This window comes from Erpetoichthys calabaricus, chromosome 11 (assembly GCF_900747795.2).
Source record: "Erpetoichthys calabaricus chromosome 11, fErpCal1.3, whole genome shotgun sequence".
Classification (NCBI taxonomy): domain Eukaryota; kingdom Metazoa; phylum Chordata; class Cladistia; order Polypteriformes; family Polypteridae; genus Erpetoichthys; species Erpetoichthys calabaricus.
Genome location: NC_041404.2, coordinates 154178881 through 154467238, shown reverse-complemented (window position 1 = coordinate 154467238; position 288358 = coordinate 154178881). Strand labels below are relative to the sequence as shown.

The following is a 288358-nucleotide window of genomic DNA, read 5'->3' as shown; positions in this document are numbered from 1 at the left end:
GAGTGCCAATCCTGCCACCAACCCCCATGGTTTCCCTGCAAGTTGGAGGACCGCTTGCAGGGCCGGATGCAGTTTAACATCATCCCCAATACAAGTTAATCAAAACCCCGTGGGAGGTGTCCAAAAGTCGCTCATAGACACCATGACACACACACACAAGTCAACTATGTGCAAATGAATGGAAGAGGAATGACATTCTGTCACCATTCAACAAGCATAAACTGAACTAACAGTGCTTACACTGCAGTATCAACTACCTCATGGCTGCATTATCTATGATGTACAGTATATAGTGTATATATCCATCCATCCATTATCCAACCCCCTTTATCCTAACTACAGGGTCATAGGGGTCTGCTGGAGCCAATCCCAGCCAACACAGGGCGCAAGGCAGGAAACAAACCCCGGGCAGGGCACCAGCCCACCACAGGGTGCACACACACATACACACACACACCAAGAACACACTAGGGACAATTTAGGATGGCCAATGCACCTAACCTGCATGTCTTTGGACTGTGGGAGGAAACCCACACAGACACGGGGAGAACATGCAAACTCCACTCAAGGAGGACCCAGGAAGCGAACCCGGGTCTCCTAACTGCGAGGCAGCAGCACTACCCACTGCGCCACCTGTATATATATATATATATATATATATATATACTAGTGTATATATTATTTTCATTCAGGTGGCGAACTTTGTTGTTTGGTTCAAAGAGAATTTTCTGCAACTTAACATCAGCAAAACCAAGGAACTGGTTAGTGACTTTGCTGCATCAAACAGCCTTTACACTGGGTTACAATTTAGAAAATGGATGTGGAGGTGGTGCACTACTACAAGAATATGGGGGTCCACATCAATGATAGGCTGGGCTCGTCTCATAACATAGAGAAACTTTATAAGAAAGGGCAGAGCAGAGTTTTTTTTCTTAGGTCACTGCACTCCTTAAATAAGTGACATCTATTACATTTTCTACAACTTTGTGATGGGCAGTGTGATTTTCTGTGCTATGGTCTGCTGGACTGGTAGAATCACCTCAAGGGAGCTACAAAGCAGTGTTACAATTTGGAACTTTAGTGACAGACTGAACAGGTAACAGAGGACACCTCAAAGTTGGTCAGAACTCAGCATAAGTCTTTCATACTGGAAGAGTAACTCCATCTAGTTTCCTGGGTGTTGCCTCCTAGGTTGTCTGATCAATTGGTCATCAGTTATGAACAATGGTCTGAGGTGTACTCATCACTGGCCATACCAGCTAAAGTGAAAGACTTAAAATACAGGTAGGCTTAGCTATGGTCTACTACAGAGACCACTAATTGCTTTACAGAAAGCTCAGATCCATATTAGGTGGTCTGCCTTGGACTGATGGTCCTATTTTACTTTGCTGTCTTTTTGTTTTGGATTGAATGACCCCAACCCTTATTTACATGTACCCTTCTCGTTTCCACAATATGTATGAAGTAAGTACATTTTTCAAAAACTGGTACTTTTACTTTTTATACATAGTTCACAAAGCTAATATTTTTCTTTAATGAGCAATCCAAAAAAAAACTTTGAACTTTTACATTTTTACCATCTGACAATTTACTACTCGTTAAAGTTTTCACAGTTTGCCGGGGGGACGGACACATTTAAAGAAAAACAGACGTTGTTATGACAGAACCTTTTAAGGATTTCATTCTTTGAATATAAGCAATGGTGACTGTCACCAGCAAAGCACAAAACCAGAATTATCGACAGGCATGCATTATTTTGTCAGTCAGACCTAAAAGTTCAAGGGTATCTTTTCTGCTCGGATAGACCAGCATGGTTAGGATGAGATACAGGATAAAAGTGAAAGTGTAAGAGCCCGCGACCCCCTGTGATGAGTCCAATGTTGTGAGTGCTGTAGGCAAATGGCAAAAGCTGAGGCTAATGAAACTATTGGGGACAGTGACTTGTCAACCACCTGTAGCTGAGAACATGGAAAGGAGCTCAACGCAGACTTGAGGTTAGCTCATAATGTGGGAAAGTCACAGACACTTTAAAATGAAGTGAGGGTGCAAAGCGGACATAATGACGATGGAAGAAATCACTATTCAAAGAGAAATTTTACAAGCATGAGTGAAAAGATTTTGTGACATTCAAAAATTAAGTAGCATAAGAATCAACAGTTTATAGGGTCATCATTGTCACGTGAGTAGAGTGAAATTCTAATTTGCATCAGCTGATAAATAGTGATAAACAAACCCCATGGAGTTCACTTCACTCGTTAGAAATTGTTGGGGAACTTCAATGAAGTCGCAGAAATGCATTGGAATCGATGGGGAAGGAGGATCTGAATACATTCTTGAGTGGATTCTAATGTTGCAATTGTCTTCTAAGTGTTGCCGAAGGGAAATGTCTGCAAACTATGCTGGGCTGGTTATTGTGGCCACAAATGTGACGTGAGCTGTGAGGGAGTAGTGAGAACAACTGTGCCACCTCACCATGCCTCCAGCAACAAACAACAACAACAACATTTATTTCTATAGCACATTTTCATACAAAAAGTAGCTCAAAGTGCTTTACATAATGAAGAAAAATAAAAGACAAAATAAGAAATTAAAATAAGGCAAGATTAGTTAAAATAGAAAAGGAGTAAGGTCCGATGGCCAGGGTGGACAGAAAAAAACAAAAAAAAACTCCAGTAAGCTGGAGAAAAAAATGAAAATCTGTAGGGGTTTACAGGCCACGAGACCACCCAGTCCCCTCTGGGTATTCTACCTAACATAAATGAAATAGTCCTCTTTGTAGTTAGGGTTCTCATGGAGTCACTTGATGCCTTTTGGTCATACAAACTTCTGGCTTTTAATCCATCCATCATTTTTGGAACATCACGGTACTTAGAGTAGATGGTGGTGGCGCAAGCCACTACCAAAAGGACACCGGAAAAGGAAACAGAAGAGAGAGTAGGGGTTAGTACAGATTTTAGAGCCACCAGGAATAGTTATTATAATGAATTGGAAACACAGAGTATCAGGATTAAATTACAGTGAAGTTATGAGAAGGCCATGTTAAAATAATGTGTTTTCAGCAGATTTTTGAAGTGCTCCACTGTATTAGCCTGGCGAATTCCTAATGGCAGGCTATTCCAGATTTTAGGTGCATAACAGCAGAAGGCCGCCTCACCACTTCTTTTAAGTTTTGCTCTTGGAATTCTAAGGAGACACTCAGTTGAGGATCTGAGGTTGCGATTTGGAATATAAGATGTCAGACATTCCGATATATAAGATGGAGCGAGATTATTTAAGGCTTTATAAACCATAAGCAAAATTTTAAAGTCAATCCTGAATGACACAGGTAACCAGTGTAGTGACATCAAAACTGGAGAGATGTGCTCGGATTTTCTTTTCCTGGTAAGGATTCTAGCAGCAGCATTCTGCACTCGTTGCAAACGATTTATGTCTTTTTTGGGTAGTCCTGAGAGGAGTGCGTTACAGTAATCTAGTCGACTGAAAAGAAACGCATGAACTAATTTCTCTGCATCTTTCAGTGATATAAGAGGTCTAACTTTTGCTATGTTTCTTAAGTGAAAAAATGCTGTCCTAGTGATCTGATTAATATGCGATTTAAAATTTAGATTACAGTCAATAGTTACCCCTAAGCTTTTTACCTCCGTTGACAACAAAAGATGCAGATAGAATGATAGCCACAAGCAACAGCAACAACAATATTTATTTCTATAGCACATTTTCATACAAATGATGTAGCTCAAAGTGCTTTACATGATGAAGAAAGAGAAAAAAGACAAAATAAATAAGAAAATAGAATTAGGGAACACTAATTAACATAGAATAAAAGTAAAAAAAACTCCAGACAGTTGGAGAAAAAAAAAATCTGCAGGGGTCCCAAGGACACAAGACCACCCAACCCCCTCTAGGCATTCTACCTAACATACAGTAAATGACCTCAATCAGTCCTCATGGTATTCAGGGTTCAACTTGATGATGACGGTCATGTGGACTTCTGGCCTTTAATCCATCGATGTAGGGACATCACGGTACTTTGATCAGGTGGTGGTGGTGCAGATTGCCATCACAGAAAACCGGAAAAAGAACAGAAGAGAAAGTAGTGGTTAGTACGGATTACAGAGCCACCAGGATTGATAATGATAATTAAATGCATATAAAGAGTATCAGGATTAAACTAAAATGAAGCTATGAGAAAGTCATGTTAAAATAATGAGTTTAACAAACAAAATACAATAAAAGGCTACAAACTAGCAGAAAGTAAAAAATGCATCATTGCGCTCATACAATTACAATCTTCCAGCAGTGATTGGTTGAGCCACACAACGTTTTCTGAAGCTGCGCTTAGGCCGGCATGCAAAGGTACATGGCGTGGCCGCATCCTTGTAGCTGGAGAGTCTATTTTATTTTCAGATGATTCGTACTTTTTTATTCCATCAAGAAGATAGAAAATACTTACAAATAGTACTAAATTTTTCATTATTATTATTATTTCGAAGGGGTTTCATGTGTTTTCTGACTTGGGGAGTGGGAAGAGGAGTGCATATTTAAAGTCTGTTTTGACTCATTGCTGGCTATGTGGCTAATTGTGCATGCATTCAGCCGGCACATGAAATGAGCCACGTGATATGACGGGATCAGTGTTATATATCATAATATTCTCTTTGTGGTCAGCTAATAAACCCCTCAAATGAAAATATTGTGAGTTTTTTGGTTTCCGTTTTTTTAATTTCAGTGGGGTTAAAATCCAGCTAGAGCAGCGATTGGGTAGTTACATGTTGCATGTGTGAAACATATCAGGTAGAGACGTAAAATGTGAGGTGGAGTACAGCACTCAAGCATGAAAATTCTGTGCATGGCTGCTACAGCTCTGTGATGGACACTGGCCTCTCAAAGCATCATGGGGTGCTGGAAAAAAGTCTTAATCTAAGCTGGCTGCCTAGTGAATTTCCAGGAAAATGTTTGGCGAACAAGGTCACGGGTGAACACAGCATATTCGCTGCAAAAAACACTCTGGTGAATTTGGCTACTAGTCAACATACAACACAGCACCATGATTAGCGAGTAGAAGTACTTTACAAGATGGACAGCCGTAATTAAGATGTAAAATACAGTGAACCCAGTATTCAAAGAGTGTTTGCCCTGAATAGGGATTCATGATGCAATAGAGGTTCCTGTAAGACATCATTTTCATGGAACAAACAGAAATCAAGTTTGGAACGTCTTTGAAATCAACCATGGTGGGTGTCCCTCTTTATGCATCTTTAGCCAATTGAACAATTTCTAAGGTGAACAATTTAAACAGAACTGAAAAACAGAGAAAAAAATTACAACACTACTGATTTCTGGGAACTATAACTCATAAAAGTTAAATTAGCCATCACAAAATTACAGAACCTAGAGGGTCACTGAATAGTGAAACTTAGATCTGTGTTATCTGATAAAAAATAATTTACCATATTACATCCAAAATCATAAAACTTTCACTTCGGTACTTACACTTAATCTTCGTTTAGGTATTCCGACTTAAGTGAGCGCAAAGGACTTCAGTGAGCATGAGGTGAAAAAAGCTGTTAGGGATATTGTTAAAAAGCTGATTCATTAATATGAGACAGATGGCTGAAGGACATAGAGATATGGCAGACGAGCGAAATGACAGAACACCAGTCAGGTAAAAACAGAGCCAAGGAAATGGACAAGGCCGTCATCAGATACAGACAAGAGGGGCTAAAGTACAGTTCAAGGCAAAAAAAATCTTTTCAAAGGTATATGAAACGGTGCGGAAAAACACAAGATAACTCTGAAAGTAATCAATAAACAAGAGGAATGACTCAATGGGCAAGTGTTTACTGAGCGCCAGCAGCTTGAAGTGAAGACCCTAATGAAGCTCAGGCAACTGCAGAGTGAGACAGAAAGGTGAGAATGAAGACGGGTTTAGTGTGGAATTGAAAGGTAAGCAGGTGGACGAGTGAACCCATCTGGTATACAGGAATCGAGTATGTACTGCATGTAAGGGCTCACTGATGCAGAGGATTTCTCTACATTTCTCCTTTGTTTTTATTATTTAAAAATAATTAACACCAATTTGACATATACAATGTCCATATGGGCCTAACAAGGGCACCCTCTGTCTTACATCTGGTCCTTCCGGGCATCCCGGCTGGGTGCCACCCCCAGCCGCTTGCCACAATAGATAGATAGATAGATAGATAGATAGATAGATAGATAGATAGATAGATAGATAGATAGATAGATAGATAGATAGATAGATAGATAGATAGATAGATAGATAGATAGATAGAGTGCATCCAGAAAGTATTCACAGCGCATCACTTTTTCCACATTTTGTTATGTTACAGCCTTATTCCAAAATGGATTAAATTCATTTTTTCCTCAGAATTCTGCACACAACACCCCATAACGACAACATGAAAAAAGTTTACTTGAGGTTTTTGCAAATTTATTAAAAATAAAAAAACTGAGAAATCCCATGTACATAAGTATTCACAGCCTTTGCTCAATACTTTGTCGATGCACCTTTGGCAGCAATTACAGCCTCAAGTCTTGTTGAATATGATGCCACAAGCTTGGCACACCTATCCTTGGCCAGTTTTGCCCATTCATCTTTGCAGCACCTCTTAAGCTCCATCAGGTTGGATGGGAAGCGTCGGTGCTCAGCCATTTTAAGATCTCTCCAGAGATGTTCAATCGGATTCAAGTCTGGGCTCTGGCTGGGCCACTCAAGAACATTCACAGAGTTGTCCTGAAGCCACTCCTTTGATATCTTGGCTGTGTGCTTAGGGTCGTTGTCCTGCTGAAAGATGAACTGTCGCCTCAGTCTGAGGTCAAGAGTGCTCTGGAGCAGGTTTTCATCCAGGATGTCTCTGTACATTGCTGCAGTCATCTTTCCCTTTATCCTGACTAGTCTCCCAGTTCCTGTCGCTGAGAAACATCTCCACAGCATGATACTGCCACCACCATGCTTCACTGTAGGGATGGTGCCAGGTTTCCTCCAAATGTGACACCTGGCATTCACACCAAAGAGTTCAATCTTTGTCTCATCAGACCAGAGAATTTTCTTTCTCATGGTCTGAGAGTCCTTCAGGTGCCTTTTGGCAAACTCCAGGTGGGCTGCCATGTGCCTTTTACTAAGGAGTGGCTTCCGTCTGGCCACTCTACCATACAGGCCTGATTGGTGGATTGCTGCAGAGATGGTTGTCTTTCTGGAAGGTTCTCCTCTCTCCACAGAGGACCTCTGGAGCTCTGACAGAGTGACCATCGGGTTCTTGGTCACCTCCCTGACTAAGGCCCTTCTCCCCCGATCGCTCAGTTTAGATGGCCGGCCAGCTCTAGGAAGAGTCCTGGAGGTTTCGAACTTCTTCCACTTATGGATGATGGAGGCCACTGTGCTCATTGGGACCTTCAAAGCAGCAGAAATTTTTCTGTAACCTTCCCCAGATCTGTGCCTCGAGACAATCCTGTCTCGGAGGTCTACAGACAATTCCTTTGACTTCATGCTTGGTTTTTGCTCTGACATGAACTGTCAACTGTGGGACCTTATATAGACAGGTGTGTGCCTTTCCAAATCATGTCCAGTCAACTGAATTTACCACAGTTGGACTCCAATGAAGCTGCAGAAACATCTCAAGGATGATCAGGGGAAACAGGCTGCACCTGAGCTCAATTTCGAGCTTCACGGCAAAGGCTGTGAATACTTATGTACATGTGCTTTCTCATTTTTTTTATTTTTAATAAATTTGCAAAAATCTCAAGTAAACTTTTTTCACGTTGTCATTATGGGGTGTTGTGTGTAGAATTCTGAGGAAAAAAATGAAGGTAATCCATTTTGGAATAAGGCTGTAACATAACAAAATGTGGAAAAAATGATGCGCTGTGAATACTTTCCGGATGCACTGTAGATAGATAGATAGCCTTGAGAAAGTATTCACACCTCTTCACTCTTAATTTTATTATGTTGTTGCCTTATGCACAATCATTTAAATTCATGTTTTTCCACATCAAACAACACTCAATACTCCATTTGGTGTTTGTCTACCATTCTAGTCTAAACTTCTGTTAGTGTGGATGGAGACCATTAGTGGACAGTTATTTTCAGGTCTCTCTAGAGATGGTCTGTTGGGTTCAAGTTTGGGCTCTGTTTGGGCCACTGAAGAACATTCTCAGAGTTGACCCTAAGCCACTGCTATGTTGTCTTTGCTTTGTGCTTAAGATCATTGTCCTGTTGGAAGGTGAATGTTTAGCCCCGTCTGAGGTCTTGAGCACTTTGGAGAAGGTTTTCAATAAGGATATCGTTGTACTTTTGCTCTGTTCAGCTTTCCGTTGGCCCTCTCTATTCTCCCAGTCTGCATTTTTTTGCCACCACTATGCTTCACGGTTTGAATGGTATTACGCAGGTGATGAGTGGTGCCAAGTTTCCTCCAGACATCCATCCATCCATCCATTTTCCAACCCGCTGAATCCGAACACAGGGTCACGGGGGTCTGCTGGAGCCAATCCCAGCCAACACAGGGCACAAGGCAGGAAACAATCCTGGGCAGGGTGCCAACCCACCGCAGGACACACACAAACACACCCCAGGTCCCCAGGTCTCCCAACTGCGAGGCAGCAGTGCTACCCACTGCGCCACCGTGCCGCCCATTCCTCCAGACATGATCCTTATAAATGAGGCCAAACTGTTCAGTTTTGTTTTACATTTACATGTAATTATTTGTCTGAAACCTTTATCTAAGGTGACTTACATTATCATACAATTGGTTACATTTCTTTTTAGTTTTCCAATTGGAGCACAGGCAGGTCAAGTGACTTGCTCATGATCACACACCAAACTTCAAGAGAGCTTTTATGTGTTGTCTGGCCACTGTGCTATAAAATGAGTATCCATCTAGTATGGGGACATTACACCCCGACTCTGGGATTTTGCTTTAGGACTTAAGGTACGTGCACGTTGCCTCATTTGAGATTTTAAGCATGGAGAATTTATTTGTACTTTTGTAATTCATGTGTTTGTATAGTCTCACATTGGTGGTTACAATTGATTTGTAATATTATTAATTAATTAGTAAAAGTTATTTTTGAGCTGTGTCCACATACTGGGAAAAACATCCATACCATTTCCAGTGGGTGGGGGGCTATGTCAGGGCTGTGCTTTGTCTCCTTTCCTGTTTCTGAGTTTCATGGACAGGATTTCAAGACGCAGCCATGGAGAGGATAGGGTCCAGTTCGGTGGCCTTAGAATTGCATCACTGCTTTTTGCAGATGACATGGTCCTGTTGTCCTCATTGGGCTGTGAACTCCATCACGTATTGGGATGGTTTGCGACCAAATGTGAAGCAACAGGGATGAGGATCAGCACCTCCAAATCTGAGGCCATAGTCCACAGTAGTAAAAAGCTGGACTGTCCTGTCTGAGTGGGAGGTGAGTTACAACCTCAAGTGGAGGAGTTTAAATACCTCAGGGGTCTTGTTCACAAGTGCTGGGAAAAGTGATAGTGAGATCAAGAGATGGATAGGGGTGGCGGGCGTAGTTATATGGTCGCTATGCCGATCTGTAGTGATGAAGAAGGAGCCGAGTCAGAAGGTGAAGCTCCCGATTTACCATTTATGTCCGTAACCTCACCTGTGGTCATGAGCTTTGGATAATGACAAAAAGAATGAGATCGCGGGTACAAGCGGCGAAAATAAGGTTTCTCAGCAGGGTGTCTGAGCTCTCCCTTACAGACATCCAGAAGAGGCTCGGAATAGACCCGCTGACTCTTCGAATTGAGAGGAGCCAACTGAGGTGGTTCAGGCATCTGATGTGAATGCCTCCTGGGCTTCCTCCCTGTGAAGGTTTTAGGGACATGCCCAGCTGGGAGGAGACCACTGGGAAGACCCAGGGTTAACTGGGAGGATAATATCTTTCAGGGTGCCTGGGAACACCTTGGGATCCCACAGTATGAGTTGGCATGTCTGGCTTTGGAAAAGGACTGTTGCCCCCGTGACCCGACTTCAGATAAAAATCAATGAATGAATAAATGTATTTATCACAACTTAGTAGAAAGTGATCACTGGTATTAAATAATAACCTGCTCCTAAAATAAGTTTCATTTGTCTTCTATAGTTTCTATGAAGGGAAGGCTGCAAACTGAAGACACAAACGTCTGCACTTGTTTGCCAGCCTGAAGCCTGTAATGCCAAGCTATCCTGAGGGCCTTTCGTTCAGGCTTTTGAACCGCACTGAAGTGTCAGTGGCTCACTGCATAGCAATGCGCTGACTCTTAGAACAGAACCATCTAAAGTTTTAAAATGATCACTGAGATTCTATTGTGTTACACTTCCTGAAATGTTTAGTAAAGGAACAGCAGCCGAAGGTGTTTTAAGTTTGTCAGTTAATGAAAAGGTGAGGTTAGCTTTAAAAAAAATGAATATGATTCCAGGTAACATTTTCTCTTCAATGACTTTGACGCAAGAGGGTAGCCAGACCAAACATAACAGCCGGCCACCGTGTCTCCATTTCTTCTTGTAATGAATTATTTCCGTGGAGATTTGACTCTGTTTGACCCGGAGAATGTCAGCAATTGGGTCTGGACCTCTGAGTACTGCGATCTGCTTGTAGTCTAACACCAATGTGTCACTGTGCGTCAGGGAACTGGCAAGTAACTGAAAGAGCTTGTATTATTCCATACTTAGCCGTCAGCTGAGGCCATGCACTAAAGTATTAAAACACGCCAGCTTATTTGTTCCTCCACATCATAAGCTTATAAGGCAAGAAGTGGATGTTTATGCCAGCTCTCAGCGGGATACTTGTTATTTTTCAAAAAATGACTTGGTAAATGCAATGCTTTGCTTGACAAAATGCAAACAGAATCTAACTGGCACAGGGTAAAAATAAACGGTATGAGCCAAGCGGTGAGATCTGTCTGACACCACGGCTTACGTTTACAAATATTTATAAAGTTGATGCTGCGATTCCAAAGTGGGTTGTAAATCATAAGTGTCTACATATTTCTGTAGTGTGAACACAGGTGGGTTGGGGGGTCCAACAACAGGACTAAACCAGAGATCAGTACCTAAGGGCAGAATGAAAAATAGCAAAAGAGGACTTGGGGCAGGGGCACAATTTCAAAAGTGCAAGAAATTGTCAGTACAGACTGCTGAAGGGAGTTTCCCGAGGCCAAAAGCGGCTATGCTTCCATTACTACTATTATAGTCATTATTATTTATGGACCTGATGACTTTATCAAAGGTAGCTTTCAAAATCTGGATATGTCGCAACTTTTCAACACAGCTCAGGGTCACGGACAGAATCAGAATCAGAAAATAGACTGGAAGGCTTGTGGTTTAAGGGTTTGTGATTCTGCCTATGTTACTGAGAGTCTTCTTCTTCTTCATCTTTCGGCTAGTCCCGTTAGGGGTTGTCACAGTAGATCATCTTGTTCCATATCTTCCTGCCCTCTACATCTTGCTCTGTCACACCCATCACCTGCATGTCCTCTCTCACCACATCCATAAATCTTTTCTTAGGCCTTCCTCTTTTCCTCTTGCCTGGCAGCTCTATCTTTAACATCCTTCTCCCAGTATACCCAGCATCTCTCCTCTGCACATGTCCAAACCAATGCAATCTCGCCTCTCTGACTTTGACTCCCAACCGTCCAACCTGAGCTAACCCTCTAATGTCCTCATTTCTAATCCTGTCCATCCTCGTCACACCCAATGAAAACCTTAACATCTTTAACTCTGCCACCTCCAGCTCTGTCTCCTGCTTTCTGGTCAGTGCCACCGTCTCCAGCTCATATAACATAGCTGGTCTCACTACTGTCCTGTAGACCTTCCCTTTCACTCTTGCTGATATCCGTCAGTCACAAATCACTCCCGACACTCTTCTCCACCCATTCCACCCTCTCTTTTTCACCTCTCTTCCACAATCCCCATTACTCTGTACTGTTGATCCCAAGTATTTAAACTCATCCACCTTCTCCAACTCTACTCTCTGCATCCTCACCATTCCACTGACCACCCTCTCATTTACACACATGTATCCTGTCTTGTTCCTACTGACCTTCATTCTTCTCCTCTCTAGAGCATATCTCCACCTCTCCAGGGTCTCTCCAACCTGCTCCCTACTATCACTACAGATCACAATGTCATCAGCAAACATCATAGTCCACGCTGACTCCTGTCTAATCTCATCTGTCCACCTGTCCGTCACCATTGCAAATAAGAAAGGGCTCTGAGCCCTTTCTACAATCCGTACTAATCTGTAATATTCTCTGCTGTCTTATCCGGTTCTTCTGGTATAGCGTTTCTGTGTTACCATGCTGCTCCCCACATTTACGGATTGAATGGCGGGTGTCTCAAATGACCACATGACCTTCATCATCAAATTCTTCCATGTGAGGCCTGTAAACGATGAGGACTGATTCAGACCACCTATGTTAGGTAGAATACCCTGTTGGGGCTGGGTGGTCTTTTGGCCTTTGATCCCCTGCAGATTTTGTATTTTATCTGCAACCTAACTGGTTTGTTTTGTTTTTTGTGTCCTCCTGGCCATCCGACCTTACCTTTTTCTTTGTTAAATGCTGTCTAATATACTGTTATCGTGTTTGTTTATGTATTATATTCTTTTTTTATTTCTTTTTATTTCTTGCAAAGCAATTTGAATTATATTGTTTGTATGAAAATGTGATATATAAATAAATGCTATGGTTGTTGTTATTGTTGCTGTATTTAAATTTTATGCACAGAGTTAAAAGCTTTTTTTTTCAGTTCAGTTTATTCACCCACAGTGCTTCAACTTGTGGATGAAAAATTACAAATTTGACTTTTTTATGTATAATGGGATATTACTTTTGTAGGGGGTGTGAACATAAATCAAACATTTTTAGTGCACGGCAAACATCATTCAGGGCATAGAAACTGTTGGGAACCAGTGGTCTAACTCATCAAGACTTGTAGTAGCCCTGAAAAGGTGGCGGGGGGGTGGTTGAGAGAGAGCAGAGAGGGGGCCGCATAAGGGCTCCAGTGATTGTAATTCCCCAGCACTCCAGGGGTTGGCGCTGTGTCCTAATGCCTTTTCCTCCCTCTGAGGACAGGAAGATTGACAGCTGTAACACCTCCGACGTCACTTCCAGTGTCCATTCTCCTGGACCCACTTCTTCTTACAGGAAGGACTTAAGACTGGGTGATCCGCCATTTTGAGACAGTTCGATTAGGAATTCACATCTGGAAAGACGTTTTTACAATTATTGCATGTTTCTTTTGTGTTTGCTGCACTTCAATTATCCAAGGTCACCAGGATGGTGCTCCAATTCTTTATCATTGTCTCTCTATTCTCTTGCAGGTGACATAATAAACACTGTAATACATGGAAGGCTGGGTTTCGATTATCATTCTGCTTTGCATATATTTGGATTTCCAGCATATCTAGTAGGATGAGGTATGAAGGGCTCTTTTTTATGGCCACACACCACTGTCGCTGGTGCACTAGTGGTCACATTAAAAGCGTTTAATGCAGCCGTCACGTTCTTCACTGCCTTAGCTTAGCTCCTCAATGGATGTTTGAACCCCTGCCATCTGCCTTTCCAGCAGCTTAATTTCCCCTGGCATCTTCTGCATGTCTTTAAAAAAGCGTCCCATCTTGAGGGCACTCATAGGGCACTCCTAGCTAATGTTACGTCTATGAACAGACAAGGTGTGAGAGTGAGCCTGGAGATGGACGAAAGCCACAGAATGTGTCAAAACTGCTAAGGATCTGTGCTGGTATCCTGAAGGTTGGCGGTTCGAATCCCCGTCACTGCCAAAATAGATGCAACTCTGCTGGGCCCTTGAGCAAGGCCCTTAACCTTCAATTGCTCCCGGGGTGCTGTACAATGGCTGACCCTGCGCTCTGACCCCAAGGGGTATGCGAAAAACCAAGTAATTTCCTTCGGGATTAATAAAGTATAATAAAATTTAAAAAAAAACAAACTGGAAGATCAAACATAATTATCGTGTAAGCCAAAGCGTGAGACAAAAATTCACAGAAATCAAAGAAGGCAAATTTAGCAAAAGCAATAAAAACCACCTACACCTGAACACCAGCAAAACCAAGGAGCTGGTGGTGGATTTTAGGAGGACCAGGCCCCTCATGGACCCCATGATCATCAGAGATGACTGTGTGCAGAGGGTGCAGACCTATAAATACCTGGGAGTGCAGCTGGATGATAAATTAGACTGGGCTGCCAATACTGATGCTCTGGGTAAGAAAGGACAGAGCTGACTATACTTCCTTAGAAAGCTGGTGTCCTTCAACATCTGCAATAAGATGCTGCAGATGTTCTATCAGACGGTTGTGGTGAGCACCTTCTTCTACGCGGTGGTGTGCTGGGGAGGCAGCATAAAGAAGAGGGACGCCTCACGCCTGGACAAACTGGTGAGGAAGGCAGACTCTATTGTAGGCATGGAGCTGGACAGTTTGACATCCGTGGCAGAGCGACGGGCGCTGAGCAGGCTCCTGTCAATCATGGAGAATCCACTGCATCCACTAAACAGTGTCATCTCCAGACAGAGGAGCAGCTTCAGCGACAGACTGCTGTCACCATCCTGCTCCACTGACAGACTGAGGAGATCGTTCCTCCCCTACACTATGTGACTCTTCAGTTCCACCCGGGGGGGGGTAAACGTTAACATTATTCAAAATTTGTCTGTCTGTATACCTGCATTGTTATCACTCTTTAATTTAATATTGTTCTTTATCAGTATGCTGCTGCTGGAGTATGTGAATTTCCCCTTGGGATTAATAAATTGTCTATCTATCTATCTATCTAAAGAGGTATGGATTTTGAATCCACAACTCGGATGAGGAACTGTTTTCATGGTTGACCCTTTTCCCTGTTGCGTCATAATCAAAGGTCATGACCTCCAAGGACACGCCCCCTAGCAACAGGAGCGTTAGCCCTAACAATGGAAAAACAAAAACAGTGGTGACGGTGACATTACAAAATGGCAGATGAAACAACCCAAGAAATACTTCATAGTTAAAATGAAAAAGAATTTAGAAATTTGGATGCTAGAATTGACTCAAAAAAAACAAAATGAGTGTAAAAACACCCACATTTATATAGGAACTACTGTAAAAATATGCAATAGGAACAAACTGCTAATATTCATTATTGAACGTTCACTTTCAGTGCCAAGCCCTCAAAGGTGTGTGTTAGGTTAACTGATGGCTGCATGTTTGCAAGAGTTGGACATTGCAGGTTTTCTGGCTAATTTACACTTAAAGTTTCCATGAGAGGCTCTGGGACTTCAAGACCTCATAAAGAAGGAAAACAGTTATAGAAAACAAATGGATGGATGAATAAATAGGGGAGTTGAAGTGGTCACCCAGCCCCCTGGACTTAATATCAATTTTTCCTGCCATATCAAAATGAAGCCCCACTGTTTGACCCCTATTTTTCATCTGATTGACATTTTCTACCTCTGTGCTCAAGCGTGTAAACGGTCATTTCATGTGCCATTCCAAGCATGGCAAAGGACAGTTTTCTGCTTGCCCCAGTATGGGGTGGACAGTTCGGCACAAACAACTGAATCCTTCTATTTCAAGGCAAAAGCAGAAGCCCTTGCCTGAGGGAACAGGATTATAAAAATATACATTTCTAAAGATATATTTTTGGCTAACCAATTCTTTAAAGTTCTCATTTTTTGCTTGAATGAATACCATAGTGCCTATGACTATGAAGTAACAAAAGTGACAATTTTTTTTCCTCCTGAATGGCTGATTTATACAGCAGTTAGGAGTTTTGAATGATGGTGAGATGAAAAAAAATGAATGCCGCTTAACAAAGCGAGTTTCCTGGCAGTGTGCAAAGCCAGGTGTGCACTTGTCTGCGCCCGATATGGAAATGATTAAAAGCCTGAAAAACAGGCATCTGTTGTAATTAGTTTTTGGGGCATTTACAGCCTGAACGGCAGTCCTGGTAATACTTTCTAAGAAAACAAAACAATAACAAGAAAAAGCAGTTATAGCAAAATGAACACCTGGTCTAAAGCATTCTGATAAGATGAAGTTAAATTGAGTGGAGTCCCCCAGGTAACGGAGCCAGCTTTTTAAGACATCCCATAAAACTGCTTTTTGGTTACTGTATTTGCAACTTTTTATTTCAATTATGGTGACACTTCATTCTTCAACTAAAGTGATAGTCTTTTGTTTGATAGTCAGGCCCCCAGTGCTCCTTAAATATAGGAACACATTTTGATTTTTTCTTCTACGCTTGATCCACCACACACACACACACACACACACACACACATACACACATCCACACAATGCGGTAAAATGTCATTGTCAGCTGGAGGCTATTTTAGGGGTACAGTGCTAGAATAAATTGGTCTGTCAGCCACTGGGAAAATGCCACCGAAGGAAGAGATAATTCATACTTTTCCTCACCCATGAAGGATATAATGGAAGAAAAGACTTGAATGTACTTATTCTTCTGCTTGGAGAAGAATACAAATGGTCCAATCAACAAAATAAAGCAAGACTTTGAAAATGAAGGAGAAGAGGGAAGAAAAAACATAATTATGTATAGTGCTAAGGAAAAAAAAATAGGAATGAAAACTAAATTATAGCCTTTCACTTAGTAAACCCACTTACCCCAACCCTCACCAGAAAAATCCAAGAGATATTCATTGTGATGGTTGGCCCACAGAACAGAGCTTCTTCATGTAGGGAAGAAACATTTCCGTGTTTCTTTTTGCAGTTTGTCTGAGGCTTGCTAAAAAAAGTATTTTAATTATTTCATTAAAATAACAAACATAGCTATCGTGTACAATATGTACTTATCTTTTATATACAAGCTGTGCTACTTGTGTAAGATGAGTTGAATAATCAACTCACGCCTCAGTTATTAATGTTGTACTTTGTAATGCATGTAGAAATAAAATGCATTGTATTTGTCATTCAAACAGATGGCACAACACAAACATTTGTAGTAATAAAATGCACTGCAAATATCTGTGATGTACCATTTGTTGGCAGCAACTGGACGAACACACAGACACACACACACTCACACAGACACTTATCATTTTATTAAGATGGATAATTCGGTTTCTTTCTGTCCAGATGTTATGTTGTGTTCACAGGTTTCCAAATTATAAATTCCACATGAACAACCTATGAATTTAAAGTTCCAAGTTAGATAATTTGAAAAATACAAAAATATTGGATGTTTCTCCATTGGTTGGTCATTCACCACCTCTAGGACTGACAGGATAGCAGTTTCAAGTTTCTGCTGTTGTTTGGATGTCAGACTTTCACCATAATTAAGGCTCAATTTATGTGCAAAGAAGAAACGAGGTTGACCGGAGTAGAGATCAGGACCCCGAGCCTTCCACAGTTTCATCAAGTTCAAATGATAAATTTGCTCAGCTGGACAATGATTGAGTTATTTTACCAATGTGCCAAGTAATTTAGAGTGTGAGGTGTGGATGAGAACTATGAGGCCATCACCAGGTTAGAATTCCGGCAGGATCATGCCACCGTTATAAAGTTGGGTTGTACTATTTATTTTTGTTCTAGATTTTCTTTTAGAATAGGCCTAATATTGCCAAATAAGTGGGACTATAGGAACTGTGGGTAGGTAGCACTCTATGCAGCAGACACTGGAAGGTAGCTGGAGCCCTATATAATCCAAATGGAAGGACCCTGTACTGCCAGTGACCACTATGGTTGCTAAAAGTGATATTTTCCTCTGCGGAGCCCATTAAAGGAATCTGCCAGTACCCTTTAATCACGTCAATTGTAGTTTAAAACTGAGCCTTCCTAAGTCACTCGAGGAGGATGTCCACTAGCAACATTGGATAGGCATCAAAAATGTGAGACCAGATTTATTCATTGCAAAAGTGCCAAATGCCATCTGGATTTGGGACCAGTACAATGAGGCTAGACCAGGAACAGATAGATAGATAGATAGATAGATAGATAGATAGATAGATAGATAGATAGATAGATAGATAGATAGATAGATAGATAGATAGATAGATAGATACTTTATTAATCCCAAGGGGAAATTCACATTTTTTTTTTTTAACTAAACTAAAAGCTGAACTAAACTGAACTTTAACTGAACTAAAGCTTTCCTCTATCACACCAAGATCTAGCATTCCTCTGAAGTTTCACTTCAGCACATTTTGCCTTCAGGGGTCAATATGGGCATTCCTTGACAATTACCAAGTCAATTGCATAAAATGAAAAGATGAAACCTGGTCAGTCAGAAATTGAATCTTCAACCTGTAATAAAAGCTACAGTAACAATTGACGTAGCAATCTTTTAAGAGCTTGTCATGCCCAACTGCATTTTTCTCAGTCTAATGGACACTCTTCTCTGTAGTTTTCAATTAGGAGTGCATCATTATTTTTAAGGTGGGTGCCATAAATTTTTATGTTCTTCCATTAGATCAGATCTGTTATTTTGAGTAATTATTTGTTATTGCTTTAAATTTGGCTTAGGAAGTCCACCTTTAAAAGTATTACAAATTATTTTCTATTTTCATCTCAAAATGATCTGAAATTCCATGCAATTAACAGCTTGACTCAAGCTGCACAGTCAGGTCAAATAATTTCCCCATCTCCCTGTTATGACTACAATTATTATTTTCAAAGGTGTGGATGGTGACTCCGCTCCAGGGTCTAGTGATTTGCAGTTATGCTGTCTACGTCCCAGAGTGACCTCGAGACATAGACTGCTTTGCTTTCAATCAGTGTAACACTTACAGTAATAAATAAAGTTCCGCGGCTGACAAGCAGGCCCAATTAGGGAGCCTATGATTGAAAGAGTTGGCCTATCTTTTAATAAAACATAGTCTGCTGTCTGATCTTTTGGTATTAGATGTTGCTTTCTCACAGAAAATGCTATAAGAAGAAAGCATAATACAGAAAAATTATGAGGTAATAAAGCAGGGTTTACTACAATAAATTAGGCCATTTGGGCAAAATAGCATCGGAACTGCTGTTAAGTCTTGTAATTTACTACATGCATGGCATTCTTTTATTATTGCTTTTATATTTTGGGGATTCTCTTCTCTTTTTCTCTTCTACCAGATGTATTTTGTTTAATTACATGCTATGTTTTAGAGCCTTTACAATTCAGTAGTAATGTTAGATCACATAGAGGGTACCCAGATTCTTCTGGAGTGTTATGATTATGAATTGTTGTGATTGCATTACTATTTAATTTTTTCTGTGCTTTCCTGCAGTGGGGAGGAGGCTGTTATAGCAGTATGTGCCGAAAGGCTGCAGTGGGGCAAGTAATGGCAAACGGTAAAAGAAAAAAATTAATAAAGTATTATCTGCCTTAAAGGTCGTGCTTTCAGTGTACTTTCAAGATGCTTCCTGGAATTCTCTCAGTTGAAGTATTCTGTACATTTTTCTTATTGTTTTATATAGCAAGGAATTCAAAGATAGCTATTTTCTTTATCAAGTCATTAGTGATCAGTCTTCATGTTTTTTCTCGTGACTTGTTTTTATGGATATATCCATTTTGAAGTTCCGTTGCTACAACGTGAATAAGTCATGTCAGATGATGTCGTTGGTAGATAAACTATCGATATTTGTGAATAGTGTGGTTACTCCATGCAAAAGCTCCATACTAGTTTTTTTTTTTCCGACAATTGATACAGAGGCAAGAAAAAGTATGTTGGAATGACCTGTTTTTTTGGCATTAATTGGTATTAGAATGTAATCTGATCTTTAAACACAATATGCCTACCCTAATAACATACAAATAATTACAATCTATAATGTTTTTATTTAACACGCTCATGAAACATTCACAGTGTGCTGTGGAAACAGTAAGCAAACCCTTGGCTTTAATAGCTGGTCAAACCTCCTTTGGCAGCAATGACTTCTAACAAGCTCTTCCGGTAGCTGCAGATCAGACCTGCACAACATTCTGGAGGAACATGGACCATTCTTCCTTACAGAACTGTTTCAGCTCAGCTGTGTTCTTAAGATGTCTGATGTGGACAGCTGTCTTCAGGTCATTCCACCGCGTTTCCGTTGGATTATGGTCTAGGCTTTAGCTGGCAGGCAGCCACCCTGCCATTATCCTATAATATACCTTCATAAACTTGGGTATTCATTTTCTGTTCAATGAAGACAGGCTATCAGCAAAGCAGCCCCAAATCATGATGCTCCCTCATCCCATACTTCACCACTGGGATGATGTTTTCAGTTTTGGTATGAAGTGCTCTTTTTACGTCATGCGTACTGCTGCATATTGTTTATGAACATTATTTTTTTTGGAAAACAGCAGCTTCCTCCTTGGTATTCTGCTCATGGACACCATGCCTGTTCAATGTGTTATGTATGGCAGGTTCATGAACAGAGATGTTAATCTGTTCTAATGTTCAACCATTTAGCTATTACTCATGGATTCTTTACTACTCATTAAGCATTCTGCTTTGAGTGTTTCAAATAATTTTGGCTGAGCATCCAATAGGAAAGAGCAGCTATGGTACTAAATTACCTCCAGTTATGCACAAATTGCCTAACTGTGGACTGACGAATGTCTAAACTCTTTGACATGACTCTTGGTAGGCCTTTCCAGCTATTTTCAAATCAACAATTCTTGCTTGTAGATCTTCTCAAATCTGTTTTTTGCAAGGCAAGCTTCACATCAGCAGATGTTTAATGTGAAAAGCAAATTCAAAAGGTGTGAGTCCTTCTTATTGGTCAGAGAAGCTCTAAACCACACCTCCATGCTCGTTTCATTGAATGGACTCCAGGGGGTATTTTTCGTACGTGGATTAGTCGTTTAGCTGGATGTAATTGTTGATGATTTGGCCTGATCCTGGATCTGTCGGTTTTTCGAAACTCTTGCTGGAAGTGTTGTCATAGCAACACATCCTAATCCTCAAACCTGCTCGGAGCAGGTTTGTTCTACGTAAACAAGGATTAGTTTACATACGTAATTGGTGACGGTGCATGGAAGTCATCCAGTCATGGCTTCGCCGTTCATGAATGAGCGACCAATTGATATTGGTGCGCAAATTATACGAAGAGAATTTCATATAGAGAGGGGTTTGCGCGATCGGCAAGATCCTTTATTGCTCCTGGAGGAAATTCTTTTCGAAAGATACCACTTTAGCCGAGGGGCAATATTGTATCTCAAAGATTTATTAGCACCTTATATTCGAAGTCAAACTAGGCGAAGTCGGGCTCTCACAACCACACAGACAGTATGCATTGCTTTCAGGTTTTTTACAAGCGGCACTTTTTTATATACTGTAGGCGATGCGGAAAATCTAACTAAAAGTGCAGTTTGCCAGGCAATTCGTAAAGTCTGTTTGGCTCTGAAAGATTTCCTTTGGGTTTTCATAGTGTTTCCTGGACACCTGTGTGTGCAGACAATAAAAGAGGCGTTTCATGCCATTGCAGGTAGGTAATACACAGGCAAAAACACCCACAGTTCCATAAAGAATCCCACAATCAGCCTAACATTCTCATTACCAGGATTTCCAAATGTGATTGGGGCACATGGGACTGATCAGAGTGGAGTTTGATCAAACATTACTTGGAAAATTTACCTCTCCTCCTGATGAATAATCAGACACAGTGTCTTCATCAAATATTTGACCTTCGTCAATATCTCGTTGGTCAGACACAGGTTCAAGGGATATGATATTCCCTGCAACTGACCCAACAAAAAAAAGAGGGCTATATGGAACATACCTATGGCACACATGGAGGACAAATATATGCAATGACCATCCTTTACCTGAAATGAAGTGACCACTGCATCCTGCCCCTGGTTCTGAGGAGGAGCTTCCCCCTGGAATGCCCTCAGAAACAGGGCGGTGGGCGTTTGCTGGAGAGCCAACTCTTCTACAGGGGTTAGGTCTGGATCGCGTGGACCTCCACCTGTTTTTTGTTTGTCTGCCTTCTTATTAGCTTTAAAATTAATGTTTTTTATATTATATATGATTATTTATGTCAACAATTCTTTAAATAGTTATATACCAATATTTACCAGTTTGAAGTATATTCTTGTACTTCACTTTAACCTGTTCCCATGTTCTCCTTGTGCTCACGTTTGATCTGGAATTATGACATATTAAATAATAATTAATCTGACACATAGGAAATGAAACGCTGCTTTCAGTAAGTAGAATGCACACTACTTAGCGTTTAATTTGTCGCCCACTTTTTGCCAGCCGTCTTTTCTGGTCTGGGCTGCTTTTGCAGTGTTACCCCTTGTGCATATTAAATCTTGAAATGCTTCATGTCCTTCGAATAAAAGGTCTTGCGCCGTGTGTGTGAAAAAAAAATGCGCCCATTCTTTTGTCATTTTGTTACAGCCTATCAAAGACTTGCTGATCATGTTTTCTAGACTCAATATATATGGGCTTTTCAGTCAGCGCAGGCGCGCGCATTCATCTCAGATGATTAGATCCAGCTCGACTAATCTACTACACAGCTGCGTTTGAAAAACCGACTTATCTGGATGAGTGTCACCGGCATTAACTTATCCAAAATGAGGCACCTGATCTCGAATAATTTAAGTGACGTACGAAAAATACCCCCCAGGTTTGCTAACTCCTGATTCCAGTTAGCTTTTGCTAAAGCCATTTGCCTAGGGTTTCCTTTTCCTACTTACAACTGTGAAGGTCTCGATGACGTATGCATTATTTACAAGAACAATACAATAATTTCTGTGTAATTATTTTAAAAAGATTTTGCTTGTTCACTGTTGTAATTCAGATGAAGTTCAGACCTCATTTTAAGACAAAGTTACACCTATTTTAAATTTCAAAGTGGTTTTAACAATGCTGAAATTGAATTGCGTTCTCCTACAGCAGCATATTATTTTCTTATGGGCACCACCATTTTTGCTGATGGATGCTATACACTAAACTGACATGATGATCGGAAGTGTGGCATCATCAATGAGATCAGCGTGTGGATTTCCTGATCATCTAAGATTTCAGATTCTTCTTAAGAAAAATGTTCATCGTTTATTCCTGTTACAAATTCTTCTGTTCCTTGACTTCATTTTCTGTCTGCTCAATATGGCTATGCTTATGTGTCCCCTTTTGGCTATCAAATCCCATGATAAATCCTTGATTTATGTCCGGAACTTCATGGTTTCAAACTTTGCCTGGTTATTGTGACTTTGCTCAGTTTTGTCTGCTTTAAATAGAACTGATGTGTTTCATTTTTAAATGTAGTGCATTAATGATGTAATAGTGATTAATATTTTGATAATGGTGTGATAGACGGCCGGTATTGGACATGTGCAAAGGAGAGATGCTGGGTATATTAGGAGAAGGGTGATAAGGATAGAGCTGGCAGACAAGAGGAAAAGAGGAAGGCCTAAGAGAAAGTTTATGGATGTGGCAAGAGAGGACATGTAGGTGATAAGTGTAACAGAGCAAGATGCAGAGGACAGAAAGAGATGGAAGAAGATGATCTGCTGTGTCGACCCCTAACAGGAGCAGCTGAACAAAGTAGAGGAGGAAAGCCACACTCGCCTCTCCTAATGGTGTTTTCATAAATTAGTATTAGCCATAGTGAAACAAAACCGTACAAAAAAACTTTACAACTTGCAACAATAAATATTAACAAAACTAGAATAATAATACATATACATTTTTTGTATATTGAAAAGTTAGGCCCCATTTTGGACCTGTGCAGGCCTTGAAAGCCAACCTGTGGAGTTTGGGGTCAGGTTGCCTGGGGTCAGGGATATCTTTAGCCAGGCCTAGGGATAGTCCTCGTCTGGACTGTGTGTCTTTTTAGAGGCCTTTCTCTCTTTTCAATATGTTTGTATCATCAATTCACAACCACCCTGGCCTCCCTGGCACATTCCCTACCCAGGAGAGCTGCACCAGCAACAGATGGGAAAAAATGAGAAGTATAAGATGAAGCTTTACAGCAGAACATGATGGAATGCTATTGCAGAGTATAGCCAAGGGTGATGGCAGTGAAGGTAATCAATCACATATTAAGAGAGATATTGAGGTAATAAAATATCCACCAAGAAACTTTTATTTTCTTTTGCCTCTTTATGCAGCAAACACCATCTCAAGGCATTTTTACAGTTGCAAACATTTTGACAGTTGGAGCACAGGCAGATTAAGTGACCTGCTAAAGGTCACCAAATTGGCTGGGGATGGGAAGTGAACCCTGAAACTTAAGGCTCACAGCTCAGTTTCTTACTTCTACTTCTATTTGTCAATACAGACCTGGCAGAAGAGGAGGATGTGCGACACTCCTGACTATCCCACAGCACTCACAGCACAGAATAAAACCCTCACTTCCACACACTAATAGAATTCCATCCCACAGTCACCCCAGTTGGAGAAGACACTTAGACAACATAGCCAGGTGCCTTTTTGTCTTCTGCAAAGAGGCATACCCGGCAGACTTAACTATAAGTCAACCCTGAGATGCTACTGCCACAGTCACACACACCCCAAGCCAGTTTGGAGTCACCAATCCACCAAACATGCAAGCTATTGAGATTTGGGAGGAAATTTACACCGTCATGAAAAGTTCACGCTAATTCCACACAGACAGTGTTCAGTCCGAGATTTGACCTTGTGAAGTGGCAACAGCATGATACGTTATGTGCCATCAAGTCTCCCGAACAGACTGTATAAAGCAGAGAATTTGTGTTGCTATGTGATTCCTAAATATTCGTAACAGGACTGTGGAAAAGACACCAATACCATTAAACACCTAGATGTATTTTCAGAAAGAAATCAATATACTCTACTGAACAGCATCAGTGTGATTACATTAGCCACAAAGTTCAGGACATTTCATAATACATTCGTCTCCAAGCTCCCAGCGCAGGGTCACTATCGATCTTCCGCACTGGCCCCTCACACAGGTACTCGGCTCTCTGTTATGGCACAATTAAACAGCAATTTAACGTATAATAAATGCGACACAGACTGCAGGGGCCTGTGCTTCCTCACGGTCATTGGTATCCAGCCTATGCAGGCTGAGGTGCTTTTCTGAACTAGATATGTCAAATATCTTCTATAAAATTAACAAATGTATTTGAAATGACGTAATGTCCTGTTAAGCATCAGAAATTAACTGATTTTTGAGGATGGTGCCACATTTTCACCAAACACTCTACATGTCTGAGGATCTGAGACAAGGTAAAGAAGCAGCTTATAATGCTGTGGCAATTGGTACCAACCACTTTTGGGACATCTAGTAGTCATGAACTGAGCTGGACTAGGGCAACAACAAGTTTTGGTGCAAAATATGCATGCATATTAAAACAAAAGTGTTCAAGTTAAGTTATAAAATCTTTGGTCGAAAAATAAATGCTTCCGTTAAAACAGTGCTCAACGTCAGGTTAGGTTGGGGAGTATGCACTGGGAGGGATGTGTGGTCAGGGGAGGCATCATCATGAAAAGTATAAAAACTAATAATGATAACATCAAATAAATTTGTGCACTGGTCTGTGCTATACATTTGTTTTCTGTATGATTTCAACAATTGTGATCATGTCTAGTCAAAATCACTGAATTGGCACATTTCCTGTTCAAATACAGGGGAGAAATGCAAGGTGTGGCAGCGACGAGACAAGCCTCACTTCGGACTGCGCTCTCCCTCACACACGGGGTAGATGCATGCAATTGGCGCGTGCCTGTAGCTGTTTCTCTGTATGTCGCCAATATAATGTTTGCAGACATGTTTATTATACACCCTGACTTTCCACAGTCTGGCAAACATCTTTAATGAATGTGTGTGGCATATTTAGTCTTGCTGATCAGACATAAAATTGCAGTGAAAAGGCACAAGGTGAGGCAGGCAGTACCGTGCCACCCTGAAGGGGGCGCATGTGAGCCCAAAAGGTGCTCATTGCTGCTGTTTCTCTATACAGAGGTGCCAATAAGTTAGCGATACCAAAAAGTCATGTGCACTGCAGCTGTCCGTTTATTTTTATTTTTTATTCCAACTGACTGCCAAAATGGAAGATTAAGATTTTTTTAAAACTAAAGGAAAATAAGGTGGACTTTTACAAGAAAGTGACGGAGATTTTCGTGGAGAAGGATAGGTGCGTGGACTTTATTTACAATTAAAGGTTAAGACCATAAACGGTTTTGAATTTTATAAAAAATGGGATCAGACTAAGAAAAAGACAATCCACTATTTAAAAACAAAATTTTGACCTTAAATAAAATATTCTTTTTTTTTCTTGTTTTTCTTTTGTTGTTTTAAAAACAACTAAATATTTCAATTAAGGTCAAAATTGAAATCTGTTTTTTTTTTTGTACACCACTCTATACTTTCATTTGTATTGAATGAGTTTGAATTGTGGAATTGCAACGGCAAATTTAGAACACATGGAGGGTGCAGCGCAAATGTGCTCTCTCCACTCTCTCTCGCCGCTACAAATGTAACATTCAATTTTAGCTAACTTGTACCTTACCTATGTGTGTGTAAAGAATGCTGATGAGATATGAAACATAACCAGTAGTCAATGTGCATGCTGACAATTGAATAGTGAATAAGCTACTCTTTGGGGTTCATATATTTGTAAATCTGACTGTGAAGGAGTCAGTGCCTCACCAGCCATGAACCTCACCGCACGTCACTGAGCACTAGTACAGCATGTTGTCACAGCCACTACATGATGAAAGACCTCGGAATCCCAGTTGGCAACCCCCTAGGCAGACACATGGTCCAGTCTCACCTTCAGAAATGACCATCTGTCTGCCGCAGCCAGATGTTACGTGGGCATCCCCTTGGTCTGGTCCAACCACTTGGGTCCCCAACAATGAGGATCCTTTGAACCGTGAATCGTGCCACATGGTCGTAGTGCAGTAACTGACACTTCCTCACAATGCAGGTAATGTGCCTCATTTGGGACTCCATGAGCAACTGCTCATTCTGCACAAAGTCAAACCAGTGGTACCCAAGAATTCTCTGAAGAGACACAGTAATGAAGGAGTCCAGTCTTCATCTCAGATCACTGGATAGCGTTCATGTCTTGTACAGCAAAACAGGGTGTGCTCAAGGGTGTTCAATAAATAACTAAAAGGCAGCATTAAAATCCCAATCCACCTTTAGTATGTTCCTCTCATCTGCCAACTCTCACTCACAGTTATTCAGTAGAAATGAGACGCCACTGAACTCGGTCTCCTCGGCTCTCCTCCTGCCACCTCAGTCAGTACCCGCTAAGAGTCCTCTACAGTTCTCTTTCCATTCCACCTCCATTGGTCACCACGGTGAGTCATTTCAAGCCCCCGACCTCCCCTGCTTCATACTGTTGCTCAGCAGGTTTCATTCATCTATGTGGTACGGCACCTCACATATCCCCCCTCAGAGACTTTCACCCAACTGGTCCCGACTTCTAAATTTGCTCTGTTTCTCTTTGTCTGGTTCTTTCTGTTTTCAGTTTCTTGCTTTTACTATTTTTCTTTTCCCCTCCACTTCTCCCGTGTGGTCAAATAAGATAATGCGAGTCCCACAGATAAATGTTGGGGCTCTAACCCAGTCGTCTTTGTTTAATTGGGTCATAGAAAATGAAACAAAAAAGGCCGCTGTGCATGCCGCTATAAACAACAAAAAAGAAAAAGACTACAATAGGAAAAGCCATCTGGCTAGGACAACAAGCCTCTTGGGGCTCCTTGCAGCATGTTTTACGTGATGTCAGCCCCACCACAAGATGAGCTCTCCTAGGCCCAAGTCTGAATGCTTACACCCAAGTTTACATCCTAAATCGAGCACCCTCCTTACCAAATGAATCCCTTAATATTTGTTAATGATCCCAGAAATGTGATGCTATGGCTTTTCCCCACAAGTTCTCCCCGAATTCCCTGCCTGAGTGACCCAACGGCTCTCTGTTATAAGGTGGGCTCCAAGCCTGCAGCACCCCAATCCCATTCCACATTCCTATTCTTAAAGGCACCGGGCCCCCAAAACATGAAACACATCACATCTCTCAGCAGCTTTAACCCCCACATAGGCTCTCCTTCTGGTAAAATGTTGTAATAAATACACTGAGTGATACTGAATAAAAGGTGACATGAAGAAGGATGCGGGTGTCTGACTCCATTAGTCAAGAGGTTATTGCTGTGGTAAAAGCAGATCCTGGTCACGCTGCGTTTGTCGCCTGCCACTAGTTTCAAATTAATGAATCTTACCTGATTAGCCTGTCCAGTGGTGCACTACATTGGCCTGTTGTTGCAGTATTGACCCTCTGGGCTTTACCAGCTACTGGGGAGGGGGGGGGGGCTAAAATATGATATTTGACTCTCATGCACCATTTTTTTTTTATTTACTTCATAGATGGAGAATTTGAAGTAACTGTTATATATTTCAGTGGCACAATGGCGCAGTGGGTAGCACTACTGCCTAGCAGTTAGGAGACCTGGGTTCGCTTCCTGGGTCCTCCCTGTGTGGAGTTTGCATGTTCTCCCTGTGTCTGCATGGGTTTCCTCCCACAGTCCAAAGACATGCAGGTTAGGTGTATTGGCAGTCCTAAATTGTCCATAGTATGTGCTTGGTGTGTGGGCTGGCGCCCTGCCTGGGGTTTGTTTCCTGCCTTGCGCCCTGTGTTAGCTGGGATTGGCTCCAGCAGACCCCCGTGACCCTGCAGTTAGGATACAGAGGGTTGGATAATGGATGGATGGATGGATGGTTGGTTATATATTTCTTCTATCCCACTTGTTTATGCATTTGAAAGAAATATCAAGAAACTGTACAAGACAGAACAGCACGAGACCTTCTGCAGTTTGCCCATTAAGACCACGTAGGGGAGAGCAATGAGACCATCTGTCTGATGAACAGAACCAACTCCCATCTGGAGAAACGGGGGAGCAGGGTGACAATCTTCTTTTTGACTTCTCTAGTGCATGTGATGATGCGGGTCCTGCTCCATGCTCCCATTTCCCTTTTGGGAGCCTCTTGAACCGTCGGTAATGTAACCAGATGAGCTGGACAATGAGGACACCAAACGTAGCAAGGAGAAAGGTGCAAAGTGCAGAAGTGCTTTTATTAAAAACCAACAAAACAAATCCAAAGTGTTCAAATAGCGCAGTGCAATCAAAAGTCAATAAATACTGTAAATGATCCATTAAAAACAAGTGGTCCAAAGCAGAGGTTAAAATAATTCCAATAAATAATTCCATTAAAGATGAGGGCAGGGCAGGAAGCAGTCCTTTAAAAACAAAATCAGATGCCTTCTTTAGCTGGCGGCTCTCCTGCTTCTCCCATCCGGGCCCTGTACCAGAGGAGTCACCCTACCTACTGCTGACCTTCTCCTGCTGCTGGTCTGGTAGCTTCCCAATCCCTGGCTCCGTTCAGCTCCTCCAGACCTAGACTTGGGTTCCCCAGCGACTAGGAAGCTCACACTGGAGCTTCAACCTCCCAAGCCTCTGACTCCCGCTGCCTTATGCAGTGAGCCAAACCACCTTCCAGTCACTCCTGCTTCTCTTAAGCGCTCAGCAGGAGCGACCACTTCTTACTGCCCCCGAGTGTCGGCCAACCACTCTCCCAAGGGGCTCTCATCCCAGCTGCCGGTCGTTAATACAGCGAGCATGCTCTCCTTCACTCACTGACTCACTCACTCACTCACTCACTCATGTACGGACAGAAGCTCTGGTCCATGCAGGCTCATGCTACAACAGTGTCCTGGATAATGGACTACCTAACTGGTTGACCACCATTTGTGCTGCTTAAGAACTGTGTATCGGACGTGGCCATGAATAGCACAGCGGTTCCACAGAGAGCTTGCCGTCTTTGCTGCTTACCCTATAGACACCTCCACAGACTTTACATACAATACTGAATTGTGTCATCTGTAGGAAGTTTCCGATGACACAGCCATTACTGGATGTATTTCATAAGGGTAGTTCCAAACTTTTGAACACTAGTGAACATTCCAGAGGCCAGTCAAGAGTTACATATGTTTTTAACTGCCAAAAGAACTGGACCCATTACCACTTGTATATCGCTCCAGTATCCCATTACTGTGATCCTTCATACGGTTCTGACCCACCTGGATAGGCTATAGTTTTGCATTTTACACAGTAATCCCCTCTAAACTCATCTCCAAACTTAGGGTCGTGCATCTGAGCACTTCACAGTGCCCGTGGGTTTAACTTCCTAAGGTGGTTCAAGTGGGTGGCCACACTCCATCGCCCCTCACCTTGAACACAGGGGTTCTACAGGGCTGTGTTCCGAGTCCTCTGCTGTACTCCCTCAACACATATGACTAGACAGCTGCACACTGCTCCAACATCATTGTCAAGTTTGCTGATGACACAGCGGTGGTGGGCCTGATCTCGAACTACAGTGAGCAGACTTACCTGGATGAAGTGCAGAGTATGTCACACCGATGTCACGACAACAGTCTTCTATGGAATGTCAGCAAGGCAAAGAAGCTGTTTGTGGACTTTGGGAGAAAACAGCAGAGGCCCCAGCACCCCCTTGAACAGCACTCAAGCAGAGAGGGTGGGCAGTTTCAGATACCTCAGTGTCACTATCACAGAGGACCTATCCTGGTCCAAACAGACACCTTGGGAAAGAAGGCACAGCAACATCTTTACCACCTCAGACACTGCAGGGATTTCAGGCTGCCCTCCCAGTTACTAAAAAATTATAATTCCACCATCGAAAGTGTCCTGACAGGAAGTATTACTGTCTGGTGTGAGTACAACATGCAGCAGGAACACAAAGCTCTGCAGAAAGTGAGGTGGCCAGCTAAGCTCTTTAGTGGATGTAACTTCAAGGACACCAAGCAATGACAGACCAGGGCAAAGAAAATCGTCAATGATGCCAGTCATCCCAACAATGGCCACTCTTCAGTACTGCGGTCAGGCTAACGATTTGACTGCCCACAGTCCAGTTCAGAGAGAATGAACAGGAGCTTCTGCCCACAGTCCATCTGCATCTTGAATAAGGAAAGTGTCTAGAAATACGTGATGCTCTATTGTTAACTCTCTTACATTAAGTTATTTATGTAGTTATTATTTCTTATTCTATTAATGATTTTTGATATTTATTAAGTCTTGTATTATTGCTATTGTCCTTTTATATTCTTCTTAAAGGTGCTAAACAACTGAGCATTTCACTACATATTGAACTGTTATGTGTAATTTGTATGTGACAAATACAATTTGATTTAATTTAGTGTACATGGTGGTGATAAATACAAAATAGTATCATGACACCCACCCATGCATCCTGTTATTTACAATTATAGTGTTGATAGTGAATAGATTCACAACATAAACAGCAACAGATGAGGCGATATTTTAATAATTCATAACCCACTATATAGATTATGGGACTGTATCATTTGTCACACATGTATTAGCTTTAACTACTTACTTGCACTTATTTAGCAGACACTCTTTACAATGTCACAGTGGAGTAGCTGGAGTTCGTGCCGCTCGGGGCGGGGAGGTGCTTTAATTTGTCGCACTCCAACATATCTGAATATGTTAACCTATTTAAATAGAAAATTAAAATAACGTATAGAGAAAAATTAAGATAGATTTTGCATAGATTTATTCATATATAGAGAAACAGCAATAATTTTCCACATACAAATTATTTATAAGCATCAAATAGACAAGAATATAGTATTGACGCACCGATAAAGCCGTGTTCTAATTATTTCCATCCATCCATCCATTTTCCAACCCGCAGAATCCGAACACAGGGTCACGGGGGTCTGCTGGAGCCAATCCCAGCCAACACAGGTAGCAAGGCAGGGAACCAATCCTGGGCAGGGCGCCACCCCACCGCAGGTTCTAATTATTTCCATCCATCCATTTTCCAACCCGCTGAATCCGAACACAGGGTCACGGGGGTCTGCTGGAGCCAATCCCAGCCAACACAGGGCACAAGGCAGGGAACCAATCCCGGGCAGGGTGCCAACCCACCGCAGGTCACACACAAACACACCCAGCACACACTAGGGCCAATTTAGAATCGCCAATCCACCTAACCTGCATGTCTTTGGACTGTGGGAGGAAACCGGAGCGCCCGGAGGAAACCCACGCAGACACGGGGAGAACATGCAAACTCCATGCAGGGAGGACCCGGGAATCGAACCCAGGTCCCCAGATGTCCCAACTGCAAGGCAGCAGCGCTACCCACTGCGCCACCGTGCCGCCCGGTTCTAATTATTTGTTTAATATAATTACGCTGTGAAAAACAGAACCAGTATAGTGCATAAGTGATACGTTGGGATGTTTTCTGCGCAGAGCAAGAACGTATTCGGATTGATAGTGAAACGAAATTATAAATTGTAAATTAGCTGTTTATCTTCCTAGAAATTATTATTGGCGTAATGTTTATGTTTATTTTTGTTATTGCCTCATAAATTTCAACTGCTGTGTCTGACGCTGCAACAGAAGGACAGTCTGAAAATTATTTTCGAAGCATTTGTGGATACAAATCAGAGAATTTGACTTTTTTTCATTCATGAATGATATTTTTCCGAACCCTGCTGCTCACACATGAATTGTACTGAGCCTTTTGGCCAATAAGACGCATCCAAAAATGCGCCGCCTAGCTATGCCACTGCAATGTCACATTCCTTTGTTTGATGAAGCGTCTTGCTCACGATCGCACAGCGGCAGAAGCTGGATTTCAATCACATCCTTAAAGTTAAAGGTCCAAGGTCTTAACCCCTACACCACACCGCCTGAATTTTAATGCGCAGATAAAAGCCGTCTCTGAAACTAGTGGTGCGGAAAGTGATGTGCAGAAACACATTAGTGCAAAACTATAAACAAGGGCAATAATACGTCCATCACTTTTACTTATAATATTACTAATAATACTGTATATTGATATCACGGCTTCTATAACATAATCGGAAACAATCTCGACTTGTTTTTTTTTTTTGTCTCCCAGTATGGAAAAAGTGTACTTATTCATGATCGAATATCAATTTTAAGGCCTCTCCTGCGGACATATCGGCGACTTCTACCAACCTTTCACATGAGCACTTGAAAGCCTACTTGGCTGCATTTACACCGCCTGTTTCAGACTTTTAAAAGCCGTTTCTGCTGTTGTTTTGTCTTGCGCTCTCTCGCCCTGTATGAGACGTTTATTCCTTGGAGAGATAAAGTGTTGCTATAGTGACGTGGTCTGGTGCCAAACACACTAACGGCTAGAGTTGATAGTCTTCTCTTAATAGATTCACTTATTCTTACTGTATAAGGCAGCCAGTGGAGGACTCTAAATCAAATTGTGGTCTACTGCAGCAGCTGGACGTGTGTCACTATAAGTGACATTCGCGGGGGGCTCGCAGCTAAAGTGTCTGGCGCATTGCATGCTGGGCGCAAACTGTTGCCCTGAGGGTTCACTAAAATGAGGATCTGAAGATAGGACGCCAGGGATGAAAGCTCTAATACGTATACTGCATTATCAGTTTTTCACCTAAACCTCACTTAAGATTGTTAAAGTATCGCCTGCTCACCCGAGGACAATATTCGGCTCTTACACGGCCTGATCAAACTTTGTGTCCTCCGATCGCCGTGTGCCGTTCTCTTTAACAACAAACCTGCAAATAAAGTATTAAAAAAAAACTCATATACTGTTAGTCGGCACAAAAGGAAATAAATGGAATAACGCCTTGTTTCTTTAGTTTTATTAGAAACAAATGCGAAACATTTTGTGCGTGCAGCCCCAGTGGCCTAATGGATAAGGCACTGGCCTCCTAAGCCAGGGATTGTGGGTTCGAGTCCCATCTGGGGTGACCGAAATTTTACAGCCTGACTTCTTAAAAAGGCGATCCCGTAACGCTTTCGTCCCAGTAATTTCGCGATCCTTACCCAGTCGCACCAGATGCTCCTCGTGACTTCACCTTGCAACGAGAACATAGGCTAAGGACTCGTACATCACAAGCCAGAAGCAGAGTTGTTCCTTCGCGATCAGCCAGCCACTCGATACGACCAATCGCTTATTATGGGTCGTCGGGAACGCCTCCTAAACAATAAATAGCACGTAAGCGGCTCACCTTCGCTTGTTCACCAGACGTGGACGATTATTGTCAATATTAGTGGTAATAGTAGTATTGTTATATCTGTAACAGTAATAACAGCCATGGTCATGATATTTCAATGGGCGAACCTCAGAAAGAGACACTACATGAAGTCAGTGCGATTACGTGCACATAACCAGATTAAGGTGTATCTCCCGGTTAAAACAGAAACTTAATTGGTTTCCTAAAAATCCGCAAGTAATCTTCTGGAGTTCTCCTTTGTCAAAACACTCCGACGTCATTAAACTGCGCAAAAAAAGTTAAACGTAATCATCAGCCAGCCTTCAATCTGAAAAATAAGCAAGACACCTGTAATCATTTACATGTGTTTTATAAATATGTTTAGTCAAATCGACGTCTTATTTATAGGTTTCTGTTACCGGATTGCACACAGCGCACACCCTTCTTGGCTGTGCGATTGAGCCCTACAAAGGCTCCGGTTCATGTGCTTCTTGCCTTACACCCAGGGCTCCTGGAATAATAATATCAACGCAGGTATTTTTATTTCAGTAAAATAAGAATTGCGTTCGGTTACTCGTTACTTAAAAAAATTAATCGTACTATGTAATGCGAATTACTTGTAATGTGTTACCCTACTATTCTCGAGATTGTGTTGCTGAGTTTAGCACGGTGCGAAAATATCGAGACAAATTATTTCAGTCAGGAAAAGAAATAAAACGATCGCCCGAACATTAGCTTCTGAAAAATTATTTTGCGAACGCTTTTACCCAGGGCTGCTGAAAAAGTGCGTCCGCGAAGCAAACACATTCGCAGTCTGACAGAGTGCAACCAGTGACTTGTGGTGAGGTTCATGGCCGGTGAGGCACTGACTCCTTCAGAGTCCGATTTACAAATATATGAACCCAAATGAGTAGCTTATTCACTATTCAATTGGTAGCACGCACAAAGACTATTGGTTATGTTTCACTTCTCATCAGCATTCTTTACACACACAATGGTGCATATTTGGCTAAGAAAGAACGTTACAGGGGGGCACGGTGGCGCAGTGGGTAGCGCTGCTGCCTCGCAGTTGGGAGACCTGGGGACCCGGGTTCGCTTCCCGGGTCCTCCCTGCGTGGAGTTTGCATGTTCTCCCCGTGTCTACGTGGGTTTCCTCCCAAAGACATGCAGGTTAGGTGGATTGGCGATTCTAAATTGGCCCGTGGGTGTGTTTGGATTGGTTCCTGCCCTGTGTTGGCTGGGATTGGCTCCAGCAGACCCCCGTGACCCTGTGTTCGGATTCAGTGGGTTGGAAAATGGACGGATGGAAGAACGTTACATTCAGGGCCGGATTTTCCTATAGGCTAACTAGGCTTCAAGAGGGGCCTACATTCAAATTGTTAGCAAAATTAAAATTACACTATTCTAAAAACAGTGAACATTAAAACAAAATAAGGATAAATTCTACGCATATGACTAATAAACAAACAAAAATGTATTGGTTAAGATCAACGCGTATTACGTATTTTATTATCTCTCATGTAATTTACAAACTTAAAAATGGAAGGTGAAAGGGCCTCATAAGTGGAATAGCGTAGGGCCTCTTTTCATATAAATCCGGCCCTGGTTACATTTATAGCAGTGAGAGAGAGCGGAGAGAGCGCATTTGCTCTGCACGCTCCCATGTGTTCTAAATTTGCCGTTGCAATTCCACAATTCATACTCATTCAAAACAAGTGAAAATATAGAGTGGTGTATAAAAAAACGTATTTCAATTTGACCTTAATTGAAATACTTAGGATTTTTTAAAGTTTTTTTATTCTGATGCTTTAAGCAAATTTAATAGAAACTGTTCAACAAAAGGATAACAAGAAACAAAAAGAATATATTATTTAAGGACAAAATTTAGTTTTTAAATATTGGATTGCTTGTTTTTTTTTTTTTTTTTTACTTAATCTGATCCCATTTGTTTATAAAATTGAAAACCGTTTATGGTCTTACCTTTGAAGTCCATGCACCTATCCTTCTCCAGGAAAATCTCCTTCACTTTCTTCTAAAAGTCCTCCTTATTGTCATTTTTTTAAAATCTTAATCTTCTATTTTGGCAGTCAGTCGGAACAAAACGTAAAAATAAACGCACCGCTGCAGTGCACTTGACTTTCTGATTTCGCTAAGTTATACAGCGTCTGCGTAGAACAGGGGTGGGCAATGTCGGTCCTGGAGAGCCGCAGTATGTGCAGTTTTTTGTTCCAACCCAGTTCCTTAACGAGAACTCAATTATTGCTGATGAAGCACATATTGCTTAAGTGACATTTTGATGCTTCATTTTAGTGGTCTCGCTTGTTAAGGTTTTCCAACCTTAATTGCTTATTTCAATCTTAAACTGCTGCATTCAGTGTTTTAATTGCTCATTAGCAATAAGATGTAAAAGACAAAGCAGCCAGCAGTTCTCCAGCTAGCTTTTTCCAATTACATCTGTGTGTGTTCATCATGCACTGTTTGATTTAATAAAACACTTAATAGAAAAATGTGACAGACTGAAAATTATTTGTTTTAGGCTTCAAATCATTTGGATGATATCCTTGGAAAGGAAAAAAATCTACGATATAAAAGCCTTACATTGCACAGACTAACAAGCCATAAAATTAAATAAGGTCTGAGATTGGCAATGATTGGTTTCTAATTAAGCAACTGGGTTGGACTGAAAACCTGTAGCCACTGCGACTCACCAGGACCGACATTGCCTACCCCTGGCGTAGAGGAACAGCAGCAATGAGCACCTGTTTGGCTCACAGGCGCCCCCTTCAGGGCAGCACAGTACTGTCTGCCTCACCTTGTGTCTTTTCAGTGCATTTTTATGTTGGATCAGCAAGACTAAATATGTCACACACATTCATTTAAGATATTTGCCAGACTGTGGAAGATGTAGGGTGTATAATAAACACGCGTGCAAACATTAAATTGGCGACATACAGAGAGACAGCAACAAGCATGCGCAAATTACATGCATCAGCCTAGTGTGTGAGGAAGAGAGTACTTCGAGATGAGGCTCAGCTCGTCGCTACTGCACCTCACGTTTCTCTCCTCTATTTGAACAGGAAATGCGCAAATTCAGCAATTTTGACTATATAAATGATCACAATTATTCGAATCATACAGAAAGCAAATTTATAGCACAGACCAGTGGACACATTTATTTTATGTTATCATTATTAGATTTTTTAATTTTCATGAGAGCCTCACCTGCCTCCCCTGACCGCACATCCCTGAGTGCAATGGACATGCGCACACACTACGAAATCCTTAGTAGTAACTAATTAAGGGTTTATACACTCTTACAAAACAAGGTGCCAGAACGGTTGTTCAGAGCGATGCCAAGAACCCCTCCACATGAAGGTTCCAGAAAGAACTTTTATTTTTTTAGATACATAACAGACAGGAAATAATCGTAAATAGATGGTGACAGATTTGTGAAACACTAATGGGTCACGGTCTTAAAAGGACTCTTGATGCACACTTATGTAACGCAGGTTACGTCCAGATTTTCTTAATCTGTTGGTGTCCTTCTGGGTAGCCTACCATACATTAAAGATTTTTTTTCCTTAAATATTAACAAGTTTTTCAAAGCAGAAAGAACCAACTTGATAATGCAAACAATTCTTCCCAGAATGAGATGGTGCTCTGTCAAGCAATGGCTGTACTAGGAACTGCACAACTCAGTAAAGAACCATTAAATGCCATTAAAGAACCAGGATTTTTAAGAGTGTATGGCCACACAATCGGATTTTTTTGCGGAGAAGTCTAACTCTGTTCATCAGGTTTCCCAGAGGACAATAACCCGATTTCTCTAAATGGAATAACGATTTACATGGCATTTTAGAAATCAGGTTTCTATGAATGACTGGGTTATTGAAGTGCATGTGAATGAGCTAATTATCAGCGGGCTGTCAGAAGTAGTGGTGAAGTCGGCACAGAGGAGTCCCTGCTCAGCAGCTGCTCAGCTGAAGATCACAAAGCCCTGCAGAGAGAGAGACTGGAGAACGTGGCACAGGGCATTACCGTCATCCATCTGCCTTCTGTTCAGGATGAGTACAACAGAAAGGCAAACAAGATCATCAAAAAAGACCTCAGTTGCTTTTCTCACGCCTTCTCACTTGGCACTTGCACCAGTAGATTCTGGTGCAGATTCTAACAAGAGGTTCTAACAACAAATACTGTAAGATAAACACTTCATACTGCATGCATGTACACCATATATACACTTCTCGAACAAGTGAAGGGAACACTTCATCATCTCAGGCTAACACCAAGTTAGTTAAGCTTCAGGGACATCAATGTGTCCAGTTAAGAAGCACAAGTGATTATCAATCAACTTTTCCTGCTTTGGTGAAAATGAAAAAGGCAGCAGCAAGACCACCCTAAAAAAGGGAATGGGCCTGCAGGTGGTGGCCTCAGACAATTCAGGTTCAGGTTGTGGGGCATGCACTGGTACAGCGTGTTCCCGCACCCACCACACAATGAAACAGCTTGGGATTCCGTTTGGCAACCCCCAGACAGACATGAGGTGCAGTCCCACCCTCTGGAAATGCCCACCTATCTACCGCAGCCAAATGTTACATAGGCGTCACCTTGGCCTGGTCCACCCATTCGGGTCCTCAACAATGAGGATCCAGCAAGCCGGATCATCCTCAGGGAATTGTGCCACAAGGCTCTAGTGCCGTAACTGACACTCCCTCACAATGCAGGTAATGTGCCTCATTTGGGACTCCATGATACAAAGTCAAACCAGTGGTACCCAAGGATCCTCTGAATAGACACAGTACAGAAGGGGTCCAGTCTTCATGTCAGGTCACTGGATGGTGTCCATGTCTCACAACCATATAGCAAGACAGGAAGCACCAGGACTCTAAAGACTTGAACTTTTGTCTTCTTGCAGAGAGATCAGGAGCGCCACACACCCCTTTCCAATGACCTCATGACCCTGTACTCTCCAAATCCATCTACTGACTTCAAAGGAGGAGTCAGCAGAGACATGAATGTCACTGCAGAGGTAAGTAAACCTCTCGACAAGGCCGACACTCTCTCCGCAGACAGACACACTGCTGACAGCTGTGCCTAAGAGGTCATTAAAGGCCTGGATCTTGGTTTTCATCAGGACACTCACAAGCCCAGACACTCAGACTCGTTGCTCTGTCTCTCAATACAGTTGCTTTCTCCTTATCCTTCCTGACTGATTCTCCTCTAGTTTTGCATTTTGCTACTGTCTTTGTCACTACTGGTAGCATGAAGGCGGTACCTGCTGTGTCTCCCAGCACAGACACAAGAACATTGAGGAGATACCAGGAGACAGCCCTGCCAGCAACTCCTTTTTGCCTAGTGTGCTGTATGGAGCATTTACAGAGCCTTTTGTAAAATAAGCCTTATTCTTTATACAATACAATACAATACAATTTATTTTGTATAGCCCAAAATCACACAAGAAGTGCCGCCATGGGCTTTAACAGGCCCTGCCTCTTGACAGCCCCCCAGCCTTGACTTTCTAAGAAGACAAGGAAAAACTCCCCAAAAAAAACCTTGTAGGGAAAAATGGAAGAAACCTTGGGAAAGGCAGTTCAAAGAGAGACCCCTTTCCAGGTAGGTTGGGCGTGCAGTGGGTGTCAAAAGAAGGGGGTCAATACAGTACAATACAATACAATACACAGAACAGAACAAATCCTCAAAACAGTATAAAAATACAAATTTTAGAAGTACAGAGCAGAATTTAACAGTAGATGATATCACATAAGAAGATTTGGATATATTTAGAGTCCTGGAGACCTCATCCATCAAGCTGCCTCCCCCATTTGGCCATTCCATGGCTGAAACAGCGCTGGGCCAGCCAATCCAATGAAAGGACCCCTCCTTCCCATGATTCCTGCAATTCTCCATCAGGGATGACTTTACCTTAGGCAGGCAAAACAACTTGACAGGTGGGCCGTGGTACCAAGTGCCACATTTGAGTAACGAAAAGAGAAACAGAATAGGTGAGGGTTAGTATCCAGTTATAATTATCATGTTACTTATGTTTTAGTGCTAATGACTAACAACAGAGATGCAGTCTGCACAGTTAATCAGCAGCTCTAGTCAGGGTATTCTAAACTGAAGTAGTGAGTCTTCAGCCAGGATTTAAAAGCTGAGACCGAAGGGGCATCTCTTATAGTAGCAGGCAGACCATTCCACAGTTTAGGGGCCCTGTAACTAAAAGCTCGCCCTCCCACTGTTATTTTATCAGTGCTTTATCAGTGTTTCGGACTACGTGTTGTAACAGACGGCCGGCAGCTCAACCCAGCCCAGAGACTTGAAGTTTGGGTGAAGGCAGCTACTTTAGAATCAGAATTTAATGGGTTTTCCAGGCAATTCACAACACAGCGAAGCTGAACCTGTTCTCACCATGGTAATATCTCGCACTGCCACCTGGTGGATTCTTCCAGATTTACGTAAAGTACGTGCACAAGTATAAACAGTAAAACACTTGCGTAGCAGGAGCGTCCGCTGGAACATGTGTTGCGTCGCGTGAAGTATAGACCAGGCTTTAGAGATGCCTCAATAGTAGAAGTGTTCAAATCAAAATTAAAAACATTTTTATTTTCCTGTGAATTTTATTATGTATGAGGTGAGACACAAAAATAACAGGATTGTTAAAAAATATATATTTACTGATGAATTACAGCATTCTAAACATTGTCTCCTTCTATATACTCCCCCTCCAGATCTCTACACCGCTCCATATGTATCTTCCATTGATTGAAACAGTGCTGGAAGTCTTCTTGCTTGAGGCTCTTCAACAGGCTTGCCGTTTCTGTCTTGACTTCATCCATTAAGGAAAAATGTGCTCCCTTCGGGTCACTTTTGATTTTCGCAAACAAGTAAAAATCACACGGAGCTAATTCGGGCGAAGAGGGAGGATGATTGACGACAGGAATGTTTTAGTCAGTCAAAAACTGCTTTACGGAAAATTTCGAACAATCTGATTCACCGTTTTGATGTTTTCATCCATCCGAGACGAGCGGGGGGACCTGGGCATTGAACGTCTTCCACATTTTCTTGTCCTTCCTTGAAACATTTGTGCCACTCAAAAACTTGCGTGCAAGACAAACTCTTATCACCGTACACTGCTTTTATCATTTCATAAGTTTCTGTGGCCGTTTTGTTCAATTCAAAATTTGATTTTGATTTGCTGTTTGATTTTTTTTTACCCTACATTATCGCGGCAACTTGTATAGCGATTGTTTTGCAGATACTGACTTGGCTATTCACAGGATATACCTAGCCGGTCGGTGGTTTGAGAGGAGCGTGTAGGAGGGGATATAGTTCTATGAGTCACGTTCGGCTGACCTCCAGACTGTTTTCCAGGAAAGCCCCAAGCCCAGTCCCATTATTTTTGTGTCTCACCTCGTATTGTGCATTTGATTGACTACGTTAATGAATTGTAACGCTGCTGTGTCATTTTTTAGTTTTCTTAATTTTATGCATTGTTTTAACTTTCTGTCATTTTACTGTCTTTCTAAATTATCATTTGTTTTTTTTTATTGTCTTTTAATTTCACTATGTAAAGCACTTTGAATTGCCTAATGGTACGAAATGTGCTGCATAAATAAACTTACTTTGCTTTGCTTTGTTTTCCTTCTTGTCTTTAATGTCCCCCTGGCTGATGTCCTTTAAGATGTGGTACTTTAATTTTGTCTTTTACCCCCTGCTTTCTGTGACTGTATGCTTTGTGCCATCTTGTACTTTAAAGTTAATTGCATTGTGACATGACTAAGAGAAGATGCCATAATATATACAGTAGAGGCTGCTCGACTCTCTCTTGCGGCTAACTGCCTTTATTTCCCATTTCCCTATTCTTCATGGAGACCAAATTCCGCTAGGATTTTTTTATTATTCCATTTTTTTCATATACTCTAATGTAATTTGTGAAAATGTTAAATCACACCCACACAGCACAACGCAATGCGGGTGATTTCTCACGAGTGGCCTTCACCTCAGATGCTCTCACTGGACTCGCCATGTGGAGCGACAGAAGCAGAATGAGCTTGGCACATGATGTGTGTTAACAGAAGAATTTCCTTCGCCCAGAGAGTGTGAAGTTAAGAGGCGTGCATCTGTTTGTCTCTTTCTCTGAGATCACATTTGGTCCATTTAAAGAACTTTGACTGCAAGCTGTGAAACAAGAAAGCAACACAAAGCCTTAATGCTTTTTTGTGAAAGGTGTTAATCATGATGATAGGCACCAGACTGGGAGGAATTCTTGTGTCGGCAGGATTGATTTTCTGTTCATGTCTGCTTAATACAGAGATTGGCTTCAGCTATATGGTGATCCTACTTGTATGCCTCGTGTGCAGGCTTCATATCCTGCAACTTTTCCATGTTGTTCCCGTATCTGCATGGATTTTGTTTTGCACATCCCAAAGACTTGCAGGCTGGCTTGATTGGTGAATATGAATTGTCTGTAGTGTATACTTGTGTGTGTGTGTGTGTGGGCTGTGTGAGGGACTAGCCCCCTACCCAGGGCCCTTTCCTGCCTTGTGACCAGCACTGCTAGGATTGGCTATGAATCACAACCCCCACAATCCTCGACTGGAGTAAGCAGGTTTACAACTGCTCAATGATGTTATCTGTAAATAAAAAATGGATTCGTATTATAATTATATGATGTCCCTGAAACACACAACTCTTTTAAATGGGTTTCATAAAAACTAATTACAAGAATTATCATCTGATGCACAACATATTATACCATACTATACAATACCATGCTATACTATACTGTACTGTACTGTGTTAGTTCTAGGTGGCCCATAAGTCTAAAACTCATTGGGGGAGGGGGGTGGAAAAAAATAAAAAATAGCAGCTCTGTGGTACTGGCTCATGATCTGAATGTAATCTATTAAACTCTGCCTCTGATTTCCCAGGAGAAGAATCATCTGGGCTTGTTCTCCTTAGTCAACAGAATCTTGGAGCTAATAATGTGGTACATATATATATATATATATATATATATATATATATATATATATATATATATATATATATATATATATATATATATATACATACACTGTATGTATTATACTATAATATTTGGTCTTCCAAAAATAAGAATTCTGTCTCTACTCTACTTATTATCTGTTATGTGCAATCTATCCTACAATATGGATCTATATTCTTTGCATATTTTATATAGTACACCATACTCTGCATTGCACAATACATTTCATGCATTCTAACGATACTATTGTATGCTATACTATACAAAACAGTCCATGCATACCATATGAACAATACTATGTGATCCAATGTTTATTCTGTATAACACTTGTTCTTTGCACACTTTGTACAGACACCTTGCAATATAGTGTGCTTTACAGTATATCTAATGCATTCTAACTATGCTTTACTAAATTATTCTCTACTCTATCTATCTATCTATCTATCTATCTATCTATCTATCTATCTATCTATCTATCTATCTATAACATATATATGATACTGCATAATCCAACATTTATTCTGTGTATGAAATATGTTCTTGGCATAATTTATATAGTGCACCACATAATGTAATGTGCTATATATTCCATGCATTCTAAATATCCATCCTATACTATACTATACTATACAAAACAGTCCATGCATACCATATGGACAATACTATGTGATCCAATGTTTATTCTGTATACCTTTTGTTCTTTGCACACTTTGTACAGACACCTTGCAATATAATGTGCTTTACAGTATATCTAATGCATTCTAACTATGCTTTACTAAATTATTCTCTACTCTATCTATCTATCTATCTATCTATCTATCTATCTATCTATCTATCTATCTATCTATCTATCTATCTATCTATGCATAATATATATATATATATATATATATATATATATATATATATATATATATATATATATATATATATATACGATACTGCATGATCCAACAATTATTCCATGTATGAAATATGATCTTGACATAATTTATATAGTACACCACACGATGTAATGTGCTGTATATTCCATGCATTCTAAATATCCATCCTATACTATACTCTGCTATACTCTGCTATACTATACTATACTATACTATACTATACTATACTATACTATACTATACTAAATTGTCTATGTATACCACATGTACAATACTGAGTGCACCAATATTTATTCTGTGTATACAGTATGCTATTTGCACATTCTATGTAGTACACCATACTATGCAATGCACCATACATCCCATGCATATAAACTATATAATTTAAGGGACGGCTGGCAGTTTATCCCGGCTGGGACGCCCCAGTACTGGAAGGATGGGGGAAGGCAGCTTATCAAAGACACTGCCTCCCGCAAGATGATAGTTGGCAGCTTCCCTGGACTGCAGTGGTGCCCCGGATGCCCGCAGGGCACTATGAAACTTGGAGTTCGGAAGCATAACCTTTCTGGATACCGTGGGTGCCACCAGGGGACGCTGTGGGAAGTTGGTGGGAGAACAAATTCTCACCTAGCCCGGAAGTACTAATGGACTATGACAACCGAAGCCCCAAAGTACTTTTGTGCTGTTTAAAACTTAAATTCTCCAGCTGACTCGGAAGTGCTGGAAAGTCATGTGGGAGGAAAAACAGAAGCACTTCCGGGTCAAGGACTATGTGAAGGACTGGTATGAACCCAGCAAGCGAGCCGGAGTTGGGAGGTAGTAGAACAGAGCTTGCTGGGAGGAGTGGAGGAGAGATTTGTGTTGTTTATTATAATTATTGTGACTATATTTGTTACTTGCCTATTTATGGTGACAGAGGTGCTTTTGGGCACTATAAAATTAGGAAGAATAATTAAAAATGTTGGGTTGAATGGCCTGTTTTTGTCTAGAGTGTTCTAATGTTCTAATAACTCTCTTGGTGATTTTACCCTGTGTTCAGTGTGTCTGTCTGTTGGGTTGAAAGAGGCAACAGCGACCTCTAGCATCTTACAATAACTATATAAACTGTATAAACTCTATGTGCATACTAGATGTACAATACTGTATAATCTAATATTTATTCTGTGTATATAGTATGCTTTTTGCACATTTTATATGGTACACGATACAATCTAATATGCTATACATTCCATGCATTCTAAATCTCCATCCTATACTCTACTACAGTAAACCATCTACGCACAGCATACGTTCAGTGTTGTGTGACCCAATATTTATTCTATGCATGCTGTTTGTTTTATGCACATTTTAAATAGTATACCATGCTATGTAATGCACCGTACATTCCATTAATACTATGTTTTACTAAATTATGATCTACTATAGGAAACTCTCTATGCATACCATATGTACACTACTATGTGATCCAATATTTACCCTATATATACAGTATGTTCTTTGCACATTGTATATAGTACTATGTTATCCGGTATTTATTCTGTGCTTGCCTTAATATTATGTAATCTAGAATATATATGTGCCATACTAGACATTATACATTATAGAGTAAGTACATAATATGTCGTGTCATTTGCTATGCCTCAGGTGTTTTGCCACAAAATGTGAACCGTAACTCATATGTGACATCATATGATTTGATGGATGGATGGATAATGTGATTTACTGGTTGTTAAAAAGCCTAAATATTCAGTACAAATAAGGAGTGTCACATCAGAATGGACTCCTAAGTTAGCAGCCAGCACTTTATTAGTAAACCCCACCTTGACATTAAAGGCATTAGAATTTAAGATAAGATACAATCACAGGAGATGAGAAAAAGCTTTTTGGGTTGAGAGTAGAGACACCTGCCAATGCCCTACAATACAATAAACTGCCAGCATTTGGATTGGCAGTCTAATGGAAACATTGATATCATTTACAACATGAAGGATGTACTGGTGTGTGATTAATACAAATATTTGGGGGGATCACATTTAACATTTCATAAATAGTTTTTTAAGTGATCGTTATTACAGGATGATGTTTTGTTCCCCCGTGTATTGCATACCTGCACTATGTAGTCACTATTTGTAATCTTGAACCTTCAGATCCATTACCAATAATTTAAATCACACAGCTGTTGTTCATCAGACCAGGCCACGTCTTTCTAGTCTTCTGTGGTCCAGTTTTGGCCAACCTCTGCCGACTGCAGCCACAGTGTTCTGTTTTTGAATGACAGGAGTGGAACCAGATGTGGAAGCTCACTCTCTTCAAAGTTTGACATGTTGTGCATTCAGAGAATGCAGTTCTACCCGCCACAGTTGTGCTGAGTGGCTATCTGAGTTACCGAAGTCTTTCTCTCAACTTGAACCAGTCTGGCCATTCTCCACTGAGCTCTCTCATCACCAAGGGGTGTCCATCTGCAGAACTGCCACTGACTTTACACCATTCTGAGCAAAAGCTAGAGGCTGTTTGTGTGTGAAAATCCCAGGAGATCAGCAGGTTCAGAAATACTCATCCAAGCCTGCCTGGCACTGACCATCATGCCACTGTCAAAATTCTCACTATTCTGGTGTTTGATGTGCACATTAACTGAAGCTCTTCACCTGTATCTGCGGGTTCTTATGCATTGCACTGCTGCCACATAATTGGCTAATTAGAAAATTGCATGGATAAGCAGGTGTACAGGTGGTCCTAATATTGTAATACAAGCGCATTGTTTCCGAAAGCATAATAAAAGAGAGAAGACTAGATAATTAAACAATAAGATGACAATTGAACAATGAGACGGACCCACTGAAGTTTGAGACTCCTTGGAATGAAAACCTTCACCCACAGGCAGAGGCGTAGCTAGGGTTTTCAGCGCCTGGGGACAACTGAAGATTTCGCGCCCCCTCCTGTTTGCCAAAATGCAATGAGGAACATCAATTTGGCACCCCTGGATGCTGCGTCCGGGGACAGATGTCCCCCCTTGCCCCCCCCCCTAGCTACACCACTACCCACAGGGGTACCCCAGGACTGAACTTGAGGACCCTCTGTCTAAAGCTTCCTGGGCATTAAAAACTGGTGTGGAAAATGGGACTACTGCCCTCTAGTGTTACAGCTTGTTCCCCTTTGATTCTTAGAAGGATCATTTTCTTTTAATCACCACCATCATCCTCATCCTCATCATTTGTGGACATTCTTCTTCTGTTGGGAAGAGGGTCCCAAAAAAATCAGACAAGGTTAAAGATGGATAAAGAAAATGGTTGGATGGATGAGACCTTTTTTTCAGCATGAGACCTTACAGGTGTATAAAACATATACAGGCATTTGATTCTTAAATCTATAGAACTATCAAGGACTCACATACGGCATAAATGGGGCTGCTGCCCCCTTGTGTTAGCTAGTTGTAAATACAGGCTCTTGGAAAGATTCCTTCCATGCAATATAATAACAGTAATAGCAGAATAAGCAATACTAACATTAATACTAATTATATATAATCATCATCTGTGGACTAACTCCCACTACTGCAAAGAGGGTCTCTGCCTGCCCTGACCCCCAAAGACTAAGGTAATAGTGGGAACAGCCAATGAATGGATGGCAGTACAGACAAAAGGGATTCGAGGATGGACGTGTTGATTCCACTGATGCCAATGGTGAGGTTTGTCCCTTTCCAATTCCACCCTGGCTCAGCGCACCTTCTACCAGCATTGATTCAGCTCCGAGTTAATGGGTGAAATGGGCATCTGGAGCGTATGGCGAATAATGGGCCATGCAGCACATCCATTTATTCAAGTTGCTTGACACCCTGGATACATGGGATTTTATTAAATATTAGTTAGACCTCTAGATGAGCATTGAGGATTTTATACCCACAGATTTTACGACTCATTGTGTCTAACCAATGCCCATTTTTCTTCATGAAGCAAATGCACTGCGGAGAGCACAAGGGACAATAAATCTTTACTAAAGCCTTTGAGGCAATCATGGTGGGACACATAAACAATTGCTGCAGGAGAGCTTCTGTTAAGGTGATCCCGGACGTAACAAGAGCTGGCAGGCTGTATTCATTACAATTTAGGTTAAACCCCACCGCATTCACATGCACACTCACAGGGGGCCAATTTAGTCTAAGCTGACCTGCATGTCTTTGGGACGTGGAAGGGAAGCCGGAGGTGTTGAAGGAAAAAAATAACAGGAAGCTGAGAGATACCAGGAAGAAGAGGCAGTGAAGGTGATGGGGGGTCCAGGAAACTGAGACATACCAGAAAGAAGGGGCAGAGAAGATGATGAGGTGGGGGGGGGGGGGGGGGTCCAGGAAATTGAGACATACCAGAAAGAAGGGGCAGAGAAGGTGATGGGGGGGTCCAGGAAACTGAGACATACCAGGAAGAAGGGGCAGAGAAGATGATGAGGTGGGGGGGGGTCCAGGAAATTGAGACATACCAGAAAGAAGGGGCAGAGAAGGTGATGGGGGGTCCAGAAACTGAGACATACCAGGAAGGGGGGCAGGGAAGGTGGTGGAGTTCTGGGGCTGCTTCTGGAATCTCACAAGAGTTGGTATAAAACTGGGAATGTCATACTGCACTAGTAATACAGCTTGGAACAATATGCCAGCTACTTTGAGTGACGTTAGGGTTTACAGTAATGGCATATGTGTCAGCCCTCCTTTTCTGGCCATTAAAAAATAAAAAAACACTGCTCTTTTAGCGTCCACAGAGAGGTGGTCTTTTAACATTCATTTTTGATGCAACAGTGCCATGAAAGTCAGTGACAGAAGAGCTTTGTCTAACAGGGCCCTCTCAACTCCAGATGGTGCCAACTTATAATGTCTGTCACTTGATAGGGATATACAAAGGGAACACAAGGTACTTGTTAGTTTAATGATCTAATATGAGGTTCAGAAGAAACTGGCAGGGTGCACAATCACCCCTCAGCGGCATTTGACGTGAGGGACCACAACTCATCAGGACGGCAGGCAGCAAAATGATGAAGACTGCAGACTGGCCAGCCTGTCCTACCAGTGTTAGCGAAAGCCTTTTAGGACGTGATGTCAGGACAAAATAATAACAAGTGCTAAGGAGAATTAGTGAGGGCATGAAGTGAATGAGGCAGGCCTGCTTGGCATTGGATATCAGGTCACCAGTAAGACACATCCAGCATGGTAAAGGCCACAAATGTCTCCTCTGCTTGCTTGTTCCTAACAATGTTCATTCATTCATTCATTCATCCATCCAATTTTACTTACTTGCATCCAACAATGTTCATTCATTCATTCGTTCGTTCGTTCGTTCGTTTATTCATTCCTCAGACTTCACTTACCTGTAGCCAACAATGTTTATTTATTATATTCAATTTAATTTGCTTGAACCCAAAATTGTTCATTCATTCATTCACCTTCACTCACTTGTACCAAAGAGTGATCATTCATTTATTTATTCATTCATTCTTCTGACTTCACTTACTTGCAGCCAACAATGCTCATTCATCATATTCAATTTAATTTACTTGCACCCAAAATTGTTCATTCATTCATTCAGCTTCACTCACTTGTACCAAAGAGTGTTCATTCATTCATTCATTCCCCTGACTTCAGTTACCCGCAAACAACATTGTTTATTTATTCATTCATTTGTGCATTCAATTTCACTTACCTGCACCCAAAGATGTTCATTCATTTATTCATTCAGGTTCATACAAAAATGTTAATTTATTCATTCCTCCAACTTTACTTACCTGCCAATGCTCATTCATTCAACTTTGCACACTTTTGCCCAACAAAGCTCATTCATTATTCATTCATTCTTTTCCATGACTTATTTGTTCATTGTCTTGTCTTTCCCTACAACTTCACTTAGCTGACAAAGTCTGTTCAATTCATTAAACTTCACTCAGCTGTGTCCGACAATGCCAATTTATTTATTCATTCAATCAGCTTCTCAACCTTTTGCCCAATGATGCTCATTCGTTCAGTTACTTCTCCGACTACCTGCAGCCAACAATGTTCATTTATTCATTTCTCTAACTTCACTCACTTGTACTCAGAGCTGGCGTGCACTAAGCTTGGCCTACACTGCAAAATCCGGTATCATCGGCACTGCTTTTACTCAACAACAGTTATCGATTGATTCATTTGTTAATTTGTTTATTCATCCAACTTTACTTGCCTGAACTGGCAATGTTCATTCATTCATTCATTCATTCATTCAATTTCCTCCACTTGTATCCAACAGCGTTCATTCATTCATTCATTCATTAATGTATTCATTCACTCAGCTTCTCTGTCTTCATTATTGCCAATTTATCCATCCTGCATGTATCTGATAAGATTTTGAAAGAGTCATTACAAGTACAAAGGAAAGAAAAATCTAATTAAGCTGAAACATGATCCTTTTATCTAAAACCGAAAGAACAGAGAAGAAAAACACCGCCGCTCTTTCTGTTTGCATTTTAGTGCAGCGAAGAATGTTTTCCCGGTCAGCCCGCAGGCTCCTGACGTTTAAGAGGAAAGCTTCTTTACTTGACCAAGTGCGCCCTCTGCTGTTCCAAATTGGGAACAACACTTTTTAAAGTTTATAACTGTAAGCCAGACAATAGGGTCATTCCAGGTTTATAGGGTCATTATTGTCAGGTTATTGTTGGGTAACTTCTATGGCACTCATCTAAGTGCTGTAATTTTTAAACCTTTTTAACCCTAAAGTTTCTTCAATGATTTAATTTACTATTTACTGTGAATTTCCCCTTGGGATTAATAAAGTATCTATCTATCTATCTATCTATCTATCTATCTATCTATCTATCTATCTATCTATCTATCTATCTATCTATCTATCTATCTATCTATCTATTTTATTAACATAACATAATCGACAGGTGGATCAGTGCAGCGTCCGCAGTGATGCGGGCTCTGCATCGGTCTGTCGTGGTGAAAGAGGAGCTGAGTCGAAAGGCAAAGCTCTCAATTTACCTCACCTATGGTCATGAGCTATGGGTAGTGACCGAAAGAACGAGATCGCGAATACAAGCGGCTGAAATGAGTTTCCTCCGTAGAGTGTCTGGGCTTTCACCTAAAGATAGGGTGAGAAGCTCAGTCATCCAGGAGGAGCTCAGAGTAGAGCCGCTGCTCCTCCGCATCGAGAGAAGTCAGATGAGGTGGCTCGGGCATCTGATCAGGATGCCTCCTGGACGCCTCCCTGGTGAGGTGTTCCCGGCACGTCTAACCAGGAGGAGGCCCCAGGGAAGACCCAGGACACGCTGGAGGGTCTATGTCTCTCGGCTGGCCTGGGAACACCTTGGGATTCCCCTGGAAGAGCTAGAAGAAGTGGCCAGGGAGATGGAAGTCTGGGTATCTCTGATCAAGCTACTGCCCCATGCGACCCGATCTCGGATAAGCGGAAGAGGATGGATGGATGGATGGAAGAAATTTGTCAGGCTAATACAGTGGAGCACTTTAAAAAACTGCTAAAACATTATTGTAACATGGCTTTTTTGTATCTACATGTTAGCGTAACCCTGATATTCTGCATGTGCATTGAATTATCATTCATGGTGGCTCCGCAATCCGTACTAACCTCTACTTTCTCTGCTGTACTTTTTCAGTATTTTCTGTGGTGGTGATCTGTGCCCCCACCACCCGATCAGGGCACCGTGCAGTACACGGTGCACTATATTGATGGATGGAAGGCCAGATGTCCACATGACCATCATCATCGTCATCATTATCAAATTCTTCCATGTGAAGCCAAAAAACCATGAGAACTGATTGAGATCATTGATGTTAGGTAGAATGCCTAGAGGGAGCTGGGTGGTCTCATGGGCTTGGAACCCCTGCAGATTTTGTTATTTTTTCTCCAGCCCACTGGAGTTTTTTTTTTTTGTTTTGTTTTTTCTGTCCTGCTGTCAGACTATCAGACCTTACTTAATTCTTTGTCATTTATTATTCCCTAATGTTATTTTTATATTTTTATTTTTTATAAACTTCTTTGTTCATCTTGTAAAGCACTTTGAGCAACACCATTTGTATGAAAATGTGCTATAGAAATAAATATTGTTGCTGTTGTTATCTATCTATCTATCTATCTATCTATCTATCTATCTATCTATCTATCTATCTATCTATCTATCTATCTATCTATCTATCTATCTTATAGTGCCTTTCATTTCTATCTATCTATCTATCTATCTATCTATCTATCTATCTATCTATCTATCTATCTATCTATCTATCTATCTATCTATCTATTATATACAGTAGTGCCTTTTTATCTATCTATCTATCTATCTATCTATCTATCTATCTATCTATCTATCTATCTATCTATCTATCTATCTATCTATATACAGTAGTGCCTTTTTATCTATCTATCTATCTATCTATCTATCTATCTATCTATCTATCTATCTATCTATCTATCTATCTATCTATCTATCTATCTATGTATCTATCTATCTATTATATACAGTAGTGCCTTTTTATCTATCTATCTATCTATCTATCTATCTATCTATCTATCTATCTATCTATCTATCTATCTATCTATCTATCTATCTATCTTATAGTGCCTTTCATTTCTATCTATCTATCTATCTATCTATCTATCTATCTATCTATCTATCTATCTATCTATCTATCTATCTATCTATCTATCATATAGTGCTTTAAAATGTATTATATAGTGTCTTTCAAATCTATCTATCTATCTATCTATCTATCTATCTATCTATCTATCTATCTATTTATTATTCTGTTTCTTTCCTATCTATCTATCTATCTATCTATTTATTATTTAGTTTATTTCCTATCTATCTATCTATCTATCTATTATATACAATAGTGCCTTTTTATCTATCTATCTATCTATCTATCTATCTATCTATCTATCTATCTATCTATCTATCTATCTATCTATCTATCTATCTATCTATCTATCTACTGTAAAGAAAGCACAACAAACAGGATAAAGATTTGAGGGGATTCGACTGTAAGGCAAATAAAAAAACAAGTAATCATTCAAAACGGAGTCCAAATAAAGATTAAACAAGAGGATTAACATGTCTGGTTATATACAGAGGAGACAGGAAGGGGTGGGATTATGGCCGTAAGTGAGGTCTTGTTAGGAGGCGCATTCCAAAAGGAAATAGGCGGAGTCTTAGGCAGGCTTTCCTTTGGCTGGTCTGTGGAGGAAGGAGAAAAGGTATTAGCACCATTCAATAATCCTAGCCTCTGTGTCTTACTCCCAATTAAGCCCTTAGATTCCCTCCTAAGTGCGTGTGTGTGACATTAGGTCAAATCTCATTATAGTGAATACTGAAGTAACAAAATTTTCAGAATCATAAATACTTTTTGTTGACCTGGTCATATAACATCATGTTCAACAGATTTCATTTTAACGAAAGGTAAATTTCATTGTAACGAATGTTTTATCAATCAAAAATGGGCACCAAAGATAATAATGCGATGCAAAAAATATTTAATGCCATGCCTACAGTTTCGCAGTGTCTCGGAAACCCTGCAACAGGCTGATTCTTTCTTGTTAGACCAAAAGTACTAGGGTGTTGTACCATGTTAGCCATTATGGATGTAGTGAGAAGTCAAGCAGAATGACACCTTTTATTGGCTAACCATAAAAGATTACAATATGCAGGCTTTCAAGGCAACTCAGGCCCCTTCTTCTGGCAAGATGATCAGACTGTCTACTGCAAAATTTCCGCTCTCAGGAAGACTCAGAGAGGCTTGGCATGAGTGTAGGCGAGACATCATACACATAGCTGAATTCTGAGTCAATGCGCCACTAAGCATCCGTGTGGGTAGCTGTGTCGTGTGCGGATACAGTACTGCTTGAGTTTCATAGCACTTTCTAAAGTACTCTTTGCGATGAACAAAAAAAGTGAGAAACGTCAAATGCAGGTACTTTATTACTGTATAGAGAAGGCAGGAACAGTCTCAAGACTTCATCCAAAATTGGAGCTGTTACTCAAGTACATGAGATAGGAGCCACAACATAAGCTCTCATCCTGCTTTAGCTCCCATCTTTAGATTAGAAGAACACCAGCGGCTTGGAATCACAGCTGTGGCAGACCAGGGGCCTCATGTATAACGCCGTGCGTAGAACTCACACTATAACATGGCGTAAGCACAAAAGCGGGATTGTCAGTACGCACAGAAAAATCCAGATGCAGGAATCTGTGCGCACGCAAACTTTCACGTTCTTCTACTACATAAATCCCGACTTGCGTGAAAAGTAACGCACGTGCACGCGCCTTCTGTCCCGCCCCAACTCCTCCCAGAATTACGCCTCTTTGAATATGCAAATCAATATAAATAGCCTTCTGTGAAAAGACAATGGGAAAAGCATGGGAGAAAATATAAGAATTTCAGCGAATACCAAGTGGAGGCAAAGGAAAAACGTACTATTTGTTGGTTTAAACAGTGGTATAATCAACAAAAGGAAGCTGATCGAGTGACAGAGTGTCGGAGAAACTCGAAGGCTCAACTTCACAAAGTCGCACAGTGCCCGAAATAAAAAAGAAATCACATATCAAAGTCGCCGTGAAAAAGCGAGTCGTAGCCCACCGTCTGAGTGTCATATGAAAGCTTATTAGGGTACAGTGAAAAAAAGGCACACAGTGGGGAAAAAAGCACGAAATGTCAACTTTAATCTCGAAATTTCCACTTTAATCACGTAGTTTATTTTGCCATTAAAGAAGAACATCATAAACTTCATCTTAAAATCGTTTAATTTACTAGTTTCTCAAATCCCATTGTAACTAAAGTGGTATGTTAAATGCTTTGTTCTGTATTTGATCTTCTATGTGCTCTGTGTGTATGAATCACTACCTGCTTTTTAAACGGGCTTTCTCTTTCTCCGACAGGACACATAATCCATTACATTCGTGATATTACAGCTCTCTGAATAATTAAAATACTGAGATGTATACGTGATATCTTTTTCATGATGATAGGAATGAAAGCATGTTATTAAACATGGGAACACGGTGGCGCAGTGCTTGTTCATGTCTCACGCAAGAGGCTTGCTGCGCCATGTGCGACCTTCAATGAAATAATTTATCACAGCAGTACTGTCTCTTTCAAACATACTAACCTCCAATTCCTGTCCTTACTTTTCTTTCTCCAAAAACCCAATCGCCACACAATAAGCTATGTAATAGACGTGAAGCCATCTGTAAGCTTAGAACTTCAATTCTTCAAAACTTTTAAGGAACATTGAAATATCTTAGTAGTACGTGTTTAATTATTATATCCGTCTATCTTTCCAGTGTCGCGTCAGCACCAGCAAGAATACAGCGCAAGGCAGGAACAATTACTGAACTAGCTAGCGCTGCGGCACCGTGTCCTCACATGTTTAATTATTAACAATACAGATTATTTAAATGAAGTTAAAGTTTTATCTGTATAATATAATCAACATGTTTTGCTGCATTTCGTCTTAGAAATGAATACCGTCATCACATGTAAATACGCGCTTTATAAAGTGGCGCAGGTTGTGCAATATTATAACTGTAGTGCAAGTTTACAGTGGGGTAATCTATAATAATAAAAGGCAAAGCCCTCACTGACTGATTCACTCACTGACTGACTGACTCACTCATCACTAATTGTCCAACTTCCCGTGTAGGTGGAAGGCTGAAATTTGGCAGGCTCATTCCTTACAGCTTACTTACAAAAGTTAGGCAGGTTTCATTTCGAAATTCAAAGCGTAACGGTCATAACTGGAACCTCTTTTTTGGCCATATACAGTAATGGACTGCAACTCACTGGCCGTGGGAGGTGGGGTTGCGGGGGTTGCGTATCGCGTCATCACGCCTCCCACGTAATCACGTGAACTGACTGTGAAAGAGAAAGGACGGCCTTATATGGCGTTCGTTTATAAAACAGCGGACAGGCGACGTCAGCGCAAGAGGCGAAGCCACCGTTTAAAAAGGTTTACTTTTCTTCTTAATAAAAATTTTAAAGCAGTACATCGTCACTGCGAAGCGCAGGTATTTTGATATATATCAAAATATATCGCGTCATCACGCCTCCCACGTAAGCACGTGAACTGACCCGCTGCCGTTTGCAATGCCATATTCGAGAGATACAAGTTTAATGAGAAGACAAGAGGTATAAACGACAGTTTGGATCACATTGTAACAGAGTTAATATTGCTGTAGCGAGAAACTTTTAACTGCCGGGTCTTAGCTAACATTAAATAAACCCGTGGACATCGCAACATCACACAAGAGACCGGCTCACGTGAAGTGACTGAACGCAGCAGGAGTGATCACTTCGATGAATCAAACCTGTTCAAAAAACACATTACACAATTGATAAGGTACGAAAACATAATGAAAAAAAGCATGGTATAAACCGTAACTTTAAATTAAGTTTATAGAAACGCTCCCGCTACCGTTTGCAATACCATATTAGCCCCTGCGAAGCGCGGGGATTTTGCTATATATATTAAACTATTTCAACCATTCTATGATCTGCTTCTCGCAACTGAAAGAGGGCACCGTGGCAGAAGTTAGCCAGCTTGCTGACCAACCACAAGCGTTACCTGGTAGGTAACCACCCATACAATCAGATTGTGAATCAGACTACGAATGCCTGCAATGTAATTACCCCGATCTACATGCTGTCAAATGAACGAACCACACGCCGTGGCACAACGTTAGAGGCTTTGCCTCTACGTCCGAGGTTCAATATCCGTAAGGAAGTGCAGTGAGTGTGTACGCCTGATGAGCCCACAATTACGGCGAAACACGTGTCGCGTACTATGCATCTTCAAAGCACGGTGTAAACCGTAAGTTTAAATTGAGTTTATAGAAACGCTCCAGCTGCCGTTTGCAATACCATATTCGCGACATACAAGTTTAATGAGAAGACACAAGGTATAAACGACACTTTGTAACAGAGTTCAAATTGCTGGAGCGAGAAACTTTTAACTGCTGGGTCATGTCGCGTGTTCTCGGGTAGGTACACCAAAAAATGTATACATTTATGCATGTAATGGGCAAACAAAAAATGTACTAAAAGCACTGCAGTAGTACTCAATGTATCTTTACTTCTTAAATGTTAATGTTTTACTGTTTAATAATTTATACGCTTCTTATATGTTGTTCAAATTCTTTTATCAAAATACCAGTAACAGCGCACTGCACGATAACATGGAGTGAATACACTTCACATGACCATTCATGTTATTTATCCTCTTTCTCTGTACGTTTACCATTTGTTTGCTCAGAGGTTGATGCGCTTGCTGCTTAATGAGCAGCTCTTCACCCTAGAGTCCCGCTGCTTCTCTTCTTTCGTCGGCATCTTTTCCCGTTAAAACTGATTAAGTTAGATTTTGTGTTGCGATAACTTAGTGTGGTGCGCACAGCTGTGAGTTGATTCTACAATAAAATAAAATAAAGATAAAAAGAGTAATAAAATCATCACCCTGAAAGTGAATAGTACACGTGACGTAGTATATGTGTACCAAATTTCAAGTCAATAGATGAAATGGTTTGTGAGCTACAGGTGATTTAAAATCCTGGACAGACAAACGAATATCCACGGTAGCGTATTATAGAAGAAAATTTTACTGTTTAATTTATATTTATATGCAATGTGCTTCTTATATATTACTTCATATTCTCATATGATAATGATGTTAATGTTGTTTATATTGACTTCTATGTTATTGTAAGTGCTCTTTATCTGTGGAAAAATAAATTTGGCAATTAACAAACTTATTTTATACATACATTTTATTTTTTTCTCTTGCACTCAGTGAGCGAAGCCACTGGGTAATCAGCTATATGTGTATATATATGTAGATATGTATATATATGTGTATATATATGTAGATATGTATATATATGTGTATATATATGTAGATATATATATATATATATATATATATATATATATGTAGATAGATAGATAGATAGATAGATAGATAGATAGATAGATAGATAGATAGATAGATAGATAGATAGATACTTTATTAATCCCAATGGGAAATTCACAAAGGTGAATCTTGGCGTATAAAACTCCATGCCCACGTTGTAAAAGTAAGTGTGTCCAGGGAACGAATCCACATAAAATAAATTAATGCGATAAAGTAATAAAGTAATAGGAGTGATCAATAAATAAAAGTAGAAATAGAAAAATAAAAGTAAAAAATAAAAGTAGAAAAGTACACATACAGTCATACACGGAGCTGCTGAAAAGGCTGCCACTCTCGGCGGCGCCGGATGTTAATTATGTAGATGTGTGTGTGTGTGTATATATATATATATATATATATATATATATATATATATATATATATATACACACACATACATATATATATATATATATATATATATATATATATATATATATATATATATATATATATATATATATATATATATATATATATACTGTATATATATATATGTATGTGTATATGTGTGTGTATATATATGTACATATGTAGATATGTGTCTGTGTATATATATGTGTGTGTGTATATATATATTTATATATATGTGGATGTCTATATGTATGTATATATGTAGATATGTATATATATGTATATATGTATATATATATATGTGTGTGTGTGTGTGTGTATATATATATATATATATATATATATATATATATATCAGCAACACTCATAACAATGACAACACAATTACATTGACAATCATGTTACGTTATTTTTAAAGTGTTTCCTTTTCTTTTTCATAACCTCTTTAACACACTACTTCTCCGCTGCAAAGCGCGGGTATTTTGCTAGTTGTACTTATAAGTCCAAACATTTCTACAAGGAGCACTTGATGGACTGATTTAGTGTGTTTAGAGTTCTTGGGATGAAACTGTTTCTAAACCGCGAAATCCGTACAGGGACTAAAGCGTTTGCTGTGGCTCAGGCAGCGTCTGCTTCATTCTGTATACTGATAATTCTCTTTCCAATCAGCTGCTGCTGTGATTTCCCACTCAGATACAGTGACATAAATACTCCGCGTGGTGCAATGAGAGTAATGTGGAAAAAGATGATCTGCTGTGGCAACCCTTAACGGGATCAGCTGAAAGAAGATGCAGTGAGAGTTACAACGCTAAAGCAGTTATGGTATTTGGAATACTATGGCTATTCCCTGGACCATTATATTGCTACAGGTTAATTACAATCAGATGCATTACACTAATAAACAATATGCAGTTAATTTCAGTGTATTTATAAAGCCGCACCAGGAATGTGGATTTAAGAAAGAAAGGGTGATCACACAGGAACAGTAGCACTGCTTTGACGCTGGGTGCCGCCAGTCTGCAAAACCGGGCGGATAAATTGCGTACGCCAAGGAATGAGTTACCGTGGAAATGTGCGTGGCTTTACGCCAAGTTTAGGTTTTATACATCGCGATTTGAACGTGGAAAGGTTCGTACGCAACATTTCTGTGCGTACGCACCGTTTATACATGAGGCCCCAGGAGAGTGTGAGTAAGAGCAGGTCAAAGCCCCGTGTTAAATGTTCTAAACATCATATATGACAAGCACGTTATGTGGTAAGCCCGATCCTGCAGAGGACTATCAATTACTTTTCCCTCGGTTTACTGTTTACCAGATGCAGCAGAGCAGCTACGGAGCTGACCTTGCGTCGCTGCTGTTAGAGATAGCGAATCGCTGGCGACCCTGATCACAATAGTATATGTATTTTCCCCAAATTCGTTATAATGAAATTTCTGTTATAACGAAATATTTTTATGGTCTCATGAATTTTGTTACAATGGGATTCCACCTGTATTTAACATGATAATTCATATGCCATTGTCTTTTTTCCACAGACAAAGCATGTTAACACATTTAAGATGTGTAATTAAAATAAGATGTTTTGTTACATAATCACAAATGAATTAGAACTGTGCCACTCGTAATGATCCGTTCCAGAATTAAATGAACAAGAATCATTAGATTGGTTTTGAGGTAGTGACAAATCAAATAAATGAGTATCGTCAGACTGATTCTCTGGCAGTGACACGTTTGGGAATCAGATGAGTCAAGACTCAAAATTCAGGAGGATCTTGCACATGTGCTTTAAATATCTACCATCGAAACAACAGGCACTAACCGCATCATGCAGGAAGGACACGCATGCGCTTTAGCACTCCCATTGAGCTCCACTGAGTTGATTTGTTCGTTCATATGAATCAGTGAAAAGAGTCTTATAAAAATAACAAATTGTTCTTAAATGAGTTATCACTAACACAATGCCCATTACAGAACTTCAAAAAGAAAACTTTTAAAACATTAAATAGAATGAGTACCTGTAATGCAAAACATGTACAGGATCTCATTATCTGCATGCTCCGTAATACAAAATATATTTACATTTAGCATTAAAATAAATATTATTAAATTAACAAATGAAGTGATATAGGAAACAAAAAGAAAAACCCACACCTCACAGCGGCCATTACAGAACTGGGAATGCGCCTAAACGAACACGTCGTTTTCCCTGAGGAAGGTTCCGTTTACATGCCAGGAGTGTCAAAGTTGACTTGCAATGAAATCATTTCATCCTTAAATGAGACTTGACAAAATATCCCTGTGCTTTTAATTAAAATGACCAAATATAATAATATTGGATGTCTGTAGATGAAAGGCTACTTAACCTCTATTACACCCACTCACACTGCAACTGTGAATCGAACAAACTTGTGGGACAATGCAGAAAATGGAAACTCCTTACGGACGACACCCAAGTGTGGGATTCAAACCCATGATGCCAATCCACAAAGCAGCGGCATTGCCACTGAAGTGCCATACCGCCCACGAGTAAGCCAGTCTGGTCATAATTCATTGTTTTATCATCTTGTCTGGATTGAATTCAACTGCCATCTCTCTTCACTCATCCAATGTGTGTTCTTGGCTCTAAGAATTAAATTAAGTAATTATTAAATTTTAAAATAAGACTATGACTGATATTGGAACTGAAATCAGTGGCTGCCACAGTAATAAATCAAGTTGCTTTATCCATCCATTATCCAACCTGCTATATCCTAACACAGAGGTCTGCTGGAGCCAATCCCAGCCAACACAGTGTGGTGGAGTGGTAGCTCTGAGGCTAGGGATCTGCACTGGCAATCGGATTGTTGCCTGTTCGAATCCCGTAAATGCCAATAGGGACTCTGCTCTGTTGAGCCCTTGAGCAAGGCCCTTAACCTGCAATCACTGAGCGCTTTGAGTAGTGAGAAAAGTGCTATCTAAATGCAAAGAATTATTATTATTAACACAGGGCACAAGGAAGGAAACAAACCCCAGGCAGGGTGCAACACCCCTCCCAAGCACACACCAGGGACAATTTAGAATCGCCAATGCTCCTAACCTGCATGTCTTTGGAATGTGGGAGGAAACCCACGCAGACACAGGGAGAACATGCAAACTCCACGCAGGGAGGACCCGGGAAGCAAACTCAGGTCTCCTTACTGCGAGGCAGCAGTGCTACCACTGCGCCACCGTGCCACCCTAAGTTGCTTTAATTTATATAAATTAAAGAAGTCTCATTCCATGTCTAAATGTACCCTACTCGTCGACATCATCTTTTTTGTCTGTTATGGACCCACCGTTGACCCCCAGAGGTTTGCTTTCTCTAGTCTAGTAGTATTGTTGACTGGTGTCAAATGACCATATCTCAGTTTTACTGGCCTTTTAAATGGCCATGATTTGTTAATGTTAATCAATGAAATTGTTCTGTTACCTGTTTGTTTAAAATAGTAGGAGCATTCATGTGTGTTAATGTTATAAGGTTTACTAATTTATTGTTACTGCATCATGTTTGTAAATTCGTGCAGTCATTCTGAGCCTGTATTCAATTGAGTTGAATTGATTAACCTTCTAAATGTAATCCATATTGTTTGTTTTGTATTAAATAATTATTACAAAAAATAAACAGACATAAATAAGGAAATAACATTCTCAAAACCTCTTAATCCAGTTCTGAGTGGCGATGACAGAGCTTATCCCAGGAGTCAGCTCTAGCTGGCCCCCTCACACACACACACATGCACACACACACACACAGGGCCATCAACAAAAGACTCTCATCTCTGAGAATTGAGAGAAAAAACATAGGACCAAATGTCACAGTAAAGTCGGTGACAGTCACACATGCATCCCACACTTGCTCACGTCCAAACACAATTAATATGCAGATGCCAAACTCCAATGGCAGTTCTACATCTGACTCTGCACACTCCCCAGAAAGAAAGAAAGAAAGAAAGAAAGAAAGAAAGAAAGAAAGAAAGAAAGAAAGAAAGAAAGAAAGAAAGAAAGAAAGAAAGAAAGAAAGAAAGAAAGAAAGAAAGAAAGAAAGAAAGAAAATCTTCAACAGGTTTGGGGCCAGGGTGACCAAAAGTTCTTCTCCCAGATACTTCTCTTTTTCTGGGTTAAAATATTGTCTGGGATTTTGTTTTGTTTGTTGTTCAGATTGTGTAAAGAAGCATCCAGTCGATTCAAAAAGCATTCTGACCCCTTCATGAGCACCTCCACCATCCTGCTGGTCTCCAGATTCTCAAGATCTCAGTCTAATCAAATATCTGAGGCAGAAGTTCCCAAACTCTGTCCTGGGGACCCCTTGTTGCTGCAGGTTTTTTATTTCCAACCAACTTCCATTTTTCATTAGACTCTTAGCCTAATTATGTAAGGCAGTAAGGCATCCTTTCCCAGTTTCTGTGTTTTGGAGTCAGTGTAGAAATTACAAACTAAGTTTTGTAGATTTTTATTAAAGTGTAATAATCAGTTATATGATTAATATATAGCTTTTTTAACAGTATTTTCATCCTAATTTTCATTCTGCTTTTCCAGGCATTCTGGTTATTTAATTGATTATTTACTAACCAATAACGGCGCACTGCAGTGAATCCACTTGACCTGAGCATTCCTAGTTCTCATCCTCTTTCTCTGTACGTTTAGCATTCGTTTGCTCAGAGGTTGATGCGCTTGCTGCTTCCTGAGCAGCTATTCTTTTCTCCACCCTAGCGCCCGCTTCTTTTCTTCTTTTGTTGGCATCTTTTCACGTTAAAACTGATTAAGTCAGTGTTTGTGTTACAATTACTTAGTACATTTTCTTTCATTTCTCACTGAAGCTGGCACTTAAGTCTTCAAGCTGCCTCAAGAATGATTTAAGATATGAAGAGATAGAGGAAGTGACAGTGAAGGTGGTAGGGATGAGAACGGTGCCGAGAGTTGATTCTACAATAAAATAAAATAAAAATAAAAGGAAGAATAACCTTGGAGGTCAATCATCACTTTGAAAGCGGATAGTAGACGTCATGTAGTACATGTGTACCAAATTTCAGGTCAATAAGTCAAACGGTTTGCGAGCTACAGGTGATTTAAAATCCTGGACAGAGAAATGGACAGCCACGGTAGCGTATTATACAGTATATAAGAAGATTAGCAGGTCTGACTCTGATGTAGTTGCAGTTTTTATCATCCTGGGTGTCTGCTGTGCTGGTTGTTAATTGTCACTATTAGGGTTAAATGAAGGGAGCAAACTACACAGGAAAAGAGGAAAATAATTGGAAAACAACAAAAGCGAGTTAAGCATTTATAGTGTTAGACAAAAATAGAAATATTTCTAAATGTCTTCATCCATCCATTCATTATCCAACCCGCTATATCCTAACTACAGGGTCACTGGGGTCTGCTGGAGCCAATCCCAGCCAACACAGGGTGCAAGGCAGGAAACAAACCCCAGGCAGGGTGCCAGCCCACCACATCTATTCATCCATCCATTTTCCAACCCACTGAACCCGAACACAGGGTCACGGGGGTCTGCTGGAGCCAATCCCTGCCAACACAGGGCACAAGGCAGGAACCAATCCCGGGTAGGGTGCCAATCCACCGCAGGATACACACAAACACACACCAAGCACACACTAGGGCCAATTTAGAATTATCAATCCACCTAACCTGCATGTCTTTGGACCGTGGGAGGAAACCGGAGCACCTGGAGGAAACCCACGCAGACACGGGTAGAACATGCAAAGTCCACGCAGGGAGGACCTGGGAAGCGAACCCAGGTCCTCAGGTCTCCCAACTGTGAGGCAGCAGCGCTACCCACTGCGCCACCGTGCCGCCCCACCACATCTAAATGTCTTATAAATGTAAAAACCATACTGTTGTGTTTTTCTGAACACAGAATAAGAGAAGAGTAAATAAAGACCAGCTAATTAAATGAGATCAGTTGTTCTCGATTATTATCACCAATTGTCAGGTTGGAAGAAACACCTGCAGCCACAGGGGGTCCCCAGGACCGAGTTTGGGAATCCACTGATCTAAGGGGTGTGTTTGATCAACAAGTCTGGCCTGTGGTGGCTCCACCTCACAACTTACAGGAGTTAAAGGATCTGCTGCTACAGCAACATCCTGTTGTCACATACCATATGGTGGTCTTGTAGAGTCCATGCCTCAGCATGCTGGTGTTGTTTTGGTCATCTTCAGCTGCACCTAGAGGACCAACAGCATATTAGACAAGGTGGTCATAATACTTTAGTTCAACAGTTTAATGGTAGTCTTGCTCAAGCCAGACGTGTAATAGATACAGTACATCTGGATCAACAAGGAGTGGATTTTGGTTAAAACTGGGTGGGAGCAATTAAACGACTCACTGAGGGTCGCATTTCTAAACCAATCCAACGCCTCATGAAGGCAGCCAGTGTTCAAAGTAGGGGAGTTGGTTTTAAACTACAAAGGTCAGAGGTGCTCTCGTTAATCTGGTCTGACAGACAGCAAGAGTCTGTTTTACGATGAACCATCTACATTCGAAAAGTCTCCTAAAAAATAAACCTGACGAGACATATAAATGTGTGCCACATGTGCAGAGAACACGTTGCACGTTTTAAAAATAAATATAACCTGCCGAAAGGGAAAAACATTTCTGTAACATCAGATTATACATTGGCGTTTGATGGCTTCAGTGGTAAACGTGAACGATACGTTGTCATCGGTGCTGTGTGTGCTCTCTGTTGCTCAGCATTACAATGATAGTGTAGGAGTCAATGTCGAAAGAAATGGCAGCGATAGTCTAGAAAATATGGACTGCAAAATATGTCTTTGAAGTAAACGGTGTGTCACACTCTGTCGAAAGAACTGCCGTCAAGAGAGTGGATAACGAAGAGCCTCAGGAGATGCAGAATTCAGTGCTATAAAAAACAACCGAATCAGCAAATCTGATTAACAACACCAGTGAATGCACAGATGAGGCTGCACAACATTGACCTTCTGACTGCACATCTAAACAGATGACTGAAGAAATTTCACATTGCTGTCTAATTGCAGAAATTTTCCGATGACACAGCCACTCTTGGATGTATGAGTGGTGGGCAGGAGAAGAAATACAGGACACTGGTGAAGGACTTTGCTGAATGGTGCAAACTGAACCACCTGCAGCTTACCATTGTTAAGACACAGGAGGTAATTGTAGACGTCAGGAGGGTTGGGCTCACTCTGACCCCTGGTTCTCATTGATGGTGAAGATGTGGAGGTGGTGAGGACATACAAATACCCCTTGGGGTGCATCTGAACAGCAGACATGAGTGGAGAAGCAACACAGAGACCATCCATATACAAGAAGGGTCAGAGTCTACTCTACTTCTTGTTTTCTATCAGTCTGTAGTGGTCCGTGTATTTACCTACAGTATGTGGTTGTGTGCTTGTGAAATGACATTAGTGTGGCTGGTGCCAACGGACTAAATAAGCTGATTAAAAAGAAGATTCAATTTTGGGAGTCAGGCTGGACTCACTGGAAAAAGTGGTGGAACAGATGGTCATTCAGGAATGTGCTTACTGTCCTGGACAATGACTCTCACCCCTGAAAACATAGAAGCACATTCAGTCTTGGACTGAGACAACTGCGATGATCCAAGGAGTGCCATGTAAAGACGTTTATACCCTCAGGCATCAGGCTCTATAATGAGTCACCCTTCGGTTGAGGAGGTCTTGTTCATTGTGTGCTGAATGATATTGAGCTGGTCTAGCAGACATCTGAACAGACAATAACGTTATCTGCATGATACTGTACCAATGACCGATGTCCAGAACTGTGAAATTATACTTTATAATTACGTCAAATTATAATCATTTCACACTTAGTAAATATTTAACAATTTGTTAAGACGTAATTCTTCTTATATGTGTATTTCTACCTTGTTAGCATAAGTATGTTTATTGTAATTGTTGTCAAATGTTATCAAAAGAGGACACAAGTTAAAAAAAACAACCCCATTTAATAATGCTGCAAATTAAACTTAAGAAAATAAACTGGCAGACAAGGGTACAATAAGTCAAAGCCAAGGCTGACGTTAAGTGAATGAAGAGACTACCTTGTGGCCAGGTCAGAGTCCTAATCGGGAATGAACGCCCACTTCCGCTTGTTGTGGTCCTTTTATCTGGCGGTTCCTGAAGAGGTGGACGTGACGAAGGACGCAGAGGAGACCACAGTGCTCATCAGGTCCGGAAACATGTGGACTGTAGGTAGAGAAGAACGATGCATTAGTGTTGGCGACCCCTCCTGGCTCGGAGAGGGATTGCTTAAAATTTCCTAAAACTCAAAGATGACTCAGAAGCATGCATGCCTGACAAAGTATATTTGTGCCTTTTATTTTAATGTTGGTGTAATCCTGCAGTTTCCCTTCGGATTAATAAAGTTTCTATCTATCTATCTATCTATCTATCTATCTATCTATCTATCTATCTATCTATCTATCTATCTATCTATCTATCTATCTATCTATTGTGGCAAGCAGCTGGGGGTGGCACACAGCCGGGATGCCCGGAAGGACCGGAGGAGGGATCACTCCTCCTTCAGACCACAAGGAGGCAACCGCCCTGGTGGCTTTGGGGACCATGGGAACAGAGCTTAGAAGCTCAACCCAATAGGGGCCCATGGTCACCGCCAGGGGGCGCCCCAATGCCTGAGGAGCCCTGGCCCTCAGCACTTCAGCCATACCTGGAAGTGCTGGGGGGAAGAAGACCAGGGACACCTGGAGTGCTTCTGGGTGCACAGCCAGTACTTCAGCCACACTTGGGAGTGCCAGTGGAAGATCATTGGGAGGCACCTGGAGCACATCTGGGTGGGTTTGAAAGGGGCTGCTTCCCTCTATTCGATGGCTTGAGTCGGGAGGAAGAGAGAGAGAGCTCAGGAGGAGAGGAGTGGAGGCGGCCTGAAGAGAGGAAAAGGCATTGTTGAGGCCTGGACAAGGTCAAATGAACACGGATGCTACGCAGTGGGATTGTTGAACAACGTGCCATAGTGAGATTTCATTGGGCAAAAGGGAGTGAATCCTGCTTAAATTCACCAAAGGATGGTCCTTCTCACATTATTATGACCGTCCCTGTGTGGGCGAGTTAAAATCCATCTTCCTTGAAACACCTCCCCTCTGGTTGTGTGGACAATCCAGTGGGCCCAATCCTGAAATATAGGAAGGTGTGGGTAATTTTGAGGCTTGCAGCCCTTTTTGTACCTTGTAGTGGAAGGATAATTATAACAATTTCAGGGTGAGTGAAGACCCCAGGAGGGCAGTGCTTGGTGCTGCCACCTCATCGGGGAACTGACTTAGTTATGTGGAAGCCCTAAGTTGGACTGTCAGACTCAGAGCCTGGAGGCTGGGCTGTGGAGTCAGATACTGGGGTCAGGTTAGGATTAGGGTTAGGATTAGGGTTACCCCAAACTCCAACCAAATGTTACTGGAAATAAATTGTGTTAAATCTTCCAATTTCACATATATAGATTCAGTTAGAGTATTTTTTCTTTTGTAAGTTATGTCTTGTGTTTAAGGTTTGTAACTACTTTAATAAATAATATAAAAAAGCCACAATGGCATCACCACAGCCTTTAAACCCAAACTTTAACAGGTGTGGCAAGCAGCTGGGGTGGTACCCAGCTGGGATGCCCAGAAGGACCGGAGAAGGGCTTATGCCTCCTCCAGACCACGAGGGGGCAACCGCCCTGGTGGCTTTGGGGACCACAGGAACAGAGCTTAGAAGCTCAACCCTATAGGGGCCCGTGGTCACCCCGATGCCTATGGAGCCCTGGCCCTCAGCACTTCCGCCGCACCCGGAAGTTCTGGGGGGAAGAAGACCAGGGGCACCCGGAGTGCTTCCGGGTGTGCAGTTGGTACTTCCGCTACACCAGGAAGGGCCGGCGGAAGCTTATCGGGAGGCACCTGGACCACATCCGGGTGAGCATAAAAGGGGCCGCCTCCCTCCATTCGATGGCTGGAGTCGGGTGGAAGAAGGACGGAGCTCGGAGGAGTGGAGGCAGTGAAAAAGGCATTGTGCTTGAAAGGCCTGGACTTTGGGGTGATTGGTGCTGCGGCACTGGGTTGTGTGCTTCACTTATTGTACATAGTTGTAAATAAACTTGTTGTGGTGCTTTAAACGATGTCTGCCTGTCTGTGTCCGGGCTGTTTCCCACACAAGTTAGGGGGCTACAAAGTAGTCAGATGATTGACATTGCTTGTATATTGTGTGCGTTCAATCAACACAATAAATATGGGGGTCTAATTACAAATAGAGACAGAGTTGGTGGCACCATTAATTGAGGAGTCGGAGTTGAAGGTTTACAGTAGGGGGAAATAATTATTTGATCCCCTGCTGAAATTGTAAGTTTGCTCACTTACAAAGAAATGTAGTCTCTAATTTGTATGGTAGTTTTCATGTTAATGGAGAGAGACAGAATATCAACCAAATATCCAGAAAAAACACATTACATAAAAGTTATAAATTGATTTGGATGGCATTAAGTAAGATAAGTATTTGATCCCCTACAACCCGGCCAGAATTCTGGCTCCCACAGATTGGTTGTATGCCTACGTGGCACACACATTACAATCAATCAATCAATCAATTATAGATACTCCTGATCTCAACTCATTATGTATATAAAGCACACCTGTCCACAGAATTATCCATCCATCCATTCTCCAACCCGCTATATCCTAACACAGGGTCACGGGGGTCTGCTGGAGCCAATCCCAGCCAGCACAGGGCGCAAGGCAGGAACAAATCCCAGGCAGGGCACACCCACTAGGGACAATTTAGGATCATCAATGCACCTAACCTGCATGTCTTTGGACTGTGGGAGGAAACCAGAGCACCCGGAGGAAACCCACGCAGACACAGGGAGAACATGCAAACTCCACCCGGGAACTGAACCCAGGTCTCCTTACTGTTGTGCAGCATCGCTACCACTGTGCCGCCCTCCACAGAATCAGTTTCTTCCATTCCAACCTCTCCACTACCTTGGGAAGCACCAAAGAGCTGTCAGAGCACATCAGGGACAAGACCTGCACAAGGCCAGAATGGGCTACAAGACCATCAGCAAGAAGCTTGGTGAGAAGATGGCAACTCTTGGTGCAATTATTCAAAATATAAAATGACCATCAATCACCTTCGGTCTGGAGCTCCATGCACGATCTTGCCTCATAGGGTGAGGATGATCATGAGAAAGGTGAAGGATCAGCCCAAAACTACACGGGAGGAGCTGGTTAATGATCTGAAGACAGTCACCAAGAACACCATTGGTATTAGACTACGCTATAACGGATTGAAATCGTGCAGCGCCCGCCAGGTCCCCCTGCTCAAGAAGGCACATGTACAGGCCTGTCTTAAACCCATTTATGCTGAAGGTTAAAATTTTTGAGTTTGTGCACGAAATTCACATATGTTGCGTAGAAAAATATAAGGAACAAGAATTTGAAGAGAAAAATTTTTTATTACATTCCATTGTTGAGTTATGTGGTGTTCCAAAATTGGAACACTAGGTAAATCCTCTTCTTACATTACACATGTTACTCCAACGTGACCGGCGTTCCAATAATGGAACACGGGACATAAATGGGTTAAGTTTGCCGGTGAACATCTAAATGATTCAGACAAGGCTTGGGAGAAAGTGCTGTGGTCAGATGAAACCAAAATCGAGATCTTTGGCTTCAACTTGAACAACCGTGTTTGGAGGAAGAGAAATGCCGAGCGTGACCCAAAGAACACCATCCCCACAGACAAGCATGCAGGTGGAAACGTTATGCTTTGGGGTTGTTTTTCTCGCTCACCCCATGAGGCAAGATCTTGCATGGAGCTCCAGACCAAGGGCGATTGATGGTCATTTTATATTTCTTCCATTTCCGAATAATCGCACCAAAGAGTTGTCACCTTCTCACCAAGCTTCTTGCTGATGGTCTTGTAGCCCATTCTGGCCTTGTCCCTGATGTCCTCTGACAGCTCTTTGGTGTTGCCCATGGTGGTGGAGATTTTGGAATGGAAGAAACTGATTCTGTGGACAGGTGTGCTTTATACACATAACGAGTTGAGATTAAGAGTATCCATGATTGATTGTAATCCACACAGCCAATCTTTGGGAGCCAGAATTCTGGCCGGGTTGTAGGGGATCAAATACTTATTTTACTTAATGCCATGCAAATCAATTTATACCTTTTATGTAATGTGTTTTTTTCTGGATATTTGGTTGATATTCAGTCCCTCTCCATTAAAATGAAAACTACCATAAAATTAGAGACTCATTTCTTTGTAAGTGAGCAAACTTACAAATTCAGAAGTGGATCAAATAATTTTTCCCCCCCGCTGTATGTGTACGAAATCCACAGCCCTGCCTGGAGGGCCGCAATGGCTGTATGTTTTTGTTCCAGACACTCTTATTAGTTAGTAAACACATTCATGGAATACACTTATTTCAGTTTGCCTTTTGCCTCCAGGATCCGAGTTTGACAGATGTACCTACTCTATGGAAAGCAGTGAGGCCTCCAGGTAGGCCATATTTGGCAAGTGTTAACTGAGAGTAAGGCGGTGGAGGTACTGACCTTGCCAGGAATGCTGCCAGGATGCAAAACAAACCTGAATAACTGAAGGCACAAAGTATTTGAAACATCTAACTGAGCAACCTTCTCCCCAATCAGAAGCTTACAAATATGCCTTTAATCACTGATGTCATTTACTTTATTTGGCTGACTAGTTTCCTTCAGTACAGGCTCATCTCATTTACGTTTACTTATGCGGCTGACACCTTTATATAATGTGACTTATGTTTACGATACAATTGGTTACATTTCTTTTAGTTTTCCAATTGGAGCACAGGAAGGTCATGTGACTTGACGCCCCCCCCCCCCCCCCCGGTGTCAGTAACAGTAGCCAAGACCAGATTAAGACCCCAATCTCCCCACCACAAGTGACTTAACAGAGAGTTGATCAAATAATGCAGCACATGGACACCCAATTGTTTCATCAAGTGGGGGATTAGGGGTCCCTTCTTGGATACTCTTAATTCATCAAGGGTTTATAGTCATTGATGGTAGTTAAAAGGAAACCCCTCTGGAGTAAAACCCACCTGACAGTGTAAAGGAGGATAAAGATACAGTGGTGTGAAAAACTATTTGCCCCTTCCTGATTTCTTATTCTTTTGCATGTTTGTCACACAAAATGTTTCTGATCATCAAACACATTTAACCATTAGTCAAATATAACACAAGTAAACACAAAATGCAGTTTGTAAATGGTGGTTTTTATTATTTAGGGAGAAAAAAAAATCCAAACCTACATGGCCCTGTGTGAAAAAGTAATTGCCCCCTGAACCTAATAACTGGTTGGGCCACCCTTAGCAGCAATAACTGCAATCAAGCGTTTGCGATAACTTGCAATGAGTCTTTTACAGCGCTCTGGAGGAATTTTGGCCCACTCATCTTTGCAAAATTGTTGTAATTCAGCTTTATTTGAGGGTTTTCTAGCATGAACCGCCTTTTTAAGGTCATGCCATAGCATCTCAATTGGATTCAGGTCAGGACTTTGACTAGGCCACTCCAAAGTCTTCATTTTGTTTTTCTTCAGCCATTCAGAGGTGGATTTGCTGCTGTGTTTTGGGTCATTGTCCTGTTGCAGCACCCAAGATCGCTTCAGCTTGAGTTGACGAACAGATGGCCGGACATTCTCCTTCAGGATTTTTTGGTAGACAGTAGAATTCGTGGTTCCATCTATCACAGCAAGCCTTCCAGGTCCTGAAGCAGCAAAACAACCCCAGACCATCACACTACCACCACCATATTTTACTGTTGGTATGATGTTCTTTTTCTGAAATGCTGTGTTCCTTTTACGCCAGATGTAACGGGACATTTGCCTTCCAAAAAGTTCAACTTTTGACTCATCAGTCCACAAGGTATTTTCCCAAAAGTCTTGGCAATCATCGAGATGTTTCTTAGCAAAATTGAGACGAGCCCTAATGTTCTTTTTGCTTAACAGTGGTTTGCGTCTTGGAAATCTGCCACGCAGGCCGTTTTTGCCCAGTCTCTTTCTTATGGTGGAGTCGTGAACACTGACCTTAATTGAGGCAAGTGAGGCCTGCAGTTCTTTAGACGTTGTCCTGGGGTCTTTTGTGACCTCTGGGAGGAGTCGTCTCTGCACTCTTGGGGTAATTTTGGTCGGCCGGCCACTCCTGGGAAGGTTCACCCCTGTTCCATGTTTTTGCCATTTGTGGATAATGGCTCTCACTGTGGTTCGCTGGAGTCCCAAAGCTTTAGAAATGGCTTTATAACCTTTACCAGACTGATAGATCTCAATTACTTCTGTTCTCATTTGTTCCTGAATTTCTTTGGATCTTGGCATGATGTCTAGCTTTTGAGGTGCTTTTGGTCTACTTCTCTGTGTCAGGCAGCTCCTATTTAAGTGATTTCTTGATTGAAACAGGTGTGGCAGTAATCAGGCCTGGGGGTGGCTACGGAAATTGAACTCAGGTGTGATACACCACAGTTAGGTTATTTTTTAACAAGGGGGCAATTACTTTTTCACACAGGGCCATGTAGATTTGGATTTTTTTTCTCCCTAAATAATAAACACCATCATTTACAAACTGCATTTTGTGTTTACTTGTGTTATATTTGACTAATGGTTAAATGTGTTTGATGATCAGAAACATTTTGTGTGACAAACATGCAAAAGAATAAGAAATCAGGAAGGGGGCAAATAGTTTTTCACACCACTGTAAGAGTCTCTGGTCTGAGGAGCCAAAAACAGAACTGCAGCTGCTACACTGGGGAAGACCAGGCACTGCTCATCACCAGGCGATGGTCAGGAAGTTGGGGGTGCTTCTCAGTGGCAGGAACAGGGAGACTGGTCAGACTTTAGGTAAGGACATATACAAATACAATTCCTGCTCAGACTTTAGGTACAGACACATACAAATACAAAGAGAAAACCTGCTCCAGTGGGCCTGCAACCTCACACTGTGGCTACGGTTCACCTTTTAGCGTAACAATGACCTGAAGTATTGAGTCACTCCTGTGTGTTGTCTTGGCTCTAAGTCAAATCTGAGAACCCTTGAGTGCCCCAGAATTCTGTTAATAAATAAAAGCAGAAAGTGATAGACCAGCCTGGTAGCCCATTTCCTTAAAATGGCTTCAGGACAAGTCTCTTGATTGTTCTTGAGTGATTATGCCAAAGCCCAGACCTAAACCCCATAGAAAATCTGTGGAAAGACCAGAATAATGGCAGGTTACAAACTCTTCCCATCCAATCGAGTGGAGTTCAGGATATCTGCCAGGAAGAATGGCACAAAACAGCCTCAATCCAGGTGTACAAAGATAGAGAGACTTACCCAAGAAGACCCAAAGCTACAATTGCTGCCCCAGAGGCTTCTACAAAGTACTCAGTTAAAAGGTTTCAGGGTTGAATTCTTAATTAGTAAAACATTCTGAAAACCAACATATCCATCCATTCCATGTCTTTTGGCACAGGATGACATGGTTGCAGCAAGAAATTGCACTAAACTCAAGTCACCAATGGTAGAAACAAAGACAAGCAAGCATGGAGGTGGCGTTAGAACCACTAGAGGTAAAACGGCTAGAGTAAACCATTCACGTTTTGCATTCACAAAGTATACAATTACTCAAGAATAAGCTTGCGTGTAACGCTCTGAAAACATAACTGTCCATTCTGTATATCGGTGCACACTTGAAAGGCAATGAGCAGTTTTCACTTACATTTTAACATTCACCCAGAGATCAACCTAACTGAAGCACTCACAGTGTACTAATCAAACATCAGGGATGACAGTTCCTTTTTTAAAGTCATAAATCCAACACCAACTTGCAGTGCCCATAGGCACACATTGGCACAGAAGCTTCCCCGAGTAAAACTCTTCCCTTCAAACTCCTACCATGTAATGTCAGGTTAGATTCTTAAAATCAAATTTGAACAACTAGGGCACAAAAGATGCATGAAGAGGATGGCTGGGCAAACAAGGTTTTCACACAGGCATCTGGAGCCGTCAGTTTTGATTTGCTTGCTGGATTCAGAACTGAAAGGGGAAGATGAGATTTAATGGAAATGGTCCATTTGGTCTTAAAAAGGGAGAAATGAATTAAAACCACCTAATCGGATTTACAAATTTGCTACATTGTGTGCAGCAGTTTAAGCCACAGTGGAAAAACTACATGTGCTGCCTCAGAGAACATACAGTAAAGTTTATGTTACACAGATCCTCATGCTTTAATAAAAAGTAGAAGTTCTGGGGAAAATAAACACACGATGTGGCATTGGGCGTCACCTGTACTCATAAACAGCAAAAACGTTTAGGCTATGGCAGTGTCTTGTAGAGCTGAGAGCCCCACAAGGGTTTCAAAAATAAAGTGTGGCAAACATCAAACCACAGAAGTGCCAACAAAGCACAGAATTGTGGTTTTCCTCCATTAAAATAATTCACCTCTTAAACTGCTATGGATCCACTTTATATAAAAAAAAATCAGCAATTTTAAAAATGACTGATCATAACTTAAAAATGGCAAAAATCCCACAATTTTGTAAGCAGAGAGTTTGGCTTTATCCCTATATAGGAATTTGTTTCACAAAATTTCTTTTCTCCTCGTAATAAACCAACCATTAAATAAGCTACAGTTGGCAATAAGCCTCTGTAAAATAACCATATAAAAAATTAACAGACTTTTTCCAAAACGACTTACCGTTCTCTTACATTCCCGTCAATTTAAGCGAAATAACAGTCATGAAGATGAACAATAAAGATGTATTGAACTGAAACAATGCTAATATTTTAGGGGGATCACCCAACCACTTAGATACAACAGTTCTGTACAGCGTAGACAACTGAACTTCACAGAGCCAAGACCTCCGCTATGCACAAATCTGGAGACTTCCTACAATAATCTGCCAATATTTGTTCAACCAATCAAAGACAGGGATGCAGTCTTTATTGCAGTTGCCTCCAATACACATTGGATTTAAAATTTCCTACTAGCAATTTCACATGGTTTGCAAACAGAAATCTGTGCAATTAATATTCGAGGCACAAGCAGACATATTCAACATCACCTTTTCTAAGCCCGATCCTAAACCAGGAGTTCACATTTCAAAAGTAAGCACATGCAGCCTCCATTTTTGTAATCCCCACTGGTTTCAAAAAAAAAAATAAATAAAAACTCCTCCTGTAAAACTCTCAGAACTAAACCACATCTTTCTTATGTAAGCAAAATATCACATTTAAAGAAAGGCAAGGTATTGCCTACTTCACAAAACAAATGGTCTTATCTGTGCTATTATTATACACTGGAACTTCCTTTATAAACTTTTAAATATAAGATGTTAATATCATGTGCCATACTATAAAAGCATTTGATTATAGCCCTGGATTGAATCAAACTTCATTTTAAAAAAAAAGCAAGTCCCATAATGAGCCAGTTTATGTCTGGTTCAAGTATCCGCAACAGACCAAGGTACTCTATAACCGGTTAGAAACCCATCTTTAGTGAGTGTTAAACTAAAAGCCTAATAGTGTTTTTCAAAAAACAAAGTCTCACATACATCAGAATCATAAACTACCATCGCATAATGAGATGAAAACATCAAGCAAACAAAAGTAGTAAACACGTAGTAAAGTCACTCACATTCGGACACTGTATTGCTAAACACTGAAGAGCTGAATTCAGCACTCAGCCACCAGTATCAAAACTTCTCACTTCCATTTATTTGAGCCTGGGCTTTTAAACTAAGGGTCTGTTCCAACCTGAATGCTTTAATTAGAAGCCAATCGTTGCCAGGAACACATCTTAACATTTTTAGGAGTTGTTAGTGTTTTCATTCTGGTATGTCAGGTCATTCTTTCTTATATTGTAGAGGTTTTCCTTTCCAACATGATTTTCAGTCTGAAGTGGACGAGAAATTCTCAGCCCTTCACATTTTTTGTCAAGTTTCCTTCCAAATATTTTATTAAGCCTGCTAGTTTATGATCAATGTGCACAGGTGTAAATTGAGAACTGCTGGTTCTTTTGTCATTTGCATTTCATTGCCAATAAAAGGAGCCACTAACAGTGCATACAGCTGTTTAAAGACTAAAAATAACCAAATTAAGGGTAGGGAACCATGACAAGACAGACCACTATAGAAAGAAGCAACAAAAAGTCTTTCCTTGTGTCATTAAGTGCTTCAACAGCAATACTCGACTTCTCAATAAAATTAAAAAATGGATCGAAACAAAAACCTGCAGCTACTTTGGCCCTCGTGACCCCACTACACAGAGCAATTAAAATAGAACCAAATAATAACGGTCAATATCTGTTAAGCAAAAAATTAAACTCCTTTTATGTGAGCTCATCTCAAGTTGCTATTCAGACTTGTCTCACTATATAAAAAAAAAAATGAAAATTTTTACATCCGTTATTCAAACAAAGACATGGGTAAGTTTTGCAACACACAGCTCCCCACCAAACAATAAATTCTCTCCTGCACACCTCCAGACCCGTTTGCAATTGCCACACTAATGTTTGGAAATACAGCGCCAGTGTGAATTTTCAAAATTTGGAAGTCAGTGTGTTGCTTCAAACCTGGGCGCTTTATCTACAGTATATAAAACACAGTCCTCTCTCTCTCACACCACAGGAGAATGAAAGTTTGCATTACCAACATTTGATATTCTGTTAATGGCAAACAGATTTGCTTTTCAGCGCATTTCTAATTACTTTCCTATTAAAATTCAAGACACTATTGATTGATATCAAACTCTGCTATCAATGTCCGACTTAAACATTTCTAACTATAATTTAACTCCATTTTTAGCTGGAATCAGGTTGGGGGTAGGGGAGACAAAAGCAACACACTTCATATCCCAAAATAAAAAGTTAAGGGCATAATAGTTTACTTTGCATATTGTAAAACAAACACAATGCTATTTTTTTTTTTTTAAATAAAAAAAGTTATCAAAACAAACCCATACAAGTTAAACGTTGAGAAACAGCAACAACATATTTACACTGATAAGTACGTAGCAACTCAATGTATTCATGGATATATAGTCTGTATTAATGAATTGTTTTCAAATTAATCTCACTGTAAACATTTGCTAGACATAAAAATTGCTACTTTCAGAAACTGACCTTGCTTCAATATTGGTCGCATTTACTTTTAACTCCTTTTACATGTTTCCTTAATATGCATCACTTTTCAGAGAAAATCTCTCAAGTCAACTCACTGCATAAAATTTACTGAATCATCAGAAATGTTAGGTTCCATTACTGTACAACAGTTAGTGCTCCTTTAATGTCTTTTAAAGTACAAATCTTAAAAAGAAAAAAAAAAAAAAGAAAGAAAAAAGCTTTGTATATATTATGGATTTATTACCAATTAAAATTACACAGCAAAAATTATAAGAAATGGCAAGGTGCTGCATATAAGCAAGAAATGCAAACCTTAAATGTATATGGACATGGGGGCAATGCTAATTTTTTTTTTTTTTTTGAAAATTTAATGAAGAAATCAAAGGTTAATTTTGTTCAATATGAGCAATTTAACATTTTTTATTTGCTTCTAAAAAAGTTAGATGGCTGACAAATCTACCACAGTGTGTTGCTTCAATACATGAACTGTCCATGTTGACAATTTGATGGTTTGCACTTTTGACAATATGCACCATATATATAAATATATAACTGGTAACAGCACCTAAAAATGTTACGTATGCACATTACATATTGTTAACCAACAACTGACAAAAATTAAGGATTCCAAGAGGCTATTCACGGAGGAATAATTTTGATACTGTTGCTTTGGAGCACTAAATACACAAGTGAATCCAATAACGATTCCTGCATTGATTCTTGGCCAAATATTGATTATTAACCATCATAGCACCACGCCACATTTCAAACAGATTTAGCAGCTTTATCAGACCAATTAAACCCAGATATTCCCACAAACCTCCAAACTGGGACCAAAACAGAAACCTCTACAAAAGCTGTGCAGCTGCAAGAAAAAACAAACCAACAAATCTCCCAAAGGCTTCGTACTGTACCTAACAAATCGCCATGTCGAATGTGACAGTTATTACCTTGTAATAATGCTGACACATTCTCAACACAGTCAAAACATTGAAGGGTAATATGTGTTTACATAAAAAACATATGATACCCTTTGTAATTACATGTAAGGTCACTTTAGCCTTATAACTTGTCAAACTATAATGATTGTTCTAGAGAAAAAGAAATGTCCTTTACTTCATAACTGGGAAAACAGCCATTATTAAACAGAACATAATGTGACAATTATTTTTTTTTATGGCAATCATTATTGAATTCACTCATTTTAACCAATGAGAAAAAAGGTTCTGATGGCCCTCTTTTTTTTTTTTCTTTTCAAGAAAGTGTTGAGGATTAAGTGGCATTTAAGCAGCACAGTGCACGTCAAAGATCAAGCTCAGATCATTCGATTGCGTTTATGAGTTGGTGAATCTATGATGACATCACACTGGGCTGAGGTCCGCTTCCTAGTGCCACCATTGTCCAAATGGAGTGCCATTTCCTCTGATATGAAAGTGTTTAAGTCCACATCGTGAAGTCCATTTCTTCTGCGGCTAGGATTAGAACCACTGCTTACATGTGTAGGAGATCCTGGTGTACTTGATCGCACACTTATACTTGCCATTGCACCACTAAGACCTGAAAAAACAAGAATGCCAATTAAATAAAATTAAAATCTTTTACATGACTTAAAGATGACTGGTGTTGAAATTCTTTAAAAGTGCATTATTTTTGCTGAATTGTACTGTTAAAGTCTAATCAATCTTATAATTCCATTTTAGGTAAGCCAAGCATCTGATACATGACAGTATTTACAGTGCCATCTTAAGGCAATTTTGTAAACATTTTTTCTCCAGAATCTGCATTCGAGCCAATTTCCAGAGTCCAATTATTATATTATATATACACGCACATATACATACACTACAGACATGTGCTCTTAAGAATAAAGAAGCATTTTACTAAATGCACTTTTGGCTCTCAGCTATGCTGGGCGACTACTGCTGAGTCATCATCTCACTCTCCAATTTATATCATATATACACACACACACACACACACATACTGTATATATAGAACATTTACCTGACCCATATTTTGCAAACATCTGTTTACTTTACAAGTACATTCACATTAGTAGTAGGGGCAATCTTCAGATATTCACCTAGTAATAATTTACTATAAAGCAGAAACACACAAATGGCTGGTGGTAAGATTATAACTAGAAACAACACATTTTTGCCAGAAAGGCCAAGACACACCATTTGGTAAAGAAGTCATCTCTCCCAAAAATTAGAACACTTGCATGCACTACTACCAAGCTGAAATAAATATTCTTTACGCCATTACAGACTTCACAGGGTTACTCAAACCAGAAAGCCTCCACAAAAGTGTTATATCCCATGTAACAAAACATTCAGAACATAAAATCCCTAATTCAACTATATTTAGCTTATGCAAAAATCATTACAGTTTCTACTTTTCCTAGTAAAATATCAGAACTTGATTATATTCACATTTTTCCAAACCCACTTGCTGAATGGTAAAACCTATTCTAATACCATCAGACACAAGTGGGAAAGACCAAAACGTCCCTTTCACTTGCACATACAGCCACGCCTGTCCAATTTACCATCACTGATGAAGATGCCCATTAAAAGCACATGCGTGTCTTTTTTAGAAGAGGGAATACAGACAGAGGGAAAACATGAGCCACACTAGCAGGAAGTGGAACAGAATCAGCAGTACTAATCTTGATACCACCTTCTCCCCATGCCAACAGCATTTCCTGTATCATCTCTGCTATGACAAATCAAGTTCTGATATTCATAAAGACTAACAAACTCCATTTCAGTCATACACTAAACATTAAAGTGGAGAAGGCATACTTCTTTCCAAACCTTCAACCAAGGCACTGTGTGTGAATTTAATGCACTGACCAGTATTTTAAAAAAAAATAATAAAAATGACCATAAGCATAAAAATGCAACAGACATTTGGATTCTGAAAAGTATATGTAGCCACATGTGGTAAGATATTAGCAGAGCAGCACTTTAATAGTTTTATGGTTTATCATCACTCTTTCTGGCAACAGAAGAGGAACACTTATTTCCTTTTACAGCTTAATTATTAACTATATTAAATGAATAAAGCATTTGACAAAAACAGGAAGTCAGGGATTTCTCCATGTAGTTTGCAAGTCATTAGTCAGCTTTTTTATTCTCAAGAAATAGTAGTTTAGCTATACCAAAACTAAATACATGACATTGTGAAACCCAAATCAACACACCAAAACATATTCAAGAGCCTTAAAAAGGGGGAAAAACAATTACCATGCAAGGCTATGGCTTCTCGAAAAGGCTGCAAATCAGTCTCTACAGATGAACTTGTTTCTGTTGAAGGTGCTCTATTTGGTGACACTACAGTTAGTCTTGGAGGAGCCCTAGTAGTCCTTGGAGGAGGAGCTTTCCCACACAGGAAGCTGATTAAGTCCTCTCTACGAATAGTTCTCCTACGCTTTTTCACCCATGCCAACACATCCTTGTTCCTTCGTTGATAACCAATTTGAATCCCTAAATCGTAACTCCTTTGATGAGCCTCCACGCTTTCTGCAAAAAAAACAAAACACATTTCATGTAAATGTACCATAAATGCATCAGGCATTACTTACCATAAAGTCTGTAACTGAAATATGTATCTATGTAACTATATGAAAGTCAGAGCGCTTGATTTAAAGTATTTTTATATGATTAATCAAATAAATACAACAACTTTGGTTTTATGCTTTTACGAATTCATGTGAAATTTTAAACAAAAACATTGAGCAACATGTTTCTGGAAATTCTTCGTCTGGTAGTACAGTCTTTTCTTATCCCAAAATAGGAATATTTTGTGGTTATAAAAGCATTATAAGCAACAAAAATGACCAAATGCTTGGAAAGGCCAACATCATAAACACAAAAGAATACCCACATTCCAGCACAACAAAATGTGTGCTCCTTGAATACATCTCTCAATGAAAAAGTACAACTGCAGAGCATGTTCTCCAACATTATATCAAAAGTTGGATCAAGCATCACAACGGCTACCAATTTTGCTTAGATCAGTTAAATAAAAAAAAAATAAGTAGGTGAAAAATTTAAACATTTTTTTTTTTTAACATATTTAAAAACATTTAGATCATGTTTACTTTAATAAGTTGTACTTTCAAAAATAAACATGGCACCAATTTAAAAATCTTCCCTTTTGCATGACTGAAACTACAATATTGAAATGAGGCATCCTGTTTCAAGACACCTAGTCATTTGCATTCATACTTGACCAAGAAATTGAGAACAGCTTACAGTGTAAAGACAATGCTTTGGACGGAAAATATTTTCATTTTATTGTTACCTAAAAATATACTTTCTTAAACTACAACAGACAAACTGTGCTTTAAATCAAGCTAATGCCTTGCTCAGACTCCCAGGAATAAATGCAGAAATTAGGCATTTAATTAAAATACATACATTATAAAAATAAACTGCCTCAAGTCAGTATGGCTTCTATTACAAACACCAATTGTAACAAGAACTGGACAAGCTCACAATTAGGCAAACACTTAAAAAATGCACTTTTCTATATTAAACTGCAAAGTGCTACATGCAGGCAAAATGGACATCAATTACAACATAGAAGATGGGAGAAAACTGTCATACTGGAAGCAACCACTAAAAAGGATTTAGGGGTTTACACTGACAACAATCATCTAATCAATGTGCAAAAGCAATTAAAATGGCAAATAAATTGATTTATATTCAACAGTTTTTAAGATATAACCTAAGGACAATATGCTTAGACTATATAACGTACTGGTGAGGCTGCACCTGAAGTATTGTGTACAGATTTAATCCCCACTCTACAAAAAAAAAAAAAAAAACACGATACCAGGACATGCAACTCTACAGAGGAAAGCAATCAGGTACATCTGAGACTTAAGGACATGTCGTACTCGGACAGACACATAATTAAACCAGTTTAGCCATTAGGAGCACAGACTGAACAAGGACCTAATCCAAGTCTTCAATTCTCTAAAGCATTGATAAAGTAGATCTAGCAGAATTCTTTCAACTTAAGGGTGAATTACGTACACAAAGCCACGTGTGAAATTAAGGGGAAGTGCATTTAAGACTGAAGCCAAGAAGCACTTCATTACATAAACAGATGTGGGAATCTGGAACAAATCAAGACCTGGGGCTAAAGCAGAAAGGTGAACAACCTTCAAGTATCTGGATGAGATACTGGGAGAGCTTAGCTATTAGCCAAATAAATGCACTTGGTCTCCTTTTGTATGTCAAATTTCTCAGGTACTACATGAACTAATCGCATATGACCATGTTATGTCCTTATGGAACCCTGAAAATGTTTCATCAAAGCTTAGGACTTGAGCAAACCAAAGACATGACAACATTAGTTACGTATGGTAGTGTGGCATAGTGGTTCAGGGCTTAAAACTTTTAAACTTTAGACATTAAAAACCTGAGGTTGTGAGTTCAAATCCCGCTAATGACACTGTGTCACCATGTGTAAGACACTTCACCTGCCTGTGTTCCAACTGAAAAAACTAAAGAAATGCAATCAATTCTCTCTTAAATACTACAAGTCACCTTGGATAAATGCAGTAGCCAATTAATAATAAAGATATGGTGGTTACCAGCTGTCACTTGACAAGACTGAATGAACATAGAGAAGCTATTTCGAGGCAAACATTGCACAAATGTCAAGTATTTAGCCACACAGGGAACTGCTGTTACATGATACAAATTCCCAAATAGAAATGATGGGAGCTGCACCTTAAAATCTTGCAACTCCATGATGTTTAAGAAATACAGTCCTAAATACAAAAAAAGTCCTGAATTACCTTTTTAAGTCACAAACTCTAAATGTTTACAAAATACCTGTTACACAAACTATAGCAGTAGCCATGAACCCTTCACAAGTTGGGAACAGTGATGATAAACAATGCCATCCAATACTGTTCCAAAGCTACTTGAACAGATGTTTTGAAGCTTAAGACTCAACCATTAGGGTGTTACTCTTTTTGCTGGGATTTTTTTTTTGTGCCCGTCATCCTAGAATTTTAGGGAAAATTCCACTGCCAGATAGAGAACATCACGGAACAAGTCTACAGCTGACAAGCAGGAAGAGAAATAATCCCAACAATTTGTAAACCTGACATTTTGATAGTATTGATTGGTACAGATGTTGTTCCTTGTTCTACCTACATTCCCTTTTGTAAAAATTACCTACTCCCTCTGTAATAACATTGTTATATTTATGATCTAAACATTGCCCGGGCAATACACAAGCCCACTTGACTTAAACATATACCCATTTCCTAAAGCCAACATCCTGCTGAAAATACAAGAATTACATAACAGAAAAACCCACCCCCAGTTGAACAACAATTACTTAGTTGACCCACACAGACATAAATAAATCCAACAATTACTTCACCTGATTTTTTAAAACGCAAATACCTCCTTCATGAACCCTTGAAATCTAAATCCTGTTGAGACAGCTCCCAATACACACAAAAACAAGTTGTTTGATAAGCAATCCGAACAGGCTTTCAGACATTACATTAAATCTCTTGGTATTATTTTACACCTAGAAACAGATAGATAGATACTTTATTAATCCCAATGGGAAATTCACAATACATCGCTTAAAACTGATTTCTAACAATATTTCTACAAACTACTTTAAGGAAACAAACAGCACGTCGAACTGTTATTCACCTAACAAAAAATTTTGATCTTTATGCTGTATTACAGATAAGGTGTGAGGAAAAAATCTGATGAGCATCAATGAGGATGACCTTCCAATAAACAATCGTGTTTTAAAAGACATCTCTGGTGCACCACTAAACTGACGGCTCTGAGCATCTGACGGAGCGCCACACCTTTTGTCCCAGCAAACTACCCGTAGGTGTCCTGTCTATTACAGGCTTTTCCTGGCAACAGCCGAGGCCGACCGTAACATTATCGTTGAGCGTATATCAGATAAAAAATTGGGGCACAGTCGAGGAATTATAACGAAACTACTAAAAATGCCATGGCTTGATACTGTCTGGTGCTGTTGTCTAAACCAGTACTAATGCAAAAGCCTCCAACAAACCACGTATTACAGACGTTTGGACAAAACTTGCTCTGTGACCTCTGGACAATTAAGTTCGAAAAATGGGAATGTAGAAGCGATCAGAGAAACAGTTACATTAAACAAAACGTTTACCTTTATAGAGATTGGTGACAGCCGTGGCAGCATTCTGAAAAGGCACCCAAAGGGAGAGTCCCTGCTGCTGACACACCCGATCTATTAGAGAAAACAGAATATTTCGAGTTAGTTGCTTATTTTAAAATGAAGTAGACACATGCAACACTATTAAAACGAACCCCCCACTTAACCTGCACCAGTTTGTCATCAATCTATTAGACGGAAGATTTCGCCATTTTGTTCCAACGAGTCTACGGACTCTACGGGGAGGGAGGGAGGGGGGCATTCAGTAGAGGGGCGCTATAAAAGAGATTAATTGCCTTGTCCATTTTCGTGAGCTAAAAGACAATCGAAAATACATCGCGGCACTACCTAACAGGGTGAGCTTAAGCGATCTATCAAAAACAAAAATCCCATTCGCAACGGAATAACCTTCGCCATTTTGTTTCTTTCTCATTTCCTAACAGTATTTTCCTTTGCGTTTAAGTGACAAAAAAAAACCCGAAGTCAAACGTAAATCAGACATTCCTGTAACAAAACACAAAAAACCCTTTCCTGTAACTCTGGGGTCAAAACCGGTTAAAAGCCCCCAGTCATGCGACTCCCCATCCACACCCATCCCGTCTCAAATGCGTCTACCAGCCATCGGATAGGGCCGTGCGGTGCCTTCGCCATTTTGTTTTACGTCGGTATTTGTTATTTTTATAAGTCACTTTTTAATAAAAACTGTATTTGATTATAGCAACTGTAACCGCAATTATTCGCTTCGCTGCTACAATCTGCGTTGGGTGGGTCGGCGTAATTTCCGTTTGACAAACGAGGAATGCGCATATCTCGATTACAGTTATTTCTGTCCGGAGACTCCTCCCAGGACATCGCCATTTTGTTCATTTCTTACTTTAATGTTTTCTAAATAAAAACATTGTTTTGATTATTTCAATAAAATCGAAGCTGTAGGAATCAAAATATGATGTATGCTGCGAACTGGACCAAACCAAATCTCACTCGGAAAACAAGTCCGGTGAAAATCCCTGTCGCCATTTTGCTGCGCTTCACCCGCAACATAATAAAAGAAATGTTTTTAAAGGATTCCTTTTAATAAAGCCGACTTTCGTTGTAGCTCCACTGAGCCGGATACGTGTTAAAGGACTGCAACTAATATGTTTAAGTAAGTTAAACTGGACTGTGGATACAAAGAGAGGTTAAAACATCGTCGACGTTAGTTCTCCCGGACCTTTATAGAGCTGTGCAACTGCTGTCGCCGAGTTCTGAAAAAGATGCCAGAGTTTCTGCGGACTCTGCTCGGCCTCCTCCTCGTTCGTCTCCTCTTGGTCGGCCTCGGCCAGGCACTGCCTCTCCCATTTCGAGAACCAATGCTCCGGGCCGTGCTCCTGGATCTCCGACTCCCCCTCCTCCTTTTTATCCTCCATTGCAGGGGTTTAATCGTTTATAAGGTTTCTTTTTTTCCTCCTCTCCTTTGTCTGATTTAGTTAAACTTTCAAAAACACACGTAAAAAAACGGGTTTTCTTAAGGACGTGGTGGGATCATAAAGGAAAAATTCTTCATCGATTCATTGACATCTATTGTTTGGCACAACTCGTACACAACCTAACTTTCGCCGCAGACTCAAACAAACTGAGCGATTTCAACATCAGCCCGACTCTATACACTTGGAACAATCTAGCCTGCTACGTCTTTTGCCCCCACCCATGCAACACAACGATTGACTGCGAGACAGATAACGCCCTCCCATCTTGGCGTGAGATTTGGTTTTGAACTGAAAAACGAGATCTAATTGGCCAAATGTAACGTCCTTAAAATACGTCACGAAGGAGACTACTGCGGCTTGCCTGCTGAAGAGGTGGAGAGGAAAGGGCGGAGCAGCCACTCCACGCAGAATCGTTGTCGCTGAGCCTTTTTTTTTTGTCTATTGCCACTGTGTCGTAGTTATGTCGTCAGGTGGCCGGTAGTGACGCTATCTGGACGCCGGTGAGAAACAACCGTACCACGTGCTTCTTTTCAGCTGTGTGGCGTTATCACAGGAATATCGCTGTGTGCTCATCTCTGTAGGGTTGCGCTGGAATCAGCTGAGTATTTAAAAAGAAACAAAACAACTAAAGGAATGTGTTTGTTGCTTTCTATTAAACAAGTTCAAAAAAAGATGATGAACGTGTAAAAAGGTTTAATAATAACAAAATTACAAATGCTGACGCAGCAGTTAGGAGCCCTTCCTTACCTCCCTTTAAATACTATAACAGAATCGCTTCCTGTGAGCTGGAGTTGTGATATTGCCTTGGAGAGAGCATAATCGCAGTCAGAACAGCGGTATCAAGAACTACCTCCTTATAATATTTCAAATATCAAAAGGGATTTTTGAGATGCAGACAATTACTATCAAATTTTCCACGTATTCAACGTAGACATCTCCACAGCAGAAGAACTTCTCAGTTCAGAACACAGAAACCGCTGTAAAATGCAGAAACAGACTTTGACATAGTCGAGTGAGTATTTCATATGTTGAGCAAGTTTTTGGACTCGATATATCTGTCTGGATTAAATTATTATATTCCATTTCCATTTTATATTCCATTCATACATGTTCTTTTCTTTTTTTGTCGAGTCAGTATTAAAATAAATTAGTAAAACAATTTGCCCATTAACATAGAATCCATCCATCCATCCACTATCCATTATCCAACCCGCTATACCCAAACTACAGGGTCACGGGGGTCTTGCTGGAGCCAATCCCAGCCAACACAGGGCGCAAGGCAGGAAACAAACCCCGGGCAGGGTGCCAGCCCACCGCAGTTAACGCAGTATAAAAACAAACAAAAAAATTATTTACATACAAGAGTCACAATAGCTGAACCGTTACGTGAAAAACGGATTCAGATCTTGCTCGATTGTATTGCCTTTGTGTTTTTACTAGTTTTTCTTAGTGCTATTTCTAACATTTTAACGCCCATAGAGAAAAATGTAATACAGGTGCCGGTCATAAAATTAGAATATCATGACAAAGTTGATTTATTTCAGTAATTCCATTCAAAAAGTAAAATTTGTATATTAGATTCATTCATTATACACAGACTGATGTATTTCATTTGTTTATTTCTTTTAATGTTGATGATTATAACTGACAACTAATGAAAGTCCCAAATTCAGTACTGTATCTCGGAAAATTAGAATATCAATTAAGACCAATGCAAAAAAAGGATTTTTAGAAATGTTGGCCAACTGAAAGGTATGAACATAAAAAGTTTGAGCATGTACAGCACTCAATATTTAGTTGGGGCTCCTTTGGCCTGGATTACTGCAGCAATGTGGCATGGCATGGAGTCGATCAGTCTGTGGCACTGCTCAGGTGTTATGAGAGCCCATGTTGCTCTGATAGTGGCCTTCAGCTCTTCTGAATTGTTGGGTCTGGCGTATTGCATCTTCCTCTTCACAATACCCCATAGATTTTCTATGGGGTTAAGGTCAGGCGAGTTTGCTGGCCAATCAAGAACAGGGATACCATGGTCCTTAAACCAGGTACTGCTAGCTTTGGCACTGTGTGCAGGTGCCAGGTCCTGTTGGAAAATGAAATCTGCATCTCCATAAAGTTCGTCAGCAGCAGGAAGCATGAAGTGCTCTAAAACTTCCTGGTAGACGGCTGCGTTGACCTTGGACCTCAGAAAACACAATGGACCAACACCAGCAGATGACATGGCACCCCAAACCATCACTGACTGTGGAAACTTTACACTGGACCTCACGCAACGTGGATTCTGTGCCTCTCCTCTCTTCCTCCAGACTCTGGGACCTTGATTTCCAAAGGAAATGCAGTACTAGGGTGCTGTACCGTGTTAGCCATTATGAATGTAGAGAAAAGCCAAGCAAAATGACACCTTTTATTGGCTAACTAGAAAGATTACAATATGCAAGCTTTCGAGGCAACTCAGGCCCCTTCTTCAGGCAAGATGTAATCAACTGCAAAATTTACTTTCATCAGGGAACATAACTTTGGACCACTCAGCAGCAGTCCAGTCCTTTTTGTCTTTAGCCCAGGCGAGACGCTTCTGACGCTGTCACTTGTTCAAGAGTGGCTTGACACAAGGAATGTGACAGCTGAAACCCATGTCTTGCATACGTCTGTGTGTGGTGGTTCTTGAAGCACTGACTCCAGCTGCAGTCCACTCTTTGTGAATCTCCCCCACATTTTTGAATGGGTTTTGTTTCACAATCCTCTCCAGGGTGCGTTTATCCCTGTTGCTTGTCCACTTTTTTCTACCACATCTTGTCCTTCCCTTTGCCTCTCTATTAATGTGCTTGGACACAGAGCTCTGTGAACAGCCAGCCTCTTTAACAATGACCTTTTGTGTCTTGCCCTCCTTGTGCAAGGTGTCAATGGTTGTCTTTTGGACAACTGTCAAGTCAGCAGTCTTCCCCATGATTGTGTAGCCTACAGAACTCGACTGAGAGACCATTTAAAGGCTTTTGCAGGTGTTTGGAGTTAATTAGCTGATTAGAGTGTGGCACCAGGTGTCTTCAATATTGAACCTTTTCACAATATTCTAATTTTCCAAGATACTGAATTTGGGACTTTCATTAGTTGTCAGTTATAGTCATCAACATTAAAAGAAATAAACATTTGAAATACATCAGTCTGTGTGTAATGAATGAATCTAATATACAAGTTTCACTTTTTGAATGGAATTACTGAAATAAATCAACTTTGTCATGATATTCTAATTTTATGACCAGCACCTGTAGAAGCTCTAACATTCTGAAATTTAGACTTATGTACTGTATGTGATGTTTACTTGGTGAGGAAAGCCCATTTCCTATATTTTCTATCACTTTAACTTCAAATTTATAAACAGAAAAAATAACTGAATTTAAACAGAATAGGGTAGATTTCTTTAGTCGCTCGAGAAAGTAATATAAATATATCCGAAATATTTAACAATAGGTGCAGCAGTAAAAAAAGTTGTGAGAGATATTAATCTTACCTTTTATAAAATCTACTCTTTAGAGATGTATTAATATTATAATTCTGAATTTATTGTTTATTTAGGTAAGATTGGTTTATAAATTTGAAGTGGACGTATTTGACGTTATTTGTTAGAAAACATTTATATGGCACACACCAGGCTATTTTCCGATTTATGCTCCCAAATGGAACCCCATTTAGTGACAGAATTGGATCATTTTTCTCAGTCTGTTAATCTGCATCCAGCCCTGCAAGAAGGTCCTCCAACTTTCAAGGAAAACCTGGGGGCTGATGGCAAGATTGGCAGTCCAACAACTGTAAAAAAAAAAAAACTCACACTATTAAGTGTGGTGCTGAGGTGTCACCCGTTACATGGCTGCAGTCGGATCTTAATCCGGGTGGTTCGTCGTGTAGTGGGTGCGGCAACGCGTTGTAATAGATAGATAGATAGATACTTTATTAATCCCAAAGGGAAATTCACAATCATAATCAGCGCATGCTCCCAACCTCTCATGAGAATATAGGTAGTGCGATTTTGTAAGTCATTACATCCATCCATCCATTTTCCAACCCGCTGAATCCGAACACAGGGTCACGGGGGTCTGCTGGAGCCAATCCCAGCCAACACAGGGTGCAAGGCAGGGAACCAATCCCGGGCAGGGCGCCAACCCACCGCAGTAAGTCATTACAAAATAGTGGTAATTGTGTAAAAAATCTTAAAGATTAGCTCTAATATTATGCTGGTTTCTAAATTCTTGGTAAGAGTATAAAATACTGTCTTTATTAAAAAAAGTCAGACAGAACGTGGATTCAGACAGTGATCTAATCACTCACGATCATTTTGCATTTGCTAACTAACCTTAACAGTAGAGGTTCAAGTGTTTGTAAGCGAAGAACATGAAACAAAAAAGTCTGTCATTATGCAGATGGAATTGTGCTTTACATTACTCATCCATATTTTTAACTTCCACATTGACTTCTGTAAAAATATTGGAGAATTTCTACATAAGATCAGCGTTCAGCATTAATATGATTAAGATGATATTTCCCTCGAATAGAATTACAGGTGAATTAAAATTTGATCAAATTAATTTTCTTTACCTGTTTTGAGAAAGTCATATGACTAGAAATCATAATTACAAAAGGGGAATGTTCCAAGGGGAAAATTTGGATTTTTACAGAAGCTCTTTAGATAGATAGATATTGTACAGTGTGAACACACAACAGAATGACTAAAAAGAAAGAAAAATTTCTGACTTGGTAGTCACAGTCACAGTGAGGCATTATACAGGCGTATTGTTTTTAAATGGCTTGTTGATTCAGTGGGCCCTTCTTGAAGCGATGTTGCCAGCCCAGCACACCACAGTGTAGAAAATCATACAGTGCATTACAGAGTTGGAGAAGGTGTGAAGTATGTCACTACCCACATTAAACGTAGCCTTCTAAGAAAACAGAGCCTGCTATGCCCATTCTTTTATAGTTCCTCTGTGTTACAAGACCAGTCCAACCTGTCATTGATGTGGACTGCCAAGTACAGTATACTTGTAGGAATGGACCACCCCTATTTCTGCTTCCTGAATAGTGACTGAACATGACTGGAACCCAGTAAACAGAACCATTTCAATTGTAAATATTGTAATTTTACATTAGTTAAGATAATATTAATAATAACAATTAATTGGAACAATAAACAATGAACTCTTAATAATTCATTAGTAATTTTAATAATTTAAATGATTTTTTCATAATAAATACCCTCACAAACTATGTCTTTTTCATTACATTCCAATGTATGTCTACATATCCTGCAATTGCAATTAACCTTTCTTAAAACATTTCCATTATTACATACCTTGCATACAATTATGTATTCTAGCTTTGATAAAGATATGAGTATCACCACATTTTAAAAGTGCTTTCAAAAGAGGGCAACCATAGATAATCTGGGATAACATTGGGCCAAGATAGTACCATTAGATTTTGTGATTAATGAATGAAATTCACTCCTGGATAAAAATTAATTCATCATCAAGTTGAGCAAATCGATCTAAAATTGCATATATCTGTCTAGGTTCAGACTATCCAAAAATGTACCCAAGTCAAGACCCTAATTGTGAACAATGCTTTCATTTATCTACTTCAATGAGTGTGTGTGCATGCTTTTTAATAACCTGGTTATTCAAAGAAACTAAGTTTCCAAAATGCCATTAATGGCATACCCTTATTACATTTAGAGAAACCAGATTATCATATGTGGGTTTCTCCACAAGGAAATGTGTTAAATCTTAATTGTGTTACACTTATGGATTTTATGGTCTGTGCAAGTCTGTTGCACTCTGTTAGCCTGCACATGTCTTAGCTTTGCATACACATAAAGTGCTAAGCTCAGCAGCACAATCTCGGGAGCAGTGTTGGGAGTAACGAGTTAAAACTAACGTGCATTATGTAGTCCAATTACGTTTTAAAGTAATGAGTAAACTAATGCAGTACTTATTATATTGAAGTAGATATATCAGCATTATTTTCCAAATATTGTTTAAAATTATAGACCATTTTGCTATTTGATTTCAAAGTTAGAGATAAAATTGTAACCATACAATCAGAGCTTTTAGTCTCACTTTTACCATGGTCACAGCATACAAACTGGTTTAACTCTTGTTAAGGATACTCTGATCTCCTCTGATGCCACATATGCCACCATTACTGTTTCAACACTTAGTGGTGCTTTTGGCTTTGAAGATCATAGCATTCTACTATGCAGCCTTGAGTATTTAGTTGGCCCATCAAACACTGTTTTTAGTTGGAATTCTTTGTTTACTTACGAAATCATTTTCAACATGTGTAGAACTCTGAAGATAATACTCCTCCATTCCAGTTAGACATGGTGTCCCTCGTGGTTCAGAGCTGGGACCAATTTTCTTTTCTCTATATATGTTGCCTTTAGAAAGTTTAATTCAGAAATAGAGTATTATCTGTCATTTGTAAGCTAATGACACTTAGCTAAATTTACTAATTGAAAGCAAATAAAACTTCTTCAATTCCATCCTTGACTAACTGCTTTACTCATGTAAGCTGTGTATGAATTATAATCATTTTTATTGTTATGCATGCACGTTTGTGGATCACCCCCCAGGCTCATCTGAAACAGGTACTACCACTGTGGGCCAAGACGGGGTGCTTGTGCTAACCTTTTCCTCTGTTCTTCCCTCCACAGTACTAAGAAGACACCCAGTAAGGGCAACTGACTCTGCCCCTTCTGGTTTCCCGCCTCTAAAGCCTGCAGCTGCCAGAAGGAGGTGGTTAGTTGTGAACAGACTGCACTGAAGGATGGAGCTCCATACAACCTGAGAAACAGAAAGGTATCCCATTATTCTAGACTGGTGGCTTTTCTATTTTGGCTTTTTTTGTTGTTATTTTCACTGGCATGCATAGCAGCCCTTTTCGTTATATTTCCTTGGACTGAATTAAACAGGGACAACTGGGTTGGCACTCCAACATTTATTTGTGGGACTTGCATTACTTTACTTGACCACAGTATTTAAATTCTGAAAAAACTGAAGCTCTTTCAGGGGTAGTAACTTGCTAAACAGGAAGGCAATACTAAATAATGTTTGTCTTTTAGTTTATCTTAATAAATCCAAAGTTTAGATGTTAGCCTAGACACTATTTTAAAATTCAGTTGCCATATTTTTACACTTTCTAACCTTATTAATATTCCAAATTCAAGGTATAATCCACTCAAAAACAATATTTTATATATTAATTGCCCTATGTAGTTTGTAGTGATGGCAAGAAAAAGTTTTTAATCTCGTGTTCATGGAGAATGGATATAAAAAGTTTATAATAGACTGAGTGTCTATGGCGACCAATTCTGAACCTTAACAAACTGTATAAAAACATCTGTGGAAAAATCGTATTACTTGTGTTTTATAATTCAGATGTGAAATGATCACATTTCTTCTGCGTGCATTGCTCTGATTTTCCGGAAGTATTTAACAATATATTGGCAATAATGCTTGCGTTTTACATGTTGTGAGCATATGACTGGGACTGAATTTAAACCCCACAATATCTGAAAATGGCATGGCAGTATTCATGACAGTTAAATCAATACGCTTTAACAATTATGCAGGTTTGATGGTGATTTAAACTTTAGTCATTACTCTTACACATCATCTTTGAATTGCTAAGGACAATTGCACTATTAAGATGAATTCTTAATATGATGACTAAAAAGTTAGTTTGTTCCCTTCTTATGAGCAAAATTTACTATCTTAATGTGTTATTAGCAGGATGTTCAGACAGTTCATTTACTAATCTACAGTTAATTAAAAACAGGCCAGTAAAACTAGAACTAAGAAGTATAATCATATAGTGTAACTCCAGTTGTTAAATCACTTTTTGGCTTCCAGTTAAGTTTAACGATGATTTAAAGTCCTTCTTCTTTATGAAGTCATGATGATTTAGCCACCTCCAAGATAGATATCCTTTTTAAAATTCCAAGAATAAATAAAAATACTGCAGGTGGCAGAGACTTTATGTTTAAGACAATACAATCTGGATTGATTTTGCTTGAAGAAATTAATTTGCATTAAGTCATCTTGGCTGCTGCCTCATTACAGTCAGTCAGTAGTTAGTAGTAATCACAACATAATAGTAAATACTGAAAGAATTGATAGTTTATCCAAAAAAACACCTCCTCTAGTTTGGATTCACATCCACTTCACAGGGTAATTCTTTGGATTAGCTGACACCTCTGAAATGTATTCTATAACTCTGGAATTAGCACATTTTATTAGTGCTGGATGCTTGACTAGTAAATACAAAATTAGCATATATTAAAAGGTTAAAACACAAACACAATTTGTAAAATGATAAAAGACAATAAAAGATTAAATGAAAAGAAAAGACACTTGAGCCAGGGATGAAACCTTCACTATAGCATAAGAGAACATTACTAAAATGCAAATGTCAGCTACAACCAAAATGGTAAGTTCATATTATACATTTAGTTTTAATTTAAGATTACAGTATATGTTTTCAATTGAAATATTGAAAATTTCAGTTTAAAATATAATAGAGACCACCATACTTTCACATATGACCTTTCTAAAGAAGCTTATGCTTCACTCGTGAGGGCTGAGTTTCTGCAGCTTCTTCATCTTACATTATGCAAATGAAAGTGGAACTTGGGCATAATAAAGCATCTTTTACAGTAAGCACTACAGCATTGGCACTTCACAAATCAAGTGAGAAGATTTCAACACAAGAAAAATTAAACTAATGGCACTTAGCTTGACCCTTTATTTTATCTTTTATTTTTCTTTGCCGTCCTTTTTAACGTCAGTGATTCTTCTTCATTCTTTAAATTTCTGTCTACATCTTTAGATGATTGACATATTTGCTTTAACATGAATGTTTGAAGAGCTGCATAAATCACAACTATGGTTTCAAGTGTATAATTTATGCTGGCAGACTAAAAGAATAAGCCATGCAACCTTCATGTGGAGGTTGTAATAATATTAAATTGAGAGAGAGAGAGAGAGAGAGAGGGAGATGGAAACTTTTACATATTTAACTAAATGTATGAAGTACAGCAGTAGATTTAAAATTAGTCATCTATACTAATTAATAAAAGGCAAAGTCCTCACTGACTGACTGACTGACTGACTGACTGACTGACTGACTGACTCACTCACTCACTCAGTCACTCACTCACTCACTCACTCATCACTAATTCTCCAACTTCCCGTGTAGGTGGAAGGCTGAAATTTGGCAGGCTCATTCCTTACAGCTTACTTACAAAAGTTAGGCAGGTTTCATATCGAAATTCTACGCGTAATGGTCATAACTGGAACCTGTTTTTTGTCCATATACTCTAATGGAGGAGGCGGAGTCACGTATCGCGTCATCACGCCTCCTACGTAATCACGAGAACTAAAAACAAGGGAGAGATTTACAGCACGAGTCAAACGCGGGAACAAAGGTAAATGACGTTAATTTTTGAGTGTCTTTTAATACTGTGTAAGCATATATATTAACACATGTGCAATTAAACGTGTGCATTTACGGGGTGATTTCTCAGGCTTAAAAGCTCGCCTTTTATCAAACGCGGGAACAAAGGTAAATGACGTTGTTGAGTGTCTTTTAATACTGTGTAAGCATACATATTAACACATGTGCAATTAAACATGTGCATTTACGGGGTGATTTCTCAGGCTTAAAAGCTTGCCTTTTATTAAAAAGGTAAATGCTAACTGTTTTCATTCTGAAGGGCACAAACCACGTTAGATTTCAGCCGTTAAACGCGCAAAAATGTCGGTACACCAGAGAAATAAGCGCAACATATTATCAGTTGTATTGTATGCTTACAATACATATAGAAATGTGTTATTCGTTAACTAATATTATGGGATGGTGTTTTTCGACTCGATCCTTGATTTAAACGCTTGCATGTCTTGGTGCGTTTGCGTAGCTTATTGTCAATATCTTTACAGCTCTTTTTAAGACTTAATTTAAAAAGGTTTTCTTTTCTTCTTAATAAAAATTTAAAAGCAGTACTTCGCCGGTGCGAAGCACTCACTTCACTCCCTTACGGGAATCGAACCTCAGACGTCAGCGCTAGAGGCGAAGCCCCTAAAATTGCGCCACAGCGTGTGGTTCGTTTATTTGACAGCATGTAGATCGGGGTAATTACATTCACGGCATTCGTAGTCTGATTCACAATGTGATTGTATGGGTGGTTACCTACCAGGTAACGCTTATGGTTAGCCAGCAAGTCAGCTCGAAGTGATCACTCGAGTAAAGGCAGCTTCACAAAAAAACAGATCCTTAAGAAATTGTTATTGGTATATTTTCTCTCAATTTAAAAAGGTTTTCTTTTCTTCTTAATAAAAATTTAAAAGCAGTACTTCGCCAGTGCGAAGCGCGGGGATTTGAGCGACTGACGCATACACACATATTCATGAGTGCAGGTACTTCAGAAAGAAAGCACCGTGGTAACCTAAAGTTTAAATTAAGTTCATAGACCTACAAAAGGTTGCCATTGATTTCAGGCAAGATTGCTTTTATCCTGTACAACTGTACGTTGCATTCTCAAGAGTGTGCTTGCACAGCTTGGTCATATTACAACCGGAGTGCTGAACTGACAACATGGTATACAAACAGAACTATAACAATCGTAAAAAAAAAAAAAAAAAAAAAAGCGAAGAACCCTTGCATTTAATAAAAAGGCTCCTTCCTTGGCGTTCGTTTATAAAACAGTGGAAAAGCTGTGTTAAGGCTGCTTCACAAAAAAACTGATCCTTAATATATATATATATATATATATATATATATATATATATATATATATACAGTGGTGTGAAAAACTATTTGCCCCCTTCCTGATTTCTTATTCTTTTGCATGTTTGTCACACAAAATGTTTCTGATCATCAAACACATTTAACCATTAGTCAAATATAACACAAGTAAACACAAAATGCAGTTTTTAAATGATGGTTTTTATTATTTAGGGAGAAAAAAAATCCAAACCTGCATGGCCCTGTGTGAAAAAGTAATTGCCCCCTTGTTAAAAAATAACCTAACTGTGGTGTATCACACCTGAGTTCAATTTCCGTAGCCACCCCCAGGCCTGATTACTGCCACACCTGTTTCAATCAAGAAATCACTTAAATAGGAGCTGCCTGACACAGAGAAGTAGACCAAAAGCACCTCAAAAGCTAGACATCATGCCAAGATCCAAAGAAATTCAGGAACAAATGAGAACAGAAGTAATTGAGATCTATCAGTCTGGTAAAGGTTATAAAGCCATTTCTAAAGCTTTGGGACTCCAGCGAACCACAGTGAGAGCCATTATCCACAAATGGCAAAAACATGGAACAGTGGTGAACCTTCCCAGGAGTGGCCGGCCGACCAAAATTACCCCAAGAGCGCAGAGACGACTCATCCGAGAAGTCACAAAAGACCTCAGGACAACGTCTAAAGAACTGCAGGCCTCACTTGCCTCAATTAAGGTCAGTGTTCACGACTCCACCATAAGAAAGAGACTGGGCAAAAACGGCCTGCATGGCAGATTTCCAAGACGCAAACCACTGTTAAGCAAAAAGAACATTAGGGCTCGTCTCAATTTTGCTAAGAAACATCTCAATGATTGCCAAGACTTTTGGGAAAATACCTTGTGGACTGATGAGTCAAAAGTTGAACTTTTTGGAAGGCAAATGTCCCGTTACATCTGGCGTAAAAGGAACACAGCATTTCAGAAAAAGAACATCATACCAACAGTAAAATATGGTGGTGGTAGTGTGATGGTCTGGGGTTGTTTTTCTGCTTCAGGACCTGGAAGGCTTGCTGTGATAGATGGAACCATGAATTCTACTGTCTACCAAAAAATCCTGAAGGAGAATGTCCGGCCATCTGTTCGTCAACTCAAGCTGAAGCGATCTTGGGTGCTGCAACAGGACAATGACCCAAAACACAGCAGCAAATCCACCTCTGAATGGCTGAAGAAAAACAAAATGAAGACTTTGGAGTGGCCTAGTCAAAGTCCTGACCTGAATCCAATTGAGATGCTATGGCATGACCTTAAAAAGGCGGTTCATGCTAGAAAACCCTCAAATAAAGCTGAATTACAACAATTTTGCAAAGATGAGTGGGCCAAAATTCCTCCAGAGCGCTGTAAAAGACTCATTGCAAGTTATCGCAAACGCTTGATTGCAGTTATTGCTGCTAAGAGTGGCCCAACCAGTTATTAGGTTCAGGGGGCAATTACTTTTTCACACAGGGCCATGTAGGTTTGGATTTTTTTTTCTCCCTAAATAATAAAAACCACCATTTACAAACTGCATTTTGTGTTTACTTGTGTTATATTTGACTAATGGTTAAATGTGTTTGATGATCAGAAACATTTTGTGTGACAAACATGCAAAAGAATAAGAAATCAGGAAGGGGGCAAATAGTTTTTCACACCACTGTATATATATATTTGCAGTTGGAGATCCACAAAGGGAGAAAAAACGAATCACGTATCATAAAATAGTTTTATTCCTGAGCTTTCAACCCCTATCAGGGGTCTTCATCAGAGGATAATGCTTAGACTTACAAGAATCAAAGGCAATATATAGTAACACATTCAGTATGGGGGGGGTGGGTGGAGGTGACTAAGTCAGTATGATCAAGGGGGGGGGGGGGGGGGGGGGTTGTATAGTTTAATTAATGTGTATATGTCCTTCTTAAGTTGGCATATGCTGGGTTTATGTCCAAGTGTCTGTTGATGGCGTTTTCATCTGATAGCCAAGACTCGGGCAACTCTCTGGCGCTTTTTGTACTGGCCTTAAATTTTACTTTTACGTTGTCCCAGTTGAATGTGTGTCCTGTCGATTTGGTATGTGCATGTATCAAAGTGCGTCCTTTCTTCTGACGGCGTTGCGATGTTTCTGTACACGTGTTGAGATATTTTTTGACGTTTGTCCTATGTATACAGCTGAGCAAGAATTGCATGGAATACTATAAACTGCGTTTCGTGTTTCGGCTGTCGATTTCTTGTTTTATATATATATATATGTATGTACTGTATATATATATATATGTAAGCTTATAAGTACTGCCTTACTTCTCTTTAAGAAAGGAAGATGTAATGATACTTGATTTAAATGATTCCATGTCTTGGTGGGTTTGCGTAGCTTATTGTCAATATCTTTACACCTGTTTTTAAGACTTATTGACTGAAACGGGCTTTCACGAAAAAAGTTAGGGCTTTGCTACAGGATACACCCTCCACAAGTTAAGGAAGTAAAAATAAAAGTATGTATTTCTGTTTTATTTAAACCTTTTAAGTTCGTATGCATAGCCCCATTTGGATGTTTTAGTTTTTTTTTTTCTTTCTTCAGTAATATTTAATCTCCTTAAAGAAAAAGAACATCTGCATTTTACTTTTTTTGTATTTCTTTAGTAATATTTTAGTGTAAAAGGATAACCAGTATTTAAACCTTTTATGTTACTTTATAAAGTTATTTTACACAATGTTGAAAAATTAATAAGAAAGCTACATATTTTGGCAGCTGCTGCTTTAATTTTCAATGAAATGGAAAAAGCTCTCCAAGAGAAAACGTCAATGAAGAAGAAACAGTTTGCACTATCTAAAAAGGAGAAACCCTCATTTATAAAGGTTTGCTGCAGATGACTTAACTGAAAATAAATGAATAGTTCCTATGTGTATAATACATATTTATCTATTTTACTTATGCCTTTATTCCAGCAACTTGCAACATCTGAAGTACAATTTGTTACATTACTTTTGTTTTTTGCAGCACAGGCAGGTGAAGTGACTTCCTCAGGGTCACACAATGGTGTCAGTACCAGGATTTGAACTGACAAGCTCCGGGTTTGCTGAAATATTACTGAAGAAAGAAAAAAAACGAAAACGGGCAAATAGGGCTATGCATACAAATGTCCATCCATCCATTATCCAACCTGCTATATCTTAAATACAGGAGCCAATCCCTGCCAACACAGGGCACAAGGCAGGAAACAAACCCCAGGCAAGATGCCAGCCCACCGCAGGGCGCACACACCCACACACACCCACACACCACGGACAATTTAGAATCGCCAATGCACCTAACCTGCATGTCTTTAGACTATGGGAGGAAACCGGAGTACCCGGAGGAAACCCAGACAGACATGGGGAGAACATTCAAACTCCACGCAGGGAAGCGAACCCGGGTCTCCTAACTGGCACTTTCACTGCGCCACCATGCCGCCCGCATACAAACTTAAAAGGTTTAAATAAAATAGAAATATATACCTTTATTTTTACTTCCTTAACTTGTGGACGGTGTATCCTGTAGCAAAGCCCTAAGTTTTTTCATGAAAGCCCCTTTCAGTCAATAAGCCTTAAAAACAGGTGTAAAGCTAAACTTGCAGCACCGCTATTCAATTACACTTGCCTAACGCCTCTCCTAAGGGGACATACTGTGGGATCTGGGCATCAGTCAAAGCACCAATCACAGGCCCGATTAGAAAGCGGGAAGCTGTGATTTGTCGTCTCCCTCCCATGTAACAATCACAGCCCGTGTTACAACGCACTATGTATGTATGTATATATGTATATATGAAGAGGATGGATGGATGGATGGATGTATATGTGTGTGTTTATGTATGTGTGTATATGTATGTGTATATGTGTATATATATGTTGATATGTATATATATATATATATATATATATATATATATATATATATATATATATATATATATATATATATATATATAAAATGTGTGTATATATATATATATATATGTATATATATGTGGATGTGTATATGTATATACTGTATATATATATATATGAATATATATATATATATGTATATATGTATATGTATATATATGTTTACATAACCTCTTTAACACACTACTTCTCCGCTGCGAAGCGCGGGTATTTTGCTATATATATATATATATATATATATATATATATATATATATGTCAATGTATGTATGTATATATGTATGTCTATATATATATATATATATATATATATATATATATATATATATATACTGTATATGTGCATATGTATATATATATATGTGCATATGTATACATATATATATGTAGATGTGTAAATTTGTATATGTATATATATGTATATGTGGATGTGTATATGTATGTATATATATGTATATGTAGATATGTGTATATGTAGATATGTACTGTATATATATGTATATGTATATATATGTTTACATAACCTCTTTAATACACTACTTCTCCGCTGCAAAGCGCGGGTATTTTGCTAGTTGTTAATAGAAGGGAAAACTTTGAGATGACAGATCCCAGGAATCTGGGTGGTAACAATGCTGCAAAATACTATTCGAAATAATTATTTTTCATGATCATTTTTTTTGTAATACACAAAAAACATTTTTTCTTTCTTTGAAAGATAGTGTTTATCGGGAAGCAGGCTGCTGACATCAGACAAATGAACAAATTCACTTTGTCAGCAGAAGGAAGTGAAGCAGGTCATTCTAGTAGTGCTGAATAAATGCTTGATAAGGGAAAATTATGTCTTTGTAGTTTAAAAAGTTTCTCTTTGTGCAACCTTTTTACTTAATGACCAATTTTTACTGGATATCATATGTCAGACAATAAGCCATTTAGAGTTCATCAGGGTGTCCAAAGGATTTTTAGGCAGCAGGACAAAGCTACTCCGCCCTTTCAGTTGTGTTTCAATAAAAGGGGTTGCTTCCTGTTGTAGATGCTGCCCCATTTACTTCATGTTCAGAAGTGTGAAGATATGGATGGAATCCTGCGGGTGGAGAGGAACAGCCTCTAAGTATTTAGATAAGATGGTGAGAATGAGTGTAGTGAAATGAGGAGATAACCAAGTCTGCCTCTGCATAGTAATGGAAACAAGTCATTTTGAAGATTGTTTAACCAAATCCTGCTTCTGAGACAAGCTACAATAAAAATTAAGACTGATCAGCTAGCATGGAGCTTCACAAACAAGCCATAGATACTGTAAATGCTCAAGCAAACTACAATTTTAGTTTTTGACATCTTTAATTGACACTTTACATCTTTTTATCTGATAATAGTGCAGACTGCTAGGTATTGATTAAAGCCTTGTCCACACAACTACGTTTTTATTGAAAAACGGAAACTTTAGTCTCCATTTTTGTCTTTTGTCCACACTACCCAGGCGTTTTCAACCCATGAAAGTGGATAATTTTCAAAACGTTCTTCAGAGCAGAAACTCAGTTTTTAGAAAATACAGACTCTGTTCACAGTCTAATTGGTTTGTGCGTATTATGTTGCCTTTGCTGAATGGATCCTGCTCATTACAATGTCTCATTACCTGATTGATCACCCATCACGGAAGGAAAAACATATTCCAACAGAAGAGTTGCTTTCCATGGTGCTAGTTGTGTTGCTTACCTGTATGCATCTAAAGTATGTTTTGCAATAAATGCCATGGCTGACAGTGTTACCATCCTTTCAAGAATTTTTTTCACCAATGAACGCCTGCCTTCTGTAGGTGGATGTCTACGTCATATACATTTTCAGGCATTTTAGTATGGACAGAGATACTTTCGTAAATGACATGAAAATGCTAGTGTGCACAGAGATTGTTTTTGTTTAAAAAAAACGGAATTTTGTAAAGGAAAGGATAGTAGTGTGGATACAGCCTTAAACTCTGTATCTTTGTTGTATCTTTTAATTTGTTATTTTAGTATTCCAGACTGTTAGGCATATCAATTATAATTTCTTTGAAATATTCAAAACCAGTCTTATTTATTATCCTGCAGTAAATAAGATTAGCATGGGCATCCGCCTGCAAAAATAACTCAATTTTGTTATGTAAACATGAGACTGGTTTTAAGATTATTGATCAAATACGTTGTCATTGTTAACTGCACATGGAGCGAGGCCTTTAAGTTTGGGATGTATGCTGCACAGAGAGAGAAAGAGAGATAATTGTCACCATCACCCAGAGAAGTCGTCTGCATTCCTACTGACACTGTCAATTTGAAAGGCCTCTGGGGACTGAAGAAGCATTTTAAGTGCTATGCATCAAGGCCAAAAGGGACACATCATCATCTGTATCCTTACAGAACTTATTTACTTTCTTACTTTATCTTATCCCATTATACCTTACGATGTTTGGGGACTTGAGCCACTGGTTCTATTTTTTTCTATCTTTTGCCAGTATCTTTTCTTGTTCCATGGTCATCCCTCTCTTTCTGGTTATTTCTTTGATATTTTTTTCCCATATTCTTCTTGGTCTTCCTCTCTGTCTTTTTCCTTCACCCTTCATTCCAAAGAACTTTTTAGGATACCTTGCTTCTCTCATCCTTTTTATACAGTATGTCCATACCACTGTAGCTGTTTTATTTCAAAGGTTCCCATGAGTATTGCATTACTAATTTTTCATGGGTTCCTTTATTTCTTATCCTGTCTCTTTTTGTTTTACCTACCATTTGTCCTAAATACTTAATTTCAACTGCTTTTATTTTAGATCTTTGTTTATACAGTATTACCCAAGATTCTGCAGTGTATATTATTGCTGGTACATACTATATATAGATGCATATTCACCTTTATACTTAATTGTTTTTTTCTTAGTAAAGTGTAATTACAGTAATTTGATAGTATACTTTATTTGCCTTATTTATTCTGTTTCTGATTTCTTCATCTGTCTTTCATCTTCACTTATGATTGTCCCAAATGCTCATAACACTGACATATTTTGCAGTTGTTTTTCATCTATCTGTATCCACATTTGCCATTTATTTTCTTGTTCTTTCCTTGTTATTTTCATTACTTTTTGTCTGTATTTATTTTCATACCTTTCGTTTATAGCTTGCTTTTCCATGTTATTAATTTGCTTTGTAACTGTTGCTCACTTAATGCAATTAACATTATATTGTCTGCAGATCCTGGGTCAATACCTTACAGTATGTTTCCTTAAAATACTCTTTTTAAATACATTTTCTACTTTTTCCTATATGGTTTTACTGTGTTTTATTAATTTTGCTTTATTGCAATAATGAGTTTGTATTGTTTGGTTGGGCCAAGGTATAGTTTTAATAGCACCTACTGTGGGTGATTGCCATATTCCCATGGGGTTAACAGATGAGAAGGGACTCCCTCATTAGGTAGCAGTGTGGTGAGTTTTCACTTTGTCATAATGGGTTATTGAGTGTAAACTAAGTGGGAAATGTATCCTTTTAAAATTAAAATTAAAACACAGTGAAGTGTGCAGAAACTGAAGGAGTCTGAATACTTTCTGAATCTATTGTATTTCACTGTTAAAAGGTTTAGAAATATCAAGATAAGAAAACTGAACTTTAAAAATTCTTTGCTAAAATCTTATATTTTTTCCTTTCTTTATGAATATCAGGGAATAGAGGTAAATAATATTCTCAATTTAAGGTAGAATGACAAACAGGTGCAGCTGCAGCTGGTCATTTAGCCGGGCTAAGCAATCCACCAATCTACCAAGCTGTTACTCATAGATTTTTTTTGGGTGTTTATCACACCACACCCCATCCCCAGCATTTCAGATGCCCCCCCTTACCATTTTAGGCTGAAGCCAGGGCTGCTAATAAATCATGAGGCACAACCAAATCTTAACTTTGACACCCAGTGCTCACAAATCAGCTCACTGTTAATAGAATAGAGATTCTCCCTATAGAACCTTCATACCCAAGTCGTCAGCAACAAATGCCTGTGTGAAGCTGTATATATCAATGCTGATAACGACAATGCTGTTAATTGAATTTGATCCTATTTTTACAGGTAACATGGTTTTACTACTACCTATAGCAGTTGAAAAGCCTTTGTAAAACATTTTCCTATCCTGCAGACTTTTTCTCATAGTAAGAACATTATGAAAATGAGAAATTTTAATGAATGTTTGACACCATTGAGCATTTTAAATTTTTTTAGTTACTTCATCAAAGGGTCCATTAACCACATTTTAATTTATTAAATATTTTTGTAACAATGAGTTATATTTAAAAATAACTGTGATAACAGAATGCAATTACATTCCTTAAATACATACCTTTAAACAGCACTTGACAATGTTGTATACTTTAAAATGTAGCCTAAATAGGCATGTGGTGGCTCAGTAGCTTTCATACATAGCAGGGTCCACTTCAAGCGATATGCAAATGGCATTGATTGACGTGCTGTTATGATTGTTGTTGATCATGGAGGGTCTGTGATTAATTGTAGTTCAAATGCATTAAACATCTTCTTCTTCTTTCGGCTGCTCCTGTTAGGGGATGCCACAGCGGATCATCTTTTTCCGTATCTTCCTATCCTCTACATCTTGCTCTGTGACACCCAGCGCCTGCATGTCCTCTCTCACCACATCCATAAACCTTCGCTTAGGCCTTCCTCTTTTCCTTTTTCCTGGTAGCTCTATCCTTAACATCCTTCTCCCAATATACCCAGCATCACTCCAAACCAATGCAATCTCACCTTTCTGATTTTGTCTCCCAACCGTCCAACTTGAGCTGACTCTCTAATGTACTCATTCCTAATCCTATCCATCCTCGTCACACCCAATGAAAATCTTAGCATCTTTAACTCTATCACCTCCAGCTCTGTCTCCTGCTTTCTGGTTAGTGCCACCGTCTCCAACCCACATAACATCGTTGGTCTCACTACCGTCCTGTAGACCTTCCCTTTCACTCTTGCTGATACCCGTCTTACACAGATTACTCCTGACACTCTTCTCCACCCATTCCACCCTGCCTGCACTCTCTTTTTCACCATTCTTCCACAATCCCCATTACTCTGTACTGTTGATCCCAAGTATTTAAACTCATCCACCTTCGCCAACTCTACTCCTTGAATCCTCAGCATTTCACTAACCTCCCTCTCATTTGCACACATGTACTTTGTCTTGTTCCTACTGACCTTCATTTATTAACCCAGCCACAGGGGATGCACAAACCAGTGTGTTTCTTCATGCCGGTCCCAAGCCCGGATAAATGGGGAGGGTTACGTCAGGGAGGGCATCCGGTGTAAAATTTTGCCAAATCAATGTGTGGACAACAATGTAAATGTATTAAACATAACAATCTTTAAAGAAGTAACAGACAGATAGATTCATAGGTCTAAATCGCAATCAGATTATTTGGATTGTTACCTACCAGGTAACGCTTGTGGTTGGTCAACCAGTCGGCAAACATCTGCCACGTCTTCTTATCTGTGAAAAGCAGATCATAGATATGTATTACAGTACCTGCCAAATAATACAAAATGTACACGACACGTGTTTTGCCCTAACTGGTGCTCATCAGGTGTATACACCTTTGCTTCCTTTTACGGGAATCGAACCTTGGATGTCAGCACCTGTGGTAAAGCCTCTGAAGTTGCACCATGTTTGCTTACTTAACCGATAGATAGATAGATAGATAGATAGATAGATAGATAGATAGATAGATAGATAGATAGATAGATAGATAGATAGATAGATAGATAGATAGATAGATAGATAGATAGATAGATAGATAGATAGATAGATAGATAGATAGATAGACAGACTATGGTCTAAACACACACCTGAATGATAGAAAATGAAGAAAATTAAGAAGAAAGAAAACTTCTGACTTAGCTGTCATAGTGACAGTGAGGTATTATGCAGCCATATTGCTGTTGGTACAAAGGAGCCCCCTGTAGTGTTTCTTCACATACTTATGCTGAGTGTTTGTGTGTCAGATAAAAGATGTTTCAGCATTCTTCATAATAGCACCCAGTTTTGTTTTCATTCTCTCCTTCAGTATAACCTCTAGGAGTTTGACAGTGCATCCCATAACTGAGCCTGTCTATGTGCTTATATAGCCATCCTTATTCAATTCCTTGCCTCTTACACTCAAGTAATTTTTTTCTTTTTTTTTTTCTTTTACAGTTTACTTATCTCAAGCAGTAGGAGAAGTGAGCTGCTTGCGCCTCCCCAGGATTTGATTAACTTGTACTGAGAACCTTATTTGCTGTCAGGAGTGGCTGTTGGATGTGTAAAAGAGTAAAGTATTCAAAACATATAAGATGAAGTGGCTTTTTAAAATTAAATGTATTTATTATTCCGTAATTGAAGTAACACAGAAGTGTTTCTCTGTTTTAGGATAGGTTAGTTTGTAATTGCCAATGCTTTTCAATGAGAGATTTCAAAATGTCTAAGCTTTGTACAGCATGCCGTATTCAATATAACCAAACAAAAATTGAACAATCATAACAATATTCCTCGAAGAATAAATGCACCCAATTTTAACAAATTAGGTCCACTGGGAGCCTAGTTGATTCATGCAGACAGACAGACAGACGGATGGATGGACAGAAAGACCACCATGACAACTACAGTAGGTGCTTATCACATTATATGGCAACAAATTTTAAGCAAGCAAGAAAATGTAGGCATGGCCAAAACATTCAGGTGCATTTAGAGACTTGGAGAGAGTCACTTCATCAAAAACTTTGTTATCATACTTTTCTTTATTACTTATTTTTATAACTGTAAGTCATTAAACAAACAGTGGGAATAGAAAGTATTTACATGTATTAGTAGTGTACGTAAATTGTTTCCCACTCAAGTCATAAAAGTATTCATGGCTGTTGTTAGTTTTCGAGTGTGGATGGTCTGAGCCTTATTGCAGTTCAAATCTCTTAAACAAATATTTCAGAAGAACTACCTGATAGAATTTTAAATCTGTCTTAAAATGACATTGGTTGGCCACATCCAAACATTAGAGATAGTGGATCATTGTGGTGATTTGCTGGTAAATGATAGTATCAGAGAAATATTGAATCATTATAATTGTTACGTAATGCAATTGTGCAGTTGTTTTTGGTGAAACAGAAATACCATGCCATCTGAATGAATACATGAACCCAATCTGCCTTGTGTCAACAGTTAAGGCTAGTGGTGGTGTCACGGAGTGGGAAATGTTTTCTTGCTGCACTTTGTTCTTGTTAATACCAATCAATCTTTGCTTGAATGCCATGGCCTGTTTCTGCATTGTTGCCGACCTTCATGGCCACAGTTTACCCATCTTCTAATAGCAACTTTCAGCATGATAGCACACCATATCACTTCTTCAGTGACCTTCCTAATCACTAGATCTGAATCCAGCAGAACACCTTTGAGATCTGGTAGAATAAGACATGCAGCATAAACATGCAGCTGACTAATTGGCAGAAACTGTGCGATGTCAAAATGGACCAGAATCTCAAAGGAATGTTTCCAACATTCTTGTGGAATCCATGCCATGAATAAACAAGGCTGTTTTGAGGACAGAAAGAAGCCCTAACCAGTACTGGTATAATATGCCTATGAATTTGCACAGTAAGTGTATACAAAAACACTTAAAAAGGATAAAACACAGGGATGCTCTAGGGACAGAGTATGAAAGCTCAGCTCCAAAGTAAGAAATTAATTGCATTGTCTAATGGAGGTTTTCAAGAAACTAAAAAAAGATTAGTGGCCTCTAGATGGCACTCATGTTCTTGCACAACACAAACTTGCATGCAGCAGCCTAATATTTGCTGAGACTATGTCAGCCCAGAACATGTCCTGTTGATCAAATTTTACAAGTCTCTCCTCCTAAACGTATGACAATAACAATAATATTATATAATACTAATAATTATATAATACACTGTATAATTATTTACATCTGAATAATGCCTCACTGTGACAGACAAGTCTGAACTTTTCTTTCTTTTGAATTTTCTTGCTTTATAGTCATTCCGGTGTGTGTTCAGACCAAAGTGTGTGTACATATTTATTTACTTACATATCTACCTATTTATGTATTTATCTCTCTATATAAAAAAAAAAATCCTGGAATGGAAAGCAAATGCAAGGTTACGATACGTGATAATCTCAAAAGACATTTTAAAGACCCGCGAGACCAAGGAGACTTGCCACAGTGCGTCTCGCGGGGACTGTATACATGAGACTTGGTGCCAAGAGATTGTCCCAGGGCCGTAGCAAAAAGAACAGCGGCTGTACAGGCTTTAAAAAGATCGAAGGGCAGTGCGACAGCAGCTACCCCAACCGAATGCGAGCAGCGTTATACATCCTGCAAGAAAGAATTCACACACCCGGGGCCAGTAATAAAAGACAGGTATTGCTTTTACAACGTCACGCCAGACCAGGCAGTGAGCCATCATTTAAAACAAGTCAACAGACCTCTAAGCTAGCAGTTGTTGGATTGCTTTTGGCAGGCAAGCATCATGTGTTCCCAGCTCTTAAAACAACGACATACGACAGGTAGAAGAGGCAGCTAGCAAGCAACAAAAAGACAGTAAATAATCCAAAGGCATATCCTTAGCGTACATTCAGCCGCAACACCCTTCACAACACGAGCAGTATTATACGTCTGGGAAGAAAGAGATGTAACCTTGCGCAAGGCAGGAAATAAAGAAACAAGTATTGTCTTTACAAAAGTTTTTAAAGTAAAAGTGAAAATAATGCATATGTAACAATTCACAAGAAAATAACAATCTCTTTAAATTGTAGATTGCCTGTCTAAGGTAAAGTCATCCCTGATGAATGGGGACGTGGGAATGGGGTTCCTTTCATCGGATTAGCGCTATTTTAGATGTGGAATTGCAAAATGGGGGAGGCAGCTTGAAGAATGAGGTCTCCAGGACTTAAAACAAATCCAAATCATATTATGTGATATCATCTGATGTGAAATTCCCTCCTGGGAACAAATAAAGTTGTATCTGTCTATCTACATATAATATGGATAATAACTGTTTATATATTACAACAAATTTAACACTGATATACCACTGTAGCTGACCACCAAACCCTTCAGCTTATTACTCAATGCCACACACTACAACTGGATTTTGGACTTCCTGATCAACAGACCATAGGCACAGGCACTCCACATGGTAGTGGCTGAGCCCCCTCCTGTCCTCTTTGTTCACCTCTGACTGTGTGGCCAGGTACAGCTTCATCTCCATCATTAAATTAATGACACCACTGTCGAAACACTAAAAAAATGATCAGATTACTTACAGAGCAGAGGTCTACCTTAAAACTCAGCCGTACCAGGACAATAATATCACCCTCAATGTCAACAAAAGCCAAGGAGTTGGTCATAGACTTCAGAAAGAAGACCACACTTCCAGTTACATAGAAGGGGTTGTAGTTGAATGAATGAGCAGCTTTTAATTACTTGTAGCGACCATTACAGAAGATATGGATCAGAATAATTAAAGATTTCAATCATCCTACACAGTCGCTCCTCCCACTTCTTCCATATGCTACAGGATCATTGGCACTCGCTCCATTAGATTCAGGAACAGATTCTACCTGAAAGTCATGAGGTTACTGAACAGTCAGTCAAAAGGAAAATACTGGAGCATAACAAACAGGGTGAGCATATAATAATTCTCCACAGATTCAGGGAGTATTCAGATCATGTCACTTTTTGCACATAATACATAGATTTGCCTTTTTTGCCCATTAATCTACACGCAGTAACCCATAATGTCAAAGTAACAACATGTTTTCTGATAAGATTGCAAATTTATTAAATCTTAAAAACTGAAATCTCACATTCATAAAAGTATTAAGACCTTTTACTGTGGCACTTCAAATTGTGTTCAGGTGCATTCTGATTCCTGTGAACTTATTGGACATCATATAGAAAGTCACACACAGGTATATATGAGGTGCCGCTGCATGACATACAAAAACCAAGCCATGAGGTCCAAGGAACTTTCTATAGATGTTAATGATCAAGTTATGGTGTAGCATAGATCAGGGAAAGAGAATAAAACCATTTCTAAACCTTTTACTGTTCCCATGACCAACGTGGCATCAATAATTACAGGGAAAGGGAATAAAACCATTTCTAAACCTTTTACTGTTCCCAGGACCAACGTGGCATCAATAATTGTGAAATGGAAGATGTTTGGAACCACCATGACTCTTCCTAGAGTTGTCCAATTAACCAAACTGAGTAACCTGGTAAGACGCACCTTGGTCAGGGAGCTTGACCAAGAATTCAGTAGTTTTTGTAACACAGATTTAGAAGTCCTCTTCTGATATGGGAGAACCAGTCAGAAGGACGACCATCTTAAGGGCATTCCATCAATCAGGTGTTTATGGTAGAGTGGCTAAATGGAACCCACTCTTTGAGTAAAAGACATGTGACAGTTGAAATAACTCTGAGAGCATGAGGAAAAAGATTCTCTGGTCTAATCAGACAAAAGCTTAATTCTTTGGGCAGAACTCCAAGCACTATGTCTGGCAAAGACCAGACAGTGCTCATCACCTGCCTAATGCCATCTCGGCGGTGAAGCATGAGTTGTGACAGCATAATGCTATGGGGGTGCTTCTAATCAGCATGAACAGGGAGACAGGTCAGGCCAAATACAAGAGGTCCTTGGGGAAAACATGTTGTGGAGTGCACCCGACATCAGACTGGAGCAACAGTTCGCCTTTCAACATGATGGTGACCCGAAACATACACTAAATGTTGGACTGGCTTCAGGACAAGTCTATGACTGTCCTTGAGTGGTCCAGCCAAAACCTAGATTTAAGCCCCATATACCTTCTGTGGAGAGACCTGAGGATGGCAGTTTTCAAACACTTCCCATCTAATTTATTTGAACTTGAGAGGATCTTAGAGGAAAAAAGTAGATAAACCACCCATTTGGAGGTTTACAAAGCCAATAGGGACTTACCCAAAAAGACTTGAAGCTGGAATTGCTGCCAAGGGAGTTTCTACAAAGTACTGAATTAAGGGTCTGAATACTTATATGATTTAATTCATCCTATTTATTATATTTTGGTCCTTCCACTCTTGAAAGAATTCTTGGACATTTTGTTTTGCAAGGCTAATCAGTACATCAGGTTCTTTGGGTGATTTCAGCTGGTCTCATTTATTTGACCACAGACTTCGTATGTCTGCCCAGTATACTAAAACCATCATGACGTGATTAACTTAAGACATTTAAAAGAATATGCCTACAAAAAGAAATTCAATATGAAGGTATTTCGTACATTGTTCTCACTGTAAATCCAGGAACATTTCAAAACATCAATACAATACCAATTTTATAAGGCTCCTGCATCCATCAACTGGAGCAGAGAGAGTAAATGGATAGACTTATGGTCTTGCAGAGAGCCACCCACTGTCAAAACCAACCTAACCTTATTATAGACTAATGGGGCCTCACAGAATATGCCATTTGTTCCCATTATAAGGCCATGGGGGTGTCAGAGTCTATCACTACAGCACTAGTTGATGTACAGGATGAATGAAATGTCAGTTCTTTAGAAGGAACATTCTTACTCGTACCCAAAGAGTGAATACAGAAGCACCAATCAGTCTCTCCATAACTGTCAAATTTCTCTTTTATTAGATCCTGCAGTCCTGTACTGAAGTAAGTAAGTATGGTAAGTTAGGATAAGAATTGAAAGGACAGGATTTATTGTTTATCTTCCAATAACACAGATGCATTTCTGTTTAGACAGCTGATAGAGTGAAATAAATAAATTCAGACGTAGCTTACTTAACAATTTGGAAAAAAATGTTTTTAATCACTGCTATTTTTTCTTTGTCCCCTCCTTTAACCGCCACCTTATCGTGGTGGAGGGGTTTGCGTGTCCCAATGATCCTAGGAGCTCTGTTGTCCGGGGCTTTATGCCGGGTAGAGTCACCCAAGGCAAACTGGTCCTAGGTGAGGGATGAGACAAAGAGCGGTTCAAACCTTCTATGATTAAAGAAAACTTTGGACGGCGTTTTCCCTTGCCCGGACACGGGTCACCGGGGCCCCCCTCTGGAGCCAGGCCTGGAGGTGGGGCTCGATGGCGAGCGCCTGGTGGCCGGGCCTGCACCCATGGGGCTCGGCCAGACACAGCCCGAAGAGGCAACGTGGGTCCCCCTTCCCATGGGCTCACCACCTATGAGAGGGGCCAAGGAGGTCAGGTGCAGTGTGAGTTGGGTGGTGGCCGAAGGTGGATACCTTGGTGGTCCGATCCTCGGCTACAGAAGCTGGCTCTTGGGACGTGGAATGTCACCTCTCTGAAGGGGAAGGAGCCTGAGCTAGTGCGCGAGGTTGAGAGGTTCTGGCTAGATATAGTCGGGCTCACGCACAGCTTGGACTCTGGAACCAATCTCCTTGAGAGGGGCTGGACTCTCTACCACTCTGGAGTTGCCCCCGGTGAGAGGCGCCAAGCGGGTGTGGGTATACTTATTGCCCCCCGACTTGGAGCCTGTTCATTGGGGTTTAACCCGGTAGACGAGAGGGTAGCCTCCCTCCGCCTTCGGGTTGGGGGACGGGTCCTAACTGTTGTTTGTGCGTATGCACCGAACGGCAGTTCGGAGTACCCACCCTTTTTGGAGTCCCTGGAGGGGGTGCTAGAGGGCATACCTTCTGGGGACTCCTTCGTTCTGCTGGGAGACTTCAATGCTCACGTGGGCAATGACAGTGAGACCTGGAAGGGCGTGATTGGGAGGAATGGCCCCCCATGATCTGAACCCGAGTGGTGTTTTGTTATTGGACTTCTGTGCTCGTCACGGACTGTCCATAACGAACACCATGTTCAAGCATAGGGGTGTTCATATGTGCACTTGGCACCAGGACACCCTAGGCCTCAGTTCGATGATCGACTTTGTGGTCATGTCATCAGACTTGCGGCCACATGTCTTGGACACTTGGGTGAAGAGAGGGGCGGAGCTGTCAACTGATCACCACCTGGTGGTGAGTTGGCTCTGATTGTGGGGAAGGAAGCCGGTCAGGCCTGGTAGGCCCAAACGTGTTGTGAGGGTCTGCTGGGAACGTCTGGCAGAGCCCCCTGTCAGAAGTAGCTTCAACTCCCACCTCCGGCAGAACTTCGACCACATCCCGAGGGAGGTGGGGGATATTGAGTCCGAATGGGCCATGTCCCGTGCCTCTATTGTTGAGGCAGCTGACCGGAGCTGTGGCCGTAAGGTGGTCGGTGCATGTTGTGGCGGCAATCCCCGAACCCGTTGGTGGACACCGGCGGTGAGGGATGCCGTCAAGCTGAAGAAGGAGTCCTACCGGTCCCCTTTGTCCTGTGGGACTCTGGAGGCAGCTGATAGGTACCGGCAGGCCAAGCAGAATGCGGCTTTGGTGGTTGCTGAGGCAAAAACTCGGGCGTGGGAGGAGTTTGGGGAGGCCATGGAGAACGGCTTTCGGACGGCTTCGAGGAGATTCTGGCCCACCATCCGGCGTCTCAGGATGGGGAAGCAGTGCAGTGTCAACACTGTATATGGTGGTGATGGTGCGCTGCTGACCTCGACTCGGGACGTTGTGGGTCGGTGGGGGGAGTACTTCAAAGACCTCCTCAATCCCACTAACATGCCTTCCAATGTGGAAGCAGAGCCTGGGGACTCAGAGGTGGGCTCCCCCATCTCTGGGACTGAGGTCACCGAGGTGGTCAAAAAACTCCTTGGTGGCAGGGCCCCAGGGGTGGATGAGATACGCCCGGAGTTCCTCAAGGCTCTGGATGTTGTAGGACTGTCTTGGTTGACACGCCTCTGCAACATCGCATGGACATCAGGGACAGTGCCTCTGGATTGGCAGACCGGGGTGGTGTTCCCCCTCTTTAAGAAAGGGGACCGGAGGGCGTGTTCAAACTACAGAGGGATCACACTCCTCAGCCTCCCTGGAAAAGTCTATTCGGGGGTCCTGGAGAGGAGGGTCCGTCGGATAGTCGAGTCTCGGATTCAGGAGGAACAGTGTGGTTTTCGTCCTGGTCGCGGAACAGTGGACCAGCTCTACACCCTTAGCAGGGTCCTAGAGGGTGCATGGGAGTTTGCCCAACCAGTCTACATGTGTTTTGTGGACTTGGAAAAGGCATTCGACCGTGTCCCTCGGGGAATCCTGTGGGGGGTACTCCGAGAGTATGGGGTACCGGCCCCCCTGATAAGGGCTGTTCGGTCCCTGTACGATTGGTGCCAGAGCTTGGTCCGCATTGCTGGCAGTAAGTCAAACCCATTTCCAGTGAGAGTTGGACTCCGCCAGGGCTGCCCTTTGTCACCGATTCTGTTCATAACTTTTATGGACATAATTTCTAGGTGCAGCCAGGGCGTTGAGGGGGTCCAGTTTGGTGGACTCAGGATTGGGTCACTGCTTTTTGCAGATGATGTTGTCCTGTTTGCTTCATCAGGCCATGATCTTCAGCTCTCTCTAGATTGTTTCGCAGCCGAGTGTGAAGCGGCTGGGATGGGAATCAGCACCTCCAAATCCGAGACCATGGTCCTCAGCCGGAAAAGGGTGGAGTGCCCTCTCAGGGTTGGGAGCGAGATCCTGCCTCAAGTGGAGGAGTTCAAGTATCTTGGGGTCTTGTTCACGAGTGAGGGAAGAATGGAGCGTGAGATCGACAGGCGGATCGGTGCGGCATCCGCAGTAATGCGGGCTCTGCATCGGTCTGTCGTGGTGAAAAAGGAGCTGAGCTGCAAGGCGAAGCTCTCAATTTACCAGTCGATCTATGTTCCTACCCTCACCTATGGTCATGAGCTATGGGTAGTGACCGAAAGAACGAGATCGCAAATACAAGCGGCTGAAATGAGTTTCCTCCGCAGGGTGTCTGGGCTTTCCCTTAAAGATAGGGTGAGAAGCTCAGTCATCCAAGAGGGGCTCAGAACAGAGCCGCTACTCCTCCGCATCGAGAGGAGTCAGATGAGGTGGCTTGGGCATCTGATCAGGATGCCTCCTGGACGCCTCACTGGTGAGCTGGACGCCTCACTGGTGAGGTGTTCCGGGCACGTCTAACCGGGAAGAGGTCCCGGGGAAGACCCAGGACACGCTGGAGGGACTATGTCTCTCAGCTGGCCTGGGAACACCTTGGGATTCTCCCGGAAGAGCTAGAAGAAGTGGCCGGGGAGAGGGAAGTCTGGGCATCTCTGCTCAAGCTGCTGCCCCTGCGACCCGACCTCGGATAAGCGGAAGCGGATGGATGGATGTTTTCTTTGTTGTTCTTTGTTCTTCTGTATATGTTGTAAAGATTTATTGTCTTCTGTTGATTGTAACCCCTTTACATTTGCTTATGGTTTATTTAACTGAAGGTGCAATTACGACTGACACAGTAGAAACAGAACTGAATCTTTTCAAAGAAGCTTCCAAGTGAATAGTATATAGCAGTGAATAGCTACAATGTTTTGATATTAACAAAGGTTCTTTATGCAAATTTTGGTATTATCACATATAAAAAAACTCCCCTTTACGTGTTTAAATGAATTAATAAATATCTTTAAACTGCCTGTAGGATTTTTTTAAGACTTCAACAGTTAGTCCTGGTGCAGGTATAAGACAAAATGCAGGGAGGCAGGTTCTTTTAAAAATTTCTAGTATCTCCATATATTCTAGTATTTCCTTTTGAATTTATCCATGTTGATAATAAAGTTTATCTAGTCTAATCTATTCGCACTTAGTTCATTTAGGCGTTTTCCCAAAACCTTCAAGTTACTTCTAAGGAGTACACTTAGGAGAAGAATGGGGACAAGAAGAGGAGGTCATCATTGGAGTCCCTCTGGAGGTCTGTCCTTGGACTGTTAACTTTTTCTGATTTTTATTAATGACATGGATTCTGGTGCAGTTAGAAAATGTGTGAAATTTGCAGATGGCGCTAAAATTAGAGGAATAGAAGACGCTGAGGAGGCAGCAATAACAATCCAAGAAGACTTGGACAAGCTTCAGGACTGGACATGAACACTTGTAAAATGCAGATGATTGCAGAAAAGTGCAAGGTGTTACATGTTGGCAAAAGGAACTTCAACAAATACAAGATGAGAGACATTGTCCTAAAAGAAGCACCAGCTGAAAAGGATTTAAGGGTTTATGTTTACACAACATTTTCATTATTTAAGCAATGCACAGAAACTATTAAAAAGGCAAATTAAAATGTGGGTTATTTCGTAAAGACTACTGAATGTAAATGGAGTGTTGTTATGCTACATAATGCACTAATGAAACCACACTTGAAGTACTGTGTGCAAAAAAATTCAAAAGCTTGTTCATGACTAACGGCTGCAGGCACTGCTCTGATTTTGTTTTTTTAGAAACAATTAAAAAGGAACATAAAATCTTATTTTATATTTAAAAACTGTTGAATATCATATTATGCTTAGACTATATAATGCACCAGGATGATCACATTTGAACTTGTGTGCAGTTATGGTCACCACTCTACAAAAAAGACATAGCAGCTCTTGAAGCCATACAGAGGAGAGCTACCAAGTGCATCTCAGGACTTAAGGATGTGTCCTACTGTGACAAATGCAGGGAGTTAAACCTGTTTAGTCTTGAGCAGAGGAGACACCATGGAAACCCAGTCCTTTTTGAGTCTCCAGTAATAATTACTTTTCTCCTGGTGGAAAACTAATCTAAATAGTTCAAAATGCAAAAGAAGAACCCTACCAAGTATATTTACAAAAAAGTAAGGTTTCTAATTATACAGTATCTAATTTACCACAGTTGTTACTGATCTGTAGAAATCGTCCATTCATTAATATTCTAAACCCATCTTCTCCAGTACAGAACAAGTATCCTGGCTGCAATTAACCTTTATATACATACCTCAAGTCACTAGACCCCGTAATTTAATGTTTACAGCTCTCAAAGGGTCAAATGATACAGTCCCTAGGTATGCCTCTTTCACTTCATCTACAACAATTTACGATACTAAATATGGCAAAATAGTTTAAAATTATTTTATTAAGATTACTTATTGGACTAAAACATACAGGGTTGTTAATGACCCGAAATGCGTTAAAAGTGTCAGTGTTTTTATGTGCACATTTTGAATGTTGTATATGTAAACGTGATAAAAAAACATGCTTTTTTAGGATTTCTTTGTATCTCTATATGTTCATTACAGCTGTGTTTCTATCTTGTTACTTTTTATGAAAGTATTTATAAGTGTAGTGAGGTAAGACATTAGAAAAGAAAGGCCATTACACTTATCACCACAGCTGTCCATTGAAAGAGCCCCTGTCATTGACTGTAGATTACGAATCGGTGAGAGACAAAGTTCAGAAGGGAGTCTTCTGATGCCATCAGATCTGGAATGTAGTAAGTTGGACATTATTGAAGGGCACAGCTCAGACGAGGAGGAGGAGAAGAATGAAGGTGAAGGGGGCAAGCAGCTGCACAGAGTGAAATAGCATAAGTCACATAATCTGAAACAGCTTTTTACAGAAGCAAATGGGGACAAAAAACAAAAAAGGTTTTATTACAGTTGTTATTCTGTTGTGGTGCTTATTATTTAGGTATTTATGAATTTAGAGAAATAAGAGACAAGAAAAGTTGTGTTGCTGACATTTTTATGATGCTGAAAGAGTCCCTGTTGTTGATGGCTAATGACAAGTCAGAGAACATGCAATAAGGAAATGGATGATGAACAGCAAAATAAGGCAGTGCAGAGTGATATTCTTATGCCATCACATCCTGAATGTTCTCAGCAAGGAATTGTAAAGTTTGAGAGCTCAGAGGAGGAGAAGATTGAAAGTGAAGGTAGCAGGCAATTGTAGCACCTGCACAGAGAGAAACAGCATAAGTTGCATCACCTGAAACAACTTCTTACAGAGCAAATGTGGACAAAAAACACAGAAGGTGCCAAAACAGTTGATCACTGCACAGAGTGCCAATAGCCACATTGCAAAGATCAGAAAAATGTAACTGTGGTCTGGGGTTATTTTGCTGAGTAACAGACTATGATTGTGTAAATGTATATTATAAAGGATGGCAAGCATTGGCTGGCATCCCAGACAGGATAGTTCAAGGTTCTCTATCCCAGGAGGCCAAGCCAGTAATTGGATAAGAAGGAAGTCAGGGCATTGCCCTGCCTCAACCAGAAGAATGGCAGAAGGAGCCAAAACTGTAGCAGAGATCCTGGCATCCAGGGAAAGGCTCTGTCAAGGATCCTTACCCAGCTGGAAAGCCAGTATGCTGGAAGGGTAGCAGGAGGTAACCTATATGAACTATTAACTACGGCAAGACACAAGATGGCAGGATCCCTAGGCTACAGTACCTGTATTGACCCTCACAGGGCATGCTGGGAGCTGTAGTTCCACAGGGTGGCCCTGTTGGGGTGCAGCAGGGATTTGTGATCCCTACTTTGTGAGACTTACACCTGACCTGAAAGGGCTTCTGATGGGCAATGCTCTGATACTGGAATTATTTCCAAGGCTTGTATAAGTGGAGCGGCTCTGCCTCACTCAAGTCATCACTCAAGTCAAGTCAGAGTTGGGGGAGGAGCACTCACCTGGGAGGAGGGTGAGAGGAAGGAGGGCCTGAGAGGAAGATTTATATTGCTGTGCTATGCAATGCTGTGCTGACTTGTACTCACAAGAGAGAGCACTATTAAAGATAATCCAAGAAATAAAAGTATGTATTTTGAACCCAGGACTGTGCCTGTACAATTGTACTTGGTGTTTGGTGTTGTGGAGCCCCTAGTGGTCACAATATCAATATTAAAAATGAAAAGAAACTACCAATTAAAAATTAATTTAAAAAGAAGTAAAGTGTTCAGGGAAGAAGTTTCAATAAAAGCTTTGACAATTATATTTACTTATTGCTTGATTTATATTTAAATATATGCCATGTCTCTAAAGACCCTAGGTATATAACAGTATATATATTATAATATATAATAGTAAATATTACTGTTATCTGAAAGTCCCATGTATACAAGGGTTAAACTAACTTTGAATGGGATGTTAGTCCATCAATGCACACATTCATGTGTACTTCCATACACAGTGCCAAGGTGTGAATTAATTTAAGATTAATGAGATTAAAGGAAGAATCTTTATTGAAATTTAATGAATGTGAAGTAAGCACACCAGCCATAGAACCAATGTGGCATCCTGCGAAAAAGTAATTTTACATGATACAGTATAACAAAATCAATGGGACATTCTGGATTTACTCAATAAATTCTGTACACAAACAAGAGAGCATCTTGCAATTAGTCTACTAATCCAAATACAATGGACGGATTAGCCTTCAATTAATGAACTGGTCAGAGTTTGAGAATATCAGGTTTAATGGATTACATGTAAATGATATAGCACTTACTGCATCAATTAATGGTGTTTACCTTATTTTTTAATAAACTGAACAAAAGTAAGCAAAAGTGGAGAAACATAACGTGTTTCTAAGAAAGTGCCCTGCAAAACATGCTGCAGTCATGCTTCTGTTGCCAGTCTGCCAAGTTTCTGGGTGACTAGGCTCCAGTTGTCTGTTTCTTCCTGCTTCATTTTTCAGTGCAAATCAGTTAGGTACTGTTATCCGGTATGTAGTGTCCTTGTTCATTCAGCAGAGGCCTGGATTTGCAGTGAGAAAAGATAGTGTGCAGTTCAGCACTAATATTTGCTGAGGACTGAATACTATTGGCCAGTCTGATATTTTGATTTTTTTTTTGTCTCTTATCCTGGAAGATCCTGATACCCCTGCTGTACACTCAATTCAAGCTCTAAAAAGTGTATTTTTCCTCAACTGAGCATCAGCCTTGTTCCTAAAGTTTTTCATTGCAAACTCTTGAATTTAAATAAATATGCCGTCTGGTTATGTGTCATGAACTGTTCAGCCTTTTTTTTCTAATTTCCTTATCAAATTCAGAGTCAGGAAGTTTGTATTCTGGCATAAATGGGCACAAGAGCAGAATCAGCTCCAAAGGGTGTCGTCTGTAAACAATCAAATTAAAATGTAATTGGTCAGCAGAGCAAAGAAAGGAACTAGGTCAGTGCTGGCAGACTAAGGTTTTCAGCGGCACACCAGCTTTGACAAGGCTTTAGTGACCCAGGCTGAATAATTCAACAGAACAAAACACATGAATGGTGTAATAATAATGACTAGAATGCATTTTACAAAGAGGGGAAGATGATTCATTCCATCAAGCTAGATTGCTTACCTAATAGCTAAGTTATACCAATATCTCATACAGATATTTTTAAAAGCTGACACTGTCCCCACTTCAAGCACGTGGCTTGCTAGTTTTTTTTTTTTTTTTTTTTTCAGATTCTGATAACCCCTTGTATGAAGATGAATTTTCTTGTTTCCACCATGAATGAGCTTTGTGAAAATCTTCATGAGCTTTGGATAAGGTTGTAATCTAGCCATCTACTTTGCCCTTAGAAATTATTCAGACCCTGTCACCTTTTTCACATTTTATTATGTTGTAGCTTAATGCTAAAATCATTAAAATATTTTTTTTCTCTCATCAAGCAATGCTCAATAATCCATAATGACAAAACAAAACCAAGATTTTAGAAATTTGTGCATATTTACTAAAAATAAAAAACTGAAATATCCCATTCACACAAGTACCCAGACCCTTTACTCAGTAAATCTTTAAATCAATTGCCTTAAGTATCATTCAGCCTGTGGTAAGCTCAGAGATATGTAGGTGGATGAGTGGTGCACTCCTACAAGTACTTGGGTATTCACATCAATGACAGGTTGGACTGGTCTCATAACACAGGGGAAATATATACGAAAGGACAGAGCAGGCTGTTTTTCTCCTTAGGAGGCTGCATTCCTTTAATGTGGGTAGTGACATCCTTCACATCATCTACAACACTGAGAAGGGCATTGCGATTTTCTGTGCTGTTGCGTGCTAGATCTGGTAACATCACTTCAAAAAAGGCCCATCAAATCAACAAACTAATTAAAAGGGTAGGGTTATAGGACACATTCTGGACCCCCTGGAGGTAGTAGAGGAGGAGTGAATGAAGACATGAACAATGCTGCACGTCCTCTCTTTGACACACTAACACTGAGGGCTTTCAGCCAACAAATTATTTATCAGATGTGTGACAAGAAACGCCACTGGGGCTCCTTTATACCAGGAGGCAATACACCTGTATGATTCCTCTCTGTGACTGTAACTGCCAAGTGAGAAGTTTTCATTCTTTTTATTTTTTTTTCCTTTTTAGTCATTCTGGTGTGTGTTCAGACCATAGTGTGTATGTGTGTATATATTTATTTATCTACTAGGGCAGGGGTGGGCAAATTCATTCCTGGAGGGCCGCAGTGGCTGCAGGTTTTTGTTCCAACCCAGTTGCTTAATTAGAAAACAATCCTTGCCAATAATTACATTTCATGGCTTGTCAGTGCTTTAACTCTGCTATGTCAAGTCATTCTCATATCCTAGCTTTTTTTTTCCATTCTAAGGATATCATCCAAATACTTTGAAGTGTAAAACGGATGGGTAATTCTCAGTCCTTCTCTTTTATCTCTTCTCTTTCCTTCCAAGTATTTAATTAAACCAAATAGTGCACGATAAATACACACAGGTGTAAAGGGTAACAAGCAAAATGGATAACTGCTGGTTTCTTTTGTCATTTGCATCTTATTGCTAATAAGGAGCAATTAAAAACCAAGAATGCAGCTGTTTAAGACTTAAATAAGCAATAAGGGTTCATAATCTTAACGAGGGAGATAACTAAAATGAAGCAGAAGTGTTTCTAGAGCAACAAGTGCTTCTTATTAAGCAATTGGGTTGGAACAAAAACCTGCAGCCACTGCGGCCCTCCAGGAATGAATTTGCCCACCCCTGTACTAGGGGGTTTGCCCCCTGTTTGCTTCACTCGCCAATATCCATCCCCCAACCTTGTGTTACGCGCCAGCCACTTCACGTCTGTGCTGCTTGCGTTGTGAAGAGCGGGGCTGAACGTACCCCAAGGAGACGCGGTCGCTTCTCCAAAATCCACTCTTAAATGGTGATACAATGGGAAACAAATACAGAACACAATACCGTTAAAACAAAACATAATACCTTTATAATCTATATATATAAAATCCCTATGTGCATCCAGGTGTCCGTGTGTGGGTGTCTTCTGGTGAAGTGCGCATGCGCGGGGCACGGTGCTATGCACGATGTCACTGTCAGAGAAAGTTAGAGATGTTTTACGGAAATACAAACCAGTATTACTGCGAGAGGAAATTAAAGGTACACAATACAGTGGCGCATATTACAGCCACATACAAGCCAGTATTACTGTCAGAGGAGATTAAAGGCATATTACCGACGCACACGCCTGTATTACCGCTAGAGAAAATTAAAGGTATATTACGGACGTACAAGCCAGCGGACGTACAAGACGGTATCCTTCAATAAGGGCGCACACAAAAAGGCGAGCCTCAAAAGGACGACCTCAGTTGGGCGCAGCGAATAAAGGCGTGCGTAAATAAAGATCTGCACCTGTTGCTCTTCACATATTCCAGAGCCATTTGAACTAAATTATCTACGCACCCTTATTGAATAGAGCCGTACAAGACAGTATTACTGTCACAGAAAATTAAAGACACACAATACACGGCGGCAGCCCACGAAGAACGGTCAGCTCAGCAAGTAAACATTAACAAAAGAAAGGCTGAAAGAAAGAAAAATACGACCAACAAAAAGAATGAGGTCAAAGTCCCTTGCCATTTAATATAGACTGTTCCTACTAATGTTTATGGACTTCTGTTCTATCGCCCGTTATTGTAACGGGCTAAATGACTAGTTTGAAATAAAAAAGAAAAAAAAAACCCTGCAATATGAACTCACATACTGTATATATAGGTTCTAAAGTAGGAGGCAAGACAAGATGAAGTGTTGAGGCACCTCAAAGGCGAACCACATATAATTAGTGGAGAAAAATTAACAAAAGATAGCAAATTTGTTTTCAGTCTTTTCAGACTGGAGTCAAACAACAGACTGACTCAAAATAGTGGGGGAGCCCCTTAAAATGAAGCTAGACCGGAGGTGGCAGGTCCAGGAAACTGTGATCCAGAAGCAACACCACTGGGACTGCTGGTCATCTGATCTGTAGGGGATCTGCAGCATCACCAACTCTCATGTCTGGGTCAAATTACCATTAGATAAGCCTCCAAGTTGCCTCCTAAGTGCATGTGTGTGGCAAGGTATAAAAATGTTTTTATTTTTTATATGTTACTAGGGGGTTCCCCCCTGCTTGCTTCGCTCCCCAGCCACTTTGCGTCTCTGCCACTCACGTTGTGAAGAGAGGGGCTAAACGCACTCCAAAGAGATGCGATCGCTCCTCCGAAACCCCCTCTTAAACGGTGATACGATGGGAAACAAATAGTTTTTTGCTTGATCAGCTGCTGGCTTGCTGCTGCTTTTGCCGTGCTGCATGATCTGCATCTCGTGCGACGCTTCAAACATTTAAAAGCCCGTACAGCAGCTGTCCTACTCTTTGTGTTTTATTTCCGGCCCCTGGCGTGGTTAAATATTTTGGCACAAAGTCCTGTCTCGTGAGACGTGAGTTCTTGATATTTTTTACTTTATAATTTAAAAACGGAATAGGAATTTGAAAATCTAACAACATCACATTAAAGTTCGATAAATTCTGAAAAGAATGATACTAAACATATTTATCTAGGTTAAAATAAGCCCAATAAAAAAAGTGATATAAAAACATCACCGTTGCACTATTAGGCTTAGGATTTTATATACAGAGAGTAGATAAATAAGAAATTTCGTTTATGAGTAATTGTTTCTTAATCTTCAGCCATACTTCATTGAAGCAGCTCCACTCTAACTCTAGCTTATGTGTTGCATAAAGTATAACATAAATGATTGTGAGAATGGAGGTACTTTATGAAGGTTTGTATCCATACATTTTAAGTGCTAAAATATTGTGAAATAGATACTTCTGGAAAAATCAGTACACATAATTAGCAGGAAATGCATTTTTATAATACTGAGCTTCATATATTTTTATTTTAATAGAAAACTAATACAACAGTCAGATGTACTTCAAGGCCACACCTGGACCTGATGGGATTTTACCAATTGTAGTGAAAGAAATAATAGATTATTAGGCAAATCTGAGCAGTTACATAAGAAAAGAAAAGTACCTGAGGACTGGAAAGTTGCAAATGTGACTACAGTCTTCAAAAAGGAAGACAAAATGAATCCTGGTAATTACAGACCAATAAGTCTTAATTCTGTGCCATGGAAAATTATGGAAATTATAATAAGAAATAAGTTAGAAAAGTACCTATGTGAAAAAAAAACATTCTAAATAATAGCCAGCATGGATTTATAAGAGGAAGATCTTGCCAAACAAAATACATTAGATTTTTTTTGAACAGGCAACTGAAATAGTTGACAAAGTCAAAGCATACAACATAATTGACTGAGACTTTCAAAAAGTCTTTGACACCATTATTCCACACTGAAGATTAATTCTGAAACTAGAAACTGCAGGTATGAGAGGTAACTTACAAAACTGGATCTCAAGTTGGTTAACTGGCAGAAGACAAGTATAGACAAGTGTAAAATGAGGTCATCAGTGGAGTCCCTCGGGGGACTGTCCTTGGCCCATTACTTCTTCTGATTTACATGAATGCCAATATTTCCATCCATCCATCCATTATCCAACCCACTATATCCCAACCACAGGGGTCTGCTGGAGCCAATCCCAGCCAACACAGGGCGCAAGGCAAGAAGCAAACCCCGGACAGGGCGCCAGCCCACCGCAGGGCACACACACACACACACTAGGGACAATTTAGGATCGCCAATGCACCTAACCTGCATGTCTTTGGACTGTTGGAGGAAACCGGAGCACCCGGAGGAAACCCACGCAGACATGGGGAGAACATGCAAACTCCACGCAGGGAGGACCCGGGAAGTGAACCCGAGGCCCACTGCGCCACCGTGCCACCCTGCCAATATTTCATTATAGTTAATAAACTTCTGAAATGTGTAGATGATACTAAAATGGGAGCAATGGCAGACACTGAGGAGGCAACAAAAACAACAAGACTTGGACTTCAGATCTGCACAAACACTTGAAAAATGTTGTTTAAAGTAGAAAAGTGCAAAGTGCTACACGTAAGCAAAAGGAACGTTAATTTTGAATACAAGATGGGAGACTCAGACCAACAGGAAGCAACCTCTGAAAAGGATTTAGTGGTTGATATTGACTCAACATTTTCATCTTCTAGACTAGGGGGCCTTGCCCCCTGCTCGCTTCGCTCGCCAACCCCGTGTCTGCGCTACGCGCTAACCTCTTTGTGGTTCTGTCGCTCGCATATGGGGATGCGGTTGTACAATTTAAACAGATTTTTATTTTCATGGGAATTGGTACATATGCATAATAGAACTATTTTACATTGCAGCTAGTAAATAACCATATTAAAAAAGAGTACAACATAATAATTGGAAAATAAATTATATTTCATGTTGCATTAGAGTTATTCATTGCGTAATACAATTTCGTTCTGTTTGGCTTTGAAATTAACATGCAAATACTTTTTAATCTTACACTTTTACTGTAAAACCAGTAAAAACAATTTTTTGAATTAAATTTTCATCAATATCGCATTGAATTTTGATTCTATGTTTGGACTTTCATCGTGACAATGCAACGTATAACTGCCTGCAATTGAATTTCGTTTCTTTCTCTCTATTAAATAAAACAAGTTTTTCAGATGTTTGGCTCTGAGTTTTGTTAGTTGTCTTTGCAAAAGCTATTCTAACGGGAAACTGTTAACATTTTAATACGAATGGCATATCAAGATCTCCTTTGTTGTGTAATGTTATCCTCAGAAGATGTACTACATTACCTTTCTTGGATACTGTACATCCTTCTTTCTACAGTAATTCGTGCAGTGGAAGATCGGACAGTGTTAACGGTTGTAGATATTCTTTGGGATATTGTAATCTGATGTTTTCATCTTCTGCACCATCAACACCAACTTTTTCAGCATAGTCTATTGATACACATTTAACCAATCTGCCATATAACCAATCAACATTTTTGGCATTAATTTATTTGACTTTGTTGTTTCTTGGTGCTAGGATTGCCCGTGTACTCATTTTTTCTGTTGATAACCCTTCGTGATGAAATTCTTCAATAAGATTTGGACATAATAAGTCTACTTTAATCGGTAACTTAAAGTGAGGAAAACATAAAAATTTATAAGAGCTGAGAGAGCAGAAACTGTGTCTGTTAAAAGCATTCACACAAATGAAAGGTGAGATTACCATGTGCGCGGTTGAAAATGGTTGAGAGGAGGGCGTGACTTGAAAAAATCTCATGACCAAGGTCTCAACTCGTGGGACTTGAGAAAATCTTCCAAAAAGTCTTGTCTCATCCCAGGATTTTTGTTATATAATAGAGACACGATATTCATAAGTTGTTAAAATGGCAAATACAATGTTAGTTTATATTGTAAAAACTGCTGAACATAAATTGGGAGATATTATTCTCAGACTATATCATGAACTAGTGAAACCACCTCTGGAGTACTGTGTGCAATTCTGTTCACCAAGTTTTAAGAAAGACATAGCAGCACTTGAAGCCATGCAGGGGACATGTACTGTGATGGACTCGGAGAATTAAACCTGTTTTGTTCTGAGCAGAGGAAACTGTGTTGGGACCTCATCCAGGTTTTCAAATTCTTCAAATTTAGCAGTAGATTTAGCAGTATTCTTTCAACTTAATGATGAATCATGTACTCAGTTGAAATTAAGGGGAAGTGCATTTAGGACTAAAGCTGCATAGCACTTGTTTATGCAAAGAGTTGTGTAAATCTGGAACAAACTACTGAGGCATGTAGTTAAAGCAGAAACCTTGACAATCTTTAAGAATTATCTGGATGAGATACTGGAACAGCTTAGCTGTTAGCTTAACAAACAAGTTTGACAGACTGATTGGTCTCTTCTCATTTGTCAAGTTGCATATGTTCTTATGTTAGTGAATGAGAACTGGTCATTAATCACCAGCACAAATTGCAGGGACTGGCTTTGGCTTTGTAGTGGGGTTGTACTCTTTTCAAGCTATTTCAGCCCTATAACCGTAACATTATGCAGTGCATATAACCTGTGAATGGAAAACATTATCAGTTATGTTTTTCCTTCACAATAAATTAGATGGGAAAATGACATTTTGTTCACCGTCTCTCCATTCATTCTCATCATCATTTTAATTTGATTTGCAAGGCCTGACATTTTCAACTATCACCTGGATTTCCTTACATAAGAAATTTGTTAAACAAGCTTCTTTCAGTCCAGCAAGCTCATTTGATTAACTAAAGTGTTGTCCTCTCATCTGTTCCATTATATACTTTAAAAATATTTCATTAATATCTGCTCTCCAAAAGAGACTCAGGATTACCAGGTCAGGAGGAATACCTCAATTTTTGGTGGGAAATCAGGGCCATGGAAGGAAAATATGGGTAACAGTTTCTTGGGGAATATTTGGGGGGGGGGGGGGGGCAAAAATATAAAATGTGGGATTCTTAAAAACTAAAGGGTATTTTTTTAATATGATTTTTTTTTAATGTGAGATGTACCATTTCTCATCATGATTGTTACATGACAACCAAATGGACACAGATACACAGACACTTATCCTTTTATTATCTGTGCTACCCATCTGTGCACAGGTTGAAATCTAAGCAATCAACATAGACCTCAGCATTAACATTTGTAGAGCACCATTTCTTGGAATGTATTTTGTAATGCATGTAGTAATAAAATGTATTGTATGTGTTATTACAATAGATGGCACATTACAAACATTGGTAGCAATAAAATGACATTACTACAAATGTGTGTGATGTGCCATTTGCTGGAATTACAAATTCAATGCATTTGGGTCTGTTATATGCCGTTTGGTATGGGATTGTTAAAAGTAGTGTTAATGTTTGTGATGCACCACCTGTTGGAATGACAGAGACATAGCAACAGGATGGACTCACATTCAGATACACAGACATTTATCCTTTTATTAAGGTGGATGATTACCTTTACTTTTCTAAATCTTTCGGCATGTAAATGAATCTGATTGCATATTATAATTTGGCATAAACACTATTTGGAGTTGTTCCATTTCAAAGTAAAACGGTTCACATCAGAGCACAGAACACTACATTTACATGTTTAGAGTGGAGTTTACATAATATGAGAGATGTATATGTAAGACATTCGTTGCACTTTAATGTCGTTAAAGAGTACATTCATTGAGTTTATTCATTAGCATTGTCGTTTATCAAGTGAAATATTTTAATCTGTTTAGGATAACAAAGGTTGCCCATTACTTGTTACTAATTTTCATGCAGTGCAAAATATGGCCCTTTTGCATATACCATACCATACCATACCATTTTTATTTGTTGAGCGCTTAAAACACAGCATTACAACTGACCGAAGCGCTGTACAGTTAAAACAAGCAAGACAAAAAGCGAAATATTAAAAACAAACATTAAGAAAGAATTAAAGCAGAGACAGTAAAAACAGGTCAAGGGACCCAATAAAACAGAGAAATAACAAAAGCAAAAGGAAATAAGACAGGTTAAGAATTAAAAGCCAATGTGAAGAAGTGCGTTTTTAGGTGTGATTTTAATGTGGCGACTGAAGCGGCTTGCCTAACCACTAAAGGTAAGGAGTTCCAGAGCCTGGGTGCACATGAATACGTATTGAAAGTCCAAAGGCATCGTTAATCAGAATAGTTTAAAATATTTTACTACAGCTGCAGTCAGCGTTAGTTTAGTGACAAATTTTGCAACATTATTTACTTGCGCAAGTGAGATAAAAAAAAAACTTTCTTTACAGCGGGATAGTTTTCCGTTTATGAAACAACTTTTTTGAATCATGTAAAGTACTAAACAATACTTAAGAGGTTTAGTTTTTTATGTTTCTCAGGATAGGGGAAATTTGCTTACTGAAGGGGTTATTTTGACTGTAATAGCAGGCAACCCTGAAGAGACAACGAATGCTAAAGATGCACACTTCAAATCTTGCGCTTCTTTACAATGAAACTGCAGAGCGCGGGGTCAAAAGCGCGTGGCAGCTGCTGAGGACGAGGACGACTACGTCGCCGGCGTCACGGCGGGACCGCGCGTGTGTTGAGTGGCAGCGCCTCCCCGCTCGCCGTGCGCGAGAGCACTGTTTGGGTCTCCATGCGGATGTGACATTTCAGAGAAGAGCGCCGCCGCCATTTTGAGTTTTTTTGCCTCAAACTGAACATCACAAACAGAGAGGAGACGTGAACGACTCGGACCGGGACCGGGTAGAAGACAGGTCTACTGCGAATTAGCCTTCTTTTAATATAGAGGGAAAACCTATGTAACTACTTACATATAGAATATATAAAGATCCTGGCTCTTGTAAAAAAAGTGAAAAAAAGATAACGCTGGGGGATAGTCCAAAGACATGCAATCTGTATGAAACATCGCTGGTGCACCTTCAGTTTGTTTTTGAATGGAAAGATTTTTTTCGCTATCTCAGAAAAAAAGAGGGACTCGAGGACAGGAGAAAGCAACTGGAATTTTGTGGAGATCCGTAAATATTGTTTGCCTTCTTGCTAACGAACTACATCAAGTGCGCCTATGATTATTGATATTACCTTTTTGCTTTTTTGCCCTCTTCTGGAGAATTACAATTTAAAAGGCGCAGTATATTGCATTTCGGGTTGAGGTTTAGATCACCGCTTGGCAGAACATCGCTTCGGTGGGAGGTTGAGGAGTGTGAGGTTTATTTCTCCCTGCCTCGCCTCCCCTCCTTGCCCACATTTTCCTTGTATATTTTATACTGAGCATTGCTATAACTGATCTCGTTTTTGATTTCCTCCGTTAATATTTCACCTGTCTCCCCCCTTTCCCCTTCGTCCTCGGCGACTTGCAAACCCTCCAAGGCGTCGAGATTGGGCGAATAGCGAGCAAATACGTTCGCGTTTCTCTGCCCGCACCCCCAGCGGCCTGTCCCCCTCTACCCCCGGCGCTGACAGAAGGAAAGACCGAGGTTCTTGTTGAACAGGCCCAGCCGCCGCGGCTTGACCTGTCTCTCCAATCTCCTCTTCCTCATCCTCCGTGCCCTCAGACCCCTCAGCTCCAGCCCCAGTCCCGGACTCGTTCCACACCGGATCCAAGTTCAGAAAACCCCGAGGGAAACGAAGACAGCAACCAGAGCTATCAAGCTGCCGATATGAATCACCACTCGCAACAGCAACAGAAGGCTGGAGAGCAGCAACTCAGCGAGCCCGAGGATATGGAGATGGAAGGTAAAGGCCTTCTTGGCTTAATTTTATTTAAATTATTAGCCTTGTTAAGCTTTCTGAAAAGTATTGTTAGAGGAATTACTTTGGCATTGTTATTTCAATTGAGGCTGGGCAGTTTTCTAATACGTAAAGTTCTTTAGAATTCTGGGAGGGGACTGTTACCTTTTTTGTTGTTGTTTTAATAGCGTTTTCATTGACAAACAATTGAAATATCATCGATGTCATTACAGACTTGAAAGTTCTGAATGTATGTCCAATGCTTTAAATGTTTTCAAGGCATTGTGCATTTTCAAGATTAAGCCAGGGATCACGCCTCCCATTCTGCGCATAGTTGAGTTAGTGTAGCTAAATCTACTCCGCGTGACTTTGTTTTCGTTCCATTATTTTTAAGTCGCTTAGAAATAAAGTACAATCGTGGAACAGTCGGGCACGGTAAAAAATAAATAAATAAAAATAACAGGAATTAATGATTAAAGTGGTTAAACCAGAAACGGATCTCTTTAATGTTGCTGTTCACTTAATTCCACGAACTAGGAGATGAGGCCTAATAACTTACAAGGGCCTGTCCAAAAATAACACTCCAGCGCAAGCTCTTCAATGCTAGGGCAGCCCACTTGCTCCGAATTCAGGATGAAAACGAACATAATGCGGGCACGTCGTATTTCTGCACCCCACACTACGAACGGAGTGGTTCCCGGGAAGGCTAAACGGGCTGTACATAACAGTGGGAAGGCTTTAACCAAATACATAAACACCCCTGTTGGCGTGGCCTGTGGCCGGCATGTGTGCATGCATCGATTATAATTAAATAAAATAAAAATGTACGTGTTGTTTTTAATGATCCTACCCAAAATTTCGATCAACATCCAATGTTTTATTTTTACGGCGTTTTTTTTTTCTGTTAGGGCCGCATTGATGATTCGTTTCAACAGTGGATGTGGTTTTCCTTTAGGTGTTCATTACTTGCCACTTAACTGTTTAATTTTTTTTTTGCAAATTTTCATGATCAGTGGAAAACATCTGGCTTTAGTATGCGTTAATCTGAATATGCGGGGCTCGCGGTTTTGTTTACGGTTGAAGTGCTGGCCTAAGAAAGCCCGAGTTCACAGCGCGGGGATTTGTGGCTTCATTGTATGAAGAGGGCGCGTGGGAGCTCGCCATTTTTAATTATTCAGGGCCACCCACCCCAATAAATGTAAAAAGCTAGACTCCTTATGAGCTTCGTCATATACCACTGATAGTAAATATGTTATTCAAACGTTATTGGCGATGAAGGTGGTGTTGACAAATATGAGTCGTTTAAATGATTTGATGCGAGCTGCAAGTTCTGGATTTTGGACTATCTGCCTTTTAGACCGCAGTTTTTGAGACTCGTGGACTGTATATCTGATGTGGATGTAAGCAACACTGTAACATCAGAAGAAGCAGTTCTGTCTACTTTTCTCTTGACTCAGTAGACTTCAGACTATAAATAACACCTGGGCATTCTGTGATGATTCTGCAGTTATAGGGTGTATTGATATAAGGGTATGAAACAGGAGAGTCCCATGATGAACTTTGTTTCTTGGTACAGAAAGAATTGTCTACATCGTAGTTTAACATCAGCAAACCAAGAAACTGGTTAATGACTTTCAGCACACCAAAGAGCTTTTATGCCTGGTGACAATTCAGAGTGACAGTGATGCATTATTACAAGTAATTGGGGTCCACATCAATGATAGGCTGAACTGGTCTCATAACACAGAGGAACTATATAGGAAATGGCAGAACACTCTTTTGTTAGGAGATTTTGTTCTTTTAATATGATTGAGATCCTTCACATCTCCAATATCTCAGTAATGGGTGGTGTGGTTTTCTACATTGTTGAATGCAGGACCAGTAACATCACTTTAAGAGAGGCCCACCAAATGAACAAGGTGGTTAAACAAGCAGGCTAATTTATGGGATGCACTGTGAACCCACTTGAGGTAGTAGTGAAGGAGAGAATGAAACAACTAAGTGCCATTATGAACAATGCTGCACACCCCCATTCTGACACATTGCCTCTTGAATACTTTCAGCTGATGAATTATTCAACAGAAGTCTGTCAAATGTTACTGGGACTCCTTTATACCAACAGCAATATGCCTGCGTAATACTTCTTAGGGACTGTAACTGTCAAGTCAGCGGTTTTCCTTCTTTTTAGTTATTCTAGGGTGTGTTCAAACCTTAGAGTGTATGTTAATGAATTAATGTACAATATGTGTTTTTTTTTTTTTTTTTTTTTTTTTTTTTTTTGAACCTCTGTAAAAAGCCAGATTTCTCCCTGGAGGAAAATTAAGTTAATTCTGTTTATATATCTGGTGGTCCATATGAACAGCAAAATGGACTGATCTGACAACATAATGGCATTGTTTAAGAAGAGCCAGAGCGGAATCTACTATATATGGAGGCTCAGGTCTTTTAACGTATGCAGCAAGTCACTGAAAATGGTTCTATTCGGTGATCTCCTCAGCAATCAACTTGTGATCAGGTGATACAAAACTTACAGCCAGTTCCATTATAGGACAGAATCTGTGGGCAGTTGTGGAAAGGAGGATTAAGACAAAATTGGATGCCATCATGAACAATTTTGCCCATCCCCCCCAAGGGGGCACTTTCTAGATGTAATATTAGCCACAGAGGTATACCTCACTGGTGTAACTAGAAGCATCTCTGGGGATCTTTTCTGGCCATTAGCTGTTTAATGCTTCTATCCCAACATCCTTTCCTTCACTTCAGCCAGAAGCCAAAGGAAAATAGCACCACTTCAGTTTACTAGTTATTTTTAGTATAATATTTATGTTTTTATTCTGTTGTGCTATGTTGTAAGTTTGAGTTGATGCTTGTGTATTTCATAGTTATATTCCAACTGTTTGGAGGCTGAACGAGATCAGCTGATTTTCACCCCAAAATGACTACATCTGTGATTGGTAAATTAGCCAATCTCATTAAATAATTTATTTTCCAAGACCATGTTTTCTAAACTTTACAGTCATTTAATTGTAGTGCTTCTATTTGCAGGGTATTATGGTAATTAAGGAATCACACATGTCGTTTTGTTGTTGAACTTCCTGTAAACAAAGGTCTGATAGTCAGATTTTTCAAGAGTGAAAGCAGAATATTGCCTTATAAATAAAAGAAAGTGAAGTAATAAACTTAGAAAAGGGAATCTGAGGAGTCCTGTTGTGCAGGGAGAGGAACAGCAGACTGTAAAAAAAAAAAAAAAAAAAGAAAATGAGTTCAGACCTTTTCATTTTGTTCTGTAATTAAAAGGCACAATACTTGTCGAAGTGTGGATGGTGACTGCTTGTGTTTAGTCAACAGCTCATATTTTGAATTAGTGAAAGAACAGATCAAGAATTTTCCTTGCTGTTAAGTAAACAACATGCTTGTTAGCTTAAGAGCCAAATGTCTCATGTATAAACTTGTTAAGCATGTTAACGTTGTATCATTTTGGTGAACATTTTATTTAAATTGTGGATTATAGTTAAGACAAGTTTTATTTTCTTTTATTTGAGGAGTATTATGGATACATTTTATTTGTGAAAAAGTATACTTTAAGGGGATTTATTTTAGTATGAGTAGTCACTGAAAAAATAAACCTTCAAAATTCAATTTTGTTAGTAAATGATGAGCAGATAGCATATGGTTTGCAGTTTAATTATAAAGTACCTTTTTAATATAGAACAGGTTTGTAAATGATTGGAGCATATGCAGGAGTTTAGTGGGGTTTTTTTTTGTGTTTTTAATTAAAGGTATAGAAAATAAATCGGTATCAATTTCAGCCAATTCTAATAAAATTAAATCTGTGATCAAAAACATGATTGGAGCATCCCTGGTATTTTTGTTTTTTGTGTTGCTGTGATATACATTTGAATTTCCTCTTGGTGATTCATAGTATATCTAAATTTGATGGAAGAGGGCAGCGAAGGCTGATTAAAATGATGGGGCAGAGGGACGTCCTACTTGCTTCATCACTTTGTGGTTTAGATTTTAAATGGCATAAAGTTTGTTTTGGTTGGGATTAATTGGGTTCACTAACAACTTGCTGGCAGAAGAAAAGGTTTCATCTTCATATCTTCACAGGGTAATGAGAATTTGGAGTAATCTGCTAAGTCATGTAGTCGAAACGGAATTTTAGAAACTGGGTGGATGATGTATTAGAACAACTTCTTAGGGAAGCTGTTCAAGGTTTTTACTTAATCATGTTTACACAAGAAAATATAAAATTTGCCTTCTCAGTTGCATCCAATAGCAGACAAATGAAATAAAACAAATAAGTAGAGACAAGATAGTTTAAAACTTATTCAGAAATTCTAAAATTAAATGTTATTAATCAATTGCAAATCTAATTCTTTGCTAACTACTTCTAGCAGTTTGATAGTGTGTTTTTACCTAAAATGTCTACAAGATACACATGAAAACCCTAATCAAGTGGTTCTCAACATTAAATACTCTGCATCCTCTGTGGCTACAGGTTTTGGATCCAAACAGTTTCTTAATCAGTAGGTCATTGTTACCTTTAATTGATCACATTGTTTAATTAGCTGACTCTTTTTATTTTATTTTGCATTTAGAAAAATGCAGTAGATTTGTTAGACTTTTTTCTGTGGATTTGGCTTTCTTAATTGAATCTGTATACAGACAGTGTTGAGCATAACAGACACCAGCACAAATGATTCTTAAAGAGCAGCTATTCGGTGTTATCCATTTGTGTGCTTATTGGTAGGTTATTCTCTAAATAGCCAGATCATTAAAAATAGAATGAATTCTTACCTGCCTAACACACACACACATTCCTGCTTCATTCAGTAAAAATATAGCAGGGAGCCTGGAGGACTGAATGTTGAGGACCACTGCTCAGCGCTTTTGGAATTTATTATCTCTGATATTCTTTATTAAAAAGACATGTGACAGCAAGGAACAAATGAATTTCTGGTGTGATTTGTATGGGTTTTAAAATTAAGTATCCTCCCTAAATTTACTGAAGTTAAGTTCTGTGTGTAATGGGTGTCCGTCATCAGTTGAAGTGATTTACTTAGATTTTCAACATTGCCTTCTGACATACACCAGATCATCTATGTCAACCCAAGTAACTGAAGCATTTTAAAATTTTGATTTGTCAGATCACTAAACCAGGCAATGAAGCTGAAAGTGATGGACTGGCTCACACAGCAATAAAAGAACAACATGAGGTCCTTGTCCATTTTAAATTGTCAGGAGTTTATGGAGGAGAAATAAGTAATTTGTTTAGATTGTTTTTTGTGCTTGTTTTCTGATTATGATTATTATCTTGGATAGTTCCAAAAGGCTTGGAGTAGCCCACCCAGAAACTGTACTTTTTTTTTTATTATTTTTTTAAATACATCAGTAACTTGCTTCATGTTGCTTGCAGTGGTGACTGGGGGTTGGAAGTAAACTTATGTTTTGGAGATAACAATATTCGTGGTATAATTGGCTTCAGTGGGGACTCAAGCTGGACAATGGTAAACAATATCAAAATATCCATTAAAAAATCTATTACTTGTGTTCTACAAAATAGGTATCCATATTGTATTTTCACAATGTCCAAATCATGTGTAGTGAGTAAAACATAAACATTGGTTTATTGTTTTTCAATAATTGTACATTTTGACAGCTATGAACACTCCTTAATGGTTAACGGTCACAATTGTTTGTATTAATAGTGAAAAGTACTTCATGTAGGAGCTTTGAAAAAAGTCATGGCTTGAAAAAATTGCAGATATTGGCTTATAAATAACCAGAAGAGAGCAGTCCAGTGACATCATCACTGGTCTAGTATTGTGCTCAAAAATGTAAGGTTTAACACAGTGAATAGGACATGGACTGTGTATACCTTGTTGCCTGTAGGTTCTCCTACTTTACAAAGTGTTAGTCAGAAAGCATCTTCTAAAGCGAAGGTACTGCTACACAAAATTAATTTACACCAGTACAATTCTTATGTTTGTAAATTATTTCGTCATTAAAGGAGAAGTCTACAAAATGCTTTTCACACAGTAACATAGAATAGTTATCGCCTGCTCTTCATGAGGTTTAAGTTCCAAGACCTCCCACAAGAAATGAAATCCATGAATACTGGACAGCCATCCCAACCCCCCACATCACTGCTATAACTCCTAAACAAAACCCATAACTTCAAAATAACAAAATTTAAGTAATACTAACTGGTACAGTGGATAGCATTGTTTTTAACCCCTATAAGCATACTTAAGTCTTACTCAATAAAACATTACAAGTCTTTCTTAATTAAAAATAAGATTGCATGCACAATTGATAAAATCTTAAATCTTTGTACCTGTTACTCACACTGTTGTGCAGTGATTAGCATTGATGCTTATGTTATTATTGAAATTCTCACCTAGTTCAGTGTGTAGGGTTTGCACATTCTCATTGTGTCTGTATTACGTTTGATTGATTTAGATCATTTCAATCTTGCATGTTGAATATTTTTAATGCAGTCCGGTAGTATTACACATCTGAAACCTTGTCTTTGCAGCTTTTGCTGCACTAGCACTTTAAGATTTTTTTTTTTTTGTAGCAATCCATAATCTATTTTACACCATAGTTTCAGTCTGTGCAGCCAAAAATGATGGTTAGCATATCCATATTCAAAGGAATATTTTTGTCAAAGTAAGTTAGTTCTTTTATTCTCATATTATGTTACTTTTTTCTAGTGTTTGGTTTGTAAAGCACAAAGTACTTGTTACATATGCACTGTTGTTTAAATGATGCTTGCGAACTCTCAAAATTATGTGAAATTTGAAAACACAGCCCAAGTTTTTGCTTGTTTGCTGTGGTAGGTGCTTAACAGTTACAATATAAAGCAGCAGAAAGTTGGGGATCTCCAGATTAGTAGTGAACTAGAATGAAATCAAGAGCAAAACTGTACTTTTAGGGTACAAGAGAATGGTATGTAATAAGAACAGGTTTTTAAACAACTGTAGATCCAAATACAGATCACAGATCGTGTCATTTTATAACCGTGCTTAATAAAGAGTAGGGGGGATGAGGTGAACCTATCACAGCCATCATAGGACAGCAGTCTATCACAGGGCAAACACACACACTTGAACCAATTTAGCGACTCCATTCTAATTAACCAGTATGTCTTTGGACAGTGGGAGGAAACTGGAGCGCACAGAGGAAACCCACACAGAGACGGGGAGAAAGTGCAAACTTCACACAGGGAGGACCCTGGTCGCCTCACTGTGAGGCAGCTGCATTACTATGTCGTTTAAAAACCGATCACTCAGGAGGAAAAGTGTTTCTTAAATGTGATATTAAGGGGTGTGTTTAAGGAAACAGAAGGCTGTCTTTTATAATACTATTATAAGCAAACCATTCAATATTACAAAAATGCTGATTGCCTTTGATGTTCAAAAACAGATTTGTAAAATGCTTCATTATTACATAGCTCGTGTGAAGTAACATGATGACAAAATTAATGTGAAGTAAAACAAGTAACTGTTCTTTTACATTTGAATGTTAGGTTTTGGTTTTGAGTAAGACTTTTTTTTTTTTTTAAATAATAACTTTGAAATCTATATGAATAGATGTTTGATCTGACAGCCGTAAATCACATTTGGAATCGGCATAAGCGAATTGTCCATAAATGCCTCAACATGCATTTTATTTTTACGAGTGTTTGGAAAGCAGTTTCTCATAGCTTTTTTCTAGCTTTTTCATTTGTATCTGTAGTGATTGTTTCCTCACTTGTAATCAGAATGGCAGTGAATCATTATCATGCAAAAGCTTAAATTACTGAAATTAGATTGTCTGTGTTCATGTGGTACTTCCAACAAGTAAACTATTTAAGTTGCAGATGTCAGTTTTTGTGACTATTTCCAGAAAGGCAGCCAATTTGAACAAAACAGGCACATTCCAAGACTGCCACAGTCACCCAGAAGGTGGATGGTTGGAGCAAAAAAAAAAAAAATACAAATGCTTGTTAAATACTTTGTGAAAGTTAAGGTGCTGTGTTATATTTGGTTGGAAGCAATAAAAACGTTTAATGTAGAAGCTGACTTAAAAGAGGGTCTTGATTACAGTGGAGTTAAATTTTGTGCTGTATTCCAGTCTGTGAACATTTGTGCAACTATTCGTGCCCTTGACCTAGGAATTTATTGGCAAGTTCCTGGCTGTTTGTGAATTAGGATAGCTTTGCTACCATCTGACCTCAGTTACAGTCTATTACGTCCTCTGTTTGTCTACATTTGTATTTCTGAGAACACAAAGTTCCTTTCACGGTATGAAGAGTGTCAAAATCAACTTTAATTTTTTATACTGTTTTTCTTGATGAGGCTTTTACTGGTCAGTTTCCCTTTGCTAAAAATAACATCTTCCACACAAGTAACCGCGCTGGTGCTCAAATCAAATTAAATGGTGTTTCTTGTCCTCTAATAACAGTAACTGTACTCAAATGTTATTTTCCTGCCAAGCTTATACATGTTTACATGTAGAGCAGCATCATCTTCGCAACTATTTTCAGCACTTATTTTTTTCTCATTCAGATGGGCATCTGCGAACTTGTTCAATGCAATAAGAGAATGAATGCAAAGCTTTTGTTCCTTTTTTAGGGGCTGTTTAGGACATGGTATTAAAAACTGATCTCATCATTTTGGCTCTTTTTTACAACCTTTTGATACTACAAGCTAAATAATTATAACTCATCTGATTGGTCACATTGTTTCGCTCACAGAGCACACACAAATCTATTTGTGAACTAACTCCGTAGTGAGAGATGTGATAACGGGAGTGTGTGTGTGTGTGTGTGTGTTTTTTTTTTTTTTTCATAAAATAAGTACAGTTCCTACAGTTGCACGCTGAAGTTCTTATTCCTCAAACACAAAGCCCTTTCAAACATGATTTCAGGTGTTTTTCTTTTCTACATATGTGGATGTAGTGCTGTATTATCATTTTCATGTTTAGTTTTTCTCGCATATTGTTGTGCCTTCCAGAGTAATTGCAGTCACAAAAGGGTGCTCTGCCGGCTCTCATTCGGCAATACTGATTCTGTAAAAAAAAAAAAAAAAAAGGCTGATACCAGTAATGTTTTTGGAACTTTGGTATCAACTGAGTACCAAAATATCTTTTCTTGTGACATCTCTGCTTACAAACAAGGTACTTGGGTATCTAAGCCCTATTATTCAGCATAACTGCCCATTCATTACCTATTGAGATCAAGACATTTTTCTTTGTGCAATATACAGCCTCATATTTGGTGGTGCTGTTTTCTTTTTACTATTTTGCATATTGTGAAATATCTGACAAAGCTGTTGTGATCTGTCACCTGACGCTAACATTACCTCCAAAATGATTACTTACCAACCTCACTTCCCTCCTGCTGCATCTTCCTTAAATTACTGTAGATCAAGGGTCTCCAAATCCAGTCCTGGAGAGCTACTGTGACTGCAGATTATCACTCTAACCCTTTTCTTAATTAGTGACCAGATTTTGCTGATATTAACTCTTTGCCTTAATTTTAATTGATGCACAACTTAAGACTCCGGGCCCTTAATTATTTCTTTTTTCCTTAATTAGAAGCCAAACAATATTAAGACACAAAATGAACCAACCCATAAACAACAACCTGCGTCCATCACAGAATACCTGAAAATAAAGAAGGGTGAAGGCCTCGGTAATGTTGATCTGCTCAGGTCCACAAAACATTTTGACAGCGCTCTTAAAAAAGAAAATCAACAGTTTTGGAAATGTCTGCCATGGCAGAATGAGTGCCATGGAATTAAATAATCTTTTTAATTAGCAATGAGAATTGGCTTCAAGTTAAGAAACTGAATGAAGGTTGGAGTTTGAGGCCCCAGCTTAGTTGGTCATCTGTTGGCTCACTTCACGTCGAATTTATGTTTAGGTGCCGTTTAAGGAAAAAAGAATCAATTCAGCGGTCAGAGTCTGAAGAAAAAAAGTCAATTAAAATAAAGGGAAATAGTTAATTAGCAGCAAAAACTGGTCACTAATTAAGAAAAGAGTTAGAATGAAAACTTGCAGCCACAGTAGCTCTCCAGGACTGGAGTTGGAGACCCCTGCTCTAGACAGTATGACCATAATTCAAAAACTTGCAGCCACAGTAGCTCTCCAGGACTGGAGTTGGAGACCCCTGCTCTAGATAGTATGATCATAATGCTCCTTAAGGGGCACAAAGTGAATTCACTGAGCATTGCAAAGACTTCAGCAATACAATGAAGTAAAAAACATAAGTTTATTCTCTTGTTGTGTATGTGTCAGGTTATACTGCAAGTAAGAATCTTCGTGTCCTTAACAAATCTTAAAAGTAGATGAATCTAACACCAGATGACGGATAATACTTGGGAGATTTGACTTTGTTGCTTTTTTCTACCACAAGAAATTGTGAATACAAAATACCCCTTATAATTCAATGACCTTGGGTAACTGATGTCTGTTGGTCAGTCTCTTGCATCACATTGGAGGAATTGCATTCCTACTTCTCTATAACACCTCTTTATGTAGTGTTTTTTTCTTTGCCAGCTCTGCCTGAAGCAGTAGCTTTCTGCTGTTGATTTATGTTAACATTAAAATGCAATGTTAAGTAAGTGTTTTATTAATACATGTTAAAAGTGCTAGAACTGATCATACAAGAAAAGTAAAAATCTTGTAACTTAGGAGGACCGTACCTGAGAGGGAGAGAGATACATGCAGAAAGTGTAGAGTTCTTGACTGGTGTAGGGGAATAGAAAGGCAGCTCTCACGTGAGATGCTTCATTTCACAGAACTGCATCAGTCCTGGTGTGTAGTTACCAAACAGTCTTTATCCTGGCATAGATTGGTTCAAAAGGGTGTGGGAGCAAGAGCGAGCTGTTCCCTTAGAGCCAATGTGAGCATTAGAAGACTATGATTTGGCACGGATAATAGACATGAAACCTAACTTCTACAGGTGCACCATAGAGTCTGTCATGACGTACTGCACCTCCGAGAACAGGAAGACCCTCTCAGGGGTGGGCAAAGTCAGTCCTGGAGGGCCGCTGTGGCTGCAGGTTTTTGATCCAACCTAGATTTTTTTTTTTGTTCTTTATTTCACCTTATACAATTTCTTGTATTAGGAATTTGTTAGTTTTCGCATACCCCTTGGGGGTCAGAGTGCAGGGTCAGTAATTGTACAGCGCCCTTGTAGCAATTACAGGTTAAGGGTCTTGCTCAAGGGCCCAGCAGAGTAGGATCTCTTTTGGCAGTGACGGGGATTCAAACTGGCAACCTTCTAGATATCAGCACCATACCTTAGCCTCAGAGCCACCACTCTGTGTTGCTTAATTAGAACGCAATTCTTGACAATAATTAAATTTCATGGTTTGTTAGTGCTTTAACTCTGCCATGTCAGGTTATTCTCAAATTCCGAGATTTTCTTCCCCTTTCTAAGAATATCATTCAAATGATTTGAAGTCTAAAATGGAGGAGTAATTCTCAGTCCTTCACTTTTTTCTCTTCATTATTTAATTAAACCAAATAGTGCATGATAAATACAGAGGTATCAATGGTAACAAGCTAAATGGAGAACTGCTGCTTTCTTTAGTCATTTGCTAATTTTATTACTAATTAGGAGCAGTTAAACGAGAATACAGCTGTTTAGGACGAAAATAAGCAATGAGAGTTTATCTTAACGAGTGAGTCGACTAAAATGAAGCAGAAGTGTCACTTGAGCAATAAGTACTTATTAGGCCATTGGGTTGGAACAAAAACCTGCAGGCACTGCGGCCCTCCAGGAACGACTTTGCCCACCCCTGCTCTAGCATATCCTCAAAACGGCTCAGAGAATTACTAGCACTCGGCTACTATCACTGGAAGATGATAGTAGTTATGATGTTCCAGGTCAATTAGGGTGACTGGACAGTAAAGGTGATGTGTTTCAGCATTTAAGAAATAAGTTTGGTCTCGAGAAAAGTGAACCCAAAATTAAGGAAGGTGTTTTTGTTGGCCCTGAAATGCGCGAATTGATGCTTGACGATGAGTTCAAAAGGAAACTGAAGCCAACTGAATCAGCACCCTCGTTCGTGCAGGTTGTCCAGAATTTTCTTGACAGTCACAGAGCAGAGAATTATGCTGAGCTTGTGGAGAATATGCTGAAAGTATATTCGATTACGGGAGCCAGAATATCACTGAAGACACATTTTTTACATTCTCATCTCGACTTTTTTCCACCAAATCTAAACGATGTCAGAGATGAGCATGGGGAAAGATTTCATCAAGATACAAAGGTGATGGAAAACCGATATCGGGGAAAATTTACTCCAAGCATGATTGGTGACTACTGTTCATTCGTGCAGTACAAGCGCAAAAGCAATTGCCTCAGACAATTTTGAGCACACTGACCTCGCTTTTATATTGAGGTAAATTGACATAAACATGTTTTAAAGTGTCTATGGTATCGTCTTCTGGTTTGTTTTTAGAATAAACACATTCAAACAATTTTGGTGGGAGAGAGTTGAGACTCTAGATATTGTGTTGATATATTTATATTCAAAAGTGTCTAAACGGCAGTGATGTGTATCTCAAAAATCTGATGTGCTAGCTTAATTCCGATTTCATATATGAAATAAGTGTAAAAAACTTAATAAAGAGCTGGTCTGAAGTTTCTAGTAGCAAACAAAAATATTTTTTGTAGACCAGTGAATTATTTGTGACTTCATTTATTTATTTATGCTAACATGTTTACTTTTACTCTGTGTATATTTGAAACTGTTAATAGTAACTGTGCTTCTTGTAGTTTTAATATTTACTTAGTTTATTATCTACTCTTTTATGTTTATCTAAAGCATCTATAGGCTTGCTCCAAATGATATTTCATTGTATTGTACAGTGACAATAAAGGTATCTTGCATATTGGAAGAAGAGAACAGGGGTGGGCGAGGCACTAGTGGAGTCTCGCAGCAGGAGCACCATAAGACTAAGCAATGTAATTAAATCAGGTTTGGCCACTTAAGTCACACTTAAACTGTTTTGTTTTTTTTAAAATACTACTTGACAGCTGTTTGTGTATTGCATAGGTTAAGGACTGCTGTTTTTGTGTTTTCACTTGAGTGATTGACAATCTTTAAAGAGAGAATTAAGTTTAAAAAAAAAAAATCTTTTGGCTTAAGTAGCACGGGTTGTGGAACGACACGTGCACTACGCACAATTTAGGAAAAATGTTTTGTAACTATCATTAATCAAAGTTAAATCATTAACGCATGTGAAAACTCTAGAAAAATACAATAGTTTTTATGCTGAATGAAAAGTGGTCAGTTACATTCAAAGCAAAGAACATTGTTATAGCAAATCATTGACAAATATGTTGGTATTAATAAAATCATGGAGTAGCTAAGGGCTGTTAATCAAAATTGCCATTTTTACCATATACAGTAACAAGCAGACATGTACCAGTGCTGGCTGCCGACTGCAGTGGCATCTCTTGTGTGAAAAATGAGTATTCTGCCCTAAAATGCTGCCATGAGAGAAAAAAAGGACCACAAATAAAATATGGCACAGCAGCACTAAGGCAGCTAGTAGCAAATTAGTGTGTAGCTATGAATAAGAACTGAAAGAGAGGTGCTCGTTGGTGGGAACTATAATTAGTGTCTGCTAAGGTTATTTGTCACTTCTTGAATAGAGGGCAGGGCATAGACTGTTGCCCCAGTCCAGAGTGTTAGTGATTAGAATGCCAGACATGAAAAAGATCCTTGTTTCATATACTGTGCTTACTTGCAATTTTGTCTCCTTGACCTTTTGTTCTCATTCTGGTCCTCTTCTGTTATGGCCTTTCAGATATCTGAATTTAGAATGTATCTTTTTTCTTAGCATTCAGTATTGAATTGACAGTTTAAAATCTTTTCAATTTAAATTTTTTGTTCTAGTTGCCATTGTAAAATTTTGACTACTGTTTTCTGCCTGTGTGGCAAGGATGAATCGATCAGATTTATTTATAAAGCACATTTAAAAACAGAAGTTGTAACAAAATGCTGTACAAAAAAGTGCAAGGCTACTATAAAATAACTAGTTTAATAAAATAGTATAAACTATTGAATATGCTCCAACTACCTAACCTACCATAAAAGGCAGAGGAGAAAAAATGGGTTTTTAACAGAGTCTTAAAATCCTCAATAGAAGAAGATCTGATGTGGAGTGGCAGATTGTTCCAAAGTCTTGGAGCAATAACTGAAAAAGCCCCATCACCGTTAAACTTTAGCCGTGATCTAGGAACTGCAAGAAGTAATTGAGCAGATGACCTCAAACCTCTTGTTCCTGAGAGGGGATGAAGGACATCACAGATGCATTTAGGGGCAACACAATGCAAGGCCTTATAAACAAACAAACAAACTCTGAAGTCAATCTTAAATTTCACCGGCAACCAACTGATGGAGGCCAGTACGGGAGAGATTTGCTGTCTTTTACTGGTGCTAGTCAGAAATCAAGCTGCTGCATTCTTTAACACCTGAAGGTGCGACAGGACAGATTTGGGCAGTCCCACATATAGGGAACTGCAATAAGCAAGCCGAGACGTAATAAAAACATGAATTACTGTTGCCAAATCCTTCTGTGAAAGGAAGGATTTTAACTTTGAAATTTGCCTCATTTGGTAAAAGCTGGATTTTACTACTGCAGAGATTTGTTGGTCAAAGCTCAAAGACTAAATAAAGGATGACACCCAGATTCTTGACATCATTACTAATATTTGCCATCAATGAGCCTAAATTAGTGCCACCTTCATTAGCAGAAGTAGTAGGGCCAAAGATAATGACCTCAGTTTTATTTTCATTTTATTCAATTTTGTAGCATCCAGAGTTTATTGTAGTTACATTTTTCAGCTAAGGAAAATATTCATGGTTACTTTGCTGTTAGTTGCAGTGTGTACACGAAACCTTCAAACCCAACAAGGTATCACACTGAATGTCCTATAGAAGAAGTCCCTAGAGTATCAAAGGTTCATAACGAGCATGCAAACCAAGAAGAGAGCTACATCAGACACACAAATTCCCAAAGCAACAAAGAAGCATGAAAAAAAAAATCTTGTGATTTGATTACTAAGTTTTATTTATATTGACAGAAGACTTTTTGTGTTGGTGCGCATTTGGCTAACTAGGACTGGAGCAAACATGAACAGTGTAACTAAATGTGATAAGCAGTTTCAGCTGAGCACATTTCTTTTTTGTATTCTTTGATTACACCAGTTTGGAATTTCTAGATGCTTTATAAATCAGACCAGAGTAAGGGAGTCATTCCTTCTTTGTAGAATCAGAGTACTTGATTTCAAGGGCCATCCTTTATAATAAGCTAGTTTTCACTCTAACATTCTGAAAAAACAAAATGAAACGAAATGCATGACTTAAACATGTGCAGTGCATTTGCTGTAATTTTCCTTACACTAATTATGATTTTGTGGCACTATCTATTGAGATATATTTTGTTTATATTAATGCATTGAAATTTTCATTCCAACACTTTGCTCACCACAGACAATAGCACTTTCGCACAGATTCCTGTACATACTCATTGCATGGAAAAGTACCAAGACAAATAAAATCCTCAATGCTTGTTATGTTCAAGGATATTGCTGTACTAAGTTGAATCACCATTCTTTAGGTGAACCTATATTGTCAGTTTTTGCATTTACAATACAACTGAAATGAGATGAAAGCAGTGAAGCACATATTTAAAATGTCTACAATTGCAAATTTAGGTCTAATTGTAAGTTAAGCATGCACTAATAATGAACTTCTGGTTCAATAACAATAATGGATGCTTCCTGTGATCTTGCTGCTGATTTTGATACTAGTGTTAATATTTAGTTTTATTTTTTTTATAAGATTTTCCAACTTTACCAATTAGCTGTTACAACAGAAAAGTGATGGCATGTTCTTAAACATTAAATTTGTATTGAACGACTCAATCTCATGGCATAAATCTATTTGCATTTCTGTGTAGGATATAAGCAATGTTAATTGAAAAGAACACAGATAAAAACTGGTTATAATTAATTATGAAGAAGCGTAGGTGGCAAAACTAACATTTTAAACATTAATAATGTCAAGCAACAACTCCCACCTTGCCAGCACAGCATATATAACATACAGTAAAACTGTTGATAAAACAATTTCCACAATTCAAAGTGACTGTTCATTTTGAAAAATTAATAAATATACCATTTGAAAAAAGGTATAAAATCATAAGCCCAATTGTTTGATTTATTAAGTATGGCTTCCCGGCAGGAGGTATAATGGAGGCATTACAAGGACAGTGTCCTGTTGCAGCTTTTGAAGGGACTTGAGGCATAACCTAGTCAACACAGTTTGTCATTTGTTTTATTGTCATTTTTATGCCACAGTAATGTTATATTACAAAATATTACAAAAAAAAATCTTAAGATGTATCTTTTATTAATCCTAAGTTTCGTTCACACTCCATGAAGTCTCATTTGAATGAATTACCATCTGCATCACTTAGGTCATTTGGATCACAACCTCTTGTTTGAGCACATTTTACTTTATATAATGTAATATGACTATACACAGTTGAGGTATCTGGTAGGAGTAAAGCATAAAGAACCTGGAAATACGGTTTTATTTTGGTATGTTTGTTTTTCAAAGGTAATGGCTATTATGTATGGACTTGTATGTGAACTGGGTTTAACAAGTGAGTCTGCCCCTTTAAGAATCTTACCCAGAGTGCTGATTGGTAAGTTTATGTAAATAGGAATATAGGAATTGAAGTAGCAGAGTCTTTTGCTGTGTTTGTTTCATAGAGGCAGCAGTGTGAATGAGTGAGGGGTAAAAAAAAAACATTTTTATCAATTCGAAAGAGGCGACTACTGCTATCATATCTATTTGAGTAGCAGAGCTATAATAAGCATATCAACAGGTAAGTGGCATGCCAGTGTGTGTAAGCAGTCAGTGTAACATTTGTTGTTTGTAAAAAAGTAAATTTTACTCTGAAAATTACATACAAAAACATACTGGTATCTATTGAAACCATCAGATTTTTAAATTCTAACATGGATTTTTGGCTATATTGCCAACTCCCACATGAAATAAAGCCTGTGAATTTGTTGCTTTTTTCCTTCTTGAAAATGTAATTCCTCGATTGCCAAGTGCATTATATTGTAAAATTCTACACCAACGAGAATAAAAGGTAAGTTGCATTTTTAACTTTACACTAGACTGAAGTGTTCTTGCAAATTCAGGTTTTAGTCCATCAGTTGTATATTCACAATATGTCAATTTAAAACTGCCTACTTCCAACATATGCTGTATTTCTCTGAACATTGGTGTTTTTTCTGCGAGTCAATTTTATGAAAATAGTGTACTGTTTAGGCACAAATATATTTAATTGTGCCTGTCTAGAGTTGTTTGTTCTTTTCTGCTGTCCAAGGTGCTGTTCTTAGCTTTACAATTTATATACCTTTTACTTGTGCTGCCTATTGCAACTTAAGAATTTACGGTACTCTGGGAGCTTGAACCTGGGTTCAAATAGGAGTTAAACGTTTGGTAAGGCGATACTATCACATATCCAATCCAGAGTCGAAGCTTTAAATTATCAGTTTATATAGTAAATTTTGTAATAAACAGTGTCACATGACAATTTACATTAAAAACTTAGTAGCAGGGTATTGTACTGTGTTAGTCTTAATGGATGCAGTGAGAAGTTAGTCTTGCATATTGTAATCTTTTCAGTTAGTCAAGTAAAAGGTATCATTTTGCCTGACTTCTCATTGCATTGAATTCAAATAGACATATTATTTTTTAAAATAGGGTTTGTGCAAAGAGAATTACAAAAGAGTTGCTTCTCTTTACTGGAGCTGCCTAATCTAATTTTTGTGTGTTGAGAACAGGAGGAGCTCGTACTAACATAAAATTATCTTAAAAACTAAAATTAAACACCAGCAAGAAATTTGACATGCAGCCACTCAATAGACGCACATTGATACAATTACTTGCTAACCAAGCCTTTATTAAAATGCTAATGAAACAAATAAAAAGGGTAACTGATGTTCAATATTCTTATTCATAAGGTTTATGAAATAAATAGAGCATGAGATGCCCTACATATTAATTCCACAAATATGTAATTTCTGAAAGTAACTTTCAGTACTAGCTAGTTTGAATTACACTAATTTGTTTTATAAAATTAAGAGATCTTCTGCAATGTTACATTGGCTATCGTAAACATGTACAAGTATATATTGACTGAGGGCAATAGGAGGAATCAGAGGTGACAGTATGATATCTGCTTGATTTGACTCCTTATTCTTTCGGCTGCTTCCGTTAGGGGTTGCCCCAGTGGATCATCTTTTTCCATATCTTTCTGTCCTCTGCATCTTGCTCTGTTACACCCATCAACTACATGTCCTCTCTCACCACGTCCGTAAACCTCCTTTTAGGTCTTCCTCTTTTCCTTTTTCCTGGCAGCTCTATCCTTAACATCCTTCTCCTAATATACTCGGCATCTCTCCTCTGCACATGTCCAAACCAGCGCAATCTCGCCTCTCTGACTTTGTGTCTCAACCGTCCAACCTGAGCTGACCCTCTGATGTCCTCAATTCTAATCCTGTCCATCCTCGTCACACCCAATGCAAATCTTAGCATCTTTAACTCTGCTATCTCCAGCTCTGTCTCCTGCTTTCTGGTCAGTGCCACTGTCTCCAACCCATATAATATAGCTGGTCTCACTACTGTCCTGTAGACCTTCCCTTTTGCTCTTGTTGGTACCCGTCTGTCATAAATGACTGCTGACCCTCTTCTCCACCCATTCCATCCTGCCTGCACTCTTTTTCACCTCTCTTCCCCATCCCTATTACTCTGTACTGTTGATCCACAAGTATTTAAACTCCTCCACCAACTCTATTCCTTGCATCCTCACCATTCTACTGACCTCCCTCTCATTCACAAACGTGTTCTGTCTTGTTCCTACTGACCTTCATTCGTTCCTCTACTCTCCTCTCCAGAGCATGACTCCAGGGTCTCCACAACCTTTTCCCTACTATTGCTACAGATCACAATGTCATCAGCAAACATCATAGTCCACGGGGACTCCAGTCTAATCTTGTCTGTCAACCTGTCCATCACCATTGCAAATAAGAAAGGGCTCAGAGCCGATCCCTGATGTAATTTTACCTCCTGCATCTGTCACTCCTACCGCAGACCTCACCACTGTCACACTTCCCTTGTATATATCCTGTACAACTCTTACGCACTTCTTTACCACTCCCGACTTCCTCATACAATACCACAGCTCCTCTTGAAGCACCCTCTCATATGCATACTCCAGGTCCACAAAGACACAATGCAACTCATTCTGGCCTTCTCTTCTCCATCAATATCCTCAGAGCAAACATCACATCTGTAGTGCTTGATTTGACATGGAATGAAAATCTTCAAAAGGTGTTCAAACTCATCTATGTATACTTTGCTGTGTGTTCTATTCACTACTATTTCCAGTTTCCTACCAATATAGTGGTATATTATTTACACAAACTATGAAAATATAAAGTATATTCCACCCTTCTTTAGCCTACACTACTTAGTTCATTCAAGTCATTAGGCACCTTGACCTTACGACACTTCTGTTTTGAAAGAATGCATGTGTCCATTTTGCAACCATGCTTCAAATACATTATAACCTTCCATTACCGTGCTACATTATTTAATACAGTGCATCCGGAAAGTATTCACAGCGCATCAGTTTTTCCACATTTTGTTATGTTACAGCCTTATTCCAAAATGGATTAAATTCATTTTTTTCCTCAGAAATCTACACACAACACCCCATAATGACAATGTGAAAAAAGTTTACTTGAGGTTTTTACAAATTTATTAAAAATAAAAAAACTGAGAAATCACATGTACATAAGTATTCACGGCCTTTGCTCAATACTTTGTCGATGCACCTTTGGCAGCAATTACAGCCTCATGTGTTTTTGAGTATTATGCCACAAGCTTGGCACACCTATCCTTGGCCAGTTTTGCCCATTCCTCTTTGCAGCATCTCTTTAGCTCCATCAGGTTGGATGGGAAGCGTCGGTGCACAGCCATTTTAAGATCTCTCCAGAGATGTTCAATCGGATTCAAGTCTGGGCTCTGGCTGGGCCACTCAAGGACATTCACAGAGTTGTCCTGAAGCCACTCCTTTGATATCTTGGCTGTGTGCTTAGGGTCGTTGTTCTGCTGAAAGATGAACCGTCTCCCCAGTCTGAGGTCAAGAGCGCTCTGGAGCAGGTTTTCATCCAGGATGTCTCTGTACATTGCTGCAGTCATCTTTCCCTTTATCCTGACTAGTCTCCCAGTCCCTGCCACTGAAAAACATCCCCACAGCATGATGCTGCCACCACCACGCTTCACTGTAGTGATGGTGCCAGGTTTCCTCCAAACGTGACGCCTGGCATTCACACCAAAGAGTTCAATCTTTGTCTCATCAGAGCAGAAAATTCTCTTTCTCATGGTCTGAGAGTCCTTCAGGTGCCTTTTGGCAAACTCCAGGCGGGCTGCCATGTGCCTTTTACTAAGGAGTGGCTTCCGTCTGGCCACTCTACCATACAGGCCTGATTGGTGGATTGCTGCAGAGATGGTTGTCCTTCTGGAAGGTTCTCTTCTCTCCACAGAGGACCTGTGAAACTCTGACAGAGTGACCATTGGGTTCTTGGTGGTCACCTCCCTGACTAAGGCCCTTCTCCCCTGATCGCTCAGTTTAGATGGCCGGCCAGCACTAGGAAGAGTCCTGGTGGTTTCGAACTTCTTCCACTTACGGATGATAGAGGCCACTGTGCTCATTGGGACCTTCAAAGCAGCAGAAATTTTTCTGTTACCTTCCCCAGATGTGTGCCTCGATACAATCCTGTATCGGAGGTCTACAGACAATTCCTTTGACTTCATGCTTGGCTTGTGCTCTGACATACCATACCATACCATTTTTATTTGTTAAGCGCTTAAAAACACAGCATTACAACTGACCGAAGCGCTGTACAGTTAAAACAAGCAAGACTAAAAGCAAAAAATTAAAAAAAAACAAACATTAAGAGAGAATTAAAACAGAGACACTAAAAAAAACAGGTCAGGGGACCCAATAAAACAGAGAAATAGCAAAAAGCAAGTGGGAATAAGACAGGTTAAGAATTAAAAGCCAATGTGAAGAAGTGAGTTTTTAGGTTTGATTTGAATGTGGTGACTGAAGCGGCCTGCCTAACCACTAAAGGTAAGGAGTTCCAGAGCTTGGGTGCACAGACAGAAAAAGCCCTTTCACCACGAGCTTTAAAATGTGCCTTGGGAACGGTTAGGAGCAGCTGATCTGCGGATCTAAGAACACGAGGGGGATTGTGACGATGGAGCAAGACACTCAAGTAGGCAGGGGCTAGACCATTTAGTGCCTTATAGGTTAAGAGGAGTATCTTAAAATCAATTCTGAAACTAACCGGCAGCCAGTGTAGGGTTTTTAAAATCGGTGTAATGTGTTTGCTTCTGCTGCTTCCAGTTAAAAGTCTTGCAGCCGCATTTTGAACCAATTGGAGTCTCGAAAGAGTGGCTTTACTAATACCATATAGGCAGGAATTAGAATAGTCGAGCCGGGACGTAATGAATGCATGGATTACTGATTCCAGGAGGTGGTAAGGCAGAATTGGTTTGAGTTTGGCAATTCGCCTGAGATGGAAAAAGCAGGATTTTACTGTGCTGTTGACTTGAGCATCCATTTTCAGGACCATATCCATTTTGATTCCAAGATTGGAAACAGACGAAGTTACTGGAATGGGAAGAAAGTCGAGGTCAAGGGGTAGGGTCTGTTTGCGGTCGGGACTAAAAACAATGACCTCGGTTTTTGAATCGTTCAGGTGAAGGAAGTTTACAGCCAGCCAGTCCTTAATGTCAGATAAGCAGTTGAGAAGAGGTTTAGTGGAGTCAGTTGACTTGAGGGAGAAATAAATTTGGCAGTCATCAGCATATAGGTGATATGAGATTGCATGTTTTCTAAAAATTGCACCTAAAGGCAGGATGTAAATTGAAAAAAGTAGTGGCCCCAAAATGGAACCCTGGGGGACACCACATGGGAGTGGTACTGATTCAGATGAAAAATCATCTAGCATGACTCTAAGAGTCCTGTTGCAGAAATATGACCTGAACCAGTCGAGGGCTAAGCCAGATACACCAACCCAGGATTCGAGTCGGGAGATCATGATGTCGTGGTCGATTGTGTCGAAGGCAGCAGATAAATCGAGAAGAACCATAATCACGTAGAGTCCTGAGTCCAATGCCAAAAGGACATCATTTAGGACATGTAAATGCGCGGTTTCTGTGCTGTGTTGGGGCCTAAAGCCTGACTGAAAAAGGTCCATTACCTGATGGTCCTGTAGGTGGTGAATTAATTGCTCATAAACTACTTTTTCGAGTAATTTTGACAGGAAAGGTAGTTTGGAAATTGGACAAAGATTGGAGAAGACGGCAGGGACAAGATCAGGTTTTTTCACGATTGGATGTACAACTGCGTGTTTGAAAGCACAAGGAACTGTAGCCGAAGATAGACTACTAGTTATGATCTTTAAGACATCATATCGAATCACAGGAAAGACATCTTTCAGCAGTCTGGACGGCACCACATCGTCCGGAGAGCCTGAAGGCTTCATTGAGGCGACGATTTTTTCCAGATGGGGGAGCGAAATGGGTTCAAAGCTAGTGAGGGAGCCGTGTACAGGAATGGCTAAATCAATAGAGCCAGAAGAAGAAATGGAGATCTGGGATCTAATGTTCATGACCTTATCCAGAAAAAAACGTAAGGATCTGATTACAAAGAGCATTGGAGGGAGAAGAGAAAACAGTTCCAGCTGGAGAGAGGACAGCATTCAGTGTTTTGTATACGACACGTTGATTGCCAGAATTTTTTGAGATGATGTCAGTAAAAAAACGGTTCCTTGCACCTCTGACTGCTCCCTGGTATTGAGACCACATGTCTCTCATGCAGTCAAAGGTAACAGTGAGACCATCATTCCTCCATTTACGTTCTAGCCGCCTACAGTTTTGCCTGATGGAGCGAGTTTGTTCATTTAGCCATGGGTCATGCTTGACTTTGGATTGTCTCTGTTTGAGTGGGGCTACAACATCCATCACAGAACAGCAGGAAGTATAGAAGGTTTGCAATAAAACATCAGCATCCATGGATTCACATGATGTGGAGATTGATGAAAAAGCAGCTGCAAAATCTTCAGCAGCAGAAGGGGAAATGACACGGAAGGGATGGGTAGTGGTGGATTTACCATGCTCAGCAGAGACCAAATCCAAATTAAACAGAACAGACGAGTGATCAGAAAAACTGGGAGGCAGAATGTCCAAGTCACTGATTCTGAGACCGCGAGAAAGAACCAGGTCCAGTGTGTGAGCCTGTCCATGTGTTGGTCCATTGACTAGTTGAGAAAGACCAAAGGAGTCAATAATGTCCAGAAAGTCTTTTGCTAGAGGTTTAACGGGACAGCAAACATGGATATTAAAATCACCCAAACAAAGGAAGCGATCATATCTGCAGGTAATATCAGCCAAAAAAGCTGCAAATTCGTCTAAAAAGTCCTTATTATATTTTGGGGGGCGATAGATGAGTGTGCACAGCAGCGGTGGAGAACAGACAAGTTCAAACATACTGAGCTCAAAAGTTAAAGGGGAAAATGAAAGCGGAAGGGAAGGGCGTTTGCAGATAAAATCAGATTTAAATAAGGTCAATAAGCCCCCGCCACGGCGCTGCGCTCTCGGCGTGTTGATAAAGGAACATCCCGGGGGCAAAACTTCAGTGAGTGAGAGCGTCTCGCCCGGTAAAATCCAGGTTTCAGCAGTACATAAAAAATCCAGGCCATTGGAAAGAAAAAAGTCTTTCAGGATGAAAGTTTTGTTCACGACCGATCTGGCATTTATCAGCGCAAAACGAACCGGCTGGGACGACGTTAACAAAGACGCACCAGCCGTGGCGGCTGACATTGTCGTGATGCGGCGTAGGTTGTTAAAGTTCACTCCCCGGCGGCGGTGACGGAGCGAGGCAGGGAAGTGTACCGGAGCATCCGAGGGCAAGAGGCATTTCGGGAGCATTGACTCATGTTGGGAGCCAGGAGAGTTGTTCCTAGAGAGGATCCGGGAGGCTCGGAGCCGAGCCCTGGTGCCTCCACGCTTCCCACGGCGGCGGCGTTTCCATCGGCGACCGGCCAAGCCGTGGACAGTGATGAGGAAGGCCGGGACTTCCTCAAACAGTCGGCCAAAGGTTTGACTGAACTCCGGAGTCAAATGTCGAGAAACCCCCGCACTCGTTCGAAGAGCCAGAAGGGTGAAGCGATCATAACGAATGATCGAGTCAGGAAGAGCATCACAGGAGTAAGTAAGCCGAGAAAAAAGCAGGAGTAACAAGAAACACAAAAGCCAGAGTGGCTGACGGCGTGCCTCAACAGTCGGCACCATCTTTATCTTTATCATGAACTGTCAACTGTGGGACCTTATATAGACAGGTGTGTGCTTTTCCAAATCATGTCCAATCAACTAAATTTACCACAGGTGGACTCCAATTAAGCTGCAGAAACATCTCAAAGATGATCAGGGGAAACAGGATGCACCTGAGTTCAATTTTGAGTTTCATGGCAAAGGCTATGAATACTTATGTACATGTGCTTTCTCTATTTTATTTTTAATAAATTTGTAAAAATCTCAAACTTTTTTCACGTTGTCATTATGGGGTGTTGTGTGTAGAATTCTGACGAAAAAAATGAATTTAATCCATTTTGGAATAAGGCTGTAACATAACAATGTGGAAAAAGTGATCTGCTGTGAATACTTTCTGGATGCACTGTACATAGGTTAGAAACCTTATCAAAAGGTGTCTGCTCAGCTTCCCTAATTGACCATCGCTATCTGTGCTTGATTTTGTGTTGGTTACCAATTATAAAGGTTTTTATAGTAATATTTTACAGTCGGTGATTATAGGAAAGGGTCTCTGAGCTAGCATAGTGCAATTCATGCTTAAAAATGTACATTGCACGTATCGCATATCTCAGCCACAATTACAATAAATGGCTAGAAGTACCCTGACAAGTTCTGTAATTAGTGGATTTTAATACTTAAACGGTTTTCAAATTGCACACACAACGTTGTAATCTATAAATAAATGCTTCCTTGGTTTCATTGGAAGTTATGAAGAGCTCAGTGACTTTCAATGCTGGTCAATCAACGAATGCATCTTTTTCATGCCTGTGTCAAATTTCTGTCCCTGATCAATTATAAAGGTTTCAGTTTTAAAGTGGAAACATCTACAGTTTTAAATTTATAAACATCATCTTGGTAGTGGTTGGTGTTATGGGAGTGGAGGGGGTTCTGAAAATTAGTGAATGCAAAGATGATCATCTTTCATCAAAAAAAAAAAAAAAATTTAAATTGCAATTAACACACACCTCATAATAGAAGCATACCTGCAAATTTTAAATTAAATGACATTCACTAAAGGCTACTCATTGGTTGCGATGAGGGTAAGATATATGGATTGTTGGCTGGCCCATGTACTAATTTCATTGGTAGGGGAAAAACTAGTCAAAGAACAGCAATAGGTCTCCCACAAAGTAACTGGGGAGAAAAAAATTACAGCATAGCAAAGTTTGTACAGTGTAAGAAATTTGTTTTCTCTGTTGAAACAATCACTGCCATTTTGAAGAAACTCCCCATACTAGAATTGTCCTTTGGAGCCTAAACATAGGTTTCCATAGTAGAACAGCCACTCAACAAGTCAGTTGTAACCATGTGCAATTTGTAGTATTGACTAGAGTGGTACAGGACTCATTGTCAGTGGACTTGGGTTAAGTAGAAATGCATTTTATGGTAAGAGAAATCAATACTTTATTGTCTGGCTTTCTAGTGGACAAGCCCGGGTAGAGAATGCTACTTGCCTTGACTGTGTAATTCTCACTGTGTAATAGTCCAGGACAGTTTCTCGTGGTTTGGGCTTGGCCCCTAATGTGAAAACTGAACACTTAAGTCTCTATTGGCATTCTAGACAATTCTCCGCTTCCTACTTTGTTGAGTTTAGATCAGTGTTTCCCAAACTCGGTCCTGGTGAACCCCTGTGGCTGCAGGTTTTTGTTCCAACCAGCTTCTGTTTTTAATTGAACTCCTGGGCTAATTAAGTGAACTGATATTTCCCAAGTTCTGTGTTTAGGGAACAATATAGAAATTAGCAAAGTAAGTTTGCAAAAAAAAAATTAAAATGTACCAAGCAGTTATATAGGAATAATGTATCTTTGTTCTTTTTAACAGTATTTTCATCTTGATTTTCATTCTACTTTTCTAGGTCTTCTAATTGTTTAATTAATCCATTATTTACTCATTAGTGGGTCGGTTGCTAAAGTACTTGCAGACTTTGATTATTTAGTGTTGTTTGCCTGCGTGTCTGCTCTGCTCGTTTTAAATTGTCATTATTAAGATACAACAAAGGGGGAAAAAACTGCACAGAGAAAGGACAAAGTATAATGAAATCAAAAGAGTTAAGCATTTAAATCTATAGCAAAAGCAGAAATATTTCTAAATGTCTTATAAATGTGAAAATCATGCTGCTATGCTTTTCTGAATGTCGAATAAAAGAAAAAATAAATACCAACTAATTAAATGATATCAGTGCTATCAGGTGTTGTCACTGATTAGGAATCCGGTTGGAACAAAAACCTGCAGACACGGGTTCACCAGGACCGAGTTTGGAAAACACTGGTTTAGATAGTGCCTTTTACTTTTTAGCATGACAGTGCCTGTGTGCATGAAAGAGATTCACACAGAAATGGAACTCAATCAATGGGAAAGCAAATTCATGTTATTTAAAAAAAAAAAAAAAAAAATCAAATGTTCTTAATGATTAATAATGTAAAGCTGATTCAAAATTTGTAGAGAATTTGGTGCTGCTTTAGAATTTTTTTTCTGGTCTCTTGCTGGACCCCCTTTTGCTTATGATTGTTCAATATGCTTAACTACCTCGTAATAGCCTCCTGGTTCACATTAATAAGGGAAGATGTAGCTGGTGGGACGTAATGAAATTGTTTTTAAACATTGTTTATACTTTATTACAACTACACTAATGCAACTATTGTACCTGATAAGCAGATGATGATTTTTAAAATTTTGGTTTAAGTTGTTCCTGTTACTTATTTATTCGTTTTACATAATTTGTTTATATATAAGTCCTGTTTAAGTTGGTAGTAGTATTTTAAATTTTATTTCAGTTCAAGACACCAGTATGTCGTCTCTAACTTACATATTTCTTATCTCCACTTCCTTGCATCTTATTTTAAAATTACTCCTTTTTTAAAATTCCTCTCCTTTAAGCATTCATTCATTATATCTTATAGTAGTTGTCTCAGTCACTTAGTTTTGGCATTTGTATGTTTTCTTGACTTTTTTAAAAAAAAAAATTCACAGACCTGTTTCAAATTTGTTTGTTGCAGTCTAGTTTTAAAATTAAATGTACTGTTTTTAATTGTTAGAATTGGCAAATTAATATTTCACACAAGTGTAAATTTTTCAACGCTGACCGCAGTGTGCATCTTTTTTAAATAATTGAAATAAGTGCAAATGCATTTTTTTTTTTTTTGATGATTACATTTTTAACCCTGTAACATTTCTTTTGAATGACTGTATCCTACACATTTTAGAAGCCTACATAATTGTTTCAAAGAATAAAAAGTTTCAAGAAAACTAGCCACTTTTTTACTTTTCAAATTGCTATCTTCAGACAATAAAAATTTTAATTTGCTGGTAAGATGTAGCAGATGAAAAGTTTATATGTGAAGAATGTGTTGAAAACTTTCAGTGGCATTTACGTCTTCAGTAGGCTTTAAAAGTTTATTTTGATTGGTATCACATTGCATATCATCCATGAAATATTGGTAGTTAAATTATTCTTGCTAAAAGGTATTTTTCCCCACGGTTGTGATCAAAAATAGCTCAATTGACTTGGAAAACTGTGGTCCTGGCAATACTGCTCAGCAGGAGAATGACCCAAAACACACATCCAGAAGCACAACAGAAGGGGTAAAAAGGAAGAAAAAATAAACTGATTAAACTGGCAAGCAAAGAGACCTGATGCAAGTCTGACTGATAACCTTTGGAAAGAGCTGAAGTGTGCTACTGGTGGAAGGAATCATGCAAACATTTGGAAGCTAGAACAAAGCTTCTGTAGGTACAAGTAACAGCATGTAAATTGACTTGTTGCTTTAACACTGGACATCCTGTTTATACATTTTTGATAATCAAAATATTTTGAGGTCATCGTCTTGTATATAGTGCCTTTCACATCTCTGTAGCTGGATATGCATAAATAAATGATAGACACATTAGCTGTATTGACATTGCAATTAAGAAAATGGACAGGTGAATGCATTATATTTGTAAAAGTGTATTTGATTTTTAGCATATTGATATTTTAGTATTCTCTGCAAAATAGATATGACTTGATTTGAAATACAGAACATTCCTGCAGCCTGTTGGGTTGTTGGTACATTTCCATTCTTTCTTTTGATATTGTACATTGATATACCTAAACCAAGGGATTGCCACAACTATATTTTAATCTTTTAATCATTCTTGTTTTTTGTTTTAAAGTCTGAAGCTCAAAAATAATGAAATGTAGCTCTTGCATTGCTTCAAAATTGAGTAAATACCATACCTGTAAAAGTAGCTATTTGTGCATATTAAGCAATTCTAATCTGTTTTCTTGCATCTATGCATATGAGAATTGCTGTTTATTTATGCCATAATTGTAGCAACACCCAGTGTCTTCATAGACACCAAGGACTTTCACAGTGTCCTGCTACATTGAGTTAGAGAAGTCTACCAGTGTCGTGAGCAAGGCATGCTGGTTGTCTTTGTAAGATATGCAAATATGACCTTTGCATTATGGGTAAGTTGAACTACAGTAAATTTGGGGATTGTAGCATGGAAATTAACCAAGGTGGGTGTTGAACAACTTACGTAATACATAGCATGTCCACTGTCAAGTTATGATGGGGTTGAATTTATTGTTCCTGGGTTGTACCCTTAAGTACCACTTCTTGGGTTTGAACTAGTATTGCTCAGGGAGGATCTTGTTTCTGTTTTTGTTTTGTGTAGCCTAATTAGGTTTCATGAATGTAGGAAGGGAAGGTGAAAGAGTCACAATCTTTGAAGGATGTCTTTTGTAAATATGATTGCTGAATATATTTTCTGTATGTAAATAAGGTGATTTTGTTCTGTGTAATGTTTTCATAGTTCTTAGATTGTTTTTGCCACTGTAATCAAACATTTTATAAGTTATGCATGTGATGGATCAGTGGCAGTGGTTTTGTTTCAAGTAAACAAAGTGTCTTATGAGAAGTGTATAAAATTGTATGAATATAAATTTAAATATGTGCAGCCCCCCCCCCCAATTCATTCATTTGAACTGGTTTAATACTTTTATTAGAGAAACTGCCAGTCCTTAAACATGAATTACAGAAATAAGGTCTTGATAAATTGGTATCAACACAGCAACATAACCTGTACATTCTGATCAATTCTGTTCTTTCGAAAGAAAATTGGCTAAAGTGTTTTTCTATCATAGCTGTTTTACATGATGCTTGCCTTCATACAAATCTGTTTCCTTTCAAAGTTTTTGTGCCATGCTATGAAAGAAAATGAATGGAATTGTAAGTGCGTAGTTAAAGAATGCAGGATAAGTTGTTACACAAAAGCCCTCTATAAATTATCCCATACATTTAAGATAAATGACCTTGTATCTAGATACCAGTAGAAACTGTAATATTGCTGTTTTTATTTTACAATTGTTAAATCAACATGCTTTATATTACGCTATTGTGCCTAAGGTGTATTTTTTCTTAGTGCATGGATCTTTACTGCTTATGGAATCTTGCTTAAATTCTTTGTCAAATCCTCGTAGCAAAGATGATTTGAGAGGAAAGAAAGTTGTAGAGCTTGTGATCAGGTATGGTATCTTTTATGTGTTTGAAGGAAAGCAATATTTGTTCAGATCTTCGAAGATCTGAGGCATAAAATTCTCAAACTTGCTTAATCAAAATTAGTTGTCAATTGTGGTTGGAGCCTGGAAAACATATTTTGGTAAAATCCAGTGTTTTAAAGTTTTGTAATGTTTGTCTGGATTTTCATATTTGCAACTGTAAAATTAAAACTATGTAATGTGTGTTTTTCTGTTAAATTAAAAATGTTTAATATCAGTTGATAGGTTGGACATGGTTTTTATTTGCATTTTCTGGATTTCAAATTGAAGGAAGTAATGTTGTGAATTTATTTTTACATTAATTTTTATTGTATCTCTTGTATTTATTATCACTGGTAGAGTTAACACAGAAATTGTGGCTTTGACTTAAGGCCTAATAGTAATACTTTGAAGTAGTAGCATATCATATCCGTCAGCCAGTGTAATGTGAAACATATGTAGCTATATAAAGTTAAGATATTTTGTCTGTTTATTGGCAATTATATTTTGTCACTAAAAGGTTATTCAGAAGTATAGGTTTGATTTAAAGACTAGTTATTTCAGTTTTGAAGGAGTCTGTTGCCAACACATTTTTACCCCTAGCTATGACCTAAAGGTGTTATGGATTATTGCTTATTTTAGTCCTACTCCTACCAATACACCCATTCACTTTGTTCAGAACCTAATGCATATTTCTTCTTTGTGCATCAAGGTTTTTAATCTGACTGTCTTAGGTAAAGTACCAGTATTTTGAACAGGACTCTGACTCACACACCCATGCTTACCTGTACAATGCCAGTTTAGGATTTCCAGTTAGTCTAACATGCAATACTATGGGATGTGGTACAAAACAGGAGTCACAGGGAAACCTATATAAATTACAAATACAGTGACTGGGCAAGGAACCATGTTTTTACCTTAAATGTTTATTTTGGAAGAAAATAAATAAGCAATACACAAACATTGTTTTAGGTATTACATTACTTTTTAATATTAACAGAAGATTTGTTTCAGTTTGTGGTGTTATAAGATCACTTCACTAAATTTTAATATTTACTAAAAATAGTAATATAAAGTAGAACAATATTGAGTAGTCTAACTTGTGAAAGGTAATCTCATACAAAAAACAATGTCCAACAGCATGTAACCCGGAGTTTACTGCAGTTGTTGTTCTAAATTGGTAAACAATTTACATACCTAAATTGATAAAATTGGAGGTGTTAAAAAAATGGAGGTGTATCAAAAACAATCAGATATTGGCATAGATGCATTCTTGGCTGTTGGTATCCAACATTCCCTGTTAACATTTGTTTGTTACGGTAAAACTTTTCTGTCAGCTATCAACACCTATCTAGTATATATTTAATTTTCAAACTGCAGTAGCAAAACATTTCTGGTTGGCCATTGACCAGCCCTTGTAGTTCATGAATTCATCAGGGATTTTATTGGTTAATGGTGAAGTCTGTTTAGTTGCTTTCATTGTCACAGTAGCGTTGAAGAAAATGATCAAATAAATGCTAGTAATTTTTATTCTTTCATCAAATAAATGCTAGTAATTTTTATTCTTTCATTTGGTTTCAGGTAAGGCTTGTTTTCTTTTTCCTGGAGCTGAAGAAAATAGTGCTGAGCATTGTGCTGCTGTTGTTAACAATCAAAAAGGAAGTCTTTGTGCACACCCGAGAAAGTGATTTTACTATTTTTAGTGTTAAGTACAAAACTGAACCATTAACCGTCCCGAATACAGCAGTGGCTTGTGGTGTTTTTTTCTTTTTTTTTCTTTTAAATGCTGAAATGTTATTAACATCTTTGGTGATCCTTGGAGCAGTGTAATTTATTCTGACAGTAGTTTTATACACAGCTTGTTTTAGTCATGTTATATTGCACTATAAAGACACTAGTGCAGGAGCCTTTTGCTAAACCTACATGGCTATACACTTATTTAAGATTGTGACATAGTTGTTAGCACAATTAACTCAGAATGCCTTGGTTCAGATCCTAGTAGAGTTAATGATTGTTAAATTCATAATATGTCTCTTCCCAGTGAAAACATGTGCATGTCATGTTATTTGGCAACTCTGAATTAGTGTTGGTATATGTGTCTTGAAGGACTGGAGTCCCTTCTATGTTTGCTTCCTGCCTTGTACCCAGTGGTGCTGAAATAGGCACTGGTTCCCTGTTTTCACAAACAGGATAAGTGGGTTAGAAAATAAATGACTGTTTGGTTAAGCGTTTGTCTCAGCAATGCACGAGTAACTATGTAGCCATGTTGTAGGAAACGCTCCTTTTATTAAAGTATAGAGTAATGTTAGTGAGACCAGTCTATCCATTTTTGCTGCTCAGTCTTTTAAGTTGTTTGTCATCTAAAACCAGAAATGTTTGTTTGTTTAGGGTCAGGTTTATTTGCCATGTGCGTTAGAAGTACTGTGGATTTTCCATTTAATGCTGTCCTTTCACAAATTTAAACAAAATGTAAGATGCATTTGATCATACAGGAAGTCAAAAGATTTTATACAAACACAAAAATGTGCCCACTAAGATGTTTTCATGCATAAGACACATAAGTTGTAGGATAATAATAATGTGTCTTAACTCTTACAATATAATTCCAGTACTCTTTGTAGTTTAATTTGTTGAAGAGCCTAAATCATGATTGCTTGTTAGCAAGATGTTCACATGGGATTGTAGGGAAACTTGCATGTAAGTGAAGTACATTACTTTTCTTAGTTGGAGAGGCATAAGTGATAAAGTTTTGTTCAGAAGTTTCCATTCATTGTACGAGCAATTTTTTGTAGCTTTCATAGATATATACATCTCCCCCCCCCCCCCCCCCAAAAAAATACAGTTGGAACATGCATTGTGAGAAGTCCTCTCATGAATGAAAATATTTCTCTCAGTCCTTTCATGAATTAAAATAATGTATGTATGTTTGTGCTTTGTAACATCTGCTGTGTTTTTATATAATGCCAAGATGATCATCACCAGTTCTGAAGACTGTTAACATTCAGCTGCAGAACACTTTAAGTGAAACTCAGAGTCAATCCATTGAACTGTTAAGCTATAAAACGACACGGCTCATAATCAAGCTGCAGATGTCACTTCTAAAACTTGTAGAAGTTGTATTAACCTCTTAGGCTGGCTTGAGATAAGGTGCAACTATGTCTGAAAAGAACTGGTTTTCTTGGCAGGGCAAATCGTGTATCCAAGTCCTAAATTAAATTATGGGAACCCAGACATTCTACTATAGAAAATGCTTAGTTGTCTAAAATGCTGAACTTAATTTTTTTATTACTGCAGTTTGTCCTCCGTATCTGTGGTGGGTTGGTTCCATGACCCTCTGCAGATTTTTGAAAAATGTCTGTACATGTTCAGTACTAACACCATCATGGGTATGCTTAACTACATAGTACATGTTAGCAGTAATATAACATTTTCTTTGTTTCAACACTTGGAGGTTGGTTTAGTTTAATAACCCGAAAGATAGCTACACAATATTTAAAATGGAAGTACATGCAGAAAATATAATTATAAATTGAGAAAATGTGCATTTATTCTCTTTCTCACACATATACACTGTTAACACTCCCAATGTTGACGCTTTGGAGGGCGCTCAATAATACTGTAGCAATCTGGTACGCTTTGAGAGATGGAGAAGTGGAATTAGCCTGTTTTCACTGATTGCCAGAGAGTGACTCTAAAAAGTGTCATTTGGCTTCTTCACTGCTGTTTCTGCACTGTAGCTCAGGTCTTCAGTGGTGTCACATGCTCCTAGCTGCTTTGTCCCTATATAACCTCATTGCTAACGCCCAACTCCACCTTACTGCGCAAGTCAGAGGCAACCCACATGCCACACTGTATCCCGGCTCTCTGTGAGCAGGCTCAAGTCCAGGTACTAAATCGGAGACTGTAGCAGCTGGGAGTTGTGATCAAAGTTTACTGTCAGGATCTGTGGAGGTTCAGGGCTAAGAATTTTCATGGGTTGAAAATCAAAGCCTGACAATTGCAGGTGCTTTAGTTAGAATTATTGTTCCAGGAATCTTTTCTTTTTCTTGCAATGGTTGTAGGTAAGCTGTTATCCCTCAGGTTGGCTAAAGCAGGGTATGCTTGTGTATCACTTCATTCGCGTGGATTCAGCCAAGTGCTTGGTACCTGCAAATTCAAGTTTTGATTTTTGGCACTTAATAAAAATTTGTATTTTTTATTTCATATATTTTTGTTAGGTAGTTGGTTGAATTGATGGATAGAAAGAGCAGAATGTAATACACTTTGACTGTTTGCTCTCCCAGTCATACTTTTGCTTCGTTTTAAACAGGGCTATTACTGATTTCATTACATTGTTGAAAGTCAGTGCCCAGTTGAGTGATATACCCACCTGCAAGTGTCTAATAAAATAAGTCATACCAAACATATTTGCTTTAAATCCACTACAACATTTTCTTTACAAACTTTACAGATAAGCAGTCCTGTCACTTTCAGACACTTTGGAAATGTTTTAAACAGCAGTTTCCTCCCTCACTGTTTTCAGTTGGGACTGCTCATGTCCTCAACTTAACATATCTCTACATCATAAAAAACGGCAGCTTGATTAGCCAGTTACCAGCTAATTGCTGATTCTGCACTAGCAAACAAAAATTAACCAGTTTTGATCCAAGACCGGTTGTTTGTGCATCACTGTCTATAACCCACTGAACTTGAAACAGCTAGCCTTCAATGAATTGGATGCGACTTTGTCTCAGGAAGAGACTATTGAATCACAGATCAGCCTGCTTTCTTCATCAATACTGATTTTTGCAGTGCCTGACATGAAAGTGCTGTGTCTGGCTGGGTTTTTACAAAGTGAGTGGCAGAAAGCTTTTTATCCTTACAGATGTGCTGTTCCTGTACATTTCTTGGAATGGGCGGCCTCAGTGAGTAAGGTGCTGTACTTGCCAGTGAGAACAAAGTAAGTGCACTGCATATGACGTTTTAAGTTTTGATTATTTCCTTAATAGCCTAAATTACTTTTTTAGTAATATTCTTTAGTTGAACATAATTTCCAACTTTTTTTTAATTTTTTTGTCCATTTGTGGTATTTCGGGTGTTTAGTTGGAATGTCCTTGAAGCCTCCCACAATGGTGCAGGAGGCACAATTCATTGGAAGAAGATCAAAAAGCTGATCCAGGACGTGCTGGAGGAATTGTATCGCTCATCTGTCCAGGGAGTTTCTCGGAAGTCCTTAAAAGTGGCCTTCTCTATCTAGCTTGTCATGTTATTACCATGTTCACCAGGGAAAGTTTAGTCAAAGTATATTTGTATATTGAAGGGCAATGCTTTTTAAAACCTTTATTTTAGTTTCAGTCTTGTGTGTGTTACTAATGGCTTGCCATTATAAAGTCATTGGTAATTCTAGCCCATCTCCGTATTTATCTAAGAATGTTTTTTGCATATTTCAAATAGATGGCAGTCCTTGGTTTAATGTATACCAGGGTAAACTGGACATGCTAGTTTGCAATAAGTTTGAGTATGCAAATAATTTTTAATAGGATTTCTTATCTTCCTTTCTTCATTTAGTTTGATATTTGGACTTTTGTAAAATACATTGATAAAACTGATCACAGAAATTAAATGTCAGTACAGCTTTACTGGAAACACAAGTATGTCCAGTTCTCAAGAAAATCTAAAATACTTATGGAAAACGACATCAATTGGAAAATAAATAGAGCTTGTTCATGGTGTTAAGTAAATCAAGGTAGTGTGGAGATCATGTGATGCGTTAACCAACACAGTGGTGTAGTGCATTTTCTCTGGCTACCCCATGCTTTTTAAACTCCATCATTGCAACCTTCAATGATTAGCTTGCAGGAAAATTTCCTGTACTTGACCATACTGCAAAATGTCCCTTTCAGTATTGAGAAGCCATTCAGAAGCCTTATAATCACCTTAGTTGTACTCTAAGCCTCCCATAGATGGCACCAAGTCAGGTTCCTCATACTGGTACAGGGCTCGCAAAATCGCTAGCCCGACGTCCTGGGGCTATTGTGTCTTCCAGTCGGGCTACCAAAATCTATCTCAGCCCTGCCCGTCGGGCTATCATAGGAAGGAAAAATATATGTCAATGCTTTTGCATTCTTTCGCAAATGTAGCTGGGTAATTGTCATTTTCGGGCATCGATGAGCCACTGTCAATATGTGAAATATTGAAATCTCGTTTGAATTTGCGCTTGTTTTTTTACTTTCACTTTGCGATCGCGCGAACTGTGTATAGAGAGCGGCAGTACTGATTGGTCAGTGACGGATTAATTGCTCACCAATTCCTCTGACATCGTCTTATCACTCATTAGCTTACTATTCAAACGTGACAAGTGAAATCTCCCGCAGCAAGCTTAATAATCATGTGATAGAGGTTGATTGCGCAGAGAATTTTAAAAATCGCTGACCGTTATGTGTGTGTGTGTGTAAAAATAGATGGATTTACACAGGTATTTTAGTTCTGCTGAGCCAAACAAGACAGGTCAGGGTGAAGAAGGGACAGCCAAAGAAAAGCCTACCACAAAGCGGAAAAGTTATGACAAATCAAACTATGAGGCAAAAAGAAAGCCTGACTGATTCATGGTTCATGACTGACTGATTCATGTTCTACACAGTTCTTACAAGTTTATAGAAATTTCTGTTCAATTAGAACCAAATATTTGAGTTGATGATTGTAATTTTTATACAGTTGTTGTAATTTGTGTTTTAACAATTTTTTGATTGATGTTTTGTTTCCTTTACAATATTATACATTAAAAATAATCTTTTTTTTATTCGGGCTACTTAAATTTATTTTGGGCTACCAAAAACTGAAGAGTGCCTGCCCGAAGGGCTACCAGGGATTTTGAAATTTTGTGAGCCCTGTGGTAGATGATAAAGGATTTTCTAATGTACATCGAAGGTCATGGTAAAAAGACAACTTCCCCTCAGGAAATAATAGTGTACCAAATACCAAAAATATGAACCTCCTGAATATCAATCTGTAATATTAGACCTGCAGGCTGAAATCTTCATTATTAAGTCGGAACGATATGAATAAAAACTGAGGTCCTCTCTCTCCACTCCACTCCCTACACACATTGCAATTAAATTGTAGCATTGTGCGGAGAGATTGCTACACCTAAATTAAAACTTAACTGACCAAAGAGGTCAGCCCACTCACTATGAAAATGTGTGTAATCTGATTTTGGTATATTCTTTATTTTTTAGGCAGAATGAGTCCTTTAGGCTGTTCTCATTCTTTCTTTTCTCATCATCATTCCATCATTTTTATTTCTCAATCACTTACCATGTTTATTTGAAACAGTTGTTATTCTCTGGTCACTGCCGTGCAGTGTCTTTCTTTACATGTTGTCTACTGGCAATTAGAGTCTACAGTTCTGCAGAACGCCTTTGCATTAGCTCTTTTAGGGCTAATTTTTTTTTTGTTTCTTTTCTCCCAGGGCTGAATATTTTTCCAAAAACTAACATTTTTTAAAAAAGAACACAAAGCAATTGTTTAACATATCAAATCAACAAAAAATATTTACTTTTGACAAATGTTACTGTCTTGCATGTTGTATGAGCCTGCATACTCTATGATTTCACATACATATCACATACATTTTACACAGCAAAGTCTGATCTCGCTCAAAGCAGCCAATTTCAGTCATTGCCACATTGCACTCCTTACAATACGTGTTGCTTTGGTGCCTATTTTTCAATTGTCTGTTGCTGCACTTTCTAACATATATTGTTAGTGTGTACTGTAGAGAGACAAGTCACCCATTTGCCATCATGCCATGCCACTGCCACCAAGTTTTCTGCCAGCATGAAAACCGTATTGTCACCTCTTTTCATCTTCTGAAACTTTATGAACTTTATGTATGGCATTATATCCTGGCTCACCCCATGGGATTTGCTTCTGTTTATTACAGAAGTGAATAAAACTTTGCAGCAGCACGTACCTAAGCCACCAGGGGACAAAACACGTTTGGACCAATGCTCCCTGAAGTTATATCACCAATTCTGTCTCATCTCTATTTGTAATGCCACAGCGCGATTCATCTCGTCTTTCATTGTGGGTTTCCACTTTGAAAAACGAGAATGCGATGCAAACGCAGCCCGCGATTCAAAAAAAATCTCTGCCTACCTGTTTGTCTCGTCTGACAGTAGCTGAAAAGCAGCATCAGGAGAGAGCAGCCTGAAGTACAGCAGCTGGTGATCTGTCGTGTCCAACAGCAAGCCATGCCGTCTTGTAAACTCCGGTAGCCAGATCGGCTCTCAACGGATCAATGTCTGTGTATTTATCCCATGCGAACCTTGCCATAGATGCATCGGCTGCGCGAAGACACGCAACTGGCAGCAGATCCGCTGGCGCGGCATCGGCTGGTGTCTGATCAGCTGATGCCTGCTTCTAACTCTCTTGCTCGATCTCCTGATCACTGCCAATAAAGTCCGATTCTGAAAAATCAAGAGTCCGACTCCGCGATAATGCGCAAATGCGCATAATGCAAGTGTTTTCTTTTCTGCACTTGCTTCACTGCCTTTTCACATGTCGGTGCCATCTTGCCTGTTTACATTTCGCAACTCACGCACACGCAAGGTTTATTTGCCGAGTCAACGAGTTTAGCATTCCTCCAAGCACAGAGGGAATGCCTGTGACGTGACAGTGAGATTTGTCGCCATTAACAGCTGATTGTCGCCCCCTATCCCTGGATGTCGACTTTTGTCGACATTCGCCTTCAACCCCTCCTGTCGACAAAAGTCGACATCCGCCCTAAAAGAGTTAGAGGAGTTCACAACTATAAATTCAGATTCTTTTGAGGATCATATGTATGTGTGTATGCCTATTAAAGGAGCAGTATGTGATTTTACAATTGGATATACATTAATAAAGTACATTAAAAAAAAAAAAAAAAAAAGATCTAACCTGTTAACGCAGGCAAAAAATAGGAGCTGCAATCCTGCCTCACAGTACATGTTCTTGTGTTGAACCCAGAGTTTGAATTAGTGATACTTGATGCAAGGTCTGAATTCAAATCCCTACTCTTAGAAAAAGACAAAATTTGAGAATCACTGCACCAGGGCTTGATATTCTGTCTCCTGTGCAAAACCTAGTACATTGTAAGCATGAAAGTTAAGTAGCTGTGAAGCATCCTTTACAACAGAATGGGCATCTTTACTAACAAACTTCTACTAATTAATAATCATCATTTAGAGTTATATTCTGAACTTTCCTCTCATAGAGCTCAATTCCTTTTTAGATAAACTTCCTTCCCCAGGTTAACAATTAATGGTGTTCTGCTGTAGTCAATAAAAGTGTTGTCATATCAAATCAAGAGACTCTTTTAGCTGTCTCCTATGAAGACTACAAGGATAGATGATTTGCCCCAAAGCTATTCTCTGCCCTTTGGAAGCAGCTGGTCCATCATATCTACAAATAATGAATGCTATCTCTTCTTCCAGTTTGAACCATGCAAACTATTCTGCTGTGATCACACTCCTTTACAATAGTGAGCCCACATATTTTTCTAATTATCACCTTAATGTCATTGATGAATTCTGATACAAAACTGCTGTAAAAATCAACTACATGATTGCAGCAAATTATTTTTTAAGATAATCCTTTCTAATCAGTCTGGTTTTATTGGATCACACCATGCATAGGATAATATTAGATGTTTACTACATATTTTAATGTAGCCCCTTTTCTCTGTCTACCAGTAATTCCTTTAGTCAGTCAAGAGAAAGATTTTGACTGTATAAACTTGATATTTATCTGGCAAATTATGAACTTGATGAACTTTTGAGAGAGCTTTAATATAATTAAAACTTTATACTCTTTCGCTGTTGCTGTAATCCCTACAGACTTAAATATATATTGAGCATTTCATATATTGTGAAGGTGCTGGGTAAGGGGTCTCTGTACATTTTAATCTCTTGAACTCTTAACCATCATCCTTCACTCTGAAAATTTAATTTCTCCTTTCATGACCTCTTTATGCTGGTGATGTTTTGCTCTTTGTTTGCGCCACCAATTTCCTGCATATGTTTGGCCTATTTATTTTAAAAATGTGACTTGTTGTACAATGGATGTGTTTTCTCATCTTGCATCTCATTGGTCAGTTCATTTAAATATTCTGTTATTGATGTTATTGAGTTTTACATTTAAAGCTCATCAACATAAATGTAAAGAACAATATTGGAACTATAGTGCATTTTCTTGCTTTATATTTGATTAATGCTGGCAATAGAAATTTAAAAACTTGATTGTGTATTTTCTGAACTTTTGTTTTGTATTCTGTCTGTTGTGAAAATTATGATTTATGCAAGATATCTTTATCCAGTAATGTAATATTTAATACACATCAATCTTTTATAATTACAAAACTTTTAATCTTAATTTTTCCAACATATAAGGAAAAGAGATACTAGATCAGTGTTTTTCCACCCAGTGTGGTGCTGAGGTGTCAGCCTGCTGCACTCTGGTCCCAATCCACGTGGTTTGTGTAGTGTTGTGTGCGGCGATGCTCTATCAGCACATACTCCCAACCTTGACTGCAGAGTTCAGTTCTGCACCCAGTCAAAGAGACGTTTTGCTGCTGCTGCATACTGATAAATTGCAATGAATGACAAAAGTCCAGTTATGAACAGCTGCCAACCTGTTATGTACCACACATCTCATTTAAAAGCCAAAAATTTGGACAAGTATGCCAAACATCCCATAGCATCATCAGCTTCAAACCCTTCCTATTCTGTATCGGCTTCACAAGATTTATCAAAAAACCTGAACCAAACAGGAATGTCAAGAACATCCAACCCAGGTTTTCTGAGGTGGGACAGCAATAATCTAGGTGGAAGGATATGATAGTGTAGGATAGGTATTTGTTTAGATGTAATAAGGAGATTGCTGTAAATAGAGGGTTTTGGAAAAGAGAGACACCTCTACGGCATTGATCCTGGATATGGAAAAAGAAAAACATGATTACTTGGCAATATGTGAGATTGTGTTTCTTTTGTAGCTTTAGGCAGCCTTATGGTACATTGGTTAGTGTTCCTACCTTATGAATGAGGTATCCAGGATTTCCATAGTGTTACCGGTTGTTGTTTTGTGTATTTTTTGGGCACTCCCATTTTCTTCCTAAATTTCAGGACAGGATAATTTGTGAATCTAAACTGGCCAGCTGTGTATAAATAGGCCCTGTGATGAGCTGGTTCTTGTCCTTCAGGTGATGTTTCTAGGGTAGCCATTTACTCCCTAAAACCCTGAACTGGGTTAGCAGGTTTTTTCAAATATTATGTTCTTTCTTGCGGTTTTCGATGAAATTATCAGTTAATCATTTTTGTTTTAACCTTCATGTTGTGTAAATATGTATAAGTGGAAAAAAAAAAATCTTATTTTGATATACCCATAATAATACAATGTACCATAGAGCACAAATTATGCGGTTTAGACCACTGATATTGATTATTATAAGGTGCTCAAAAATGAGAAGGATGTGTATTGTTCCTTGGGACATTATTGCTTTATGTTTCCATCACAATAAATTATCACAAGTGTACCATAATACATGTTGTTGTCATTTGCTTAATATCTACAGTATCGTGGTTATTGAAAACTGTTGTAAAAATCTACATACTCAGGTTAATAATGTAAAATAATGTGCATGTTTAGCAAGCAAAGAATTTTCATCCTAATGTCAGCTTTATATTTCATTTTTAAACTACTGACCACAATTGTTACATTGTCAGGTGATACTATGTTGTATGTTAATCTTGATATTTTAAGAAACTAGGGGGCTTCGGTCGCCAACCCCCGTGTTTGGTTTTCCGGATACACACTTATAAGATTTTTTTTTTCTTTGAATTGTCGCTATTTCATTAGTTTCACTTTTATTTCAGAACTTATGTAAAAACAATATTTGGAATCTTTCGAGTCCCAATTTGCTGAATCTTTTAAATGAGGTCCGTGAGATGTGTTTAATGACTTTGTACCATAATTCAGGATAGGTTTCTCTGTTTGGAATTTCAGCACAGACAAAGCGATCTACATCATCAGCAGTAATTTTTTTTGCAAAGTAACCAATAAATGCATGGGAGGTAAAACATGTTTTTGAAATTCTCTGACTTAAACTTCAGAGCCTTACAATATTTACATACTTCTGACATGTCACCTGCGTCCATATATTCGATCTCTATTCACCTTTTAGTTATTTCTCCGAGTAATAATTTTTTTTTTTTTGTACTAATGCGATGTTTACTTTCTTTTTTTGACACTCGTTTTTTTCTGCTTTCATATTCTGTATCTTGCTTTGCATGTGTTTCGCGCCTACATTTTTTTTTTTTTCAGTCTTTTGAATTCCAGTTTTCATTATCTGTAACCTGCTCTACATGTGTTTGGCCCCTTTGTTTTGTAACCTGTTTATGATGTTTTACTTTGTTTTCTACTTTTATTTCTGACCTCACTTTGTACCGCTTTTTTTTTTTCCTCCCCAATGACCCCTGGTCCGTGGTGATTATTTTCCCTTTTTCGAGTAATAATTTCTGTTTGTTTGTGCTACTGTGATCTTTACTTTCTTTTTTATTATACTTTCTAATTTTCCTACTTTCGTATTCTTTAACTTTCTCCACATTTGTATCGCACAAACGTGTTTTTTGAGCCTTTTGAATTCCACTGCTTTCATAATCTGCTCTGCATGTGTATAGCGCCAATGTTTGTGAACGTGTTTATGAAGTTCTACTTTGTCTTTTACTCTGTCTTTTAATTCTGAGCCCGATTGGACGTTCTTTGTTTCAGTTCCACTTGTTGTGAGCTGATAATTACTTGCCTTATTTTCTGAATTTGCACCTAGATTAATTTTTCTTTTTTGCTCTTTTTTTCTCTTGAACGCTTTTGAGTCTCTTTTCTCCACGCAGCTTTCCTCTTTGCTTAGTCGTTGACGTTTCATTTATAACGTACAGTAATCCCTCCTCGATCGCGGGGGTTGCATTCCAGAACCCCCTCCGCGAAAGGTGAAAATCCACGAAGTAGAAACCATGGTTATTTTTATATTGTCATGCTTGGGTCACAGATTTGCACAGAAATACAGGAGGTTGTAGAGAGACAGGAACTTTATTCAAACACTGCAAACAAACATTTGTCTCTTTTTCAAAAGTTTAAACTGTGCTCCATGACAAGACAGAGATGACAGTTCCGTCTCACAATTAAAAGAATGCAAACGTATCTTCCTCTTCAAAGGAGTGCGTGTCAGGAGCATAGAATGTCAGAGAGAGAGAGAAAAGCAAAACAAATCAATAGGGCTGTTTGGCTTTTAAGTATGCGAAGCACCGCTGCACAAAGCAGTTGCAAGGAAGGCAGCAGCTCACACCCCCTCTGTCAGGAGCAGAGAATGTCAGAGAGAGACGGATAAAAACAATCAAAAATCAATACATGCCCTTCGAGCTTTTAAGTATGCGAAGCACCGTGCAGCATGTCACTTCACGAAGCAGCTGCACAGAAGGGAGCAACGTGAAGGTAATCTTTCAACATTTTTAGACGAGCGTCCGTATCGTCTATGTGTGCGAACAGCCCCCCTGCTCACATCCCCTCCATCAGGAGCAGAGAATGTCAGAGCAAGAGAGAGAAAAGTAAAAATCAATACGTGCTGTTTGAACTTTTAAGTATGCGAAGCACCGTGCAGGAAGCATATCGCTTGATAAAGCAGCCATATGTAAGCCCAGCAAAGAAGAGAGAATTGTGAAGGTAATCTTTCAGCGTTTTTTGAGGAGCGGCCGTATCCTCTAGGGGTGCGAAGAGCCCCCGTGCTCACAATATATTTGAGGAGTTTTATTTAATACGTAATACACACTCTGGTTGGGTAGCTTCTCAGCCATCTGCCAATAGCGTCCCTTGTATGAAATCAACTGGGCAAACCAACTGAGGAAGCATGTACCAGAAATTAAAAGACCCATTGTCTGCAGAAATCCGCGAACCAGCAAAAAATCTGCGATATATATTTAAATATGCTTACATATAAAATCCGCGATAGAGTGAAGCCGTGAAAGTCGAAGCACGATATAGCGAAGGATTACTGTGTTGTCATTATACACTTTATATGCACTGAGACCCTGGATCTGTGTGTGCTCAAATCCTTCACACAACTGAATGTTTTGCTGCCCCGTTGTCTTATTTGATATTGATCGTACGTAGGGCGTGTCTTGCAAGAATCTCATGTTCTACGTCATCGTGAGGCGGTCCTGGGTCAGTCTCTTGGCACAATGTCTCATGTTTAAGGTCCTCGCGGGTCTTTTAACTGTCTTCCGTGATCTTAACATGAAGATCACGTCTCAACGCCCTACTGTTTCTCTCCATGATTTTTTTTTTATAATAGAGAGATTCCTAGTTTAATTATAGCACTATATAATAGAGACTGCTAATTTAGTAATGATAATGTGAACCAAGACTTATTCCCTTTAACCTGTTCCATTATTTTTATATAATTTTAGTGTGGATGGTAGTAGTGCTGGGCGGTACACCGGTTCATACCGAAAACCGTTTTATATTTTTTTATGATATGGATTTTTCTTATACCGCGACAGAGAGCCTGGAGATAGTTTAGTTTTAAAAGGTCAGATGTGTAAATACTGTTTCTATACTACTGGATAATACTGCAAGCCAAGTTGTACTTGTTTTATTTGTTTTCAATACAGTGTAATGTACCTGGGTACTGTGTAATAGTGTGACGACATGTTTTCAAACCCCGTCATAAGTTATATAGCACATTAAATGCTTTGTGTTAAGTGATTCTTAAACTGACTACTTCTTGCACTAAGAGGAGGCGCCGGCAGCGAACCCCGCACAGAATACATTCACTTCATGATCTTCCTTCTCTCTGAACATTTAGAATGCTAAAGTAAATACTTAATATAATTTTCATGGTGAAATGCATTAAAGCATGCATTAATCATATGGGGGCACGGCGGCGTGCCTGCCTTGCATTTGCATGTTTTTCTGGTGGGTTTACTCCGCGCTTCAGTTTCCTTTCAAAGTCATGTAGGATGTGGGGTTTTGTTGTGCTATATTGACCTTGCTAGTGTATGTTTTGCTTATATTCATCCTTTGATGTGCTGGCGACTCGTTCAGAGATGGGCGCAACTCTGAATGGATGGCATAATTAAACATGTATAACGAAGATATATTTAAAGTTCTGAACACTCCATGGGCTAAGTTTATAACTAGTTTTAATTTCACAAAGACGTTTATCGTGTGGTGATTGGTTATGTGGAGAAAGAAAAAGGACGGATAGGAACTGGGGTTTTAGTACGTCAGATAGAGACAGCACGTGTGCAATAAAGAAAGCCCGCTCAGAAGAACATGCATTGAATTCTGTGTTCGTGTATCCAACCACCAGATCACAAACCCAACATTTATACAATATTTAAGTTAAACCTGTGCGATACCCCTTCATACTTCCAGTTTTTTGGAGCCTCGTCACACCTGCGATAAAGTTCTCTACACTGAACATAATAGTGCAACTATCAGTAATAATACTATTATTTATTTTATTGTTATTATTTATTAGTTTAAATATTATGCAGTTTAATGATGATAAAGTTGTTTAAAAAGTCACTTTAACGTGTCAGTGGACAGAGATTGTTAACATTAACAGAAAGTGTAGTTGGTTTACAAAAAATATTTACTATTCCTTTTCTAAGACATATTCGGTGCAATACAATTTTTGACAAGCACTTCTGGATATTTTACTAAGTCTAAATGCCTCTTTGTATGGTTGAAAATATGTTGTCAAAATTATAGTTTAAGTTTTTGCAAAATTTGTTCAATAAAAAGGTTCTATATTTTGACTGCATCTGTCATGCAATGTGATACCTTCTCCATTAGTGCCCCCCCTTGAAAACTATCACTTTATGGGGCAATGCAAACCTGTATTAATACTTGTGTGCACATTGAAATGTTTTTTTGTACAATGTACAATACTCTTGAAAGTGGAATAGGTTATTCTTAGCCAGTAATTCCAGTGGAAAATGTGGTTAACATCCACTCATGCCGTCGAATACCGTGAAACCGGGATAATTTAGAAAATACCGTGATATAGAATTTTGGTCATACCGCCCACCTCTAGATGGTAGCATTGTACTTTCCAGGAATATGTTAAAATATGTATAGTAAACTTTAATAAACTAATATTTTCAAAACATTTGCTGAAGATATTCATAGAGGTATTGCCAAACGTAACGTGAATTCTTGTTTGTTCTTGTTTCCTTCAGCGGGTGACACAGATGACCCTCCAAGAATAACTCCTAATCCAGTTATTAATGGGAATGTAGCCATGGCTGATGAGCATAACAACACTGAAGAAGATATGGAAGACGGTACGCATGAATTATTCTTAACTACATCTGAATGCTCTTTGTTTATTCCTATGTTGAGAAAATTCTCTACTCAAATATCAGTCCTCTGAATGTTAGTCATTTATGATTTCACTTATACACATTTTATAAACAGAAATGATAATTAAACAATCAGGAATTTTTAAAAACCTCTTACAAATATGCAGCCTTATTCCTAGCTAACTGAAAGATGCTTAATTCTTGTGAAAAGCAACAAACTCCAATGGTGTTACATAAGCATTCTTAAATTCAGTGGAATTGCTCAAGTTTTGTCCGTTTTTATTTGCAAAGTAATGTGGTTATAAGTATTACCATGCATTACCATTTTCTATTTGCTGACACTGATAATATTTTCTTTGCTCAACAGCAAAGCTCACTCCCATTATAGCTGTCCGATCTTTTGCATGGCAATGTAGGTTATCTTTCAGAATATCTTTAAACACCTGCGTTTATTTGCTGGTTTGAACTTATTATCCATATAACATGTAATATGACACGTCATTTTATGCTTTTTGCTACTTTTAAGTACTATAGATATATACATGGTTGAAGTTTTTCCATAATCTGTCTATAATTGAAATAATGTTAGCTCATGTTATTGATTCTGATGAGCGAACCCTGCCGAATTTGCTTTGAAGTGAGTTTGCCAGGCTTGTGGAAATGTTTGGAAACTTCACCAAACTCCACAAAATGCTTTAAAGTCAATGTGGAAGAAGGAACTGAACTAGTTTTGAGTGGCTTATGATGATGTAATGGATATTTAATTGTCCTTGAAGGCTGGGGATACATCAGACAACTATGCTGGATTGGCTATTGGTGGTCATAAATGTGATCTAATTGAGAACTGAGACTGTAGTGTTGACCACTGCGCCACCATGACCCAAGATAATCACAAACAAAATACATCCACGGCCACAAATTAGCCATAAGTAAAAAAAGAAAAAAATAATAAATGCCTTTTCTATGGAGTTCCTGTCTTTGGGCTGTGATGGGCAGGTCACTGACTTGCAATGAAAACAGGAACAGTCTCCACATTTATTCGAATGGGTGCTGTCACTTCAGCACACGCAAACACAGCAAGCAAGCAGTGATGTTGTCAGTCATCTTGCATTAGCTCCCTTCTTCACTTTGAAAGAACAGATAGCCTAGATTGAGCAGCTTCTGGTCAGTGGCAGGAGCAAGCTTATTCCGAAAGAGAAAAGACAGGAAAAAAAAGTGATGCCAGGTCAATGGCCAGTTTTAAACATTCCCTGCATCAACCATCAAATGACAGATGTGTTACATGGTGAGGCTGTGAACATGCAGTAGAACCGGCAGCAGACAACCCTACCTGCCTGTTTTAATGGAGTTTCAGCAGATAGTGCAGAGTTAGTTTTGTTGAGTGTTATTTGTGTGCTGGGGTCACAGGGCTCACATTTGCCATGCTACGAAGCTGGCAGCATGAGACTGACTTATACATTGTATAAAGTTACAGCTCTTGGCTCAGTGGAACATCTTTTTTGTTTCCAGTCTCTATGCAAATGCTTTCCACTTTTTTCTACATGAATAAGATGGAAACACCTTGTAAAATGTTCCTTATTATTGTATAGGGTTGCACTTGCTTTTTTTGTCTGGGAGGGTGAGGACTCTTAACATTTGTTTTGGTTTGTATCTTCGGCACATAGTGAACTATGTATGGTAAATCAGCCATGTGATACTGCACTTCCATAGCACAGTGATCAGTGTTGTACACGGCCTCTTTATTAGGTATACTTTGCTAGTGTCTCGGGTTGGACCTCCTTTTGCCTTCTGAGCTGCCCTAGTTATTCATGGCTTTGATTCTACAAGGTGCTGGAAACATTCCTCGGAGATTTTGGTCCATTTGGACACAACTGCGGGGATGGCAAAAAAGGGATGGCCATGGTCAGCAGGAATCCTTGGGTATGCTGTGGCATTTAAGCAATGCTGAGTTGGTACTAAGGGGCCCAAAGTCAGTCAAGAAAATATCCCCAACACCATTACACCACCAGCCTGAACCACTGATAAGGCAGGATGGATCCGTGCTTTCATGTTATTGATGCCCAATTCTGACCCTGTCATCCAAATATGGCAGCAGAAATTGAGACTCGTCAGACCAGGCAACATTTTGTCAATCTTCTATTGTGCAATTTTGCTGAGTGTAGTAGTCTTAGTTCCCTGTTCTTAGCTGACAGCTACGACACCCTGTGTGGTGTCCTGCTGCTGTAACCCTGTTGAAGGTTCGATGTGTTGTGCTTTCAGAGATGCTCTTCTGCATACCTCAGCTGTAATGAGAGGTTATTTGAGTTATTGTTGCCTTTCTATCGGCTCAAACCAGTCTGGCCATTTTCCTCTAACCGCTGGCATCAACAAGGTTTTTTCGCCCAAGGAACTGCCACTCACTGGATTTGCTGTGAAAAACGCTTTTACAAATTTTGCTGATCAACACTAGTTATTACTATGGATGTCCCGCACAAGGTTTCTTGCATTTGATCCCAATAAGTCATTTCATATAGAGTATCTGCTGATATCATGTCTTAACCCGGTACTTGTATTTTCCTGGATAATTAAGTTTTACAGTGCACACTTCAAGTACATTTAAGTTATTAAAAGCAATCCAATGTATATGCTTGACAATCAAAAATGGCTATGAAATGCATTAAGAAAAACATTGCTTGTATCAAAGCTGTTTTTTTTTTCTTTATCCTCTCAAAATAACAAACTAAACTATTTTATATGGCTCTTATCTCAGTTCCATTTGCTGCATCACTGCTTTTCATTTGTGCTTTAACAAAAATATCCAAGTAAACAAACTAAAAGATGTCTTTGTAAATAGCTCATATCAGTCCCACTTAGTGCAGCATTCTAGTAGTAAAACGAGTACACTCCAAATGAGTAATATAGTCACAAGTGGTGTAATAGCTCAACTTTAACATTCACAGTCACAACAAATAAGCACCACAGTTGTACTTAGTGCAGCTTCATGATTAAACAGGTATGCAGAAATGAACAGATAACTCAATTCCTCTTCAAAAAAGTTGTGAAGCAGTTTAACTTGAACATGGAAAAAAAAAAAATAAAATCAGTTTCTAATACCTACTTTTTGGAGCAGCAGCATTACAGTAAAACAATGACTGCCAAAATAATAAAATTGCAAGGCAGTCTTTTAGAAAGCCAGTTCTTAATGTCCTTTTATTGGAGTTGATAGAGGAGTGCTTTCTCAATTTTTTTATTTTTAATACATTTGCAAAAATCTCAAGTAAACTTTTTTCACGTTGTCATTGTGGGGTGTTGTGTGTAGAATTCTGAGGAAAAAAATGAATTTAATCCATTATGGAATAAGGCTGTAACATAACAAAATGTCGAAAAAGTAATGCGCTGTGAATACTTTCCGGATGCACTGTATGTGTGTGTGTGCCTATGTATATAGTATTTATTAAATACTAGACAGTAACGGCACTGCAGTGAATACACTTGACTTGACTATACTCAGTTTACCCTTGACCTTCATTGACCATATATGTGTACAATGATTTAAGAGGTAGGGGAAGTGACAACGAAGTTGGTAGGGATGAAAACAGCTGTGCCTGGTGCTGAGAGTTGATTCTAAAATAAAATAAAATAAAAATAAAAAGAGGAATAATATAAAGCTGTAGTGCAGAGTTTCAGCATAGTATATGTGTATCAAATTTCAGGCTACAGGTTATTTCATTTTTGACCTTGACCTTCCTGGGTTGACCTTTGACCTTGAAGGTCAATCATCACCCCGAAAGCGGATAGTAGACGTCATGTAGTATTTGTGTACCAAATTTCAGGTCAATAGGTCAAACGGTTTGCGAGCTACATGCGATTTAAAATCTTGAACAGACGAACGAACAGCCACAGTAGCGTATTTTATAAGAAGATATATGTATGTATATATGAATTATTTACTTGTGGGAACAAGGCTAAACTTTGTTTTTATGACCAGCATTTTATTTCCTGACCTTGTGTTATAATTTGCATGCTTATACCATTTGTAATGTTAATGCAATAAAGAGATGCATTTTTTATTTATACACCTAAAACTAACTATCTAACATTAAAACATTATGAAATGAATACATAAATCATGAATTAAATGTACACTGAATCACAAATTTAATATAGAATCAACACAAAGGAATTTTAAAAAACAAAAAATGGTTTAAACTTTAACAATGACTTTAAACCTGAACTTTCAACAAAATAAGTACTTGAGGAAGTACAACCTAAAATTTGAATGCCTTCCTAAAAGGCAAGTTGAAAAGAAAGCAATAAGAAAATGAGGCCAATGTATTAATTTTCAAATTAGCATAGCATATGATACATAGGCTTGTCAAAGTAAAAAAAAAAACGATAGAAATGACTGTTGGCTTTGAATGCACTGCTGAAGACTGATTTAATTGAAAGGATAAGCATCTGTTAAATGGGCATACATTAAAACTTGTGTTAAAACTCCATAAATACTATCCTCAGTTGTTCCTCACCATCATCGACTTGATGATTATCTCTACACAAGTATTTTTCAGCTGGTGCGCCATGGAACTAACTCTCTGGTTCCCCAGGGTACTGACTGGAGAGAGACGCACTCCTCAGTTGGTCGAGACCTGTCTGAGGAGGTCTGGACTACCTGGAGAAGTAGACATAAAAGCAGCTCTGTAATCTCTGTTTTGCAGACACAACACTTGGAGAACACTATTGCAGCCAGGAGACATGTCAGAAGTCCATCTGCCTGGGTGCATGTTCACCAGCGCCTCTCACAGAGCAGAGGGGCAATGGGCATTCAAGTTACGTAATACCATGGTTCAGTGAAGTGATGGAGAGAGAGAGGACTGACCACCAATATGCACAGGCAAAATGACAAAGCAGCTGGAAAATGCATCCAAAGTGCTTGCCATGTGCTGTGTCTGCAAACATCAATTTCTGAGCTGCTTTTTTTGTTGCTCCTGTCCCACCCCTTTGGACAGTGTAGCTCATGTATAGATTTAGAACTGTTGTGGTTGGTAGAATCGTGGATTGGGATTTTTTTGGGTTACAGAAAGTGTGCCAACACTGAAAAACAGTTTGAAAACACTGCCGTCCCTACACCTTTCCTCGTGGCACGCTGAAAAAGGCCTCTGTAGTTGCTGTCTCACTTTAAAACTGACAGTTTATTACTTGGATTGTTATATTGTACTCTTTGCATTAATTAGCAAAGTTCCTGCAAGCTTGAAATGGGTAAGGATAATCATTACATTTCTATTTCGTGGAATTTTTTCATTATATTAGGGCAGCCAGCACTGTAAGTTGGCTGGCAGACTGGTGAGTCAAATACAGAGGTACTAGAGACTTGTTTTAGTTTTAGTGCCACTCAAAGATAACTTATTTAACACTTATGTGAAATGACTTTGATTCATGTCTTCTTATGTGAAATGAGGAAAAAAACAAGAGAGCGTAATTTTTTATCTTCGCAGCTTTTCAGTAGTATTGCACCAGGACTGCCGTAAACCCTCCTCCCCCACTCTTTCCTCCCACTCCCCTACACCTATGTCAGTGTGTAATACATTAAGAAAATGAACACCAGTGCTGCATACTGACAAGTGGGTTTATCATTGTGAACCACATAATATGAAATGTTAAACCATTAAATGAAAATATTTCATTAAATTATGGTACTGGATGTGTATGTAATTCTTTAGGTACACACTTATTTGTATTATTGTTTCATAATGTTAAAAACACATGAAAATGCCACTCTGAGCAAAGCACAGAGTTATGTGTTTGCCTCCTTGCCAGCTGAACAATATTTTTAAATGCATTAAACAGGTCATAATAATCACAACAATTAATTCATTATCTTTCCCAGGCCTAGTTATTAAAAAATGTGAAAAAGAAACTAACATCTTGAAAATAAGTTGCATCGTTTCCTTTGATTTAAAGCAGTTTTCCTGTGTTTCTAAAGCTCAGATTCAGTTGCACAATATTCATTTTGTACAAGAAAGCTTACATTTGCACCTAATGTGAATCTGTTATTTAATGTGATCTACTTGGTTTATAGGCTGGCCAGATAATAGCTTTTTTCCCCAGTGGTATTAAATAATTTGTTCTATCTTGAGATTTACCGATTCTTTTTTGGGCTTTGGTATGCTCTAATTTAAGTCTCCATTAACATCCATTCTGTGTTGGTTGAATGTTAATGTTTCAGTATGTGCTGATCTACCATAGATCAAAACTGCCAAAGTGATTGTAGAAAGTAAATAAATTTTAGTAGTGAATAATAAGGTGCCTGGGTTTGAAAGTTCTATTGGTCTCTCCCTTCTCTTTCTTACAATTACTTGTTATCAATCCCACAGATACAAGTTGGAGATCAGAAGCTACGTTTCGATTCATAGTTGAGCGTTTCAGTAGGCTCAGTGAGTCTGTCCTAAGCCCACCATGCTTTGTGAGGAACCTTCCTTGGAAGATTATGGTGATGCCGCGCTTTTATCCTGACAGGCCTCATCAAAAGAGTGTTGGATTTTTCCTTCAATGCAATGCGGAGTCTGATTCAACGTAAGTTGTACTACTTCCATTTGAGCTGAAGTTGATTGGGTATAGTAAAAAGTCATATCTTGAGCTTAGTGTTGGGTTTTTGAGATGTGTGTGAGGTGTTAATTAAAAATTTTTCATTAATTCAGCTGAAATACATTGCCACTACAATAATCAAGTTTTTTTTGCTAACCAATGATATTTCAAAAATATTCAAATTCTTTATATATTGAAAGATAATATGCAAGAAAATGTTTAACTATATCCACATGGTTGAAAACTCTCCTGAATGGTTTTTTGTAATTTGTCCTTCTAAAAAATGTTTTCTATTTGATGGGAAATTGATTTTTATTTAAACTGAGTAGAGCCACACTTATTATATAAACACAAAATATGCTGATGTAAAAAGTTAAGCGTATTTTGTATAAAACACTGGCCTTACTGGAAACTTTCCAATTGATAAGCTTTACATGGACATAATGAATAACATTAATGTCTACTTTCCTAATTAATCAAATCTGGCAATTTTTCACTTTTTGAAACAGCAGTTGAGCTGGTGATGTGGTTGACGACATGATTTTAAAAAAATGCATAATTTAGTAGATAGATAGATAGATAGATAGATAGTATAGTGCATTCATGTAGCTATGGAATTAAGAAGGTAAATTTGAGAGTCATCAATGGGTTTTTAATCTGTTAATGCCTAATTTCACATTAATATTCATAAACCAAAACGAGAAACTGAATTTTTTAGAGACTGTTCTTGCTAAGTTGAATAAGAAAAACAAATGAAATTAGCACAGAAAGCTGCTGATCCATCAGTTGAAAAGGCGGACAAGCAAAGACAGTTGAGAAGACGAAGAGTGAGAACAAAGTGTGTAGAAGGATACGTTCTGGCGGTGACCACTAACTCACTGAATGACTTGCAGTGGCTGCAGACTTCAACAACTTGTGTTCAAAAACTTATTTATTTTTTGTGTACATTTGTGACAGATTCATCCATGAGTGTTCAGATCCGTTATTGTCAAGTCCAAGGATCTACTGAAGCAGAAAATTAAGATCCTTTTACATTAACATTCTCAACAGGATTACAACTCGTCTTTTTTTTTTTTTTTTTACCCAGGTACTAGTTTCCGATAGTGGGTTGGCTGTGTCAATAAAGTAATATGAAAACGAACTGAATGCTCAAAATGATGCTCTTGTTGAAAGACAGTGTGCAGGACATGCTTCACAAATAATCCAATCTGAGTTTAAAATTTATAACTATCTCAATATTATCACAATTTGTTTCATCCATGCTTGAACAATAATTTGTGTTTGATAAACAGAAAACATAACCTTCCAGTTTTGTAAATGTATCCGGTTGTATGTAGACCATTAAACCCTTGCAGGCTGTCTCCGCAAAAAATGTCAATTTTCCGTGCACTGCTACTGATTTTTATGTAATCACCTCAGTTCAGTCTTAGTCAACAAGCAGATTGATGGCAACCTGAGAGGTGAAAAGTGGATTGCAGTACAAATTTTGTGTTTAATGGAAAGGATCTTTATAAAGCCCATTGCTGCATTTTTTTTTTTTAGTTCCTTACATAGAAAATTAAGGAGTTTGGGACTGTTTGGAAACCTAGACTAGTTAATTGTCCAATATTTATAGCCTGTTAAATATGAAATTGGTTAATGGAGAAAATGTTTGTATATTTCATTTTAGAAAGCAGTAACCTTTTGGCCTTGTATACTATTGAGGTATATTTTACTAATATCTATTAGAGGAGGGTCTGTGTAATCACATCATTTTGTCTCTTGCATTTTTGATGTCTTAATAGTGTCCAACAACTGTAGTGTTATTTAACCTGTAATACGATTTTTAGTAAATTATTTCATAATGACAGGTTTTCTTGATTCTCAGGTCTTGGTCCTGTCATGCCCAAGCAATGTTGAAAATTATCAACTACAAAGATGATGAAAAGTCATTTAGCCGGAGAATCAGTCACCTTTTCTTTCATAAGGAAAATGATTGGGGCTTTTCTAATTTTATGTCTTGGAGTGTGAGTATTTGATATTCTGTTTGGATAATGTTTACAGTGTTTGGACCACGTGGGTTAATTCTTGGTAGCAAAGTAAAAATCCAAAACCCAGCCCATTTATTAAAATAATAAATAAATAGGACTGTACCAATGAATGCTTGCTCTTTGGCTAACATTTTTGTTTTTGCAAATTTGGCTCATCTTTGGTTTTTCAATCTATTTTGTACTAACAATAAATCATGGTGTACACTTTGCAAATTCTTAAAACTGCATTTAGTAATTCTGAACTCACAGACTTTGTTTCTGTGTCTTACTTCAGAATTTATAAGTGCATTTCAGATATCTCTCTGCTTCAATGATTCTTAGAGTCTGGGATCTGGAATTTCTTATTTCATTAATTCTTTTTCTCTATTGGGTGCCCAGTTAGTACAAGAAGCTTGTGTTTCATAACCTTAGACAGCTGGATATAGGCATACAATTTTGACTAATAAAAGAGTACTGTGATTAATTTTAAAATACTTTAATAGTATGAAAATATTTACAGTTTTTAAGTTTTGAACCCTGTTTTCAACCCTGGATTTGGTCCTTTAAAATTACTGACTTCAGTTCAGTTCTGTTCCAATGTGTATATTTTTTTAAACAAAAACTGATAATAAAATTGTGTTTTTAAAATAAATGAAAATTAATACCTAACCCTGCTATTTTAGGTTTTGCCCCCTTGCAGGTTTGAAAGGTTGGGAAAAATAAGTGAATTTAACTCAAGGATTATTTGTTTTGTTTTTTTTTAGGATGTAACTGATCCTGAAAAAGGATTTATTGAAGATGATAAAGTTTCATTTGAAGTTTATGTCCAAGCTGATGCACCACATGGTGTGGCGTAAGTTGTTTAATTTTAAATTTTTTTTCAACTTTTAATATTGTTATAGGAGCTGCAATAAGTGTTTCTTTTTTTTGGTAGATGGGACTCTAAAAAACATACAGGATATGTTGGCTTGAAAAACCAAGGAGCTACATGTTATATGAACAGTTTATTGCAGACACTTTTTTTTACAAATCAGCTTCGACGGGTTTGTATTTTTGTCACATAACTTTTCCTGTCTCCTGTGATCATGTATTGAGTTAAGCTTGTGTGGGAAGTGAAGGTCAGTAGCAATCATGTGACTAAATAGTGTCACCAGTGCCAAATGCAATAATGCATGAGAAGTTTCCCAAACCCTTCTTTCAATTTTCTGACTAAAGGAAAGTTACCTGTCTAGTCTGTATAAATGTCTGTACTGGTCAGTTGTTGTAAAAGAATATCACTGTGAAAACTTGGGGTCTGTTTGTCATTGGTAGCGATTAGGGAATGGTGAAGAAACAAGGCACAATTGTGATCAGAGAACAAATTGTTTTTGCCTTCACAGAAATGTCAACCTAACCAGAAGGTTGTTGCACCATTCTGTGTTGTTATCCTAAAATTATTTAAAATATTTTTTTAAAGAAGTGGTTTCTTTGCACTGGATTGTTTTTGCATTAGTGAAATCATAATATTTAGCATGCCTGTGTTCACTTTTGGTTCCTGTCATGGTAGTGGGTGAGCTGTCAACTCACATAACTCATGCATTTGTCTAGAAAGAAATGAAAAAATATTAATGGTATTCATTTGTAAAGTGTTAACTAATTGCAGTTTTTCCTAAGTTACTGGGTTATTAAATTGTATTACTGGATTTTTTTTTCTTTCATTGGCAATATTAGATGTTCTTTATAGCCTGGTACACTTCACAATTGTACTAACCTAAAACCATTTACCTTTCACTATGTACATTATATGAAAATTACACTCTTGCATGTTGAGAGCATGTGCTGATACATTTTACACTCTTACATATAACTATGAATTATGAAAATATTCCAAAAAGAACCATTAACAAGTAGTTTGTATACTCTAGCCATTATTGCTTGAGAATTTTAATACAAATGTGCATTCAGATTGTACCATGTTAGTGTTTGACCTAGAACAAGTAGCTTACCTGCCACTGCTCAAGCATAGAAATACCTGTATACATGAATATAAGTACAGTGCACCACAAGATGCCTGGATTTATATATATATATATATATATATATATATGTATATATATATATATATATATATATATATACATAATGTTACTTTATAATATTTTAATTATTCTGTATGCTGCATGAAGTACATTTTTTGTTTCAGCTATTTTTGGATTTTCTTTTAGGCAGTGTATATGATGCCAACAGAAGGAGATGATTCGTCCAAAAGTGTACCTTTAGCATTACAAAGGGTATTTTATGAACTTCAACACAGCGACAAACCAGTAGGAACAAAAAAATTAACAAAATCATTTGGGTGCGTTGTTTGTGTTAAAGTTTGACATTTTTAATTTGGTTCTGTGCATTAGTTTTCTTAATATGAACTGAATTGTTACTTGTTTTCAAGGTGGGAAACATTGGATAGTTTCATGCAGCATGATGTGCAAGAACTCTGCAGAGTGGTGAGTGTCCTTAAGTCTCATTTTTGTCAGATACGTTAACATAAACTCATAAACATCTCAGTGTTTCTGTATTGGGCCTATGTATAAAATTATTCTCTTGGGACTTAATAAAATGTTTCTTGTGGAATTTTCTTATTTAGCAGTAGTAATAGTAGCATGCGTACAGAGTGCAGTCAGATTCTTTCTTGTATGTCTGATCAGCATGCAACATGTTGCCCCCTTTGGTGAATAATAAACAAGAATATATTAATATATATATATACCTTGATTTTATTTAATAGAAAATGTAAATGCAATTTTATGTATATTTCTTCATGACACATTCTTAGTTTTTATGGTTATTGCAAAACATATGTAATTTAAATGGTTATAATCTTCGTGAGCTGCTGTCACTGTTACCACAAAACTTTGTAATGTCAAAGTAAACATCATTGATTACATCCGTCTAAATTACAGTATACATGAAAAAATAAGATACTTTAGTAAAAAAGGTATTTGCGTAAGGCAACGTTGATAGAATTTTCAGTCATGAGTCTGTTGCCCTATCTAAATCTAAATTATCTTTCTAAGTTTATGCAGTCTCCTTCAAAGTGAATGGGAACTATTGAGAAACATAAATTTCCATCTTATGCCTGATATTCTCAGTTGGATAAACGTGTGAAGTTCTAATGAACGCATAAGAACATTGACCTTTTTTACATTTTTCCGCAGAATCGCTCTGTGCTATTTTGTCCATCTGTTTTTGTATAATTATCTTGCTGGAGAATCTCTTAGACTGCTGCAGGTTTCTCACCAGAAATTGTCCAAATCCTTCCATGTCCATTTGTCATCAAGGCTGTTGTAGGGAGAATTGTCAGTTTTATATTTTGCTTGGTTCAAGTTTGTGTACTCGGACTTGAAGCAAAAAGTTTGAACCATTCCTTCTCGCCTACCTTTTGGCAAACTAGTTTCATTTTCTGTCTCTTCAGTTGCAGGTTCGATTTCATCACTATCCCATCAAACTTGGCTTTAAATTGCGATATGCCTTTACAGATATGATTTTTCACTTTTTTTGTTTTTCTCATATCAGCTCAGAAGTACAGAGTATAAAGTTTCCTTATGCGACTGTCTCCTGATGTCTTTGCCAGTATGCTCCTTTTTCTGGAGTACCCTGTATTTAGTACAGGTTTATAATGTTGATAAATTTTCTTATATCCATTGCATTTTTTGTTTCCTGTCAATATAATCTGTGCTTTGCTAATGTAGCTCTTGTTAATAACTATACTAACCAAATGTCACATATGTGGGTTTCGTTCAGTTAATCATGTAATATCATAACTTGTAGCTATAGAATTTTTGAACTTATTTAATTTTGTCTTGAGTCCATCATGTTAGTGAATTAAATCCTCATGATTTGCTTTTAGAAGCACTGTAAAGTATGAAAGTCAGAATTACTTTTTATACATTTTTAATTTTAACCTGATGTAAACCTACCTTGACATGAAATCTATAAGGATATTATGCTAAAAGGGATTTGGAGAAGATAAAAAGAAAAAAAAAAAAAGCAACTTTTTGTTCCTACCACCAAGGGGAGAGGTAGTCTTGAATGTGGTCTTGTAAAATATCTCTTGGCCGTCTTGCATTGATCAAAAGGGTTCATTATTCATAAAATATTTTACTTTAAATTCATACATTTTGAGCAAGAATGATGTCCATTCAGTTTAAATGAAGACATCCTGTAAATTGTTGTGTTTTACATATATATAGTACTGTGCAAATGTTTTAGGCAGATATGAAAAAATGCTGTAAGGTAAGAATGCTTTCACAAGCACAAATTCGAATTGATTTTTTTAAATCAAATTTCAAAAGTCAAAGTGGGCAAACAGAAGAAAAGTCTAAATACAGTCAATTTGCTATGACTACCATTTGCCTTAAAACCAGCATCAATTCTTATAGGTACATTTGCACAAAGGCAGATTTTGTAGGGTTATAGTCATGTGTATGATTAACCAATTATACCAAGCAGATGCTAATGACCATCATTTTCATATGTAGGTTGAAACAGTCATTAACAAACAGCTGTGTAGGAGGCTTAAAACTGGGTGAGGAACATCCAAAGCCACCAAGGTAAGGATGTGGAAGACAGTTTCATTTCATGGCAAGACTGAGCACAGCAACATGACACAAGGTAGTTATATTACATCAACAAGGTCTCTCCCAGGCAAGAATTTCAAAGCAGAATGGGATTTCAAGATGTGCCATTCAAGCTCTTTTGAAGAAACTCAAAGAAACGGGCAACGCTGAGGACTGTAGATGCAGTGGTTGGCCAAGAAAACTTGATGCGGCAGATAAAAGACCCATCAGGCTTAATTCCCTCCGAAATCTGAAGTTGTTCAGCAGAGCCATTGGTTCAGAAGTCTCAGAAACCTGTGGTATCCAGCTACTGCCCAGAGATGGCTGGCCAGAAGATGTCTTCATGGAAGTATTGTGGCCAAAAAGCCATACACCTCTGATGTGGAAACAAGGTCAAATGACTCAAATATGCACAAAAACATAAGAACTGGGGTGCAGAAAAAAGGCAGCAGGTGCTCTGGACTGATGAGTAAAAATTTGAAATATTTGGCTGTAGCAGAAGGCAGTTTGTTTGCCAAAGGTCTGGAGAGCAGTACAATAATGAGTGTCTTCAGGCAACAGTGAAGCATGGTGGAGGTTCCTTGCAAGTTTGGGACTGCATTTATGCAAATGAAGTTGGGGATTTGGTTAGAATTAGTGGTGCCCTCAATGCTAAGAAATTCAAGCAGATACTTCTCCATCGTGCAATACCATCAGGGAGGCATCTGATTGGCTCCAAATTTATTCTGCAGCAGGACAATGACTCCAAACATACAGCCAATGTCATTAAGAACTATCTTCAGCATAAAGGAGGACAAGGAGTCCTGGAAGTGATGGTATAGCCCACACAAAGCCATGACCTCAACATCATCAAGTGTGTTTGGGATTACATGAAGAGACAGAAGGATTTGCGAAAGCCTACATCCACAGATGATCTGTGGTTAGTTCTCCAAGATGTATGGATCAGCCTACTTGCCGAGTTTCTTGAAGTGTATGCAAGTGAACTTAGAAGTGATGCTGTTTTGAAGGCAAAGGGTAGTCACACCAAATATTGATTTGATTTCTCTTGTGTTCATTCATTTTGCATTGTTAATTGATAAAAATAAACTATTAACACTTCTAATTGTGTAAGCATTCCTAGTTTATAGCATTTTTTTCACACCTGCCTAAAACACAGATATATAAATGGCACACCTTGATCATTTTCTGATATTTTTTTTTATCCGATTCTTTTTTCCCCCAACATATTAGAACAGAATTTAATTGTATTGTTTTAATAATTACATTTATCAATTCTTTTAGCTGCTTGATAATGTTGAGAATAAGATGAAAGGCACTTGTGTTGAAGGCACAATACCAAAACTGTTCAGAGGAAAAATGGTGGTAAGTTAAAAAATAATTTTAATAACAAAAATTGTCTTGAATTGTTGAAGTTTTTAAAACTTTGTTTAAGATTTCTAAATGTTTTTTGTAGTCATATATCCAGTGTAAGCATGTAGACTACCGGTCTGAAAGGATAGAAGATTACTACGATATTCAACTTAGCATTAAAGGGAAGAAAAACAGTAAGTAAATCCAATGCAAAAGTATATTAGTGTTACTAAGAAGAAAACTGATTATATTATGATAACACCTGATCCAGGTGAAATGTAGTTGATTAACATTTCAATCTGAGTTACTTTTGTTTTATTGCAACTGTGGCTTGTTAACCTTAGCTTTCATGTAGCTCTTATATCGTTCCAGTACAAGTTTCATAAGGTCTTCAGAAAATAGCCAAAGTTTCTTTTAGTCTGGAGGTTTTGATTATTTGCATTTGAATATATATAGATTAAAGCACTAATATACATTTAATTACCCTACAGTATTTGAGTCTTTCAAAGATTATGTGGCAGTGGAACAGTTGGATGGGGATAATAAATATGATGCTGGAGAGCATGGTTTACAGGTATGTGACAAATTAATCCATTATGTTTGGCACTTTTTGAGTTTATTAAACTGTTTATAAGAATAGAGGCAAAAAAACAGATTTAAAACATGTTTTAATAAGTTCATTAGAACATTATGTGTAGTCTCTTTTAAACCTTAAGATTTTATATTTTGGTTTTAATTTCACATCTAAGTTATATATTAAAATAAATTATATGTAATATCGGAAAGTTCACTAACAATATCTAAAATCTGTATTAGGAAGCTGAAAAGGGGGTGAAGTTCTTGACATTTCCTCCAGTGCTGCACCTGCAACTTATGAGATTTATGTATGATCCCCAGACTGATCAAAACATTAAGATAAATGACAGGTAATGTACTTGGGTTTCTATTGTTGGTATTAGATTTGGATTTCATTTTATCAGTTTGTCACTACAACTAGACTAGATTACATTTTTTGTGTGTGTGTTTTTTAGGTTTGAATTTCCTGAACAGTTACCATTAGATGAATTTTTGCAGAAGCCAGATACCAAGGATCCTGCTAATTACATCCTTCATGCAGTTTTAGTTCACAGTGGGGATAACCATGGAGGCCATTATGTTGTTTACCTGAATCCGAAAGGGGATGGCAAAGTGAGGATAAAATAATTTTTTGTGCCCCATCTATTCTTAAATTGTTATGTTCTTAACAGATATCATATCCACTTAATTGAAACCACAACCGCCTATAGTACTGTTTAGCTTGTGGATTTCTTATACTTCTTGAAGTGAGGTGTTAAAGAAAATTTTCCATCTTTCCACATTCATTAATCAGTTATCTCAAAATGTTTTGTCACACCTAGAGAATATTCTCTAAGCGGAATTGTTTGCAATTGCTTATTTGAATGCATTTTATCATGACATGATAATGTTGATGCAACTTTGATAGGTATGAGGTTATCATTTGCTATTTCTTATATAAACCTGTATTGATATAAGAGTATATTCCCCTGTTTATCATTTTGGTTTTAAATTATATAAGCTTAGTTTGCTATTATGAACAGTACAATGAAAGGTTTTCAGTATGCTGAACCTCCATCCAGGAGTGTGTAAAATGCTCAGAAGATGCTTTAAAATGTATTTCAGTAAAGTCTATCTTGACAGTTGTGGTAAATTCAGGAATCGTTTTCACTTTTTCCTCTGATCTTCTTATGAATATTCAGGTGTTTGCTGATTATACTTTCACTTTTAGCAGGCTTATTAGATAAAGTTCCAAACATATCTAAGGGATTGGCTTCTTGGCATGTTATGTCACTTTCCCATAGTGTTTTAAATAGATATGATGATTTTACATCCTTACTTTGTTTTTCTCATTTTTTTTCTTAGTGGTGCAAATTTGATGATGATGTGGTATCTAGGTGTACTAAAGAAGAAGCCATTGAACACAACTACGGTGGCCATGATGATGATTTATCTGTGCGTCACTGTACAAATGCTTACATGTTGGTGTATATAAGAGAATCCAAACTCAGTAAGCAATTTTAGATATTTGTTGCACAGTTTTAAGGGAGCATCCTTTTAAATGTAAAATCTTTATATTTGGTTCCATTTTTTTGTCAAATAGTATAAACTTTTTTTCAGCATTTAAAGAAGAATGAATTAAAAGAATGTGGGTTAGAAAATACTCACTTTGTAGTACAAATTATTTCTCTTAACCTAGTGTTTTTTAGAAGTTGACTTTAGTTAAACTCTTTAGTTGGATCCCCAATGAGCCATCATTTTGGAAAATTGACTTCTTGGACATTTGCCCATAATGCAGTTTTTGTTTATTTCTGTTTAGGTGAAGTTTTACAGCCAGTCACAGATCATGACATTCCACAGCAACTTGTGGAGAGACTTCAAGAAGAAAAAAGGGTAGAAGCTCAGAAACGTAAAGAACGACAAGAAGCTCATTTGTACATGCAAGTACAGGTAGTGAGTTTTTTTTTGTTTCAGTAGTTAAGCCATCTTTTTGAATTTTCACTTTTTGCTGAGTCAGTCTATGTGAACCTTGGTTTCTAAATGTTTCTGAATAAATTCAGAAGCAGTTAAATATTTGTATTTATTGCTCAAGTATACATTTGTAACAAATTGATTTTCAAAAAGAGTCTTATGTTTCTGTATTTTATTGTTGCTTTGTTCATTAAGCTTTTAAAAGAAAACTCTTTGACATTTCGTAATGATGTGTCTCTATCCCAACTAAGATCGTAACAGAAGACCAATTTTGTGGTCATCAAGGCAATGACATGTATGATGAAGAGAAAGTGAAATATACAGTGTTTAAAGTTTTAAAGAATTCAACACTTGCAGAATTTGTACAGAATCTCTCTCAAACAATGGTGAGTATATTATTTAAGTGCTTAGAACAATATATGAAATCTGTGTGTTGCTACTTTCTCATATTCATCTGTGTCTATATGTATTTGTAAATATATAGTTATATAAATGTTGGTTACTATGACTGTTTACATTTTGCAAAATTACCTTGCTTCAATCAAGGATTTACTTAAGTATGGCACTATTACAGTAAAGCCATTCATAATACTTTTATTTTATGACAAGCACTTCAGGATAATTCAGAAGATACCCATTCAATTCTACATTTATTATAGAATTGCACAACTATGAACTGTAAATTTAAGTGTGTATGAGATTGGTGGGTTCAAAGAAATATTTTCAGAATATTTTTAGTGCAAGAGATCTTCCGTCTGGTTTCCCTCTCATTATTTGTTGTTTGAGATTTGCTGTGTGCATGTTATATTCAGCTAAATGCATGGATACACATTAGAGAACTGACAGTCAAAGTAAATCCACATAACCTTAAATAATTTAGTGTTTCAAAAACCAATTGTTTTGCTTACATAGGAAAGATGGAAGTCAAGCCAATAATTTTTGTTAACATGTATTTTGTAAGAAGCACTCAAGCTATTTTACATCATATATTTGAGGTTAACTTGCAACAGTTTTTAATGCTGTTTAATTTATTTCAGGGTTTCCCTCAAGACCAGATTCGATTATGGCCAATGCAGGCAAGAAGTAATGGAACTAAGAGACCAGCAATGTTAGATTATGAAGCAGATTGCAATAAGACTGTAAGTGTGTATAAAAAAAGTTAAACATTTAATGAATTTCTGGTGAAACTGCCTTTCATCATGCTGTAGCACAACTCGCACATGTCACCAATGAAAACCTTCCTATCATTATATATAATTTTTTTTAGTTTTAATTGTCACAGTATTCAAATGTTACACTATGAATTTGAAATGGTAGTCTTGTGATTATCTACATTCAGTGTACAGATGCTATCAAGAAGGACAAAAGGTTATATGGCATGATGTGTAAAATGCAAGTCAGGGAGGTTACAGTATGTTAAAGTTGTATAAGTCATTAGTGTATCTTCACTTGGAGTACTTGTACAATTTTGGTCTCCATTTACCAAAGAAGGTACAGTTATTTAGAAACTCGAGCAGATTGACTAAGCTGATTTCTGAGGGTAAGAGGTATGAGCTATGATGAAATCTTGAATGATATAAACCTTTTCAGCTTAAGCAAGTGGGTAAATGGAGTTAGTACTTTAAAGTTGCCCAACAACTCATTTGGAAACCTGTGAAGGGTAAATTTTGCACAAATGTTAGAGATTTTCTTCACAAAAGAGCCATCGACAAGTGACATAAATTAGCATGCAGTGAGTAGGACTTCAAATCTCAATTTATTAGATCCTCAAGAATAACCTAGGATTGGTGAGTTTTGTTGGGTGGAATGGCCAGTTTTCTTCAAGAGTTTTCTAATGTTCTATTTTGAAAATTTAACCAAAGTTGATTGCTGCTTTGAAGGGTGGTTTCCCTTTTGAACCTCAATATTCCTTGTAGGAATTTCATGAAAGTCAATATAAAATTACATGAAGCAACATGTTTAAAGGATTATGCAGCAGGATGTCATTTGCATCTGCTATAGACAGATTTTTCTACTTCATTCATGTCTTAAATGTAATCCGCACTATATTTTTGATGGTTGCTTCATAATCCTCATTACTGGACTGAGTGAAATTGCTAAGGTTTGTTAAAAAGAAATTAAAAAATCATTTGGCTGGATCAGCATTTTGTGGCACTCTATTCCATTTATCCGGCATTGCAACTTCATCTGCCATTTAAATCTTTCTACTTTGCTGTGTTTCATGTTCTCTTTTACTAACTGTGGAGAATTACCAAACAATTGTTTTAATTAAAGAAAAAATGTTTAAAAAAAAAAAAAAAATCTCAACAATGGCATTCCTATCAATACTTGTATTACATTTTCTGTTTTGGTGTCAAACAAAGAAAAGAAAAATGGCACATCACAAAAATAGTACGTTTTTGTGATTGTATTTTCCTCCAGAATAAAATATATACATGTGTGTGTATACTGTATACATATACATTTTTAAAATTCATTTGCAAAGCTCTTACTGCTTTAATTACTTAACAGTGTAGGATATTTTTTACTTTACACTTTTTTTATTCATTCAGATGATTGAATTAAGTGATAATGAAAATCCATGGACAATTTTTCTAGAAACTGTAGATCCAGAGATGGCTGCTAGTGGAGCAACGTTACAGAAGTTTGACAAAGACCGTAAGTTACTAATGGTGTCCATAGCTTACATTTTGATAATGTGTTTCTGTGTTTATTTTCTTGTGTAGTTGATTATAGAATGCATATTTGAATACATGATGACTTTATTATGCAAGGAATTGATTATAGCAGAATGCAGGAATTATTATGCAAGTTATTGATGATAGCAGAATACATTTCAGTAATTACGTTATCTTCACAAGTTGATCGTTTCTTTACAGATGATGTGATGTTGTTTTTAAAGATGTATGATCCAAAAAGTAGAAGTTTAAATTATTGTGGACATATCTACACACCTATATCCTGTAAAATAAGTAAGTATAAGGTAACTTCTTTCACTATCCATTTTCAGTTATGCTGTGTTGTATTCTATTTTATGTTTTTCATTCTCATTTTAACAGGGGAATTGTTGCCAGTTATGTGTGAGAGAGCAGGATTTCCACAAGGAACTAGCCTTATCCTCTATGAGGTAAGATCATGTAAATTTGTGTAATCAAGTGCAATTTGCATTAAAAAAAATTAGTCACCTTTTATTCTCTCATATATAAATCTAATTATATTTACTTTTGTAGTAGACAGTCAAATTACAGTTAAAGTTCAGATTCAAAGTATTGCTTGACTCCAGAAATTGCATTATGTCAGCATTTCCCCTGGAATCCATCCTAAAGCACATGACTGACTTAAACATTTTTAATGCTTCCGCATTACAGATGTGTACCATGCCTGCCAGAGGTGGTTGTTCCCTGATAAGAACCTTTGCACATAAGCTTTCCAGCTTATCCCTACAACAGTAACATTTCAGCCTACAGTAATGAAAATTGTCTAATTTTCTGACTGTTCACTAATGCATATGGAGATGGTGATCTGATAAAAATGTGCTGATAAAATAGCATGGAGACATATATGCACAGGAAAAAGGACAATGCCCAGCCTCGTGTAGCTAGAGGGTGAAGGCAGTTCCTGGATGAAGTCATTGATGCTATTGACTAATTCTGGGAGGAGATCCCCTAGGTCACCATCCACTGTCTCATCAGGAGCATGTCCAGATGTCAAGAGTGCGTATAGGCACATGGGGGGCATACACACTACTGAGTCACGTTATGAGTTACCGTGAGTTGGATCAGCTTGTGATTTCGATTTTTGACTTTGATTTGTGGTGTGATGTTGAATTCAGCCCTCAATGAGTTGGTGATTTTGTTTTCCACTGACCATTGTGGCATTATTTTGTTCTCAGTGAATAACACTTTACGGAGTAATAAAGATTTTCCACTTGAATATTTTGCTCATAAAGATTCAATGTGTTCCCTCAATTTTTGAACAGTGATTAAAGGAAATTGGGAATGTGATTTTATGTCTTGTATTATTGTCTTCAAGTTAATGTCCTTTTGTATTGCCTTTTTTGTGAGATATATGCCTGTCTGCCCCATGAAGGATATTGCCTATAGTGCTGGACAATATTAAAGCAATATTAAAGCAGGAAGAGGGATAGAAAAAATACTTGCTATGGAGTCCCTTTGAGTAGCAGTGTTTTAACAAGCATTTTAGTTGATAACGAAGTGCACTGGTATTCACAATAGTACATTAATATATGTGGTGTTTGTTTAAAGAATACATTTCAGTTTAAAAAGTTTATACAAATAAATTAAGCTGGTATCTACTCTTAGTTGTGACCTGACACGGATTTTTAGCCATATTTCCAACTTCTATGTCCACATAAATATGTGTAGCCTTATTACAAGTGAAGCTGTCGTATAGGTGGGTTCCAGTTTTAGACTTATTGCAAAGGATTAGACAGTAGAGGTAACCTTCTATTTACATGGGTTTGTGGTACCACTTTGTGTTAATTATGTAATGTTTGTTAGGCTGCATATACAGTTCATTAATTAAAATAACATGTCTTGTTAAAAGTTATGCTCTACAAATGTAAGATTATATTTTTAGTATTTTTTTTCTTTCTAACAAAATGCAGGAAGTAAAACCGAATTTAACAGAGAGAATTCAGGATTATGATGTGTCTCTCGATAAAGCTCTAGATGAGCTAATGGATGGTGATATCATAGTATTTCAGAAGTAAGTCTGCATTTTCTGAATCTTTTTTCTTTTCTTCATTTGCATATGGCATTTTTTGATCTTTGTATTCTTTATTATTACCAGAGATGATCCAGAAAATGATTCTAGTGAATTACCAACTGCCAAGGATTACTTTAGAGATTTGTACCATCGTGTGGATGTGACATTTTGTGACAAAACAATTCCAAATGACCCAGGATTTGTGGTGACTCTTTCCAATAGAATGAACTATTTCCAGGTTATTTTTCTATCTTCTCTCATGTATAGGAGCAATTGAAATTCTTGCTGGGGTATAATATAAGAAATATTGGAATAAGATATGTAAAGAGAGGTGCATTTTCAAGTTTTTAAGTGTTTTCAAGTGGAATGTGTTAATAGACACTGATATATACCCTTTTTAAGCATTGCTTTATCTGTTTTCTGCTGTCTATACTTTTTTAGGTTGCAAAGACAGTTGCACAGAGATTAAATACTGATCCTATGTTACTTCAGTTTTTTAAATCCCAAGGGTAAGTCACTTATACGTAAAGTGCTCCAGTTGTAAAAATCTGAATCATATTTCCATATATTTAATTCAAATTCTTCATGGGGTAATATGTTTTTCATGTGTTTTTCAAAGTATGCTTCTCCGTACTTTCCTGCAGAGCAAAATCTGCAATTATTTAAATTGGGATTTTATTTCTAGTTACAGAGACGGCCCAGGGAATCCTCTTAGACATAATTATGAAGGAACTCTAAGAGATCTTTTGCAGTTCTTCAAACCCAGACAACCAAAGAAACTTTATTATCAGCAGGTAATGAAAACAATTTTAGGGATCTTTATAGATGTAAAGTATAGATTTAAGTATTTATTCTCACACTATTGTATCTCAAAACCAAAAATTACATTTTTCCACTGTTATAACTGTTACTTTAGCTCCTGGAATATCATTTCTTTGGATCCCACTTGCAATTTTCACATTACAGTCGGGAAATGTGATTTTGATTGGAATGTAGCCTTGCTACCTATTTGGGGCCTCTTGCCAAACTTCCAACAGAATAAGGATGCATTTCTTAATTGTATAATGTTACTTTGTTACCTGTATTGCACTGTTGGAATAGTTGTAGAATTTAAGAAACCTGCCATTTAATCTCTACTGCAGATGTGTCACTGAACACACACAGACCAGGGAAAGCTTTACAATTTGCTCTTTTCCTCATCCTGCACTTGCCTTTTTTAGTTTTGCACATCTGATTAGAACAAGCACCAGTAAGCCCACGATTCTCGAAAGAATCGCAAATCCAAGAATGGCAATCACTTTCTGTTCCCTCCGATATTCGGAGGGATGAAATATCATGGAGGGTGGGTGCGTTCGGGGAAATGTCATTTAATTAAATAAGCATATCTGTACTAAAGTGGTTTCGTTTTGTAGAGCCGTGATTCCTTTGCCTCTGCTGACACCGACTGCTGGCACAGTGGATCACAGCAAGTTTAGTTTACAGGTTGTGTTGTTTGGGTGCTACCCACTGACTCCGGGAAGCCGCAGGGTTTGACTCTGGGGCGCTGAGGGGCTGTGCGCATGTGCCTCGGTGCGTCCTGCGACGGAATGAAAAGTGATGGAGGGTGGGAGCGTCCTGGTAAAGTTTTCATTGAATTAAATATAGATATTTGTACTAACATTAACCAATTTATTAAAACAAAAATGGAATTGTAATTGTTACATCATGTAAGTCCAAAATGTCTTTGAGTTGTTGTACTTATAAGTAAAAACAATATCGGAGTGGAAATGTTTAAGTGAAGTATATTGGAAAGTAAACATTCATAAAATGGTAAATACAAAATAGTTAATCAAATATCTCTTTATAAACAACATTTTGAGTAAAGATGGTTTGCTGTCCTTGAATTAGTTGTCCCTGGTATGGAGTAGTTACAACCTTTACTTTAACGTGACACGAACGCCGAACTCTTGAAAAGGCAACATAAAGTTGTCCATGTGCAAATACAGGCTCAGATAGGTAAATGCCTACTTTGTCCATGGTTTGTCCTTGGGATTTGTTGATGGTCATGGCAAATGCAGCCTTAATGGGGAAATTGCCGTCGTTTCAGTTTAAAGGGTAATTCCAGGTCAGAACTTGTAAGGTCAATTCGGGGAATCAAAGCAGTATTGGTAGTATGGGATCCCATTAGCACTTGTGTCTCAATAACATGTTCTGTCATGGTGTTCACGACTAACCGTGTACCGTTGCATAAACCATGTTTAGTATTAAGGTTTCTTAATAGCATGACTATTGTCCCCACTTTAAGGTTAAGATTGTGTTGTGGTAATCCGGCCGGGTTAATAGTGTTTCAATTTTCTAATGGGAAATGATGCTCAGTGTCTTTCTCCAGGAAGTAATGCAATCACTTGGTTATTTATGTGATCAACGTCAATATTCTTTGGACGTAATATAGCTTGGTGCGTCAAATGTGGTACCTGGTCTAATAATATCGATTCACCAAAAACCTCAGTTACCAAGCAATCGCAGATAAAGGCGTGAGGAATTTGAATAATATCTGGGTGAAGCTGAAACACATTGGTAAGGTTTCCATTTCCTAGTTGCAACAACCAATTGGTATATGCTGGATCAGTACACCGCATTGTTCTCTACCAAGCTTAGTTTCTCAAAGTAATGCCAATTATCTGCGTATTTCAAACTGGACTGAACAATAGCTGTACGCATGGCGTGCGGAACAACAGGCAAGCACTGTCAAAAATCTCCTAATAAAAGTACTTTTCCTCCAAATGGAATATCATTCTCCATTAACGCTCCGAGTAGTTTATCAATGGTATTGAGTATATGACTGGATGCCATCGTACATTCGTCTAAAATCAATAGTTTTGCCAGACGGATCTCATTTGCACTGTCACTGTGCAGTTTCATAGTTGAAACTGATGTTTCCGTGTTTGGAACTGGAAGCTTGAACAAAGAGTGACATGTCCGACCATTTATTAACAGATTAGCCGCTACCCTGGTTGTAGCTGATGCGACAATCAACTGTTTCTTTGCAGAAAAAAAATGTGTGTTTCATAAAGGTACATTTTTCCGCTTCCCCCAGGGCCGTCAAGAAAGTAGCATTTGGGTATTGGGCTGTTGTCTTCTGTGGCAAGAAAAATTTTATTAAAAGCAGCAGATTGTAAGGTATTTAAACTGGCAATTATTCTTTGCACAATTTCTTGCTCTTCCTGAAGATTTATTGGCGCTGAATGCAAATCAGGTAATGAAGGTGGAACATTTGGCAAATTGAAGTTCTCTAATGTATATCCAAGGAGTATGAGAGCAAACTGAATGTCTTTAAGTGCATAGGCTTCACAGTTGACACAAGCATCATCGCTTCCATGCAGCATGTGGCATATTTACAGGTTGTGTTGTTTGGGCGCCACCTACTGACTCTGGGAAGCCGCTGCGTTTGACTCTGGGGCGCATGCGCTTCGGTGTGTCCGCTGTGCATAAATTAAACTGTCGTTTAGTAATATAGATGCTTGCACATTGTAATTACAAGTTTAATATTTATAAAAATATCATATGTTATCACTTACTACAATTATTTTCAGGGAAACATTCAGACTCCCAACTCCACCCTAATCTAGTTTGTATGTGAAACAATATTAAAGACACTCTTGTTTCTTTTTCAGCTGAAAATGAAGATAACAGATTTTGAGAATAGGAGGAGTTTCAAATCCATATGGTTGAACAGTCAGTTTAGAGAAGAGGTAAGCAGAAAATAGTTAATGGAGAACATCGAGGAATCCTCAGTGATACTTATTTTTACTTATTATTTAACATTTGGAACAATTTTAGAATCCTGTATGAACGCAGTGGATTGAGGCCTATGCAGATTTGTTTAATGAGCTTTATTTGTGTAGTATAAAGTGATTTGTGTTTTTGCCTTTATTTACTTGTTATTATTCAAGCTTTAAATTACTTCTCTATTGCTTGTTATTGGGAGATTGAATAGTTGTTCTGGCTAATGTTTGGCTTTGTGGTTTGTTTTTGTAAATGCTTTCAGTGCCACAGTTATGTGTAAAATACCGTTCACCAACACATTTCAGTTTTTACTCTTTAGATAAATGTGGCATGAATAGATAAATTGCAAATGTAAAGTATATGTCAAATCTCTTTGGGGCTTAGGCTGTCTTTTAATGAGAAACTGGTGTGTTGCTCTTTTGCTTAGGAAATAACACTATATCCAGACAAGCATGGTTGTGTGAGGGACTTGCTAGAAGAATGTAAAAAAGCAGTAGAACTTTCTGAGAAAGGATCTGAGAAATTAAGGTATGGGAAGAATTTTGTGTATTTTTGTGCCATTTGTCATTAATTATACAATCAGTGAAATTAAATCTCCTTTTCAGCTTTTGTAACTGTTTGTTTTAAAGTTTTATTTATTTTCTGTCTTTCTGTTACCTGATGTAATTATAATGAATATGATGCAAAATAAATAAATTGTACACTTTATGTATTTAACACTTGCTTTTTCCATATTTCAGGCTACTAGAAATAGTTAGCTACAAGATAATTGGTGTCCATAATGAAGATGAATTACTAGAATGTTTATCTCCTGCAGCAAGCCGTACTTTCAGAATAGAGGTATAGTGTAATATGGTTGAATATTCGGTGTATTGGTGGTGTTTTTAATGAGCTGCACATTTTGTTTGGCTTCCTGATCTCTAGTGAAAGTTGCATGGAGTTTCCGTTTTACCTAGTTGATTATTAAGGGTATGATATCCTGATTTATTTTGTAAAACTTTTAATTATTAGTCCTTGCTTAATGGTGTTTTGATATTCATGATTTGCCCAGCATCACAAAGGTCTGTACTATTAAAATTTACACATTTTGGTAGTGTTTATATAAAAAAAAAAAAAAAAAAACATTTATTTTAGAATTTTTATGTTTATTGTGAATGTCATCTTAATCTTTTCTTTGACAATCTTATAATATATATATATATATACACACATGTCAATGTTTGTATGTACCAGCGTCGCGTCCGAACGGCTGGAGCGATTTTCATGAAACTTGGTACACGTTTCTCATTGGTTGACTAAAAATACTGTAAGGTGAATTCAGCCCTAACCCACCCCCTTCTGGGTAGGGTTGGGGTGATCTTGCGGTCTTGTATGCATGTTATCATCAGTTGACATTCTGAACGACCACCAGAGGGCGAACTGGAGGTGACTGCCAGCATTCTTTGTTTGAGCACCACCACACCCCTGTTGCTTTTGAAATTAGTGTTGGCCAGGTAGGCATCCCAACTATTTTTAAGACTTGTTCTGTCTTTGTGACTCGAACAGCTATATTATATATCTTATCCTATATATATATATATATATATATATATGTCTATGCATGGAAGTGTGTGTGTGTCTGTCCAGCCCAGAAGTGAGAGGTAGAGTCAGGGTTAGGGCTCCAGCTCAGGATAAGCAAGCGAGGCCAGCACACCAGCAATCTCCTGAAATTCAAATGCTTCTTAGCTGGTAAGGAAATAATTTTAACATTTTGTTTGAATTTAAAAAAAGAAAAAAAATTATGTAAAAATGCTTAAATGTCTGATATGAAAATCCAAAATTGAACCGATTACACAGTGCAAACACATATTACAAATCTATAATTGATTTACGTATTCTTAAACTTGATATAGCAAAATTATTTTTCTTTAAACTATTGTTTATGAAAAGTAAGCATTTAAAATAGAGGGTGATTTAAAGAAGTAATAGAAGATAGCAATATGTGCAGAAATAAATAACTACAGAACAGAAGTTGTATTCTTTATGCCCCCACCACCGTAGTGTTTCTTTTTCTTTTTTCTTTTAGAGTTGCTCTCAAAGATCTAGCACATAGTTTTTTTGTTTATTTTGCATTAGTGCTGTTAGAGACCTTTCAAATATGAAATATCAATTTTTTTTTCCTTTTTCTAAATGTCTTTAGGAGATTCCTTTGGACCAGGTAAATCTTGAAAAGGAAAGTGAAATGCTGATTTCAGTGGCACATTTCCACAAAGAAGTCTTTGGAACATTTGGAATCCCATTTTTGCTAAAAATTCGCCAGGTAAGGTATATGCTTTTTTCCCCTTCTTCCCTCAGTTGCATTTTGTAAGTATACTTGTGCTTGCATACTTAAGTTTGCGTAACATAATTTTGATATCCCGACCCCATTGTCTATTTTTTAAACCTTTAGGGAGAACCATTTAGGGAGGTTATGAAAAGAATTCAGTCCATGCTTGATATACAAGAAAAGGAGTTTGAAAAGGTATGAATTAAAATAAATACATTTTTAAAGATATTACAAGCATGTACTGGAAAGTCTAATAATTTAGTTTTAAGAGTCTCCATGTTTACTGATTGTCCAGATAGTTTAAAATCTCTATAAAATAATTTGTAACAGATGAAAGTTTTTACAAAAAATGTTTCATCGTTTGAATTTCTCCATATTTTCAGAACTACCAGTTAGGCTGCTTATTCTCTAGTTTCAAATGCTTTTTAATTATCTTTTTGTAAACCATGGCAAGACTTAATTTTCTTTGAAATGCGAAGTCTGTTTTACAGTGTTCAGTTTTAATTTTTTTATATTTTGTCTCCTGGGTTCTCCTAAGTTCAAGTTTGCAATTGTCATGATGGGTCGACATCAGTACATCAATGAAGATGAATATGAAGTAAATTTGAAAGACTTTGAACCTCAGCCAGGTAAAAAATTTAATTCTCATTTTTGCACATTTGTGTGAAATTTTTCTGTAATGTTCTCCCTAAAATTAAATTGCAGTTGCATATCACTGGTTAAAATTTTAATAAAAATATGACCTAAAATATGGAAAGCAATTTTCTTATTTAAATAAAAGGATTTCAAATAAAGGATGCTCGTCATTTCACCTTGAATAATACACATAATGATTTTAAAAAATTTATTAGTATTCTTTTTTTATTTGAAATGTTTTTTTACTTAGCATATTTTCCCGTTCTTTCAAAAACCTTTTTAAATGTATGATTAAGGTGTTCAAGAGAGAGTAGCGATGGATGTTTTTGTGGTTTTCCATTCCCCTTTTCTGCCCTCTGGTGGAGATTGACTTTTTTTCATTAATCTTAAAATGACACAGAAATTTTCTGTTTAATAGCAGAATAGGACATGACTAGGTTTTATAAGTAAAGAATTGAAGATGTTTTTCTTTACTATTATAGTATTTGACAGGTTCTTAGTGAGAACTCCCCAGTTACTGGCTGAACAACCAGAGAACAGGAATGTCTGAATATTTCAAATAGTGTTTAACAAAGGTAGCTCGATGTTTGGCCACAGCAGGTTTTAGTAATGTTTAAATTTCAACTTTTGTAAGACGTAAGACATAAGCCATAAAAATACAGGTTCTAGGATAGTTTTTCTGCATAAATATTTTACTGGTTTTACAAAACTGAAAGATATTATTGGTTAGCTTGATTTTCATCTGTGAACATGAGATTTTTTTTCTCCTTTTCAGGAAATATGTCGCATCCAAGGCCTTGGTTAGGGCTTGATCATTTCAATAAAGCTCCAAAGAGAAGCCGCTATACGTACTTGGAGAAAGCAATCAAGATTCATAACTGACATCCTCAGTTTAAGAGACAATAATAAAGACTTAACCAAAACCCCAAATGTGCACCACTTTTAACAGCAAATTCTGGGTACACATACACCACATATGAGGTCTTCAGCAAGAGGATTTGCTGCTGATGCTACTTTTATTTTGTTGAGGCTGTTCAGTTTGGCTTCTCTGTATCTCTTTACTATCTCCCTGTATCAAAGGATAACACTGGTTTTATCACTGAAGACAGCATTGACAAATAAAGGGTGGTGCCCATCCCCCGTTTTAAACCGATATCTCAAAATGTTAGCTGAACTGAACAGAAGAAGCAGAAAGAAGATCTGCCAAGGGTTTAACAGCAATTAGAAAACCATAGCAAGTGGCATAAGATTGCTAGTTGCCTATTGTTGTGTTCCAAAATACCATGTATTGGTCCTTTAGTGCAACTAGTAGATCCATGTTTACAGAAACATTTTCTCACTTAGTTTGGTTGGAGGAGCTAGGATTTTTTTTCCTGCTGTTCTTAGAGAAATAAAACATCAGTGAAAGCAACTGTACTGCACATCAGCACTTAACATTGGTTGTTACATTTACATTTGCAGTAAATGTAATCTTTTTTTGGTTTTAGTTTTTTTTCCTCTTTTTCTTTGTCTGTTTATTGAAATCTTCTGTCACTTTGCTGTGGGTTTCTGTCATCAGTCAGGTCTGATAGTTTCAGTTTTAAAATGGTGAGGTTTTAATGTGCTGCACAATGGCGCACACGTGAATTTTTTGCAAAGGTTTCACTGGTTAAGGATGCAGAGACAAAAGAGATGATCAGTAACTGAAATTCAGCCTTTTTAGCACAGAAGGCATGCTCACTTGCATTTAGTAAGCTGTTGACTTTGTAAAGAAAATTCAAATTGTATATTTAAAGAATGAACGTGTACAATTTAACACTCAGATAATTTTGTTGGGTGTGTCTGCAGATCAGATCACAGATGTTGATATTCCTTGTGTGTAGTTTTATTTCAGTCCCAGACTGTTTCCATTTTATTTTATTACCTTTTTCCTTTTTTGTTTTTGCTTATTGCAACAGCGTGTCTAGTTTGAGTGCAGTACAACAAAAATTAGGAATTGCAGATCACATCTTTTATTTTAATTTCTCCTCCAGTCTTTTTTAATTTCTTCCTGTAGCAGCAGTGTACGACAACTACTCCTGTATATTGCCTTTTTGCTGGAAATGTTGTATGTTGAATAAAATTTTCTATTAAATGTTTTGCTCTAGTGTGTTGACTTTAAAGTCATGGAAATGTAAAAAAAAAAAAAAAAAAAAAAATAGTGATAATTTTCAGCTTCTGTATTTAAAGCTTTTGAAAGCACTCTATATAAAAGAATGACAAATTGTTCTTTTTATGTAAATTGAGCATTTTTTTGTGATCTTAAACACAATTAAATCCCATGTGAGTAAAGAAATGTTTTACAGTGTTCCCAAAGCTGCTGTTAAATACCTGTAACATATTTTTGATAGTATTTGCTTTTGTTTAGCTAAAACATTAGTATTTTCTACTGTTCTGCTTCTAATTTAATTATTCATTGCATATATTTCATGATGGATATTTTGCTTTACCTTAAAGAGCTTGCACTCATTTTGTCTCTTTTGGGTGAGTTCTGCCCAATAGGTTTAATTATTAAAAATGAAGTTATTGGGTTACTTCAGATCGCATCATGACTTTAATCATACCAGGTTAACGGCTGTTTCTGTTATTGTTCGTTGCAGTTGCAAAATATGCTCACGTCGGCCCCAAATATAATGGTTGGATACTTGAGTGTTCCGTTGTGTGTGTGTGTGTGTGTGTGTGTGTATATATGTATATTGTGTGTGTGTGTGTGTATATATATCTCTATTGCATTAAAAAATCTTGGGACATTTTCAGAGAGCCGAGACGTGACTTTCTCAGAGAGACACTTTCACGTCCCGCAAGTCAAGACTTTGTGCCAAGAGATTTAATCACACCTGGGGCCGGAAATAAAAGACAAAGAGTAGATGGCAAAGTAGAACGTCATAAAGAATTGAAAAACGTTGGCGCTATACACATGCTGAGCAGGTTAGAGATAATAGAAGTACGAAAATCTGAAAGTCTCAAAAAAATAATAGTAAAGATCGCATTAGCGCAAACAAATGGAAATTATTACTCGGTGAAATATCGGAACAGCGAAAAGAGATCAATATATTGTTCAGATTTAAACTTTGTAATTCGTGTTGCCATCAGGGAAAAGTAGTGTTTCTTCCCAATGAAGAGGTGTATCCGCGAGAATTAAGATTTGTGGTTTGGTGAAAGTGAAATCCACATACGCTGTCACGCTTGGGTCACAGAGTTGCACAGATACACAGGAGATTTTAGAGACAAACATTTCAAACAAACACAAGTCTCTTTTAGCAATGAATCAAGCTCCATGTGTAGTTGGAGGGGGAATGTTCCATCTCTCAATTAAAAGAATAGAAAATCTTCCTCATCGTAGGGGCACGTCTCTGGAGCAGGACCCCCAACAAGAGCAGAGGATGTCTGGGGTAGAAGAGAGACAAGGTAGTGAGACAAAAGGACAGGCTGTACAGGCTTTTAAATGTTCGACACATGGCACGGCAGCAGCAATCCAGCAGCTGATTGAGCAAAGAGGAGGTTAAAAAAAAAAAACTTTCCCATTGTATCACCGGTTATGAGGGGGCTTCGGAGGGGTGACCGCTTCTGCTTGGGGTGCGTTCAGACCCCTCTTCGCAATGTGAGCAGCACAGATGCAAAGTGGGTAGTGCAGGATGGGGTTGGCGAGCAAAGCCCCCTAGTGTGCTTGTATGTGTATATATAATTTCTTTGACTTTCGATATCTACTGGATGAGATTTAATTAGTGATTAATCAGTTAACTGCATACTTTTCAATTGATAATTATAAATTAAACAATCTTTGGCTTGCAGTGTCTTTTAAAATGTGTTTAGTCTGGGGTGGTTTCAAGCCATAAATGTGACACCCATCATCGTGTACCTTATATTTAACACAAACTTCTTAAGTTCTTAATTCAGTTTTATATGACATATATACATTTTATATATTATATATAATTACTTTCTTGATTGTACTGTTTGGAATCCTAGGAATTTTTAAAAGTAATTAAAATTAATATTTGGTTTTGGTTTCTGTCTTGAGCAGATTGGTGCCAGAATAGAATCTTTTGTCAAGTAGTGGACGTATATGTATTTAGGATTTCAGATTTTGCTCTGATTTTAATTGTATGTTTGGGAAAATATTTTATCAGTCCATCCTTGCTTACTCTATTTTACTGGACACCTCCATATATGGGTATACTTAGGACTGAGCTTTTAGTTCCAACAGATATTGGGAATTTCAGTTCAGTTGTGAATTCAGTCACAATTACCTGTAACAGAAATATTTTTATTTACTAAACAATTCATATTTTGTTCACCTAAAACAAATGAAAGAATATGCTTTTTGATGACAACTCAGTCTGAAAGAATACCTTGATTCATAAGAGCCAAATCACTGATTTCTTGAGACCATCCCATTAACTATATTTTTGCAGAATGTGGTGGCAAAATGATGCTAGTGATACTAGTTTTTGGAAACTTTCTCCCTTCTGTCAACAGAGGTCTGATATACACAGGGAACTCTGGCGCAGAGGGACTTGGTGGACTGCAATAGAGCATGTGGGTCACCAGTTTCAATCTTTTTACGGTAATGTCCGCCCACCATGATTTGCTTGGTAATGAATCAGACCCAATGTGGATTTGTTGAAATGGGGTTGCTTGCTTCCATTTGTGTCCATTTTCCAAAGAGAATCCCAAATCTCCTTTCATGTCTTTAACCAACTGCTTTACACATAGGGATGTCATGAAAACTATACAATCTGGGTACAGTAAAGTTTGCATATTTTTATGATGAAAGGTGGAGGTAATTGTTAAATCATTTCAACCTGACAATTCTTGATCATTTTTTTCCTTTAAAAATTAAATATAACTGAGAATCCAAAGTTTGGTAAACATGATTAATTTTTTTTTTCACCCTTGAATATAAAAAGTTTTCTTCTGTTTTTACTTAAAAAAATTATTATTCAGTGTTCTCCACTTTTAAACATTTTGTCTTGCTACTGAGGGGTTCCTTGAGCTGTTGCGGGCTCCTCTTTTTTAAAGACCTTTGTCGGACAATGTAAGGCAGATTTGTATCAGCCAGCCTTGGACCGAAAGCACTTTGGTCAAGACTTGGGACTTCCATCCCTGAGATTGTGGGTTCATATCTCTGTGTGATAATTACTTGACAAGGTGGGGAAAGAAGTAAAATGAAAGACTTGTAGTTTTGTCTTTTGACATAGTTGAAAGGTTTTGGTTTGTTTAATGAAATGAGTTACTATTCAGAAATGACTTCTCATAATTGTATATATCAGTGTTCAGTAAGCCCATGACACTTCCCAATGCATTCATTCTCTCCCAATGCTGCAGATGACCAGTATGAAACCACTAGGAGACTACTGGGATTTAGAGTATCTGAGATCATTAGTAAGCCCTGGATTTTCTGAAATATTTTTTATATATATATATATAATAAAATGCATTTGCAAAAATAAACCCTTTTGTCAATCCAAAAAAGTGATGCCCCCGAGTTGGATTTGTTACAGGATTTTCCTAGTAACTCTTTTTCAAGTACATTTGGAGACCGTGCATTGGAACAGAGAGGCCTAACCTTGTCCTCCAGGTGGGGCTAAAGCTTCATTTTACTAAACCGAAAGTAAGGTTTTAATGGATTTTTCTCTTCCCTTAGGTGCTTGGGTATTGAAAACTGAACAATGAATGGAAACCTGTGGCCCCCAGGAAAAAGACTGAAATGCAGTTTTCAGGTACTGATGCAAATTAGTGTATTCCTATGGAATCCACAAATAAGTGTCATTTACAGAAAGTGTGTTTTTAGTGTTAACATAATTAGCCTTAAAGTTCACATTTTGTAAGCACTAAATGATTCAAAAATTGTACACTGCCTAAAGTAATGCAAAAATATTGAAATTATGTTAATTTGTTTTCTTTCAGGACTAGCATTGCTGTGTCTGTCTGTATTGTGCAATGTACTCTTCATATCTCTTTAGGTTTCTTTTTGGAGAATTTTATTTCATTCAACAGTCTTGAAATATTCTCCCCAAATTTAGAAGTGTCTAAGATGGACTAACATACCATTTAAGATTATCCCAGTACATTTTTTTTGGGAGGCTGTACTATCTATGTTGGGTATGGAGAGCATATAATAGATCCAGTTAATTTTCCACAAGAGGAAAAGAAAATTAGTATCTGCATAGTAAATGTTCCAAATTTTTTCTTGCAATCGTCTCCATTTATCCACCCAATATTATTATAACTCCAAACCATCAACCTATTACAGTCCTATACAGTCAGGTCCATATGTATCTGGACAGTGACACAATTTTCATAATTTTGTCACTGTATGTCATCACAGTGGATTTGAAATAAATCAGTCATTATGTAATTAAAGTGTAGACTTTCAGCTTAAATTTAAGCGGTTTAACAAAAAAAGTGTACGAATCATTTATGAATGACAGTCGTTTTTCTGCAAACGCTACAACGCCCCCCGTTTTCATGGGCTTGAAAGTATTTGGACATTTGACTGACAAGCTGTTCCGTAGCCAGGTGGGAGCAGTTCCCTCATTATTTCATAAACTATTAAGCAGATAAAGTGTGGAATTTGCATTTGGAAGCTGTCATTGCAAGCTCTCGTTATGAGGTTCCAAAGAGCTGTCCATGCAAATAAAAATTGAATGTAAACACTACATTTACTGTGGATTTTGTTTGTCATTTTTCAAAGTGATCAACAGAAAAGACTTTCATATCAACGTGAAAACAGATCTGTGCAAAGTGGTGTAAATGAATTACAAATGTAAAACATAATATAACATCACATCAGTAATCACCATTTTAATGGGACACTCCTAAATCATCACAGGTGCAACTTTGTTTCAAGTTGATTGTTGTATAAATGCTCCTGTAAGGTCCAACTTGTTTTCATTATGGTGGCCTAACCTACATAATGAAGACTAAAAATCCCCCTGTGCAACTCTTGTTGAAAACCACAAGTTTGGAAGATTTGCAAACAAAAACTGTCAATGTCATGGAATATCCTGTTAAATTAATCATGGAAAAAGTATGGCACAGCTGTCAATATGTCTAAAGCAGGCAGTCCAGAAACACTGCTCATCAAGTGGATGATAAATAAGGGGGAGACTACCAAGAGAGCTATTATCCTCTTAAAGAGCCACAAGCTCCAATGGGTGAGACTGGAGAGACTGAGCAGACAACAAGTGTATGCCCGGTACTTCACTAGTCATAGCTTAATGGGAGACCAGCATCAAGAAAGCCACTGTTGACATGGGAGAAAAAAAAAGGTTCACCAGAAGGCACAAAGTAGACTGTGAAGTCGGCTCGAAGAATAGTCTGCTAAGACCAAAAGCTTTTTGGCCATTAGACTTAATTCCCTGGAGAGACTGAGCAGACAACAAGTGTATGCCTGGTACTTCACTAGTCATAGCTTAATGGGAGACCAGCATCAAGAAAGCCACTGTTGACATGGGAGAAAAAAAAAGGTTCACCAGAAGGCACAAAGTAGACTGTGAAGTCGGCTCGAAGAATAGTCTGCTAAGACCAAAAATGAGCTTTTTGATCATTAGACTTAATTCCATGATGCCCTGCACATTATCAGAAACATACCACCAACCCCACCATAACACGTGGTGATGGCAGCATCATGCTGTGGGGATGCTTCCCAGCTGCAGGACCTGGAAAGCTTGTGAGGGTAAAATGAATGCAACAAAATGCAAATGATACCTGAGCCTTGGGGGAAGATTTGTTGAAAGCTTCCAAGGGGGTTAAATTAGTTTTGAAGGTATAGGATCTGATTTCCAAATCACAGTTCAAATATTGCATGTCAAGTTTATCCATCTATCTACTATTATTGTTTTTATGTGTAGGCTTTTAGTTCAATTTAATGCATAATATATTTCAGTAACTTTTTATTTCAAGAATACAAGGCAGTCTAGTTTTTGCAATAGTCTGCTTCATACATAGCAGCATTCCAAGGTAGTTTACAAAACAAACCAGGCAAACATGGATATATAGTACACAGTAATGCAAAATGCCAAAATACTTTAATTGTAGGATAATGTATTTATAAGGTACCAACAGTTTTATGGGGAAAATAAAGTAGCAAGTGTTTTTATCAACTCCTTAAGGTAATTTCACAGGCCCCATTTACAGCATAATGGATCATTTTATTCTCAAGCAGCTCACAACTATATAACTAGTACAATTTGTATAGTCATGATCTTTTTGGGGGAAATCTTCTGTCTCATATATTATTAATGTATATAACCTGTCTTGTGCATCAAAGGCTCCCACAGCCCATCTTTAATGAGATGCCACAGTGCTGTGTGCATTGAATCTACAATGTAGGCACAAAACTTTAAATAAAATAATAGCAATGGGCTAGCACTGAATAAAAACACTACAGTTCCTCTACCAATCATGAACCTGGAAAAGTGCAACTTGCTGCATTTTGGTCAAACTGGAAAGTAGTAATTTTACTGTATTCTATATATAAAACGATACATGTGAACTTGAAGAAGGTTACATATTAGAAATATTGAATTCTACACTTAATATCTTAACTGAAAACATCTTTTAGACAGTTAACCACATAAGAAAAACCACATGGCATTAACAGATAAAATTCTTTTAATGTATAGATGACTGTATTTCCGTTGTTGCCATCATTCTTTTATAGACGCTTGTGAACGTAGATTTCAGCACTGCACTGTGAGCACTGGTGATGTGCATCTTTACAGCTGTTCACACAGAATGGGATGAGGCAGCAGCCGAGACTTCCCCTAATAAGGAGAAAACATATTTATTAATTTATCAAAATAAACATCAGAATCTGTTGAGCACCAAGGGCCTCGTGCATAAAACGTGCTTATGCTCATGAAGTGCACATGTCGGGATTTATAAAATGAACTTAGTCTAAAAATTAGCCTGTCATTACAGTCACATTTTGACAATCCATAAGTCTGCATTTTAACGACTCCAAGCGACAGGACAATGATGTGAGCAGAAAATCTTGTTTCAGTTATGTGTTGGGCACGTTGCGATGTTTTTGAACTAATTATATCACACGTTCTGAAGGCGACTTACCGCACTCACCACACGATGAAACCGCTCGGGGCCAGGGCTAGATTAAGACGAAATTGAGTCTGATGCTGCAGCCCAAAAAAGGCCTATTTTTTCTTGGCATTGGTGCATGTGCAGCTTCCGGAAAATTCTCATCTGTTTTCATCTGGGCCTATTTCAGGAATGGGCCTAATACTGCAGCAGCAATAGCACCCACCTTAATCTGGCCCTGCTCAGGGCCCTGGTTGGTAACCACCCAGGCAGAGACATGGTCCAGTCCCACCCTCTGGAAATGACCATCCATCTTACGCAGCCAGGTGTTATGTGGGCATCCCCTTAGCCTGGTCCAGCCACTCAGGTCCTCAACAATGGTTCACCCTGGGGAAATCGCACCACATGGCTGTAGTGCCGTAACTGATGCTCCGTCACAATGCAGGTAATGTGCCTCATTCGGGAGTCCCTGAGCAGACACTCATTCAACATAAAGTCAAACCAGTGGTACTCAAGGTTTTTCCGAAGAGACCCTCAGGTCACTGGGTAGCGACCATGTCTCACAACCATATAGCAAGACAGGAAGCACCAGGACTCTAAAGACTTGGACCTTCTTCCTTTTGCAAAGATACCGGGAGCGCCACACGTCATGACCCCTCACACTCTTCTAATCTGTCAACTGCTTTCATAGGAAGAGTCAACAGAGACATGAATGTCACTGCCAAGGTACGTAAACCTCTCGAGAAGGGCGATATTCTCTCTGCAGACAGACTGCTGATGGTTGTGCCTAAGAGGTCATTAAAGGCCTTGATCTTGGTTTTTATCAGGAGACTTGCAAGCCCAGACACTCAGATTCATTGCTCAGTCTCACATTTAAAGGTGCTAAAAATAAATTGAAGTTGGCAATACTTATACCCAAGCAGACTTGAAAAATATCAACCTATGAGAGGTGTTCGATAATTTATCTACCTGCATATCATGTATTTGTGTGACTGATCTAAACTTGTCATTGAAGATCAGAACATGTCTTGGTGTGCCACACATGCAGTTTGAGGTCATTTCATAGCTGGCATTCTGAGATAGAGAACAAACACGTCTACCTGCAAGTCTACAAAGAAATTAATAATAATAATACATTTTATTTATATAGCGCCTTTCCCATGCTCAAGGCACTTACAGAATATAATAAAGAACGGCAGCGTATACAGTATATAGCATTGTACAAACCAGATAAATAAAGAAGATTAAGACTGAATTCTGAAAAAAAAAAAAGAAACAGACAACATGATTGATGGTCTAGCACACACACACACAGGTTACATTAGCATCTTGACAGAGAAGTAAACTGAGAAGGGTAATAAAGTCAAATAGAGCTAAAAGCCTTCCTGAACAGATGAGTTTTGAGTTGTTTTTTAAAAGAATTCATTGAGTCAGCTGACCTGATTAATTTTGGTAGGTCATTCCAGAGTCTGGGCGCTATACAGCTGAAGGCCCTGTCACCCATGGAGTGTAGACTAGTGAGGGGCACAACAAGATTGCCAGAATCAGAAGACCTTAGTGGGCAGGCAGGCACATAGTGATGGAGAAGGTCACTGATGTAGTTTGGCGCGAGGTTATTTAAGGCTTTGTAAGTTATTAGTAGGATTTTATATTCGATTCTGTAAGACACAGTGAGCCAGTGGAGACGGAGCAGGATGGGTGTGATGTGCTTGCTGCTGCTGGTTTGAGTAAGGACTCTTGCAGCTGAGTTTTGAATAAGCTGGAGCTGTGCTATAAGATTAGAAGGGGCACCTGCCAGTAGGGAATTACAATAATCGATGCGGGATGTGATAAAAGCATGGACAAGTTTCTCAGCGTTAGAAAAGGAGAGGAAGGAGCAAACACGGGATATGTTACGGAGGTGAAAGTAAGAAAGTTTCTCAATGTGATTTATGTGGGCGGAATAAGAGAGGGAGGAATCAAAAATGACACCCAAGATTTTTTACAGTAGAGGCAGATCTGATGAGATCACTGCCAAGATAGACTGGGAAGGAGCTCATTTTATTAAGTTGCATTTTAGTCCCAATTTGCAGGAGTTTAGTTTTATTGCAATTTAATTTTAAAGAGTTCTGCTCCATCCAGGTTTTAATTTCACTAAGGCAGGTTGTGAGCTGAGAAAGCTCTGATGAAGTTCCACTTTTAACATTGAAATAGAGTTGAGTATCATCTGCATAAAAATGATAACCCAGTCCATAGCTACGAATAATATGGCCAAGGGGAAGCATGTAAATACAGAAAAGCAGAGGACAGAGCCTTGAGGGACTCCTTGTGTGACTGGCGCTGAGCTGGATCTTGCCAAGACTAACAAACTCTTGCCTATCAGTCAGATAGGACTTGAACCACTGGAGGGCAGTGCCAGAGATACCCAGCATGTTCTCCATTCTGGACAGTAGGATGTCATGTCTGACAGTGTCAAATGCTGCACTGAGGTCTAACAGAATTAATATGCTGGTTTGTCCAGAGTCTGCTGCCATAAGCAAATCATTGGTTACCCGTAGCAGAGCAGTTTCACAGCTGTGCCACACCCTGAAACCAGACTGAAAGGGTTCCATCAAATTATTAGAGGTTAGGTAATTGGTGAGTTAGGAAGCTACAACACGCTCAAGAACTTTTGACAGGAAAGGTAAGTGGGAAATAGGCCGGAAATTGTTAAGATTGTCAGCATCAAGGCCAGACTTTTTTAACATTGGGGTTACAGAAGCAATTTTAAAAGTGAGCGGCACAGAGCCAGTGTCAAGGGATGAGTTTATTATTGTTGTAACAGTCGGGATTATGGCATGAAGGCAGGATTTAAGTAGTGTGGTGGGGATGGGGTCCAGTACACAAGTAGTCGGCCTCATCTTACAAAGCAGGTTATTAACAGACGCAGATGTGACTGGTGAGATCTTAGAGAAGGAGCTGGATGGAGTGGGAAAACAGGGAGAGATATAAACATGATGTATTTATGTTAGTTGAATTATTTAGATCATTAATTTTGTTACAGAAAAAGTGGAGGAATTCCTCACAGACTTCAGTAGAAGAGGTAGTTGGGCCATATGCGGGTTCGAGTAGTTTATTAACTACAGCGAACAGAACCCTTGGGTTATCGTGGCCACTTTCTATTATTCTGCCGTAATGGGTGTTTTGATGGATAGGGACCATCATTCTGTCTTTAAATTCCTTACAAAAGAAAGGAAAAAGCCAAAGGAAGTCTGGGAGAGGTTAAATGTTGTGTAGGGTGGTGTTGCAACTTTGTACTACGAGGTGATTTTTTGGGCCAAGCAATTTAAATAATGTTTGGAGTCGATTGAAGATGAATGGCCGTCCTATGGAGGCAGTTTCACAGAAATTGTGCAAAAAAGTGGAGGCCATGATTATAAATGATTGGTGTGTTAAGATTAGTGTTATAGCCCATGAACATAGTGTTTCAGCTGGAACAGTTTCCACAATTGTTCATGCTCATTTGCTGATGCCAAAGGTCAGTTTCCAATTGGTTCCCCAAATGATGGCCGTATTGGAAAGCACATTCCCAGGCATCTCCTTCAGTCGCAAGAACTTGAACCTTTTAGAGAAAATCCTGCTGACTTTCTTAATGGATTGTTTCTGGGGTTGAAACCAAATAAGCATCAATACAATGGAATGGTCCCCAATCCCCATGAAATTTAATGTGTAGTTAAATGGTCACAGTTTTCTGGGATACAATGGGTCTATACTGCTGTTGCAATTCCTGACACACATGTAGATCATCACTGGAGAAACCAATATAAGTCATTTCATGAGGCCATCAAATAAACTTCGTGGGAAACTGTTGGTAAGCATGTTGGTGCTTCTTGACAACACACTGTCCCATCCATCCATCCATTTTCCAACTTGCTGTATCCGAACACAGGGTCACAGGGGTCTGCTGGAGCCACTCCCAGCCAGCACAGGGCACAAGGCAGGAAAAATCCTGGGCAGGGCACCAACCCACTGGAGGACACACACACTAGGGACAATATAAGATTGCCAATGCACCTAACCAGCATGTCTTTGGACTGTGGGAGGAAACCCTTGCAGACACGGGGAGAACATGCAAACTCCATGCAGGGAGGACCCCGGAAGTGAACCTGGATCTGCTTACTGCGAGGCAGCAGCACTACTACTGCGCCACCGTGCCACCACACTGTCCCACAAATCCCAAAAATGAAAGGCTGCTATCAGGGAATGTGGCTTCATACAGCTTAATGGTCCAGATATGGCCCCCAATAATTATTTTCTCTTTCAAATCCTAAACAAATTTCTACATGAACAGCGATCTCCCGATGATAATTACTTCAAGGAGATGGTAACAAGTTGGCTGCAGGAGAAAGATGAGTCCTTCAATTCTGAAGGGTTTCAATCACATTCAAACTGGAATGATAATACATTTTATCTATATAGCACGTTTTCCATGCTCAAGCGCTTAACAAGTGCGGAAGTCAATCATGGGTTGCTCTTTCCTGACCGTAAGAAAATTTGATGTATCTGGCTTGAATTTTAATTATACCATTAAATATAGACGGCAGGACATTGCTCAAAGATGAGTGTGAGATTTCTGACAGGTCAGCCAGTTCACACTGTAAAGCGCTAGTCACTAAATATCCCATGGTTCTTAAAACCTGTAAAGAAACAGGGATTGCATGGTTTCTGTGTGATGGTCTGTGTAATGTAATTCAGCACTTGACTCAAAGAGGAAAGCTCTAGGAACTCTAAATCAGCTTATAATCCAGTCATCATTATGAGCCAAGAAAACATCACAATCCTTAAAAACTTGTTCCTTGTGTAGCTTGCCATTGGTGATATTCTCCAAAAGAGATAACACTACCAGTGCCAGTTATGTTGTACAACACACAGCACAATTTGTATAATTTCTCTTTCAGGTGATTGTGAAGATCTGTGAGATAGTAAGAGGTATTCTCTAACAGCCTCTGTCAATTGACACATTTCCTTTTGTGTTTTCGGTGCATCATCAGTCAACACATGTGATATGGGTCTCGCAACACTAGCAGTGTTCTGGGCACTGCATGATGGCACCTTGCTATTGCTCTGTCCACTTAGTTGGTCTTGTATTTTTTGCTTTGTGCCCTCCCCCACCATAACCTATCGTCTATGGGGGAGGAGCAAAAGCTTTAGATTCGTCAAAAATTTTGATCACCTTTTTTTTGATGCATCTCAACATTTTAGGTCCCCTGATACCGAAAACATTGATATGTTAGTGATGGGTGTGTGTCTGTGTGCGTCATAGTCTCTTGAGGATGGCCTAGAGCTAAAACAGCTGGATGGCAAAATACCAAATTTGAAACTTAAGCCTGTTAATGAGATGATGATGTGCTGATTAGTTTTGGAGCCAAATCATGTAAAAGAAAGAGGGACTCTAGAAGAACCCTCACATACCGTAATTCTGCAATTAATGACGAATTCTTCACATCAGTTGCTTTCGTAATTACCTGTTTTATGATCAGAAAGGTCAGCATCATAGCAGTAAATATTTACTGAAATGTTATAAAATAGTTTGGGTCATTTGGTTCCTAGGGCACAAAGCCTACTGACGTTCACGTCCATTTTTTTTTTTTATTTGTGACAACCACAGAGAAACCATCTAAATGAGTGTTTTTGGGGGTTCACCATTTCTGTCGGTAATACCTCACTAATACTGCAGACGGTATGGTATGGTGATTAAGGTTTTGGATTTCAAACCCTGAGGTTGTGGGTTCATATCCCATTAGTGACACTGTGTGACCCTGAACAAGTCACTTGACCTGCCTGTGCTCCAATTGGAAAACCAAAAGAAATGGAACCAATTGTATCATAAATATTGTAAGTCGTCTTCGATAAAGGTGTCCACCAAATAAGTCAATGTAATGTAAAATGTGAACCTCAAGCTCACATTCATCGATATTCATTTTCTGTGTTCTCCCATGGTTTGTAGTAAAGACTTAACTCTGGGACATAGACAAATTTATACTTTTTTTTTTTTAATTAAGTCATTTGTGGTTACTGGTGGGAGGTGTCAGGATGGGGAGCAACTGAAAACTTGTTCATGCATGTATAGTTGCATGTTGATTTGAGATTTATAAAGGAACTTAGTGCTCACATGATCGTGCATACAGTTTTATAAATCCCTTTATTGTGAGCACACAGAAAATTTTAGTAATCTAAGCAAGATTTTATTCATGAGGCCCCAGGTCTTTACACCGATTGTTTGCTCATATACATAAAACATTTTGAACTTTATTAATGATAATATTAAGTGCTTTTGTTTTCTTTGATACAGTAGAATGAACATTATCCACAAATACCTGCACAGAAATGTCATTTCTTCTGTTTATAGCTTTCAGTCACAACACCAAGACTTTGTTCTGTCTAAAAATGCTTGCTCAAAGGGGCTAGGTATGGAATCTGAAGCCACATGTCAGGTGGTCGCAAGTATCCTGGAGTGTAACACTTACCCAAATAAAAAGAGCAGCACGCATATCAGCCAGGCAAATCCTCCCGTTGTGTAAGTCACATTTGTTACAGCCTGCCTGCGGCAGTATTGACACTTGGCCAGACATGGCTTATCCCCAAGTACTGGATTAATGATTATTTGATCTGCTTTAAAAAAAAAAAAAAAAAATTTTCATTCAGCTTTGTCATTTAAACCAATTAATTTGTTTTTCCACCACTGAATCAACATGATGCTGCTGATCCGGTCTGCTAATTTCTTGGAATATTACGTGTGTTAAAGTAAGCCAAAAGGATGTGCATTCAGAAGACTTAAACCTAACTGAAGACAATTTAATCTCCTCCCATCACATCCACATTAAAAGGCATAGCACCTTTCACACCTTTTCAGCCCGTTCAGCTTGTTTGTAGGAACATTACAGTAGAATGAATAACTGGACTCTTGAATCAAGACTACTAACTTAGGCATTGTACAGCACTGCAAAAGAAGGCCATGCAGTGGCTTCAAAACGTATTAAAAGTATTCAGACCCCTTCACTTTCTCACATTGTGTTATGTTGCAGCCTTGTGTTAAAATCATTTAAGTTTAAAAACAGGATTTTAGAAATGTTTGCAAATTTATTAGAAAGATAGAACTGACATATCACACAAGTGTTGCTTACTGAGAGAACAAATAAATTTAAATGATTTTAATGTTAGACAGCAAAATAACTTTTTACTTTTAAGGGTTTTTTTATGTATACAGCTAATTGGGCATAGCGTTTTCAAACTGGTTGAATCATCAGAATATAGGAGTCAGTGTACCCTGGCACTTGCTGGGCTAATTCAGGCTTACAGCACATGTGGTAGCAAGGAGGAGAACCATGTGAACCCAGGAACAGCATGTAATCTTTACACAAGGTGTAGCTCTTCTCTGCCATTTCATCTCAACTAGCTACATTGGGGTCCTCAGTCACGGTCCTGGAGGGCTGCAGGTTTTTGCTTTAACCCAGTTGCTTAATCAGAAGCAGTTATTGTTCAAGTAACACTTCTGCATCACTTTGGTTGTCTCACTCTAAGATTTTGAACCCTTACTGCTTATTTTAGTGTTAAATACCTGTGTTCTTGGTTTTTAATTGCTCCTAATTAGCATTAACATGAAAATGACTAAAGAAACCAGCATTTCTCCATTTAGCTTGTTTACATTTACACCTGTGTGTATTAATCATGCACTATTGGGTTTAATTAAATACTTAGAAGGAAAGTGAAGAGAAAAAAGAATTACTCCTCCATTTTAGCCTTCATTTGAACAATCATTTGGATGATATCCTTAGAAAGGTTAAGAAAATCTACGATCTGAAAATGACCTGACATAGCAGAGTTAAAGCACTAACAAGAATTGCTTTCTAATTAAGCAACCAGGTTAAAACAAAAACCTGCAGCCACTGCAGCCCTCCAGGACTGTGATTAAGGACCCCTGAGCTACATGGTTGTAACGTCTGAATGAAACATCCATCCATCCATTATCCAACCTGCTATATCCTAACTACAGGGTCACGGGGGTCTGCTGGAGCCAATCCCAGCCAACAAAGGGTGCAAGGCAGGAAACAAACCCCAGGCAGGGACAATTTAGAATCGCCAATGCACCTAAACTGCATGTCTTTGGACTGTGGGAGGAAACCAGAGTACCCAGAGGAAACCCACGCAGACACGGGGAGAACATGCAAACTCTAACTGCAAGGTAGCAGCGCTACCCACTGCGCCACCATGCCGCCCTGAATGAAATATCCTCCTGACTATTTCTCTTTCTTTATAGTGTTACATTAATGCAAATAAATTGCAACAGACTATTTCTGTAGTGAAGCCTTTATTTAAAAAAATAGTATATTTTATTTATACATTGAAATCTTTCAAATGTATGACACTTGGTAATGCTGCAATAATATACTGAAAGACAACTGGCCACTGGTGTAAATGTGGAAAAGATACTTACCTACATAATTTGTTGGTTGGGGCTGGCTGACCACTGGTGCTGTCACTATCTGGATGTTTGTTGCTGGTGGTGGTGGTAGAGGAGCTATACTCTGAACTTGAATATTGATTGGTTGTGCTCCTGGCATTGCTGGTTGCATTGGAAATGGCATCACTGTGGGATTAAACATGCAGTCAATTGCATATTTACTTTAAAGGAATACCTAAAAACAATATTTATGTTACCCCATGTAGTTTCTAGTAATGTTATGTCATGTAACTTCCTAACCAGCTTAATCCAGACCAGGATTGCGTAGCATAGGGCACAAGACAGGGACAATCGCTAGACAGGGAGCCAGTTCCTCACGAACACAAACGTACATTCTTTTTGCTGTGGTTGTTTTTCACACTATTTGCCATTGAACAGCATTGGTCACTATTTACTTCTGTTGTATCATGAACATATTTTCTCTCTATTCTGCATCAATAGATAAGAGTACACTTTTTTCTCTGCCATCACTAATAACTACATGAGGTAAGTAACATATTTAAAAAATACAAGTTTTGGGGGAGTAATCCTTTACAAGAAATGCTTTTGGTCATTTTTGTTGGTGCTTTTTCTTAAGCGGATAGCCAGCTTTCTAATTTTTGTTCATTTTGACAGTATAATAGTTAAAAGATTTCAACTTAAGCACATAATTATAATACAATACTCTATTATAAAAGAGTAAACTCTAACCCATCAAAAAATCATGAGGGCCAAGCTAATCCCAGCAGCCCTCGGACTTGGGTGCTGGTCCATTACTTGGCTGACTTGCACAGTGGCAAATAAGAAATGCCAATGAGTCTAACCACCCTGTCTTTTGGGATGTAGGAATAAACCCCATGCAGACACAATGAGTACGTCTGGGCACAGAATTCAAACACTGGATCTGCAAAGTGGAAGCAGTAATACATTGTCTACTGTTTCACCTTGGCTTTTCTGTTGTGGCAGTCAAATATGAATTTCCAACAAAAGGCTAAATCTCAGACCAGTTTTTTATATTGTTACCATGCATCTGTTCACCTTGACCGTGTGTAGGTTAAAAAGAAAGGTTAATAGTGGCTGTACCGATAAAAGACCAATGACGCCCCTTTTGAATTTTTCCAGCTTAAATAGGACACCGATCATCATGTGGCATAAGTATTTTTCATGGTCAGAATATTACTTTGAGATGAAAAATACCAGTCTTCTTCGTTCTTAAAGTTAGTTAGGGTGGAAACAACCCAAAATAAAATATTGTATTTGCTGCACATTTTTTGCTCTTAATCACTATTTTAACCTCTCTTCTTATTCCTTCCAGATAGGAATTTATATTTAGAAATTTAGAAAAGTGCCCCTTTTTTGTGCAGAAGATGGAATGATCTTATTGAAATGTTTTTTCCACAAATATGCAAGGTCGGGTTGATCCATCCATTGTCTTGACCAGGTAATAGTTAAGCAAACAGTAAAAGAACACACAGCCTTTCTTTATTTCTTTTATTTCTTTGGCATACTTCTACTACGCAGAAGTAGTTGAGGAGTTCCTGTCTTCCTACCTAGCACTTGGGTGCAACATGTCTTTTAAATTTCATTTTATACACTCTCATTTGGATTTTGTTTCGCCTGAAAACATAGGAGCGGCCTCTGATGAACAATGAGGAGCGGCTCTGTCAGAACTTCACTCAAAAGGAGAGACGTTATATTTGAAAGTGAAGGGAGTTTATGTTGGCAGGTGTCCGTTGGTCATTCCACCATAAAACACCTTCAGAGGATTATAAAGAGGGGAAAAAAAACAGAAAGTGACTACTTTTTGTAAGTGATAATTATATGTGTAAGTAATTTTAAATGTATCATCATCCTTCAAATATAGGAGGTGATAATGTAATTAAGAACACCTTTTTTGATTGGGCAAATTAAAAAAATGTTTTTGCATACCAGTTTTATTTCAAATTTTTCTTTGACAAGTCATGTTAATAAACATTTTTCCACAGCAAATCCAAAATGGTGGGCCCAGTGACAGAAGTGTGCTTAATTTCTGTGTGTGTTTAGAGTACAAGGAACAGCCTTATAAAATTTCCGGAATGACCCTCTGAGAAGCTCAGCTGACTGAGAGGTCTTCATGGTAGACTCTGGAAATTCCAGAGTGAGCCTGAGTTGGTTTGGGCATCTGGTGAAGATAAATCTTTTCACTGGAGGTTTATTAGCCTTCGCACCAGAACATGTATTGAGAATATTCCCAAAATCCTCTTTAATAAAATCCCTGTGTGCGTCCAGGTGTCCGTGTGTGGGTGTCTTCTGGTGAAGTGCGCATGCGTGGGGCACGGTGCGATGCGCAATATTACTGTCAGAGAAAGTTACAGGCGTTTTACGGAAATACAAACCAGTATTACTGTGAGAGGAAATTAAAGGTAAAGTAATCCCTCGCTACTTCGCGGTTCACTTTTCGCGGATTCACGACTTCGCGGATTTTATATGTAAGCATATCTAAATATATAACGCGGATTTTTCGCTGCTTCCCGGGTTTCTCCAGACAATGCGTCTTTTTACTTCTGGTATTTGCTTCCTCAGTTGGTTTGCCCAGTTGATTTCATACAAGAGATGCTATTGGCTGATGGCTGAGAAGCTACCCAATCAGAGCACGCAGTTAAGTTCCTGTGTGCTGCTGATTGGCTCAGCGACGGAGTGCTGCATTAACCAGGAAGTCTCATCTCACTCATTCAACATTAACGTGCTCTTGCTACTGCATTCAGGGGATTATCACCTTCAATCGTCATCATTTTTACTGCGCAGCATATTCATCACGTCATATATAGCTACGTGTACTTCGCTATACAGTAAGTGTAAACTTATCTACCGATTTCATATTGCTTAGCAGTTGTCCCTGTTATTAATAGAGTAAAGGGTGGGTTGTAAACAATACAGGGAGGGTTTAAAAACGTCCAAATACACGTTAAATAATTAAATAAATATGGTGTCCCTACTTCGCGGAAATTCAGTTATCGCGGTAGGCCTTGGAACCTATCTCCCGCGATAAGTGAGGGATTACTGTACACAATACAGTGACGCATATTACAGCCCCATACAAGCCAGTATTACTGTCAGAGGAGATTAAAGGCATATTACTGACGTGCACGCCTGTATTACCGCCAGAGAAAATTAAAGGTAGATTACGGACGTACAAGCCAGCGGACGTACAAGACGGTATCCTTCAATAAGGGCGCGCACAGGCATCCTTCAATAAGGGCGCACACAAAAAGGCGAGCCTCAAAAGGGTGACCTCAATTGGGCGCAGCGAATAAAGGTGCGCATAAATAAAGATCTGCACCTTTGTTGCTCTTCACGTATTCCAGATCCATTTGAACTAAATTATCTACGAACGCCTTTATTCGCCGTGCTCAATCGAGGTTGCCCATTTGAATGCTCGCCTTTTTCTGCGCGCCCTTATTGAATAGAGCCGTACAAGACAGTATTACTGTCACAGAAAATTAAAGACACACAATACACAGTGGCAGCCCACGAAGAACGGTCAGCTCAGCAAGTAAACATCAACAAAAGAAAGGCTGAAAGAAAGAAAAATACGACCAACAAAAAGAATGAGGTCAAAGTCCCTTGCCATTTAATACAGACTGTTCCTACTAATGTTTATGCACTACTGTTCTACTGCCCATTATTGTAACGGGCTAAATGACTAGTATATAAATAAAAATCATACGAAACTTAACAAATGAGAGGAGACCACTCAGTCCATCAACTTGTTTTATTAACTAATAGCCAAGCTGTCCAAATATTTCATGTATTTCCTAAAGGTCCTCAACGTTTCTGCTTCAACTATATGGCTCAGTAGAATATTTGCCTAGTCTGGTGCTGGTAAGGCTTGCCTGAATTGCTATTCTTTTTGCTATTTTGATCCATAACATGACAATCAGTCCAACAAAATAATAATAATGCTCTGTGTTATATATCTGATAAAATTTGAGAAAAATTAACTTTAGTGTGTGATGATTTTTTGTTTATGATATTTTTGTTTTCACTGTAGAAAGTAAGAACTGCATTTGCATTTTTGCTATATTAAAAGAAATCGATGTTGTTCAAGTGCCTCTGAGTTTGGTATTAGCTGCCGCATTTAATCTCTAAAGCTCATAACATGGTGTACAGACTCGTTCAACATGACATACATACCTTGTGGTTGGTAGGCCACACTCCCATATGGAGCTGGTGCTGCAGTATATGGTGGTGGAGAAGTATACATCGTTGTTCTTCCTAAAACACAAAGTATATTTAAGAATGGTGTATTTTTCTGCTGCATTTTAAATATCTTACCAATCAGTTCTACACAATGTAGTTTTAACTTTTCAAATAATACGTACATGCTTTATTTCTTTTGCATTATTTGTAAAAGTACACAAAGTAGTTAATATTTTCAAGAAAACAGGCCACTTTGACCCACTAGTAGAACCAAATCAAGTCAGAAATGAACTGGAGACACTCGAATCCTAAACAAAAAAACAAAACAGAACTTGACATATTACTTGATGCTTGTCTTTTCCAGCCAGAATTAGACAATGAAGTGCTCAGTTCCTGGAGATTGCATGGTATCTACCCCTTCAGAGATTTTTATCTTCGCTTTATTTTTGGTTCCCTGTGTATTTCTGTTTCTTAGTAGCATGGCTAACTGCTCAGGCAATGGTTTTGTGTGGTATTTAACATTTGGTGGGTGCTAAAAAAAAAAAAAAAAAAAAAAAAAAGGAGGTGACGTATTTTATGGCAAACACCATGTGGTGCAAGCATGATAAAATCTCTTCAAAAACTACACAGTCTCACTGATACATTTTATGCTTTCTTCAAAACAAATGGTCTTCCATACACCTGCTAGCAGAACCACATGATTCATCCTTCACTTTTTTTTAAATGATGTAAGAGTTTTTAATCCTTTTAATGTCTACAAAGCATTTTATCAGGGTGGAATTTCAGAATGTGGTTTATAAAACCAATGAACTCATTTTAAGTGTCATCTTTAATTTGTCACTAAATATGTAGCAATAGTTATCCAAGTGACAAAGGAAACAAAAGTTTCTCGTTGTGAGGAATTGCTTTGTGAGACTAAATACTCCAGATAGTCTGGGCCACCTCCAGTTTGTATAGTGCTATCTCTTGCATTTGTACCATCCTGGTAAACTCTGGTATTAAAGGCAAGGATCCTGGTCCACTATTGCAGTATGTCATTTTGGTCTGGATAATCAAGTTGTTCCCTGGTATCATGTGCCAATGAAACTTTAGCAACCCTTTCAACTGATTTTCAATTGTAAAAGAATAATTGTTTTGTCTTGCATCAATTTTGGCACTGGGTCACTGCAGGCACGCTGTGCAACACTGCAGTATTTTTTTGATTAGTGTTTGCGTATCCTATCTGCAGTCCGCTGTTTTGTAATTTTAAATGGTCAATTTATTATCATCATTAGTAAAACTTACAGCTAGACTACTTCACAACAAAGTTTGGGACTTTTTGATCTGCAAGTGTACTCAAAACACTCAATCGAAACACTTCTCTGGTGTCCCAATAGTATTGTTCTAGATTTTATCCTGTTTACTGTTTTATGCCAGACGGTCTCGTTACTGCAAATGGAAAATGACATCATTAAGATTTTCCTTTAATTTTTATAGCACTTTAACATGCCCATTTCAAAAAGTCTCTTCAGTATCAGTACTGGATATTTAGATCCCTCAACCAACACACAATGTCACGCAGTAGTGTCTGTCTTCTATAGCTGTCATTATGTCTTGACACATAATGCCTAAAACAATATTAGGTGATCTTTATTTCGATTTGGTTGCATCTGTAAAGTAACACCCAACAAAATATTCTTGATTGTTAGATATACTCGTCATTCTTTAAATAAACAATTAGAAATTTCTTTACAAATTTAATTAATCTCTGGAGAAGAAATAAAAGACCCCATTTAGTTTAAAGTCTGGCTGTTATTCATTGACTGCTGGCTCAATTTGCAGCACTCAACTGTTATCCTATGCTAGAAATGTTTTAAGTTGGGGTCCACATTATCTGTCTACTTTGTACCAGCTGTGTTTTTTTAAACTACCCATATCCTACTTATTATGATTTTGTTCAAAGTTTTGCTTCATATCATTTATTAACATAATATTTTACTGGTGAACACTTGACTTACTGTAAAACTGACAACTGAACATTTACAGATCATTACAATGCAACATCTAATATATTCAGTTACTTCATATGTGAAACACAGACATCTTATTTAATTGAGTCACAGTCCCTCAATGTAGAATAGAATGCCTTTTATTGTCACTATACACATGTACAATGAGATTAAAAGCAGCTCCTTCAGTGCACACATATATGTAGAACACAACAAGTAAATAACAAATAAACAAATGGTGCAAAAAGTTGCAAAAAAAAGTTCTGCGACGCTATATACAAATGGAAAGAATAATAATTAAATCGAGTTATTGCACATTATTTAAATACTGGAAAGAATAAATAACTATTGCACTGTTGGGTGATTGCACATAATTTAAATATTGCACAATAATGATGATCATGTGCAGTGAGTAATGGATGTTGGACCCTGAGAGTAATGATATTGTACAGTATACAGATATTACACAGTTATTATCAGTACCATTTAGATATTGGATATTGCACAGTTGATGGATAGAAGGAAGTCCAGGGGTTGGGGGGGGGGTTTAGACTGTGTAGTCAGTGCATGTGTGAGCTTAGAATGGTTATGGCTTTTGGGAAAAAACTGTTCTTGATTCTGTTTGTCCTTGTTGTGATGCACCTGTAGCGCCTCCCTGAGGGCAGCAGGTCAAACAGATCAGAGCCAGGGTGGGAGCTGTCCTTGATGATGTTTTTTGCTCTGCTGAGGCAGCGGGAGGTGTAAATGTCCATCAAGGAGGGGAGAGGGCAGCCGATGATCTTCTGTGCCGCCTTTACTACTCGCTGAAGCCTCTCCCTGTCTGCCATGGTGCAGCTGCCGTACCATACTGTGATACAGTACGTCAGCAGGCTCTCGATGGACGAGCGGTAGAAGGTCAGTAGCAGGTTGGAGTCCAGGTTGTGCTTTCTGAGGACCCTCAGGAAGTGTAACCACTGCTGAGCCTTCAGTTTCATGAAGTTTGCTAACAAATGCTGACCAGTGAAATGTGCAGTTTTTCATACAAAACAAGAAAAGTAACACACCTCATGTAATGAATTTCCCATTGGGATTAATAAAGTATCTATCTATCTATCTATCTATCTATCTATCTATCTATCTATCTATCTATCTATCTATCTATCTATCTATCTATCTATCTATCATTTTATAATAAGTAACTATATGATCTGTTTAGTTACCTTTTTTTTAAGTAATGAGTAATGTAACCAAGTTACTTTAAAAGCAATGTTCCTAAATACTGATCGTAAACTGTCAAACATCAGGCATAAACAAATGAAATTTCACAAAAACCTGTCACCATTTTGCTCCAAACATTTAGTGACTTTAGTCTAATTCCGCAGTGAGTGAGAATAACAAACGTATGAGACAGGTTGAAAATGTTTGCATTCGCCGTTCGCTGTGCAGCACAGATTTGCATTTTCTGTCAGTATTTAAATGTGAAAAAGCCCAGATTAAAATGTAAGATGAAAGTAGTTCTCAACAAATGCAAGTAAGGTATAAAAATTCAAAGTAAAGTAAAGTTGGAAGTACGTCTGGATCCAGTCAGCTGACCCTACCTAAACATAGCAGACTGAGTACAGTTATTGTAGTAAATAGTTTCCTTTCTATATTGTTTCTTAAATTATAAAATTGTTGATTACAATAATATTAAAGCAGCAATTTCCTTATAATTCCAGAGTTTATTTATGTTCTTACCAGAGATGTTTCCAGGAGAGTCAAGTGAAATAAGTGTTCACAGTTTGGATGCCGGTATTAAAATTCAAGTCTGACCACTCTCATGGTATGCAAAGGTGTCAGGTATCAGCACTACTGTACGAAACAGAAACTTGTCTGTCCTGTTACTATGGATAAATGGGTGGATACCTCATGGTGCGTTCTCGAGAAACGAAACACTGACTTACTGGATTAAGCAACTCTAGAGTATTCACTTCTATGCAAAACTTTCTATACTAAATATACTTCTTCTGGGCAGGGCAGTGAAGAACCAGTTCTGCTTAACAGGTCTTGTGGAGGTCTCACGCACCCTTGTTGCCATTTTTGGAATTTGTTGTCAGAGCACTCGGATTATAACTGGTAGTGATGATATTATGTAATCTGGGGTGCTGAAGCTAACAGGTTTTGATGGTGGTACAAAATTGAGCAGTAAAATCTACTGTAGCCAAACTGGTTGAGACCTCATGCCCATATAAAGCCTGGTTTGTAGCAAACTTGTTTTGATCTGATGATGCAAGTATTTGAATTGCTTTCAGTTGCATTAAGAATTCAATTCACACTTCTTGTCCTGACCTTCAGATCACTGCATGGCACTGTTCTTCAATACCTCCAGTCTTGACTCCTTGCGTACACCCCTCTGAGAAGTCTCCATTGTGCTTTGGCCCGATTATATACTATCTGTCCTTTTGGCAAATAAAACTGCTTAATGCTTCTAGTGTAGGTTATAACCCCATAACATGTAAAATGAGCTTCTTACAACCCTCAGAACTGCTCCAAATTTACTCATGTTCTAACCCTAACCATAACACACCCTCCTGAAAATGCATCTCTTTACAACATATCTTTGGACAAATGAGATGCTCTGCCTGCTGGGTATCTGCAGTTTAATGACTCAACCAGTTTTCATTTTGCTTGATTCTAGTTGTTCATCACTTTTTTTTTAGTTCAGTTGGGCGGTAAATTGGAAAGTCTTTGTGAACACACTACGAACTCGGAGCTACAAATTGGACAATTCAGAGAAAACAAAGCTACCCGATTTGTGATGTAACACTGACCTTTCACCTTAGTCAATTATAGAAAATGATAAACTATATCTTGGTTAACCAGAAATGCCACTTTTTGGTCAAATTGCATTGATACACATTTAATATGCTTATTTTGCTCTTTATTACCACAAAAATGCTGCTTATCTTTAGTTGCTTTTTTTTCCAGAGCATATAACAAATCAACAGCAACCTCATGTTTTTCCAAATAGTCCGACAAGAATTCCATGAGAATACACTGAAGTGGGAAGGTGAAACATCACATGTTGGAGCTTTGCATAGTCTGAGAGCATGTGAAGGCAGCACAACTGTTGTGCTACACTTTAGTATTCTACTTCCAATTATTTTCTCTATTAATCATTGTAAAGCAGTGACAACATTTTCATCAACTGCATTAGTTCCTGTAGCACATTTCATACAAAGCATTTAGCTCGGTGCAAGCAAATAAATCACAGATCAGCAATGCAAAAATGTTTTATTGTCCCAAAGGTAAAACATCTGAAACTTAAGCCCTCTTTGGATGGGGTTTGTTTACACCATGACTTGGAGTCAACTAATTCTTACTGGAGGATCACTTTGATTTTAATCCCATCCAAATCGCTCACGTCGGTGACTTTTTCGAACCACATGTTCATCTCGGTAAGGATTTACTTTCTCTAAGAAGTCCGTAAAAATAACCACAGGTTAAACCAGTCTTGTATGTGTCAACATGTCAATAAAATTCCATCATTTCCTGTGAAAAGGAATTTTTCCCAGGATTTGAGATTTTCTCAAAAAAAATGAGAGACAGACACTGTAAGCTATGGAGCTCTGCACTAGAGAGGAAACACTTGACCTTCCAGTTGAGCTCCTTTAGGTCATTTTTGAGCCAGATAACCCTTCCTCAACCCTAATCTTAACCATAGTATAAGTAGATGCATTGCAGAACATGTCAGTTTTGAGTGTGGAGGTAACGTATATATATATATATATATATATATATATATATATATATATACTCTGGCGCTGACGTCCGAGGTTCGATTCCCAAGAGGGAGTGCAGTGGAGTGTGTACGCCTGATGAGCCCAGAATGAGGGCGAAACACGTGTCGCATACTCTTTGCATTTATTTGACAGTAAAACTATTTCAACCATTCTATGATCTGCTCCTCACAAACTGAGGGCACCGTGGCGGATATTACTGGCCAACCACAAGCGTTACCTGGTAGGTAACCACCCATACAATCAGATTGTGACACAGACTATGAATGCTGTGAATATATATATATATATATATAGTCAGATCTTAGCAGTGTTCCACACATGCACACATGATGTATATCCCAAGGCTTTTCCTAAACACACCAAATTCAGGCGAACATGGCAATAATTTTTTTTTTTTTTTTTACAAAAAACAAAGATGTAATGACAGGGACATCAACTCCATGCATTGAACTGAAGATTCCAGGCCTAACATTCCCGTTGTTCACTTCAGGAAAGAAATTGAAATTTAAACTGTTTGCTATAGTGTTCAAATGTTTACTTTTGTGAGAGGGGACAACTGACACGGAAAGAATAAATAGCTAGATGTGTTTACTACAAACTACAATAGGATATGTGACCTGTTCCTCATATTTGTCACTCATTTTCTGAACTGCTTCCTTGAAGACTTTTTGCTGATTAATGTCTTAGCTAAAACCTCTAAACTCTATGAGGACGTTACTCTTCATTTTCCTTGTATTTATTAAAAATGATACCCAGGGGAATAATTGATAACTTCACCTTACTCCTGTGCTATTGTGGGGACCCTATTGTGTGTGTGTGTGTGTGCTTGAGTATGTTTATGTGTTTATATATGTAAGTATGTATGCATGTATGTGTGTGTCTCTCTGTCTCTCTCTCTCACACATATACACACACACACATACATATATATACATATATATATATATATATATATATACATATATATATATATATATACATATATATATATATATATACATATATATATATATATATATATATATATATATATATATATATATATATAATATAATATAATATAATAAAGTGCACACACACGAGAGGGGACCCAAAATTCCCAGAACTGGTCAATAGTACTTTGGTAGCTATTGTGTGTGTCAGAACGCCTCCACATTGGAAGGACCAGGGGAGAAAGTGTGGCCAGAACGTTACTACCTCCCCCGGAATGCTAGATGGCAGCCCCCCTGGGTTGCAGCGGTGCCTTGGATTCCCGCAGGGCTTCATGGGAGTGGGAGTTTGGAACTGCCCTGTTAGGATCTGTGGGCGCCGCCAGGGAGTGCTGCAGCTGAAAGAGCCGGTGCTAAGCCCTGGAGAGCAGCTCTTGCACCACACCTGGAAGTGCTGCCAGAAGTAGGTTAACGAGCACCTGGAACACTTCTGGGTGATCTATATAAGGGGCCAGCAAGCAGTATTCCTGCAGCCAGAGTTGGGGAGGAGGAGGAGGAGGTTGGGGGGGTGGGGGGGGGGGGGGGGGGTGGGTGGTGGTGGTGAAGCTTGCTGGAGAGAAGTGGAGAAGAAAAGACAAGGCATTGAGTGTGCCTTGTGGTGTGAAAAAATATATATGTATATATATATATTCCAGGTGGGCTTAAAGTGGAGGATGACAAACAAACTGTAATTGCCTTTACTTCACTATTGGCATGTAGACTTGTCTTGCTCAACTGGAAGAATCCTAATTCTCCTCTTTTAAGTCAGTAGGTAACTGATGTTATATACTATTTGAAATTGGAAAAAATCAAATTCGCACTTAGAGGATCTGCACAAAACTTTTTCAAAACCTGAAAGGATCTAATCAATAACATTTTAGAATAAGCATTTAAATTGAGGAAGCAGGTTCTCTCCCATCTTTTACTCCATTTATCTTTATTAATTTATCTATTTACTTATTTTTTCTAGCTTAAAGTTTTACTGTGGTGGCCTAGCTGCCTTTCTCAGGGGTGGGAGTTGATTTTTTTTTTGTAAAACTTGACTTATTTGTATGGAATGTTATTTGATTATAGTAAAATCAATAAAATTAAAAAAAAAAAAAAAACAAAATGAGGAGGAAGTTCATTATAGTGCCCTGAAGTGTATGCAAAGGCCCTTAAGTGAAAGTCTGCAATGTACACTTTAATCACGTCTGAATTGTTTTTATGGTAGACATTGTATTTAAAATAGTTAAAAAATAATATTAAAATAACTAAATGTACAGATGTAGTGTTCCTTTTCATAATTGAAATAATGTGGTCATTCGCACACAAGGAAGTTTTAATGTCCGATTTTAAACATGTATTGGTTCTTAGAATTTAAAACACAAATACAATTATCATTGCTGTTATTCCATATATAGAATTGTTGGCGTAATGGACTTTCTCCCCATCCAGACTTAATTGGGGAACTGAAGTGAATTAAGCAGGCCTCAGAATGTTTAGATCATGTCAGTGGTAAGCAGTATAGGTTCCTCTTCAGCTTCGTTGAAGTTCCTGATTTATTTTTAAAGTTCCTCCTTCAATTTTTCATCTGAATGTTTGGATTCTTTGGTTTCTTTTTCCTTTGAATGATAAAAAAAGAAAATATATTGTTTTTTTAATGACTACCATCATCAGTTGGATTATCCATACACTTAGATAGATAGTATCAAATATACTGGAAAACTACTCTATGTATCTATCTATCTATCTATCTATCTTATGTAGTGCCTTTCATATCTATCTATCTATCTATCACATAGTGCTTTTCACATCAATCCACCTGTCTGTCAAAACAATCTATTACTGTATATACTGCGTGTCATCCATCTATCCATCTATCTATCCATCCATCCATCCATTTTCCAACCCGCTGAATCCTAACACAGGGTCACGGGGGTCTGCTGGAGCCAATCCCAGCCAACACAGGGCACAAGGCAGGAAACAATCCTGGGCAGGGTGCCAACCCACCGCAGGACACACACAAACACACCCACACACCAAGCACACACTAGGGCCAATTTAGAATCACCAATCCACCTAACCTGCATGTCTTTGGACCGTGGGAGGAAACCCACGCAGACACGGGGAGAACATGCAAACTCCACGCAGGGAGGACCCAGGAAGCGAACCCGGGTCCCCAGATCACCCAACTGCGAGGCAGCAGCGCTACCCACTGCGCCACCGTGACGCCCTCCATCTATCTATTATATAATTAATTTCACATCTGTCTATCTATCCATCCATCCATCCATCCTCCCTTCCTCTGCTGTGCTGAGATGTGGTTACAGGAGGACACACTGGATGGGTTTGGGAGCCCAGAAGGGCAGGACAGTGGGTGACAGACTATCTGCTATGTGTAGAATCTTCAACTCTGGATGGCAGCATCCCATGTGGCGAGCCCCAGTATCAGCGCCTACAGAGTAGCACTGGAGTTGTGGTCCCATGGTGCTGCTAATGGGAGCTGTCGGATATTGATAGCACAAGCACTATTGTGGTCCTGTCTTTATCTGGAAGTGCTTCCTGGGGACAGGAGATTGTGCCCCGCTAACACTCTCAGGTTGGGCTTTAAAAGAGAGACATGGCAAGTCAGAGTCAGGAGAGGAGCTGGAGGAGTAAAGAAAAGGATGGGTTGGGGATTGAGCTGTGTACTACTGAAGTACTGTTTGCCAATAAAAGGAATCTTTGTTTGAATGAAGGACTGTCATGGTGTAATTGTGTCTGAGGTTTGGGGTGCTGCTACAGGCCCTAGTGGCCACACTATTTAATATACACAGTATATAAAAGTGTAAGCAGTGACTTGACACAAGGGCTTAAGATTCTGAAGAGTACTAGCATAGTTCCATCTTTCATTTAACAAAGAGTTCTTCACCCATAACATGACCACAGGCGACAGCTGGTTAAGGGTAAATGTATTACTAATTTTAGAGTACTTTATCCCATGGAGAACCATAAAGACCTAAAATAAGTAACCAACAAGCCTCACGGTAGCAGTGCTTTACTGGCTTTCAAATGTCAAGGTCTTATTTTGAAATGGATAAATAGGGTTTGACAAGTTACTGTATGCTGTTCTTGTTCAAAATGTTTCCCACATTCTTATGAAAGAACTTTTCTTTCACTTGGAAAGCCTGTGTTTCATGTTCTGTCTTTATTCAGCACTCCAAAGTACTGTAGCACAGAGGCCCACGAACTTCAGCATTCATTATTTGACATCAACTTGACCAGACGACAAGGAGGAAGTAAAATAAGTGTTGTGGTTTAGTTTCTTTTACTGATGTTCTTACTGTGAAAGCTTACCTTTTCTTTTTCTTCCTGAAGCTCTTTAAGTTGTTTTTCAATAAAATGAACAAAGGCCTCTAAAGTTTTTTCTTCTTGGTAGGGAACAATCTGTCAAGTGATAAAAGCACATCGCGTGAAACATTTTGGGTGGGTTTTTTACAATGAGCATACTTTTTATGTAGACAATGGAAAATTAAAGATTCATATTATCAACAATCAGACAACGTACATCAAAACGGACTCAGGTTGTATTAAAGGTCATTTGTGAGTCAAGTGGATTCATTTTGATAACATTAGCAATAAGGGACAGTACTGTATTTACTTCACAAGACTCTGTCCTACTTTACAAAATATAATTAGACTCGGCCATCTCAGTATTTTACAAGCTAAGGAAGGTCAGTCATAGACCTAATGTGGATGTTTTTGGAAAGAAGTGGGGATGTTCCTTTGTCCCGGTAAATGTCTGCAAAATCTTGGATCTATCTATCTATCTATCTATCTATCTATCTATCTATCTATCTATCTATCTATCTATCTATCTATCTATCTATCTATCTATCTATCTATTATATAGTGCCTTTCACATCTATCTATCATATAGTGCCTTTCTTACCTATCTATCATATAGTGCATTTCATATCTATCTATCTATTATATAGTGCCTTTCTTTTCTATCTGTCTATCTATTTTTCATATAGTGCCTTTCATATCTATCTATCTATCTATCTTTTACATAGTGCCTTTCTTTTCTATCTGTCTATCTATTTTTCATATAGTGCCTTTCCTATCTATCTATTTATCTATCTGTCTAATCCTGCCAATTATGCCATCTATCTATCTATCTATCTATCTATCTATCTATCTATCTATCTATCTATCTATCTATCTATCTATCTATTATATAGTGCCTTTCACATCTATCTATCATATAGTGCCTTTCTTACCTATCTATCATATAGTGCATTTCATATCTATCTATCTATTATATAGTGCCTTTCTTTTCTATCTGTCTATCTATTTTTCATATAGTGCCTTTCATATCTATCTATCTATCTTTTACATAGTGCCTTTCTTTTCTATCTGTCTATCTATTTTTCATATAGTGCCTTTCCTATCTATCTATTTAGCTATCTGTCTAATCCTGCCAATTATGCCATCTATCTATCTATCTATCTATCTATTATATAGTGCCTTTCACATCTATCTATCATATAGTGCCTTTCTTACCTATCTATCATATAGTGCATTTCATATCTATCTATCTATTATATAGTGCCTTTCTTTTCTATCTGTCTATCTATTTTTCATATAGTGCCTTTCATATCTATCGATCTATCTTTTACATAGTGCCTTTCTTTTCTATCTGTCTATCTATTTTTCATATAGTGCCTTTCCTATCTATCTATTTATCTATCTGTCTAATCCTGCCAATTATGCCATCTATCTATCTATCTATCTATCTATTATATAGTGCCTTTCACATCTATCTATCATATAGTGCCTTTCTTACCTATCTATCATATAGTGCATTTCATATCTATCTATCTATTATATAGTGCCTTTCTTTTCTATCTGTCTATCTATTTTTCATATAGTGCCTTTCATATCTATCGATCTATCTTTTACATAGTGCCTTTCTTTTCTATCTGTCTATCTATTTTTCATATAGTGCCTTTCCTATCTATCTATTTATCTATCTGTCTAATCCTGCCAATTATGCCATCTATCTATCTATCTATCTATCTATCTATCTATCTATCTATCTATCTATCTATCTATCTATCTATCTATCTATCTATCTATCTATCTATTATATAGTGCCTTTCACATCTATCTATCATATAGTGCCTTTCTTACCTATCTATCATATAGTGCATTTCATATCTATCTATCTATTATATAGTGCCTTTCTTTTCTATCTATCTATTATATAGTGCCTTTCATATCTATCTATCTATCTTTTACATAGTGCCTTTCTTTTCTATCTGTCTATCTATTTTTCATATAGTGCCTTTCCTATCTATCTATTTATCTATCTGTCTAATCCTGCCAATTATGCCATCTATCTATCTATCTATCTATTATATAGTGCCTTTCATATCTATCTATCTATTATATAGTGCCTTTCTTTTCTATCTGTCTATCTATTTTTCATATAGTGCCTTTCCTATCTATCTATCTATCTATCTATATATCTATCTATCTGTCTAATCCTGCCAATTATGCCATCTATCTATCTATCTATCTATCTATCTATCTATCTATCTATCTATCTATCTATCTATCTATTATATAGTGCCTTTCATATCTATCTATCTATTATATAGTGCCTTTCTTTTCTATCTATCTGTTTTTCATATAGTGCCTTTCATATCTATCTATCTATTATATAGTGCCTTTCTTTTCTATCTGTCTATCTATTTTTCATATAGTGCCTTTCATATCTATCTATCTATCTATCTATCTATCTTTTACATAGTGCCTTTCTTTTCTATCTGTCTATCTATTTTTCATATAGTGCCTTTCCTATCTATCTATCTATCTATCTATCTATCTATCTATCTATCTATCTATCTATCTATCTATCTATCTATCTATCTATCTATCTATCTATCTATCATGTTCCCCCCTCTCCTCTCTCTGCAGTAATAAAAGGGCACATAGTGGGGACAGAGAATACTTGCAGATTACATCTTGCCTAAAGAAGGGGCCTGAGTTGCCTCGAAAGCTTGCATATTGTAATCTTTTTAATTAGCCAATAAAAGGTGTCATTTTGCTTGGCTTTTCTCTGCAGATATTTAGAAACAGTTATTTATAATAGGCTACATTTACATTTCGTTGTTTAGCAGACGCTGTTATCTAAAGTGACATACAAAATACATCAACATCATCAAACAAACATCATTCTGGGATATTGTTTGTGACCAAATGTTACAGGATAAGGGTACAAAAGGGTTTTCAAACACTTCTTAAACACGGTGAAGGGCGTCAGAATTTCGAGTGGAGGTGCTTAGCTCATTCCACCAGGCAGGGGCTACAGATGAGTGTTGATGCTGCGTAAAAGTGTAATCACCAGATGAGGCCAGGAGTGCAGAGTATCAATTTTAACGTGAATACAGAACAAATTATTAAGAAGCAGCAGAAATTGCCGTTTTCTTTGAAAAGTAGACTACTTTCTAGTGCATTAAACAACATTCTTTTACATTGAATCGATTAGTTTTGCTTTTTATGGTGTTTTGAAAATCTTGGTGTCAGGAGCTCCTACAGTGCACTCCATAATGTTTGGGACAAAGACCCATTTTTCCTTGATTTACTCCTCTGTTCCACAGTTTAAAATTACAAATCAAACATTACAGATGTGATTAAAGTGCACATTTAAGAGATTTGCATACATTTTGGTCACACAGCGCTTCCGGACACCATAATGTTTGGGAGACAGCAATGGCAGGTCTATTAAATCAGTTGTCATGTTTAGTCCTTTGTCGCATATCCCTTTGCGTGCAGTGACTGCTTGAAGTCAGCGAGTCATAGACATCACCGGGTGCTGAGGGTCTCCTCTGGTGATGCTGTGCCAAGCCTCTAATGCAGCCATCTTCAGCTTCTGCTTGTTTTGGGGGTTTGTCCATTTAAGTTTTCTCTTCAGCATATTGAAGGGCTGCTCATTTGGATTTAAATCGGGTGTCTGGGTTGGCCATTCTAGAATTTTCCACTCTTCAGCTTTGAAAAACTCCTGTGTTGCCTCAGCAGTGTGTTTGGCTCATTATCTTGTTGTAGGATGAAGTGCTGTCCAACGAGTTTGGAGGCATTTGGTGAAACTTGAGAAGATCAGATGTTTCTCTCCACCTCAGAATTCATTGTGCGACTGCCGTCAGCAATTCCATTATCCAATAAGAGAAGTGTGTCAGGACCTGTGGCAGCCATACATGCCCAAGCTGTAAAACTGAGGTAGTGTGCTTTGGATCTCGGGCAGTTCCTTTTCGTCTCCACATTTTGTTCTTGCCGTCACTCTAAAGCAGGTTCATTTTTGTCTCATCTGTCCACAAGACCTTTTCCCAGAATTCTGCAGGCTCTTTTAAGTCCTTTTTCCCAAACTGTAATCTGGCCGTTCTGTTGGCTAACTAGTGGTTTGCACCTTGCAGTGTGGCCTCTGTATTTCTGTTCATGAAGTCTTCTGCTGATCGTTGCCTCTGACACATCCACATCTGCCCCCTGAAGACTGTTTCTGATCTGTCTGACAGGCGTTTGGGGCTTTTTCTTTCCATAGTGAGGATTCTTCTGTCATCAGCAGTGGAGGTCTTCCTTGGCCTACCAGACTCTTTGCGATTACTGAGCTCACCAGTGCATTTTTTTCTTCTTCATGATATTCCAGACAGTTGATTTAAGTAACCATAAGGTTTAGCCGGTGTCTCTAATGATTTTCTTCTTGTTTTGCAGCCTCATTTTGCCTTCTTTGACGTTCATTGGCACAGCTCTTGTCCTCATGTTGAACAACGGCGACTACAGACTCTAAAGGGTAGAAGCACGCCAAAGTATCTTATGAAGCCATGAAACCCACCTGAGGAATCTCAAACACCTGTGACTCCAATTGTCCTAAACATTATGGTGCCCTGAAATTGGGGGGACTGTGTAGTGTTGTCATTTCTACCTGGTGTGACCAAAATGTATGCAAATCCCCTTAAAGTCTGCAATGTGCACTTTAATCACAATGTCTGAATGGTTTGATTTCTAATCTGAAACTGTGGAACAGAGAGGGATAAATAAAGGAGAACTGTGTCTTTGTCACAAACATTACGGACGGCACTGTATCTCAACAACCAATCATCTTAAATTACCAATAAAATTCCTCTATCACTAAACCACGTCACAATCCGGTCAGACAGCAGCCCACATGGACCCTGAGCTGTGCTGTAGTGCCAAGTTAGACTTCAATTTTCTCATCAGGTTATAACAATGGACGTAATTTCTTGTTTATGTCTTGTTTCTCTGGAACCCTGCTGTACGTTTGTACGTTTTTTGCTGAAAATCAGATTCTCTCTGGGGTAATAGTTGCCCTAAACATAACCTAAGGTAGGTATATGTGCCTGACTTATGGTATAATGAATGTGGACGGTTCACTTTAAAAAGTTATTTTGATAAGAATGAAATCACTGTATATTCTTGTTCATTATTCAAGAGGATATGGGATTGAGATGATCAAAATGAGTGCTTAGCTGTTTTACTTGATTTTACAAAGAAGTTCTGATTGCTATAGTCTGCCAAAGAATTAAATAAGTAATGAAAAAAGCACTCTACTAAAAATAAACACAATGGCATTCTCGTGGGTGTCTGCTAACAGCTAATTCACTCTCGTATAGGTTTACTGTCAATCTTTGATCTTGTTTTCCTTTGTTGTGAGGTGGTCTGCCTTTAGATTGCTTCATTTTGGGTTACGTTAACAGCATTGGGAGGTTTAATAAGTTGAAAGGCAACCCGAACTTCAAAGGCTTAGTAATGCTTTCATTAAATAAAGTGTGCATACATGTCTACATATACAGTATATTTGCATGACTTTGTTTTAACTGCCCTTATTTGTAATTTGTCCAATATTAAGGATCCTATTCTATAATAAATTAAACTGAATTTCCAAATCATTTCAAACAGTTTCAGGCTCTTTGGTACTGGGACCTACCCCAGCAAAATCAATCAAATCAAGTACAAGGCAGGACTGAACGCTGGATGTGGTGCCAGTCCATCACAGGGCATGCTTGCCATGTATCCACACTCACGCTTAAAATTCTGAATGGCTTCGAAGTGCTTATAGATGAGATAATGACAAGTTACAGGTACTGCATATCTGAAACATACTATAAGTTGCTAGCTATATATAGTTTTCCACTGTAAAAGCAAAAGTGAGTCAGCTGCAAATTCCAAGGGAGCATGACTTCATTAAGAAAGAAATTTGTTTTCCTGTTTGGCTCACAAACTCTAGGCTAGGACTTGCTTACTTATCATTATTTTCAAACCGGTGTAAACATTAAGATCTCAAGGTGCTGGTCTACTTAGGATTAATAAAATAACAGTTGGAAGTCAAGCTTTTAGTTACAGGGCCCCGAAGCTGTGGAATGATGTGCCTGCTACTGTATGAGGTGCCCCTTCAGTCTCCAGGCTGAAGACTCACTACTTGACCTGCCTGTGCTCCAATTAGAAACCTAAAAACGAATTGTAACCAGTTGTATCATATATGTTGTAAAGACATCAGCCAAAATAAGTAAATGTAATGTAATGTACTTCAATTTAGCATACCCTGACTAGAGCTGCTGTGTATGCTGCATCACTGTGGTTAGTCATTAGCACTAAAATACAAGTAATACATTCTTTATAAACTGTTATTTACCCTCTCCAATTCTCAAAAAACAGGACATGTTAAAGCCCATTGATGCCTTCCTTGTGTGAATTTGGGCTGTTGTTGCTGCTTTTGCCCAAGTATGCCCAATTGTGGATGATTTTTAGCTTGGATTTCATTTGCTTTTTCTGCATGTAGAATGAAAATGTAGCCATTAAAAAAGTTCTAATGTGCTTTTTACATACAGGCCTAAATTGTCCCTCTGTAAAATTCGCCTAGCAGTAATATCCCTTTTGACTTTCACCAAAGCACAAGATGAAATTTAAGAATAGTTCTGAAAAGGATTAACCCACCTTTTCCACATATGTGGCTGGAAAGAATTTGAACATAGGGTAACGCTCCAAGAGGACAGTGTGCACATCATTGGCAGTGCTGTCAATTTTGGCAATGACTACGCTCTCGTGATGCTCATAGACTTTTCCAAGTTTTTCCAAGATTGGGAACAGTTTCTGACATTCTTCTGACCATGGTGCATCTTTAAGTGAAAAGTATATATTGTCCAGTTAATAAAGAGGCATAACATTTAAACATCGATAAAGGCAGAAATGGAAATATATGCTGTAAACTGTACAGAAATATTTGCATGCCCTACTAGTTTAATATGCCAGAGAAAAACATTTTAGAGCTGTGATGATTAAACATAACTTTCTTGAATATGTTGTCACATATGCACGTCCGAGGGTCTCCTTCCATGCTCATCTGAGGTAAGCATCACCACCCCAGGACAGCAGGGGGTGCAGTTCCTGACTTTCTGATCTCATTTATCACCCACAGCTCAGAGGAGACGCCCACTGACCCCACCCCTTCCAGTCCAACAGCTATAAAAGCAAGGCGCTCCCAGGAGGTGGCGTCTCATTCAGGAGGAGACTCACCCGCATTATGGAGCTCCTACTCTGCGACTGGACCACTCTTCAGAGCCTGTAAGTTCGCAGCCAACGGCTAGAGATTTGCTTTGTTGCTATTTTCACCTTCTTTATTTTTCAGGTAAACAGGGTGGCCCAGCTGGCACCCCAACATTTCTTCTTGACTCCTGTCAATCCCGCGACCAAAGAAAATGTTTCAACACATTTTATCAGTATGATGAGGTGACTATCTGTATACCCTGACCAATGCTAGGGTTAAATAAATACAAATTAAAAAAATTGAAGTATACCCAGGATGGGGGTGGTGGCCTAATGGCCTGTATCATCAGGACTGAGTCTTTGATTCTGATAATCAACAACAGACTCCCAGTAGTTTCTTTTCTCCTGCAATTCTGTTATCTGAAGTCCTTGGTAATATGGTTATCAAAAGGCATGGCATGGTTTATTTCTGGTAATCAATGAAATTTATTTATTTTTTACTGTTATTTACCTTGTTAATAGTGGCATGTGTGCTTATGGATGTAAATGTTGCATGGTTCGCTAATTTACTGTTATTGCCAAAGTAAGAGAGAGACCTGCTGTGTAGGAAGGCCACGTCACAAGCCGAGTGGCCAAGTCTGCTGCTGGGTAATGGAGATCAACCTTAGCTAAATGGTAGATCTGGCCACCCTACTTCCAGCCTTTTGGGTTTGTGACTCACCTCTGTCATCTCTGGGATGGTGACAGGAAAGGGGACGTGAGAGTATCAGCCTGAGGATTTCCTAACCTAACCTAACCCTCTGCTTCCTGTGTGTGAGTCAATTTTGCACCCACCTACAAACAACACCCTGAGCTCCCACTTATTTTAGTTTGATGCCCAACCTCTCATGTGGCTCCTTATTAAGTGCTTTCTGAAAGTCAAGATAAATAATATCACATGCTCTACTTTGATCATATCCTTTTGTTGCTTCATCATAGAATTCCAAGATATTAGGAAAACAAAGCATCCCTCTTCTGAGCCCATGTTGACTATTCAATAAAACTCCTGTTCTAGCCACGTGTTGTTCCGTCTTTCCCTTAGTAATTCCTTCCATTAATTTTCCTGTGATGCACATTAAGCTTACTGGCCAATAGTTTCTTGGATCTGCCCAATCACTGTCTTTATATAATGGGATAATATTTGCCATTTTCTAGTCCTTCGGAATTTCCCAGTGCGCAGTGACTTCCTAAAAATATGCATCAAGGATTTACATCTATACTAATGTGAGGGACAGCCGGCGGTTCAGTCTGGCCAGGACGTCCTTCAACTAAGAGAAAGAGCCTTTTTAGGACTCTACATCCCCCGGGACGCTAGATGGCAGCTCCCCTGGACAGAAATGGTTCCCAGGATTCCCGCAGGGCAGCATGAGACATGGAGTCCGGTTCTTCAGCCCTGTTGAGTGCCGTAGGTGCCGCCAGGGGGAGCTCACAAAGAACCCAGGGACTATTATGGTGACACTAACCCAGAAGTACTTAGGAGTCACGAGGTCGGAAACCCGCAGTACTTCCGGGACACCTGAAGAAGGCATGTGACCCGGAGATGGAATACTTCCGGGTCAAGTACTATAAAAGGAAACCCCAGCAAGTCGAGCTGGAGTTGGGAGGGAGTGCGACAGAGCTGCTGGGTGGAGTGGAGGATTGTATTATTGTTATTGGTTTATTATTGAGTATAGTGGAGGTGGAGGTGCTTGGTGCACACTTTTGTAATAATAAATTAATTATTGGACTTTTATCTGGTGTTTTGGCATATTGTCTGCGGGTTTGGAGTTGCGACAGCGCCCCCACCTGTCACACTCACTAACATCCTTTTGAACTCGAGGGTGAATATTATATGGTCCTGGAGATTCATTTTGCTTGATTTCAGCCACTGGTGAACAGAATCACCCACTGCTGTGTTAATGATAGTCTTTTCACTGGTTTTACTGGAAAGTCATTCATTTATCGTAGAAACTTGCTAATGTCGCACTTGAAATTGCTTACATTTCCAAAAATATTTGATCTGTGCACATGTGGGTGTTTAAGCATTCAAACCCATGTTGATATCTCAAAGAGCCAAATAAATTAGCCATCATTAACCCAAAAGTAGCAGTCAGTATGAGCCATATTTTATTGTATTGGTCAAATATCTGACGTTGTTTGATATTTGTGTTATTTTCGTGTTTGTCTATGTGAAACGTGTGCCAGCGTCCTCAATCTAACAAACCCACACCCGTTCTAAGTTTTTGAAACGCTGTTGTATTTTAAGTGTGAATGTTCAGCACCCAAATTGTGTACTATATGTTCCTGGATTGTTTCACAAAATAAAATTCTGCTGTCATGAAAGCGAACTCCAAGTTGTCCATCGCTCAGAAAAGAAATCTGCTGGGATTAGGCATACTGTATGTCCTGTAAAGATAAAAGCAGTCTTGCATATTACGTAGGAAGTACATTTGGAAATTCTACTCACAGAACATTACAAAGACGTTTCTTTCATCATTAAAAGCAACTCTTTCAAAGTTTCTTCCGACTAGCTCCTTGACAGGATGTTTATCCCAGTCTTCTGGAATTGGCTCACTCTCAAGCTTGGGCTAAAAAGTGAAGAAGAGAAAAAAAAATTGGGAATAATTCTCGGACTAATAGTTAGATATTTTATGAAACTCCGGTATCTTGACTTTAAGAGCAGTTGTGCTTCTTCGGACAACTTGGTGATTAGCTCATCAAATACAGTAGTTTGAATGGATTCAGCTGTCTTCTGTCAGTTTTTTTTACATCCAGACATCTAAATCTGTTTATCTAGGTCAGTGTTGGGGCAACAGTGTCTATCCCAGCAGTCCCTGGGGTTTAAACTAGAAACCAACACTGGAAGACACACCAATCTATTGTAAGGATAACTTTGACAGACATTTCCATTCACACACTTCAGCTCAGTTTAGAGCAGCAAATGAACTTAACCTGCATGTTTAATAATAATACATTTTATTTATATTGTCTAGGCCGAGGTAGGACCACTGGGGGACACCCACACTGGCATGAAGAAAGTATCGATGGATTAATCTGTGACTTTTAAACTGTGGGGCATCAGCACTCAGCAGTATACAATTAATACCAGTAACAGCGGATGGCACGATAACGTGCAGTGAATATACTTGACTTGGGCCTTCCGAGTTTTCTTACTCTTTCTCTGTATATTTAGCATTTGTTTGCTCAGAGGTTGATGTGCTTGTTTCTTCTCTTCTTTTGTCGGCATCTTTTCGCGTTAAAAATGATTAAGTCAGTTTTTGAGTTGCAATTACTTAGTATGTTTTTCTAAATTTTTCAGTTAAGCTGGCATTTAAGTGTTCAATCCACCTCAAGGATGATTTAAGATATGAAGAGGTAGGGGAAGTGATGGCGACGGCGGTAGGGATGAGAATGGCGACCATATGCATGTGCCACAATGCCTGCCTGCTGCCGAGAGTTGATTCTACATTAAAATAAAATAAAAAGAAAAAGAAGAATAAAAATCATCACCCTGAAAGTGGATAGTAAACGTCACGTAGTATATGTGTACCAAATTTCAGGTCAATAGTTGAAACGGTTTGTGAGCTACAGGTGATTTAAAATCCTGGACAGACAAATGCACAGCCACAGTAGCATATTATATATAAATATTAGTATTGTGTATTTTGCTGTCACCGTTATACAAAATTACTTACTTAGTGCAACTATCCATCCATCCATCCATTTTCCAACCCGCTGAATCCGAACACAGGGTCACGGGGGTCTGCTGGAGCCAATCCCAGCCAACACAGGGCACAAGGCAGGAACCAATCCCGGGCAGGGTGCCGACCCACCGCAGTAGTGCAACTATTTTCATGCAATTTTCATTGTGGACATACATGCATCTAAAAGTGATTTATTTGCTCATCGTCACACATCAACTATTTTGATAAAGCAGATTAATGACCCGTTTTATTATTTCTGTTTGCTTTACTACTTTGTCTTACTAACCATATTATGTCGCTTTATTTTAGAAAACAGTTTTCTGTATTGACAATTTTTAAATAAATGAAAAATGTAGTGCCCTTTTGTTTGAAATTTTAACTTTAAACGTAACCATTTGAATGGATGAATGAGGATGAGCATGTGTTCCATTTTTTGCATATTGTTTAGAGCAGTTGTCAGTCAGATACGTGAAGAAAATGGCTGCTGAACAGCAGGCAACAGTCTGTATTTAAATGGAAAACATAACAATGCTGTGTAGGACAATGTGGGCATTGCCCATTCTGTTAGGCTTTAGTGGCACAAGCAGATTCAATAGGGATGCAGGCATCCAGCTGTACATACCCCGACTTACATTCCAAAATAAGTGACTGAACTCCAGCTTGTACCAGGAACTTCATCTGATAACAAAAGTGTAAGATACAGGTGACCTGAGATGTCTCCAGAGGCCCCTATCCAAACAGACTTCTTGAGCCAGAAGGCGTGTCATGGACTCAAGCAAGAACAAAGACCGTTAATTCATTGGATGACAACTAGGATGGACAGAAGCACTCGCCTATTAGAAGCCTCTGATTTTGTAACTTGAAGTGACTTTTCATCCAATCAGGAGAAGGTTCACTATTCCTTAAAAAATCACATGCACCCCATCTCTCAAATGGAAGAAGAAAAGAGAGGCAGAGAATAGCAAGTTAAGAAAAGTTCAGGAATTCTCCCGGAGGAAAACGTTATGAGCCGCTCTTCCTTGGAGAGCTGAATCCAACAAACTGCTCTCTTTGTGAACCTGAGATCCAGTTGGCCAAGCTAAACAGTGAGCCAGCCTGAAGGCTGAGAGGCAGCCATCACTTTAGGGAAGGGAACTTTAGTATCTAAACCAGGGGTGTCAGACTCCAGTCTCACTGCAGGTTTTCATTGTAATCATCTCCTTAATTTTTGACCAATTTTTCCTGCTAATTCACTTCTTTTGCCTTAGTTTTAATTAACTTGACTCAGCCAAACAATAATGAGACACGAAACAAGCCATGACATGACCAGTTCACCTGTGCCTATCACACAATATCTGAAAATAAAGAAAAGTGACATCCTCAGAAAAGTCAGTCTCTCAGGTCACTGAAACATTTTGAAGGTCTTCTTATAAAAAAACAAAAAATCAACAGTTCTGGAAATGTCTGCTGTGGCAGAATAAGAACAGCAACAAGCCATGGAATTAAATAACGGGTTTAATTAACAGCAAGAATTGGCTTCTCATTAAGAAACTGGTTGGAGTGAAATTGGTTGGAGTTTGAAGCCCCAGTTTAGCTGCTCATCTGTCAACTCGTTTCACGTCTCATTTCTATTTGGCTGTCATTTAATGAAGAATCAAATCAGAGGACCGAATCCTTAAAATCAAGGGCTATTAAAAGAAAGGGAAAAATAGTTATTTAGCAGTGAAACCTGGTCACTGATTCGGAAAAGGGTTTGAATGAAAACCTGCCGCCCTCCAGGACTGGAGTTTGACCCCCCTGATCTAAACCCTTGTGCCAGAAAGAGTAATGCTTTTCCCTTTGAAAACGACACAGCAAAGTGCCTAATGGTAGAAACCAAGCTGAGAAAGCAGCAGCACAGAACACTACAAACAAAGGATCATGCAGCAAGGAGAAAGAGTGAAGTCCAATGCATGAAGAATCATCCACTTGATCCTGGATCGACAACAAATCAAAACCTCCACACAACATCAGCCGTGATCCATAAAGACTTGGTATTGTAAAACTAATTATCTATGCCAAGATCATTTAGAACTGTAAATAGCCAGTAAACAGCCAGCCTCTCTATGTTGTTTGTCTGTTAATAAAAACAATATTTGGAATTAACTTTTCTTCAATATCACACTGAATTTTGATTCCGTGTTTGGACTTACATTGTGACAATGTATTCAACGTATAACTACCTGTGAGTGCATATCGTTTCTTTCACTCTAATAAATAAACCAACTTTTTCGAATGTTGATCCCTGTGATTTGTTAATTGTCATAGCAAAAGCTATTCTAACAGGAAACTGTAAACGTTTTAATACAAATGGCATATCAAGATCTCCTTTGGTGTCTAATGTTTTCAATGGAAAATGTACTACATTACCTTTCTTGTCGTCTGTTAAAATTTTACATGTCAGAATTGTTCGACCAATTTTGAAACCAACTAATCTTGTCCTATTGCATAGCCCATCACTCAGACATAAATTACACAATATCATTACGATACATCCTTCTTTCAACAGTAATTCGGCTGGTGGAAAATAACCCTTGAATATACTAAGTTGATGTTTTCATCTTTCGCACCATCAGCACCAACTATTTCAGCATAGTCTATTGATATGCATTTAACCAATCTGCTGTGTGACCGATTGACAATTTACGCGTTAATTCGTTTGACTTGATCATTTCTCGGTGCTAGGATTGCCTGTGTGCTCATTTCTTCTGTTGATAAGCTTTGGACATAAGTCTTCTTTTATTGGGAACTTAAAGTGAGGAAAACATAAAAATTTATAAGAGCCGAGAGTGCAGGAACTGTGTCTGAGAAAACCATTCACACGAATGAGAGGTGAAAGGACCGTGGGCGTGGGCCGTTAACTGGAAATGTTTGAGAGGAAGGCAGGACTTGAAATAATCTCTTGGCAAAAGTCTCATCTCATCTCAAGATTTTCTTTTATGATATATATATATATATATGAGGGCACCGTGGCGGATGTTAGCAGATTGCTGGCCAACCACAAAGCGTTACCTGGTAGGTAACCACCCACACTATCAGATTGTGACACAGACTACGAATGCCGTGAATGTAATTACCCCGATCTACATGCTGTCAAATAAACGAACCACACACCGTGGCGCAACGTTAGGGGCATCGCCTCTGGCGCGGACGTCCGAGGTTCGATTCCCAAGAGGGAGTGCAGTGGAGTGTGTACACCTGATGAGCCCAGAATGAGGGCGAAACACGTGTCGCGTACTCTTTGCATTTATTTGACAGTAAAACTATTTCAACCATTCTATGATCTGCTCCTCACAAACTGAGGGCACCGTGGCGGATGTTAGCAGATTGCTGGCCAACCACAAGCGTTACCTGGTAGGTAACCACCCATACAATCAGATTGTGACACAGACTGCGAATGCCGTGAATATATATATATATATGAAATCCTAAGCCGATTTTATGTGACGTTTTAAATTGGGCTTATTTTAAAACCTACGTGCATATATATGTTTGGTATCATTGTTTTCAGAGTTTATCAAATCTTGAATGTGATGTTGTTAGATTTTCAGATTCTTATTCCGTTTTTAAATCTAAAATATACTTTATAAGAATGTCAGTTTAAACAAATGGATCATTTATTTAGTTTCTTATAAATACTCATCGAGCATAGTGGACCTCAGTTTAATGGGAAAACTCCAATTGGTAAGTAAATATTTTATTCTCATTTCATGATTTTTACTCCGTTAAATAATAATTAATTTTTCTTTTACAAATTTCTAGAATTTTGTGATTTTGACTCCAATAAATAATCATTTTTCTTTTGTACATTTACAGATTTTACTAATATTCTGGCTGCAACTGTGGGTTGGGTGCCGAAGGCACCAGGGGGGCTTGCTCCCCTAGTATGTATATAGATATGCAGTTATCCTAGTTCTATAATCCTTGTGTATATTAATACACTTTATTGTTCTGTTGCTTAAAACGAGTGTAACTCAGGTACCTTGAGAGAAGTCTAAAGGCTGGAGACCCCCTCCTATAACTGAGAAAGGTAAGGAAAACAAGTAGGAGTCTTACCAAATTATTTGAGTGATTACCGGTATTGCCAAAGACAAAACTGATCATTAATTAACTAACTTCAAATCCAATCAATTCCTACATTTAAATTGACTGTCCCTGAGTGAGCAAGTTAAAAATTCCTTTTCCTTTTTTAAACTGTGAAACACATTCTTACTAAAAAAAAATCAACACGAAGATATAATTGTGTGTTATGGTAGAGTGGATAAAGAAGTTGCATTGGGAAATAAAAATAAAGAATACGACACTTTCTAGGAATCCAATATGGAAATGATGGAGCAGTGAAAGAAAATTGGGAGATTTGTAGTAGACAATACAAAAGAATGGAATTTTTTACAAGTAGAAAATTAAATAATTGAACTAAATATGTTTTTGGTTGTGAAAAGCTATCAAGTTATCAACCAACCGTTAAAGATGGAAGAAAATGTCTCCTCATACATTATGCAGGAAGATGAATAAGCCACAACCACAAGTAATAAAAAATTAAAAGGTGTATCATAACAACCTGAATCAGGGCCCAGTTAACCAACATTTTCTATTAACAAAGTTGTGTAAATTACAGATTTTGTTTAATTTATGTTTTTTTGTGTTTTTGTTCTGGAATCTTCTGCCTCATGCTGCTGCTTTCTGTTAAAGTTTAAACTTTAATGTTTACTCAGCCTGTGTTGAAGTTGTTTAGGATTGCCCTTTTAATTTGTTTTTTGTTTTAATTTTCACCTGTATTTATTCCATAGTTATTGTCATCTTTAATGCTGACATTTATAAGTAGAACAGAGCCAAAGGTATTGCATATTCTTAATGTTTTAGTTCTTTCCAATAAATATAATCGAATGATCAGAGCAGTTTTTATTTATTTTTTTTTGTGGTTTAAGCTTGAAAAAGTAAGAAATGGAATAATGAAAAGAAGAAAAATGTTGGAAAAATAGGGAAACAGTGTTCCAGTAGCTCACAGTCAGAGCAGCATACTTGGGAGTGTAAGACAAGACACCGCCCTGAGGAGAACTGAAATGTTATATATGGCGAGTGCAGGAACATTAAAGAAAGGTTGTAAAAAGCATTGAACGGCACGATTAATAAGGCATGAATGAGAAACATGGACAAAGAAGAATGGACTACATCATTTTACAGAAGATGTTGTATGGGCTGTGGTGGGCTGGCGCCCTGCCTGGGATTTGTTCCTGCCTCGCGCCCTGTGTTGGCTGGGATTGGCTCCAGCAGACCCCCATGACCCTGTAGTTAGGATATGGTGGGACGGACAATGACTGACTGATTGACTGACTGTTGTATGGATTTCTAACAGCCCATAGCAGACCTACATTTTTGAGGCCCAGAAGATTGAACTGTTATGAGGGCCCCTTTGCAACCAGCAATGAGGTCTGGGTAACCCCTCTTATCTTCTTCAGTGGGGTTGCTCCACGACAGATCCCCTCAAATTAAAAAAAAAATTGAACCATTACATCTCAGAATGTGATTAAAATCACAGTACTAGATTATCATGCATGTGAAAGTCACTGGTGTGAATAAAATGTCCTATGCTTTATTGTTTTTGATTGAAAATTAGGGAAATGTTAAACACATGCATGATGAAATACAACATAGTGTAAGAGCCATTAGTTAGCTAGTTAGGTTATGTTCAATTGATGTAAGTATTTTCCTGGTTATGTTAAAATATTTGCCTATAGATTAGTGCATAGTTAATGGAAGGTTCGTTAACAATCCCTACAAGCTAGCTTCATCCATCCATTTTCCAACCCACTGAATCTGAACATAGGGTCATGGAGGTCTGCTGGAGCCAATCCCAGCTAGCACAGGGCGCAAGGCAGGAACAAATCCCGGGCAGGGTACCAGCCCACCACAGGGCACACACACACACACACCAAGCACACACCAGGGACAATTTAGAATTGCCAATGCACCTAACCTGCATGTCTTTGGACTGTTGGAGGAAACCCACGCAGACACGGGGAGAACATGCAAACTCCACGCAGGGAGGGTACCGGGAAGCGAACCCACGTCTCCTTACTGCGAGGCAGCAACACTACCACTGCGCCACAGTGCCGCCCACAACCTAACTTCTAAATGGTTTATATTCTAATAATTTCTTGTCATTCTGACTTCAGATGAGTTCAGTCTGTGATCTGCCTGGCAGCTGGTAAGCCATGGAAGGCAAGCAGTTTCAAACTGTATTGAATGTGCTGAACTTTAATGTTGGAAAGCTAAAATTATTAATTAAAGAAAGAAGAAAGCCTTTTATTCTGTGTGTGTATTCTGTGACTGAATTTCTACATTTATTTCTTTTTCTACATTTTCACAATACTTTTTAAAAACGAACTTTATTGGACTGTAGAATTTATTTTGTTACGCGTTTGACTCGTGCTGCCAATTCAGTACCTGCTCGTTTTCGAGGAAAAAAGAAAAGACCACAGTCAATATAATCTTCTATTTTAGACACCTATGAGAATACTGCACATACTACATGAAACACATTTTATAAATAAAAAACTCTTTTTTTCTAATTTTTCTAGCAACATTTTCACAGTTTTGCCTTAGGAGAGCTTCCTTGCAATGTCATTTTCTAGAGACAATATGCAAAAGAATTGAAGGGCTCTTCAGTCATGGTAAGTAGAAATTTGTTCTTTATAAAGGTTAGCTTTGAAAAATCCCTTTCTGGTTTATAGCTTGTGATAGGCATAAACAATTTGAATTTACGTCATAAATGTTACCCGTGTTTATTGTAAATTAAATATATTTAGAATTAAACATCCTTTATTTGAGTGTTTTTTTCATTTACAGCTACCTTACATGATACCTTAATAACCTTTAAATTTTTTTAACTATTATTTTGTATTGAATTACATTACAGTATTAATATTAGTCTTTTTAAACTCTTCTCATACAGTAGACACTCAAACTTTTTAAGCAATGTGGAGTAAAGTTGCTTCGGGGGCCCTCCGAGATTAGAGGCCCTGACACTTAAGCTTCATTAGTTTCATATGTCATGGACACACCAGGCATGGGCTGGCATTCCGGCCAGTATGGTTCAATGCCCCCCGATCCGGCCAGGAGGCCAGTTTAACAGACCAATCACATGGAGCTATTTGCTCCCCCAATACAATTGGTGGCAGTCTTCCTGGGCTGTGGTGCCTGCATGGATACCCACAGGGCAGGCTGGGAGTTGAAGTCCTGTTAGACAACCCTGCAGTGTTCCATAGATCACGGGTGTCGAACTCCAGTCCTGGTGGGCCACAGTGGCTGCATGTTTTCATTCTAACCATCTTCTTCATTAGTGAGCCGTTTTTACTGCTAATTAACTTCTTTTGCTTTAGTTTTAATTAACTTGACTCAAGCCCCTTAGTTGTCTCTTTTTCCTTAATTCGTAGCCAAACAATAATGAGACAAACAAGCCACCATATGACCAGCTCACCTGTGCCCATCACACAATATCTGAAAATAAAGAAAGGTGAAGGTCTCAGTAAAGTTGGTCTCTCAGGTCACCAAAACATTTGACGGTGTTCTTAGAAAAAACAGAAAATCAATAGTTTTGGAAATGTCTGCTGTGGCAGAACGAGAGCAGCAACAAGCCATTGAATTAAATAACGGGTTTAATTAACATCAAGAATCAGCTTCTCATTAAGAGACTGTTTGGAGTGAAATTGGTTGGAGTTTGAAATCCCAGTTTAGCTGGTCATCAGTTGGCTCGTTTCACATCTCATTTCTGTTTGGCCGCCATTTAATGAAGAAACAAATCAATTCAGAGGACTGAATCCTTAAAAACAGGGCTATTGATATGAAGGCAAAAGGACTTAATTAGCAGTGAAAACTGCTCACTGATTAGCAAAAGGGTCAGAATGAAAACCTGTAGCCACTGCGGCCCTCCAGGCCTGGAGTTCAACACCCCTGCCATAGATGCTGCCAAGGTGAGCTGCAGGGACAGACCATCCCTACTTTAAGGAACTTCCTCCTGACCTGGAAGTGCTTCCAGTCAGTTGTGCAGTAACACCAGAAGTGGTCCCAGGTCAGGCATAAAGGAAACCACTCTACCTCATCTGGACAAGTCAGAGTTGGGAGAGGAGCTGGACAACTCTCACTTGGAGGGGAAAGAAAGAAAGAAAGAAAGAAAGAAAGAAAGAAAGAAAGAAAGAAAGAAAGAAAGAAAGAAAGAAAGAAAGAAAGAAAGAAAGAAAGAAAGAAAGAATACTAATTCCTGGGTTCCATGTTTGTGGTTAACATATGAAGGTGTTTATTAAAATAAATTATTATTTGAACCTAGGACTTGTGTTGGAGGGTTTGGGGGCTCAGTGGTGCCCCCTACAGGACACACATAATTGATACATCCCTGTTAACAGCACAAATTATTTGAAATAGTCAGGGGGTCGGGTGGTAGGTAAGGTGTTTAAACCATTCAAATACTCGTTTAGTGATTATGCCTTTGAAGTTTAGCCAGCAGACTGTAAAAGAAAATGAGCTTTGAACTCAAGAAAAGGGCTCAGGGAGGAATACAAAACAGCACAAGTGTTAGCGTACAATGGACAACCCAGAGGGATTGGAAATAGTTAGGAAAAAAATGGAGAAATACAGAATATATGTGAGGGATGGGAGGACGGAGGCACTGCCATGCCATGGATCCAGCGTCCCAAGTTAGAATCCCACACCCGTTAATTGGCCAAATGGGGTCTGTGTGCCCCTCTGTGTCTGAATGGGTTTATTTATTTATTCTCCCCCAAAGCCAGCCCCTTAAAATTCTAAACTGGATTAAGGGGGGGGGGACGGTACGGTGCCGCAGTGGTAGCACTGCTGCCTCGCAGTTAGGAGACCCGGGTTCGCTTTCCGGGTCCTCCCTATGTGAAGTTTGCATGTTCTCCCCGTGTCTGCGTGGGTTTCCTCCCACAGTCCAAAGACATGCAGGTTAGGTGGATTGGCGATTCTAAATTGGCCCTAGTGTGTGCTTGGTGTGTGGGTGTGTTTGTGTGTGTCCTGCAGTGGGTTGGCACCCTGCCCGGGATTGTTTCCTGCCTTGTGCCCTGTGTTGGCTGGGATTGGCTCCAGCAGACCCCCGTGACCCAGCGGGTTGGAAAATGGATGGATGGATGGATTATGGGGATTTGAGAATGTTATGCTATATGTCTGTGTGAAACAGAGCCAAAGAAAGTGCATTAGTTAGAAATGGAGGGGAATATGTTGACACCAAAACAAGGGTAACAAAAAGCATTAAGATGTGCAATTAAATTAACAGGAAACTAATCCTTCTTGGTTTTGACAATTTTGTAGTGGCGTGTTAACAAAATACAATGGTATGGAGCTGAATGAACATAAAGATGTCAACTAAATGTTAATTAGACAGACGAAGGAGGAGAAGCACTATGAGACAAGCGTGTTGGTAATTTCATCAAAGGGTGGGTTGAGTGCAGGGCAGAAATAATTTTCTGCGATGCAAAGGGGTAACTTGAAGTGCTAGACGGTAACAGAATATCAGACTGGATACTGTACTCAAACTAAAGAGAAGGCCAAGATAGAGTAAATGGAAAAAAAAGAGAGAACCCGACTGCTTTCGAGTTTAGACAAGAAACAAAACATCCCAACAAACAAAAAGGCCACAGGACCCCCATCTTCTAGGTGAGATCTGGTAACGTTTCATGTAGTGTGAGAATTGTCCATTAGAAATTCAAAACCACCTTTGCTTTGCCTCCTAGAAAATCTTCAGCAAATTTCTTCACGTTGTCAATGCTGACTTCATCGGCTTGCATTTGGTACTGCACGCTGGTTGTGAGGTCGATGATACGGACAGCCGGACAGTCGACATCCCTCACCCGGAAGTGTTCAAAGATGCGTCCGTTCCTGGGTTCATCAGTGTTGACAAAGACGCACAAAATCTAGGAAGAGACAGAATGATCAGGGAGTCGTTACTACCCACGATACGACCAATGGCCAATAAAGGTGTAGTCTGCGAGAAGTAAAGCATCTAATCAAACTAGTCGTCCTTTTTTTTTGCGTTTAGTGTAAAAACAGCTCTCAAATTTACTTTACAAAAATTAATGTTTGGCTGACACCTCTATCCAAGACAAATGACAACATTTCTGATACAGTTGGTTACATTTCTTTTGTTTTTCCAATTGGAGCACATGTAGGTCAAGTGACTTGCTGCCCTGGTCAGGGCCGTCTTAACAGCATTATAGGCCCCCCGGGCAAAGCAGTGCACTGGAGCCCCTGCCTACACAATCACTCAGCAAGTCACCACATACAAAGATTATCATGGGGTCCCCGGGCAACTGCCCAACGTGCCCATATGTTAAGATGGCCCTGTCACTGGTGGGATTTGATCCCACAACCTCATTGTTTGAAATTCAAAGCCTCAACCACTGCACCACTGCCAACTTGTAATACGTAACTACAGTTCCTCCAGAAAATTAAGTCGTAGCAAAACTAAAACTATAGAAGCAGTACAATAAACTGTACTATAACATAAGTCTCTTACAGTACTAATCCTTCCTCCCATTTTTGTTTGACTGCAGGGATCTATCACGTGCCCACCCTCACTCACCCACACTGCAGCTATCTGGGGAGGCATTTCAAAACCCCTTCATTTCATTTTCTGAACTTGCTTAGATTAGATTATTAGATTATCTCTTTATATATATAAAATCCAATATCTGTCTGTCTGCCTACTTAACGCAGTGTTTCCCAAACTCGGCCCTGGGGACCCCCTGTGGCTGCAGGTTTTTGTTCCAACCAACTTCTCTTTTTAATTGGACTCCTAGCTCAATTAAGTGAGCTGTTATTTCCCAGTTTCTGTGTTTTGGAGTCAGTGGAGAAATAACATAACTACGTTTGGTAAATTTTTATTAAAATGTACTTAGCACTTATAAGGGGATAGAGTTTTTTTTTTTGTTTTATCTTTTTAACAATTTTCAGCCTGATTTTCATTCTGCTATGTTCTGATAGTTTAATTTATTACCTACTAATTAGTGGGTCTGACACTAAAGTTATTGCAGCCTTTCATCATTCCGTGTTGCTTACCTGGCTGTCAGTTCTGTTTGTTTTAATTATCATTATTAGGATACAATGAAGGGTGCAAACTGCACGAAAAAATAACAAAACAATAGGACAACAACAAAAGAGAGGTAAGCGTTTAAAGCAAAAGTAGAGGTATTTCAAAATGTCTTACAAATGTAAAGAATCATACTGCTGTGCTTTTCTAAAGGCAGAATAAGAGAAGGGGAAAAAAACACATCTAAATAAATGAGATCAATTATTGTGACTAATTGTGAACTTGGCTGGAATAAAAACCTGCAGCCACAGTGGGTCCTCAGGACCAAGTTTGGGAACCACTGACTTAATGGATTTAGATCGGGTTTTTTTCTATAATTTGCTTGAACATTCTTTTGATTTTGCAACTTCTCTCATCGCGCTAAGTGTCATAGTTCGCTTGCAGTACCGATTTATTTGCACGAATACAAGAGACACGCAGCGGGCCGAGGGGCCCATCCTCACTCATGTGCCAGCCTCAGGGCTTATACGTTACCTCCGCTTAGCTAGCGAATGAGAGAACTACTTAACAGATTTAGATCGGGTTTTCTTCTAGAATTTGCTTGAACATTCTGGTTGATTTTGCGACTTCTCTCATCACGCTAAGTGTCATAGTTCACTTGCAGTCCCGATTTATTTGCGTGAATCCGAGAGACATGCACCGGTCCGAGGGGCCCTCCACACTTACGCTCCAGTCTTGGGGCATTCCTTACCTCCACTTAGCTAACAAACGAGAGAACTACTTAACGGATTTAGTTTGTTTTTTTCTAGAATTTGCTTGAACATTCCAGTTGATTTAGCAACTTCTCTCATCGCACTAAGAATCATAGTTTGCTTGCAGGAGTCATTTATTTGCACGAATCCGAGAGAGACACACAGCGGGCCGAGGGGTCCTCCTCACTCACACGCCAGCCTCGGGGCTTATACCTTACTTCCGCTTAGCTAGCAAATGAAAGAACTACTTAACAGATTTAGATCGAGTTTTCTACTAGGATTTGCTTGAACATTCTGGTTGATTTTGTGACTTCTCTCATCATGCCAAGTGTCATAGTTCGCTTGCGGTAACGATATATTTGCATGAATCCGAGAGACACGAAGCGGGCCGAGAGGCCATCCTCACTCATGCTTCATCCTCAGGACATGTTACTTTCCTCTACTTAGCTAACAAACAAGAGAACTACTTAACGGATTTAGGTTGGTTTTTTTCTAGAATTTGCTTGAACATTCCGGTTGATTTAGCAACTTCTCTCATCAAGCTAAGAATCATAGTTCGCTTGCAGGAGCGATATATTCGTGCTAATCTGAGACAAAGGCTGTGGGCCGAGGGGAGGGGGAAACGTGACATCAGGAGTGGGGAGCCGGGCAGGGCCCTCCTCGCTGTCCTGTTTCACTGCTGCGCAGGCGAAGCCGGGGGGGGGGGGCGACTAGTTTATTTATAAAACATTTAAAACAACAGAGGTTGCGCCAAAGTGCTGTACAAAGAAGCATTAAAATAAACACAATGCAAGCAATCATGAAGAAGAAGATTAATAAAAACAACCAATAATAACATCCACCACAATCCCATTATACGCCGTGAAAAGCGAAAGAAAACAAGTAGGTCTTAAGCCGACTTTTAAAAACCTCGATAAGAGGATGAAGACCTGATGTGGAAAGGCAAGTCATTCCAACGCCTAGGATCAACAACTGTATCCCTTGACTTCAGCCGAGGTCTTGGCACTACAAGGAGTAGTCGTCCAGATAACCTCAATGCTCTCAGTGCCACGTAGGGGTGAAGGAGGTCACAGATGGAGCAAGATCATGCAAAGCTATGAAAACAAACAAGATTTTAAAATCAATGCGACACCTGACCAATAGCCAGTGGAGAGAGAGGCTAAAATGGCAGAGATGTGAACCTTTTTTTCTAGACCCAATTAAGAATCTAGCCGCTTTCTCATTTCAACACTCTGGAGAGCAGAAGCCACCTTGGGATGAGTTGCCAGGCTATGACAGTACACACATGAATTCACTTCTACTGAACTATTTGGATTCATTATTAAACTGAACATGTAACCAGAGTTCATGGAGGAAAAATCCATGGAAACTCTACATGAACAGTAAACCAAACTTGGTGTCTCAAAGCAGCCTGTGCAATACACAAAGTCTGTACCCTGGGGAAAGCCCTGTTGGGACTACTTAAGCACTTTTATGTTGGGTAGAATGGCCAGTGTGGGACTGAGTGGTGTTTTGGCCTTAGAACCATTGCAGATCTTGTTTTTTAATTTTTCTTTCAGCATCTCATCAACTGCAGTTTTTATTCTGTCTGACCATCTGACCGCAGCATCAGAATTATCATTATAGACATAAAAACAAATCTGTAAAGAAGAAAGCACTCTACTTTATCTATTACTTGTATATCTCTGTCATGTCACGTCATTTTCCAACACGCTTCATCCAGACTAGAGTCGTGAGGGTGCTGGAGCCCATCCCAGGTGGCATTGGTCCATGAGAAAGAAAAAAACATTATTAACTGTAATGATTATAAGTATTTAACTCACAAATACCAAGGACTGTATTTTGTATTAATCATCCTGCAGAGAGCTATATGATTTTTACTTCTATATGATTTGTTCTTCATCCATCCATCCATCCATTTTCCAACCCGCTGAATCCGAACACAGGGTCACGGGGGTCTGCTGGAGCCAATCCCAGCCAACACAGGGCACAAGGCAGGGAACCAATCCCGGGCAGGGTGCCAACCCACCGCAGGACACACACAAACACACCCACACACCAAGCACACACTAGGGCCAATTGAGAATCGCCAATCCACCTAACCTGCATGTCTTTGGACTGTGGGAGGAAACCGGAGCGCCCGGAGGAAACCCACGCAGACACGGGGAGAACATGCAAACTCCACGCAGGGCGGACCTGGGAAGCGAACCCAGGTCCCCAGATCTCCCAACTGCGAGGCAGCAGCGCTACCCACTGCGCCACCGTGCCGCCATTTGTTCTTCATTTAGGTAGAAAAAGAATTAAGCTTGTGCACAGAATTATGAGAGTAACTTGCATTCTTTTATGAGAAAATGCTGACCTCTTCTTATTAACAGAACACCCTGTGATATTATAAATCAATGTGATAGTTTCTGAATTCTTGCTTAAAACTATAAGAAACATATCCCTTATGCATTAATAAATAAGGATTTATTAATCTAACCAAACAAAATCTAATGAAGATATTAAAGCTATGAGAATGTAATTTCTTTATAACTAATGTACTGAACTATAAGAAACTGCTTTAAACTGGTCTTGTGTGTGTGTGTGTGCTGATAAGGGCGTATTTCTTAGGAATGTGAGTGCCCTGATAACTCTTTATTTTGATAAGAAACTCTGTACACTCCTGCATTTAATAAACCAGGATGTAACTGTAACTTACAGCAATCTATTGTATGTATGACCTCAAAATGAACTGCCATGTTTTATTCTCTTTGGTTAATGAATAAGCTAGAAAGGAATTTTTTTCTTTTTGGCAGGTAGACAGGCAGGCTGGGTTTTTTGGGGCACAGCAAGAACTGTTAGCTGCTGCAGCCTCTTTGATTCATCAAGAATAAAGAAATTGCTTTTTACTTTAAATTGGTGTTTTCTCTTCCGTTGTTTCCGACTTTCAGCGTCCACATCCATCAAAGTGCAACCATACGCAAGTGGGCCAGTTTAATGTCACTAACTCACCTCACCTGCATGTCTTTGGACAGTCGGAGGAAACCTGAACAGGCAAGGGGAGAATCTGCAAACTTCATGTGAACCCTTGTCTCTCCGTCCAGCAGCTCTACCACTGTGCCATCGTGTATTATGTAAGTTTGGATTGATTTATTCTTACTTGCTATTTTTGCTATGCCATTTATTAGACCTTCCTCTTATTTATTTTGATTTTTTGTAACTTTTTCTTTGACATCATGTAAAGCACTTACAGTCTTTGGATGAAAATGTGCTATAGAAATAAATGCTGCTGTATACAAATAAACTTAAATTTGGTTTGGGAATGTTGGTGTCAACAAGAGCTGTAATTGGAGATAAAACCAACAGTACATGTGCCTTCATATCCTGTATAATATCAGCTTTGACAAGTAACCAGAACCATAACCTTATGCCTGGTCAGCCTGCTTGAACACTCCAAAAGAACACTAAACCGGGCCTGCTTAGCCTGCTTAAGCACATTAAATTAAAGTGTTGCCTAAATTTAAAAGCCAAGAGGCCTAGTCAGCCTGCTTGAGCACAGTTAACAGAAAAACACAAAACCAAGTGGTTTGGGGTCATCCACTTGAGCACATAAGGTATAATATTCTTAGAAAGGAGCACATTTCATAAAAATTCCATCACTGAGAAATGAGTTAAGTGGAAGGATATACGGGCCTCGCAGTTAGGAGACCCGGGTTTGCTTCCTGGGTCCACCCTACGTGAAGTTTGCATGTTCTCCCCGTGTCTGCGTGGGTTTCCTCTGGGTACTCTGGTTTCTTCCCACAGTCCAACGACATGCAAGTTAGGTGCATTGGCGATTCTAAATTGTCCCTAGTGTGTGCTTGGTGTGTGTGTGTGTGTGTGTGTGTGTGTGCCCTGCGGTGGGCTGGCACTCTGCCTGGGGTTTGTTTCCTGCCTTGCACCCTGTGTTGGCTGGGATTAGCTCCAGCAGACCCCCGTGCCCCTGTAGTTACGATATAGCGGGTTGGATAATGGATGGATGAATGGAAGGATATACACCATCAGAAACAATAGTTCATTAGTTAGGGCCAAATTAAATAACTTTAGCTACTCTGAGAAGTTAAATGTTGTAAACACTTACCCTATAAACCTGTAACAGTAAAGTCTCCTAAAGAGGGTTGCCACTTGGTTTAATAATGATAGTAGCTACACGTCCCATAAAGCAGGGTCCTTGGATAGGAGATCCATTAAGCATTTCACCTTCTCGTGGTACGGGCTGGATGTTAAGTACTAAATAACTAAAGGAATGTTGTTAAGTGACAACATTAAAGAAGCAAACATCCCAGGCTGAGGCCTGTCCAAATATACAGATAGCAGTCCAATGTACAACTCATTCTGAGAGACACAAGAGAAACTAACATGTCAGTGGAGAGTGCAATCAACTCACCTTCAGGCAGGCGGTGGGGGACCGGGTACAGAACCCAGATAGTTTTTCCTTTTTCCCAAAGCTAAATAATCCTAATCAGTCAGAGCCTCAGCATAACTTGGAGTAACTTGTGGATGCTCTAAATCAAACCTCCAACTTATATTTGAATGACAACAGCAATTAAGGCCTAGCACAAAAAAAAGGCAGGCCTAGCATATATAAGCTATAATGTTAACATCACAGGAAACAGTGCCTAATCTTAAGGATATTGCATGTGATGGTCCAGGTTATCTCCGTGGTCCCTGTTCCATTTGCGAGCCCCGTGCACCCGAACCGTCAATCAATAGTCATAACCGAGATGAGCCGGGCAAATGAGGATCACACACATGCAGCAAGAGATAGGTGAAAAGTGTTCAAGTGTCTTTTATTAAAACAATCCAAAAACAAACAGTGTCCAAATAAATAGTACAGTGCATCAAATCTATTAAATAAATAGTCCATAAAAATGGTGAAACTGTGGAGGTTAAAACAATCCAGATAAATATCCATAAAAAACAAGGTTAAAAATCCAATGGCAGGAGGAAATCCTTAAAAGCTCAGTCCCAGGCACGTCTTTTCTAAAACTGTCACCCAGCCAACGGGCACGGCCTAAACTTAAAAGCCAAGAGGCCTGGTTAGTCTGCTTGAGCACCAGTAAATAAAAGTACACTTATACAGTAGGTCAAGAGGCCTGGTCAGTCTGCTTTAACACACCAAAGGAGCACTGAAAATCAAGAGGCCTACTCAGTCTGCTTGAGCACATTAAATAAAGGTGTTGTCTAAATTTAAAAGTCAAGAGGCCTAGTCAGCCTGTTCGAGCACAGTAAACAGAAAAATACAAGGCCAAGCAGTTTGGAGTCTTCCACTTGAGCAAATAAGGTATAATATTCTTGGTAGGACAGACACCATCAATAGGTCATTAGCTAAATTAAAAAACTCTAGTTACTCTGAGGGCGGTGCGGTGGCGCAGTGGGTAGCGCTGCTGCCTCGCAGTTGGGAGACCTGGGGACCTGGGTTCGCTTCCCAGGTCCTCCCTGCGTGGAGTTTGCATGTTCTCCCCGTGTCTGCGTGGGTTTCCTCCGGGCGCTCCGGTTTCCTCCCACAGTCCAAAGACATGCGGATTAGGTGGATTGGCGATTCTAAATTGGCCCTAGTGTGTGCTTGGTTTGTGGGTGTATTTGTGTGTGTCCTGCGGTGGGTTGGCACCCTGCCCGGGATTGGTTCCTGCCTTGTGCCCTGTGTTGGCTGGGATTGGCTCCAGCAGACCCCCGTAACCCTGTGTTCGGATTCAGCGGGTTGGAAAATGGAAGGATGGATAGTTACTCTGAGAGGTAAAATGTCGCAAAGACTTTCATCATAAACCTGTGTCACGCACGCGCGATTAGGGAGCCGCGGAACGACCTAAACTGTTGCGCGAAAACATATACCAGACGGGAATGGCGGAGTACTAACCTTTCTCTATTTATCTCCAACAGAAAGAAAGACACAACACCGCCATGAACGGCTGAACATGGATTTTCAACACGCCACTTCCGCCTTCCCTCTGTCGCAGCCCAATGACGTCAGCAGTCCCATCATCCATCTCGGTTCCTTCCCAGCAGCGCTTCATCCATTTCCGGTCCCTCCCTCATAAATGTTCCCCCCGTCCGCCATGATGGCGAACGGTGTTATGACAGTTGTATGGAATATTCACTTGATTGCACTTTTCCCACAGTATACGGGGCCGGAAAACCCCAAACCTTTTTCTGACTATTTGTGTCTTTTTTACACCTGTAACAGTAAAGTCCCCCAAAGAGGGTGGCCACTTGGTTCAATAATGACAGAAGATGTGCGTCCCATACAGCTGGGCCCTTAGATAGGACAGCCATGAAGCATTCTATCTTCTCGAGGTATGAGTCCAATGATTAGTATCCATATTACTAACCGAGAATGCTAAACCGGATATGGACGCAGGTACATGCCCATGGACACAGGAGACATAGTGCTCAGGCGCCACACAAAAACGAGGAATCAGCCCCCCGCCCCAGAGTGAAACGGGATAGACTACGAACGACACAGCCACACAAACAAGAGGAGTCAGCGCCCCGCCCCAGAGTGAAACGGGACAGACTACGGAGTCCACAAAGGTTCACAAATCAAACCTGAGATAGTACGGAAAGCGGTAAGGACACAGCCACACAAAAAAAGAGGATACAGCCCCCCGCCCCAGAGTAAAACGGGACAGACTACAGAGTCCACAAAAGAATACAGAACCCTAAACGTCCACACCACACAGCAGAGGCAAACACGACATAGTACGGAAGCTGCAGGCGCCTACAACGCGCGTCTAAAACACTGCAGACAACACCCTGAGATGGTGCAGAAGCCCCACAGACCCGGACTCCACAGCATATGTGAATCACATTTCAATTATACAATATTATGAGTTCTCACAGAAACAACAAACACAAGAGGCGTCGGAATCCCGTCCCACATTCAAACCAGAGAGAGTACAGAGTCCCTAAACGTCCAGAACACACAGCATAGTCACACCCGACATAGTACGGAGAGCGCATGCGCCTACAACGACACACTACACAGCATAATCAAACCCGACATAGTACGGAAGGTTCAGGCGCTAACAACGCGCGTCTAACACACCGCAGGCAAAAACCGGAGATGGTGCAGAAGCCCCAAGGATCTGGACTCCACAGCATATGTGAATCACATTCCAGTAATACAATAAGTACTCATAGACATACATATGTACTCTCAGAAAAAACAAACACAAGAGGCTTCGGCATCATATGTAACAATTACTAAGAATAACAATAATCTCTTTCAACTGTATTTCGGATTACCCACGACCAGGGGTTGGCGAGCGAAGTGAGCAGGGGGCGAAGCCCCCTAGTTAAATGACTAAAGGAATGCTTTAAAGTGACAACATATCAGAAAAACAACCATGCCAGGCTGAGGCCCCTTCTAAAATACAGATAGAAGTCCAATACAAAATGGATGGTGAGAGACACAAGAGAAACTAACATGTCAGTGGAGAGTGTAATCATGTCGCCATCAGGCAGGTGGTGTGGGACTGGGTACAATCCCAGAGAGGTATACATCCCTTTTCTCAAAGTTAAATAACCCTAATGGTGGATTTGGTTGAGTATGAGGTTATTTTAAATAAGATTATTATTAAGAGTATTGACATTCTCGGGTATGGCACAACAGGCATATAGGATCATGTTTTATCATTTTTAGACAGTTATCAACAAGAGTGAAAGGGAAGATCTACAGGACGGTAGTGAGAACAGCTGGGCTGGAGACGGTGGCACTGACCAGAAAAGCAGGAGTCAGAGCTGGAGGTAGCAGAGTTAAAGATGCTAAGATTTACATTGGGTGTTGCGAGGATGGACAGGATTAGAAATGAGGACAATAGAGGGTTAGCTCAAGTTGGACGGTTGGGAGACAAAGTCAGAGAGGCGAGATTGCGTTGGTTTTGTCAGGTGCAGAGGAGAGATGCTGGGTATATTGGGAGAAGGATGGTAAGGATAGAGCTGCCAGGGAAGATGAAAAGAGGAAGGCCTAAGAGAAGGTTTATGGATGTGGTGAGAGAGGACATGCAGGTGATGGGTGTGACAGAGCAAGATGTAGAGGACAGGACGATATGGAAGAAGATGATCTGCTGTGGCAACCCCTAACGGGAGCAGCTGAAAGAAGAACAAGAATGGCACCAGCAAAATATGATCCATTTAAGAAATTCTGCCTGGTAGCTGCCTATCAAGTCAAGTTGGGGAGCATGCTCTGGTACAGTGCGTTGCCGCACCCACTACACAACGAAACAACTCGGGATTCCTGGTTTGCAACCCCCCAGGCAGACACGCGGTCCAGTCCCACCCTCCAGAAATGACCCTCTATCTGTCGCAGCCAGGTGTTACGTGGGCGACCCCTTGGCCTGGTCCAGCCACTCAGGTCCCCAACAATGAGGATCTTACAAGCCGGATCACCCTCTGGGAAAAGCGCCACATGGCCGTAGTACCGTAGCTGACGGTCCCTCACAATGCAGGTAATGTGCCTCATTCGGGACTCAAGGAGCAACCACTCATTCGACACAAAGTCAAACCAACGGTACCCAAAGATTCTCCTAAGAGACACAGTACAGAAGGGGTCCAGTCTTCGCCTCAGGTCACTGGATAGCATCCATGTCTCGCAACCATATAGCAAGACAGGAAGCACCAGGACTCTGAAGACTTGGACCTTCATCCTTTTGCCTAGATATCAGGAGCACTACACATCCCTTTCCAGTGACCTCATGACCCCCCATTCTCTCCCAATCCTTCTACAGACTTCATAGGAAGATTCACCAGAGACATAAATGTCACTGCCAAGGTAAGTAAATCTCTCGATGAGGTCGACACTCTCTCCGCAAACAGACACACTGCTGATGGCCGTGCCCAAGAGGTCATTAAAGGTCTGGATCTTTGGTTTTTATCCAGGACACTCACAAGCTCAGACACTCAGACTCCTCACTTAGTCTCTCAAGCGCCCCGATCAGAGCCTCCATTGACTCCGTGAAGATCACATCATCATCACCAAAGTCAAGATCTGTGAATCTTTCTTCACCAACAGATGCCCCACAGCCGCTGGACCCCACGTCCCTGCCCAACACACAGTCCATACAAGCATTGAACAGAGTAGGAGCAGAACACACCACTGATGAACCCCAGAATCAACTGGGAAAAACGCAGACAGAAGTCCTGCCTCCACTCTGCACAGCACTCACAGTAGCAGTGTAGTTGCCTATCATAGGAATAAAATTTGAAAGACCTGCTGGTTCATGCAAAATGCTCATTCAAATTACAAAGAAATCATAAAACAATGTGGCAAATTCCTTTTGAGCATAAGAAAGGAATTTTAAGCAGAATTTCAAATGTGGAAATGCAATTTTTCAAACTTTTCAGTTGGACTGCCACAACTGTGCATACGGTATTCAGTGTAGGGAATGTGGCCTCATTTATATTGGACACACGTTTAAGTCCTGATTCATTCGACGTGTTCAACATGTTAATACAACCCTTTACAAACATTTTCGGCAAACCAACCATACACCCTTCAGAACCGATATCTGGTGGAATAAAAAACATAGATTAAAATGTGAGAATTGAGGTTGTGGGTTCAAATCTCGGTGTGACCCTGAGTAAGTCACTTCACCCGCCTGTGCTTCAATTGGTAAAGCAAAGGAAATATAACCAGTCAGTCAGTCATTGTCCAACCCGCTATATCCTAACGCAAGGTCTGCTGGAGCCAATCCCAGCCAACAAAAGGCGCAAGGCAGGAACAAACCCTGGGCAGGGTGCCAGCCCACCGCAGGGCACACATACACACACCAAGCACACACTAGGGACAATTTAGGATCGCCAATGCACCTGAACTGCATGTCTTTGGACTGTGGGTGGAAACCCATACAGACACAGGGAGAACATGCAAACTCCACGCAGGAAGGACCCGGGAAGCAAACTCAGGTCTCCTTACTGCGAGGCAGCAGTGCTACCACTGCGCCACCGTGACGCCGAAATGTAACCACTTGTATCTCAAATGCTGTAAGTAACTTTGGATTAAACTGTTGGTTAAATAAATAAATGTGAATGTAAATGTACCATATCCATCATTTAAAGACAATATTTACAGATGCCTTGAATGAAGTCTAATTGGTTTATTCATTAATTATAAAATGGCAGTAAAGGTTTATTTACCTTTTTAAGCCAGTGTGCCCATGCCTTCCAAACCTTGTTTGGATAATCCCAGAACCTAACCCCAACGCCCAACTTGCACCATTGTGTGACTAGGCAGGCATACTGGCTTCTAACGGGAGGTTCTGTACCTTTCCTTTGAATTCAGCTGCTATTGCTTCAAAATTTTCATAGATGACGCCAAAGTCTTCAGCACTTTTGTTAGTAAACAGTAGCATATGGCTGGTAACGAGAGCATCAAATATTTTTCCCGATGACTGTAAAATTAAAAGAGAGCAAGCAGCACTTAATCCGATACAGTAAACACAAAGTCAGAAGCTTTTTGTGCTGTTAAATACGTAATATGGGCCTTTGTGTCTGGAATTGCGACACAACGCTTACACGTTCACCACTTACCGCCCTTGTGTATTCCGTTACCAGATCCATTTCATTAACCCTTACGAATCTAATAAGATCTTTCTTTGAAGTTTCATTCGATACTTCATATAAAAATGGATTTTTCTCTTTCTGAAAAATAAACACAAAGTTGAACATTTCATTTGTTTGTTCGTATATAATACATACTGTAGATTATCTGCGTGCTTAATGTGACAACACTCTGAAATACTTTGTGTACTTTTATCCTCCAATTTAAACCTTAAAGCCCCCAAAATTATGGAAGTGCTATTGCTTAATTAATAATCAATATTTTTCAGAAGTGAACATTTTGCTGCTGCTGTATTATTTCCGGTGTGCTGTAAGGGAATGATGGGCTGGGATAGATGAATGGTAGCCCAGCCAGGAGACCCTCATAATGGATGGAAAACATCAGTGGTTGGGAGTCTCAGCCTGGATTTTCAGTGTTGATTTTTCCCACTCAGGATGATGTGTTGGAAAGATGGCTGTGGGTACTCCCCATACAGTGGGTGGCAGCATCTCTCTGCTGGGATTCGCAGGTGTGCGCCTACAGGTATGGCTGCAAGTTGTTGTACCAAATGGCAGCCCTGCTGGGTTATCTGGGGCGAGTTGCCAGGAGAAGACATCCGTATTCGTATCCACGCTTCTTGTGTGCAGTGCATGCTGTGGCATTAAAAGTACTTTCAGGCCCGGCATAAAAGGAGCTGCTTCACCTCACCAAGGGAGTTAGGAAATGAGGGACAGGCCAAAGCTCACCTGGGATGAGTGCCGGAAGAAAGGAAAAGGAAAACATTGGTGCATTGTATGTGTACACGTCTTTGAAGAACCCTGTAAAGGTGCTGCCTTCAAAATATAAAGCTTACTGGAGCTTTGTGTAGTTGTGTCAAGGATTTGGGGTTCTGAGCAAACATTGGACAGGACTGCTGCCTCACAGCTGTAGAAGTCTCGGCTTCTTCCAGTTCTTGTCCTTGAAGACAGTTTGCACATTCATTCTGTGTGTGTTGTCGCATGCGGGAACTTGGACGGCCGCTTAAGGGCTCTGGTGATGGTAGTTACTCATCAAACCAGAAGTTGGCGCTGTGTTCTAATGCCTTCTCTCTTCCTCTCCCCACAGGTCAGGTCAGGTCAGGTTGGGGAGTATGCACTGGTATAGCGCGTTGTTTTACCCATCAAACGACGAAACAGCTCCTGATCCTGGTTGGTAACCCCAACCAGGAAGACACGCGGTGCAGTCCCACCCTCTGGAAATGACCATCTATTTGCCACATCCAGGCGTTACGTGGGTGTCCCCTTGGCCTGGTCCAGCTGCAACGGAGCAGAAGACTGACAGCCAATCCACCACTGATGTCACTTCCATTGCATGCTGTCCTGGACCCCCACTTCTTCCTGCATGGAACCCATATGACCAGGGGTTAGGCCATATTTTGTCAATTCTCTGTTGGACTCAGATCCGGAAAGATGTTACTATCCTCCTTGTAAAAAGATCAACCACTTCTTTTTGTTTCATATTATATGGAGTCATGGACCCAAACCTTCTCTTACAGTCCCCCCCTGTGGGTACCCTCATATGTCCAAAGTCATGTGTTTTAGGTTCATCTACAATTCTAAACTGGCCCAATGTGAGTGAATTTGGGTGTGTGCATAGTGTGTCCTGTACAAAATAAATCTACATATCCTGACTTTACTATCGATTTTATCTTCTATTATACTTTCTTCTATTTGGTATTATTATACTTTACTGTATTGCTTTAAATTTCTACACTTTGTCTTTATTTCTAGAGTGACTAAAGTAATGACATGCAGTAAATATTAGGACACCTGGTGCATGAGGAGACTGCCATTTACTCAGCTCTGCAGGGTTCTTAAGGCTGAGAAGTCGCACCTCAGTAAGAAGGACAAGTGCAGTAGGAGTAAGATGTCGATGGTTGGTAAGTGGCATTTACCCAACAGGTGTATGAGCCTTCATGTGTCTTTGGGAGACCCGTATGATGTTAGTCTCAAAGGTAGTGAGTCCCTATGTGGGGTGTTACTTATATGGTACTTACAGTGAGTAGGTGGGGTCCTACATGGAGTACTAGAGAGTAGCTGGCAGTGTGTGAGTGTGTGTGTGTGGGTGTGTGTTAATCTTAAGGTGCAAGACTAGACCAGTCTAGTAACTAACATGGTGAGTCTCACCCATCCCTCAAAAACACATGTGCCTTCAGCAGAAAAGATCAGAAGTACTTGAAGTTGTGCGTTCCTCATCAACTGACCCAGTGATTCACCCCATAATGGGATTCGAGGGGTCAAAGTTACTCTTAACAAAACTTTGAAAGAATGTGGGTCAATAATATAGGCATGTGGAGTTTTATGCTAAAATTTGAGGTTGCTGAGCATGAATATGATATTTTTCAATATTTCATTCTTTTATCGGTGGTCCTAAGAGACACCCTCAGAAAGTTAAAAATGACCAATATCAAACATAAGCATGTGGGGTATCATTTTAGACTATTTCAAGGTCAGTGATTACGAATATGATGTTATTTTTTAATTCTGATCCTTTACTTGGGCTCCAGCCCTCCATGGACCTCTGTCAGAGGGTGAAAACTAAGAGATTTCTGTTACAATCGAGAATATTTAGATTTTAAACATTTAAACTGAAGCACACATTTTAATATTCCAAATATCTGACAGAGCTATTCTTGTCTATTCTGTACTTCTACCTCATGAAGTAAATCTTTGTTTTTCATGAGCACCCTGAATGACGACAGCTTATGCAAATTCACACTTTTGAAAATTTTATCCTGAATCTTAATAGCTACTAATTTGCCTAACAGGCCTGTCTTTGTCACGTCACATTTCTGAGGATGGCTCTGATCATTTTTATCCCTGAATTGGATTTTGTGCTTTTAGGAATGTTATTTATGTATGGTACTGTAGTTTCCAGGGCATTGGATCTTAAACCTAAAGGTTACTGGGTTCAATTCATTGTGTCTCTGAACCAGTAACTTAACTTGACCACATCTAGCAGCCACACAACCTGCACTTCAGAAGAGGTCAGCCACCTGAAGGGGAACATGTTTGGGCCCGGCCAGTACTTGGATGGGAGACCATCTGGGAAAAGTTGGGGTTACTGCTTGAGGACGTGTTGGTGGGCCCAGTAGGGTGTGCTTACTGTGTGGTCTGTGTGTGGATCCAAATAAAGTAACGAGGACACTGCATTGTAAAATCTGGCACTGTCCTTTGGACAAGACTTAAAACTGAGGTCCTGACTCTCTGTACTCTGGGCATCTTTTGAAAAGAGTAAGGTGTACCCCGAGGTCCTGGATGAATTACCCATCATGCCCTTGCAAACTCTGGACCCCTAATCATTGCCTGTCTCTAATTGGCTAACTATCTCTCTCACTCCTTGCTACATGCAAATGCTTTATAAACGTAATTAATTATTATCACTTTTCTCAAAAGTGGTGCTAAGCGATTAGAATGCATCCTGATTTTATAAATTGTGACGTAAGAGGATCAAAGTAGGAGGTGATAAACTGTAACAAAGGAGTCCCTTCATTAGCCTTTGATGAAGTAGTGAAACGTCAGCAGCATCTCTGGAGTTTAGGGCACTAAGATATGAACGCTATTCTACGTTAGCTCACCACCCTGCAGCTTACCTTTTTAGACAGCAGGACAGTGTCTCCTGTAATGCCATATTTATTAAACACAATTTTGTTTTTTGTGACTCCAAATGGGAGATCTGGAATGTCCTTAGCTGCCTCATAAAAGATCTGAACTTCAGCATCTTCAAGGTCCTGCGTTTATTAAAAATAACACAAGTTAATAACAATCCACATTGGATACAATAGCAACTCAATTTCAATACAAATATAATAAGTTCTTCTAAATTAGTTCTGTATCCAAAGAAAAAAATATCTTATTGTTCCAAACAAGGATATTTGTGGATGTGCTTGATAGCAGACATACAGTATTTGCTTTTAGCCTCTTCTCACAAGCAATACGGTATACAGTATGCATCTACCAAGCACATTCTTAGGACCACTACACTAATACTGTGTTGGACCTCCATTTGCTCTCAAAACAGCCTCAGTTCTTCAAGGCGCAGATTCTGCAAGATGTTGAAAACTTTCCTTTGAGATATCGGTCCACATTGACATGATGGCATCACTCTTTTTCTGCAGATTTGCCAGCTGCACATTCATGCCGGTTACACCACAGGGGTGTTCTACTGGATTCTGATGCAGTGACAATGAAGGCCACTGAAGAGCACTGAACTCATTGTCGTGTTCATCAATCCAGTTTGAGATGACTTTCACTTTATGACATGGTGAGTTATCGTGCTGGAAATAGCCATTAGAAGATGGGTAAATTCTAGGCATGTGGCCAAGCAAGAACAGTCACACAGACCGTGGCATTCAGACATTAACCAGCACAATGTCAGTCAGTCATTATCCAACCTGCTATATCCTAACACAGGGACACGAGGGTCTGCTGGAGCCAATTCCAGACAGCACAGGCCGCAAGGCAGGAACAAATCATGGCCAGCCCACCACAGGGCACACGCACACACCCACCCACACTAGTGACAATTTAGAATCACCAATGCACCTAACCAGCATGTCTTTGGACTGTGGGAGGAAACCGGAGCACCCGGAGGAAACCCACGTAGACGCGGGGAGAACATGCAAACTCCATGCAAGGAGGACCCGGGAAGCGAACCCAGCAGCACTACCACTGCGCCACCGCCAGCACATTGTGTGCCAAGAAAAATATTCTCACACCATTACACCACCATGAGCAGCCTGGAGTGTCAACACAAGGCAGGTTGGGAGAATGGATTCATGCTGTTGCTGACAGATTCTGACACTGTGCACCTCACACCAGTCTACGTTTTTCCAGGCTTCAACTGTCCAGTTTTGGTGAGCCAGTGCCCACTGCAGCCTCAGTTTTCTGTTCCTGGCTAACAGGAGTGGAACCCAAAGTGGTCTTCTGCTGTTGTAGCCCATCCTAAGACTCAATGTGTCGTGAATTCTGAGATGCTTTTCTGCCCACCACAGTTGTACGGAATGGTTATCTGACTTACCGTAGCCTTTCTGTCAGCTCTTTCTGGGCAGCTATTTAAGGTCCAGCAATCACACCGTGGTCAGAATTGCTTACACCATGTGCCTTGGCTAGTGTAATCCTTTGTCAAACAGCAACTTAACCTATTTGCCACGTCTATGTGCTGCATATACTGCATTGGCAAACTGATGATGAGCTGCATGGAGGATCAGTTTATGTTAATTAGCAGATTGACTTAATAAAATGACCACCTTGTGGCCAACTTGCACTGCTAGCATCAGTTTTCACTTTATTGTGTTACTGAATCCTGTTGTGTTTTTTGGAGTTTTTTCTTGCCTTCTTAGAGAGCCAAGGCCTTGTCAGAAAACAGGGCCTCTTAAAGCCCATTGACATATCCCTTGTGTGATTTTGGACTATACAAGAAATAAATGGCTATTGCTGAATCTGACAGAAGTCACAAATGGAGAGTGTTTTCCTCTAACTGATCACATCTGTCATCAAATGGATATAATTAAAGATCTCTTGACTCTGTGCGCTTATTTATAGATTAACACTTGGTCCAAAATAAAAATACAATACCCTCCATTTGTGTTTTAGAGAAATTGCTAAATAATTTCCTGGGAGCCATTTCTATGCATTTGGTCTCTAAAGCACTTAGCTAGAAGCAGCATTTAGTGTCAGAAGCCTACAGTGGTTATGAATTCTTCTGCCTTGGAGAGGACTGAGTGAACGTTAAACAAATCAGTCAGATCACAGATTTACCCAGAGTTAAACTACCTTAATGGCAAAAGAGTTTCTAAGCTTTCAATCAGTTTAAGCGTAAAAGACAAAATGATGGTACCTGAAAGAAGCCAAGAACAACCACATTCCCGGATTTTAAGAAGGTTTCAGCATGGCTTCCATCTTTAATAAGGGTTGCACTGGGGCCTGTTCTTCTCTGGAGCCAGGTCACAATGGAGGAAGCAGTCCTTAATGCTTAAAAGAAGACATCAAGATGGTGATACCATTCATCATGTCAGTGTTAACAGACCTACCAGAAGCCTCTCAACACAGAGCATCCCACCGCCCTCTTCAATGGCATATACACAAGGCTGTTCTTCCCGAGAATGACAGAGTAGTGATGAGGATCAACCTACAAATTTATGGGCTGATGTTAGGTTTCACTGTTTCAGTCATAGTGATGGAGTGATTTACTGGCCACCAGAAAATGTGGATGGAGTTTCTGCCATCATGTTCTCCATTCGCTCTTCTAATATAAAATCTATGAATTCAAAACTTGTTTTTATTTCTGAACAAGGTATGACTTTTGTTTTCTCCTTTTACAAATACTTCAGTGATATATTTATTTAGTTAATTTGCTATTTCCTTTTCCCAGTTCCCAGCATCCTTGATGCTTCTTAAATTCTCTTTTACTATCTTTATACTGATGTAGTGTGCAAAAAATTACTTGCTGCTTATTTTCACTTAACAAAGTTGTTAGTTTCTTTTCTGTCCTTTCGAATGCGCTCTTTGATCTCTTGTTGGAGTGTCCGGTATTCCTCCAAGTCACAATTACTTGGATTTTTTAAACTTATCTTGCACAGTGATCTTTTCAGTTTTACATCTTTGATGATGCGATTATTTATCAATTTTGGGAATTTCTTTAGTCTTCTTGTTTTATTGATTTTTGGAATTTACTTAATGTTCGTCTGAATCAGAATGTCTCTCCAGTGACAGCACCTGCCATTTATAAGTGTTGAGTTTTTACTTTCCCGTTTTACGTTTTATAGGTAATTTCTTGTTCCTGTAAAGTCAGCTTTCCGCAAATTATAAGTCATTGATTTTGTGGACATGTGTGTGTTTTCAAAAACGATTTCAAACATTAATAAATATACCCATTACAAAACTATCCAAAACATGTTTTTCCATCTAAAAAACTGTTAGAAGATTACGATGTTTTCCAAATATGCCCAATCTTAAAGTATTTCATTCAGGATTGACTACTGCAACACTTTATTCACATGCTGTTAAAATCGCTATTTCTGCCGCATTCTGTTAATTAAAATGTTACTGCAAGAGTCATTGCAAGAACTAGAAAATACAAACACAAATCTCCAGTTCTCAAGTCCTTACACCAGCTTGTAGTTAGGCTTAAAGCTGATTTCAAAATCCATCTTGTATCTTATAAAGCTAAATGGTCAACTTATCACTACTTACAAACCAAAGCACACATTAAAGCCTACTTAAAATTCCAAGGATCGATAAAATAACAATGGAAGGTCGAGCTTTTACTTACAGGGCCCCGAAGCAGTGGAATGATCTGGTTGCTTATATTAGAGATGCCCCTTCAGTCTCAGGTTTTAACTCCAGGCTGAAGACTCACCACTTTAGTCTGGCATACCCTGACTGGAGCTGCTGGCTAGTCGTGCATACTGCCTTTCTGTTTATTAGTCGTTTATACCGAAATATTAGTGATACAATATTCTTAAACAGATGCTAACACTCCACTATTCTGTTTCTCTTCTTGGTATCTGCGTGTAGCACTTGGTGCCACTGCTCTACTGCGATGCTGCTTCTCCATGTAGAAAAGTCATCTCATTTGGAATCATTGGATGAAAAGATTAGGCAGCCAGCACAGACTCCAGTACAGAATACCCAGGAGCGGGTAGGCAGCCAGGTTGCCGAGGTCCTCAGGACTGTGAGTTTATTTTTGACTTTCTCTTTTGCAAGAGAAGGGAACACTGTGTTGGAAATATGGTGCAGTCCTTCTAATGAGACAAAAAATTGAGGTCCTGACTCTCTGTAGACATTAAAGATCCCTGGGCATCTTTCAAAAACAGTTGGGTTTATCCCGATATCCTGGTTAAATTGCCCATCATGGCTTTGTCTATTCTGCCCTCCTAATTATTCCCTGTCTCTAATTGGCTAGCAATCTCTCTCACCATGTCACCACCTAATAGCTGATGCATGGTGAGTGCACTGGTGCAACAATGGCTGCTGTCGCATCATCCAGGTGGGTGCTACACATTGGTGGTGGCTGAAGTGGTTCCCCTCATTTAATGTAAAGTTCTTTGAGTAGTAAGAAAATTGCTACATTAATGTAATTGATTATTATTATTATTAATGAGTTTTAAATCAGATGTTGGGTTTTATTTTGTAAGGTTCTTTCTGGAACAAAAAAAAAAGTTCAAGGACATTGCAAATAATGCACATTCCAAAGAAGTTTCAAATCAATTCACAATAAGGGTCAGTTGGGGTCAAACACGAGAAGGTTTCCAACTGCTAAATGCACTTACCTGGACATACGGTGGGGCTTTCCTCGTCTTCAGTGTAAAACCACAGAGCTGGGAAGCTTGTGACATTGAGCTCTTTAGCCAGACTTTTCTCTTGCGAGACATCGACCATGCCAAAGTGAATCTTGGAAGAGTCGTTCTTCATCAGAGTCGCAGCACTTTTAAACTCCAGGAGAAGTGTCTGTGAATCCCCTGACATTGGGGCATCTGCAAAAAACGTGAAAAGAAATGTATATACTAGTGATGCAAACATAAAGCACCCATGGAGTCCAGAAGAGAAGACCTTTATTAGCTGTAAGAATCATGTGACCATTAATTAGATTGACACCTTCATCTAAGGTGACTGACTGTACAACATTTGAGATACAATTGGTTACATTTCTTTTGTTTTTTCCAGATGGGGCACAGGCAGGTGAAGTGACTTGCTCATGGTCATTTGGTGTTAGTAGTGGGATTCGAACCCAGAAATCTTAGGGTTTGAAATTCAAAGTCAAAGGAATTAACCAATAGGCAAACAGGCCACTCATATGACTGATGAGAAAGGAAATAACAATTTAAAGCTAAAAGCACAGCAAATACTAGACTACTAAAAATGAGCTCATCTATTCTCCTGAATAGACACGTTCAACTGTGTAAAAGTACTGCTTAGGATTTCTTTCAAAATGGCTTTACATCTTCTATCTGCATGTCTATTTCAATGTACATTTCACATTAACTTATCACTCGATTGTTTGATTTCTTATATTATGCATAAGAAAGTTACTTTTTTGTTCAAGAATATTTTTCAGAGTTAAGCTGTATAACATCTTATTATGTAAATTCATATTGCTTTGGCTTCATCATATACATTTTTTTTCAGCTTAGGCCTTTTTCCATTTGGTTTGTATAATTCACGGTCATCTACGGAACAACCATAAATTCAGGAGATGACTGTTTTGAGTGGCAGCATGAGTTACATTAACCCTCCATTTTGAGAGTAGTCACGGAGACTGGAGCCCACCCTAAAAATGCCAGTAACAAGGCAGGAACAAACACTGGATGGGGCGCCAGCGTATTCTCACAGACACTAGCAGTGAGTAATACAGGATAGCTGGAGTCAGCAGTTTACTTCACGTCACGTTTTGGAGGATGGCTCTGATCATTTTTATCCCTGAATTGGATTTTGTGCTTTTAGGAATGTTATTTATATATTGTACTGTAGTTTCCAGGGCATTGGATCTTAAACCTAAAGGTCACTGGGTCAATTCATTGTGTCTCTGAACCAGTAACTTGACCATATCTAGCAGCCACACAACCTACATTTCAGGAGAGGTCGTCCATCTGAAGGGGAACATGTTTGGGACCCGGCCAGTACTTGGATGGGAGACCATCTGGGAAAAGCTGGGGATACTGCTGGAAGTGGTGTTGGTGGGCCCAGTAGGGGGTTCTTACTGTGTGATCTGTGTGTGGATCCAAGTACAGTGACAGGGACACTGTGTTGTAAAATCTGGCATGGTCCTTTGGGCGAGACTTAAAACTGAGCTCCTGACTCTCTGTAGTCATAAAAGATTAGGGTGTACCCCGAGGTCCTGGATGAATTGCCCATCATGGCCTTGTTAACTCTGGCCCCCTAATTATCGCCTGTCTCTAATTGGCTAACTATCTCTCTCACCTCCTGCTATATGCAAATACTCTTTAAATGTAATTAATTATTATCACTTGTCTCAAAAGTGGTGCTAAGCAATTAGAATGCATCCAGATCTTAAATTGTGTTAAAGTTTGAATTTATCCTTGTTGACAAATAAAGTATATCTAGTCCAAATAAAGGTGTCAGTCACATATACAATAATAATAATAATAATAATATGGGGTATGAGAATATGCTGTTAAAAAACCCCACATATTCACCCTCTGTTGCCTATGCTGCAAAATATTGTATTATGTGTCTCACTGATAGATAGATAGATAGATAGATAGATAGATAGATAGATAGATAGATAGATAGATAGATAGATAGATAGATAGATAGATAGATAGATAGATGTGAAAGGCTGAGCCACCAAACAGCTCATCTGAACACTTATTGCAGATATTGAACAATGTTTTCCCCTACCATCATCAAATTATGCAATGTCCTCAGAAAAAAGGTGTCACCTCCCAGAGGGGGCTGGGCGGTCTCATGGCCTCAGGACCCCTGCAGATTTTTTTCTTTTCTCCAGCCGTCTGGAGTTTTTTTTTTTGTTTGTTTTTTCTGTCCTCCCTGGCCATCAGACCTTACTCTTATTCTATGTTAATTAGTGTTGTCTTATTTTAATTCTTACTTTGTCTTTTTTTCTGTTTTCTTCATCATGTAGAGCACTTTGAGCTACCGTGCTATATAAATAAATGTTGTTGTTGTCCCCCCTATCCAGATTCAGACATTTTTGGAATATATGGCAGGGCACACTGAAACTCCCCCTAGCGGCTTTTGGTGACCCATCAACTTATGAATATTCGCCTGCATGTGTTGAATGTTTGTAAATTTTGCATACAAGTATAATGTAATAATGTATAATAAAAATACACTGAAATTTTGAATATAAAAGTCATTCCTCTAAATGTAAAGTCATTTTTAAATCGACTTTATATATTCAAATTTTTACTTTTTATATTCAGAAATTCAATATATTTGCCTGTTCTGCATCTCATGAAGTACATATGGTAGATAGAGAGATAGGTAAGGCAGTATTAGATAGATAGATAGATAGATAGATAGATAGATAGATAGATAGATAGATAGATAGATAGATAGATAGATAGATAGATAGATAGATAGATAGATAGATAGATAGATAGATAGATAGATAGATAGATAGATAGATAGATAGATAGATAGATAGATAGATAGATAAGTACATTTTATTATATTATTACAGACAAGAATCCCTCTCTCCAAATCACATCAGAATAACGGGAAGAAAGTAGTCCTAAAAAAGAAAGAAAAACATCTGACTTGGCTAAAAACATAAAAGAATAGCCCCCGTCCCCATGAGGCACTATCAAAGGGCATTGCTGTGCAAATGACGTTTTCTTACATTCTTCTGCCCAGAGAGTCGATGCGCAGCGTTGTTCATTCCGTTTTTTTTTTTGCTGTATTAATATTATATCTGAATTTGAAAATCTCGCCACTGCTAATAAAAATGACACAAACTAGCTAGTATTGGTAAACCTAAGTGTGCCCGGTCACATATTTCAAAACTCCCCAAACTGCATCAAGCGCCTTCTTCAAATGCATAGACCCATTTATAGGCTATTTATTTGCTTAGCATGCATTTTTATCCCAAGTGACTTACAAAACAGATCAACATAATCGAGTAAAACTTCAGTCCCGGGGACAATTTGTGACCAAATGTTACAAAACAAAACTTCAAAATGAATCACCACAAGTGAAGAGCTCGGAACAAAATACACACAAGTTACACTTGCTAGGTTAGCCTACAAAACCTAACAACTGACATCGATTAAACAGAAATTAACCAAACAACAAGAGTCTTCAGCCGCTTCTTAAACACAGTGAGGGAGTCAAAATTTCAAATTGAGGTGGGCAGCTCGTGAAAAGAGTGCGGACTGAGAGTTAGTGCCACGTTAAAGTGGCATCACCAGACACCAGTCATCAGTAGACCTGAGTGGGAGAGAGAAGGGCCATAAGACCCCTCAAGTGTCTTCATACATTATATACAGTACTTGCAGACCCGTTGGCTACTCTGTGGGCAAGCATCAAGGATTTAAACATAATATGTGCCGGTAGAGGGAGCCAACGTATCCAATTTCTGCTTATTTTCAGCCGACATTGTCGATCCTTTAACGGAGTCCAAAGATGACCCGCACTGATTTGAACCAAACTTGACGGCGTACTTACGGAAATAAACGAGGAGCCGCTTATGTTGGTCAATGGCTTGTACGTAATTTTTCCCTTTAAGCATAAGAATTCCATTCTCCTCTTTGATTTTGACCTTTTTAGCCTTTTTAGTTTTCACAGATTTCTCGGCCGGATCTTTTTCCGTCTCGTTTGTTGTGGCTGCAATAACACAACAGACCGCCGCAACCACAGAAAACGAAAGAACCTTCATGCCTGCAGAGGGGAGCGCGGCCGTCAAAAGGGCGCCTGATAGATCCGAGCTGCGCTTTATTCACGGCTGGGCGCTGCCATGTGACCCTCGTGAGCGCCCACCCGCTCCAGCTCGTACTGATAGCAGTGTGTACTTTGATAAAGGGCCGCCAGTCAGTGCAGTGCCTGCTTTAACTCAGAAGAAAAAAGACAAGGTGACTCTTTAAGAGGGCTTGGCGCGTGTGCTATCGCAAAAGTTTAAATGAGAGGGGCTTGTTATCAGTGCACAAAATAAGTTGTAGAGTAACAAAAGAAGCTGGAACGATACAACTCGAGCTCACTACTGCTAAGTGCAATGTGAGATTTTATCCAAGAAACGCGCAGCATTTATAGCTACTTTATATACAGGATCACTGGCTTTCATCCGTTTTCTTCACTAAGCATTAATAACTAATTTCTGGAGTGAAATAAAAGCGAACTGGACATGTCCTTGTATACCTTGACACGTTCGACTTGGCCCTTCAATGTGACATCTAGCACAATGGAGAGACATGAATGGAACGCCTTCACTTTCTGCACACTTTCTTATGTGTTGTAGATTTAATTTTAAATGACATTTGTCATTTTTGCCCATCAATCTACAATCAATAACCAATAATAACAAAGTGAAAACATGTTGTCAGAAAGGTTTGCAAATCTATTAGTTATGAAAAACTGAAATCTCTCATTCATGTCAGTATTCAGACTCGAAACTTGGCTTGTAGAAGCCCTTCGACAGCTATTACAGGTTTACGTCTTCTTAAGTCTCTACACGCTTTGGATTTGGGCAGTTTATCCCATTCTTCCTGGCAGATCCTCATAAGCTCCATTATATTGGATGGGAACAGTGCATGAAGTGGGACGGAAACACTGGTATGCAGTGCTGGCACCTTTTCCAATTTCAGCATAGAGTGTCGATAACTTTTCATAGTGTACCACGTCACTGAATCTCCATAAAAAGAATCCCACCAGTAATTTAGTTATACTTCAGTGTCTGTATGGGAAGTGTCTAAACTGGCATCTTCAGGTCTTTCCACAGATGTTCTGTGGGGTTTAAGTCTGGGCTTTGTCTTAGCCACTCAAGGCCAGTTAGACACTTGTCTCAGAGCCATTCCAGTATTGTCTTGGCTGTCTGCCTGAGGTCATTGTCATACTGAAAGGTGAACTGTTTCCTCTCTCCAAGGTCATGTGCACTCTGGAGCAGATTTTCCTTAAGGACCTCTCTGTATTTTGCATTCATCCTTCCTTCAGTTCTGATTAGTCTCCCTGTCTCTGCAGCCCACAGCATGATGCTACCACCACCATGCTTCACCTTAGGCAGGTGATGAGCAGTGCTTGGTCTCCCCAGACATAGTACTTGGAGTTCTGCTTAAAGAGTTAAATGTTTGTCTCATCAGACCAGAGAATCATATTCCTCATGTTCTTAGAGTCCTTTGCACTGTCATACAGTATATGCCTTTTACGCAAGAATGGCTTCCATCTAGCCACTTTACCATTAACACTTGAATGATGGAGTGCTGATGAGATGATCATTCTTCCAACAAGTTCTCCCATCTCAGCAGAGGACTTCTGAAGCTGTGTTAGAGTGTCCATTAGATTCTTGGTGACCTCTCTGAACAAGGCCCTTCTTGAACAGTTTCTCAGTTTGACTGGATGGCCAATTCTAGAAAGAGTCCTGTTGGTTCCAGACCTCTTCCATTTCACAATCATCGAGGCCATGGTGCTCCTGGGATCACTCAAAGCTTTTGAAATGGTTTTATCCCCTTAGCCTGATCTGTGCCTCACCACAATTTGATCGTGAGGTTTAAATAGAGTTCCCTTAACTTTGTGGCTTGGATTGTGTCCTAACATGTAATGCGAATTGTGGGACCTTATGTACACAAGTGTATGCCATTCTAAATTTTGTCCAAATGATCCAGTTTGCTACAGGTGGACGCCAGTCACGTTCTACAAACACATCTCATGGGGAATGAAAGCAAACAGGATGCACCGGACCAAATCTGAACTGCATCGATTCAGGTGTGCAAAGCTTGTAGAGACTTACCCAAGACGACGTAAAGCTGTAGTAGCTGCTAAAGGGCTTCTACAAACCGAATTTTGGGTCTGAATACTTACATGAATGAAAGATTTCAGTTTTTGATGTTTAATTGATTTGCAAACCTTTCTGACAACATGATTTCACTTTTGTCTTTATGGGTTATTGACTGTAGATTGATGGATATAATGGCAAATGTATCGATTTTAAATTGTACAGCACAATAAAATGTGTAGAAAGAGAAAGGGACTGAATTGATAGATAGATAGATAGATAGATAGATAGATAGATAGATAGATAGATAGATAGATAGATAGATAGATAGATGTGAACGGCACTATATAATAGATAAATAGATGTGAAAGGCACTATAAGATAGATAGATAGATAGATAGATAGATAGATAGATAGATAGATAGATAGATAGATAGATAGATAGATATGAAAGGCACTATAAGATAGATAGATAGATAGATAGATAGATAGATAGATAGATAGATAGATAGATAGATAGATAGATAGATAGATAGATAGATAGATAGATATGAAAGGCACTATAAGACAGACAGACAGATAGATAGATAGATAGATAGATAGATAGATAGATAGATAGATAGATAGATAGATAGATAGATAGATAGATAGATAGATGTGAACGGCACTATATAATAGATAAATAGATGTGAAAGGCACTATAAGATAGATAGATAGATAGATAGATAGATAGATAGATAGATAGATAGATAGATAGATAGATATGAAAGGCACTATAAGATAGATAGATAGATAGATAGATAGATAGATAGATAGATAGATAGATAGATAGATATGAAAGGCACTATAAGACAGACAGACAGACAGATAGATAGATAGATAGATAGATAGATAGATAGATAGATAGATAGATAGATAGATGTGAATGGCACTATAAGATAGATAGATAGATAGATAGATAGATAGATAGATAGATAGATAGATAGATAGCTGAACAGGGAGGTCGACTGTGAACATTTGCTTGCCATTAAGTTAATTTATCACAGTTTGACCTCTTATTTACAAATGAAAGACAAAATATTTTATATCCATAGTCTTTGGATAACAAAAACTATTTCAAAGCGTGTTCATTTAATTTAGTTTTATTTCACAGTTTGTAACAGAAGAAAGAACAAATAGATGATGAAATCCCCTGATGAATCTCTCACTGCTGCTTGGCGTTGCCATTTGAAATTCTAACTTTCTGTTTGACGGCTTGGTGACCACACTGCCTCTGCCAGACCATAAATCACATTAGGCAGATTTGAAGTAATCTTGTTAAACAGAACTCAAGACTAATCCAGTACAGCAGCAAACAACATACTGCTGAGTTATCAACTTCGTCTGAGTCCACAACATGGAAAATTTAAAAACAAATTAGGACCATCAACAGTTCAGAAAAGACAAGCAGACTAGTCCTGGAGACCCAATGCAGTAAAGAATTGTGCTATTATATCTCTTTAATGGAATATCAAAATCACTTGAGAAACTAGTTAATGTAAAACTTACTTTCTTGTGGTGCTTTAAATTTAAGAGTCCTATAATGGTGGCCTGTGCATGAAGTTTTTTTTTTCTTTCTTATTTTAACTCTTCTTATCTTTTCATTCATTGCTCTTTATCTGGAGTACACACAAGTTATTTAGGTCCACCCTGAGCTCTCCCCCCATAAGCAGACTTGTTGGAAGATAAGGAACTTCATTGCAGGGCACCAGCAGCTCACAGAGGCAGCTGCCAAGAAAAGCACACCTGCCTGGTAACCCCATCTCTAGCCATTTTTAAGTATTGTCACACCATTCTGGGCCATGATAGTTGTCACTGTCTTATCTTTAAGTCATAATAAAATAGTCCTGCCACAGATATCATGGTCAGTATCGCTTTGATCAAGGACTGCTGTAGTCAATCATATAACTGGTTTCAGCATAATTGGTAACCTTTGGAAACAACTCCACCCCGCCACACTTCTACCAAAATGATTCTCCAGTCAAGCACCATTTTATCACCAATCCCACAGAAACAGACAAACATTTGCTGGACATGTTTAGTCCCATGTGAGTGTCACCTTTCTCATTCTTCATTTTATATGAGTTATCTTTTTGCGTCTTAAAACTATGTCTAAATGCGGAGCCCTTATCTTCCTTCTCACTCAAGCAAACACGAGTGACCTTCAGTTACTGCAATTGTATAAACAGGAGAACCAACTTATGTTAACACGGAAATTGCACTTGAACCTTAAGTTCATAGCACTAATTACATAATTGGCGCTTGTGAACATTATCACGGTCAGCTAGTAACGGGTTTTATGAAGTTCTGTCAAGGATGGGAGTAAAAAATCTTGGTGATTTATCATTTAAATGTATAGGATCCTTTTAATGTTTTTGTAATTCTTTCAAGTCTAAGTCCCAGTGTGCTTTGGGGGAATCGAAGTAAACTTGGATTGGCGCCCGGATAAAGAAAAAAAGGTGATACTTTGAAAGTGAGCAGAACCGGCGTGATTGGTTTTGGAGACCGGCTGGTTACGACGTCAGAAATATAGGCACACCCCCGCGCGCTGCTCGCAGTATTTTATTTTATACTTGGCGCGTCCAACTAAATACGCTCTGCGAAAATGACGTCAGATTTGGAGACACGCCCCGCGCGCAATATTTGCGCCCTGCGCGGTGAGCACCGAAACCCATTTATACGTGTTACGGCCCAATCAATCAGTGATTCCCCTAGTCAATAAGTGACAGTGTTTCATCAGTGTCACATAGCTAATCATGTCACAGCAGAGGAAGCGCGCTTCTTCCTTTGGAAAAAGAGTTGTGCTTGCTATTACAGTCATTAGGTGAAAGAAAAGGAGAAGGTGGGATGTCAACAGATCTATTGACTAAAAGCGGTGAAGGAAGGGCGGGTGTAATATTCTCGTGTGAGGAAAGCCTATATGATGAGCACTTGCATGTCTTCCTTACGTTTTGATTATCTCTTGCGTTATATTCAACCCTTCGTTCACCCATCTGGAATCCACCTAATTCTCCTTGACTCACCTTGA

The 288358-nt window shown here is 39.0% G+C and overlaps 4 protein-coding genes and 1 non-coding gene across 6 annotated transcripts; 2 read left to right on the top strand and 3 right to left on the bottom strand.

Moving 5' to 3' along the window:
• Window positions 1-33645: 33645 nt before the first annotated feature.
• trnar-ccu (transfer RNA arginine (anticodon CCU)) lies at window positions 33646-33718 on the top strand. Its single transcript has one exon. It is a non-coding gene; the product is annotated as a tRNA-Arg (tRNA).
• Window positions 33719-77521: 43803 nt separating this feature from the next.
• hapstr1a (HUWE1 associated protein modifying stress responses a) lies at window positions 77522-86170 on the bottom strand. Its single transcript, XM_028814379.2, has 4 exons — window positions 85710-86170; window positions 84494-84574; window positions 80554-80829; window positions 77522-78859 (listed from the first exon to the last, which is right to left on the bottom strand). The coding sequence occupies exons 1-4, from the start codon at window positions 85903-85905 to the stop codon at window positions 78618-78620; spliced, it is 795 nt and encodes a 264-aa protein (XP_028670212.1). The 5' UTR covers window positions 85906-86170; the 3' UTR covers window positions 77522-78617.
• Window positions 86171-92668: 6498 nt separating this feature from the next.
• On the top strand, window positions 92669-207933 carry usp7 (ubiquitin specific peptidase 7 (herpes virus-associated)). Of its 2 annotated transcripts, none has more exons than XM_028814377.2 (31): window positions 92669-92807; window positions 177226-177330; window positions 183699-183897; window positions 185777-185915; window positions 186683-186771; window positions 186853-186961; window positions 188123-188253; window positions 188344-188398; window positions 191792-191872; window positions 191964-192054; window positions 192352-192434; window positions 192677-192786; window positions 192892-193048; window positions 193781-193925; window positions 194235-194365; window positions 194638-194772; window positions 195424-195525; window positions 196939-197044; window positions 197266-197358; window positions 197446-197513; window positions 199014-199114; window positions 199199-199352; window positions 199556-199623; window positions 199800-199908; window positions 202768-202845; window positions 203307-203407; window positions 203620-203719; window positions 205059-205178; window positions 205308-205379; window positions 205723-205813; window positions 206596-207933. In XM_028814377.2, exons 2-31 carry the CDS (start codon window positions 177288-177290, stop codon window positions 206700-206702), a joined length of 3168 nt encoding a protein of 1055 aa, XP_028670210.1. In that variant the 5' UTR covers window positions 92669-92807; window positions 177226-177287; the 3' UTR covers window positions 206703-207933. The 2 variants fall into 2 exon arrangements, with proteins under 2 accessions (XP_028670210.1, XP_028670209.1); XM_028814376.2 differs by lacking the exon at window positions 92669-92807 and adding an exon at window positions 129899-130984.
• Window positions 207934-213972: 6039 nt separating this feature from the next.
• On the bottom strand, window positions 213973-231365 carry LOC114661177 (cell death-inducing p53-target protein 1 homolog). The gene is made up of 5 exons (XM_028814381.2): window positions 231222-231365; window positions 227512-227592; window positions 223333-223485; window positions 221366-221510; window positions 213973-214609 (listed from the first exon to the last, which is right to left on the bottom strand). The coding sequence occupies exons 2-5, from the start codon at window positions 227579-227581 to the stop codon at window positions 214501-214503; spliced, it is 477 nt and encodes a 158-aa protein (XP_028670214.1). The 5' UTR covers window positions 227582-227592; window positions 231222-231365; the 3' UTR covers window positions 213973-214500.
• A 4176-nt stretch (window positions 231366-235541) lies between these two features.
• zgc:136472 (uncharacterized protein LOC678514 homolog) lies at window positions 235542-283322 on the bottom strand. Its single transcript, XM_028814378.2, has 11 exons — window positions 283035-283322; window positions 279161-279364; window positions 276727-276860; window positions 274481-274618; window positions 270840-270950; window positions 270575-270700; window positions 258227-258424; window positions 247244-247364; window positions 244210-244391; window positions 237553-237642; window positions 235542-235838 (listed from the first exon to the last, which is right to left on the bottom strand). Exons 1-11 carry the CDS (start codon window positions 283243-283245, stop codon window positions 235782-235784), a joined length of 1572 nt encoding a protein of 523 aa, XP_028670211.1. The 5' UTR covers window positions 283246-283322; the 3' UTR covers window positions 235542-235781.
• Window positions 283323-288358: the final 5036 nt, after the last annotated feature.

Bases quoted from the DNA above. Each gene is read 5' to 3' on its own strand.
- LOC114661177 (XM_028814381.2), bottom strand. From the start codon at position 227,581: ATGTATACTTCTCCACCACCATATACTGCAGCACCAGCTCCATATGGG. The intron at 221,511-223,332 runs GTAAGTATCTTT...TTTTTTTTAAAG, and splicing joins CCAACCAACAAATTATGTAG to CAGATCAAATAATCATTAAT. The intron at 214,610-221,365 runs GTAAGTGTTACA...TCTCCTTATTAG, and splicing joins GTGCTGCTCTTTTTATTTGG to GGGAAGTCTCGGCTGCTGCC.
- usp7 (XM_028814376.2), top strand. From the start codon at position 130,909: ATGAATCACCACTCGCAACAGCAACAGAAGGCTGGAGAGCAGCAACTC. The intron at 130,985-177,225 runs GTAAAGGCCTTC...TGTTTCCTTCAG, and splicing joins CGAGGATATGGAGATGGAAG to CGGGTGACACAGATGACCCT. The intron at 199,624-199,799 runs GTAAGTCACTTA...TTTTATTTCTAG, and splicing joins CAGTTTTTTAAATCCCAAGG to TTACAGAGACGGCCCAGGGA.
- hapstr1a (XM_028814379.2), bottom strand. From the start codon at position 85,905: ATGGAGGATAAAAAGGAGGAGGGGGAGTCGGAGATCCAGGAGCACGGC. The intron at 80,830-84,493 runs GTAAACGTTTTG...TTTTTTTTGCAG, and splicing joins TGTCACCAATCTCTATAAAG to AAAGCGTGGAGGCTCATCAA. The intron at 78,860-80,553 runs GTAATTGTTTTT...TTGTTTTTTCAG, and splicing joins AGAAGCCATAGCCTTGCATG to GTCTTAGTGGTGCAATGGCA.
- zgc:136472 (XM_028814378.2), bottom strand. From the start codon at position 283,245: ATGAAGGTTCTTTCGTTTTCTGTGGTTGCGGCGGTCTGTTGTGTTATT. The intron at 270,701-270,839 runs GTAAGTGGTGAA...TTAATTTTACAG, and splicing joins TAACGGAATACACAAGGGCG to TCATCGGGAAAAATATTTGA. The intron at 258,425-270,574 runs GTACAGAACCTC...GTCTCTTCCTAG, and splicing joins CAGCTGAATTCAAAGGAAAG to ATTTTGTGCGTCTTTGTCAA.